Raw genomic sequence first — 288,358 nt, 5'->3', positions numbered from 1 at the left:
CCACTAGTCTGCCGTTTGTTAAAGGGAGTAAAATGTTCTAATCCTCCTACACCTAAATATAGTTCTTTATGGGATGTGAATACCGTTTTAAATCTTTTTATTTCTTGGCCTGATAATTCAATGCTTTCATTAAAACAATTGTCTGCCAAACTTACCATGCTACTATGCCTCGTTTCTTTCAAACGTTTATCCAATGTTAGAGCGTTAGATATTACAGCTCGTCAGTTTACCCCAACAGGTGTTCTTTTTAATGTTTATAGACATACCAAAACTAACCTTTTCTTCAGTTTTTTTACCCTTTTTTCCCTGATCACCCCAAGTTATGTGTGGGCTAGTGTTTGAAAGTCTATGAACACCAGACAGCCGATTTGAGGAACTCCTCTTCTTCCCAACTCCTTCTATCCTTTAGAAATACTTTCAATCCTGTTTTCTCTCCAACTTTGGCCCGCTGGGTCCGTTGGGTTATGTCCCTTGCTGGTATTGATACCTCCATTTTTGGTGCCCACTCAACCAGAGGAGCTATGGCTTCTAAAGCCTTTTGGGTTGGTTCTCGCATTGAGGACATTCTCAGATCGGCTGATTGGTCTAATGATACTGTTTTTTAAGTGTTTTATTGTAAACCAATTCACCATGCTTCATTAAATGTTGTCGATTCGCTTTAAAACAGCATAATAGGAGCCTATGGTCTTGTCATGAAATGTAGATTTTCCTAGTAAATTTATGAAGGAAAGTCTTAATTTTATCAAAGACACGGAGGCGAGTATTATCCCTCCTCTACAATTCTCACGATTTTGTTTATTCCCTCAGCTTCCTCAATGACTCAACAGCCTCCTGCCTAAGGATTGATTCTTTTCTCCACCGGCTGGGATTCAGTCCTGTCCTTCTTCCTGGAATTCCCAATTCTCACAACCACAGACTCTTACGGACTTTGTTGCTGGACCCTTGGGGATTCTTCGGGAAATGTTATGCGTTCTAATGGCTATATGTATTGTACCATTTTTCCTTTATTCGTTTCTTATTAAGCTCACGCAAGAAAAGAGGGTTGTTCTCAGTCAAGATATTATTGGGTCAGCTCGATGGCCATTGGTGTATTTCATGAACTACTAATCGTTTCCCATTGGCTACTGTCATTTGCCTTATGGGTTTTGTAGTTTGACTGCAGCTGCTGTTTAAAAATAAAGAAAAGAGAAAGCATAATACTCGCCTCCGTGTCTTTAATAAAATTAAGACTTTCCTTCATAAATTTACTAGGAAAATCTACATTTGGCTGGAAAAATGCCTAGTAATCAGAGAGACAGTGATGAAGTCCTTCTTTTATGTCCATGGGGATTTTTAGGTTACATGCCACAAATTCACAGTTGCTTTTCACACTTCAGCAACAAATAACCCTTACTTTCTTTCACCTTGGTACTGGGCCCATTCATTTATTTTTACTACACAAGCTCCCTCTATCTCTCTTTCCACAAATTAAAGAATTTCGAGCATATCGTAATGTTAAGGATGACTCACAGCAGTGTTATAGCTTATGGACACAGATTTGCTAATCATTCATATTCATGATCAATTGTGCGAATAACATACAATGTAGGAATTATTTCATATAGTGATATTTTGCCTGTAATTGCATTGGACTTCCTACTTTCTAGGCTGATTAATTCATTCCATGAGTTACTATTGTTGTCTTAAGATGTATGTGGGTGTTTACATCTTTACATGGTACATTCCTGTTGGAAGCTTGTAATACTAAAGCAGCTCATAAAGATTCATACAAATCCTGCCTTGTTTGGAAATACAATTTCTGAACATCAATTGTTTTGTATACTCATAAAACAAAAAATACTAGGTCTCACTACACACTCTACATTTGTGCAATACAAGGTACGATATCGGTCCTAGGAAAGGAATGTGCTATTACACATGGATTCAAGTATTGGAAATTGGGTTACCATTTGACCACAATGGAGCGGTGTCTGGTGACTGAGCCAAATACTTTAAGTTCTGGTGCACAGCCCTTGTGGCGTTGCTTTGTGGGGCTTCCCATTGTCTGGCGCCACTTTCAATGAAGCTGTGCAGTGATGGTTTTGTGGAGCTTTGAGTTGATTCCTATGAGGCTGACAGCTCCAGAGTGAGGCTTTGCAGTTCTCCGGGTCTCTTTACGCCAGTTATGTTAGTTACGTCAGGTACGATGGGGATCACAGCTGGGCTGGTAGAGAACCTTCAGGTCGGCTTCCAAATGTCCAGGACTAGGGTGGCTTCACTTGACGGGCAGGACTCACAGCAATCAGAGTTTAGGTGCATGGTTCAAGGTCATTCCTGTCTCTGAGGCTCTGATTAGAAGGTAAGCCAACTATCCCCTGGATTAACTCCAGTGGTCCTGGGTTCAAGATGCAGGTTCAGCACTTATCTCATATAGCAGTGCAGCGGGAAGTGCAGAGGTGCACTGAAAAGTGGTGGCTGAGGGTCCAATATTTATATTAGGTGCCCACTTTGAGGTAGGAGAAGGTTCTGGAGAAATCCCTTTGAAGTCCTTGAAGTTCCCTGCCTCCCCTGTGCTTGCCTCAAGCTGGCTTCATAACCAATGCAGCAGTGACACAACCTTTATGTAAAGGCAGGACTCAGTCCATTCATTTGCAAATGTGGCAGTGCTTAGGTTCATTCCCCCTTCCTTCCAGCTGATGGCCCATCCAAATTCACCTAATTTGTCTATTGTGTGTTTGTCCGGGAGGAATAAACAAAGTCCATCTGGCTACTACACCCAGTAATGTTACCCGCAGGCACCAAATAGTTATGGCAGTAACTAACTTTGTTTTATTAGAGAAATTAACTACTTCTTCATAAGTAGAGCCAGCTGAAGTAGTCTGAATGTTATTTGCTAATGGTAACTATTATCTCAATGTAGCCCCTATAAGTACTAAAAAAAAACAGCTCTATTAAATTTTAGTCCGTGATATTTCCTCAGTCTTCCTACTAATATAAGCATCCATGCTTCAAATATCAAGATGATTCAATTAGTAATATATCGTGATTTTTGTCCATGCTTATGTCTGTAAAAACAAAAGCATACTTAAGAAAAATAATTTGTGCAAAACAGCCACATCGAGATAGGCATTTGCAGAATCTGTTTAATATCAACCACCAGGATGGCAATCCTGAATCTTTTTTAATTGATTTCTGGCCACAATATCTTGGATGATGTTATCCATATGTAGTTTTTAATTAATATTTTTCATTTATTGTATTTATATTCCTGTCAATTGATATTTTGCTTTTCTCTACCTAAATCATTTTATTTTTAAAGCATGTTATGTGAAATAATTTTCATGTTAAAAGAAAACTATATTCCAGATTTTTTATTCACTAAATAATTAAGAAACATTTTTAAGTTTGAGATATTTTTTGAAGACTTAGGGGGTCATTCCGAGTCTGCGGGTCTTGAGACCGCCAGACTCGGGGTGGCCATTGGACCGCTGAGGTCAAACCGCCGACACCGCCAGGCTTCAGTTAGCCTCCAGCCAGGCGGTCCCTGCGGTTGTTAGCTGCCAGGGCAGCGACTTCCATTCTGCCAGCCTTTCCATGGCGGTTTACACTGCTATGGAAAAGCTGGTGGAATGGGGGTGCCTGGGGCCCCCTGGGGGCCCCTGAACTGCCCAATGCACTTGGCATGGGCAGTGCAGGGGTCTCCATGCACAGCCCCGTCGTGCATTTCACTGCCCGAATTACTGCTGCACCCGCTGCACTGCTACTTTGACGTCAATGTTAAGGTCCTCTTCACCGCCGGCCCTGCAGTGAACTTGGAATAGGGCCAGCGGTGTCCTGACGGCACTAGCAGTCAGGTGACGGGTTGAGTTTGGCAGGCGGCCTCCGCTGCATGCCAAACTCAGAATGGCCACCTTAGAATTGTAAGAAATATTTTTATTTGAGTTGTTTAAAAGTATATAAATTATTAGGTTGTCTATATATAATCAATCATTACAATAATTCACTCATAATATACTTTGCCTTTTCTTTAGATGTAAAGGTTTTTCATGTGTACATTTTCATCTATCTATATTTTTATGTTCAGTGTTGTGACATACAACCCTTTCTTCTAAGACACTAATAAACAACATCTCCAAGTAGGGTCCTATATTAGCCTCTCTTGTTTGTCCTTAATGGACCTTCGCTGTAGACTAATAACACAAACACCTCTCCAAAAATTAGATGTTCTTTATTTAAGTATGTCTTTATATGTTTATGTTTAGGCATTATTCCATCTCATACTATTTGAAATACAGAGCAATATCACATCTTCCAGTAATTTTTGTGTAGTTGAAAATCATATAACTAACATTGACAAAACAAAGGTGTTAGTATTTGGAGAAAAGTATTACACATTCTCTGTAGCTGTATGCAGACACAATGCAGATAGAGGACCATTTCCATTATTTCCAGTATTAATCATTTCTATAGGAATGCAATTTTTTGTCTATATGTGTCAACTGCAAATGAAAACAGTTTGTTCACTTACTAAATCAATGCTGTTTTCGTGTTATTTATTGTGCTGTCTCTCTTATCACATTACTATTATATGGCTATGAAGAACCAGTTCGTGCTATTGGGGCTTGGTAAGCTACACCAGAATTGAATACAACATTTTAAAACATTCCTTTAATGTTAAAAAATTGATGAAGCTACAGGCTTTAAGAGTTGAACTTTGAGATTGCAGTTCAGTTTTCGTGGGCCAGCTATAACTTTGTACTCTTTGAAATGGACTCAACAAATCAAATGTTGCTGGCCGCGTGTCTCAATCAAAGCTAATTCTGTGTAGCAAAAATTGATACCTGTCTTGGGTTTATTTGGTCTTTTTCCTTCAATTTCAGAATGAAGTGCCTTGTAAGAACATAGAAAACGAATTATATGTAGAGTGAAGCTATATAGTGATTATAATACTCATCATGTATATCTGGAGAACAAAAACACTATGAAAGAAATAGAAGGGTTATACGACAGAAGAGGGAGAGAATACAACTGTTGAAGACCCTAGTCTGTGGAACTTCAGCAGGTGAATGCTGCTGGAGAGATGGAATGTGCTTTCCAGCAGCAGGGTAAAATCTTTAAAGAACAGAGTATACATTTCTTTAGCGGTTTAATAGGAATGACAACCTTCATCTCTCATGACACAATAGATTTACCATAAGCTCTAAGTGGTGACTGTGAATACCACAGACCTTACCAAGACACTCTCTCCAAGTCAGCAAGTCAGAAGGACAGGAGACAGTAGGGTGACACTCTGCAGGTAAATGCCACATGGAACATCAGTGAGATGAAATGTCATATAAATTAATGTAATACGAATGGAGGAGCAAACAAGAGAACCAGGAACCTTACCTTAGGAACCATATTGCTTGCCACTAAGTTATTCCAGTTGCTTGTAGTTAGTGGTTCCCTGGAAGTGCCCATCCCATCCTGTAGCCTGGGAGGGGAACTCTGATTGGTCCTTATGCTCTGCCAGTATCTATTCCTCAGTCCCAGCACCATAGACCTATCCTCTACTTTCTTACACTGGCCCTGTTTTTGTCTCTTTATTTGTACTTTTCTCAATATAACTCCCAGATTCCTTGGGAAGTACAACTGCAAATCTGGAAGGCTCCTACCTCCCTAAAAGTGGAGGGTCCATTGGTGGCCCATCAACTAAGGAGCCAATAGGTTAGAGTAATGGTCATGCTGCAATATTTAATGCAGGGTGACTATCACTCATTTTCCATACCTCTGTCTGCTGTATAATGTACAGTGAGCATGCGTAAGGACGGGTAATAATGGTCTAGGTGGCCAGAGAGCAAATTCCCTGGTATTGTGGCCATGATTTTGTTATCATGGCAGTTTTGTTTCTTGAAAACAAAAAAACATTTGCAGAGTAGGTGCTTTAAACATTGCCCCCACTGTGAAAACCTCAGTGCTATGAATGGTATCATTACTGCGGTTGCTCCCTTCACAGTACAGATATCCCCTTCAAGCATATGTGGATCTCTCAGTATGGTTAATATGTCTTTAGCTATCTGACAAAACAATGAAAATTGCCACTGTCTAAATGATTTTATGAGGATTGATCAGGATGGTAAATTAAAGGTTTCATGGACTCTTTTAAAGTATCTCTTTTAAAGTATCTGAGGTTTTGTATGTTCGAGGATTGGTGTGTTTTTGTCTTATGGAATATTGTTTTGCTGCATGTTTGAAGCAGTTACTTGTGTATTGTCAATGGTGCCTTTCTCTAGCTGTAGTTAATAAGCAGGTAGTGGGTGTATGAGTACAGATGTATTATTTCATGATCTTCTAGCAGCATAGGAACAATTTAAATATCATTTGTTTTAATTTTGTATTGTGTTTTGTGCATTTAGTGTTCACCAGCACTATAACTTTCCAGTTCTGATATTTCATCATTATAGTTATTCTAATGTATACTTGCATAGATAACAATAATTGTGGTTTGAATAAAACATGTTTCTCAAGCTAAATCTTGTTAAATAAACATGTTATGTAAAAATGTATAAAGCATAAAGGGGGTCATTCTGACCTCGGCGGTAAAAGCCGCTTACTGCCGGTCAGAAGGCTGCCACAATACCGCCGCGGCCGCGGTCAGCCACCACGGACATTCTGACCCACAACTGCAAAACCTCCGAAAATCCGCCCTCCACTGCAGTCCGCCACATCAGCGGGCAGCGGTAAACTGGAGAAGACCAAACCTCCACCGCCACGCCAACAGAAATACGACCATCCCATTATGACCGGCAAATCGACGCGGCGGTCATTCAACCGCGGTATTGCATTGGCGGTAGACACCGCCGCTGTCAAAATACACACACCTTTACAAACCCCTAGCACATTGGACAATTTGAAAGGCACACACCTGAAACACATACACACACCACTCCCACACATCCAATACCATATAAAACACACACCCACATCACCCACAAACCCCTACCATCAAAAACCAGAGACGAAGGAGAGAGAGAGACACATCAGAGAATAGAGAGCCAGACACACAGAGGCACACCGCAACATCACACACACCACATAGAAGCACAAAGCACCACACACCAACACACCCATCATCACATACACCACCCCACACCTCATACACACCACCCCATGGCACCACAAAGGCACCCACGCTTTTCGGACCAAGAACTCCGGGTCATGGTGGAGGAGATCATAAGAGTGGAACCCCAGCTCTTCGGCTCACAGGTCCAGCACACCACCATAGCAAGGAAGGCGGAGCTCTGGCAGCGGATCGTGGACAGGGTCAACGCGGTGGGACAGCATCCCAGAAATAGAGAGGACATCCGCAAACGATGGAACGACCTACGGGGGAAGGTGCGCTCGATGGTCTCGCGACACAAAATCGCAGTGCAGAAGACTGGCGGGGGACCCCCACCCACTCCACCCGAATTCACAACATGGGAGCAAGAGGTACTCAACATCCTGCATCCTGATGGCCTCGCTGGAGTACACGGAGGAATGGACTCTGGTAAGTACAAGGCCAACCACTTCACCCCCCCCCCAGCATGCTAACCCCCACCCTCACCCCCAACCCCCCAGCACACATCCTCCCTGAGAATGTCTCCCCAGCACAACCCACCCAACACCAACCCCTGCATGCCACCCCCAAACTATGGACACCCATCACCTAAGCATGACCACTGCACATACCCATCACCCCCCCCCCACAAAACACCCTCACAACACCTCCCCCAAGGGAATGCCAGCACTGGGGACAAGGGCACCCATAAAACGCAAGCTAATGCACACACAGAAACAATAACCATACCCTCTTACCCCATGCAGGACCCGAACGACAACACACCGGTCAGGAGGGACCAGAAATGTCCATCCCACCCCCGGAACAGGCCACTAGTGATGACAGCAGCTCTGTCGACCTGGAACCTGACGACCAGCCCGGACCATCGGGGACCTCTGGGCAGTCGGTTCCCCTCACCCAGACACAGGCCACTGCAGACCCAACCCCCTCTGGGAACAACCGCACAGCTCCCACCCAGCGGGCCCATGCCTCTGTCTCTAGGACAGGTCAAGCAGCGGTGTGTCTACCACTACAGGGCCCCCAGGGTAACCCACCAACCCAACAACAACAGGGACCTGGGGGCAGTGGGAGTGGGCACACCGTCCAGGGGACAGAGGCCCAGGGAAACAGGGCAACTCGGAGGGCTGATGTGCGACAGGGGGGGGAGGAGAGGCCCAGGGAACCCACTTTCCAAGAGGCCCTCACCACCATCATGGCTGCCTACCACCACTCACAAGAGACGATGGCGACGGTACTGGCCAGGTTCCAGGAGATCCAGGCACAGCAGGAGCAACGCTACATGGGGTTCAGCGACCAACTCAGCAACATCTCTACCGCTATGGGGAGCATAGTCCAGGCCCTGAACCGCATAGAGGACATGTTTCGGGACCATGTGGCATCACACAGGGCCCCTGTCACTAGCCAGGAACAGGAACAGCCTACCACCTCCGCCGGCGCTAGTGGACAGGAGGCCCCACCACAACGACAGCCCACCAGAACCCCACCTCCTGCTGAACAACAACCGCCCCGCAAAAGGAGCCTGAGATAAAAAAAAACGACAGAGTAGGATGTCAAGTCCCCCGCCTGCATCACATACCCCCTGAAGTCCTCCCACTGTCCCACATTGCCACCCTGTCAAACCTTGAACTGCCCCTGCTCCATCCTGCCACAGGCATATGGACAATGCACCTGTGAGACTGTGAACTGGACTCCGCCATGGACATTACTCCACCCCCACCCATCACTGTTTCACTATCATGTACCAATATCTATGCACTAATAATAAATCACACATTGCACTGAAATCAATCCGGACTCAGCCTGTCTTATTTACAAATGTATGACACATTACATATCAATTACGTATTGTGAACATTGTGAATTACACATACCGAGGTAACTTAGCATTAGTCCATGGGCCAACCAAGCCGAGGTCACGCAGTGGCTCATACAGCACAGAAAAGGGAAGGGAAAATCAAACATCATGTTCATAGGTCTGGGGGGAAACCGACAAAGTTGAGATGCAGGAGGCTTTCAGGAAATGTAAAATGGCATGGGTGATTATTACCTGTGTGCTACTGGAAATACTGTGCTATTACTCTGTCCCTGTTGTCTGTGTCGTCCTCTGAGTCTTCCTCCTCTTCACTCTCCGCAGGCTCCACAGCTACTTCAACACCACCATCTGCACCATCCTCCTGCAGGAAAGGAACCTGACGTCGCAATGCCAGATTGTGAAGCATACAGCAGGCCACGATGATGTGGCACACCTTCTTTGGTGAGTACATCAGGGATCCCCCAGTCATATGCAGGCACCTAAACCTGGCCTTCAGGAGGCCAAAGGTCCTTTCGATGATCCTCCTAGTTCGCCCATGGGCCTCATTGTACCGTTCCTCTGCCCTGGTCCGGGGATTCCTTACTGGGGTCAGTAGCCAAGGCAGGTTGGGGTAACCAGAGTCACCTATTAGCCACACACGTTGTCTCTGTAGATGCTCCATCACATAGGGGATGCTTCTATTTCGCATCACATACGCGTCATGCACTGACCCTGGGAACTTGGCATTTACATGGGAGATGTACTGGTCAGCCAAACAGACCACCTGGACATTCATCGAATGATAACTTTTTCTGTTTCGGTACACCTGCTCATCGTCTTTTGGGGGTACCAAAGCCACATGGGTCCCATCAATGGCACCAATGATGTTGGGGATATGTCCAAGGGCATAGAAATCACCCTTCACTGTAGGCAAGTCACCCTCCTCTGGGAAAATGATGTAGCTCCGCATGAGTTTCATCAGGGCAGACAACACTCTACTCAAAATCTTTGAAAACATAGGCTGAGACATTCCAGATGACATGGCCACTGTGGTCTGGAATGACCCACTTGCCAAAAAATGGAGGACTGACAAAACCTGCACCAGAGGGGGAATCCCTGTGGGTTGGCGGATGGGGGACATCAGGGCTGGCTCCAGCTGGGCACACAGTTCATGGATAGTGGCACGGTCAAGTCTGTATCGAAGTATTATATGGCGTTCTTCCATTGTCGACAGGTCCACCAGCGGTCGGTACACGCGAGGATTCCTCCTTCTCATCCCAAGTCCCAGCGGACGGTGCCTAGGAAGGACAACATGGAGCACAGAGTCAGCCAAACCACAGGTACGTACAGACAGCTTGCACAGTTAAAGAATGGCAATGGGTTGAAAGGCGTGTATGTGTGGCAATGCAAGGCCTAGGCCTGTGTGTCGCAGTCAAAATTAACCCATGTAGGCCCTTGAAATGGCAGCTGCCTGACCTGTGAAGTGGGACAATGGGATGTGAGGTCAATGCGCTGGCGGGGCACACCGTGGCGGTAGGCGGTCGAAGACCGAGGCGCAAAGCCGCATTGGTTAACATTGAAGCCTATGGGTTTCAGGAGCCAATGACGAAGTGCGCCGGCGGTCGCGGTACGCACCGCCGCGGTACGCACCGCCGCGGGCGTGACCGCCATTTTCTATCTGATTAATCACTCGAGACCTGATCATCCACAGGAGAGGACCTATACTGCAAGTGCTGCTGTGACCTCGGTCTGGAAGATACAATGGCTGCTGCGACTGGGGAAAGGGCCCCTGCCTTCACGTCTGAAGAGTTGGAGAAGCTCGTGGATGGGGTCCTCCCCCAGTATGCGCTACTCTACGGTCCTCCAGACCAACAAGTGAGTACACCGGGTGCACATGGAATGGGCTATGCCTGTGTGGATTGGGGTGGATGTAAATTGGTGGGGTGGGGGGCGAATGAGGAGTGCAACGCCCGACAGATGAGAGCATGTGCCATATGGCAAAGTTGGTGGGGGGGGCCAATCACATCTAACATGCAGGTCATTGATGATTTCCTCCTTTCCACCCTGTACATGTCAAATAGGTCAGCGCCCATCAGAAGATCGAGATTTAGCGTGCCATCGCCAAGGAAGTCCGGAACTTGGGAGTCCACAACAGACGGGGCACCCACTGCCGCAAGAGGTGGGAGGACATCCGCCGCGGAACAAGGAAGACTGCAGAAACACTGCTGGGGATGGCCTCCCAACCTAGGAGGGGTGCCAGTCGCACCATGACCCCCCTGATGTCCCGGATCCTGGCGGTGGCCTACCCAGAATTGGATGGGCGCTTTAAGACATCACAGCAGACACAAGGGGGTGAGTATCAGCACTATCTCCTATCTTTCTGCGCAGTGGAGGCGTCTGGGTGGGGGAGGAGGGCTGTGGGTGACATTAGGCCAGGGCGCTTTCTGTAGTGTAGTCCTCTCCCTTAGGCATGGCCCTGTGCCCCCGGCCCCCACCTCGGTAGGGTGACAAGTACAGCCATTGAAGGTCCAGCATCTCCCATGTGCGCGTTTGACGTCTCTTGGCCTGTTGTCCTAGTCAGTAGTACTGAGTAGTGTACCCCGAATGCGCGGCTTAGTGCATTAGGCTCCTGTGTCTGTCCTCTCCGCCAACGGTGTTGACATTGCATGCACTCAACCTGGTCTTCTTTTTTCTCCCCCCACCCTTTCTCTTCATCTTCTTGTGCATGTGTGCATTAGCATCATCAGGCGGAGGAGATTTGGCATCGGAGCACGAGGGAGCTGCAGGACACAAGGCCCCGGTGGGCCCAGGAACAGACACCGAGGGCACCAGTGATCCGGAGGGCGAGGGGAGCACCACGACGGGGACCGCTGGTGAGAGCAGCGAAAGCGACACGTCCTCGGATGGGAGCTCCCTAGCGGTGGCGGCAACATCCGTGCCCCCCGCCTCTACAGGTACAGCCGCCACCCAGCGCACCAGCCCCGCCCTCCCAGCAGCCCCTCAGTCTTCGCTCCGTGCCGGTTCGCCCAGGAAGGCGCGCGTCTCCTTCGCCCCAGGCACCTCAGCCCCTGCCCCTGTTGCCCCTGCTGCCCTCAGTGCGGAGCTCATTGACCTGGTAAGGACGCTCATTGTTGGGCAGACGACCCTTTTGAATGCCATCCAGGGTGTGCAAAGGGAGGTGCAACAGAGCAATGCGTACCTGGAGGGCATTCATTCGGGTCAGGCTGCCCATCAACGAGCGTTCACTGCTCTGGCCTCAGCACTGACGGCAGCCATTGTCCCTGTTTCCAGCCTCCCTCTTCTTACTGCCTCCAGCCTTTCTCTGTCTCCTGTTCCTCAGCCTATCCCATCCACACCATCAGACCAGCCTGCACACACCTCAACACCCAAGAGCAGCTCATCCAAACACAAGCACCACAGATCCCACAAACACTCACCCAAGCAACACCCAGATGCAGACATGCCAACAGCCACTGCCACCCCTGTGTCCCCCTCCTCCTCGTCTCCCTCCTCCCTCCCTGTGACGTCTACACTCACACCTGCATGCACCCCAACATCAGCCAGTGCTTCCATCACCACCTCATCCTCCAGTACAGTCCACACTCGTGCAGTCACCACCCCCACTGCCATTTACACGTCCCCTGTGTCCACTCCCACTGTGTCTGTCACCCCCTCTTCCAAGACACACAAACGCAGGCAGCCACCCACCCAACAGCCATCCACCTCACGACAGCCTACAGCACCAGCACCTTCACCCAATGACAGCACACCTGACTCTCCTACAACCACCTCCTCTACCTCCACTTCCATCTCCACTTCTCCTACCCTTTACCTTGGCCCAAAAAAACTTTTCATGGCTAACCTTGACCTCTTTCCCCCCGATGAGCTCCCCCATCCATCTTCAAAGAGTCCCAAGAGCACCGCAGCCACCACCAGCCCAGCTTCGGGTGTCACTGTTGTGCATGGGTTCTGGGGCCCACCCTTTGCCAGCAGTGACACATCGATCAGCAGCAAGGACACGTCCAGCCCCCCCCCGGCAAGAGGACCCGCAAAAACAAGGGCCGCCGTGCGAGGACCGACAGGGCTGCCCCCAAGGAGCAATGTGCGGCCACTTCACCACCCACACCATCTAGGGGAGGCAAGGGCCCGAGAGCCCCATCAAAGGAGCGGAAGGGCAGCAGGAGCGCGGAGAAGGTGGACCCCACATGCCACATCCCAGCTGGGAAGGAGGACACTAAGGAGGCCAGGAGTCCGTCCCCGAAGGGTCCAGAAACGTCACGGTCCGAGGGCGACTGAGCAGGGAGTCCAGGCCAGGTCTGGCTCCCTTGACCTGCTGAATGAGCACCGCTGAACAGGGCCCGTGGGGCAGAAGAGCACCGCTGAACAGGGCCCGCCGTGGAGAAGAGCACCGCTGAACAGGGCCCGCCGTGGAGAAGAGCACCGCTGAACAGGGCCCGCCGTGGAGAAGAGCACCGCTGAACAGGGGCCGCCGTGGAGAAGAGCACCGCTGAACAGGGCCCGCCGTGGAGAAGAGCACCGCTGAACAGGGCCCGCCGTGGAGAAGAGCACCGCTGAACAGGGCCCGCCGTGAAGATAGGCACCGCTGAACAGGGCCCGCGGTGAAGAAGAGCACCGCTGAACAGGGCCCGCCGTGAAGAAAAGCACCGCTGAACAGGGTCCCGCCGTGGAGAAGAGCACCGCTGAACAGGGCCCGTCGTGGAGAAGAGCACCGCTGAACAGGGCCTGCCGTGGAGAAGAGCACCGCTGAACAGGGCCCGCTGTGAAGATAGGCACCGCTGAACAGGGCCCGCAGTGAAGAAGAGCACCGCTGAACAGGGCCCGCCGTGAAGATAGGCACCGCTGAACAGGGCCCGCGGTGAAGAAGAGCACCGCTGAACAGGCCCCGCCGTGAAGATAGGCACCGCTGAACAGGGCCCGCGGTGAAGAAGAGCACCGCTGAACAGGGCCCGCGGTTCAGAAGAGCACCGCTGAACAGGGCCCCGCCGTCTCAAGCACCGCTCCGCTGGGCACCGCTGTCTCTCCACCTCTCCGCTGGGCCCTCCCTGTCAAGCACCGCTCCGCTGGGCCCTTCCTGTCAAGCACCGCTCCGCTGGGCTTTTCCTGTCAAGCACCGCTCCGCTGGGCCCTTCATCTCAAGCACCGCTCCGCTGGGCACCGCCGTCTCAAACACCGCTCCGCTGGGCCCTTCATCTCAAGCACCGCTCCGCTGGGCCCTTCCTGTCAAGCACCGCTCCGCTGGGCCCTTCCTGTCAAGCACCGCTCCGCTGGGCCCTTCATCTCAAGCACCGCTCCTCTGGGCCCTTCCTGTCAAGCACCGCTCCGCTGGGCCCTTCTTCTCAAGCACCGCTCCGCTGGGCCCTTCTTCTCAAGCACCGCTCCGCTGGGCCCTTCATCTCAATCACCACTCCGCTGGGCACCGCCGTCTCAAGCACCGCTCCGCTGGGCACCGCCGTCTCAAACACCTCTCCGCTGGGCCCTTCATCTCAAGCACCGCTCCGCTGGGCCCTTCTTCTCAAGCACCGCTCCGCTGGGCCCTTCATCTCAAGCACCGCTCCGCTGGGCCCTTCATCTCAAGCACCGCTCCGCTGGGCACCGCCGTCTCAAAAAACCGCTCCGCTGGGCCCTTCATCTCAAGCACCGCTCCGCTGGGCACCGCTGTCTCTCCACCTCTCCGCTGGGCCCTTCCTGTCAAGCACCGCTCCGCTGGGCCCTTCCTGTCAAGCACCGCTCCGCTGGGCCCTTCTTCTCAAGCACCGCTCCGCTGGGCCCTTCATCTCCAGCACCGCTCCGCTGGGCCCTTCCTGTCAAGCACCGCTCCGCTGGGCCCTTCTTCTCAAGCACCGCTCCGCTAGGCCCTTCATCTCAAGCACCGCTCCGCTGGGCCCTTCATCTGAAGCACCGCTCCGCTGGGCACCGCCGTCTCAAGCACCGCTCCGCTGGGCACCGCCGTCTCAAACACCTCTCCGCTGGGCCCTTCATCTCAAGCACCGCTCCGCTGGGCCCTTCTTCTCAAGCACCGCTCCGCTGGGCCCTTCATCTCAAGCACCGCTCCGCTGGGCCCTTCATCTCAAGCACCGCTCCGCTGGGCACCGCCGTCTCAAACACCGCTCCGCTGGGCCCTTCATCTCAAGCACCGCTCCGCTGGGCACCGCTGTCTCTCCACCTCTCCGCTGGGCCCTTCCTGTCAAGCACCGCTCCACTGGGCCCTTCCTGTCAAGCACCGCTCCGCTGGGCCCTTCATCTCAAGCACCGCTCCGCTGGGCACCGCCGTCTCAAACACCGCTCCGCTGGGCCCTTCATCTCAAGCACCGCTCCGCTGGGCACCGCTGTCTCTCCACCTCTCCGCTGGGCCCTTCCTGTCAAGCACCGCTCCGCTGGGCCCTTCCTGTCAAGCACCGCTCCGCTGGGCCCTTCTTCTCAAGAACCGCTCCGCTGGGCCCTTCATCTCAAGCACCGCTCCGCTGGGCCCTTCCTGTCAAGCACCGCTCCGCTGGGCACCGCCGTCTCAATCACTGTTTATGGTTCACTCTGCCCACCATGCCTCCTCCTTGACCAGTGGAGACTGTCATCCACCTGATGGACTGTGGCTTTGCACTCCCCAGGATGGTACAGTGGGAAGCCCACCCACTGTAGAGACATTGAGAGACTGTGGCTTTGCACTCCCCAGGATGGTACAGTGGGCAGCCCACCCACTGTAGAGACATTGAGAGACTGTGGCTTTGCACTCCCCAGGATGGTACAGTGGGCATGGTGGCTCCTCGTGGATCTGGCGTCCTGGACTCATGTGGCTGTGGTGCCCCCCCCTTCCCTTCCCCCTGAGGTGCCTGTAGTTTTTACATCTGATGCCCCTGCAGTGTTCTCTCCAAAGGACTCAGGTCTCCTGTGTGGGCTTTGCCCTTGTTTCTCAAAACTTTGGCCCACGGACATGATGAATTTGTAGGATGTGCAGGACTTGTTACTTCAGTTATACACTGATGTGTATGTCATTAGTTTTGTTGTGAATATCTTTCATGGTTGTACGATAATTTTCAGGAGCTTTTTGGTACATAAATATTTATTCCAAATTTGATTATGTCCTAGCATTTTTCTGGGGTGTTTGGGTGGTGTCACTGTGACTTGTTGCTCTGCATTGGTGTGTACATAGTTGGGGTGGGGGGTCGCATATGTGTGTACCCGTAACCTTTCGTCCTCCCCCCTCCCGTGTGTCGTAGGTGCAGTACTCACCGTTGTCGTCTGCGCCGGACTTCGTACTCGTGGTAGATGAGAAGGTAGACGAGAGCAGGTAGGATGTTTAATTCGGGTTCCATGCTGTCCTCCTTCCTCCTGGAGTGCGTAGTGGTGAGCGTTTTCCCGTCCGTAGTCTGTTTCCGCCGTGTTTTTATCGGCGGTGCTCCCGCCCCGGAAAAGGTGGCGGATTGGTGAGTTGTGATAGTGTGGGCGGTACATTGTCTGCCGCCTGGCTGTTGGCGGTGACTGCCGCGCTGTTTGTACCGCCGTGGCGGTCGGAGTGTTAAAGTGGCTGTCTGTGTTGGCGGTTCCCGCCAGGGTCAGAATCCCATATTTTTTACCGCCAGCCTGTTGGCGGGTTGGCCGCCGCTTTAACACCGACCGCCAGGGTTAGAATCACCCCCAAAATGTTCAACAGGGTCTTAGATAGATATTTTGAAGTTCTGGTAATATTTAAGATACACTCAGTTATCTGCCCCGTGGCTTAAGATGTCAGCAGTACCCCTATTTGTATCATATGTAATATAAATTGCTAAATGTGGAAAGATGGCATGACCCATGACCGGTGAAACCAAATTTGTTTATTGACGTCCCTCACCACGCCACGTTATAAAATGGTAACAGATAGCATATAACAACTTTGTGCACCTGCATAAATAGTTCCTGCCAAGGAACTTTTTAAGTGCATATGTTTCACAAAAAGGTATTAAAGAACAGGATGCAAGTGTTATGTTTGTAGAGCCAGGTAAAATAAATTTGAGGAGGCCTCCTGCTTCTTAGGAGTTTTGTTTCCTACAGTAAAAATCGTGTGAATACAATCTGTGAGGCAGTAAATATTTTTCTCTTATATCTCTTTAACTTTGATATTGTAATAATATGGAACATGACATGTTTACTGCTGTAATAAACATGCAACTGTACACTTTTTGTACTCTTGCATTAAATAATGTGTTATTGAGGCTCATGTTGTTGAAGCCCCAGCCAACTCCCTCAAACATGACCCAGTTTACAATATTAGTGTAAGAGCCCAGTGCTGGCTTTAGGGTTGTGTGACTGGTGCCATCGTACCGGGAGCCAGGGTCAAGGAAGCGCCCACTCCATAACATGCTGAACTCAGATAAGAGCATCCTGGAGAGATGGTTTTGTTTATGTCATTTTTCAAGGAAGAATTATAAAGGCATGATAAGTCTGGTGGTTAATGCTCTTGATGGATAGATCTGGGATTGATCAAGGCACAGATGTGGCTTATGAAAGAGTGCAGAGATGAATTAGTGTTCCATCTTGAAAGCACAATGTGTGACATGCAGATCACACAGTTGTAGTTAGCTCAGAGGTTAATTAGGCTACACAAAGTAGCACTACGCACTACCTTATGTAAAGCAGCTATAGCATGCATTGTACATGGACGTTCCCATTCATTCAACAATGGACTTTGACACTAATCCTCATCTATTAACTTTGATAGAAAGGGATTTGAAACAAAAGATTACACCTCCTTGAGGCTTAAATTTGGATAAAAGGTTTATTTTCTCCAAACCTTTTCAACTTTGCATGTGTGCTGCACCGTAGAGAACACAGACAAAGTCATAGGATGTGAAACTCAGTTAAACCATAGAATTTTATGTTGGATGGATACCCTTCTATTTTAAAATCTATGCTTGACATCACACACACACACACCTTGCACTATAGTGCAAAAGTGTGTGCATTGGCGTGAGGCAGACAAATGTACGCCAGCACTACAGGGAAGGAAAGAAGAGCAACATTACCACAACTTAGGAGATATGGTGCTGTTGTGCTCTCTCCTTTTCAGGCGCCCGACCACAGCAACTTTGGTTAATATGTAGCTTAAAAATATAGTTAATCTTCCCCTTCATTTCATCGGACACAGCACCTTTTAGTTCCACTTGCTTAAGTAACATTTTGTATATATTGATTTATTTATATGTATCACTCATTGTATCTTCATGTTTGTGATGCAAAGCAGTTTGACTATCTAAGTTGGGATGAGTAGCGCTATAAAATAAATAAATGTGGGAAAGGGGAAAGGAGAAATGAGGGTCATCCATGGTGGGTGGTAGTGAGGGAATCTGTGCAGAAGGGGTCAATGGGGGAGCGCTAACATAGATTGCTGCACTGAGTGTCCCCAATGCTAAGACTGTCCCTGTGAGACCCAGCAGCTCTCTTCTCTCCCTACCATGGTTATTGTGGTTAGGAACTGGCTGCACCACCCCAACTGCTTCCCCCAAACAAAGGCACTGAGATACATTTTGATAGGCTGATATTTATTCACTATGGCATTTCTTTTTCCTCTTCTGATAAATATATGACTCCATGTCATTTTATGACAAGATCGGAGGCTCCTATTATGCGTTTCTTTTCTTACTTTATTCTATAGCAGCAGTCAAGAAAAAACTACAAATCCCTTGAGGTTAACACAAACAGCCAATGGGATTCAAAACGTAGTTCAAGACATATCCACCAATAGGGGTACACATATAGCATTATGATGTCACTTGACTGCAAGCAGCCCTCTTTTCTTGCTGCTGCAGTCAAGGTAAGTTCACTCTTCACGTTTCTCTTCATGTCGATTGTTAAACATTCTTGTTATATTTAGTCATTATAGTTTGACTGCGCTCTAAACCTAATTATCTCGCTTTGCTCGCTTTAATTGCTTGTTGTCGGCAAGTTGCCACATTCTTTAAATATCAGCGCTCCTTGTGCGTGCGTGTTAATAATCTTCTAACCTCAGGCAGCAACTGTCATTCGCGTTGCTCCTGGGCTGCATTCCTGGGATGCCTGTTATCACCGCACGCGCAGCGTGTCAACATTCTTTTCTCGCCTCAGGCAGCAACCGTCATTCGCGTTGCTCCTGAGGCGAGGGAAACCCCTAGGAAGCGCTCTCCGCATTCCTACTTTGTTTACCTGCTTTCCTCGTTGTCGCTCGACCGGCATTTATTTCATTGTGCCAGCGTGTCGTCTTGTTATAAAACTCCGCCCAGGGGAGGAATTTTGGCTTCCTGTTCTTTCCCCTCAGTTTTTTAACCAGTTGTTGCCTGTGTTCTGTCTAATAGAGCTTAGAGCTTTGGTTTTTCTGTACTTTTGGTATGGAAACAGACACTTCTGCAATGGAGCAGGGTGTTTCAAGTGATTTGGAAGATATTAGACATGAACTCTGCACATTCATTAGGAGTTCTGTACATCAGTCATCTTCCATTCAAAAATTATCAAAAAATTTAGAAACTTCCTTTTCAAATCTTTTGTCCAGATCTTCGGCCCAAACTGCGGGGGAATGCAGTCAGCGCCTATGAACCAAGGTAACTGTTTTGCCGCAAAAGGATAGTGAGCTTGTCTCACACATGACAGAGGACGCGGCTCCTCATAAGGCTCCTGCCAAAGAGTATAATAATATGGCTTCTTCCAAACCTCCTTTAAAACGTAAATTCAAGGCGCATAATATTACTTTACCTGTCGCTGTCTCTGCCATCCCTGATACGGATGATGACATGCCTGATGTGGACTCAGACTGTTATTTTTCTGACAAGGATGATAATGACTCATTATCTGTTCCTCCTTTAAAGAAACATAAGGTTTCCTCCGCTGTTTCTCCCCTTTTTAATGCAAAGGGTTTCCCCATGTTTGATCCAACACATATTCTTCATCCTAACTCAACGGAATGGTCCCCCGCAGACCATGTGGGTCGTTATGTGGCTGAAGAACTATATTCGCCTCTGGACAAACAAATAAGAGCCAAGTTAAAGTCAGAGTGCCCTCGGTCGGCTCTTCCTCACAAGGCTACCATCACTCCTGCTATTGATCAGCCTTTGTTGACCTTTTTCACCAACTTGGGCAAAGACCCTCGTAAAGGGGTTGACAAAGCGTGGTCGTCCTGTCAGGACAAACTCTTGGACGTCATTGGTCCGCTTACGCAGATGTTTGACCTGGTGGAATCGGCCAGGTTGGAAGGCACTTTTCTAGACCCAGAAGAATTGTCATTGTGGGTCCAACGCTGTTTTTGCCTCTTGGGGAACGCAAACTCGTCTCTCATCCATTAGCGAAGGAAAGGTCTCCTTCTCAAGCTCGACCCAAATTAATCAATTTGGCAACCGTTCACCCTCATTTAAAAACGGAAGGACAGCTTTTTGGGGAATTTTTTATTAATGACTTGAGTAAATACGTTGCAACATTCGCTTCCTTGGACAAGAATTCAGACCACAGTTTTACCCCCAATGGGGCAGAGGTACCCGTTCCAGGTCCTTCAGGGATTCAAGAACCTCCAATCCAACAGGTAAGCCCTCATGTCGGTTCCTTTCTGATAGGGGGTCGTATTTGCCATTTTCTTTCAAATTGGTTAGCAATTACCTCAGACTCGTGGGTTCTAGACACTGTTCAGGGTTACAAAATAGATCTTTATTCAACCCCTGTCCTTCCCCCCATTTTTCCTCAGAAATGGTCCACCTCATCTCTCTCGAAGTATACTCTCTGCTACAAAAACAGGCGATTTCAATCGCCCATCTTCTTCCGTTGGGTTTTACCTGCCCAATTTTCTTAGTTCAAAAGAAAAACAAAAAGATGCGACCAGTTATCAATCTCAAACATTTCAATCGGTTTGTGGTCCCGTTGTTGTCCCATCTCGACTGGAGGTATTTGGTCATCCGAGGAGTCCAAATTACACATCAATTGTTTAGAGATGCTTGCCGGCTCCTTTGCAATCAGACGTTTAGCAAAACACTAAGTTCACTGTGCAATCCTTCTTAGGATGGACAATATCTCAGCGGTCAGGTATATAAATCACCTCCGGGGCACAAAATCCAAACCCCTGGCGGATTTAGCCAAGAGCTTCTGGGAATTTTGCCTTTCAAACCATCTTTCGGTTCATGCAGAGTATCTGCCAGGTGCTCTCAATTCAGTAGCGGATTGGCATTCCCGGCATCTTCGAGAGGCCACCGATTGGAAACTCCATCCCTCGATTTTCCACAAAATTCAGTCGCTATGGGGTCCTCTGTCTATAGACCTGTTTGCATCCCATCTGAACACTCAGCTTCCTCAATTTTACAGCTGGCGCCCAGATCCCTTAGCCGTGGCATCAGATGCCTTTTTACAGGATTGGTCTCTTTCCCTCAATTACGCCTTTCATCATGATCAGCAGGGTTCTAGCACACCTCAGACGTCAGCACGCCACTTTAATTCTGATAACCCCGTTTTGGCAGTCCCAAGTCTGGTTCCCCACTCTCTTGGAACTTTCTGTGGACTTTCCCTTGATCCTTCCGTCCTTCCCAGACCTATTGTTGGACCCTCTTCATCGTCCCCATCCCCTTTTTGTGGACAACATCCTCACCCGATCCGCCTGGAAGATTTTGGGAACTCACAATCTACCCCTCTTATTTCATCAGAAGCTTCACAATACATCTCAAATTCCTGGGCCCCTGGCACCAATAAGGCCTACAAATGAGCCTGGTCTTTATGGCACAGCTGGTGTTTGGGAAAACAGATCGATTCCCTTTCAGCAGATGTAATATTTGTAGTCAATTTTCTGGCCGCAGAGGCCAGTAAAGGTAAAGCTTTCTGAACTATCAACCTTTACAGGTCAGCCATTTCTTCTAATCATATCCATGTCAACGGGAAACCAGTAGGCGAACATCCGTTTGTGTGCCGACTTTTGAAGGGAGTAAAATTTTCCAAACCTCCTTTACCTAAGTACAGTCAGTTGTGGGACGTTAATGTTGTTTTAAAATTCCTGATGTCTTTACCTGAGAATTCGGTTCTTTCCTTGAAATTGTTATCTGCTAAATTAACAATGTTATTATGTCTGGTTTCCATCAAACGTTTATCTTACGTTAAAGCTTTGGACATCTCCAATCGGCAATTCACTCCTTCTGGGGTGTTATTCTCGGTTGTACGACGAACTAAGACCAACTTATCATCAGTTTTCTATCCTTATTTTCCATAACATCCGAAATTATGTATGGGTCAATGTTTAAAAGTTTATGAACAAAGGACTGCAGATTTGAGAACATCCTCTGTTTCCCAACTCCTTATCTCCTTCAGGAAACCCTATAATCCTGTTTCTTCCGCTACGTTGGCCCGTTGTGTTAGGTGGACCATGTCTTTAGCGGGTATTGACACTTTCAGATTTAGAGCTCATTCTTCCAGAGGGGCTATGGCTTCCAAGGCTTTTTGGGCTGGTTCCCGCCTGGAGGATATTCTGAAATCTGCAGATTGGTCTAATGATAATATATTTAAAGTTTTTTATTGCAAACCTGTTGATAGTGTTTCAGTCAATGTAATTAATGTACTTTAAACTGCATAATAGGAGCCTCCGGTCTTGTCATAAAATGTAGATTTTCCTAGTCGATGACGGAAAGTCTTAATTTTATTAAAGACACAGAGGTGAGTATTACCCCACCTCTGATATACATTTTGTTTCTCCCTCCCTTTCTTCCAGTGCCAGTTTCCACCAATCAACCGGCGGCTTAGATGTCCATCCTGCTCCAACACTATCTTCCAGCTGAACTCTTCGATATCTTCAAGTTCTGGAACTTCCCCTTTTGGATTCTCAGAGCATATTTACCTTAATGGAATTTTGTACTTCTGTTCTGACATGTTCGCCTTTGTTATGGCTCTATTTATTCTTTGTTCCTTATTCCCTTTATTTATCTCTGATTGACTTCACTTGCAAGAAAAGAGGGCTGCTTGCAGTCAAGTGACATCATAATGCTATATGTGTACCCCTATTGGTGGATATGTCTTGAACTACGTTTTGAATCCCATTGGTTGTTTGTGTTAGCTTCATGGGATTTGTAGTTTTTTCTTGACCGCTGCTATTGAATAATGTAAGAAAAGAAACGCATAATACTCGCCTTCGTGTCTTTAATAAAATTAAGACTTTCCGTCATAGACTAGGAAAATCTACATTGTCTACAGTTACAATCCAGCTCATCTAGAAGCCATTGGCACTGTCCTCTCTGTCAGATACTTATAACCCGTTCGTTAAACTTCAAAGGTCATATGGATAAACAACTTGGTATGTTATTTGTTCTCTCATATCAATTTCAAAGGTATAAAGATAAAATAAATTAACTTCTTTTTTCAGAGTTTTGACATATCGAATGTATTGTAAATCTCATTGTTCTAAGATCATAGGGAGTGTATGGTTACAAAATATCTAGAGTTGATTAACAAAAGCAATGTACCAGTAATTCTTGGCATGTTTTAATAAAATCTCACTGCTGTGGTGACAATTTGACATTAAAATTAATAACAAAATGTTCATTCTGCACAATGTTACTCATTTTAAGTACTTCTTTCTTTTAGGCTACAAAGTGAAAGAAAATCAGACTAACGAAGGCAAGATTTATTTTCAATTACATTTTTCGTAATAGTAAAGAGAAATTATTAACTTCATTTAATTGTTTTCCAACAATGTTTTATTAATTTTCTAATATGGAAAGCCACTAAATGCATACATTTTACAAGTGCATACAGTAATAATGCATATGTTCAGATGCAAATTCATGTTTATGGCCATGTACATAAATGTTTAGCTTTCAAATAGCATTATTATTCTACTTATTTTAGTAAAGGATATAAAGAAATCAAATCAACTACTTCAATTAATACCAGCTTCCAATGAGAGAAATGATGGTATTTCAAAAACAATAAAGTGGAGTATTTGCAGTATAACGTTTGTAAGTCATTCAACACTCCGGCGTCATCAACAAACCATTCACAACATTTTTTCAATTCCAGTGTATTGTGTGGATTGCAAAAATGGAATATATTTCAATGCCCTGTTGAAAAGTGGACAAAGAGCACCAATTCATGTTAAAAAAACAATTACTAAACAACAATACAATTGGGAAATTGCTCGGTGTAGAGAATTTATAGCAATGGCTAGCCACAGTTGACATCCTGCACTTGAATGTAAACACCTTGAAATGGCCAAAAATGCAAAACCATTCCAATGTCCAAAAGAACTTCAAGAGTCACCACTAAGGCAAATGCTACAGAAAAATTTAATTTCTATAACACTAGAAAAAGAATACAAAGAAATAATAGCATCAGCTGCAGAAGCAGGTGTTTGTGCAGTATTTCCAGTATTTCTTTCTCAGCATGGTTTTTCTGGGAGATTTGTTTATTTTTCTGTATACACTGGCAAACAGGACTACTGGTGTCTTTTCCTAAGGACACGTGTTACTTTCGATACTAAGTCAGGACAATGGCAGTGCCAATGTAAGGGCACCCACAAAGCATCCATATGCACTCATAGATATCTTTCAAGGTGGTGGCTATTCCAAGAACGTCCCGAACTGTTAGGCAAGAAAGTTTTAGAACAGGAGGAAGAAAGTATATCAAATTATGACAGTTTTGAAAACTCAATGGACTCAGAGTTTGAAATGTCTCCTGCAGCACTCGTGGAAGTGAGGGAGTACCCTCAAAACAAAAAGCATATGAGGAAAATGGTGGAATACATGCACTCTCACAAGCGGATTCCAGAATATTTTCCTGAGACATTAACCATGGAAGACCCAAAAATTCCACCAAAATTCATTCCAATAGAAACGCATTGTCCTTACTGCCCTAGACCCACACCACCATCACTGCTTGAGCCTAAAATAATTACAAAAAAAGGAACAGTGTACGGCATGTACAGAATTCATAAAGGTGAGTTTATGTTAACTGTGTTGAATTATAGTCACCTTACCTAACGCATCATGCTGTTTCACTAATTCCAAATATGTCTTGCTTAAATAATAATTAGTAGATTAATTTTAGAAGTCTGTGAATTTTGCAGCTGTCATGAGTTTCTTAGCTGTGTAAGAATCGCATGTTTTAATGTGCATTGTGCAGTCATCAAACCTTAGAGGTGCCCCCTGAAACTCTAACAGCTCTGGCATGATTGCTGGCCGGTCTCTACCAGCCTGCCACCACCAGACAAGAGTCTAGGTTCCTGGGGTGAGAGCTCACAATCCCAGGGACCAAAATACAAAGCATTTCCTGGGTGGATGTGTCACACCTCCTCCCCCAGGAAGCACATTGCTTGGGCGGGAAGCTTTAAAGGCCTACCTGCCTTTGAAATCCTACCCCTGGTCTCTGCTGCTAGCAACAGATGGCCACCCCCTGGACCAGACCCCACTTTTGGCGTGCGGTCCGTCAGGAAAATTAACAAAGGACCCAAGGAGTGTCTATCCTCAGCCTGCACCAACCCTCAGGTGTGGCAGTTGAGGTCACCTTTCTATTCCATCTTCCTCCATCTTGGATGGAAGGAAAATATTCAATTAGGTTTAGGGTTTTGCACACTTCCCAAAGGAAGTGGGCACTTAGCGGGTGTAATCACCCTAAGGTAGGTAGCCCATTGGCTAATACCAGGTATTCCCTCAAACACCCTCTAAATTTAGTATTTAGAGGGCAGCCCTAGACCAAGAAACCAGATTGGATGGACACAAAAAGAAAAGGACTAAAGAAGGCATCTGCATGAGAACTGAAGCCTGCAGAAGAAAAAGGTGATAACCCAGCCAACTGTGACAAGGACTCAACAGTTGCTCCTGTGTCATCCTGAAAACACTGAAGGACTAACAGAAATCCCAGAGCACCTCCAGCCTTCTGCAAATTACCACAACCCTCCCTCTGAGTAAAAGCATCACTCCCTGCAACCTGGAGGTACCAAGACCCGTGAAGTCCGGTTCTGAGACCTGCTGCTGACTGACGATTGAGATGCAGTAGAGCAACCTAAGCCTGTGCAACCACCCTGGAGGACAAGACCTGCATCCACACCCAGTTTGAGGATTTACCTGGGCTGCACTGCACGAATACCTAGGGTACCGGACCCTCAGCTGAAAGAATAAAAACACTCATTATGAGTCTGACAGTCACTTGACCGCTAGGCTCACGGTGGCGGTCGGGCAGCCGCCAATGCAGTGGTCCGAGCACCACATTATAACCGCAGTGGTTGTGCTGCAGTCGGACCGCCAGTGCCGCCAGGTTCAGAGATCCTGGCAGTGTGGTGGTTGCGGCTGTCCTAATCCACCAGGACAGCGCAGCAAGCAGCACTGCTCTGGGCATTACGACCTCATTCTCTGCCAGCGATTTCATAGTGGTAGCACAGTCATGAAAAGGCTAGCAGAGAATGGGTGCAGGGGGCCCCAGGGTGGCCTCTGCACTGTCCAGCACAATCGCAATGTTCACTGGCTGCATTGCAGTCAGTGAACATTGCAATGGTGCTGGTGCACACTGCATCCTACAGCATTGCCGCTGGCTCCATTATGAACCGGAGACAATGCTTGTAGGGTGCATTCTGCTAGGCCAGTGGGCAGAAACTCAGGATTCTGTCCGCTAACCGAGCTGGAAAATCTGAATGGGCTCGGCGGGAAGGTAGCCACTATAGTGGCAACCTTCCTGTACGAAGTTCTGCTGACGGCCTAAACCATCTGCAAAACTCGTAATAAGGCCCAGAGTCCTCTGTGGACTCCAAAAGCACCAGGACTAAGCACCCGCTGAGAGATTTCAGGGCAACCAAGACCCACCTCTTGAGTGGCCCAGCTGCGCTGTGAGCACCCTTCAAAGCTGCCTGCTCCTAGCCCCAGGTCTCCAAGATGCTCAACTTCCAGCTGACCAGTCCACACTGCACACGGCCCCAGCATTCCCGGCACCGACAACCCAGCTGTGCTGCTGTGGTCCCAAGGCCTTTGCAACCTCCTTTCTCCAAGGAGACCCACTGGACTTACCTGTAAGTTCACCTGTGCAGTGTATTTCCAAGTGCATCCCATTTTATGGGTGAGCGCAAAGCGTTCCATCCATAAAGTAATCTCTCCTTGGACTTCAAACCACGTCCAGGTTACGTCAGTCTCTTTCATTGGTTCCTGGGCTTGCTCTTTAAAATCTGTTTGCTTTCATTTGTGAAAGGCATGCATACGTCATGACTTTTCCAGTGTTTAGCCCGCCTACACAGCACCGGTAAACTACAGTTTTGACCTTCAGGTAAACTTCACAAAATCATATGTCAGGTCCCTGATACACCAGTTCCAAAACGTTTAAGGTGGGCAATCACACATTGGCCAAAGTATTGGCTTTTTCATACCTAGGGTGCTATTTGATGTGAATAACAATTGGAAGCTCCAGATTGAGGAAAGGAGATACAAACTTGATAAGGCCACAGGGGCAGTAGCCAGTTTAACCTAGAGTTCAAGCTCTTGGTCTCCAAGCATTTTAGTTGAGCTATATCAGGCCAAGTCTATGTGGCTGTGATGTATGGGGATACATGAGGGTTGATAATATCCAGTGTGCTGAAAATATTTTTATAAGACGGATTCTGCAGGTACTGTAAAGCACCCTGGCCTTCTCCGTCCATGACAAGCTTGGGGAGAAATGCATGGTAAACATTGTTGCTCATATATATATATATATATATATATATACATATATATATATTTCAAAGAGAAATAACAGGTGCCTTTCTTGTAAGGCATGTCAAATAGTATTTTTACTTTCTATGTAACCTTTAATGCTAAAAGTAAAAATGTATGGAGATTTTTAATGTTTTTTTTGTTTTTCTATTGCAGATAACAATCAAACTTCTCCACAAAATAGAAGGCCTAAATAGATATGAAGCAGAACTAGTGCTAATGAGAGGATACCTCCTACCCTCTGATGAGGATGAACTTGATGAAGTTCAAACAATGAAAAAAGTCAAAAGAGATGCTCTAAAATAGGACTTCTGTTTTGCCTTGTTCAGTACATTGAACTATTATTTAGTATATTTATGTCAACTCTTGTATAATATTACACATGATTTAAGTAAAAAACTGTTAATAAGCTATTTTTGGCTAAAAGGAAATATGCATAAATGTTTTCGTGGTTTCTTTAATTATAAAACCAATCAAATGGTGGTATTTGTACTAGTAAATGGGATGAACATATCACAAACATGTTGTTTTTCATGCTTATATTGATTCTATTTCATATCTAATCTGTTCCAAACAAAGTAATATCCTGTCACATGCAATCACAATGATATTGTACATCACTTATTGGTTTGGGGAACTTAAGTATCAAAATGATTACCGTATAGTGCAATATTTAAGATGGGGTGCTACATCAACTAGGCTTTCATGTTAATACTAAGTGAAACTGTGTTAATATTGAAGGCACTTGTTGGAAATGGCCCTCTCTGCAGGATCATCCCTAAACTTTTTAAGTTCACTCCTACATTTTTGCTGAATATGTTTTTGTTGGCTTTAGGACTCTGTGCGCTTTACCACTGCTAACCAACACTAAAGTGCTTGTTCTTCCTGCTTAAAACAGGGTAATATTGGCTTAGCCACAGTTGGCATATTTAATGTACTTATAAGCCCCTAGCAAAGTGCACTACACGTGACTATGGCCTATTAATTGAATGGGACTAGTGGCTTGCAGCACTGATTGCACTGATTGTGCCACCCACTGAAGTAGCACTTTAAACATGCCTCATGACATGTTGAGATAACAAAGTAAAGCTTTTAACAGGCCAAAAGATGCACTGTATATAAAATGTTGGGCGTGTGCTTTTAAGTTTTACATGTACTGGTAGTGAAAATCTCCTATAGGTGTATTTACTAATGCAGGGCCTACCTCTCCCATAGGATACCATTGGAGTTGCTTCACTCAAATTAAAGTGTAATTTCCATTTAGGAGGAGATTATACCTTCACGTCTGGTGTCTCTGGAATCACAATTTAAAACCCAAATGTATGGTGAAGTTGGATGTTAAATTGCAATTCTGAAAATGCCACTTTTAGCAAGTTTGCATTTTTTGTGTTAGCAATTTGGTGCCTGCAGCTGTGTCTGATCATCTGATGATTGTAGCACAGGGCTTTGTGTATTCCTCCTGGACAGCAACACACAATGAGACCTTAGGTGTGTCAATGTGGGCCATCACTGGCAAGAGGAGGAGCTGGGCACAGTCTCACTTACACCAGAATAGGTGATGTCTTGTCTCTACGCAATGGGCTGCATACCCCCTGTATTTCATCTGGAGGCAGGAAAGGTAGGTCATCTATGCACTTTTAAGGCAGGTCTTCATAAGTCTCCCCCACTGCAAAGGCAGCACCTCAGACACCAATGCTTCAGTAAGCTTGTGGACCTGTGGATGCTCTGCCAGGAAGGATTGCTGTGCTGCTGAAAGGAATGCCATTTTGCCGCACTGCCACTAAGAAGGAGCTGCTACCTTGCTGGGAGGAGCCACCACTGGATAATGATGGCACCAAGAATGATGACAGGGCTAATTGTAATGTCAACAATGATACCTCTAATAATGGGCCTACAGAAAAAGGCACAACATTTCTCTTTCAGATTCAGTGTCCTATGAATTTTTAGATCATTTAGTAGAGCCCATATTTGACCCCACGTTAATCCATCATTCATATTCTTCCGAATGGCTCCCTTCTGATCATGTGTCAGATTATATTTCATTTTATTTAAGACACTCCTTAGTCCTCCAAAAATAAATTAAAATCAAAGTATCCTCGCCTGTCCCTTCATAATAAGGTGGCTGATACCCCCATGATTGATTCAAACATTAACTTGTATAAGACACAAAGAAAGGCACTGCTGCTACCATTGTTGAGATCCAGGGATTTGGTACAATGTCACCCAGCCTATGTGTTTTTACAATCTGTGCAAACTAGTTATATTTGTAATGTTATGTCTAAGTTTTTATGGGCTATTTTAAGGTGTAGAAAGATGATACGGGCCTGGTGAGAGTCTGGAGCGGCCTGGACACCAACGTGGCATGGAAGGTGGCCTGGGCCGGTAGTGCCCCCGACCGGGGGACCACAGAGAGATCGTGGCGATTGGAGAGGCTTCACCTTGGCTGCTGAGAGCAGAAAGGAGGAGGACTGGGTGAAGTCGACCGGAGAGGTCCATAAGTGAGCTGGCCCGGGAGGGAGCTTGATGGAGGCCTGCTCGGCCTGCGGAAGGGCCGCAGCTGAGCTGCGTATTGCACAGCACTGAGTGAGAACAAAATGGGTGCGCCACTGGTGCTCAGCGCTGTGGCCTGAAAAGGGCTGTGCAATGCCACAACTGGCGAGAGACATAGGCTGGGCCTGGAGGCTAGTGAGTTGGCCGGGCTGGTGACAGCGGGGTGCGGCCCACGCAGCCTCGGGTTGGTGGCGACACAAGGCGGCCCCTGGCTCTGCACGCTCCTCGCTAAGGTGAGGTGGGGGAGCCCTCGTGGTCCTGTGCTGGAACCTGGTCGAATTGTGGAGCGTCTTGGGGTGTCCCAGCAGGCATCAGTGGAGACAGTAGGAGAACTACAGACAGCGCCACAGGACAGTGAGCAGCGCGGAGTGGGGTCTATTCCGGGTGGTGAGCTGCAGCAGTGGCGGCTAAAAATACAGCTGTCTGGTGATGGCGGGAGCCCTGTCCCACGGTAGTGGTGCAGAGGCCTTGGCGTGCAACTCAGTATATATTGGAACGGAGGAGGCATCCTGAAGTAGTGCCTTTGGGAGATTATAACCTGTGCGCCAACTCAGGCTCGAAACATGGGCAAGACGGAAAAAAACCAAGCCATACTACAGTTTGACCAGCGTAAATCGCAGACCAATGCAGGGGACCGCCCGGTGGTGGGTGTGTCTGGAGGAGCTGATATGCCATCGGGGGAGGAACCGGAACTGAGACAAATATTAGCAGCAATGCAGCAAAGCCTGACCCACATAGACAGTAAAATAGACTCCCTCTTCTTCAGAATGGACAGAATGACTGAGCGGATGGATAGGCACGTGGAATGGCTAGACTAGTCGGAGAGGCGCATTTCAAAGGTGGAGGTCGGCCAGTCAACTAAGTCCTCTGGACAGGCTAAGATGGGCAAAGAGCTGGTGGCCCTGCAAACGGAAGAGGATGACTTGGAGGCCAGATCCCGCAGGAATAACCTACGTATAGTGGGTGTAGCTGAACCTACTGCTATAGATAATATGGAGGGTTACATAGAATGCCTGCTCATCCAGCTGCTGGAGCGTGACACGTTTTACAGTCTGTTTGCGATAGAAAGAGCACATCACTCGCTGGCAGGCCGGCCGCCCCCGGGTGCCCCGCCATGCCCCATTATAGCAAGATTACTAAATTACAGAGACCGTGATGCTGCCCTGCAACGAGCTAGAGAACTCAAAACGCTTCAGCATTTTTTTATTTATTTATCGCAGGGAAACGGCAGCTGCAGGATCTACGTTTGTAATACCACATGCTATACCCGGCCAGGTTGCGAGTGATGGTGGATGGCAATCCGCTCCTCATACAGACCATAAAAACCTTGCCCAATTCCTGAAGCGAAGGATGGCTGAGGGGAGAGGACGCAAAACGGTGGACACCCTCTCGCAAAATGGCTGTGACTAGAATTTGTGCAACCGCAGGTGCCAGTAGGAGAGATGTCCTGTGGACAAGGGTGATACAGGGCTGGAGACAAGACATCAGAGATGAATACCGGTTGGGAGTGGAATGTTTTTAGTGGGGCACTGGCTGTCAGCAGTGGCGCCGCATAGTATGCTACAAAACAGATGACCAGTTGTCTTCTGGTGTAAGATTCAAGTACTTAGCTAATTGACCACTACAACACAGTAGGTGGCCGGCACAAGAGGGACGATAAGCATAGCAGGGGAACATCCTCACGAGCCTGTGGAACACTTGTTGGCTTAAGAGAGGGTCACTTTGGTCCATGCATGGGTGGGGGATGGGATGTATATCTGCAGACAGGCGGGTTGGGGCAATTCCTGTTGTGGGTGGGGGGTAGATTCACAGGGAGTTATATGTTCCGATGTTTTTTTAGCAAAGCGATTGCAGACTCACATGCGCTGGTTGGCAGGCACAGGGTTCTAAGCATTTTGTAGCTAATGGCAAATAGCAATGCAGAATCAGATACCAATAAGGGTGGAATATGATACGCATGGTCACGTGGAATATGAGAGGTTTAAATGATGCCAGAAAGGCATGTAAGGTAGTGGCCTATTTACAGCCTCACAGAGTGGACCTAGGTCTTTTGCCAGAAACTCACCTGGTTTCGGGTAGCCCTATGCTTACCCCTAGGAGGATGCGGGGCAAATTTTGGCCACGGAGTTCACGTCCTATTCTCAGGGGGTGATGATTTGGGCATTGAGGACCTCCTGTTTCTGCCTTCAAGAGAACGAAACGGACCCTAATGGCAGGTTTATAGGGGCACGTTGCAGTAATGGGGCTGTCACGTTTCTCCTGATTGGGCTTTATGGGCCTAATTTTGATAACCCCCAATTTAATTACGACCTGGCAGACAGGACGGGCACCTGTGGGAAGCTCACGCAGATTTGGAGAGGGGACTTTAGTTGCACATTGGACCGTTCACTAGACAGGTCGGGGGCGCACATAGGAAACCAGCTTTGGCGGCCAGAGTGGTGACCGGGGTGGCGGGAGCACCTACGGACGTCTGACAGTCAGAACTTGGGTCGCATACGCACCAAATTGGTGGAATTTCAGGACACAGCACTCACTGAGGTACAACATATGGGGAAATACGCAACAGTCCGCATTTATGGGGAGGGTGAATGACCAGGGGCGGTGCTGGCTAACCTGGCGTGTCCCAATATTGAGAAAGACACTATTATGGTGGTGCAGGCCGAGGATGGCAGCGAGATCACAGATCCAGCGCACATAGCAAATAGGTTCTGCACGTATTATGAGGCACTCTACACCTCCAAGATTGCCCCGAATCAGGAGAAAGCGCTAGATTACCTGCTACATATAGAATTGCCATGGCTGACAGCAGCAGACAGAGAGTCCCTTATGGAGCCTCTGTCCCTCTACGCAGAGATGGCAGAGGCTGGTGTTATGCAGCCCTCGATGCTAGAGGTGATGTTGATTGCGCTTCTGAAGCCTGGCAAATTTCCAACACAGTGCTCGTCGTACAGCCCGTTATCATTAATAAATGGTGACACCAAAATCTATGCTAAGATCCTGGCAGACCGACTGGCCTTACTCTTACCGAAATTGATTAAGCCCGAGCAATCGGGGTTTATTCCAAGTCGTAGTCTTACTGCTAACCTCCGTACAGTCTTTGGGGCTATACAGAATGTGAATCCAGAGACAAAAGCTGTGGCTGTTTTCTTGGAGGTGAAGAAGGCCTTTGATTCAGTGGAGTGGCATTTTATGACAGCGGTTCTGCGGCGGTTGGGAGTGGGGACTGTCTTTTGGCCAGACTCGGAGTTAATGGCATGGTTTCAGACGCCTTTCATATTACTGGGGGTACTAGGCAGGGATGTCTGCTGTCGCCCCTGCTGCATGCGATTGTTGTGGAGCCACTGGCATGTGCGTCACGAGAATATCATAGTTATCGGGGTCTCCGTTTCCATAACTATAGTTTGGTGATCTCTGAATATGCGGATGACACCTTGCTATATATCCAAGACCCACACCGTAATGTATCACCGATATTTTTGTGACCTTGAGGGCTCTGCTTGTTAAGCTAGCCTGGGCAGGAAAGCAGCTGAGAGTCAAATGGCAGACCCTGACCCTACCGTATGAGATGGGTGGGCTTAACGTGCCTGATCTGGAGCTGTATTACAGAGTCGTCCATGCTATGTTTGCCCAAACCTGGATAGATGGCTTTCAAGACTTGCCATTTCTAAAAATAGAACGTGAGCTGGCAGCCCCAGATGTTTTGCAGAATAGGGCCTTCATTCCCCGTCTCGAAGATATGGGGAATTTGCTTCCTTGAACGCTACCACACAGGCCTGGCATAGCCTGATGGTCTGGCAGGGGCTCACCCTGCTATATTCTCCGCATGTGCCTCTGAAGTGGTGTGCGTCGTACGCGTTGTGGTGAGATAAAAGTGCGTTGGAGGCCATGCATAAGCTAAATATTATGCGACTCTGGATTTTTTCCAAGATGGTAGCATGTGTACATGCGACATGGCGATGGAGCGGGCGAGTGAGACGGCTACGCTTCTGCAATCTCAGTTTTATAGAGCCAGACATGCAATGGGTGCCCTTTTGGGTGAGGAGTTGCGTGAACCACTGGACATTCAGTCCCACTCTGTGATTATTACAGATGAGAAACCCTGGTGTTTGGTGTCTAAACTCTATGCGCAGGTACAGAAGGAGCGTGTACATGAGCTGATAAAGGCTAGAGTTGAATGGCAAAGAGATTAGGGGTTGCAGTTAACGGATGAACAGTGGCAATACTGCTGTTCGATAACCCACACAGTCTCTTTGAATGGCAGACACCGCTTGATACACTTTAAATACATGAATAGGGTATATTATACACCCCTCAAACTCTGTAGATATGGGTTGCATACGGAGGACACTTGTCCAAGATGTGGGGAAGACCAGGCAGGTTTTTTCCATATGTCATGGTCCTGTCCAGACATTCAGCCGTTCTGGAGACAAGTATTTGCAGAACTAGAAGGCATAGGAGGGCATCAGCTGGAACGCAAGCCACTCGTGGCGCTGCTAGGCTGGGACAGGGGAGTACAGAAGTCGGTTCGATGTTTGATAGCTATTGGGCTGCTGCTGACTAAGCGTTGCAAATCGGGGTCCGGTGCCAACAATAGAGGAGTGGCACAAGAATATGGTGTACCGCAACACGCAAACTGACACATATAAAGAATTATTTCCCCCAACCAACAGGCCTGCACAATATTGGGAAGTTTATCAAAAATACCTGATTGGCAAAGAAATGGGTGAGCTGCAGGGAGAAGGTCTTGAAGATGGGACGATCAATAACCCCTAAATACATGCTGTTACAGTTTTGTGGTTCCTTGTGGCCCGTAGGAAGCTGCAACATATTATTTTCCTCGGTGGGTAGGTGTGGGGAGAGACGGGAGAGGGTCCAAGTTGAATGGGACTGCCATTTGTTGTATTTATTGCCAAAATAAGTGAAGGCTATGGAAGACAATATTTGACTGCGTGGGCTATGTGGATATTATGTTGCACGATGGTGCAATCGCTTTCTGTATTAACTTGTGTTGTAAAGCATGAATAAAGAAATAAAAAAATAAAAAACTATTTATTATAGTTTTTTATCATGCACTTTTATGATTTTAACAAAAAAATGAATAAAGCTGATTTTGATTTGATTTGATTAGATCCAAACATGTAACTGTTTTTTTCAAAACGGGACCACAATAAAGGAGTAGATCGAGCCTGATCTAACTGCTGGGGTAGAATTTTGAACTTGGTGGGTCCATTGACCAAGATAATAGATCTGGCCTAGGAGGCAAAGATGGAAGTGGAACAAGTAGACCCTGAAACCCATTCTAATTGGGCACAACATGCAGTTTGTATGTTGGAGAATACAAATGCCTACATTTCTTGAGAAAGGCGGAAGAGCCTTTTATTAAAAATATATTTTTATATATTATTAAAAATAGACATGAAGCTCAATATAATGACAACTAAGGAGAAGGAACATCAGGCTAATGGGCTCCTGTTTGAAGATTCTTTTATAAAAGAAATGGACAAATATGTCCCAACATTTGCAACCATACACAAAGACCAGTTTTGCATGAAAAAGATTTTCTATTCTCAGATTTTTGGCAGGACTGGCAAAGGAAAGGGTCACTTTGCTGGCTGTTATTCCTCATGGGGTCATCCCCTTAGAGGCTTCTACAGTCAAGGCCACCAACTAGACTATTATCAAGAGTATAAACCCTGTGGATTCCAGAACAGGGGATACAGGGCCAAAGGCGACCAATCCTCAGGTAAGAACTTCCAATGTTGGCCTTCCTCCCGAAGGAGGCAGTTTGTTGTCTCTAATGTCAGATCCTTGGGTGATTCAACATATTCAGGGTTATTGCATAGAGCTATACCAGATTCCAGTACCAGAGTCGTCTACCCTAAACTCTACAGTTTTCACAGGAACAGTCCGGCCTTTTCCGAAAGGAAGAGCAATGCCTTCTTTCAAAACATGCTATAGAACAGACTCCTTTTGACCCATCTGGTTTTATCAGCACCATTTATCTAGTTCTCAAAAATAATAAGAAGCATTGTCCACTCAACAACCAAAAACTATTCCACAACTTTTTCAAGACGCTTACTTGACAGCTCCAGTTCATACTTCCTACAAGAAATGTCTTTAATTTCAGTGGGGTCAATCCTTTTTCAGTTTCAAAACTCTTCCTTTCCATCTCTCTTCTACCCCTTGGTGTTTCACCAAGATTCTGAAACTGGTGGTATCCTTCCTCAGAAGTCAAGGTGTAAGACTCATTGTCTACCTAGACGATTTCTTAAGCATGGCCCAGGACCAGCCTTGCCGTCTAGCCAATCTAAATCTATGTCAAGATCTTTCATTAAGGTTAGGATTCCTAATAAATGTTCAAAGGTCTTTTCTGATCCCATCCCAACATAAGGAATTTTTAGGTTTCATCATAGACACTTCCAGGTCAATGCTCCAGTTAAACAAAAAAAAAAGTGGATTTAATAAAGAAGGAGATTTGACATGCCCTTTCTTCTAACTGGCTTAATTTAAGCCATTTTTCCAAGCCCTCTCCATTACAGAGGCCTGTAAAGATTGAAGATTAGACATCTGGTCAAAGAGTTGGTATTTGGATCCAGTAAGTTTGGATTCAGAATCCAGGGGGTTGGTATTTGGATCCAGTAAGTTTGGATTCAGAATCCAGGGAAGAACTCCTCTGGTGGCTGAGTCATTTAGATGCTTGTAACGGGAAAACAATTTACTCTGCTGCACCAGATCTTGGGGGTGATTCAAACCCCGGCGGTCTTAGACCGCCGGGGCCAGGGTCGGCGGGAGCACCGCCGACAGACCGGCGGTGCCCCGCAGGGCATTCTGACGGCGGCGCTTTGGCCGCGGTCAGTGCAGGAAAACCGGCGGTCTCCCGCCGGTTTTCCGCTGCCCCTTGGAATCCTCCAAGGCGGCGCAGCTTGCTGCGCCGCCGAGGGGATTCCGACCCCCCTACCGCCATCCAGTTCCCGGCGGTCCGCCCGCCGGGAACCGGATGGCGGTAGGGGGGGTCGCGGGGCCCCTGGGGGCCCCTGCAGTGCCCATGCCACTGGCATGGGCACTGCAGGGGCCCCCGTAAGAGGGCCCCTAAATGTATTTCACTGTCTGCTGCACAGACAGTGAAATACGCGACGGGTGCAACTGCACCCGTCGCACAGCTTCCACTCCGCCGGCTCGATTCCGAGCCGGCTTCATCGTGGAAGCCTCTTTCCCGCTGGGCTGGCGGGCAGCCTGAAGGCAGCCGCCCGCCAGCCCAGCTGGAATGTCAGAATTACCGCCGCGGTCTTTCGACCGCGGAACGGTAACCTGACGGCGGGACTTTGGCAGGCGGCCTCCGCCGCCCGCCAAGGTCAGGATGAGGGCCCTTGTGTTAGAGTCAGATGCAAGTCGGACAGGTTGGGGCGCAAGATATAGGCCCTCATCCTGACCTTGGCGGGCGGCGGAGGCCGCCCGCCAAAGTCCCGCCGTCAGGTTACCGTTCCGCGGTCGAAAGACCGCGGCGGTAATTCTGACATTCCCGCTGGGCTGGCGGGCGGCCGCCTTCAGGCCGCCCGCCAGCCCAGCGGGAAAGAGGCTTCCACGATGAAGCCGGCTCGGAATCGAGCCGGCGGAGTGGAAGCTGTGCGACGGGTGCAGTTGCACCCGTCGCGTATTTCACTGTCTGCGCAGCAGACAGTGAAATACATTTAGGGGCCCTCTTACGGGGGCCCCTGCAGTGCCCATGCCAGTGGCATGGGCACTGCAGGGGCCCCCAGGGGCCCCGCGACCCCCCCTACCGCCATCCGGTTCCCGGCGGGCGGACCGCTGGGAACTGGATGGCGGTAGGGGGGGTCGGAATCCCCTCGGCGGCGCAGCAAGCTGCGCCGCCTTGGAGGATTCCAAGGGGCAGCGGAAAACCGGCGGGAGACCGCCGGTTTTCCTGCACTGACCGCGGCCAAAGCGCCGCGGTCAGAATGCCCTGTGGGGCACCGCCGGTCTGTCGGCGGTGCTCCCGCCGACCCTGGCCCCGGCGGTCTAAGACCGCCGGGGTTTGAATCACCCCCATTGTCAACTTTCAACTGGAGGTATGTGGTCTCTTCGTGAGTATTCACTGCACATCAATTGTTTAGAGATGCTTGCAGGTTACTTTACCATCCAGTCGTTTATAAAAGACATAGGGCCTGATTCTAACTTTGGAGGACGGTGTTAAACCGTCCCAAAAGTGGCGGATATACCACCTACCGTATTACGAGTCCATTATATCCTATGGAACTCGTAATACGGTAGGTGGTATATCCGCCACTTTTGGGACGGTTTAACACCGTCCTCCAAAGTTAGAATCAGGCCCATAGTAAAATGCACAGTCCTTTTACACGTGGACAATCTGTCGGCTGTCAGGTACATAAACAGTCTTGGAGGTACAAGGTCCAAACATTGGGCAATCGTTGGGAAGAGTCTTTGGGAATTTTCTCTTTAAGGGAGCATCTCCGTCAAAGAAGAGTATCTTCCAGGCAAATTGAACATGGTGGCCGACTGGTATTTCAGACATCTTTGCGATTTAAGCAACTGGAGGCTTCATCCTTCAGCATTCAATCATCGTTCTTCAATCTTTGGAGCCATGTCAATTGACCTCTGCTTCCCATACCAATTCTCAACTGCCTTCTGTTTTTCCATGTAAGACCAGATCCTCTAGCTTTTGGTACAGATGTGTCCCTTCAGTCTTGGCATCAGTCCATCCTTTATGCCTTCCCCTCTTCCTTTTCATTGCCTGAGTCCTTTCTCAAGCCTGCAGACAACAATCATCTCTTGTTCTAATAACCCCGTATTGGCAATTCCAACCATGGTACCCAACATTATTGGAACTGACTCCAGACCTTCCATTTCCCAATTTGATCCTCAATCCTTAGGGTCTTCATCCCAATCTCATTCTACAGGGCTCCTTTTACCTCATAGCATGGAGTATTTTGGGGCATCCTGGAGAACCAAAGGAAATTCAGAGGAGGCTGTCCAATTTAGCCAACAATCCTGGGCACCGGGCACAGCAAAAGTTACAGTTCAGCCTGATTGCTCTGATGTAGCTGGTGTTTGGACAGGGATTCCGATCTCATTTCAGTACATGTAACCCTGTTATTGAATTTTCTAGCTTCCCTTGCATTTCCAGGGAAATTTTATCAGACCATTAACATTTACAGATCAACAATATCTGCAGAATATATCAGAGTGGATGGAAAACCTATCTTTGAACACCCACTGGTTTGTCATATGTTAAAGGGAGTATGTTTTGCTAAACCTCCTGTTACCAAGTGTACTGCTATGTGGAATGTTAACTTGGTACTATGGCCCTCATTCTGACCTTGGCGGGCGGCGGAGGCCGCCCGCCAAAGTCCCGCCGTCAGGTTACCGTTCCGCGGTCGAAAGACCGTGGCGGTAATTCTGACTTTCCCGCTGGGCTGGCGGGCGGTCGCCTTCAGACCGCCAGCCAGCCCAGCGGGAAAGAGGCTTCCACGATGAAGCCGGCTCGGAATCGAGCCGGCGGAGTGGAAGCTGTGCGACGGGTGCAGTTGCACCCGTCGCGTATTTCACTGTCTGCGCAGCAGACAGTGAAATACATGTAGGGGCCCTCTTACGGGGGCCCCTGCAATGCCCATGCCAGTGGCATGGGCACTGCAGGGGCCCCCAGGGGCCCCGCGACCCCCCCTACCGCCATCCGGATCTCGGCGGTCCGACCGCCGGGATCTGGATGGCGGTAGGGGGGGTCGGAATCCCCGCGGCGGTGCAGCAAGCTGCGCCGCCGCGGAGGATTCAATGGGGCGGCGGTACACTGGCGGGACCCCGCCAGTGGTGCCGGTCCGACCGCGGCTTTACCGCCGCCGTCGGAATCCCCATTGGAGCACCGCCGGCCTGTCGGCGGTGCTCCCGCGGTCCTCCGCCCTGGCGGTCAAAGACCGCCAGGGTCAGAATGACCACCTATGTGTGTTTATTTCATGCCCAGGCAATGTTGCCTCATCTACCAAGCATTTATCAGCTAAATTCACTATTGTTAAAAATGGGGTCTCTTGGCAGAAGTATACACCCTTGTCCAAGTACGGACCACAATCCTAGTCAGGGTAAGTCACAACACAATTCAAATTATCCTGTGCCCAGCCTCTGGTAGCTTGGCACTGAGCACTCAGGTTTAACCTAGAAGGCAATGTGTAAAGTATTTGTGCAATAAATCATACAGTAACAAAGTGAAAACACCACAAAAATATACCACACATGTTTAGAAAGATAGATAATATTTATCTGAATAAAATAAGGTTAAAATGACAAAAATCCAACAAGCACAACTTTCAAAGGGTTTAAAAAAGTCTCAATCCTTAGAAATAAGCAGTTCTTTCATTGTTACACACAGTGCCTGGAATGCATGAAAAATAACAACACAGGGAGATTGCAGAGGAGGCGAAGCGTGAAAAAATACGGTGTTGCATTAGATTTTCCGATGTGGGGCAGACAATGCGTCATTACTTTCCATGTTACAAAGGGTTTGCATCGTTTTTTGGTGTGCAGTCTTGGTTCCTCACCGCAAAGCGGGAATATTTTGACACCCAGGGACGATGAGTTGAAAATCCTTGATGCACTGGAAGAATGAGCAGGCACTGCGTCAATCCAGTAGGTGATGTGTCAAATTTTCCATCGCAAAGCATGCGCTGCATCAAATTTCCAGTTGGGAAGTCGGTGCTGCATTGTTCTGGTCGGCTATATGGCCGATTTCTCAGCTGCAATGCAGGCATTGCATCAATTTTCGACGCACAAGGAGTTTCTTGAAGAGGTGAAGTCTTTGTTGGCCCTGAAACTTCAGAAACAGGAGGTAAGCTCGATCCAAGCCTTTGGAGAGCCCCGCAGGGGAAGGCAAAGTCCTTCCAGCAAAATCAGAGGCCTGCGGGGCAACAGGGCAGCAGTCCTTTGCAGCAAAGCAGGCCAGATGAGTCCTTTGAGCAGCCTACGTAGCTCCTCTGACAGGGTGCAGGTGTAGGTCCAGAAGTGTCTGAGTTGGTGGGGTCAGAGACCCAATTTATGTACCTAAAAATGCCTTTGAAGTGGGGGAGACTTCAAAGAGTGGTTTTGAAGTGCTTAAGTTCCCTTTCAGCCCAGTCCTGTGAGGGTTCCGTGGAGGTTTATCAGTCCTTTGTGTGAGGGCAGGCCACTGGCTTTTGAAATGTAAGTGTTGGGCCCTCCACCCTTCCAGCCCAGGAAGACCCACTCAGTATACAGATAAATGCAGATGTAACTGAGTGTCCTGTGTTTGTGATTGTCTGGGTGAAATGCCCAAGGGAGCTGTCAACCAGCACATACCAGATGTTGACTGGAGCACAGATGGTTTTAAGTGCAGAGAAATGCCCACTTTCTAAAAGTGGCATTTCTAAAATATTAATATAAAATCCAACCTCACCAGTAAGCAGGATTTTCTATTACCATTCTGGCCATATTAAATATGACACAGTTACCCCTTTCAGATCCGAATCTACCACTGAAAAAGTATATGAGGGCAGTCCTAATGCTAGTCTATGAAAAAAGCAGGCCTCACAGTGATGAAAAATGAGTTTAGGAGTTTTTCGCTGCCAGGACATATAAAACACATATGTACATCTCCTGCTTTTTACCTACATGGCACCCTGTCCTAGGGATTACCTAGGGGCTTCCTTAGGGGTGACTTATATGTAGAAAAAGGGGAGTTTAAGGCTTTGCAATCACCTTTAAATGCCAAGTCGAAGTGGCAGTGAACCTGCACACACAGGCCTTGCAATGGCAGGCCGGAGAATGGTTAAGGGGCTACGTATGTGGGTGGCACAATCAGTGATACAGGCCCTCTGGTAGCATTTCATTTACAGACCCTGAACACATGTAGTGCATTGTACTAGGGACTTATAAGTAAATCAAATATGACAATTGGGGATGAACTAATGTTACCATGTTTAAGGGAGAGAGCATATGCATTTTTTATCATTGGTTAGCAGTCGTAAACTGTGCGGAGTCCTAAAACCAGCAAAACCAGTGTAAGAAAAGTGGAGGGAGGGAGGCCAAAAATTGGGGGATAACCACCCTAAGGCTGTCAGGTCTAAGAGCTATGCTTTTGTGTTTGGTCTCTATCAAATGTGTCTCTGATGTTAAAGTATTAGGGCCATATTTACAAGAAAGTGGTGCATCAACTTTGGTGTGCCACTTTTCTTGTGATCCCTGTGCCCCCCTACTGACACAATGTTTGTGCCATATTGACAACACGGCGCACCATAGCGCATGTTAGGACAATAGCAGCCAAGATTTTGGATGCTATTGTGGTACTCTGCAGGATTAAATTGTGGAGCTAACCCTGTAAAGTAAAGGGGGGGCCATTGAAAGTAATGGGTGCGTCATTTTAAAGCCTTACCTAACGAGGCACTAAAAATGACGCTAAAAATGGCACAGTGAAATGACAAAGTCACTGCGCCATTTTAACATGCCTGCCTGCATGGGGACACCCCCCTTGCATATATTATACCTGGCACAGGCATAATGTGGCACAAGGGGTTACAAAGTGGTGCAATGCATGCATTGTGCCACTCTGTAAATATGGTGAAGGAGAATGGACTCCTTGACGTAACATTGGCATAAAGAAATTATGCAAGTTTGCCGCTAAGAGGCGCTAGGGCCTTGTAAATCTGGCCATAGATGTCTCCTCTTTCCATTATTCCTTCTTAGTGGTTTATTTTCAGGTAAATAGATATTCCAAAACTAAATTATCCTCAATCCATTACCATGTTTTTCACTCTCAACCTAAATTGTGTATTGACAATTGTTTGAAGACTTACGTTTCATAAACTGCAGATCTCAGAAGCTCCTCCACTTCCAACTCCTTATTTCCTTTGAAAAACCCCATAGGCGAGTGTTTGCTCCTACTTCAGCCCATTGAGTTAGGTGGTCATGTCTTTGGTTGGCATTTCTATCAATTCTTTTGGCACTCATTCAGTCAAAGGGGCTATGGCCTCTCATGCCTTCTGGGAAGGGGTACAAGTTTACATGATATTCTCAGATATGCAGATTGTTCAAACATTAATAGGTGTAGAACCTTTTGTTTTAAAAACATTGATCATCCGTCTGAATCTGTTATTTCAGTGCTTTGAACAGACATTGTATAAGCTTCTGGGTCTTATAATAAAATGTATTTTTCTATTGTGATGCAACTTAGTAGTTCTTTCCCAGGGTTTTCTGGGTAATCAAGTTTTTTCTTGACTCCCGTGTTTATTAAAGCAAGAAAAGAAAGCACAATAATCACCTCCGCGTCTTTAATAAAATTTAACCTTTCAGACACCATGGCTAGGAAAATCTCAATTTGTGGCATGTAACATAAAGCCATAATGTACATAAAATAAGGACCTCCATACCATTTCTATGATTGCAAGGGATTTCGCCACAACATATAATCAATGCTTTTGTTGGTATAGTGGTTAAGCATGTGGGTACATATCCCTTTTTACCAGGGTTCAAACACCACCTGGAGAAATTCATGTTTACGTTGTTTTAAAAAAAAAAATTATGTTGCCCAAATGAAAAAGTCCCACTGTAAATCTACCCCTAGCACTGTCTGAGAGATGTGTGGCCTATTTACTCATGGCAGTGCATGTCAAAAATTGGTGACATGCTGTGGCATGTGGAAGGTGGGCTAGTTTACTATGAAAGAAATCCCTTAGTTTGTGGAATGAGATAGAGCGGAGGCTTGTATAATAAAAATAAATGCATGGGGCCAGTGCCAGGGTGAAAGAGAGTAAGGGTTATTTGTTTCTGAAGTGTGAAAAGCAAATGTGAATTTTATGTCAAGACTGGAGGCTCCCATTATGCGTTTCTTTTCTTACTTTAATCAATAGCAGCAGTCAAGAACATACTACAAATCCCATGAGGCAAACAACAAAGAGCCAATTGGATTTAAAACGTAGTCCTAACACATGAACCAATAAGGATGAACCCATGGTATTATGACATCACTTGACTGCGAACAGCCCTCTTTTCTTGCTGCTTGAAGTCCAGTTAGGTACACTTTCACAGTTTTTCTCACATTTTATTATTTCCTTGTTAGGATACTGTGATATTATTATTGTTGTTATATATATTTAATTTGCCTAGTATTGCGCCGCTCTGTAGCGCGTTTTCCCTTCATTTCTAGTTGGCAAGTTGCCGAACCTCAGCTCAGAGAGCTCCTCCTCGCACTCCGAATTTCGACGTTCTCACTTGTTGCCTCAGATAGCGGTTTCCATTTTCACCGTGCCCAAGGCACCAAAGCTTCGGCAATCATCTTCTCTGCCCGCATTTTGCATTTTTTGTTTTAAAAACTTACAATTTTCCTGTTTTCTGCGACGCGACTGCTTTCCTCTGCCTTCTTCCGATCCAGGCAGCGTCCGCACGCCGCATAACCTGGTAACACCGCCCACAGGCGAAGTTTTGTTTTCTCAAGACCTCCCTCTCCCATTTAACCCTGTTTGTGCTGGTTTTTCTGAAACCTTTCACTCAGCTTCATTCCTTTTGTTTTCAAAATGCAAACAGATGATTCTCCTTTGGGACACGACGTCCCTCATGATCTGGATAAAATTAGACAGGAGCTTACCTCCTTTATTAAAAGTTCTGTGCAACAAGCTGCCGCTTTGGAAACTTCTTTTTCTAATTTAATTTCCAAATCTATTTCGGCCCAGACTGCTGGGGAATGCAGTCAGCCCCTCTCACCCACAAAATCTGTACATTTGGCGCAAAAGGACAGTGAGGTTTCCTCACACCTGGCAGAGGACGCGGTTCCTCATAAGGCTCCTTCCAAGGAGAATAAAAATATGGATTCTGTCAAAACATTTTTAAAAAAAAAATAAAAAAAAAATATATATTATTCCTCCTATCGTGATTTCTTCCTTCCCTGATACGGATGATGACATGCCTGAAATAGATTCAGATACCTATTTATCTGACAGGGATGACGATAGTTCACTCCCTTCCCCTCCTTCAAAGAAACCTAAGATTTCCTCTTTTAACTCTTCCAAACCCCTTTTTGATGCGGAAGGTTTACCCATGTTTGACCCTTGTCACATCCTTCATCCCAACTCTACCGAATGGACTCCTGCAGACCATGTGGGTGAATATGTTGCTGCCAAACTGTCTTCCCCTTTGGACAAGCAAACCAGGGCTAAGTTGAAATCCAAATGCCCTCGTCCTTCCCTTCCTCATAAATCCACTATTACGCCCTCCATCGATCAACCTTTACTCACCTTTTTCACAAAGCTTGGTAAAGATCCTCGGAAAGGGGTTGACAAGGCATGGTCTTCCTGCCAGGACAAACTTTTAGATGTAATCGGTCCCCTTATTCGGATTTTTGACTTAGCTGAGGCAGCCAGAATGGATGGCACATTTATCGACCCTGAGGAACTCTCTTTGTGGGTTCAACGCTCTTGCTACCTCCTTGGAAATGCCAATTCTGCCCTTATTCATGAGAGGAGGAAAGGCCTTCTTCTGAAGCTGGACCCGAAATTGGTTAATTTAGCAACTGTTCATCCTCACATCAAAACTGAGGGGTTACTTTTTGGGGATTCGTTCATTAAAGAACTGAGAAAAACGTGGTCACTTTCACCTCACTTGACAAGGCTCAGCAATCCCTCAAGAAAATGTTCACCCAACGTGTTTTTGCCAGGGCTGGCAGAGGTAGGAACCGCTTTACCAGCCGCGGATACTCTAACCAAGGTTCCCGTTGATTCTACAATGCGTCCCACCAGGAATATAGGCCATAATTTTATCCCCAGAGAGGCAGAGGCATCTGTTCCAGAGCCTACAGGAATTCAAGATCCTTTAACCAAGCAGGTAAGTCCACCTTTCGGATCCTTTCCGATAGGAGGTCGTCTTTGTTATTTTCTTCCAAAATAGTTGTCAATTACTTCAGATCCTTGGACTCTCAACACAGTTCAAGGTTACATGATAGACCTTTATTCAACTCCTATTTAAAAAAGAGTTACCTCCCTCTCCTCGTTTTTCCGCAGAAATGACCGATCTCTTATTCAAAAACAAGCCATCTCTCTTACCCATCCACATCCTTCAGGATTTACCAGCCCCATTTTCATAGTGCAAAAGAAAAACAAAAAGATGAGACCAGTAATCAATCTCAAACATTTCAATCGGTTTGTAGTCTATCGTCATTTCAAAATAGAGACCATCCTTCACCTCAGAGATACGTTACTTCGAAAAGATTGGATGGTACTTCTAGACCTCCAAGATGCATATCTCATGGTTCCAATTCATCCAGACTTCAGAAAATATCTCCAATTTCAGTGGCTAGATCAACTATTCCATTTTACCTCTCTACCCTTCGGTCTATCGTCAGCGCCTTTGTGCTTCACCAAGCTCATGAAACCGGCAGTAGCCTTTTTGAGGGCTCAGGGGGTAAGACTCATAATTTATCTAGACTACATTCTCATATTGAGCCAGTCTTCCCAGTCTCTTCTTGCGCACTTAGCTCTGACCTGTTCTCTTCTAGCCGACCTAGATTTTATCATCAACAAAGAAAAATCTATTCTCATTCTGACTAAACTCATCGAATTTTTAGGCTTCCAAATAAATTCTCTTCGGCCACCCTCCTTCTCCCGGCTTCAAAAATCAAATCCATAAAACCAGAAATCCTTCATATGTTACGCAGCTCACTCATCTCCCTCAAATCTCTGGTTCGAATAGTGGGCCTCCTTTCTTCCTCCATTCAGGCAATATTCCCAGGTCCCCTGAACTATCGTGCTCTTCAAAGACTGAAGATCCAACATTTGAGGAAAGGTCTGTCTTCAGATATTATCCCTCTAGATCTGGACTCACGTACAGAACTTCAATGGTGGATAGACCATTTAGACGCTTGGAACAGAAGAAGTATCTTTGCATCAGCCCCAGATCTTGTGTTAGAATCAGATGTAAGCCGCTTAGGCTGGGGGCCCGTTGTGGTCCAGTCTCGACTGGAGGTACTTGGTCTTCAGAGGAGTCCAAATTGCATATCAATTGTTTAGAGATGCTTGCTGGCTCCTTTGCAGTCAGAAGCCTAGCAAAGAACAAGGTCCATTGCGCTATCCTTCTCAGGATGGACAATATTTCAGCGGTCTGCTATATAAATCACCTCAGGGGCACAAAATCCAAACCCTTAGCAGAACTGGACAAAAGCTTCTGGGAATTTTGCCTTTCAAACCATCTTTCGGTTCATGCAGAGTATCTTCCAGGTTCTTTCAACTCAGTAGCAGATTGGCATTCCCGTCATCTTCAAGACTCCAGCGATTGGAAGCTTCATTCTTCAATTTATCAAAAAATGCAGAACAAATGGGGGCCTTTTATATTAGATCTGTTTGCATCCCGCCTAAACACTCAGCTTCCTGAATTTTACAGTTGGCCCCCAGATCCGTTAGCCTTGGCATCAGATGCCTTTGTACAAGATTGATCTCTCTCCCTCAATTACACTTTCCCTCCTTTTATCATGATCAGCAGGGTACTAGCACAGCTCAGTCGTCAACAAGCCACCTTGGTTCTTATAGCCCCCTGTTGGCAATCCCAAGTCTGGTTTCCTACCCTTTTGGAACTTTCTGTGGACTTCCCTTTTCTCTTTCCTTCTTTCCCAAATCTGTTGTTAGACCCTCTTCACCGTCCCCATTTTCTTATTTTGGACAATCTCCTGACCCTATCGGCATGGAAAATCTCAGGACTTCCCAGTCTCTCCCTATCATGTCGTCAGAAGCTTCACAATACATTTCACATTTCTGGGCCCCAGGCACCAAGAAGGCTTACAAATCAGCCTGGTCTTTATGGCACAGCTGGTGTTTGGGAAAACACATTGATTCCTTTTCAGCAGATGTGATCTTTATAGTCAATTTCCTTGCTGCAGAAGCCAGCAAAGGCAAAGCCTTTCACACCATTAACCTTTAAAGATCAGCTATATCCTTGAATCATGCCTACGTGAATGGAAAACCAGTGGGAGAACATCCTCTAGTCTGCCGACTTTTGAAGGGAGTAAAGTTTTCTAAGCCTCCTATACCCAAATATAGCCAATTTTGGGATGTCAATGTTGTTTTAAAATTACAATTGTCATTGCTTGATAATTACATTCAATGAGACCTTATCAACTGGTTTGCAATAAAATATTTTAAATACATTATTGTTAGACCAGTCTGCAGATATAAGAATATCCTCTAGACGGGAACCAGCCCAAAAAGCTTTGGAAGCCATAGTTCCTCTAGAAGAATGAGCCCCAAACATTGAAGTGTCAATACCCGCCAGGGACATAATCCATTTGACCCAACGAGCCAAAGTGACGGCAGAAAAAGGATTATAGGGTTTCCTGAAAGAAATAAGGAGTTGGGATACAGAGGGTGTTCTGAAATCTGCAGTCTTTTGTTCATATATTTTCAAACATTGTCCAACACATAACTACGGGTGCTGTGGAAAATAAGGATAGAAAACTGAAGTTAAATTAGTTTTGGTTCGACGTACTCCTGTAAATAACACTCCCAAATGGAGTGAATTGGCGGTTGGAAATGTCCAAAGCTTTGACATCAGACAGACGTTTGATAGAAATCAGACATAACAACATTGTTAGCTTAGCGGATAACATTTCCAAAGAAAGCATTAAATTAATATGCTTTAAACTCGCATAATAGGAGCCTCCGGTCTTGACATAAAATGTAGATTTTCCTAGTCTATGATGGAAAGTTTTAATTTTATTAAAGACACGGAGGCGAATATTATCCCACCTCTTGTTTAATATTTTCTCCCTCCCTTTTTCTGGCAACATCATCCGCCAACCAAACTTCCTCCTAATCCTTCATCCTTCGTCTCCAATGCCAGACTTCATTCTGCTTTGTCTACCTCTACAGTTTCATGGTCTATAGTTCCTGGATTTCCAGATCTTCCACATCTCAATGGATTTTTTGACTTTTGTTCTGACTTATTTGCTTTTATTTTGGCGATTTTTATTCTTTGTTCCATTTTTCCTCTATTTAATTCTGCTTGATTTGTGTCGCAAGAAAAGAGGGCTGTTCGCAGTCATGTGATGTCATAATGTAGATTTTCCTAATATATTATGACGGAAAGTCTTAATTTTATTAAAGACAGGGAGGTATTATGCTTCTCTAACTTGCATTAATCAGAATAGCAGCAGTCAAGAACTCCAACTCCCATCAGACCTAAAAGAAAAAAGGCCAATGGGAGCAAAACACGTAATCAACAACACAACAATCAAAATAGCAGGGAACATGTAATCACTAAGCTTGACTGCGACCAGCCCTCTTTCTTGATGCGAGAAGGCTATTGAGTACGAGAAAATAACGGCAAAATAGTTAAAATTATTGCAACTGCTAAAGTCAATGAACAAATGTCTTGAATCAGATCCAGGCAGAAACGTAGTGAAGGAGACATTCGACCGGAAGCAGTGAAGCTGTCGCAGGAGAAATTCGTTATTCCAGCGGAGATATAGGAATCCGACAGAACCATCCTTTGATTAGGTGGAGGACTGAGCTGGAGTAGAGGTTGCTGCAAGGGAGAGAAAACAAGTCAAAATCAGCAATATTACCTTGTTTAGGTGGAATAATACTCGCCTCCGTGTCTTTAATAAAATTAAGACTTTCCGTCATTACATACTAGGAAAATCTACATTTTATGTCAAGCACGGAGGCTCCTATTATGCTGTTTTAAAGCATATTAATCACCATTGACGTAGCAGAATGGACTGGCTTACAATTGAATATCCTAAAAACATTGTCATTGGACGAATCAGCCGATCTCAGAATGTCCTCTAACCTGGATCCAACCCAAAAGGCCTTGGAAGCCATGGCCCCCCTAGCTGAATGAGCTCCAAAAACAGAAGTGTCTATACCCGCTAAGGACATTACCCAACAAGCCCATCTAGCCAGAGTCGTTGAAGAGACCGGATTATGTGGTTTCTGGAAAGAAATGAGTAGTTGAGGGAACAAGGACGTTCTGAGATCAGCTGTATGTTCTTCATAACATTTGAGACATTGTCCCACACACAATTTGGGTTGGTCTGGGGAATACGGAGAGAAAACTGTACGTAAATTAGTCTTGGTACGTCTGGTAACAGAAAACAAAACCGCTGTGGGAGCAAACTGTCGAGAAGTAACATCCAGTGCTCTAATATCCGATAAACGCTTAATGGAAATTAAGCAAAGTAACATGGTAAGTTTAGCTGAAAGCATCTTTAACGACAGCAACTTTAAAGTCAGAATTATCCTGCCAGGACAGAAACAAATTCAAAACTACATTAACATCCCACAACTTTGAATATTTAGGCAAAGGAGGAATGGAAAATTTTACTCCCTTTAACAGACAGCAAATTAGAGGGTGTTCCCCCACAGGTTTTCCGTTGACATAAGCGTGGTGCATGGAAATAGCAGACCTATACAAATTAATCGTCCTAAAGGACTTACCTGCACTAGCTTGCGCTGCTAAAAAATTAACTACATAGTTTATATCTGCTGAAATTGGATCGAGGTCCCTTCCTAAACACCAGCTTGACTAAAGAGACCATGCAGAAGAATATGCTTTCCTGGTGCCGTGGGCCCAGGCCTTATTGATGAAGTCAACAACTTCCTCCGAAATTGGGATGCTAGATGAGGAAGTCCGGAAACCTTCCAGCCCGAGAGGGTAAGACTTTTGTTGAGTACTAAGGGATGAGGATTCCCTAAGGGATCCAGCAGAAGGGAAGGAAACAGAGGAAGAAGGATAGGATAGTCGATAGCCAATTCCAAAAGAGGGGGAAACCAGATCTGCGATTGCCAAAATGGCACCACTAGGACCCCTGTCGCCTTCTGCCGCCTGACTTGAGCCAGAACCCTGGTGATCATTATAAATGGAGGAAAAGCGTAATTGATCATCTGTGACCAATCCTGAAGAAAAGCATCGGAGGCTAAAGCCGAAGAATCCGGACGCCAAAAGAAAAAGAAAGGTAACTGGGCATTGAGGCGAGAGGCAAAGAGGTCTATACCGAAGGGGCCCCATTTGTGGAGGATGGTCTGAAAAACCGAGGGATGAAGCTTCCAGTCGCTGTAATCCCTGAGGTAACGAGAGTGCCAATCTGCCGTTTGATTGAGGAAACCCGGAAGATATTCCGCAGAGAGAGATATGTTGTTTTGCAGACAATATTCCCAGAGACTTTTTGCTAGGTCGGCTAATGGTTTTGATTTGGTTCCTCCCAGATGGTTTATGTAACGAACAGCCGAAACATTGTCCATCCGGAGGAGGATGGCACACCGCACCTTGTCTTTTGCCAGGCTCTTTATCGCAAAGGAGCCTGCAAGCATCTCTAAATAATTGATGTGCAATTTGGACTCCCTTAACGACCATGTACTGCCAGTCGAGACTGGACCACAACGGGCGCCCCAACCCATCAGACTTGCATCGGACTCTAATACAAGATCTGGGGCTGATGTAAAGATACCTCTGCCGTTCCAGGCATCTAAATGGTCTATTCACCACTGGAGTTCTAGGCAGGATTCTTGATCTAGGGAGATTAGCTCCAAATAGGCTAGCCCTCTCCTGAGATGGCGAATCTTCAGCCGTTGGAGCGCACAATAATGCAGAGGACCGGGGAAGATTGACACAATCCTGGCTAGAGATCTCAACGAAATTTCTGATTTGCGAAGAGTCCGCAAGATCTCCGATTTGATGGAATGTACTTTCTTTTGAGGAAGATGGAGAGTGGAAGAAGAAGAGTCTATTTCGAACCCTAGGAATTCTATCCTTTGAGAAGGAATAATGCTCGACTTTTCGTTGTTGACTAGAAAACACAACTGGGAAAGAAGGGCACAAGTTACTTGTAAATGGGATTGAAGAGTGACGCGGCTCTGATGTAAGATCAGAATATCGTCCAGATAAATCAAAAGTCTGATGCCTAAAGCCCTGAGATGCGCAATCACTGGTTTTAACAGCTTTGTGAAGCACCAAGGTGCTTACGATAGGCCGAATGGAAGGGAAGAAAACTGGTAAGTCTGACCAAGCCATTGAAACTGGAGGTATTTGCGATGGCTTGAATGAATGGGAACTGAAAGGCACGCATCTTGAAGATCCAGACGTACCATAAAATCTAAGGGAAGAAGAATGTCCCGTAAATGGAGAATCGTCTCCATTTTGAAATGCCAATACACGACGAATTGGTTGAAATTTTTTAGATTTATGACTGGTCTGAACTTTTTGTTCTTCTTTTGTACCAGAAAGAGCGAGCTGAGAAACCCAGAAGGATCCGGGGACGACAGCTGAATAGCTTGCTTCGAGAGGAGAGACTGGACCTTCTCTGACACAAGGAGAGACATCTCTGCTGAAAATTTTAGAGGTGGAGGAAGATAGTCCTGGTGAGGATCTGAATACAACTCTATTCAGTAACCTTGGACAGTACTTAGAATCCATGGATCAGAAGTCAAAGACTGCCATTTGTGAATGAAAAAACGAAGCCGACCCCCTATTGGAGGAGGGCCAGAGATAGGGCTTACCTTGGGTGTTATTGCCGGATCTGAAACCACGCTGTCCATGACCTCTGTACCCCCTGCTTCTTTGGGGGTAAAACTGGGGTTGGTAGGATTGGTATCCATAACTGGAATGAGCGGAGCCTTTGGATCCCTGAGGATGCCCGGACCGGCCGGTAAAGCAGCCCCTGCCTGTACCAGCCCTGGCGAAAACCCGCTGGTTAAACACTTTTTTGATGTTCTGTTGCGCTTTATCAATGGATGAAAAAGTCGATACGAACTTTCTCAAATCCTTAATAAATGAATCCCCAAAGAGACGGCTTTCCGCTTTTACCCCCGGATCCATGGAGGCTACGTTGGATAATTTTGGGTCCAGCTTAAGTAGTAACCCTTTCCTCCTTTCATGGGTAATGGCAGCGTTGGCATTACCCAACAGACAGAAAGCTCTTTGAGTCCACAGAGAAAGTTCGGAAGGGTCAATGTCGGCATTTTCCATTTTGGCTGACTCTGCCAGGTCTAGAATCCGAGCCAGAGGACCCACTAAATCCAGGAGTTTGTCTTGGCAATTTGACCAGGCTTTGTCCACCCCTTTGCGGGGATCCTTTCCAAATTTCGAGAAAAAAGTTAACAATGATTGGTCAATCACCGGGGTTGTAGTAATACTGGAAAAAAGGAAGGGTCTGGGACACTCCGATTTCAATTTGGCTCTCATTTGTTTGTCCAGGGGAAGCCTGAGCCTGGAAGCAATATACTGACCCACTTGTGCCGCAGGGGTCCATTCCGTAGAATTAGGGTGATAGAGGAAGGAATGGTCAAACATGGGGTTACCCTCTGAGTCCAAAACCACCTTTGCTGCAAAAGGATCAGTAACCTCCAACTTAGGCTTCTTTAGGTCGAAGCTTGAGACAGCGAACCCCAGACATCAGAATCATCATCACCATCATCAATGTCTCCGACATCATCATCAGTGTCTGATATGTGTGATATCACAATCTGTTTTGGCGCTGCAATATTTTTAGTCTTAGACTTACATTTCCCAAAATTGCTCTTAGAGCTCCCCTCCTGGGAAAGAGGCCTGGGAGGAATTTCATCCTTGGTCATGTGTGAAGAAACTTCACTAATCAGAAAAGCGCCATTTGATGGTTTCTCAATAGACAAATCCTTGTGTTTTCTTTTTCTGCAATCCCCTGCAGATTGGGCCATAAAGGATTTGTACACCATATTTTGTACAGAAGTTTCAATGTTTTTAGACATTTTGGGCCATATTTATACTTTTTGACGCAAAACTGCGCTAACGCAGTTTTGCGGCAAAAAAATTAGCGCCGGCTAACGCCATTCTGAAGAGCCATGCGGGCGCCGTATTTATTGAATGGCGTTAGCCGGCGTTAGCCGACCGGAGCTGCCTGGTGTGCGTGAAAAAAAAACACGTACACCAGGCAGCGCCGGCGTAGGGAAAAATGGCGTTTGGGCGTCCAAAAATGGGGCAAGTCAGGCTGAGGCAAAAAAATCGTCTTAACCCGAATTGCACCATTTTTTTTTGGCGCCCAGACGCCATTAACATGACTTCTGTCTTAGCAAAGACAGGAGTCATGCCCCAATGGCCATGCCCAGGGGACTTCTGTCCCCTGGGCATGGTCATTGGGCATAGTGGCATGTAGGGGGGCACAAATCAGGCCCCCCTATGCCACAAAAAAAATTTAACAAAAATACTTACCACAACTTACCTTTTCTTCCCTGGGATGGGTCCCTCCATCCTTGGGTGTCCTCCTGGGGTGAGCAAGGGTGGCAGGGGGTGTCCCTGGGGGCAGGGGAGGGCACCTCTGGGCTCATTCTGAGCCCACAGGTCCCTTAACGCCTGCCCTGACCCAGGCGTTAAAAAGAGGCGCAAATGCGGGGTTTTTTGCCCCGCCCAATCCCGGGCGTCATTTTTGCCCGGGAGTATAAATACCACGCACATGCCTGGGAGTCATTTTTTAAGACGGGAACGCCTACCTTGCATATCATTAACGCAAGGAAGGTGTTCACGCCAAAAAATGACGCTAACTCCATGAACTTTGGCGCTAGACGCGTCTAACGCCAAAGTATAAATATGGAGTTAGTTTTGCGTCGAATTTGCGTCGAAAAAAACGATGCAAATTCGGCGCAAACGGAGTATAAATATGCCCCTTTATTCATTGTGGCTGAAACAGCCTTTGTCACAGCCTCATTAATAAAGGCTCCAATTTCTTTATTTTCTGGAAAATTAGCAAAGGAATCTTGCCTCTCCATGTTAAATATGCTCAGAAAAATCAAGAACAAGTATGAAAAAAATGGGGAGAGCCGAAACCCCAGTTGAAAGGGTTAATTCCCAAAGGCAGAGATTGCCCAACCTCTAAACACGCCCCCAGAGGCGTGGTCGAATGTATTTGGAAAGAGAAATCCAGAGGAAAAGAAATGCCCATAACCTGAAGCCGTTTGAATTGCAGCGCGATGACAACAGAAGATAAGAAGGTGAGGAAAGCTTTGTTCAGCCGGTAGTGGAACTGTGAATGACAGCTGAGGGGAAACGGAAGCCGCTCGAGCCGAGCGCGACCGTTAGAACCCTTCTGAGGCAGCAAAAGCTGCCTCAGACGCGCGCGAGCACGTCGTTCGAATGGGCATGAAAAATAAAGTGAGAAATAAAGTCCCACGGAGCACTGGGTGTAAGGGAAACCACAATGAGAAAAACAAATAGCAAATTAAAACGAAGCGGCACACTAATTACAGCAAACAAATACACTATTCAATAGCATAACAAGGAGGAATGCAATAAAGACATTACTTATCTTGACTGCGAGCAGCAAGAAAGAGGGCTGGTCGCAGTCAAGCTTAGTGATTACATGTTCCCTGCTATTTTGATTGGTGTGTTGTTGATTACGTGTTTTGCTCCCATTGGTCTTTTTTCTTTTAGGCCTGAAGGGAGTTGTAGTTCCTGACTGCTGCTATTCTTATTAAAGCAAGTTAGAGAAGCATAATAGGAGCCTCCGTGCTTGACATAAAATACCATGTGTTCATCCTTATTGGTTCATGTCTTAGTACTACGTTTTCAATCCCATTGGCTCTTCATTATCTCATGGGATTTGTAGTACGTTCTTGACTGCTGCTATTGATTAAAGTAAGAAAAGAAACATATAATACACGCCTCCGTGTCCTTAATAAAATTAAGACTTTCCGTCATAGACTAGGAAAATCTACATTTATGGCATGTAAGCTAACAATCACCATAGAAATATAAGAAGGTCTTCATCACTGCCTCACTGATTACAAAATCTTTTGCCAGTATAAGTCACTTCTACAGTGCTTGGTTTAGTGATAAGCAGCTTTGATTAGCATTGCTTCTGGCCAGGGTTCAAACCTCACCTACAGTGAAGTTGTTTTTCATTTTTTTTTTTATGTTAGCCAAATGAAAGAGGTCCCATTGTAAATCTACCTCTGGCACTGTCTGTACGATTTGTGGCCTATTTAGTCATGGCAGTGCATGCTAGAAATTTGTGACATGCTGTGTCATGTAGAATGGGGAGCAAGGTTTCAAGTGAAAGAAATCCCTTTATCTGTGGATTGAGAGATAGAGGAAGCTTGTATAGTAAAAATAAATGCATGGGGCCAGTTTTAGGGTGAAAGAGAGTAAGGGTTATTTGTTTCTGAAGTGTGAAAAGCAACTGTGAATTTGTGGCATATAAGCTAAAAAATTGCCATGGACATAAAAGAAGGAAGTCCTCACTTTCTATCTGATTACAACACCTTTTGCCAGCTACAAGTATTGTGACACTGCTTAGTTTAGTGGATACCTGCATGGGTTATCATTCCTTTTTTACCAGGGTTCAAACCTCACCTGGAGAAAAATCTATTTTTTTTTAAATGTTAGTCAAATGAAAGAGGTCCCATTGTAAATCAACCCCTGGCACTGTCTGGACGATGTGTGGCCTTTTTAGTCATGGCAGTGCATGCTAGAAAAGTGTGACATGCTGTGGCATGTAGAAGGGGGAGCAAGGTTTGCAGTGAAAGAAATCCCTTAATCTGTGGAATGGGAGATAGAGGAAGCTTGTATAGTAAAGATAAATGCATGGGGCTAGTACCAGGGTGAAAGAGAGTAAGGGTTATTTGTTTCTGAAGTGTGAAAAGCAACTGTGAATTTGTGGCATGTAAGCTAAAAAGTCGCCATGGATATAAAAGGAGGACGCCCTCACTTTCTCTTTGATTACAAGGCCTTTTTCCAGCTACATTTATTGTGATAGTGTTTGGCTTAGTGGGTAGCAGTAGGGGTTGATGTTGTTTTTTGACCAGGGTTCAAACCTCACCAGGAGAAAAATCGTTTTTGAAGTTTTTTTTGTTTTTTATTTTTTTTATGTAAGCCAAATGAAAGAGGTCCCATTGTAAATCACCCCCTGGCACTGTCTGGACGATTTGTGGCCTATTTAGTCATGGCAGTACATGCTAGAAATTTGTGACATCCTGTGGCATGTGGAAGGGAAGCAGGGTTTGCATTGAAAGAAATCCCTTAATTTGTGGAATGAGAGAAAGAGGAAGCTTGTATAGTGAAAATAAATGCCTGGGGTCTGTGTCAGGGTGACATAGAGGAAGAGTTATTTGTTTATTAAGTGTGGAAAGCAGGTGTGAATTTGTGGCATGCAACAGATAAATGACAATAGAAATAGAAGAGGGACAGCCACAATACGTCCATGATAAAATGCCTTTTAGCAATCCAAGTGTTGGCTGTATGATGATTAGTCTGGTGGGTAAAGCCATTGAGTTTGTGTTTCCTTAAATCAAGAGTACAATTCCCCTTCTCAAGATTTTTTTACTTGCAATGTTTTTCTATGTTTATTTTTTTTATTTTATCCAAACGAAAGAGGATCATTTGGAAATCACTCCCAAGCAATATCTGCATCACCCACAAGCACGATTTGCAGTTAGGCATAAAGCAGCATGTCAGAAATCTGTGACACGTGTCAAATGAGTTGTGGCATATGCCACAAGCAAGCGTGACACTTGTCACATGCCATGAATGGGTTTCAACCCTTACTGGGGGCCAGGGCTTCAGATTATTTTATTCCCAAATTACAAACCAGAGAGTGTAAAAATGCAATGCAAGCTAAGTAGCTGATCAAAATGTTGGTTACCCACACACCATGTGCCATCGGTGATTATCCTCTTTGCTACAATATAGTGAGTAGAACTGGCCGAGGGGAGAGTGTATGAACAGCAGTTCACAAGTATACATGGCTGTTTAAAAATAATTGATACATTTGCCAGGGTGAACATGTCAAGAGAGACAGATTCGTTCTTACTTGGCCACCCATGAATTCCTTCAAATATTTCAAGAGTTCCCAATAGAGATGCCGATAAAATGATTGCTATGTTTTGCTTTCTAAGAAAAACTCTGTTGCAAATTGCCATCCTCCTTCCCTACTGGTGTTTCAGGAAGTCACTTTTCTAGGCACAATAGTCTGTCCAAATGTCTGAATCAGAAACAGTGACGTGGGAGGCGTGCACGCCTAAGCCAACAGAAGTGATCATATCATTGGACCTCTATCAATTTCTATAGGCCAGTCTTATAGAAAGCAGATCTGAAGACGTCTTCTACGTTCCTCTATAATTTCTATAAATCGTTCGCACACCCCCAGTTGTTGCCTATCTTCTGGGACCGGATATCAGAACGTCTGTTTGAGACTCACAGGCTCTAGTTTGTGTGGAACCATTTCCGGTATTTGCAGCATTTCCAAGGGACAGACGGACAATGTAAGTGACAGCAAAGGGCTGCTAACGGCTACACATTACTGGGGCATGTTTGTGAATGCTTCTGACCCTTTCAGCAAGTGAATCGCCCAGAGAAGTACTAAGGTCAGAGTGCACCGGTGTAATACATTTTGCAGTCTTGACTTTAAGGATAACATTAAGGCCATATTTATACTTTTTGACGCACAACTGCGCCAACACAGTTGTGCGTCAAAAAAGTTAACGCCAGCTAACGCAATTCCAAAGCGCCATGCGGGCGCCTTATTTATGGAATGACGTTAGCCGGCGTAGCTGACTGGTGTCCGTAAAAAAAAATGACCCACACTAGGCAGCGCTGGCGTAGGGGAAAATGGAGCTTGGGCGCCAAAAAATGGGGCAAATCAGGGCTGAGGCAAAATATTGGCCTCAACCCGATTTGCGCCATTTTTTTTTACTCCCAACCCCCATTGAAATGACTCCTGTCTTAGCACAGACAGGAGTCATGCCCCCTTGCCCAATGGCCATGCCCAGGGGACTTATGTCCCCTGGGCATGGTCATTGGGCATAGCGGCATGTAGGGGGGCACAAATCAGGCCCCCCTATGCCACTTAAAAAATAAAAATAAATAACTTACCTGAACTTACCTTAAGTTCCCTGGGATGGGTCCCTCCATCCTTGGGCGTCCTCCTGGGGTGGGCAAGGGTGGTAGGGGGTGTCCCTGGGGGCATGGGAGGGCAGCTCTGGGCTCCTTCCGAGCCCACAGGTCCCTTAACGCCTGCCCTGACCAGGCGTTAAAAAATGACGCTAAAGCGTCTGGACGTCATTTTTTTTGACCCGCCCACTCCCGTGCGCCATTTTTGCATGGGAGTTTAAATAAGGCGCACATGCCTTGGAGTCATTTTTTAGACGGGAACGCCTACCTTGCATATCATTAACGCAAGGTAGGTGTTTACGCTAAAAAATGACGCAACCTCCAAGATCTTTGGCGCTAGACGGGTCTAACACCAAAGTATAAATATGGAGTTAGCTTTGCGTCGAATTTGCGTAAAAAAAACAACGCAATTCCGGCGCAAACAGAGTATAAATATGCCCCTAAGACTGAAATCACCATCTGAAGTGCACGGGTCAGTGCCCATTGATGTTAGGGCGGGAAACGCAGCACCTTCAAACTGACATTCAGCGGGTCCTTCAATAACCATACTGCAGGTATATTATTTCAGATAAGCAAAAACAAACGTTAGTCCCCGATGGTAAATCGTAACTGGTCATATCAATACAGAGACGGGTGCTGAGCAGAAACTCAAATTCAATGTATTATTTGAATTTGAAGACATTTTATTGAATGTATTCTTCGGGATACACAGCCAGTGCATTCATTTACTGGATTATTTGACCTCCTAAGAAGTATAACTGAGGCTTTGTTATTGTATTTCCTGACCTTTGCGGGCTTGACATTTGCTATGTATAAAGTTCATGCGCTAACAGACGTGTCTTGTCGTATTATAGGTGTGTATGCACAGCCAGAGGCGAGAGAACAAAACATGCCACTCATTGCTTCAGCTAGAATGCTCTTTTGTCTTTGCTCAGGATCTTCCTTTGTTTGTGAAAGATTTGCCTTCAACAGGACCTTTTTATCTAAATGAATGATGTTAGACCCTTTTCCCGAGCCAAAAGAAGGTCTTGCAGTGCATTTGCCACTCAGTTGATAACAGCAATTTGAGGACAAAGGAAATCACTTTCAATGTGGACGGAACACAACAATCCTCCAGTATCGACATGGAACAAAACCCAAAAGTGTAACATCTTTAATGTGGTGAATGAATCATTTATGCCCACTACATTACCTCTGTAATGCAGTGAACATGAACATTTCATCCATCAAATAAAAAGAAAATCTTTCTGGTGCAAGCACCGGAAGGATTTTGTTTTAGAAAAAAAAACGTAGTAACATGGGTAAAGGCTTTCTTCAGGTAACAATTTGCTTTTCTTTGTTTGATTGTCAGATCACTACACAAACTTCTAGCAAATGGCACTGCTACGCACTGAGGGGCATATCTATACCCCATTTGCCCCGAATTAGTATCATTTTTTTAACGTAAATTTGGCGCAAAACTAACTCCATATTTATATTTTGACCTTAGACCCATCTAACATCCAAATATTGGAGTTTGCACCATTTTTTAGATGTGAGAATCTACCTTGCATCAATGAGATGTAAGGTAGGCATTCCCATCTAAAAAATTGTACTAACCCCATAGCTAATATTGCACACAAAGAGAGTTCTGGGAGTGTATCATTCCCATACAGTCTCCCTTACACAAGAAACAATACCACCATGTGTATGGGGAATACTATGAACAGGCTACTCTGGCCGGTTCCACTGGTAAACAGATCACCGACTTGGTGATCTAATTGTCGGCATGGGATGTGGTCGTGGCAGCTGGGTGTTCAAAGAAGGGTCGGGGTGTTCCCCTTACGGACTAGGTGATCTCACACACATTATAGTGTCATGCTTCATCATTTGACCAACTACCCCACCCAGGTAAGATGATACCACCCGGGCAGACCCAACCTTGTTGTTAAAAGAACTCTGAGGGAGTGCTGAAATAAATCTTTCTGGATAGAGTGGGGATCCAGTTGTAGGGGAATATATGCTAAAAGTACCTCACAAATCACCTGTATGATTTAATCCTTTAATAACGATGTTGGTTGGTAAGATTAAAAACAATTTGGGACAACCTTGAATGTAATGGTTCAAGGTGTTGTCCAAATTTATATGGCCAACATGTTTCTGTCCTCTCCAATTCCCCAAACTGGACTGGGGCATTCGTCAGGGCCTAGGATCCCTCATACAATGGGCCTACCTGTTCAAAATAACATTTAGAAAAGCTTAAAGGAAAGAAGATTAGTGGAATAAATTAAAATAAGAACACGCCGTGCACAAGGTACGTGTCAAAAAGCACTGCAAGTCAATACACAATAGTGTGAAAAACCATGCAACAAAAACAACCATGCAAGACTATATGAAAAGCTGTGCTCGGCTCATGGTAGGGCCATAAGTAATGCACACAGGGCAGGGTCTCTTACCCAATGATGAAAAGGTAATTCCTCAGGTCTGGAAAGTGGGGGGGGGTGGAGTTGCCCCTTGTAGTCACACTCTGGGAAGGAATGAAGGTACAAATCAGGAAGGAATGAAAGAAGGATTACATAGTTACTGTTAAATTATGTGATGGTACATCACTCAATTAAAAGCACAAAGCCTGTCGAGAGCCTAGATATGAGTAACAGATAATTCATGTAATTATCTACAGTGGTCAATATGGAAGAAAACAAGGAGTTGCCCAGGATTACCAACATGAATACAGGCACAGAAGTTACAACCCGTTAGGCTACAGAGTCATGTAACAAAACAACATATAAAACATGATAAACAACAGAAATCTTATCTTGTGAGGTCCCAAAGGGTATTCTTGATGTAGCTCCCAGGGGGTACATGAGGAGGTCCCAGAGCGTATCTTTGATGTGAGAAAGAGCAGCACGACTTATTCCTCCAAAGGCGGCATCTCATTCCACAACCTAGAGGATTCCCAGCCACTTGCTTGAGTGGGCCAGGACAAGGGAAGACTAGATAAAGCTCTTTGGCTCTGATGAACTCAGGACGCTAGGGCCTGTGTTGCTGGCAGTGCGTCTTGTGCATCAGCATGGCGGTTCCTATTTGCCTCACTGATGGTCCCGGGCTCATGGGAATGTGTAGTCCCGTAAGCCCGGGTGCCTCGTCTCTCACCTGAGACAAGCATTGCAGTTAAGACTAATGAGAAAGGTAAGCCCATGAGTCAACTGCTCGATGAAGGGAACAGAAGGATGAACAGTGGGTCAAGGGTGAGCATGAAAGGGGAAAGAGGGAAAAAAGGAGAATCAAGAGAGAGAAAGGGGAAGGGGGAAGAAGAAGGAAGGGAAAGGGAGGGGGAGGAAGGGGGAAAGGGGAAGGGGGAAGAAAGTGAAAAAGGAAAAAGGGGAAAAGGAGAGTGCACTGAGATACGGAGGAGGTGGTGGAGGCAAAAGGAAAGGGAGGAGAAGAGAGGGAAAAGGGGTTGAATGAGGGAAGGGGAACGAGAAACCGAGAGAACAATAGAAAAGAATGGGAAATAAGGAGAGAGAGAGTTTATAGGATCGAATGGGGAGAACGAGGGGGGGGGAGAGGGGAGGGAAACGGGAGGAGAGGAGGAAGGGTGAGAAGAGCAAAGGTGACCGAAGGTCAGTACCAGTAAGGATGAGGAGTTTCATGGTGTGGTCCTCTAGTCTGGTCTCTTTCAATTGTATAGTGTTGACCATTGAATTTCATCATTGAGTCCTGTAGTGTCTGTACGTAATCTCGAGACCCATCTCTTTTGTTTCATATTCATCATGCTTTCATTCAGTTTGTCTATGACATCCCATTCCATCCCATCAGGGGAATAGTTGATCTTGATATAATGGTCTGTGAGTTTGGTTGCATCACGCCGCCAATGGATTGTACTTCTGTGTTCACAGATGCGTGTACCAACTCTTCTTGTTGTCATGCCAATGTACTTATGCTGGCATGGGCGTTAGATCATATAAATAACATTCTTGCTGTTGCAATTTGAAAGTGATCTTAATTCCCAAGGGATTTGTAAACCTAAATCTAATTTAGTAGTTTTTTTCGTGAACTGACACACTCTGCATTTACCAAAAGGGTGATGCCCAACAGGTGTGAATATGCCACAGAGTCTTTTGTTTGTTTGTGGGTGTCCTGGTTCGGTGGCGTGTGCGGACGATCACATCGCGTATGCTCCAGGCTTTTTTGAATGCATTAAGTGGTGGGTCAAAGGGTAGTCTTCCTGAAGTCAGAATTTTCTAGTCCTCCCTTATTATTTTTTGCACCCTGTTGGACAGCGGGTTAAAAGTGGTCATGCAGATTAGTTTATCTTCATTCTTGGTACGTTGGGAAGATTAGTACGTTGGTCCCTATGACTGTGACATGCTCTTTTATCAGCTCTTCTGATGAGATAGGTAGGGTAATCTTTTGCAAGAAGTTTATTGGTAAGTCTCTTCGCATGTGTTGAAGCATCAGTAATATCAGAACAATTCTGTCGAAGTCAGAGGAATTGGCCTACTGGTAGGTTCTCTCTCAGAGAATGCGGGTGAAAGCTCTGGAGGAGATTGTTCTAATCTGTAGGTTTATAGTATACTTCTATAGTATACTTCAGTCGCCAGTAAAGAATTTTTCTCAAATATGAGTAGATCTAAATAGGTTAGTTCTGTGCCACCTATGGTTATGGTGAATCTGAGGTAGGGGTCCAGGACATTTAGCCATTCGGGAAATGATAAGACTTCTTTTCTTGTCCCTGTCCAGATCAGAATGCCATCATCAATATAGTACTTCCATAGTCTAGTGTGTTCTTGGAATGGGTTGTCTTCATGACAGACATATTGTCTTTCAAAAAATTCAACGTATAAACAAGCTAGGCTCAGGGCAAATGTACTGCCCATTGATGCCCCATGCACTTGTAAGTAATAGGTGTTATCAAATTTAAAGTAATTCGTAGTCAGTGCTAAGTGGGCTATGTCTAGAATGAACTCTGGAGGAGTTATTGATTTCCATGTAGTGCTGACAAGTAATTCACCCATAGCCCCATAACTCCATAGCCCCATATTTATCCCCTGTGCTAAAATGACACACAGGTGGGAGGAGGGGCTAAATAATGGTGCAGAGCTTGCTTTGCACCATTATTTAACACCTGGATCAGATCAGTTGTTAGGGGACCTGCGGACCCATTTCCATGGTTAAACACCATGGAATGGGTCCACAGGTGCCCTCCTCAAGCCCCAGGAACACACCCACCCACACCAGAGGAACACCGGAGGATGTGGGACCCCATCCCAGATAAATGGGGTAAGTATAGGTATGTATTTTATTTTATTAATTACAGTGCCATTGGGGGCCCAACTTGGGGCCCCCTGCATGGCCCAGGGTGCAATGGGCATGCTCAGGTGACACTGGTCCCCTGTGTTGGCCATTGTGGTGGAGGGCATGACTCCTGTCTTTTCTAAGCCAGGAGTCATGTGGTATGGATGGCTTTGCTTGAGAAAATAACACTAGGCTGGCTAGAGCCATCTTCTTTTACTCTAACCAGCCTAATGTCATTTTTTGGTGCAAAATCCCCTTCTCCCATACCGCCATCCCCACCCGGCTAACATCATTTTTTGTAATGCTAGCCCACCCTTTGCACTGGCTTGCGCCATTGCAGAAATATGGTGCCCAGCTGGAGCTCAGGAATGGCGCAAGCGGTGCAAAACTTTTTGGCGCAAAACTGCGTTAGTGCAGTTTTGCATCAAAAAGTATAAATATACCTCCCATTGTTTTCAGTCTGATTGTGGCTCGGGCATAAATCAGCCTCCTGAACGCTGATCAGTGGGGGAGAGGAACATTTAGAAAGGGGACCAGGATCTCTTTCCTCTGGTGCATCCTCTTAGTGGATTCCTACTTGTGAATTGTCACAGGAATGACATCCCCATTCAGGTATCGACACACTAGACATTAGGGATTTTGTTTTTGAGGAGAAGTGTCATTAGAGCAAGTGCTATCGCCTCCCCCCTGAGGTGGTGATTTGCAGCGCTACCCTAAATCGCCCCACCCAAAGGAACATAAAACCCAATATACATTAAGGATCGATTAAAACAAGAAGTTGGGTAGTCATTCCCCATCCTGGCATCCAGCCAGGAACCCTGAGGGCAAGAGTAGGTGGAAGAAAGCCATCTAGACACCAGGGATTTCTTTAAAAGAAAGAGATTTGGGCACTCCCTACTGGCATTGGTTTATGCCCACACACAAAAACTGTGTTTTCTTTCCCCCGCTAGGGATAGGTTTAGAGTTATCCCCAATCTGCACCCCTCTAAGGTGGGGAAGCTAGGCCATTAAACACCAGCTGAAAATTGAAGAAACAAAAGGAGTGGGGTGAGTCACTCTGTCATCCTGCAGTCCCCACGATTCAAAATGGTCCCTACAGTCAGAAAGCCCACTAAACACAAGGGATAACATAAGATATAAAAAAAGAAGGGTATAAGTTGCACTCCCTGATCCCAAGCCATATCTGCTGCCCCGTAGGAAGATTATGATAGTTTACTTCCTATCAGCCCCCATAGGGGCAGTAAACCTACTAGACACCAGTGAGTTTTCATAGTAAAAAAAACAGTGGGTGGGGACTGCCCAGGCATCAGGCCTTAACTCCATTTCCAAAGGACCCCACAGTCTTTCAGCACTCCAGGGCAGATTGGGGGGTTTATTTTACCCTCAATCTTCCCCCATGGGGCAACAAGCCCACTGGAACCCATGGATAATATCTGTCAGAAAGAAAATATGGCATCTGGACTTCCCACCCAGGCACCAGCCCTAACCTCCACTCCTATAGCTCCAAAAGTCTTCCTGGCTTTGGGAGGCAAATTTGTGGGATCATCCCCAATCTGCAACCTAGGTGTCAGAAAGCCCATTACAACAACAGTTATGTTTAAAAAAAATATATAACTTTGAATAGGGGGTGGCCTACATTGCTTGTATCCCCAAACTCATAAAACCACAACAGGCAAACCATGGACCATGGGAAGACCACACTGACTTCATATGGTCAAATTTGTCACCTGTTACTATTATCAGTGAAAAAATCAGTCACATAAGTGGGTACCTTTTTAATTAGGAGAAGTGTGCAAATGCTCAGTGGTAGGAATACCCCCATTGATTACAGAAATTTCCTTCTCAGAAATCAGAGGAAAAAGTGAGATTTATTCCAAAATGTGAGGTTTGCAGGGTACGTCTTGTGTGATCCATGCAATACACACCACCCTGGACTATCCTTGACATCAATGTTTCAGAAAAATCTAGGTTTGGATTTTCCTTGGGTTGTGGCCAGGCCTGCGTCTGTAGCTGCCCACATTAGAAAAATGGGTAAATGTTTAGGGAGAAAATGTGATGTCTCCAAGTTAAATTTTGGAGTCAGTTGTGTCATGGGTGATAGGCCCAGCTACCCATGTGGGGTAGTGTTTTTATTGGAAGAAGTATAGGAACACAGGGTAGTGGGAATTTTGTAGACTGCAGAATATCTGGCAACCCATCATCAAAAAAATGAAAAGGAAATGTGTGACTTCAATCAAATTGTAGGAGTTGCAGGGCTTTGAGGGTGAGAAAAATTCATGCGATCCATGGAAGTAACAAACTCTGAACTTTTTGATGGCAACTATTTGATGATACGTACATACCAAAGAGGGGAGAGAGGAAAAACATCCTTGTCCGTCCTTCCAAACAGTAAGACCTTGATTTAAGAAAATTGGCACTGCACCCAGTGCAACACCACTTTTCTTGCACCACTTAGCGCCCCCCTAAGGCCACCATGTGTGCGCCATATCTAAGATATGGCACACCATTGCGGTAGTTATGGAACTAGCATCAGAATTTTTGACGCTAGTTCTGAGCTTTGCAGGATTAGCATAAAAAATGTGGGCTCTAATCCTGCAAAGCTCATTGAGGCCCATTGTAAACAATAGTGTGCCTCTGTTTAACGCCTGCTTTGAGCAGGTGTTAAAAATGCAGAAAAAAATGACGTGAGGAAATCTCTGAAATTTCTTTGCACCATTTTTTTGGCCCTCCTAATGGGTGAACGCCCCCTTTGCATACATTATGTCTGGTGCAGGCATAATGTAGAGCAAAGGGTTACAAAGTGGTGCAATGCATGCATTGCGCCACTTTCTAAATTTAGTGTGACGATTTTGGCCTTCTTGGGCAACATTCACATCAAAAAATGACATTAATGTTGTGCAACGAGGTGCTAGGAGCTCTTAAATAAATCACCCCCTTACATTGTCAAGGGACCGGCGCCTCCTCCCTCAGCCACTCGCAGCTCTGTGTAGACACCGGAGTGCCACTGTAGTCCATCTTTAATCTCCATAACCCTGTTCCCACTGGACCGCCCTCTGAAGCAACATGCTCACTTGCGCACTCACAGTGAAAATCAGGTGACAGTCTCTACTACTGCGGCAGCCATCTTAAAGATCTGTGTTTTCTCTGTGAACAATATGCACTATTAAGTCACATCTTGCCAACACAGAACCGGAGAAAATAGCACACCTGATGAATATTCTGTAACACGACCGATCCCTGTCCCACCTAAATATGGAAATATAGTTGTCAATACTACCCTCATATCTAACATACCTGTGCTCTACAGTTACTAAGGCCCCAGCTGTAACTGAAACAGGTGGCCGCAAGACCATCTTGTGGATCTACAGAAAGGACACAGCCGATATTAGGTCTTACCCATGAGTTTGTAAGGCCCCAAATGGTTTTCTTGGTGTGACAGGGCCGAGCAAGAACTCAAACAAAGGATAGGGGATTTATCTGTTATGTAGTTACATGGGTGCACGGTTCCTGTGGAGCTCGGACCTATACAGAAGGAAACAAAATCCACAGTTCACACAGTAAAGTTGCCCATCCCACCCATGTAATGAATCAGAATTAGTTCTCATAATCTCTGTGTCAAGTGGGGCATACCCTACATGGAAGTGCTGAGATTAACATATCATGGCTCTTATTAGCAGATGGCATACATTACAAACAGTTAAATTGGTGCTGCGGGAAGGCTTCGTTTAATTCCCGTTCATGGCTATGGTTTCGATAAATCCACCTTTGTTCACGTTTGAAGAGCTACCCCTTAAAGTCCTTGATGTTGGACGGGATAGTAGGCTTATCCAGGACTGTCTAAGCAACATCCTCCACACAGATTCCCGTTTCAAGATAATGGTTTGTTTATTTGGTTGTTGGCTTCTGGCACCTGCTGTAACTCCTATCTTCCATGATCCTGGTTTTGACTTTTCGCGTGGTCATTCCAATGTATAGATGGTTGCACTGGCACAGGATCAGATAGATGACATTCTCTGAATTACAGTTGCTGTATTTCATGTGTACCCATGAAGACACCAGACTCATGTATACTGTCTTAGTGCAACCTGTAAGAGGACATACACTGCAAGAGCCGCAGGCTGTGTGGCCCCTTACTGGTGGTACGTTCCACATTCTTGGTTCTTCTGTAGATGCTCGCTCTTAAGTTTTGGTGTGGACAAATAAATTGCACAGGCTGGCGCTCTCCCTGGAGGAAAACATTGTTTTTTCCAGATTTAGACTGCTGTCATTTAGTATGCACCAGTTCTTTGTAATAATCTGTTTGACTAAGTTGGAGGCTGTGCTGAAAGTTGGCACACAGATAGGTCTGTCAACTTTAGATCTCGTCCTCTGTTCTAATAGAACACCCCAGTTGCAGTTCCTTGCTCTCTTATGTGCCTTGTGGATAATTCCAGGGGGATAGTCTTGGTTCATCAATTTATGTTTCAATATCAAGGATTATTGTTTTAGATCGCTCAGTTCAGAGCAATTCCACTGAAGTCGTAGGAACTGAGATTTTGGCATGTTTTCTCTTAATGACTTAGGATGAAAACTCTTAAATGAGACTATGCTGTTCCTATTCTTTGATTTATGTTACACTCTGGTGAATAGACCCCCCCATCATCAATATTATTTCTAGATCCAGAAATGGTAAGGAATCCCTTGTGATAGTAGATGTAAAATAAAAAGTGGATTCCTTCCATTCAGCCATTCCTTGAATCGGTCCAAGGACTCTCCATCCCCTCTTCAAGTGGGGAAAACATCACCTATAAAGCGGCACAATAGTCTGCTGTGATTACTCCAAGGTTATTCCTGTCCAAATATGAATTTTCTCTTGAATTCTGTCACATACAGACAGACCAGACTACGCACAATTGTGCTGCCCATTGATGTTCTGTGAGTCTGGAGGTACATTTTCTCTTTGAATTAAAAAAACCTCTTAGTCATGGCAATGTGTGCTAGGTCTAATTTAAATGACGTGGGTGTTCCAAAACTCCAATCCTGTTGATATAAGATGTCCTCAATCACTCTGATAGTTTCCTTTTGGGGAATATTAGTATAAAGGGACTCAGGGGGTCATTCTGACCCTGGCGGTCTTGGACCGCCAGGGCCAACGACCGCGGAAGCACCGCCAACAGGCTGGCGGTGCTTCCTGGGCCATTCTGACCGCGGCGGTAAAGCCGCGGTCAGAAAAGGGGAACCGGCGGTTTCCCGCCGGTTTACCCCTGGCCCAGGGAATCCTCCATGGTGGCGCTGCTTGCAGCGCCGCCATAGGGATTCCGACCCCCTTCCCGCCATCCCGTTCCTTGCGGTTTTTACCGCCAGGAACAGGATGGCGGGAACGGGTGTTATGGGGCCCCTGGGGGCCCCTGGACTGCCCATGCCACTGGCATGGGCAGTGCAGGGGCCCCCTAACAGGGCCCCATAATGATTTTCAGTGTCTGCAAAGCAGACACTGAAAATCGCGACGGGTGCCACTGCACCCGTCGCACCCCAGCAACTCCGCCGGCTCCATTCGGAGCCGGCTTCATCGTTGCTGGGTCTTTCCCGCTGGGCTGGCGGGCGGCCTTTTGGCGGTCGCCCGCCCGCCCAGCGGGAAAGTCAGAATGACCGCCGCGGTCATTTGACCGCGGTGCGGTCTTTTGTCGGTCTCCGCCCGGCGGGCGGCGCCCGCCGCCTGCCGCCCACCGGGGTCGGAATGACCCCCTCAATGTCTAGACCCATCAAAAAATCTAAATCAGGGTCAAACTCTTTCATGGCCAAAATGAGATGCTTCCATGTTATGATTAGGTCCTTTCCTTTCACATGACATAAGCCCAGCCACACAAGTGGGATACTGCTGTTTTCAGGAGAAATATTAGAACACAGAATAGCATTATCAATTGAAGTTTTTGTGATTTTGTTTCTTACGACTGGAAGCAAAAGTGCAAAAAAAAAACACATTTTGCAAAATGACCTCTGAATAACAGGATAGTATGAGTAACTCCAAGTTCTGAACCATAATAATAACTATTCCTAAAGTCAGTATCTTATACACAAGTAAAAAATGCATAGCTTTTCCTCACACCCATTTTTAATTTTAAGATTTTCCTATACGAATTGAAGAGTAGTCAATATACAATAAAAATCATCATAAGCTGCAATTCAATAACAGATTCTGAGTATTGCATGCTTTGGCCAACTAACAAACACTATGCATCCCTGTGACCAGAAGGGACTGGTGGACATCACAGTATATTGTTTTGCTTAATCAGCAATTGGGCCAAAACTTTAGTAATACAAATATTGTTATCAATTTCTATTTTTCAAACTTCTTTTATTCATTTGCTTATTTTGATGATTAATTTCTTTGGAAAAACCATGAATGAGTGATGTACAAAAATGACCTCTTGCTGAACTTAAAATATTTATCGAATTGTCAGAAATGTAAAACTTTCCTGGGTTTATAAATGGAATTTACACTATCAACCTGCTGATACGTACAAACAACACAAAATATGAAAAATCAACTACCAGTTACAAAAATACACTGTGGTGAAACAGAGATTTCTTTTTACAACTCTTGGTGTGCCTGAAAGCTGAGAAGGTAGTGATCTTACCACAGCAATTCTTTTTTTGATCCTGTCATTTTGCATACAAAATAAATATGCTTTCTTACATAACACTTTTTAAATTTTTCCAAAAATACCTAAATATTGGTTTATTTTGGCTATTTTCTTGTTTTGCTCCAGGGAAATTTAAAAATGCCGGGGTACCTTTAAAATTCAAACCAAGTTGGAAGAAAGGTCGCAAACTTGGCCTGGTTACCCATTGTGGAAAAAAAGTTATGAAGGCGTAATTGTGAGGTGCCCAAACATCTAAAGAAAGGACTGGGGTGGGTAACACCTCAACGGTTAAGGAATTTATTTCCTTCTCCTAATGGAGGGTATCAAGGATACAATGCAGCCAACATATTGTACTCTGTAAGTTTCTTTAAAAAATTGTAGGATTTTCATTTCCCTACAAGCTCTAAATCAGGCCTAAAGACATTGTACTGCCACTGGCGCATCAATCACCAAAGACAAATATTAATATTTGTAAGCATCCCAGCCCCCTCTCACAATCACTAGTCAGCTTGTTTTAGTGACTATTGGAATCATCCATATCAAGAGTTGATTTCTGTAAGTTAGATGGCATCAAGTGTCAGAGGATACAAACCTCTTATTGTCTGAAATTGTTCAATGTGGAATGTGTGTACTTAGATATGGTTATGAACACATAGATGCTTTGTCATGGTTTGCTGCATTGTCTTATGGAGGCCTGGGAGACCAAGGTTGGAAAAATCACTTTTATTGCTTTAGTTTTTTTGGGCACTGTATGTTAAACCTAGTTATACACTCTGATTTGGTCAGGATGAATCTAGTTTGGAACTAAGAGCGCACCAGGGCAGTAGTTAGGGAACTAGCATCAGAATTTGTGGCACTAGTTCGGTGCTTTGCAGGATTAGCATAAAAAACGTTGATGCTAAATCTGCAAAGCACCCAGAGGCCCATTAAAAACAATGGGAGCCTCCTTATCATGCCTGCTCTGAGCAGGTGCTAAAAATGCAAATAAATATGATGCAAAGAAATCTCGTAGATTTCTTTGCACCATTTCTTCGCCCCAAGTAATGGTGGTATAGCCTCCTTACATACATTGGGGGTTATTACAACTTTGGAGGAGGTGTTAATCTGTCCCAAAAGTGACGGTAAAGTGACGGATATACCACCAGCCGTATTACGAGTTCCATAGGATATAATGGACTCGTAATACGGCTGGTGGTATATCCGTCACTTTACCATCACTTTTGGGACGGATTAACACCTCCTCCAAAGTTGTAATAACCCCCATTATGCCTGGCGCAGGCATAATGTGGTGCAGGGGGTTACAAAGTGGTGCACTGCAAGCATTGTGCCACTTTGTAAATATGGTGCGGTGCTTTTGGCCATCTAACACTACATTTGCTTAAAACAAATTATGCTAATGTGTCATTAGAATGGTGCAACGCCCTCTTAAATCTGGGCCCACATTTTTTCTGTTCTTTTTCTCCTTCAGGCTTTGTTTGGATCCTATCTACCAATGTTTGGATCCTTCCTACCATTCATCAATTCATCCTTTGGATCCTGTTAGTCAATGCAATACTAGGTTTGGGCTTGGACATTTGCCCTTTCCTTTTTCTGGCCAAGGTCTACCAGGATACCACCCTGGGTATCTACAACCCTCTTGTGGACTGTGGTGGGTCCGGATCATATTGAGCTTGGGCCATGCTTTTTTCTTTGGCCCCATCTCCATCGTACGTAAAGGTATACAAGTGCTCCGTTCTCCTTTTGGCCTGTTTGTGGTATGGCATATAGGCCCTCATTCTAACTCTGGCGGGCGGCGGTTGCCGCCCGCCAGGCGGGAAGCGCCATTTGGCCATCACGCGGCCAAAATACCGCTTCCCGCATTCTACCATTCCCGCTGGGCCGGCGGGCGCTAAGCAAGTTAGCGCCCGCCGGCCCAGCTGGAATGAGGGCCGCAACACAGGAGCCGGCTCCGAATGGAGCCGGCGGTGTTGCGGCGGTGCGACGGGTGCAGTTACACCTGTCGCTAAGCAGACAGTGAAAAGCCGCCCTGGTCCCTGTTAGGGGACCCCTGCACTGCCCATGCCAGTGGCATGGGCAGTGCAGGGGCCCCCAGGGGCCCCAGGACACCCGTTCCCGCCAGCCTCTTCCTGGCGGCGAAAACCGCCAGAAACAGGCTGGCGGGAAGGGGGTCAGAATCCCCAAGGCAGCGCTGCCCTGGCAGATTCGCCCAGCCGGGGGTAAACCGGCGGGAAACCGCCGGCCCCGGTTTTCTGACCGCGGCTTTACCGCCGCGGTCAGAATGGGCTAGGAAGCACCGCCAGCCTGTTGGCGGTGCTTCCGTCATCCGCGGCCCTGGCGGTCTTTGACCGCCAGGGTCGGAATGACCCCCTTAGTGTTAGTTGGGGCAATCCTCAAGTAGGCAGCTCCCTAGGTTTTCTGTTGCTGTTTCTCCCTCTCCTTCCATCTAACAACCTGGTACCTGCAGAAGAATCATTGCAGTAGGGTTTTTATAGTCTGTTTCTCTTTTTCTGCTGTGAGTCTTTCTATCCTTTTCTTAAAACCTATTTTTTTTCCCTTCTATATTTCAACTTGTCCTTCTTTCTCTGCAGGTGCTGTCAAGGACGAGGAGTTGACATGGCATTGTGTGGCCTCAGTGATGGTAGCAGGTATGTTTTGATGACATACCTAATCACAAAGAAAAAGTGCATCATAAACATGTGTTTAGGGTGAAATGTACCTTTTGGGTCTGATAGGAATTCACATAGGGATTCCTAATAAGGGTAAATAGTTTAATGAGTGCAGATTTCTTTGCCACGAATGTGGGGAATACTTTGACGCACGGTGGTGCAAGCCACAAGTGTGAGTCATTTTTTTTACGCACACCGCAGCGTCAAGTCCTAAAGCAAAACTACGTTAATGCGGCAGAAATGACTGTGGGTCGATTTATGACCCGGCAAACCAGATATGCAGCGTTTTTTGACGCAACAGCGTCAAAATTCCCTGCGAACACAGCCATTTCAGCAGAGGAGAGCCAAAATGGATCCCGGATGCCTCTACAGACCCCAGGAAGATGACAACAGACCAGGAACCAGTCAGAAGGACCCACACAAGAACCAGGACACTTTTAAGAAGAAAAGAAAGTGTCGCTTTAGTGCAGAGGAACAGGAAATTCTGGTTAAAGAGGTGACGGAACACCAGCACCAATTGTTTGTCACCTCAAAATTGCCAATCAGTATGAGAGAGGCTATATGGCAACAAATTGTCGACAAGATCAACAGTGTGGCAGAAGTACGTAGAACTGTCATCGAGTGCAAGAAATGCTGGCATGACTGCAAGTGCAGGATCAAGGAAAAGATGGCCAGGAACAGGAAGGCAGCACTGCAGACTAGAGGTGGGAGTCCAGCACACCAGGAGGCACAGGACCACATGGAGGAGATGGTCGCAGCCGTCATCCCTGAGGAGAACGTCACAGGGATTCAAGGACAGGACAGCACAGATTACCAGGAGACAACACACATACAGGGTGAGTCACATGGGGAATTAAAATACACTAATGTCAACCGTAAGCAGGGGGGGATACTGACCACAATGCATGGAAGTCATCATATACATGGAGTGGCATAGGTAAAGGGGTATGGCATGGGGGCATGGCCTGCACAGACAGAAGCTGGGGCACACCATTACACTACACCAACAACAGTCCCATGGGGGCATGGTGCCATGCCAACGATGGAGCAAAGGTAAAGCCACGCCAGGAGGGAAGGGCACAATGTCAAACTGACATCCCGGCACATGTCAGCCACCATAACCCCTACATTAACTAGGGCCCTATTAACTACCTCTAGCCATACTGACAACTGGAATGTAACTGCAACAACAGTTGCCACTACCGCCTCCGCTCTGAGTGCAGCTCAAGTAGCCAATGGCAGTAACATCCCCATGGATCATACACACCTAAATTAGTGGGTTCAGGATGACAACTCCAGTAATCCCCTGAAACAAGACAAAGGCCCCAACCCTGTCAAATGTCAATGCCCATAGTTGTCTCAAACATCAGCCAATGTCATCAACAATAGGAGCTACACAGCACTAAGGACATACCCATGCTGCATATGTCAGGGTCCATCCTGTGCCTGGGTCAAAATGTAACATCCCAAATGGCATACTGCTCACACAACAGCATTGAGGGGGAGGACACATGTAACTGGTCACTGAAATACACCTGCACAGTCAGAGGAGGAAATAGGACACTGATACGATTATAAGGGCAATCCAATGTACCACACATTCCCAACATCAGCTGTACACATTACCAATGCCAACATCCATATCGTGCCATAACAATGCTATGCATAGGATACGCTACATGTCAACTACATTTAAGTGGATGTGAAAGATCAGAGACTGAGGCAGGTCCAGATTGTCAAGTGTGCTGCCAGTGCCATCAGAGCACCCACAGCCAGTGAAAGGCCTCACCATGAGAATGGATGTAGACGGAGGGTTGAGTAGGACAAGAAAGTGGGCAATTCACTATTTGGCAAGTACAAACACCTAGAGGAGATGATGCCGACAAGTCTAATAACTTACCACAATACATGTGACATGTAGGGGGGCCACAGGCCTGGGAGAGTGCCCCTCTGAAAGACTGGAGCAATGAACACGAAACAAGATCACAATGTGAATTCCGCACAAGGCACGCATGTCACATCACTAATGCCACAACACACACACACTAATTGTACCCCATTTCATTGCAGAGGAAGATGGATCTCCTGCGGATATGCCTGTCCCAGAATACCCTGATGACATAGATGACGAGCTGACAAACATTCCCCAGAAGACCATCCAAGAGGTCCTTGGAACCCTCCAGACCCCACCTTCAGTCACAAGGAGGAGCACAGAACAAGCAGCCATAACAGAGGACACACCCATCACCCCAATTGTAAGACCTTCCAGCTCCAATACAGCGGAGGACTCAGATGACACAGGCCCCAGCTTTGAGAGAACTGTAGTTGGGCTACAGTGGGAGCTGGCCAATGAGGTGCGGGTAGGGATGCAAACTATGGCAGCCAGCCTAGAGGGGGTGCGTTTGTGCATGATGTCATCTGCAGATCTGGCAGCAGCTATGCAAGGGCTAACATATATCTTGCAGGAACAGCAAAAAAGCCTGAAGGAAATCAGCACAGCTGTAATACAGTTGACCCAACACCTACAACAGCAATCCTAACAACACGTGCACAAATGCAACATTGAACCCCTCAGGGCAGACCTGGCTGCCTACCATCGTGATGTGGCTGCTATTCTTAAGAATCAGCAGATACTCCTTGCTGCAGTACTGCCCTTAACTCCCCCACAGGTAGCAGTGACCGGGATGTCTGACTCCACGTCTTCTAACACTGAAGTGTGTGTTGCCCCTTCACAACCACCACCACCAAGGACAGAGGAGGCAACACACACATCAGAAGAAGAAGCCATGGAGCAGATCACATTCACACAGAAAAGTACGCGGAAGCACTAGTCCCTGCCACATGGCCAACTATTACCAAGGTCCTGCATTTTGTAACAGCCCAGTCTTACAACAACTCTACTCAGTGACTGTTCTGCTAACCACTGTATATCTTGTCAGCCTGTCCAGTGATTGTCTCTCTCTTACTCATTGGAAAATCCTGTCCCTCTGCACTGTCTGAAACATCACCCCAACATGTCAAAAGCATTGTGTAGGATCACAATGTAAGATGTCACTATAATGTACTCACAATCATGGACAATGTACATATAGCACTACAGCACTTTTCAATAAATAGCACTTACACAACAAATCTGTCTCTGGGTAATGTGACACATCAACTGTGCAGTAGATAACTGAAATGTGCCTACTGTCAAATAACGTAGCTTGTCAATACAAATGTCCTGACATTGTGTAGTCAGATAAATCTGCGCAGTGGCCATGATTGGATCATACTGTGCCCTTCCTGAGGGTAATATCTGATGAAGTGAGAAACCATACACCATCATGCTGTGTTGGACAGAATAATACTTCCTCAAGGGATATCTAAGTCATAAAATAGTGGCAGCAAAATGTTGTCACCATGTAATACTAACACATATAACAGTGCACACAAATCTAAGCTAACACTACAAAAACTGCATGAATGAAGGTGTCTGAGTTTACATCCAAATAGGTAATCATGCTGAACAGTGTCACAAACGATCTATGTGAGTCATGAAGACAAGACTACAAGAGTGCTTACGACAACTCATCTTATAAGGGTGTCCTTGAACATCACACTGCAGTCAGACCTAAAACTATTCCCCCAATACCAAGTCTGGAAGCACCGTTTGTGACTTACAAAACATACTTACAGACAAAAAATGCATTGGGATCCATATTAGCTGTGATTGATGGTTGCAACAAATGGTGGAATCTTTGCAAGGTAGCTCTGGGGTAGCTGGCAATCTTACAGCTCAGTTGGGATTTGTCCGTAGCGTAGGACACAAATGTAATAGAACAAAATTCATGTACACTAATGCCAAGGCCATGATCAAGTAGCATTTAACACATACTGTAAAGGGTTAACCATATATTTATTAAATGGTAATCACAGAAGAGGAAACTAAGGGAAAAGTCTTACCTACCTTAATCTACCCTGACTACTCATTACCCACAACTGTCCCTAACTAACCTAACCTAAACTTACTTATCACATGTAACGAAACGTTAGAAACATCAACCCCGCACCCCCCCTTATGAGACAGGACACATGGAGGACAACACATACTAACCTAAACACATAGTATACTATCCTAAACAAATATATATTTGTTTGTTTTTTGCATTATTTTTTTTATTTTTATTTTTAATTAAACACACAAGAACCCCAACATAGCCCTACACCCACCCACCCACACACTTAATAAGTAAAAATATAAAGAATCAGGACCCCCCACCCACTAACATTAACTAAACTAACAGACTATACTAACTTAACACTAAGCCCCCTAAGCCCACTAAGTGTGAGAACAAGGAAAGAGGAGGGAGGGGAGGGAATCATGTCCATTGTCATCAAATCTAGAGGTTGGCCCTCCGGAGGGTCCGCTTTATGGACTTCACACGCCTGTTAATATGGCGAACATCCCGGCTCAGATTACTGATCTTCCTCAACACGCGGTCCATCTTACGTTCCATTTCATGGAATGCTGCAGGGTCAACTATTGGAGCTGGGGCATTCTGGGTACCGGCGGGGGAGGTTTGTGGGCGTGTAGAGCCAAGGCCAGTGGGCTGTCCTGAAGCTGTTGCAATGCTGGGGCCTGGAACTACAGCAGACGTTGGGATAACAGTCCCAGCTTTGTGTGGTGCCACCTGGGTAGAACTGGTGGTTCTGCTGGTGGTGGCTGTGATGGGCAAAGTAAGGCCATCCTGTGGGAAAGCCCTGCATGCCACGGAGGCCCATTCATGGCGGTATCGACGGGCCATCATCTTGAACCCCGACTCTACCAGCAGGATATGTTGATATCTCATGGCCCGCCGCTGGAACTCACAGACCTGGATGGGAGTCATGTTTGCAGCTGTGAAGACAAATGCAAATAATTTACATTAGGAACTGCATTGTTTGAAATGGCACAAGAAGTAAATCAGACAATACATCTACTGTACTTGTAACAGCTCATATCACCATACAGATCATTGAATGTCCCTAAGGAAGTACATGGCAGGCCAGCCTACAAAGGTCACATCACACATAGCACATCCAAAACCTACGAGATGGGTAACAACTGCCATTGACTTGCCATCTGAGTTCTGCCAGTTATCAGCTAACAATCATGCTGCATATCCTCTGCCAATACCTGGGCTACAAATGTCAGTCTACAGAATGCAAAACTAAAGCCACATGGTCTGCAAGTTGTAACTGGACTTGCCAGTATAGTACCCATGTGCCATACCTGAGAGTGTATACTAGGTTCCAACCAAACAGTCACTTATTCACATGTATGTGTAACATACTGGTAGCATCAGTCCTAGGTACCCTATTCACAAACCCATGTCTGTGTTTGAGGGGTGGTGGAGAAACAACTAACAATTCCAAACAACATGGACACCCAGGAGTGTATAGAAAACTCCACACGTGTTTGGCTCTACACACACACCACAGGTAAGGTCTATCAACAATTAGGAGTCTGCAAACCCTTGACCAATCATAGCGCCACACATGTCAGGAAATGCAGAGCTTGGTACACAACATATACTTCCAGTAAGGCATTACTTACACCAGACACAAAGTTGCAAGAACACCCATGATCATGATTAGCATGCACACCTAGCCCATTGCACTCAAGTTCCACATACCTGTAGCACTACATGTGGAAATACATGCTGATAGGAAGTACTCCCCAAAGTTTAATAAGTACTTTGGTGAATAGGGAAGCAGAAGTCTGTTGGAAAGCGATTTGCAGTACCAATCTGGGAGAATGTGGGTCTGACAGGTTGACTAAATCTGAGCTGAGTTCCAGTGCGACTCTTGTTGATAAAAGTGTTATCCACATGACTCACCCCAGTACTCATTGTGGGGCCTACAGGAATGACCTACAATCCCTAGATAATACAATTGGATAAGCATTGGCCAACTCAAAACATGACAAATGATTGGCCAGCGCATCACACCTTGCTATGTGTTCAACACACACAAGTCCATCACACATCACCAGCAAACACAACACATAACAGACATATCAACACATACTGGAGTGGTCGGGGTCCTCAAATGTAGCCACCTCTCCCACAGTGTAGGGTGCCGGTTCACCTGTAAGGCATGGAAGGAAGAAATGTGCTCAAAATCTGTGCACTGACCAACAATTTCAAATACATATACATTGTGTAAGCTGAATAAGGAAATGACAGCCATTCAGACATGATGATACTGCATCTGATATATCACGGCCAACATGTACATAGCATGGGTCTCCTGTGACAGTTACACACATATCTGCAGACATGCATTGGCCCTAACTATCATGTGGTGGCAAACATGCCCCGTCATTAGTGATCAGAAATAATAATGGAGTGTAATCGCCTCATCATGTGCATCCAAGAGAGACATCCAAAGCCTGATTACGTGAGGACTGCATTACCAGTCAAACAGCCCATGTGGCCATGACACATTTATTACACATAGGTACAATGTACAGAGGGGCAGGGACTTTTGTAAGCCCTCCTCTTGTTACAGTTTCTTCATTTGATGTGGGCCAGAAATGGTGATTTGCGCCAACCATGGAGATGTGAACCCATGTGCATACCTTTGGACTGCCATCCCTAATTGGAATATGGCACGACTAACTCCAAATACCAATCTAAGATGTTAGCTGAGGGCACCTTACACCTTTTCACGATGTTTTCAAATCCATATCTGACATGTATCCAAAAAGATGAAGGACCACAATAATCCCTAACATTCATAGAACTTCCTTGAACACTTTCCTTCCACACTCATCAGACTCACATGAGACATGTGTCTGGGCCACTTTGCTATCATCAATTGACGTTAAGCCAGCACTCATTTTCTGCATCATGTAGTGTTTCTAAAGTCAGTCTAGCTATTGAATCAACAAAGTTAGTCAATATTTGAGTACATCTTTACTTCTCTGGCAAATGTGACCTATATAGACTTCATTGGCTCCTATTTTGTTTGGTTGTCTGACACAAAGGCGGCACCAATATACTTAATGGAAAAGTATCCTGTAAGTTTGCAGAGCACGTGCTTCCTGACAGCTAGAAATTGTGATCCTTCACATAGTGCATCAATTACCCTGTATGTTTCTGCAGCATTACACACAGTCAGCAACTTAGCTGGCAGATATTGTACAAATCATCTGATGTCACTACATAGCATTTAATTGTGCACATTTACATGAATAGTACTCACCAACAGGGCCACCAATCACTATTCCCAGGTGGTTCAGCAGATCTTGCTCCCTGGTGATGAGGTTAGCCCACCGGTGCTTCAGCTGGTGGTCACTCCTCTGGCTGGCATACATGTGCTGCAGGTGATGCAGCACCTTTCCCCACCGGATTCTGCGCGCCTCAGTGTGATACCATGTATCACCCTGCCTCAATCATGAGTGGTAGGAAATGGCACAAAAGCCATATAAAGCCCCCCAACTCCTCCTCACCCATCCTGCCAAGACGTGGCCTACCAGACATCTCGGCAATGAAAAGGGGAATAGAAGATAAAGAAGTAGAAAGGGGAAAAGGGGGAAAGTAGAGGTCCAAAAAAAGAAGAAAAGTAAACTTAACCACTAAAAGAGCCCAACTATCCCCAAACTAGCACTACCCACAACAGACTCCCACAAACAACAAAAACACTAGAATACTGGACAAATGTAAACAAAACACACTAGGACACTATACAACAACAATATTTATTTCACAAAATGACAATTGAGATAGCACACAGGACACAAAAGCACAAAATCACTGGACACCACTCTGAAAACAGCCACACAGTCTAGAAGATCCACAGACTGCAAAGTGAAAGTACGCCCACTGTACATAATCTGTAAATAGAATATCCTATTACATCACTTCCTGCATGAAATGGCCGCAGTTTTCGCGTTCTGCGTCATATTTTTTCATGCATACAGTTTGAGCGTCATATTTTTCGACGCACAGGAGTTAAAATTAGGCTGCATCCAAATAATTGTAAATAGTCTGTGCAATTATTTGTATGCTGCCCAATTTTCACTCCTGTGCATCAAAAAATATGACGCACAATCTGTATTGGTGGGAAAAAATGACGCATAACGCTAGCAACGTCAAAATTTCAGTGCATGAACTGGTTTTGGGCATTTTTTCAGTTTTTATGTCATGTTACATTTGAAGCACATCAGAGATAGGCTGATTGCACCCACTAGGGTGATGATGGCGTATGTTCACATGTGAGACTTCATACTTCAGCGGACCATGACCCTCTACTTCCTTAACAGGATTTTGACGGTTGGCTGACGCACTAGATGGCCATATGTGTGGCCTACATATATGTATTGCACAATTTGGGCATGTTCGGCATCAGGAGAGGATACGAAGGTGACGCACATAAGTACAATTCCTCAATGCCTATGGCTCAATGTGTGTGCAGTGGCAACTAATGTAGTTGTTGACTGAGCCTGTGTGCATCACAAGATGCATTATTGAATATATGCTTGTATGAATGTAAAGTTATTGTGTCCATACCTTAGATCCAAGTCATTGTGGAAATGAGAGAGGACATGTGTTAGTCATACATGTAGCAACATCCGTTATGTGCACTTCCAAGATTTTGGGTAACGTAGACACCACAAATGACAAAGCATGCACCAGATAGATGGCAGATGCTTGTTCATGTCAATGGTCCACAATTTCACCATCCTATGTCCTAGATTTGTGGTAACAGCTTCCTAGGCACTTGTTGGTGAATCCCACAGTGAGTCAGACACATGTATTGAGCAAGTGGGTACCATGTAGTTGGCCCAGACAGCCAAAGGTGAACCACAAATGTATGATGACACCACAGTTGAGGTCATATAACTGAGCCACAACTCTCCAGTGGCTGTGGTGGACCAGCAGACGAGGCAGCACTAGTCCACATATTTCCAGTGATCAATTGCACAGAGGTGTCTTGTTCATGTGTGTGGCCCAATGTTGATCCTGTATATTTTAGGGGTGTACGTTGTCACAGTTAGGTCCAGGTCTCATCATGAGTCAGTGGCAGCTATTCCTGTATCCACTGAGTATCCTTTGTTGATCAATGTGAGTAATGTCAATGAGGACATGAGAACCTACATGGGGATGGTCCCACCCTGTCACTGAAGACGTGTAATGAGACTGTCAACAGGGCAACCTTGGTGTGCTGAGTGAAATAATGTCTCAGGTGTCATGTTCCGGCAGGTGTCATTACAACATTTGTACACAGGTTGGCCTCTGCAATTCCCACTGCATCTGAGAACATCATAGCCTCTGTGCTGATAATTCTTTCAGCTAATCACCACACACGGCCCATCAATATGTTGTGAGCAATGTCATTCTGTGTGTGAACTGTCAGGGTCCTGACATGTGTGGACTTTTCATGGACATTATCAGAGGTTGCTGGTTCTGCTGAAGGCCCCGTACCCAATCCCTGCATACGGCCCTGGGACACTGTCACACTTTGTCGTTCATGCATAAATGAGACCCAGACAAGGGATGGGCCATGAATGTTTGTATTCACAGAGGATTTAACTCATATGGTACAATTAAAAGGCAGATGATGCTATACAATGTATTTGGGTCTGCATTGATGAAGCACATGACCAAATACCCTCTGAGGAATGAGAGTTTTGGTAAAGCAAGTGTGATACATATGTAGCCGCAGGGAAACTTTAGGGTGGCGCACAGACAGATGCCAGTCAGGCTGACAGGATGCAGGGTGAATCAGGATCCAGCAGTTTCACAAGTTACATAATCAGTGGTCTGACTAAGACTGTTTGGAGGACGACCTAGACAGTTGACATGTAAAGCTGTGTATGTCCTGTGTTTTTGAAGGTGACACATGAACCCAAGGGCTGTGTTACATGGCTTAATTAGTAGCAATGCTTAACAGTGTATTTGACAAAATGGCAACTCCTATGCTGTTCCAGGCATCAGCAGGGGCAGTGCATGTTGAAATGGGTGGTGTGCATGGAGGTGATCACAGGTGTGGGCTGCATCAGTTTCTCACAAGTCCTGTAGGTGAGATTTGCATTCTAATGGCCAACAGACATTTTCACACAGGAAGCAATCTACAGGTGCTAAAAGGGCTTAGAAACTAGAAGCCAGTGTATTAATTGACCTGACGTCCATGCAGTCAGATGTTCTATGACAATGGTATACCATAGGAAAGAGTGTAGCACACTGGATTGCTATTGACAAGCTGTGTGTGTAGAGGAGGGAATATCGGGGTACACATCTTACCATTCCAGGGACATCTTCAGACAGATGGGTTGTGACCAGGTGCATGGGTGTGTCAGGAGTTAGGAAATGGGCTGACATGTACATGGAATGACATGTGTGCAATACTGCTCATATGTGTGGCACTTGTGCTGTCTATGTTCTGCTTATATGGAACTCTAGTCACAGATAGTCCTTGCAAAGATTGGATGTAGTTGGACTTACTGCTGTCAAGGGTCTGGTCATACATTCCTGTTACTGTGGCAAAAGCACACCAACTGCCTCATGAATGAGGCTTGTTTTCCCCTTATTGAGTGATGGTGTCTTAGTTGGGAGCCATATATGCTGCGATGAACCATGTTTCCAACATGTATGTGTGAAATAGGTGTGGTCCTCTGCTATTGTCCTTAAAATGTGAAATGTATAGGATGTATGTCATTTACAGTGTGTGTGTGTGTGACCGTTGTATCGTACGCATCAGATTTGCTCTGGGATTTTCAGTGTCTTAATCGGTATATCAGCAATGCTCCATGAGGCAACACTCTTATTCTGATAGTTAGAGATAAAGGTGTGCAAAAATGAATAGCCAAACCATGATATGGTGATTATTAAAGGTCTTTATGTAAATTAATTCATAAAGTGGTGATGGTGATTAAATTTAAAATAAATTGTTCACAATATGTTGCTGCCTACGCAAACCAGCAGCTGTGTTTTGTTGTTCCCCCTCATGTTGCAGGCCACCATCATCCTCTTCCTCCTCTTCAGGCATGTGTGGCTCTGGTTCCAGGAGGGGAATGTTCCTTTTTATGAAAATGTTGTGCAGAATGGCACATGTTAGAATGACCTTACATACCATTTCTGGGGAATATAGGAGGCTACCACCAGTGATGTCGAGGCACCGGAATCTCGACTTGAGGATGCCGAAGGTCCTCTCGACTATGGTGCATGTCCTCCTATGTGCGTCATTGTAGGCACGCTCTGCTGCAGTACTCGGGTTGCCAATAGGTGTCATTATCCATGGCTGGATGCCATACCCCTGATCAGCTGCAAGAGAAAATGAATGAGATCATGTTGATGTAGCTAGCCCCATTGAAATCACCTTGCATGGCAGTAGTTGTCTTGTGTTGTCTGTGACTCTTTTGTGTTATTATGTCGCATCCTAGGCTTGTAGGATGTACCATCTACATTGTGTTGTTTCCTTGGCTGGACAAGTGTTTGGCTGCTAACCAGTTGTTAGCAGTATGTTTTGAGATTTGCCGTACAGTGTACCCTCCCTAGCATTGTGACTTGTGATACAGGTGTCCCTGTGTCTTCACTGGGGGTGAGATGATATTTCCATACACAGGTTAAAATTGACAGTGTTGTTAACACGTTCATATCAATGTACCCTGGACATCCCATACCTTTAGACTTATGCAATGGATTAATGTAAACATAATTGAGACGCTTACAATTTGCAAGGTGACATTTAGGCAACACACTCCAAACATTGTGATCATTGACGTCTTAACATTAGGCTGTACACTAATTTCAGATGTGTGACAGGTTCAATGGTGACCTAAGAAACATGGCTAGCGATGTCACAACCTCAGTGTGTTCCTGTCGACATGTTGCTGTTGTGGTGTTTGTGTTGTGTGTCCTAGAGGGTTGCTGTACAGTGTGTATATAAGTAGGTTTTTGTACTTACCAACAAGTAGTCCATTGCCAAACCGTCCATCCTGGAAGTTTTGATTGATGGTGCTGTGACGGAAGATGAATGAGTCATGGACACTCCCAGGATATTTAGCCACAATGTTGGTGATCGACAATGGCCTGCACATAGATGGAATGTGTGTGCTTCCTGTTGCGGTAGAGGTGTTCAGTTGCAGCAGGTGGCACAAGGCGTACATGTGTGCAGTCGATTGCACCAAGGACATATGGGAAGCCACTAATGAGGTAGAACCCCTGTTTTGTTTCCTGCTGCTTCTGCAGTGTGTTAGGGAAGCAGATGTGGTGGGGTGTGAGTCCAATGATGGCATCCAGTACTGTGGGCAAAAAGGCAGAGAATGACGGCTGTGATATTCTGGCAACCAGGGCACCAGTTGTTTGAAAAAAGCCACTTGCCAGCATGTGAAGTACGGCAAGCAGCTTTGTTTCTGATGGGATGGTGCGGGGTGTCAGCAAGGTGGGTGCCAACTGTGGCTTTCTATTTCTCACCTGCTGAATGGCCTGCCAGTTCAACCTGTACCTCTGGATGATGTCATGTTCCCTGAGGCCATGAAGGGTTGTTCTGGGGCGGAATATCCTCTCCTGCCTTCTGCGCTGCCTTTGGGGTCCCTGCTGGTGTTGTGGTAGCTGCTGTTGTTGCTGCTGGGCTTTGCGTCTGCGTACATGCTGGATGAGAAGCACCTCCATGTCTCCCTATTGCTGCTCTGCTGCTCTGCTGTTGCTTCTGTGTGTTCTGATTAAATACAGGTGTGTTTGACCCATTTTAACGCCTCCCCTGACCCAGGCGTTAAATTTTGACGCAAATCGGGCTGTGTGTCATTTTCCGGCTCCGCCTCCCGGCCGTGCGTAATTTTTGCCCGAAAGCATAAATACGACGCACGGCTGTTTAAGTCAGTTTTTGGAAAGGAACGCCTACCTTGCATATGATTAACGCAAGGCGGGTTGCTGCATCCAAAAAATGACGCAAACGGCAGAATTTTGTCATCCGCGGGCTCGGGCGTCAAAGTTTAAATAGGGGGCAAGGTTTGCGCTGAATGTGCGTCATAAATTTTGACGCACATTCGGCACAGACGGAGTATAAATATGTCCCTATGTTTATGACTACTCTAAACTCCATCCCTTCCTCTTTCAGCCTTGGGAATGGTCAGAAATTTAACTTTCTTTACAGTCTGAGAATGGAAATAGATCACCCTCAAATCTGCGGGGGGTGTAGAGGAAAGGCTTTCTCTTTGGAAAAAATGTCTTCCCTGTAAACAAAAAAAGGAAAAAGTGTGGGCCATATTTATACTTTTTGACCCAAAACTGCACCTGCCCCATTTTGCGTCAAAAACAATACCGCCGGTTAACGCCATTTTGGTGTGCCGTGCCGGTGTCAATTGTATACTTTGACGCACGGTGGCGCACACCACAGGTGTGAGTCATTTTTTTTTTACGCACACCGCAGCATCAAGTCGTAAAGCAAAACGACATTAACGTGGCGGAAATGACTGTGGGTCGATTTACGACCCCGCAAACCGGATATGCAGTGTTTTTTGACGCAATAGCGTCAAAATTCCCCGCGAACAGAGCCATTTCAGCAGAGGTGAGCCAAAATGGATCCCAGATGCCTCTACAGACCCCAGGAAGATGACAACAGACCAGGAACCAGTCTGGAGGACCCACACAAGAACCAGGACACTTTTAAAGATGGAACAAAGGCAAAGCCACGCCAGGAGGGAAGGGCACAACGTCAAACTGACATCCCGGCACACGTCAGCCACCATACCCCCTACATTAACTAGGGTCCTATTAACAACCTCTAGCCATACCGACAACTGGAATGTAACTGCGACAACAGCTGCCACTACCACCTCCGCTCTGTGTGCAGCTCAAGTAGCCAATGGCAGTATTGTCCTCATGGATCATACACACCTAAATTAGTGGGTTCAGGATGACAACTCCAGTAATCCCCTGAAACAAGACAAATGCCCTAGTCCTGTCAAATGTCGATGCCCATAGTTGTCGCAAACATCAGCCAATGTCATCAACAATAGGAGTTAGAGAGCACTAAGGACATACCCATGCTGCATATGTCAGGGTCCATCCTGTGCCTGGGTCACAATGTAACATCCCAAATGTCATACTGCTCAGACAACAGCTTTGAGGGGGAGGACACATGTAACTGGTCACTGAAATACACCTGCACAGTCAGAGGAGAAAATAGGACACTGATAAGTTTATCAGGGCAATACAATGTACCACACATTCCCAACATCAGCTGTACACATTACCAATGCCAACATCCATATCGTGCCATAACAATGCTATGCATAGGATACGCTACATTTCAACTACATTTAAGTGGATGTGAAAGATCAGAGACTGGGGCAGGTCCAGATTGTCAAGTGTGCTGCCAGTGCCATCAGAGCATCCACAGCCAGTGAAAGGCCTCACCATGAGAATGGATGTAGACAGAGGGTTGAGTAGGACAAAAAGGTGGCAATTCACTATTTTGCCAGAACAAACACATAGAGGAGATGCTGCCAACAAGTCTAATAACTTATTACAATACATGTGACATGCAGGTGGGCAACAGGCCTGGGAGAATGCCCATCTGAAAGACTGGAGCAATGAACACGAAACAAGATCACAATGTGAATTCATCACAAGGCACGCATGTCACATCACTAATGCCGCAACACACACACACTAATTGTACCCCATTTCTTTGCAGAGGAAGATGGAACTCCTGCGGATATGCCTGTCCCAGAATACCCTGATGACATGGATGACGAGCTGACAAACACTCCCCAGCAGACCATCCAAGAGGTCCTTGGAACCCTCCAGACCCCACCTTCAGTCACAAGGAGGAGCACAGAACAAGCAGCCATCACAGAGGACCCACCCACCACCCCAATTGTAAGACCTGCCAGCCCAAATACAGCTGGGGACTCAGACGACACAGGCACCAGCTTTGAGAGAACTGTAGTTGGGGTACAGCGAGAGCTGGCCAATGAGGTGCGGGTAGGGATGCAAACTATGGGAGCCAGCCTAGAGGGGGTGCGTTTGTGCATGATGTCATCTGCAGATCAGGCAGCAGCTATGCAAGGGCTAACATATATCTTGCAGGAACAGCAAAAAAGCCTGAAGGAAATCAGCACAACTGTAATACAGTTGACCCAACACCTACAACAGCAATCCTGTCAACGCGTGCACGAATGCAATATTGAACCCCTCAGGGCCAACCTGGCTGCCTACCATCGTGATGTGGCTGCTATTCTTAAGAATCAGCAGATCCTCCTTTCTGCAGTACTGCCCTTAACACCACCACAGGTAGCAGTGACCGGGATTTCTGACTCCACGTCTTCTAATACTGGGGTGTGTGTTGCCTCTTCACAACCACCACCACCAAGGACAGAGGAGGCAACACACACATCAGAAGAAGAAGACATGGAACAGATCACATTCACAAGGAAAAGTACCCGGAAGCACTAGTCCCTGCCACATGGCCAACTATTACCAAGGTCCTGTGTTTTGTAACATGCCAGTCTTACAACATCTCTACTCAATGACTGTTCTGCTAACCACTGTATATTTTGTCAGCCTGCCTAGTGATCATCTCTCTCATAATCCTGTCCCTCTGCACTGTCTGAAACATCACCCCAGCATGTCAAAAGCATTTCCTTAACCACTTGTATAGGATCACAATGGAAGATGTCTCTATAATGGACTCACAATCATGGACAATGTACATATAGCACTACAGCACTTTTCAATAAATAGCACTTACACAACAAATCTGTCTCTGGGTATAGGACACATCAACTGTGCAGTAGATAACTGAAATGTGCCTACTGTCAAATAACGTAGCTTGTCAATACAACTGTCTTGATATTATGTAGTCAGATAAATCTGCACAGTGGCCAGGATTGCATCATACTGTGCCCTTCCTGAGGGTAATATCTGATGAAATGAGAAACCATATACCATCATGCTGTGCTGGACAGAATAATGCTTCCTCAAGGGATATCTAAGTCATAAAATAGTGGCAGCAAAATGTTGTCACCATGCAATACTTACACATGTAACAGTGCACACAAATCTAAGCTAACACTACAAAAACTGCATGAATGAAGGTGTCTGAGTTTACATCCAAATAGGTAATCATGCTGAACAGTGTCACAAATGATCTATGTGAGTCATGAAGACAAGACTACAAGAGTGCTTACGACAACTCATCTTATAAGGGTGTCCTTGAACATCACACTGCAGTCAGACCTAACACTGTTCCCCCATTACCAAGTCTGGAAGCACCGTTTGTGACTTACAAAACATACTTTACCGACAAAAACACATTGGTATCCATATTAACTGTGATTGGTGGTTGCAACGAATGGTGGAATCTTTGCAAGGTAGATCTGGGGCAGCTGCCAATCTTACAGCTCAGTTGGGATTTGTTCGTAGCATAGGACACAAATGTAATAGAACAAAATTCATGTACACTAATGCCAAGGCCATGATCAAGTAGCATTTAACACATACTGTAAAGGGTTAGCTATATATTTATTAAATGGTAATCACAGAAGAGGAAGCTGAGGCAAAAGTCTTACCTACCCTAATCTACCCTGACTACTCATTACCCACAACTGTCCCTAACTAACCTAACCTAAACTTACTTATCACATGTAACGAAACATTCTAAACATCAACCCCCCACCTCCCTTATGAGACGGGACACTTAGAGGACAACACATACTAACCTAAACACATACTATACTATCCTAAACAAATATATATATATTTTTTTGTTTGTTTTTTTTTTTTTTTTTTATTAAACACACAAGAGCCCCAACATAGCCCTGCACCCGCCCACCCACACACTTAATATACTTAATATATTAAGTAAAAATAGAAAGAATCAGGACCCCCCAACCCCCACCCACTAACACCAACTAAACTAACAGACTGCACTAACCTAACACTAAGCCACCTAAGCCCACTAAGTATGAGAACAAGTAAAGAGGAGGGAGGGGAGGGAATCATGTCCATTGTCATCAAAGTCTAGAGGTTGGCCCTCCGGAGGGTCCGCTTTCACACGCCTGTTAATATGGCGAACATCCCGGCTCAGATTACTGATCTTCCTCAACACACGGTCCATCTTACCTTCCATTTCGTGGAATGCTGCAGGGTCAACTGCTAGAGCTGGGGCAGTCTGGGTACCGGCGGAGGAGGTTTGTGGGTGTGTAGAGCCAAGGCCAGTGGGCTGTCCTGAAGCTGTTGCAATGCTGGGGCCTGGAACTACAGCAGACGTTGGGACAACAGTCCCAGCTGTGGGTGGTGCCACCTGGGTAGAACTGGTGGTTGTTCTGGTGGTTGCTGTGGTGGGCAAAGTAGGGCCACCACGTGGGAAAGCCCTCCATGCCCCAGAGGCCCGTTTATGGTGGTATCGATGGGCCATCCTCCTGAACCCCGATTCTACCAGCAGGATATGTTGATATCTCATGGCCCGCCGCTGGAACTCACGGACCTGGATGGTAGTCATGTTTGCAGCTGTGAAGACAAATGCAAATAATTTACATTAGGAACTGCATTGTGTGAAATGGCACAAGAAGTAAATCAGACAATATATCTACTGTACTTGTAACAGCTCATATCACCGTAGAGATCATTGAATGTCCCTGAGGAAGTAAATGGCAGGCCAGCCTACAAAGGTCACATCACACATAGCACATCCAAAACCTATGAGATGTGTAACAACTGGCATTGACTTGCCATCTGAGTTCTGCTAGTTATCAGCTAACAATCATGCTGCATATCCTCTGCCAATACCTGGTCTACAAATGTCAGTGTACGGAATGCAAAACTAAAGCCACAAGCAAATTGTGACTGGACTTGCCAGTATAGTACCCATGTGCCATACCTGAGTGTGTATATAGGTTCCGACCAAACAGTCACTTATTCACATGTATGTGTAACATACTGGTAGCATCAGTCCTAGGTACCCTATTCACAAACCCATGCATGGTTTTGAGGGGGGGTGGAGAAATAACTAACAATTCCAAACAACATGGACACCCAGGAGTGTATAGAAAACTCCACACGTGTTTGGCTCTACACACACAGCACAGGTAAGTTCTATCAACAATTAGGAGTCTGCAAACCCTTGACCAATCATAGTGCCACACATATCAGGAAATGCAGAGCTTGGTACACAACATATACTTCCAGTAAAGTATGACTTACCCCAGACACAGAGTTACAAGAACACCCATGATCATGATTAGCATGCACACCTAGGCCATTGCACTCAAGTTCCACATACCTGTAGCACTATATGTGGAGGTACATGCTGCTAGGAAGTTCTACCTACAGTTTAATATGTACTTTGGTGAATAGGGAAGCAGAAGTCTGTTGGAAAGCGATTTGCAGTACCAATCTGGGAGAATGTGGGTCTGACAGGCTGACTAAATATGAACTGAGTTCCAGTGCGACTCTTGTTGATACAAGTGTTATCCACATGACTCACCCCAGTACTCATTATGGGGCCAACCGGAATGACCTACAATCCCTTTATAATACAATCGGATAAGCAATGACCAACTCAAAACTTTAGAGAAACTGAAATCCCACTTATGGAACAAGACAAATGATTGGCCAGCGCATCACACCTTGCTATGTGTTCAACACACACGAGTCCATCACACATCACTAGCAAACACAACACACGCTCAGAATCTGTGCACTGACCAACAATTTCAAAGACATAAACAATGTGTAAGCTGAATAAGGAAATGATAGCCATTCAGACATGATGATAGTGCCTCTGATGTATCACGGCCAACATGTACATAGCATGGGTCTCCTGTGACAGTTACACACATATCTGCATATATGCATTGGCCCTAACTATCATGTGGTGGCAAACATGCCCCATCATTAGTGATCAGAAATAATAATGGAGTGTAATCGTCTCATCATGTGCATCCAAGAGAGACATCCAAAGCCTGGTTACGTGAGGACTGCATTACCAGTAAAACAGCCTATGTGGCCATGAAACATTTATTACACATAGGTACAATGTACAGAGGGGCAGGGACTTTTGTAAGCCCTCCTCTTGTTACAGTTTCTTCGTTTGATGTGGGCCAGAAATGGTGATTTGCACCAACCATGGAGATGTTAACCCATGTGCATACCTTTGGACTGCCATCCCTAATTGGAATGTGGCACAACTAACTCCAAATACCAGTCTAAGATGTTAGCTGAGGGCACCTTACACCTTTTCACAATGTTTTCAAATCCAGATCTGACATGTATCCAAAAAGATGAAGGACCACAATAATCCCTAACATTCATAGAACTTTCTTGAACACTTTCCTTCCACACTCACCAGCCTCACATGAGACATATGTCTGGGCCACTTTGCTATCATCAATTGACGTTAAGCCAGCACTCATTTTCTGCATCATGTAGTGTTTCTAACGTCAGTGTAGCTATTGCGTCAACAAAGTTAGCCAATATTTTAGTACATCTTTACTTCTCTGGCAAATGTGACCTATATAGACTTCATTGGCTCCTATTTTGTTTGGTTGTCTGACACAAAGGCGGCACCAATATACTTAATGGAAAAGTATCCTGTAAGTTTGCAGAGCACGTGCTTCCTGACAGCTAGAAATTGTGATCCTTCACATAGTGCATCAATTACCCTGTATGTTTCTGCAGCATTACACACAGTCAGCAACTTAGCTGGCAGATATTGTACAAATCATCTGATGTCACTACATAGCATTTAATTGTGCACATTTACATGAATAGTACTCACCAACAGGGCCACCAATCACTATTCCCAGGTGGTTCAGCAGATCTTGCTCCCTGGTGATGAGGTCAGCCCACCGGTGCTTCAGCTGGTGGTCACTCCTCTGGCTGGCATACATGCGCTGCAGGTGATGCAGCACCTTTCCCCACCGGATTCTGCGCACCTCAATGTGATGCCCCTGTATCACCTTGCCCCCTGCCTCGATCATGAGTGGTAGGAAATGGCACACAAGCCATATAAAGCCCCCAACTCCTCCTCACCCATCCTGCCAAGACGTGGCCTACCAGACATCTCGGCAATGACAAGGGGAATAGGGGATAAAGAAGTAGAAAGGGGAAAAGGGGGAAGTAGGGGTCCAAAAAAAGAAAAAAGTAAACTTAACTACTAAAAGTGTCCAACTATCCCCAAACTAGCACTACCCACAACAGACTCCCACAAACAACAAAAACACTAGAATACTGGACAAATGTAAACAAAACACACTAGGACACTATACAACAACAATATTTATTTCACAAAATGACAATTGAGATAGCACACAGGACACAAAAGCACAAAATCACTGGACACCACTCTGAAAACAGCCATACAGTCTAGAAGATTCACAGACTGCAAAGTGAAAGTGAAAGTACACCCACTGTACATAATCTGTAAACAGGATATTACATCACTTCCTGCATAAAATGGCCACTGTTTTTCGCGTTATGCGTCATATTTTTCCACGCATACAGTTTGTACGTCATAGATTTTCGCCTCACAGGAGTGAAAATTGGGCCGCATCCAAATAATACTAAATAGTCTGTAAAATTATTTGGATGCGGCCTAATTTTCACTCCTGTGCATCAAAAAATATCACACACAATCTGTATTGGTGGGAAAAAAATGACGCATAACACTAGCAACGTCAAAATTTCAGTGCATGAACTGGTTTTGGGCATTTTTTCAGTTTTTATGTTAAGTTACATTTGGGACACATCAGAGATAGGATGATTGCACCCACTATGGTGTTGATGGTGTAAGTTCACTTGTGAGACATCATACTGCAGCGGACCATGACCCGCTACTTCCTTAACAGGATTTTGATGGTTAGCTGACCCACTAGATGGCCATATGTGTGGCCTACATATATGTATTGCACAATTTGGGCATGTTTGGCATCAGGAGAGGATAGCAAGGTGACGCACATAAGTACAATTCCTCAATGCCTATGGCTCAATCTGTGTGCAGTGGCAAGTAATGTAGTTGATGACCGAGTGTGTGTGCATCACAAGATGCATTATTGAACATATGCTTGTATGAATGTAAAGTTATTGTGTCCATACCTTAGATGCAAGTCATTGTGGAAATGAGAGAGGACATATGTTAGTCATACATGTAGCAACATCCGTTATGTGCACTTCCAAGATTTTGGGTAACATAGACACCACAAATGACAAAGCATGCATCAGATAGATGGCAGGCACTTGTTCATGTCAATGGTCCACAATTTCACCATCCTATGTCCTAGATTTTTGGTAACAGCTTCCTAGGCACATGTTGGTGAATCCCACAGTGAGTCAGAGGAAGTGGGTACCATGTAGTTGGCCCAGACAGCCAAAGATGAACCACAAATGTATGATGACGCCACAGTTGAGGTCACATTACTGAGCCACAACTCTCCAGTGGCTGTGGTGGACCAGCAGACGATGCAGCACATGTCCACATATTTACGGTGATCAATTGCACAGAGGTGTCTTGTTCATGTGTGTGGCCCAATGTTTATCCTGTATATTTTAAGGGTGTATGTTGTCACAGTTAGGTCCAGGTCTCATCATGAGTCAGTGGCAGCTATTCCTGTATCTACTGAGTATCCTTTGTTGATCAATGTGAGTAAAGTCAATGAGGACATGAGAACCTACATGGGGATGGTCCCAACCTGTCACTGAAGACATGTAATGAGACTGTCAACAGGGCAACCTTGGTGTGCTGAGTGAGATAATGTCTCAGGTGTCATGTTCCGGCAGGTGTCATTACAACATTTGTACACAGGTTGGCCTCTGCAATTCCTACTGCATCTGGGAACATCATAGCCTCTGTGCTGATTATTCTCGCAGCTAATCACCACACACCACCCATCAATATGTTGTGAGCAATGTAATTCTGTGTGTGAACTGTCAGGGTCCTGACATGTGTGGACTTTTCATGGACATTATCAGAGGTTGCTGGTTCTGCTGAAGGCCCCGTACCCAATCCCTGCATACGGCCCTGGTACACTGTCACAATTTGTCGTTCATGCATAAATGAGACCCAGACAAGGGATGGGCCACAAATTTTGGAATTCACAGAGGATTTAACTCATATGGTACAATTAAAAGGCAGATGATGCTATATAATGTATTTGGGTATGCATTGATGAAGCACATGACCAAATACCCTCTGAGGAATGAGAGGAATGAGAGGTTTGGTAAAGCAAGTGTGGTACATATGTAGGCACAGAGAAACTTTAGGGTGATGCACAGACAGATGCCAGTCAGGCTGACAGGATGCGGGGTGAATCAGGATCCAGCAATTTCACAAGTTACATAATCAGTGGTCTGACTAAGACTGTATGGAGGACAAACTAGACAGTTGACATGTAAAACTGTGTATGTCCTGTGTTTTTGAAGGTGACACATGAACCCAAGGGCTGTGTTACACGGCTTAATTAGTAGCAATGCTTAACGGTGTATTTGGCAAAATGGCAACTCCTATGCTGTTCCAGGCATCAGCAGGGCCAGTGCATGTTAAAATGGGTGGTGTGCCTGGAGGTGATTACAGGTGTGGGCTGCATCAGTTTCTCACAAGTCCTGTAGGTGAGATTTGCATTCTAATGGCCAACAGACATTTCCACACAGGAAGCAATCTATAGGTGCTAACAGGGCTTAGAAACTAGAGGCCAGTGCATTAATTGACCTGACATCCATGCAGTCATATGTTCTATAATAATGGTATACCATAGGAAAGGGTGTAGCACACTGGATTGCTATTGACAAGCTGTGTGTGTAGAGGAAGGAATATCGGGGTACACATCTTACTATTCCAGGGACATCTTCTGACAGGTGGGTTGTGACCAGGTGCATGGGTGTGTCAGGAGCTAGGAAATGGGCTGACATGTACATGGAATGTCATGTGCGCAATGCTGCTCATATGTGTGGCACTTGTGCTGTGTATGTTCTGCTTATATGGAACTCTAGTCACAGATAGTCCTTGCAAAGATTGGATGCAATTGGACTTACTGCTGTCAAGGGTCTGGTCATACATTCCTGTTACTGATGCAAAAGCACATCAACTGCCTCATGTATGAGGCTTGTTTTCCCCTTATGAGTGATGGTGTCTTAGTTGTGAGCCATATGCTGCGATAAACCATGTTTCCAACATGTATGTGTGAAATAGGTGTGGTCCTCTGCTATTGTCCTTCAAAGGTGAAATGTACAGGGTGTCATTTACAGTGTGTGTATGTGTGACTGTTGTATCATACGCATCAGATTTGCTCTGGGATTTTCAGTGTCCTAATCACTATATCAGCAATGCTCCATGAGGCAACACTCTTATTCTGATAGTTAGAGATAAAGGTGTGCAAAAATAAATACTCAAACCATGATATGGTGATTATTATAGGTGTTTATTTAAATTAGTTCATAAAGTGGTTATGGTGATTATATTTAAAAGAAATTGTTCACAATATGTTGCCGCCTATGCAAACCAGCGGCCGTGTTTTGTTGTTCTCCCTCATGTTGCAGGCCACCATCATCCTCTTCCTCCTCTTCAGGCATGTGTGGCTCTGGTTCCAGGAGGGGAATGTTCCTTTTTATGCAAATGTTGTGCAGAATGGCACATGTTAGAATGATCTTACAGACCATTTCCGGGGAATATAGGAGCCTACCACCAGTGATGTCGAGGCACCGGAATCTCGACTTGAGGATGCCGAATGTCCTCTCAACTATGGTGTGGGGCCTCCTATGTGCGTCATTGTAGGCATGCTCTGCTGCAGTACTCGGGTTGCCCATAGGTGTCATTATCCATGGCTGGATGCCACACCCCTGATCAGCTGCAAGAGAAAATGAATGGGATCATGTTGATGTAGCTAGCCCCATTGAAATCACCTTGCATGGCAGTAGTTGTCTTGTGTTGTCTGTGACTCTTTTGTGTTATTATGTCGCATCCTAGGCTTTTAGGATGTACCATCTACATTGTGTTGTTTCCTTGGCTGGACAAGTGTTTGGCTGCTAACCAGTTGTCAGCAGTATGTTTTGGGATTTGCAGTACAGTGTGGCCTCCCTAGCATTGTGACTTGTGATACAGGTGTCCCTGTGTCTTCACTGGGGGTGAGATGATAGTTAAATACATAGGTTAAATTTGACAGTGTTGTTAACACGTTCATATCAATGTACCCTGGACATCCCATACCTTTAGACTTATGCAATGGATTAATGTAAACATAATTGAGACGCTTACAATTTGCAAGGTGACATTTAGGCAACACACTCCAAACGTTGTGATCAGTGACATCTTAACATTAGGCTGTACACTAATTTCAGATGTGTGACAGGTTCAATGGTGACCTAAGAAACATGGCTAGCAATGTCACAACCTCAGTGTGTTCCTGTCGACATGTTGCTGTTGTGGTGTTTGTGTTGTGTGTCCTAGAGGGTTGCTGTGCAGTGTGTATATAAGTAGGTTTTTGTACTTACCAACAAGTAGTCCATTGCCATACCGTCCTCCAGGAAGTGTTGATTGATGGTGCTGTGACGGAAGATGAATGAGTCATGGACACTCCCAGGATATTTAGTCACGATGTTGGTGATCATTCCTTGGTGATCGACAATGGCCTGCACATTGATGGAATGTGTGTGCTTCCTGTTGCGATAGAGGTGTTCAGTTGCAGCAGGTGGCACAAGGCGTACATGTGTGCAGTCGATGTCACCAAGAACGTATGGGAAGCCACTAATGAGGTAGAACCTCTGTTTTGTTTCCTGCTGCTTCTGCAATGTGTTAGGGAAGCAGATGTGGCGGGTGTGAGTCCAATGATGGCATCCAGTACTTTGGGCAAAAAGGCAGAGAATGACGACTGTGATATTCCGGCAACCAGGGCACAAGTTGTTTGAAAAGAGCCACTTGCCAGCATGTGAAGTACGGCAAGCAGCTTGGTTTCTGTTGGGATGGTGCGGGGTGTCAGCAAGGTGGGTGCTAACTGTGGCTCTATGTTTCGCAGCAGCTGCTGAATGGCCTGCCAGTTCAACCTGTACCTCTTGATGATGTCATGTTCCCTGAGGCCATGAAGGGTTGTTCTGGGGATGAATATCCTCTCCTGCCATCTGCGTTGCCTTTGGGGTCCCTGCTGGTGTTGTGGTAGCTGCTGTTGTTGCTGCTGGGCTCTGCGTCTGCATGCACGCTGGATGAGAAGCACCTACATGTCTCCCTTTTACTGCTCTGCTGCTCTGCTGTTGCTTCTGTGTGTTCTGATTAAAGAAAGGTGTGTTTGCCCCATTTTAACGCCTGCCCTGACCCAGGTGTTAAATTTTGACTCAAATCGGGCTGTGTGTCATTTTCTGGCTCCGCCTCCCGGCCGTGTGTCATTTTTGCCCGAAAGCATAAATACGACGCACGGCTGTTTAAGTAATTTTTGGGACGACAACGCCTACCTTGCATATGATTAACGCAAAGCGGGTTGCCGAATCCAAAAAAATGACGCACATCTCGGGCGTCAAAGTTTAAATACGGGGCAAGGTTTGCGCTGAATGTGCATCAAAAGTTTCGGCGCAGACGGAGTACAAATATGCCCCTGTGTGTTTTCACAGAAGGCTCTTTTCTACATCTGAAGACTTCCCTACTATGGAGAACTTGGCAGAGGAGAAATGTCACCTGATATCCCCAGTAGTACATCTGGAAACTTCCTCCTAGTGCACCTTTCAGTGTCCGCCCAGGGATCTTAGTGGAAAGCACATAAATGTAAAATATCTTAAAGCAAAGGCATATATATCTGCCCATACTTCTATTTTCATGAATTGTCCCTGAAGATTGGGAGTCTTAATAGGAATTATTAAGGTTACGGCACAACGAGCAAGTTTTCAAAAAGTCAATAGGCTTACCTTTTTTACATTCAATGTCAACATATGTTCAGAAAACCGTTCAATAAGGTGTTTCATATAGTGTGCACACACACGAAGAGGTACACTTCAGATCAGAGGGAATGTACACATTCAGTATACATAGAAATACATGGACCAGTTCAGACAACACCACAAAGTCCAACAGACATAAAGACACTCATTCAAACAGACCAGTGACATGAAATCCTAAAAGTACACTGACCAGTATATATCCACATGTACTGGGGACCCAGGGTGATATGCTGAACCAGAGAAAACATTGATATGCAGCTAAGGGTAAAATGTGATGCAAATCAAGGGTTAAGGTTGATGTACAACACAGGGCCATACTGGATGAGCACTAGTGATGTACAGAGGGGAAAGCGTGGGTGCTGCATTTCATGTGAGCACTGAGAGACATGCTTCAAGCAAGCACTGGGTAATATGTCTCACAGGTCCTCTCAATATTCTGCTTCTTTGGAGCAGTGTTTTCTTTTACCGCAAAGTGAACTGAATGTGTGCATGAGATGTGCTGACAGTGATTATTTTAATAAAGAATTTCAAAACATTCTAGGTATTCATCTTCTCCCAAGGTACACACTTTAAAGAAATCACAAAAGTTCTCTTGTAATAAATCTTTGCATTGCATGGAGTGGCTAAATGGTACGACACTTCTTTATCATTAATTATGCTACGTAAGTCTGGGCTAAGTTGATGAAAATAACCCTGAGCACGCTGATTCCCCCAAGTCAGCAACCCATCTGGCTAGCACTTTTTGTGCAATCTATGCTCAACTAAATCACAGTACATGCAGCTTGTTTCTTGTAAGCATTGATACCATGCAGCCCGTACACTCCGTCTGAAGCTAGGCATATAGAATGCGATGCACTCCTATTACAATTCTGCGATTGTGACAGCTCCTTGCTTGCAGAAGTATCATTGCATCAAGTCTGCACCTCTGAAACAGTGTTATATGAATAAGGTTTTTGTTATAAAAACTGCCTCTGTGCTACACTCAGCAGAGGAGCAGTTCTGCTGGAATTATCCTGGAACACAGTGCACTGTGACTGAAATGCAGCCCTGCTGACTTGGAGTTCCATCCTACGTCGGACTGACTTCCTGGTTTCCTGATATATCTTACCCAGATATGGGGGTTAGGCTATCCCAATTGATGTAGCAGAGGGTACTCCCACTATGCTCTCAATAGTGTCGGTAGTAACAGATAGGAGTGTACCAACACAATAACATAATTTTTGAGCTGTTTATCTTTTCCACCATTTTGATTATGTTGGTTACAATGCTTTGTTTCATTTGTGTAATAATCACAGCTCATGATTAATATACAAGAATAACAATGTTGCAATGATTGTTCGGATATACATTTTTGTATTTTTCTTGTGTCTGTTCCTGGGAAGGCAGAGTGGCAAAAAAAGGGTAGATCAGTTCCCACAATTTCCTTGGGAATCTAAGCAGTCATGTTTGAGTTTGCAAATACCATCTGGTACTCTGATAAGTTTAGGAGTACAGATGGGGCACTGTAAGCTAGCTAGGGATTGTGTCAACATTTCCTGATAGTAGGGCAGACTTTGGCAGTGGGATGGTCTGACCACCAAGATGGCAGTCTGCTGAAGGGTGCCAGGCTTATGGCCTCCTTACTGCCTCATTATGAGTTCCACACGGGGCTGGTGGTGCATCAGCAGGGTAGACACAGTGGCAGCATGCCTCAGCTATGGGAGCGAGGCAGTAGCTAATGTCAGTCACAGTGCCTTGCCCTCAGCATGTTGGGCACATTGTTCCCATGAGCTTCATTGTGCATGGCACACAGTGCACCCACAGATGTCATAGGCAAGGGGGGCCCACATGGGCCCCTGCCTCAACCTATATGGGCTGATTTCCCTGGGGCCCTGTATTGGGCCCCGTTACCTGCTTGTCCACCAACCTGTTAATGGTGGGGTCCCGGCCATGTAAAGCTCAGCTGTCAGGCAGGTCGTACTACCCACGGCGGTGACGCTGCCGGCACCACCAACATTGACCACTGCAGTCCCCACTAACACAGCCATGGCAGCTCAGATGCTGGCAGTGCTGATGGTCTTTTTGGCAGTCTGACTGCATCTAGTGATCGGACCACCAAAGCAGCGGCGGTTGGAACACCACCACCACCATGGCAGCCCACTGACCACCAAAGTCGTAATCAGGCTCTGCGTCACTTTATCCTGAGGTTTATGTTGACTAGATACACAGTACTACTTAATCCAGAGGAACCATATAACACAGTACAACAAATCTTGCATCTTATACATCTGATCAGTCTTGGAAAGTAACAATGTTTTGCCTTGTGTTGTTATTTCCTATACATTTAAAATTCATAATCAACCATCATTATCAATACAGCCACAGAATAGCTGTGGCTTTATAGATTTTTTTTAATATTTGTTTTGCGTGTAATACAGATCAAGACAAAATCAGAAACTCTGGGTGATAGTGGCAGCAGTATGTCATCAGTGTTTATCGGCACACCATGCAAAATAGTTCAACATAAGTAGAAACAGAAACTGTGAAGTCATCATAAGGCATAATGGAAGGTAGAGGCCAAGAGAGTGGTACAATTATGGCTAAGAGGCATCATAACATATATCACAGATACAAAAGCACAGTTGGTGGTGGTACCCACAGGTACCAATCCTGCAAGTATATGTCTAATGGAAATGCTGGAGACGCTGGCTCCTTAGCATGAACAGGCAACCCAGGTGTGCGTGAAAATCCTGTTTCTCCCCTAAAGTCTCCCACAGGGTCTTTCCTGCTAGATGCACGGGGAAGGCCTCTAGTCAAGGCCATGGCATTGAGGATGGGCCTTGACCCTCCCAGTGTGCACATAATTATAGGTCTGTTATGGCATGTTCAGCTGAAACCAGGATCTGATTTAGGGTGGGTGAGTGTCATTTTTCACCTCTATATTCTTGATGTAAGTCTCCCAGCAGCCTCCACCCACTACCTCTCCCCCTCCCCCTCTAGTGAATACCATTGTAAGGATGTCTGCCTCAGTGCGTGCCCTTTTCAGTAAAGTATAAAGCCAGCACTGAACATCAGGGGTTGTGGGTGTCTTCCCTGACATTGCAATTTGTCAGTTAAAGGGGCTAAATGCAAGATCAACAAATATGTGCAGGTGTTTATTTCCTTTAGCCTTGGGTCGGAGTCCAAGTACACATGACTCAGGTCAGGATGGAAACATATGTTCCACAACTGCTGCAATGATTACAGTGCCTCTGATTCACTCGGCATTCCCAACCCATATGATAAAATCCTACTTAGGGTATCTTGCATCCTGGGCATTCCGAGAATGCTGTGCGGAACATGCGCTTAATACATTGTAGTATGAGGTATGCCTGATGTAGGTAGTTGAACTGCATTAAAATTAATTTGTGGCTTACAGGATACCTCGTTAACTTGCTGGAGTACCTGGGACCAACGTTTGTCCATTAGCAGTTGTGGGAGGTCCTCTGTTCAACTGGTCCAGGCCATAGGAGACAATCCCTCCAGAACAGAGTTCAGTGCAGTGTAGTGAAGTGAGGTATAGCTCTGTTTGCCACTACAGGACAGAAGTTAAAACAATGTTGATGCAGGTACTATGAATTGCATGTTGTAGTACAAGATACATCAAAAACTGTCCTTCCATCAAGCCATAAGTGTCCAAGATGTCTTGGAAGGACCTGAGGGCTCCATATTGAAAGAAGTCCCCTGAGTGAGCAATTTCAGATTCCCTCCAAGGCCCCAAGTCAAATCTCCAAGCCACCTCTTGGACCTGAGAGCTGCCATATCAAGATGAGAAGGGAGTATGGTGCATAGGGCCCCTTGTCATGCACCCATCTCTGCATGAAGAGATGAGCCACCGCCATCTGATGTGTCTCCTCTTGTGGGTAGACTCTGGGGTCCAACAACCACATACATACCTGCATTCCCCTGAAGGATCCTGTGGCTCATCATCCTTTCAGGGCAAATGGCGTTGCCAAATCACTGCACCTGCCACTGTAGCTGCATTGCTGCATAGTACAATGTGGACCTTCAAGCAAAGGTCGCTGAAGTATGGAGAGTGCCTCCCATTGCCTCTCTGCTCCCCATACCAGTTCCTGCCAAATGCTGTATAACTCCTGGAAGAGTCGCTTGGGGAATGAGAGTGGCAGCACACCAAAGATGTATAGGAGAGGGGGTAATATGAGCATTTTAGATATTGCCACACGTCCCAATGAGGACAGCCGCAAAGGTAGCCAGAAAGGGTGGGATTTGCAGATCGAGCCTAGTGCCTTGTCTACACTGCCCTCCTTCAGGTCCCTATCTGCATAGTGTATCTAGACACCCAGGTACTTAAATGTAGCACCATTGGAGCCAAAATCCTGGCACTGTCGGGCTCTGGGACTCAGGACAGGGTGAATAAGCATGACTTGGTCCATTTCACTCTGAGACCCGACACAGTTACAAATTCTTCCAGTACTGCCATCAATTGTCGATAGTGAGGTGGCCGTGTCCACAAAAAACAAGGGCATCATCAGCGTAGAGTGAAACAATATCATGCTTACCATGCAATAATATTCCCCATTGCTGCGCATGCAAGCTCATGTAAGAAGCAAGGGGCTATTTGGCCACATCAAAGGTCAGTCGGGAAAAAGGACAGATGTGTCTCTTTGTCTTGTTGTGCCTCACTGTATGGGAAAACTGTCTGAGATCAGCTGACCCATACAGACCCATGCCACCAGGATCTTATACAAGGCGCACATCCAGTGGAAGTATCCCAATTTTGCTCTCCTAAGGTTGTCAATAGGTAGTGCCACCCCAGAGTATCAAACGCTTTCTCTATATTAAGCAATAATGTGACTTGTACTCAAGTCTCAGTAGATGTAGCTTTGATCAGGCACAGTAGCTGGTGAATATTTAGGAAGATGCTGTGTTATATAATACCTGGACCGGCCATCATTGACTAGTATGCCGACTACGGGGAGCAGCCTATTACCCAGCACATTCCCAAATGTGTTATAGTTTAAATTTAAGAGAGACAGCGGGCAGTAGGAATGAGCATCTAGAGGGGGCTGGGTTTAGGAAGGACTACAATAAGTGCTTCTGTGAGCTGGCCTAGCACCCTGGTTTTAGAAAATACCTATTAGAGTCTCTAGGAGAGGTGCACGCTAAATGGTGGTATAATATTCAATCAGCAGAACATATGTTACCCTTGTTTTATTCCAGACAATTTTAGCAATAGTTGCCCATATTTTTTCAATTTAGAGAGGCTCGTCTAGGTCACCTTGTTTGAATGGGGTCACTGTGGGGAGTTGTATTCACCCCAGGAATCCCAGTATCCTGTCAAGGGGTGGAGTACCTTCAGCAACACATAGGGTCCTATAATACTCTTGTAAGGCAGTGTTGATGGAAGCTTGTGTATTAACCATTGTACAATCTACTAATGGGATAGCTTCTAATGTTGGGCTCTGTTAGCCCCCCTTCACCAACCACACCAAATTTCTTCCAGGGCGGTCACCTTCTGCATGGAGGGGGATGAGGTCCCCAGTTGCATCTCTGACTTCCTATGCTCCTTTGCAGGTGCTGGAGCCATTCATTCTCCGAAGACTGTTTAGTCAGTTCGGTCTTGAAGATGTGCATCTCCAGTTCAAGGGTCAGCAATTTCTCATCATTACCCGGCAGTCTCCCCACATAGTTGCCATACAGTGACCCCACATGATCACTTTGTGAGCATCACACTCTAATGCTTTGGAGGGAGTAATGTCTTTGTTGAGGTTAATGTATTGACTGCTATGTGTTGCTGAGGCTTCCCTGAAGGGGAGCCTAAGAGTGTGTCAGTCTGAAGCTTCTAGGTTAGTATATTAGGACAGGGTTTTCCATAGCTTTGGGTCAGTAGCAGACGACAATGGTCAAATGGGGTACGCACCATAATATTCCTTTCTGACAAACTGCACCCTGTGGCTCTCTACACAGAAATAGGGCTAACTGGTATGTATGCCATGAACCAGGGATTAGAATGACATTTCACTGTCATTCGGGGTCCCCGGGTGCCACACAAGTTATCCAATCTCTGAAGTACTGTGATGCTCAAATGCATGGGACATTGTTGTAATGAGGGGACAGATTGGTCATGCTTCACATCTGGGACACAATTTTAGTCTTCACCCATCTGCCAGAAGTATTTGGATTGCAAAAAAGTGCAGGGGTAAGGATATCAAAGAAGGCCACCTGGTTAGTGTTGGGCACATAGATGCCCATCACTGTGAGCAGTGTCCCATCCAAATGACCTTATACAATTACATAGTAACCATCTTCATTGAATTTATGCATATGTACGTTATATTGGCTCCCCAGGGCAATCCAGATCAATACTCCTCGCGCACATGACGATGCTGAGGTGCCCTACACCTGTCCCCTTCTTTTCACATAAACTTTCTGCACCTCTGTTAAGTGTGTCTCTTGCAAAAGTGCAATATGTGTGTGGTGGCACATAAGGTAAAGTGGCGCAGCGTGGTGCTGTGCCAAAATTGGCAGTGCTGCATCACTTTAGAAATGCAGGGATGCACCGTATTTAAGGGAATACAGTGCACCCCTGTATTTCCCCCTGCGCTGGCGCTAAATTTAGCTACCAGTCCGAATGTAGGCATCCTTACACCATTGTGCAAGGATGTCTATGTTGAGGGATGTGATTGTTTATGTGAGGGAAGGTGTCCCTTCCTGCACATAAACCTTCACTAATAGTGCATTGGCACTTCTGGGTGTGCTGCACAATGCAGCACACACAGAAGTGCCAAAACATAATTTTTAAATAATTGTTTATGTGCAGGAAGGGACACCTTCCCGTAGATAAATGATCATTTCTGACATTTTGCTTTTTCTATGCGCGCAGCAGAATGCAGCAGAATCCAGAGGAGTCTGGCTCATTTCAGCATTCCTTGACCAACAAGCCATAGCAGTGATGATGCTCAACCCGTATTCTTCTCCTCTTCTTCTGACAAATCTTTTTAGGAATCTCGAGGGGTAAAGATTAGTTAAAATCACCACTTCAAATCAATTTACAATGTAACCTATCTGGTCACACATTGAAGTCTGGACACAGAAAGTAAAGTTCAAATGTGTATTATAAATTTAGGGCCAAGCTTATGGAAATGAATCTCAAAAACATGCCATCTAAGTACAGAATCACCAAAGGTGAAGTAAAGCATTGAGTGAAGTTAAATCGCATAAGCATAAACCACACACGGATTTCAGTTGCAGCAGTACAAAAGATGAGAACAAACATCTGGTGATCAGTATATTAATTGTAGTCCTCTTGATTAATCATTGATGAAACTAAATGAATCTAAGTAGTCTAAATTAAGCTTAAGGAAATCCTAATTATCTCTCAGAAAACACAAGATATAATGGAAATATAGGAAAGTGTCAGCATACCAGAAACCTCAGTAAAAGATACCGAGATGTTGGGAAGCATAAAGCTACACAGAGGGATAAAGAGTAGAGAGGTCAATACCCCTCCAAGTCTTGAGGGGAATCTGCTCTCATCAGAGGCTAAAGAGAATCTGCTTTCATCTACCTACGTGAATAGTAATTAAACTTACAAAACCTCTGAGAAACCACGTCATCAACACCAGTAATTTCCTATCTTCCTTGCACAGTTCAAATTAGCAATTCCCCTCAAGTTCTCATAGCACAAATCGAACATCAGTACAACTTTGAGGTTCTCTTGAAGCCTGGTACCCAAAAAGGAGTCTTTTCTTCTCAGTTTGTTAGTGCTCCTTGCCAAAGATTCCTCCCATACCCCACTATCCTAGATATCCAAAATGCTTTCTATTAACTGTAGTCTCAGTCAGATGCACTTGCAACTAAGGAATACTGCAACGCGAGCAGAACTCCACGTTGAACACATGAAATCAACATTTCAAACCTTTAGTTATGCTAACATAATATGCAATTCAATGCACATTCGAAATACATGATTATACGTACATCTTCAATTATAATTGCTACATGATTATAAACGAAATGCAATCACATGCAAAGTTCACCATAATACCACAGTCAGAGTACATGAATATAAAAGTATGGAAGTACAGCCTGTTAAAATCACCATCAAAACACATATATATGAATTACTAATCTTCTACTGTGAATGAACCTTCAATAATATCATTTAGATGCTTCACTTTACAATAGAAACTTTAAGGCACATGATATATGTATTGCTGATTACATCATTATGTAACTCCTTTGACACATAATGGTACAGCCAAAATTGTGCATTGCCAACAGCAGGAACTCAGCAATGTCTGGGCTAGTGTCTGACGTATGGTCTGGCTGCAGTGCTTTAAAAGGGTTCTTGCCAGGGTACAATGCCTCCACCACTGCTTGTACATGTTCCATGGCCACCTCATCTTGGGTGGGGCAATTTTTGATACCCTTTTTTCTACTGCAATGGGGTGTCAGCCACTCATCGGTTATCTAGTCATCAACAGGGTTGATGGCCAATCCTTTAGCATGGAGCCAATCCACACATCTTCGTGGGACAAGAAAAAGTGGTAAGTTTTGCCATAAGTTACTTTAAGCTTTACAGGCTAGAGTAGAGTGTACTTAATTTGTAGCTCCCAGAGGCATTGTTTGACTACAGTATAGGAATTACAAACATATTGCACTTCGTGGTGGTCCAGGTAGGCAGTGATAATACCTCCTTCAAACCGCCACAGATCCTTCATCCTGAAAATCTGGAGTATTAAGTCCCCGTCCCAATAGTTCTGAAAGCAAGCAATTATATATAGGTCATGGGGTGGCCCCTGGAGGAGGTGGTCTGCTTAATCCACTGGAAAGAATTTGGGAACTCTGCACTCCAGCATCATAGACATCAGCCAGTTTTAAAGAAAGAGTAACATGCTTGGGCCCTCGGACTGGTTTGGGAACCCCCGAGTGACCCTCTATGTTTTCCTCCATATAATGGAATGAAGCTTCCTCTTCTTTTATTTGAGTTGGAAGATCTTCTATCGTGGGCCGCTTGGGGGTCAGAAAGGACTCAATATTGTCTACCCGCTTTGTGAGTTTTCAATTTTCCTTCTGAAGTAGGTTCACATCCAGGAAAATAGATTCAATTATGGATTCCAATGGGGTTTTAGTGTCAAGGATGGTATGTAGCACTTTTACAAATTGGGCAGAGTGACTATGTAGGGAGGCTTCCAGATGGCTCAGAACACGTGGGTTGTGGTCAGACGGAATCGGCAGACCCAGAGTATCAATGGTGATAGAGGCCAGGTTCTTGGTAGGCCTGGGCTTCACCATCATGTCTCTATAAATGTATGGCTCCGGGAGTTACTCCGAGGCATCTTTTCAGTGCACTTGGTTCCTTCAGCTGTTCCAAGCCCAAACACACACTGTTGTGTCTTGGCGCTATAAAGGGCAGTCCCCCACTTCTCCTGTGTAGCTTTGGGCCAATGCTGATAGGTCCGCTGGCAGAGTACTGGGCACAGGGTATGGCAACAGCAATGAGAGGGGGGGAGATTCAATGTCAAATTGTGCTGTTGGGTACTAGTAAAGAGTGCTCCAAACAGACCCTCACCTTCCCTAGAGTTGTACCCTTTACAGCTTTGGGTATCAAATATAAGCCAGTGAAGGACTTTTCAGTCTGATTCACCTGCCAGTGCTCTCTATGGGACAAGGACCAAGAGGTTAATTGATGATGCAGCGGAGGATGGGCTGCATCATCAATGAAGTGGAGTCACTGAGTCCTCACTTCATTTAAAGATCATCATAGAGAACATGAAGAACTCACATGCCCATCCACATTCCATCAGGCTTTGGCATCAGTCTCTAGTAAAGCAATTAGGTATCTCAGTTCGACACTCCAATCTTGTGGTCTACTGTGGGATCTTTTGCAGCACCAGGCCCCAGGCCATCTGGAGCCATGAGTGGGTCCCTCTCACGGCTGTTGACCCACAAGACAAAGGACCTCATTACGAGTTTGGCAGTCAGACTTCCAGGCCGCCATGTTGGCAGTCCTAAAAAGACCACCATGTTGGTGGTCTTACAGACTGCCCTATTACAAGTCACACAGACAGGACCGCCGACTGACATCCGAAAAAGGCAGACCACCAGTAGCGCAGCAGCCTGGAAATAGGTGATCTGACCTCCAGTGCCGACTACACATCGACCAAAGACTGACCACATTACAGGCACAAAGTCGCTGTGGCGGACACAAATGGTAGTCAGGCAATGGTAGTCTGAAGCATGGTGATCAACGGTCACTAAAGTAATACACAACTGCACATTGGATAGATTTGAAAACAACACAGCTGACACACACTTCCTCACTGGACACACCTACAAAGGACACTATAAAACACAACCTTTCACACACCACACTGCTTTTCTTTTTCACAGTAAGACCCAGCAAGACAGAGAGAATTTTCTAATTCACACAATATAAATTAGGCACCCTTTTTTCAATTACCCATACAACACCCTGCACACACTTCACTCCATTCACATCTTATTGTACTACCCCTATTTAAGTAAATCACTTTCACCTGTTTTTATTATTCTTTTTTGTCTTTTCATCATGTCATGTTAAAAAAATCACTGTTATCAGAAGATAAGTTGAACGTCCTGCACTCCAGGAATCGAAGTGCACCTGCAGAAGACTGGAGAAAGAATGGAAGAACAGCAAACCCTTGGAGGACCCTGCAGCCTTCAAATCTGCCACAAGATTCCACCATGGCCTCATCAGAGCCACCAGAAACAATACCCTGCAGGACCGTATCAACGTCACCACTCACAACATAAAATAACTTTTCACCATCATTAAGGAATTTGACCAACCCTCAAGCTGAAGCCACTAACATCCCTTCATCCCAGGACCTCTGCGATAAACTAGCCACCTTCTTCCATCAGAAAACCAGAGATATCTATGACAGCTTCGGAACTGAGACTCTCCGAACTCACCAACAATTCTGCAAATTGGATCCACTAAACCCCACAGTTCCTGCACACCTAGACCACCCTCATGATGGACAAGACTCAATCCATCATGAGCAGCATCTACTCTGGAGCCCCCACCAATTGTTGCCCGCACTACATCTTCAACAAAGCCAGTACCTCGATCACACCTGAGCTCTGCAAGACCATCAACTACTCCCTACAGTCAGCCACTTTCCCCAAGGACTAGAAACATGCAGAGATCCACCTGCTCTTGAAAAATTCCACTGCCGACCCCACGGAGCTCAAGAATTATCAACCCATCTCGCTGCTGCCTTTCCCTGCCAAGGTCACCAAAAAAGCAATCAACAGTCAGCTCCACCAACACAGTGAGGACAACAACATCCTAGACATCTCCCAATCTGGATTCAGAACTAACCACAGCACCGAGACCGCCCTGCTCACCACCACAGGTGACATCTGCTCTCTCCTCGACCACAGCCATACAGTAGCCCTCATCCTAATGGACCTATCGGCCGCCTTCGACAGAGTGTCCCACCGCACCCCATCTTCCAGACTTCATGCAGCAGGCATATACGGCAAGGCCTTTAGGTGGACACACTCCTTCCTGACAGGCAGAATGAAGAGAGTCAGGCTCCTGCCATACCTGTCAGAACCTACAGAGATCAGCTGTGGAGTACCCCAAGGATCCTTGTTCAGTTCCACACTGGTCAACATCTACATGACCCTGCTCACCCCAATCATCAGAATCTACAGATTGAACATTGTCTCCTATGCTGACGACACCCAGCTGATCATCTCCCCTACCGAAAACCCCACAACGGCCAAGAAGAATTTCCAAGATGGAATGGAAGCAGTTGCGACCTGGATGAAAGGGATCTGCCTTAAGCTAAGCTCTGACAAGACCGAGATCCTCATCATGGGACCTTCCTCCTCAGCTTGGGACGACTCATGGTGGCCCTCCACACTTGGCAGCCTCGCCACCTCTACAAACCACGTACGTAACCTCTGGGATGTCATTGGTCAAGTGTGTGAAGTAGATAGAATAACCTCACTGCAACTCACAGGAGGCTCTGTTTCAGCAAGTCAAAACACCAGAACAGTGTACATTCAATCAAAGAGCCCAGTTTGGCAAATCACAATGTAAGTTTACTCAGATGTAAGGATAACATTTGTATAGTGTGTGTAGTGGAGGAAGTGACCTGACTGCTAAGGCCAGGATGCTCTGTATCTCACACTCCAAGCACAAGCCAGGGTTTATACACCCAAATAGCCATGTCTGTGAAATCCCCATTGAAGTTCACTCATCTGGGAGAATACCATATGGAAAATGGTGGGAAGTAGTGGGAGTGACCAGAATGCAAATCCCAATTGGCCCTGGTTCCCTAACTCCAATAAACAAACAGTTTCACTTGCCCAGATCCATCTAGTAGAGAACTCCCAAATGAACTCTACGCACATGGGAGGATGAAAATTGTCAAGTGTGTGCATTAGAGTCAGTGAAATGAATGTAATTCCTAGGAGGCACTGTTTCCCCAACTCAGGAAACCACACCAGTGGTCACTTCATCATATTTCCTTGCCTGCTAAGTCCGATTTGATGTTTACTCATGTGAGAGTGACCAGGATATAGATCATGGCCAACTCTGAGATGTGTTTGGCTACCAACCTCCCTCTTGACCTTCATCATGTTTGACTAGGCCTCACAATGGACAAAAACCTAGCTTACCTAGCAACTGTTTAGCCTGCACTGGTGGCAAGATGACATTTTTTTCGGAAAATGCCTGAACCATGGTAGGCTCACAATACCAACATGGCCTCCCTAGCTGGGGTCCAGAGGGAATTAATGCCACCCTGAACAGGGATACACAACAACACTCTACCCCTTCCTTTGCTGCATCTACACTAGGCCCTTCATTGGTGCCAGCCATTGAAAAGGAGGCCAGGTCAGGAGCAGATCCCGCCCCCGGGGACCCCTGTCTCTGTAGCACCAGTCCCCCCACACAAGTAGGGACATCCAGATAAGAGTCCAGGAGGTGCGGATGGAAAGTCACCAACCACTGCCAGCAAGTGATCTCTTCTAAAATTACTTCCTTTGTGTGCCACATATTCACTCAGTTGACTGTTCTTCAACCACCTTCCAATTCCAATGGGAGGAGTACACTGGACTCTGGGCTTCCAATGTTGTGGCATCTGCTCCAGTGATTTCATCCACCATGACTCACCCCTTCACATTTCTATTCCATCATGCCCAAATTTTATTTTCTGCTCAAATTTCAATAAATCCACCTATCAGAAAGCCATTGTCTGCTTGTTCATGTTCCACATTTTGCTATGTAGAGATATAAGACCATGCAAGGCAAATGAGGAGGACACATAATACTAATGCAAGGAGGGATATGTTACAGGTACAGTGTCCTGCTAAGGATTTATTTTAACACACACAAACACATTGCTACAAGTTGTCTGGTCACACCAAACATTTTATTGCACTGTACAGCACATAGGCTGTTGAAATATCTGGACTGTCATAGCCAAGAATGGCTGCCTCATATTGACTCAAGGCTCACATGCCAAGGTACAGCCCCCATACCACAGAAGAAAGGGCCTTGTCAGACATTGTCCTGTAAAATAGACAAGCAGAAAACTGGATGGATTCACCAGATTGAGCCATATCACATACCGTACCAGAGTAATCCACCATCACAAAACTTGAGGTACAGGCAAGGGCAATACAACAGTCCCTGATTACAGGCCCATCACTATGCAATGACCATGAATCTGGTGGTATGACACAAACATATGTCAGTGGTGTGGCACAGCCACTGTGACCTGCAATGATGTGACACACTTACAGCTACATACAGGCCATACAAGAAGAGTGTATAGCCAATGTGAAGGGTGACTGCCCTGCTTGCAATTGCTGACTACATATTTCATCAGCCCAACACAGAACACACAACAGGTCCAATGGGCACTTCTGACCATCCGCCCCAATGCTGTGCAAGCTGCCTTGTCACAGGTCTCATACACCCCAAATCTGTGACCTACATTGCCTAGAAAAATCCATGTCCACTCTCTATGTCAGAACAGCATCAGATACGTGCCAATGTCACGGCTCTGAAATGCCCACACAGTGATTTCATGGTGAAGGTGCCTGTACAAAGACAAAATAAGGAGTATAGGCTTGGAAACATACATATTACACACATCACATAACAAGCACCTTGAAAGGAAATTACATTGCAATGAGACTGACACAAAACAAAGCTGCATTATCAAGGAAGAATGTGGCAAAGGCTAACTCTTCAAAAACCCTTTGGCTGAATATTGCAGAGTATCAGCTCCCTAGCTGTTACCAAAACACTCGACTCCACACATTCTGAAACCTACAGTGCATTGTACAGTCACAGTCATTACATCACATGACATACTTAGACTCATGAAAAGTAGCTGTTAATGAGGCCTTCTGGCAAGTCAACTCCTTCCTTTTTACAACTGTCATCATCATTTGGCATTTCAGGAGCATCACCCAGTGGCACTTCATCCTCCCCCTCCTCTGGGATTTAGGGTGATGTTGTGGAGCATACAGCATGCAAAAGTGATCTGACACACTTTTCCGGGTGAGTAAAGGAGGGCTTTACCAGTCTGCTCCAGACACCTACATCTGGCCTTCCGGAGCCCAAAAGCCAGCTCTGCTACCTGCCCAGTTCTTCCATAGGCATCATTGAAGCAGACTTGCCCTGTTGTAGTTGGATTCCTTATTGCGTCAACAACAAAGGACAGGTGGGATATGTGGAATCTCCTGTTAACTAATGGGACATATGTGCAACGAGTCACTCACTTCATGATTGCAGCACCAGACATTGAACACATACAAATAGGACAGATGTGACATACCAACCAGCCAGGCCTTCTCTGGGTACATCTGCTAGGGTATCATGCTGTTCTGCATTATAAAAAAATCTTGGGCTAAATCCTGATAACGGGCACAGACCTGTGAATGCAGAGATCCGCCAAACAGACAATTTGCATGTTGATGGAATGAAAGTTCTTTCTGTTGTGGTATATTTGTTCATTGGCCTGTGGTGGGACCAAGCCTACATGTGTGCCATCAATGGCCCCCACCACATGTGAGATGTGTGCAAAACCATAAAAGTCAGTCTTCACATGGGCTAAGTCCTTATGTCGAGGAAACTGGATATAGTTGTCCAGGTCTTTCAACATTGCTGAAAGGACATCCTTCACCACTAGACTGAACATAGGTTGGGATATGCCAGCTGATAGAGCCACTGTAGAAGGACCCTGTGGCTAAGACGCGCAACACTGACATGACTTGTACAATGGGTGGTATGCTCGTTGGATAAGTAAAAGCTGGCATCAGATCTGGCTCCAACTGACAACATAAGCCCACCATTGTTTGCTTATTCAGACAATAGAGCAGGATTAAGTGGTGTTCTTCCATGGTCTGAAGGTATGGCAGTGCATGGTAGACAGGAGGTTGTCACATCTTCCCTCTTCTTGGGTACCCATGCATGACAAAACATGATTCCTAACATTAGTGATTGTATCCACAGCAACATACATGATGCATGTTAATGATATCATGTGAAAAGGCATTTCTGAATGGATAGACATGGCAACCAGCACACATCGCAGCTGCAAATAACACAGCGGTCACATGTGGCCAGCATAGTTCTCCACACATGCGGTCACAACATGCAGATTGACCAAACTCAAAGATATGCAACACAATTGCCCCTCAAAATGTGACTGGGTATTCCTACTGCTGAAATGACCGTTGGTGGTGGTGGACTGTGCCCCACAGTAAAACTCCATCTGTGCCCTACAATATACTACAATGGTTTTTGAGTAGTAGGGCCTACATGACAAGACAGGATAAGCGTATTTGAGATATCAAAAAAACATTTTTGCAGGAGTAACACAGTTAATATATCCCAATACAGCATTTCAAGCCACAAAAATTGCAGCTGCCTGACCTACTCCACTGGACATTATTAACCGCCTTCAACCGCCGGCGGAAATCACCATGGCGATAGGTGGTTGCAACCACAGCAGAAACGTTGTTGCCTGTGACAGTCATATGCCAATGGCTGTGTCTGCTGGCGGTGACAACCGCATACATGGTGGATGTGACTGCAATGTTCAGCAGATTCACTCACTTGACTCCTGACACGGCTGCCAGCAGAACCTCCATGTCCTGCTGTGTGCCTCTTCTGGGAGCATTCATGCCACGTCTAGCAGGTTATGAAGCCCCTGTTTTCTCTCCAGAAGAGCTAGAGAGGCTAGTGACTGAGGTCCTACCCCTGTAAGGACAGCTCTTTGGCTAGCCAGAGGAGCAGGTAAGTCCCTCAAGTGCTCAATTTTCTCTGTACTTCTCCATTATTTCCCTCCTTACAGGCCAGATTGTGCTCATGTGTGTCAGTGTGACTACTCATGTGCCTGTTGTTTCAGTCTGTGTGGCATCAGTAGGAGGGGCAATGTGCAGGTATTGGTGGCCAGTGCTGTGTGTGAAGTTCAGTCACATTGTGTGGCGTGAGGTTTTTGAGGTCCTAGATCCTCCTAGTTTTGGATGCACATAACTAGGTGAAGTGACATTACTGCCATCCACTGCTATCTCTCTCCTCATGATTGTTCTAAATGTCAGACAACAAGTATGTGCATGGTAGCATGAGCAGTGCATGCATATTGTATGAGTCAGTTGAGAATCATGGGAGCAATGTGTATAGTGACACAGATATTGCAAACCATACCTGGCCTTACTGAACTGTCGTTTGGTAAGCATATAATGACTTACTGTGTCATTCAGGTTTCAACACAAACCACAGGAGAAATTGTTATTGGCTACATAATGCACTGTCATGCATGGAAATGATGGGAATGGAGCTTCATGGAGGTTCTGTCAGCTCAGCCTGAAGAGTCCATGGCCTGTCACTTGTACCTCCCAGTATGGGACCTAGTCCAGGATGTGGGAGAGTCACTGTGGCTATGCAACTGTGGCACTTTGCCCACACCCTGTACTCCAGAACATCCTGTCATGTGGACAATATGAGGCTCTGATGCAAAACCCTCCCTAAATGTCTAATTCTTTAGACTAGATTAAGAATGTTTACAGAGGTAAATCATTAACCTAGTGCATATGTGCACTTAGCATCTTTGTCAGTATGGGGGTCATTCTGATTTTGGCGGGCGGCGGAGGCCGCCCGCCAAAGTCCCGCCGGCAGAATACCGCTGCGCGGTCAAAAGACCGCTGCGGTAATTCTGAGTTTCCCGCTGGGCTGGCGGGCGACCGCCAGAAGGCCGCCCGCCAGCCCAGCGGGAAACCCCCTTCCATGAGGATGCCGGCTCCGAATGGAGCCGGCGGAGTGGAAGGGGTGCGACGGGTGCAGTTGCACCCATCGCGTTTTTCAGTGTCTGCGTGGCAAACACTGAAAATCTTGGTGGGGCCCTGTTAGGGGGCCCCTGCAGTGCCCATGCCATTGGCATGGGCACTGCAGGGGCCCCCAGGGGCCCCACGACACCCGTTACCGCCAGCCAGGTTCTGGCAGTCAAAACCACCAGAACAAGGCTGGCGGTAAGGGGGTCGGAATCCCCATGGCGGCGCTGCTTGCAGCGCCGCCATGGAGGATTCCCTTGGGCAGTGGGAAACTGGCGGTACACCGCCGGTTTCCCGTATCTGACCGCGGCTGTACCGCCGCGGTCAGAATGCCATGGGAGCACCGCCAGCCTGTTGACGGTGCTCCCGCGGTCGTTGGCCCTGGCGGTCCATGACCGCCAGGGTCAGAATGACCCCATATGTGTCTTACACTTATGACAGGTCCCTTGCTCCCACAGCTCTGTGGTCACCTTCCCACAGGTGATATTTGTCCTGTATGGTTTACTGCATACCTGACAGTCCCATAGTGTAGACAGTGTGTCAATTCCTTGGAGGCCATGATATGTGATTAAGTAGCTTGGTCACATAACAGAAACTGTACAATGCATGCCTTTATTTGTTGGATGCCATCTCTGTAGGATGGACACGTATGTCCAAAGGATTGTTCTGTGTTACAGGTACATAGCACAGAACCCCACCCACTATGAGTCAGCATTTGTTATTCCACATGTCCACACATGGACAGGGAATAACTTTCTGTTCCCATCATGCTAGCCCCTTCATTGTTACTGATGTGTAATGTCTGAGTTTGTACTCCAACAGTTGTCTGTAGGGACTGCATGCAGTAAATCATTCTGACAGAGTGTAAATGTGTTGGACCACTCATGCCAAAGGAGTTTACCCTTCAGAAGCCACATAGGTATGTAGTGTTTTATAGTGGCTCAAGTCACAATACAGGTTACTCAAGCATGGGCTACCTGATGTCAGTAAGCTAGCTAAGTCATTGTAGATCATGAACAGGATAGTGGGTTAGTCTGCAGATGGAAATGTATATGTGTTTAGTTCTATCCATGTACTATTCACCTGTGTGTGTGTGTCACACTTGGGGAGTACTGATAAATAGAAAAGTCCTAGTTTGATGTTACTGACATGTATGTGCCTCAACTATATCTGATGAAACTTGTGATCAGGATCTCTTGATTTGTCTTGTGCATCGATGCTGGTCAGCACCCATCAAAAGAAGGCACTATGGAGAGTCATCACCCAGAAGGTGTGAACTCTGTGGCTCCACAGCCAGCAGAGTGCTCACTGCAGAAAAAGATGGGAGGACCTGAGACACTGGGTCATAAAAATTGCTGATATCCAGCTGGGATGCCTCCCAATATGGGAGGGGTGCCCTGTCGGAATATTATCCCCCAATGGCCCACATTCTGGGGGTGGCCTATCCAGAGCTTGATGGGCGTTTGAGGGCAGCACAGCAGCCATAAGGAGGTAAGTATAGGGCATATACCTGCCTGTCACATTGCCAAGTGAATGTGTTAAGTTCTGTCAACTCCCTCTGACAATTAGGGACAGGCCATGTGTAACACAGTAGATGAGTGATTGCTTGTTTAGACATGCCATGTGTTGTATACTGATGTGCCTTTCCTTATGTCCCAGGGACCTTGCACACAACTGTGTACAATCGAGAAAGCACTTGCTCTCCAGGGCCAAATCTATGGCAATGACAATAATCAATCAAGTATTGTTTGTTGTTGTAGTGTGTGTAAATTCCATGCAACAGACCACTACTCCTCAATGTTACAGGCCAAAGGTAAGTAAGTGATAGATCACTGTCCTCATCCATGTGTCTGGATAAATGAGCATGTTGGCATCTCCTGTTGTCTAGCTATTTTAGCTATAGCTCCATGCATGTTATTTTGACACACTAGGCCAAGCTGTAGTGCACTCTAACTTAGATATATATTATTCAGATTTATTTTATTATTGTTACAATAGCCACTTTTACGGTCTTGTTTTATTTTCTGTTTATCTAACTGTTTTTGCCAAGGCCAGCACTCTGTTCTCAAACAAGACATTCTTGCTCACTCTTCTTCCAAGGCTACAGCACGGTACATTGCTGGTAAAAGTGGTATAAGTTTAGTCTCTGACATTCGTAGAAAACACACATCCTTAGGTAGGGCTATTTTCTCAGACCATCAGCTATATTGTTATAAAAACACTTCCCTGTCCCTTACACGTTAGAGGAGATTCCAGCAGGAGAACCACGACTGTATGCTGATTGCTGGTTGCTTCTCTACATAGGCTAACGCAGACTACAGGCCTTTGCTCAGGTATGGGGGAAGATGTCTTCCCAGGGGAACCTGAAGGGCAGAATTAGAGCTTAACACGCTGAGCTCTATCATAGCCTAGGTAGGAGTTAGTCTATTGACCGTAGTAACAATATGATAGCGTTATTTTTATGCTTCACTCTCCTTGTCACAATTTTAATACTGTCATGCTGTGTTGTCCTGGTCATTGCAGCTCATGCTTTGCTATCTAAGATGCAGTTGTTTTATTAAAATTGTTATTGAAACATATACTGCCTCTGTTTGTCATTTTATATATGAGACTAAGGTAACTGAGAGAAACGGATGAGACCTGAGTGACCACGGCTTCCCTGAAAAACCAATTATATCATGCCCTCGGCTGCCGAGTCATCCCTGCCCTCGGGTAGGGATGAGGCACTGCTAGTTGGCTGGAGCAAAACCCGGATTGGAGCGACAGGTGTCACCTGCAGTGGGTTAGACTCAGTCTCCCACGCCGCGGGCAATTCTTCAGCTCAAAATCCAGTAGTCTCATTAGAATAATGAGAGCCTATGCGACACTGCTACACCAAGGCTACTTGTCTTCAGCATACGATGGACTCCTACACCTCACTGCAGTCTCTAATGTAAAGATGGCCATCACACATGTGACAGAGCATGCATTGTACTTTGGATGGAGCTATAGATCAGTACCTTCCCTCAGTAAGTGGGGAATGTCTATTGACATGTTTTATGTGCCAGCACTGTCCCTTTCTCTTTTGGAAAAGATTGGCAAGCTGCTGTTTCATGCATGTTCCACCTGTGTTGATGGGAGAATATCTGCATTCCCTCAAATATATGTGCATGGAAAACTGTGTGCGGACCAAGCCATCTACAGCATTGGTACTTTTCATGTTGTTCCACATAAAGGTGTGTTTCACCATTATTTATTGGCTGCCACATTCCCTCATGTGTCATACCTTGTCATTTGGCATTCTATAACTGCAGTAGCAATGAGGGACATGACAGGTAGGCCTAGAGTTTTGAGTCATAGTGTGCACTGTTATGCCTTTGAAGTGGCAGCATGTAGCAAAGTGCACTGCACATGTGTGATGCGTAAGGTTTGTGACCTGACTGTTGGCATGCATCATGGAGTGACTTGGAGTAATGTTGAAATCACATGTATTTGGGTACAAGCATTCATCCACAGAAAGACATCTGGGTCTGCATGAGCATAAAGGAGACAATGATGTAGCTTCCTATTTTGCAACACGTTGCTGGCATTCAACATGTACTTGCAAATCTCTGGGCCTCTCCAACACCCAAGGGTTTAATGGCATTTACGGATGCACCCAGAGTATGTTATTGTAAGGGGTGTCAGACATTAGTGGTGATTAACCTGATACTTACTGATACATTGTGTTGTGGATTTTGGGGACATCCCTCTCTGAAATATTACACATGATGTCTACAGTGTCTATTTCCATGGCATATATGTGGCCTGCGTGAGCAACATTAGTACTGCCTCCTTGACTCTAATGGGACAAATATCACTTGGTGAAGTGTACGTGGTTAATATATTTCCAGTGTGACATGAGTATTCCCTTGTAACCTTCTACAGGCTATTTTTCATTTGTCAGCAACATGGCACAATTTCCAGGTGTTGAGTCATTATGTATGTGGCAAATAGTTGTGTGCATGACCTTGTGTGGGATCTGTGCGAATGCATTTAGCATTGGCCTACTATTGTATGATAACAGGTAACTGAGGTCTGCTCCATGGGGCAAAGCTTTCAGAGTGATGAGGTCTCCTACTTGTTGAATGGTTACTGAGATTGCACAACTTCAGCTGTGCAATTGTAGTTGTTTGGGATCCTGACTGTCTTGTGGGTACTGTTGATAGCTTAGATGGCACACATGCATATGGTATGGAACATATATGGGCCACTTAGTAGGAGTTTGTTGCTGGGGCCTACTTGACATCATGGTAATGTTTGCTAATCACAGCAGTTGTTTGTGTGATCAAGGATATGTGATGAGCCTATTTCTCTTTGTGTTTGCAGCATCAGCACCAGCAAGCGAAGGAGACGGGCCACAGCAGAGTAGGGAAGCATCTGACCGCAGGAACTTGGGTCAAGATACCACAGGCACAAAGGGAACCAGTGGCCTGGAGGCTGAGGGGAGTGCCATGGCGGAGCACGGAACATCCTCTTCAGTGTTGGATTCTTCCTTAAGCGGACACTCCCATTGGTGGCACATGCATTGGGGCATACCCCTGTACCATCTTTGTCCACCCCCGTTCTATCACCACCCTCCCTGTTGCTTCCCACCCAGTTGACTGTGCCCGTTCACCCAAGAGGGTGGACATTTCCTTTGCCGCAGTCACCTCCGCTCTAGCCTCTGTTACCCTTGCTTCCCTCAGTGAAGAGGCTATTGACCTCCTGAAGAGTATCTCTGTGGGTCAGAAAGCCATTGTGAATGCCATTCAGGGACTAGCAACCCATCTACAGCAACAAAATGCATTTCTGGGCGGCATTCATGGGACAATGTCTGGCCTACAGAGATCTTTTTAGGGTCTGGCCTCCACACTTATGGCAGCCAGTCAACCCCCCCACCTTATATCCCCCTCCCTCTCCACTGCCCTTTTGCTTATCCAACTCCCCCTTCCCCTACCTGCGTAAAGCACACAGACCGATCGACACAGATCCACCTCGACACACAAGAGCAGCACACACAGACACAAGCACACAAAACACACTGGCACGCAAGCAAAAAACAGTTATCACTTCCCCAGGGACCCCCACCACAATCAGTGTAGCACATTCAATATCCAGCATAGCCACAAGCACCACAACAACAGTCAGTGACACATCCACCACACCCAGCATACCCTCAGACACCACCCCAACAGACACCCAGACATCCACCACAACAACCCCAACAGACACCCAGACATCCACCACAACCACCATACTTGTAGACACCACACAAAGAGACACACACACATACTAAACTACCACCATACATGCAGACACTACCCCAAAAGACAGACACACATCCACCACTTCACCTCAGCACCTCAACTTTCCAGATCCCTAAGACAAACAACCTCACTCACTCACCCACGCAACAGAAACCACCCAAACATGAGCATACTTCTCAGAAGCATGCACCCACAACATGCAGACAGACACAACAGACAAACACTCCCTCAAACTCCAAATCCCCACTCCCTTCTGCTGACTATTCCTGTGTTCCTAAGAAGGTTTATTTGTTTGATCTTGACCATTCCCCTGTTCCCTCTACCTCATCTCAAGCCCAAGAGGCCGCCACCAACCTCTCAAATCCTTCCTTCCACCTCTGAGGCCTCCCCTGCCCACCTTTTAGCATCCACACTGTAAGGAAATGCCACCTTGGCATGGTTACCCCTTAACTTTTTGCCTTTGCTGATGCAAAGTTACTATTTGAAAGTGTGCTGGGACCCGGCTAACCAGGCCCCAGCACCAGTGTTCTTTCCCTAAACGTTACCTTTGTCTCCACAATTGGCACAACCCTGGCACTCAGGTAAGTCCCTTGTAACTGGTACCCCTGGTACCGAGGGCCCTGATGCCAGGGAAGGTCTCTAAGGGCTGCAGCATGTCTTATGCCACCCTGGGGACCCCTCACTCAGCACATGCACACTGCCTCACAGCTTGTGTGTGCTGAAGGGGAGAAAATGACTAAGTCAGCATGGCACTTCCCTCAGAGTGCCATGCGAACCTCAAACTGCCTGTGGCATCGATAAGTCACCCCTCTAGCAGGCAGGTGCACTATACCACAGGTGAGGGCATATGTGCTTGAGCACTAAGCCCCTACAGTGTCTAAGAAAAACCTTAGACATTGTAAGTGCAGAGTAGCCATAAGAGTATATGGTCTGGGAGTTTGTCAAACACGAACTCCACAGTTCCATAATGGCTACACTGAAAACTGAGAAGTTTGGTATGAAACTTCTCAGCATAATAAATGCACACTGATGCCAGTGTGCAATTTATTGTAACATACACCCAGAGGGCATCTTAGAGATGCCACCTGAATACCTACCTGACTTCTAGTGTAGGGTGACCAGTTCCTGCCAGCCTGCCACACACCAGACATGGTGCTGGCCACATAGGGAGAGTGCCCTTGTCACTCTGTGGCCAGGAACAAATCCTGTACTGGGTGGAGATGCTTCTCACCTCCCCCTGCAGGAACTGTAACACCTGGCGGTGAGCCTCAAAGGCTCACCCCTTTTGCTACAGCACCCCAGGGCATCCCAGCTAGTGGAGATGCCCGCCCCTCCGGTCACTGCCCCCTCTTTTGGCAGCAAGGCTGGAGGAGATTATGAGAAAAACAAGGAGGAGTCACCCACCAGTCAGGATAGCCCCTACGTTGTCCTGAGGTGAGGTGACCCCTACCTTGAGAAATCCTCCATCTTGAGTTTGGAGGATTGCCTCAATAGGATTAGGGATGTGCCCCCCTCCCCATAGGGAGGAGGCACAAAGAGGGTGTAGCCACCCTCATGGACAGTAGCCATTGGCTACTGCCCTCCCAGACCTAAACACACCGCAAAATTCAGTATTTAGGGGCTCCCCAGATCCTAGGAAATCAGATTCCTGAAACCTGAAGAAACAAGAAGGACTGCTGACCTACAAGCCAGCAGAGAAGGAGGACGACGACAACTGCTTTGGCCCCAGCCCTACCGGCCTGTCTCCAACTTCGAAAACCTGATCCAGTGACGTATCCGACAGGGACCAGCAACCTCTGAAGCCTCAGAGGACTGCCCTGGACTAAAGGACCAAGAAACTCCAGTGAACAGCCGCCCTGTTCAAAACCAGCTACTTCTTTGCAACAAAGAAGCAACTTCCAAAGACTGCATGTTTCCCGCCGGAAGCGTGAGACTTCTCCCTCTGCACCCAACGCCCCCAGCTCGAGATTCAGAGAACCAACACCTCAGGGAGGACTCCCCGGCAACTGTGAGACCATGAGTAACCAGAGACGACCCCTCTGAGCCACCACATCAACGCCTGTGGAGAGAATCCAGCGCCTTCCCCTGACCACGGCTGCCTGTAACAAGGGACCTGATGCCTGGAACCAACACTGCACCCGTAGCCCCCAGGACCTGAAGGAACCGAACTTCAATGCAGGAGTGACCCCCAGGCGATCCTCTGCCTAGCCCAGGTGGTGGCTGTCCAGAGAAGCCCACACTGTGCCTGCCTGCACCGCTACAGTGACCCCCGGGTCCCTCCATTGTTTCCTACCTGAAACCGGACGCCTGCTTTGCACACTGCACCTGGCTGTCCCTGTGCCGCTGAGGGTGTGTTTTGTGTGCCTACCTGTTCCCACCCCCCCGGTGCTCTGGAAGCATTGAGGGCAGCCTCAATGAAGATGACCTCCTGTTAGCCAGGATGGCCAAAAGATTGGCTTTGGAGAGACAGATCCTAGCCATAGAGAGGGAAAGACAAGAGATGGGTCGCGTGGGCTCTCATTATTCTAAATGAGACTACTGGATTTCTAGGCAGCAGGATCGATAACGGTGTGGGGGACTGAGTCTGACCCACGTGTAAAGAACTCTGCCACCCTAAATCCGTTTTTTGCTCCGGCTAACTAGCAGTGCCTCATTTTTCCCATGAGGAAGGAATGATTTGGCAGCCGAGCGCATGACATCTTTGGAACTTCTCAGGGAAGTCGTGGTAACTCAGATCCAAACTAACTCTCTTATTTCCAATATGATCTCATATACAAATGACAAAGACAGTATAAGTTTTATATAATATTTTAATAAAACAACTGTATTTTAGATATTAAGGCGTGAGCCGCAATAACCAGAACGATACAACACAGTAGGATTGAAATAGTCACCAGGAGAGTAAAACATAAGAACAAAGCTATCATATTGTCTAACAGTTTCTACTCTCCCTCTGCTTGTTCTATTTAGAGCACAGCATGTTAAGCTTCTAGCTTGCCTGTCAGAATCACTGTGGAGACATCAGCCCTCATACCTGAGCAAAGACCTGTGATCTTGGTTCAGCATCTGCAACGAGGCAGTCAGCGTCTAGTTGTGGTTCCCTGGTCGGAATCTCCCTCTTGCGTGTATTGGGACAAGGAAGTGATTTTATAACTAACATGTCATCGTGATCACAAAATGTCCCTACGCAGGAATGCCAAGTCTAAACTCCTACCACGTCTATCGGCAATGTACCAGACTGTATCCTTGACTGAAGCACAGAGTAAATATGTTATGGAGATTTCCAGTGCTGAAGTAGGCAAAACAGTGTGATATGAATAAAAAAAACAACACTGTAGAACTGGCTATTTGAAAAATAACAGTACGAAGCCTAATAAAAAGCATGTAGAGCAAAGTGCACGGAGGCTCTAAGATGTCAGCAAATGAATAAAATATATTCAGGGCAAAGTGCACAAAGGCTTAAAGCCTGAAGCTAAAGCGCAATGAATACGTAAAAACTGACCACACTACACCCTCCCCTTGTCAGTAACAAGTGGTTCCAATAATATAAAAGGATGCCCCAAATATAAAATCAATTATTTCGACAAGGTGAGAAGACAACAAAGTCATAAATTTAGGAAACATGTGACCATAAAGCCAAATTCAATATAGTGTCAATTGCGTAGGAGAAAAAAAAATCCAATCGTCAGACAGAAGCAACAGAACGCAGGAGTTCCTCCACTTCGATATATGTCAATATCGGAAGATCCACGCCACAAAGTACCATGGAGCAGGTGTGATCCAAAGCCCCAAAACCATGCAGGGCGGCACCCCGTGCAGGGCCTATGAAAGAGACAATACCATCTTCCTCCAGGAAGGGAATCTCATAAACCGCCTCACGAAGCAAGCGCATCCGTAGTGCACAAGTCAGGGAATGAGCCCTAATCGGGAACATCAACAGATCAGCATCGACCATTGGAGGGCGCTGCAGTGAGAGACAGAGAGCCACTGCATGTTCAAACGAGCACCAAAGGCATCGAAACACGGGTTGCACACAATCCAAAACCGGTCTGAATGACAGAGACCAGTCACACTCCAAATGTCCCAGGAGTGTTGCTCCAAAATGCTGCATCATGCGTTCACGACACAGCTGCGCTGACGGGAGCAGCAATACAGGATCTCGTCGTGACGGGACAGCCATTGCGAAAAAATAGCAACAACAGCAAGACTCCAGCCAATAAAGCCAAAGTAATTGGGAAACCCCCAAAAATGCTTCCGAAAATAGAATGTATAGCCGAAGGTATCAAACCAAATATGGAAGAGAAGGTGTGAGTAAAACCAACACCAACGGCTTTGAAAAAATGTGCAATACCAGCAGTGCTGGATGCATTAAATATACGTCCCACAAGTTCACCGAAGTGACTAGGAAAGTTAGTATTCAAAAGGGACTGTATCTCCGCCGATGACCTTGTCACCTGAAGTGCGTAGGTCTCGCTAGCAGATGTAAGGGCCACATGCTTTTGAAACAATAAAGCTTTTAGCCGACTCAACTTGTCGAAATCAACCTTGGAAGTAGCAATATGAGGCCAGATGTCCGCTACCTCCCTAATTTGAGTGGGGGGAAACAACACATTCCCGCAGCACGTAACGGCCTTGTTGACAACGACGATGTAAACTATTCCGGCATGCATGCCACAGCAGCGTTCGCTGTTAAGAACAATGTAACTGCTGTTAGAAAGCACCTGGAAAGTGTTTTTAATAACCGGGACTGGAACTCCCTTCAGATAACAAGCTAAGTTAGCAATCGAAGCGTTACACGCCCCGTGCAAGGACAGCTGTTTACAAACCATTGAATGGCTGACAGAAGCTTCGCATTCGCTGCCGCTAAGAAAAACCTCCCTCAAACCATTAACACATCTGACTGAAAGGGAAGCTCCCACACCTCGTGTATGTAACTGTCTCCCAATAGTTCATATCTACCCACCGGAATGTGCTTCAAACAAGAAGTAAATTGCAAAGGGGAGATAGGCAAATTAATAACCCCATGAATCAACCACTCAGCTGACGGAATCTCAGCTACCGTGAAAGGCAGTTTCTCGAATTTCTCAATATTCAACATAACATATGTCGCTTCCTTTTTAGCCATCAGTTGTTGCTGACGAGTCAAATTAAAAGAGATAAAGATCTCTCTGGCACGAACGTGCTGCCATGGAACGCGACCCGCCTTCAAGGTCTGAAGAGTCCAACCCAGCTGCATGATGGACCGCGTCTGACTCTGCCCATGATATAAAGAAGACATGTCCGATTTAATAATGTCAATGGCAGAGGAAACAATGCTGTCAATCGTGTAAAGACGGTCAGAAAGGGTATGCATGCCATTATCAACAACAGACAAAGGGGGTCATTCTGACCCTGGCGGTCATAGACCGCCAGGGCCGGGGACCGCGGATGCACCGCCAACAGGCTGGCGGTGCATCCAGGCCAATTCTGGCCGCGGCGGTAAAGCCGCGGTCAGAAAAGGGAACCCGGCGGTGTCCCGGCGGATTTCCCCTGGCCTGAGGAATCCTCCATGGCGGCGCTGCAGGCAGCGCCGCCATGGGGATTCCGACCCCCTTCCCACCAGCCTGGTTCTGGTGGGTTTGACCGCCAGAACCTTGCTGGCGGGAACGGGTGTCGTGGGGCCCCTGGGGGCCCCTGCAGTGCCCATGCCAATGGCATGGGCACTGCAGGGGCCCCCTAACAAGGCCCCACAAAGATTTTCAGTGTCTGCATAGCAGACACTGAAAATCGCGACGGGTGCAACTGCACCCGTCGCACCCTTTCCACTCCGCCGGCTCCATTCGGAGCAGGCATCCTCGTGGAAGGGGGTTTCCTGCTGGGCGGGCGGGCGGCCTTCTGGCGGTCACCCGCCGGCCCAGCGGGAAACTCAGAATTACTGCGGCGGTCTTTTGACTGCGCTGCGGTATTCTGTCGGGGGAACTTCGGCGGGCGGCCTCCGCCGCCCGCCGAAGTCAGAATGACCCCCAAAGTCTGCATCAGGTTTTCCTGATCAATCTGCCTCAACCGGGCTGCAGCCTCTTGTTGTGAAAGCTTCCAAATCTCATTATAAACTTCGTATAAGAACCTTTTCTTCCGTGGTACTTTGGGACCTGACAAAAAATCTTGTAAATCAGTATCATTAGACAGTAACGTGAGATGTGACTTAACTGCATCCAGTGTGGATGACTTCTACCATTGCTGACAAAGCTTCCCCACACTGTATGTAGTTATAATATCAGCATGTTCTGGTGAAACGTAACGAGGGTCTGCCCTACTAGTCCTGAACCCCCCTGAAGAGGTGACAAAACGTTGATGACACACATTAGTGTCTACAGGCCATAATAACCAGCCGCCTGGATGTAACGATGAAATGTTAAGCGTACCATTCTGGACCCAATGTGTAAATTCACTAAAAGTAGCATTCACATAATGCTGCCAATTTTTTAATTTAGAAGGGACAGGTATACTAGGCAAAGTCAACTCCCTAATTGTCGCTAAGCCCAAACAGCTAGTCTGTTGTACTGTGTCATTGAGGAAAATCATCTGCACAGGGATAATACATGCTCTAAATAACGTGTCCCTGCCTTGCATTTGCCAATTTTTCGAACCCCAAACACTTTTCAAGTCAACAGTTTTAAACCAGTATTCATACCCCTCGACCGAAAGTTTAGATACAAACAAATTTGAATACAGTAATTTAGTATCGGTCAACAACATTTGCTTATTAGAATACGGGGCAACTTTAAAATAGTAAGAATTAGCATTTCGTTGATCATGCCCAGAAAAATATGCAAATTTATCATAATACGTTTTCGAACTCCCTTGTGGAGGAGTCGAGCAATGTTCCCATTGCACATAATAAAACATGGACTTAGGGCTACTAGCTTTATGAATAAAGTGGTGTCCATAATAGTTGTAGCAAAACATGTCACCATGATTATCTCTAAATTGGTAAGCATCTTCATCGTCATAGACAGTATAATATTGCAAATCTGTTAGCATAGAATCTACTGTCTTCACATCCCAATCATCAGAAACAATGCCAGGTATAACAATATCATTCATTGATAATTTGAGGACATACGGTATTTGAATCAATTCAGTGGGACCATATATATCAAACATTACTTTATCCAACACAATCCCATCCGGAATTGGTATTGCAGAAATGTTTACAGTGGACAAGTCTCTTCGAACCATATGAGACGAAAAATGCGGTTTTAACACAGTCTCCACATGCTCAATGTCAGATCGATCAGGAAGAAAATGACCATGTATTATCAGAAAAAAAGTAACCACAAATCCCAACCATAATAAAAGAGTAATCACGGCCAAAAACAGCCACAAATAGTTCCAAGGAAAAACAAAATATGTGCGTTTAAGCCAACCCAGCAGCCGTCGTGGACCGTGGACAGAAGACATCGAGGACGAGGAGCCGGACACATCATTATCAGCGTCGTTGAAGCAGCCAGAGGCAGTTCTAGCAAAAGGTGCAACCGTGAACAAAGAAGCAGATGGAGGCTCTCTCCTTGGCACGCTATAAACCACATGTTCAGAAACATCAGTAGAACGTACAGCAAGTTGATCAAAAGATTCCATATTAATTGTCGTCGGTGGAACAATCGCAAGATCATCATCCACCCTCCCCAAGCTCGGAGAGGAAACAGTGTCGGTGAAAATCACCAGCAGCGGGACTTCTTCCCCAGTAGTGAGAGGGATTCTGGAACTACTGGGTGTCCCTCTTGGTCTGCTGTGCAGAATCGGCCACATGTTGTAACTTGACATTATCAATGGAAAAAAAGCGATTTCCTTTGGCCCCTCGCAGCGGCGGTAAAATCACAGTTCTCGTGCCGCTTACCCCCAACACAGGGACAGGTGCTCGATAAGAAGGACCAAATTCTTTTTTAACTGTGACCTTTGCACGCACTAGATCCCCAATCCTGGGTATCCAACCAGTAGGTGTTACTGGCTCATCCTTAATTCCTGAGGAGGCAGCACTGGCAGAAGAGTTATCTTCACGGAATTGTTGTAAATCCTGCAAAACAGTGACACGTTCATTTATGTCAAAGGGCGTATCTGCCACCTCCACACCAGGACCATCTAGATCAGGAACATACATTCGTGTTCCAAACAGGCACTCATATGAAGTACGACCCCCCAGTGACCTTCTAGGCAAGTTATTAAGTGCTCTCTGTACTCCATATAGGTGGGCTAGCCAACCACGACCCGTACCTATAACCCTGGCCGTTAAGGACTGCTTTAAATCACGATTTAAACGCTCCACAACAGATTTTCCCTCGGGATGAAATGGAGACGAGAATTGGAGTTGGACCCCCAACGAAGCCATGGTGTCCCTGAATGCCTTAGAGGCAAAAGCAGGGCCCTGGTCCGAATGAAAAGCCGCAACTGCAAATGTATCGACAAAGATGCGCAAATCTTTAATAACAGTTCGAGCGTCAGCCGAGCATTGTGGCCATACCCACACAAAACTGGAGCACGAATCTACAGCAACCAATATATATTTGTATGCACTATCTGGTGTCAGCGGACCACAATGATCCAAGTACACACACTGTAAAGGTTTATTTGAAATCAGAAGGGGCGTCTGCTGCGGGCGTCTAGTCGACGACACTTTAATTTGTTGACAAACGTCACAACAAAGGAAATATTGCTTCGTCTCGTTATAGAGACCAGGCCACCAGTAACGAGCCTGTAAAAGCAAAATCGTGGCAGCCACCCCAGCATGTGCAGAAGCCACCCCCTCATGTGCTGCAGAAATTAATCGAGGTCTCTCAATTTTATTGGGAATTTCCCGTACACCAATGCCTGGAATTGTAACCGTAGCATTCAGCGCACCATTCAAGCAGTAACTATATTTAGAAGGAAATCCTTTAGGAAAGGGCGTGCCATCAGCCGTAGCCTTTATGGCAGCCGAAATTTCTGTGTCTGGTTTGGAACTCGAACGAGTCACTGCGGCCACTGCCGATTTCGCGGCTTCATCAGCCAAAGTATTTCCAGCAACGTGTATTCCAACGCGCTGGTGTCCAAGTGTATGCACAACATGGACGTTAGGAAGTGTTTCCTTCAGATCCGCAACCTTACCCCACAACATTTTATGTTTAATGGTGTTGCCTTTAGAATCTCTGAACCCATTCATCTTCCAATAGTGTAGATATTCGTTGAAAGACTGTACACAGTAGTAGGAGTCACAGACCAGCAAGGTTAAAATCGCCGGATCCGCGTGCTCCAACGCTAACAATAGAGCTTTGAGCTCAGCCAGCTGTGCCGTGCAATCTCCCAAGTTTTTAGTATAAGTATGTCGGGGGCAGAACACTTCCCCCTCCATAGTGCCGCTCACCACCGCACATGCAGCAGAATACTGTTGTTTAGTCCCAACTGCTGGTTGCGCAGAGCCATCGGTATACATGACTACTTGATATTGGTCAATAGGCAACGTACCAGCAGGAACAGGGTATTCCATCTGATATTGAATAAATTATTGAGTCTGTAGTTTAGGGTCAAATACGTAATCTACATCAGTGGCTGTCAAAGACGTAGCCCATTGTATCCATCGCAGGTGCAAAGCTTTCGAATTTGGAACACTCGCTTTTGTAACTGCCTCTAAGGCTGGAATTGGGGAAACGACAATGATGCGTTGGCCCTGGGCAAGCGGTCTTTCTTTAATAACAGCCATCTGTACTGCAGTGAGTATTTTCTCAGCCTGTGCAAATCGTTGTTCTGCAGCAGAATACAAGTGAGACTTGTATGCAATCGGGACTGTCTCCCCCTCATTAAAGGTGACATACGTAAACCCAACAGCCCTAGGTATCACCCTGATGACTAAGGGGGTTATTCTAACTTTGGAGGAGTGTTAATCCGTCCCAAAAGTGACGGTAAAGTGACGGATATACCACCAGCCGTATTACGAGTTCCATAGGATATAATGGACTCGTAATACTGCTGGTGGTAAATCCGTCACTTTTCCGTCACTTTTGGGACGGATTAACACCTCCTCCAAAGTTAGAATAACCCCCTAAATGTGTCTTATTGTCCCGTGTGTGTAAGTGTTTAACTGCTAATAGATCATTCTGTAACTCTCGCAGTATGTGTGTATGTTCAATCGTCCAAAATCTACTCGAAAAATTTGGCCGAATCAACTCGTATAAGGGTTTTATACGCGTCGCATAATCAGTAATGTAAGTTCTGTCAAAATTCAGAAACCCCAACAATGACTGGAGCTCCCGAATCGTATTAGGAGGCTGCAATAAAGCACATTTCTCCAAAAAATGTGGCGCTAAGCTCTTGCCCTCACTCGACAACTCATATCCCAGGAAAATGACGCTGAGGAAGGCAATCTTTGATTTCTTAAAATTAAACTTATAGCCAATATCAGCAAACCCCACAACAATGCGCGATACACGCTTTAGATGTTGCAGAATCTCATCGTCTGTCAGATATATGTCATCCACATATGATAACGCTTCAGGGTCGAACTCATGCAGCATTTCAGTTACACGAGCCGAAAACAGTCCTGGGCTATTCTTATACCCCTGAGGCAAACGACAAAAAAATTTCTGAGAGCCAAACGCACTGAAACTGGTATAGTCCCGACTTTCGGGCACTATATTCTGGCAGAAAAATCCATTCGAGATATCTAATGTTGTCTTGTACTTCTTACATACGATATTATTCATAAGCGCTGCCCTATGTGAATTCTGTATTGCATATGTGCGTGTATGACTATTCAAATGTCGGTAATCCACCACTATCCTATATGAATGGTCCGGTTTAGCAACCGGAAATAAGGGATTATTCATCGGCGAGACACAGGGCTCAATTACACCCTGGTACTCCAATTGTGTAAGAATTTTCCTAACCGATGCCCTTGCTTCAAATTTGATAGGATATTGCGGTTGTGGCTGAGGTTCGCCCTTTATCGGAATTACATGATAAGGTGATTGTCTATCCCACCCCACGTTATTTCTATACAGGGCGGGAGCCTGTGCTAGATCCCATGATTTACTATAGGACTCCGCTAGTTCTCTCGGAACAAGTGGTGAGAAGGAAGGTGTAATAACCTCCTCCCCAACCGGACAGTCGCGAACAAAGTCTGATGGCCAATCCTGTTCGGCTTGCAGAACATCATATGATTTTACCACATGGTCCCAAAAAATGGCGTTTATAATACGGTCAATGTCCCCTTCCAATCGCAGAGTCACTTCATATACTCTATCAGGATCAGAGACTCGCATATCCGCCGTCTCGACTTGTATGAAGTCATCAGTTGCTTTCACCTCCAGATGCTCTAGAAGACTCAGGCGAACTATTGTGACCTCTGCCACGCTGTCTAACAGTGCTAACGCCCATGTCTTGTTCGTCAAGAGAACTCTCTTCTTGAGCGGCATGTCTAACTGAGACTGCTGCCACTTTCTTCTTTTTAAATTGCTGTTTTTGTTGCAGCGGTTTCTCTTCTTGTTTAATAGAAACCTCCGCCGAGCGTTGTGAATCCTGTCTCGGTTTCACGTACTCCGTCCTCCGCTCTTACCGCCTACCTCTCTCACATCTCTTTTCCGAGGAGTCCTGAAAGGAACGAGATTGGCGTGTATCAGTATATTGACATCTATCAGGCGTCTTCAAAGTATCCCTATTCCTGAGATTATACTTATTCTGCGGGGTCTCCGGTTGCGGAGACTGCCCACCATCTTTTTTAGGTGTTTGCTGTTTCTTTTCCCAGCGCTTTTTCGAACCCTCAGGTTGTTGCTGTTTAGCATTATCTTTATTATTCTTACCCTGTAACTGGGGTTTCTGTGGTCTAGCACCTAGGCTATCTCGACCAATACTAGAATATGTTTCCGCTATTATTCTCAGAAGTTCCCGCTCCTGATTAAGCATCGGAACATTCCGAAGACGCATTCGCACTGCTAGTGCTACTGCCTCTCCCTTGAGATTACTCAAAATAATAGAAGAAACTGTGGCAAAATTGCCCAGCAACTGCATGCCCAAATCTAAGGCAGGGGCAGCCCCATATTCATCTTGAATTTGTTTAAGCACGTCCGGTAAATTAGCTAATGTCGGTGTACTGTGTGCCGTAGTGTAGAGCGCGGCAAACACCGTGCCCCAAGTATTACAAAGGTCCACCGGAGGAACCATCCCATACGGCAAACACATCGTCAAAATTCTATGTTTATCCTGAGGTCCCGTATGGGGAAATACTGCTTCCAGCGTATTAATTTTTTGCGCCAGCCAAAATGGAGTCTCCTCTCGTTTAGCCGGTACTTTACCCATAACTGAGTGTACAGTGGCCGGATTAATACCCGGAACCACTGCCTGGGGGTGCGCTGGAGCAGCACGCGCTGCATTCGTATTTAGTATCTGCATGACAAACTGAACTAATCGTCTATATGTAGCTGTTAATTCTGTATATAAACAACGAACTTCAACCACTGCCAATTGAGCAACCGCAGGATGAGGTGTATATGTAGCCAATAAAGGCCAGGTAGGACCATCATTACTCAGCGGACCTAACCTAACTTGTGCTACTGTGTGTGGGAGGGAGCCATCAAGCCAATTATGGTGTTCTTGATAAGATAGAGGTATTTGTAAATAAGCGTAAGCCCTGTATTGTCCAGGGACATTCGCAACAGTGTATTCGTGAAAAGTATTTGTACCCCCATCCACTGCTGGAAATCCGACCCAAGAATAAAAAAGTTCCATTCTATAGGTTGCATGGGCGTCCACTACAAAAGTGACTGGACCCCCCTGGACCGTCAGTCCATGTGCCAACAGATGTCCTGTGAGCGGGTGACGCATATTGATTGCAATATTCACTACATTGGGATTCGCCATTTATAAAAAATAGCTCCAGGTCAGAGTAGGCACACCAATATCGGGGTTTTCCTTTCAAAGTTCAAGCTTGAACAACCAACCACTAAGCAATAGGAAGCACCTATCCCGTGGCGGCGGAAAGACTCAGCCCCACGGACGTCTCCGTATACGGAACCGAGGAGTCAAAATATATATGAGACCAAGAGAGTCAGTCGGACCCAAACATTAGAGCCAGACCAAACGTTGGCGGCGCCATGTCGCGTGGGCTCTCATTATTCTAAATGAGACTACTGGATTTCTAGGCAGCAGGATCGATAACGGTGTGGGGGACTGAGTCTGACCCACGTGTAAAGAACTCTGTCACCCTAAATCCGTTTTTTGCTCTGGCTAACTAGCAGTGCCTCATTTTTCCCATGAGGAAGAAATGATTTGGCAGCCGAGCACATGACATCTTTGGAACTTCTCAGGGAAGTCGTGGTCACTCAGATCCAAACCAACTCTCTTATTTCCAATATGATCTCATATACAAATGACAAAGACAGTATAAGTTTTATATAATATTTTAATAAAACAACTGTATTTTAGATATTAAGGCGTGAGCCGCAATAACCAGAACGATACAACACAGTAGGATTGAAATAGTCACCAGGAGAGTAAAACAGAAGAACAAAGCTATCATATTGTCTAACAGTTTATACTCTCCCTCTGCTTGTTCTATTTAGAGCACAGCATGTTAAGCTTCTAGCTTGCCTGTCAGAATCACTGTGGAGACATCAGCCCTCATACCTGAGCAAAGACCTGTGATCTTGGTTCAGCATCTGCAACGAGGCAGTCAGCGTCTAGTTGTGGTTCCCTGGTCGGAATCTCCCTCTTGCGTGTATTGGGACAAAGAAGTGATTTTATAACTAACATGTCATCGTGATCACAAAATGTCCCTACGCAGGAATGCCAAGTCTAAACTCCTACCACGTCTATCGGCAATGTACCAGACTGTATCCTTGACTGAAGCACAGAGTAAATATGTTATGGAGAACTCCAGTGCTGAAGTAGGCAAAACAGTGTGATATGAATAAAAAAACAACACCGTAGAACTGGCTATTTGAAAAATAACAGTACGAAGCCTAATAAAAAGCATGTAGAGCAAAGTGCACAGAGGCTCTAAGCTGTCAGCAAATGAATAAAATATATTCAGGGCAAAGTGCACAAAGGCCTAAAGCCTGAAGGTAAAGCGCAATGAATACGTAAAAACTGACCACACTACACCATCAATGGTGGCAGCAACTTAGAGTCAGAGAGAATACTGACATGCTAAAAATCCCCAAAGGGATTGTAACAAAATATGAAGATGGTGATGACATCACCAAATGGTTCACAGCTTTTGAGAGGGCTTGTACAACCAGAAAAGTAAACCGATCTCACTGAGGTGCTCTTCATTGGGAAATGTTCACTGGAAAGTGTAGGGATAGACTCCTCACACTCTCTGGTAAAGATGCAGAATCCTATGACCTCATGAAAGCTACCCTGATTGAGGGCTTTGGATTCTCAACTCAGGAGTACAGGATCAGGTTCAGGGGGGCTCACAAATCATCGAGCCAGACCTGGGTTGATTTTGTTGACTTCCCAGTCAAAACACTAGACGGTTGGATTAATGGCAGTGGTGTAAATGATTATGAAGGGCTATATAACTTGTTTATGAAGGAATACCTTTTAAGAAATTGTTTCAATGATAAACTGCATCAGCATCTGGTAGACTTAGTGTAGGAGGCTGGCCTGGCTTGTAGTGGGTACCAAGGGGTACTTACACTCTGTACCAGGTCCAGTTATCCCTTATTAGTGTAGAAGAGGTGTTTCTAGCAGCTTAGGCTGGTAGAAGGTAGCTATAGTTGAGCAGCTTAGGCTGAACTAGGAGACATGCAAAGCTCCTACTATACCACTGGTGTCACATGCACAATATCATAAGAAAACACAATACACAGATATACTAAAAATAAAGGTACTTTATTTTTATGACAATATGCCAAAAGTATCTCAGTGAGTACCCTCAGTATGAGGATGCCAAATATACACAAGATATATGTACACAATACCAAAAATATGCAGTAATAGCAAAAGGAAGTAATGCAAGCAATGTATAGTCACAATAGATTGCAATAGGAGCACATAGGTATAGGGGCAACACAAACCATATACTCCAAAAGTGGAATGCGAACCACGAATGGACCCCAAACCTATGTGAGCTTGTAGAGGGTCGCTGGGACTGTAAGAAAACGGTGAGGGTTAGAAAAATAGCCCACCCCAAGACCCTGAAAAGTAGGTATAAAGTGCACCTATATTCCCCAGAGAGCACAGAAGTCGTAATAGGGAAATTCTGCAAGGAAGACCAACACCAGCAATGCAACCAAAGTGGATTTCCGGACGAGAGTACCTGTGGAAAAAGGGGACCAAGTCCAAGAGTCGCGACAAAGTCGGGATTGGGCAGATGCCCAGGAAATGCCAGCTAAGGGTGCAAAGAAGCTGCCACCGGATGGTAGAAGCTGTGGATTCTGTAAGAACGAAGAGGGCTAGAAACTTCCCCTTTGGAGGATGGATGTCCCACATCGTGAAGAAGCTTGCAGAGGTGTTCCCACGCAGAAAGACCGCAAACAAGCCTTGCTAGCTGCAAGGGTCGCGGTTAGGGTTTTTGGATGCTGCTGTGGCCCAGGAGGGACCAGGATGTCGACAATTGCGTGAGGAGACAGAGGGGGCACCCAGCAAGATAGGGAGCCCTCACAAAAGCAGGCAGCACCAGCAGAATTGCCAGAAAAGGCACTATGAAGAGGAGTGAACTGGAGCTCACCCGAAGTCACAAAAGGAGATCTCACGACACCGGAGGACAACTCAGGAGGTTTTGCAATACAGGTTAGAGTGTCGGGGACCCAGGCTTGGCTGTGCACAAAGGAAATCCTGGAAGAGTGTACAGGAGCCGGCACAGCTGCAAATCACACGTTACCCAGCAATGCAGTCTAGCGTGGGGAGGCAAGGACTGACCTCCACCAAACTTGGACTGAAGAGTCACTGGACTGTGGGAGTCACTTGGACAGAGTTGCTGAGTTCCAGGGACCACGCTTGTCGTGCTGAGAGGGGACCCAGAGGACCGGTGATGCAGTTCTTTTGGTGCCTGCGGTTGCAGGGGGAGGATTCCGTCGTCCCACAGGAGATTTCTTCAGAGCTTCTAGTGCAGAGAGGAGGCAGACTTCCCCCACAGCATGCACCACCAGGAAAACAGTTGAGAAGGCCGCAGGATCAGCGATACAAGGGTGCAGTAGTCGTCTTTGCTACTTTGTTGCGGTTTTGCAGGCATCCTGAGCAGTCAGCGGTCGATTCCTTGGCAGAAGGTGAAGAGAGAGATGCAGAGGAACTCTGATGAGCTCTTGCATTCGTCATCTAAAGAATTCCCCAAAGCAGAGACCCTAAAAAGCCAGAAAAGGAGGTTTGGCTACCTAGGAAGGAGGATAGGCAAGCAACACAGGTAAGAGCCTATCAGGAGGAGTCTCTGACATCACCTTCTGGCACTGGCGACTCCGAGCAGTCCAGTGTGCCAGCAGCACCTCTGTTTCCAAGATGGCAGAGGTCTGGAGCACACTGGAGGAGCTCTGGGCACCTCCCCTGGGAGGTGCAGGTCAGGGGAGTGGTCACTCCCCTTTCCTTTGTCCAGTTTCGCGCCAGAGCAGGGCTGGGGGATCCCTGAACCGGTGTAGACTGGCTTATGCAGGGATGGGCACCATCTGTGCCCATCAAAGCATTTCCAGAGGCTGGGGGAGGCTACTCCTCCCCAGCCCTGACACCTTTTTCCAAAGGGAGAGGGTGTAGCACCCTCTCTCTGAGGAAGTCCTTTGTTCTGCCTTCCTGGGCCAAGCCTGGCTGGACCCCAGGAGGGCTGAAACCTGTCTGAGGGGTTGGCAGCAGCAGCAGCTGCAGTGAAACCCCGGGAAAGGTAGTTTGGCAGTACCCAGGTCTGTGCTAGAGACCCGGGGGATCATGGAATTTGGGATGACAATTCCATGATCTTAGACATGTTACATGGCCATGTTCGGAGTTACCATTGTGACGCTATACATAGGTAGTGACCTATGTATAGTGCACGCGTGAAATGGTGTCCCCGCACTCACAAAGTCCGGGGAATTTGCCCTGAACGATGTGGGGGCACCTTGGCTAGTGCCAGGGTGCCCACACACTAAGTAACTTAGCACCCAACCTTTACCAGGTAAAGGTTAGACATATAGGTGACTTATAAGTTACTTAAGTGCAGTGGTTAAATGGCTGTGAAATAACGTGGACGTTATTTCACTCAGGCTGCAGTGGCAGGCCTGTGTAAAAATTGTCAGAGCTCCCTATGGGTGGCAAAAGAAATGCTGCAGCCCATAGGGATCTCCTGGAACCCCAATACCCTGGGTACCTCAGTACCATATACTAGGGAATTATAAGGGTGTTCCAGTATGCCAATGTGAATTGGTGAAATTGGTCACTAGCCTGTTAGTGACAATTTGGAAAGTAAAGAGAGAGCATAACCAATGAGGTTCTGGTTAGCAGAGCCTCAGTGAGACAGTTAGTCATCACACAGGGAACACATACAGGGCACACTTATGAGCACTGGGGCCCTGGCTGGCAGGGTCCCCGTGACACATACACTAAAACAACATATATACAGTGAAATATGGGGGTAACATGCCAGGCAAGATGGTACTTTCCTACACAACCCCCCCCCAAACGAAGGACAATAAGACTAGCCATGACCTGATGAGTCTTCATTGTCTAAGTGGAAATATCTGGAGAGTCCATCTGCATTGGAGTGGGTACTCCCAGGTCTATGTTCCACTGTATAGTCCATTCCCTGTAGAGATATGGACCACCTCAACAATTTAGGGATTTCACCTTTCATTTGTTTTAGCCAAAGTAGAGGTTTGTGGTCTGTCTGAACAATGAAGTGAGTGCCAAACAGGTATGGCCTTATCTTCTTCAGTGCCCAGACCACAGCAAAGGCCTCCCTCTCTATGGCAGACCAACGCTTTTCTCTAGGGGTCAACCTCCTGCTGATAAAAGCAACAGGTTGATCCTGGCCCTCAGAATTGAGTTGTGATAAGACTGCCCCTACCCCTAATTCAGATGCATCAGTTTGAACAATGAATTTCTTGGAGTGACATGGGCTTTTTAGGACAGGTGCAATGCACATGGCCTGTTTCAGCTCCTCAAAAGCTTTCTGACAGCTAGCTGTCCACAATACCTTTTTAGACATTTTCTTAGATGTGAGGTAATTAAGAGGGGCTGCAATGGAGCCATAGGTCTTTATGAACCTCCTGTAATACCCAGTGAGGCCTAAGAAGGCTCTCACCTGGGTCTGAGTTGTAGGGGGCACCCAATCTATGACAGTTTGGATTTTCCCCTGAAGTGGTGCAATCTGTTCTCCACCTACAAGGTGTCCCAGATAAACCACTTTCCCCTGCCCTATCTGGCACTTTGAATCCTTGATAGTGAGGCCTGCCTTTTGCAGGGCCTCCAAAACTTTCCACAGGTGGACCAGGTGATCATCCCAGGTGGAGCTAAAGACAGCTATATCATCTAGATATGCTGCACTAAAAGCTTCCAACCCTTGCAGGACTGTATTCACCAACCTCTGAAAAGTGGCAGGTGCATTTTTCAAACCAAAGGGCTTTACTGTGAATTGGTAGTGCCCTCCAATAGTCGAAAATGCAGTTTTTGCTTTAGCATCCTCTGATAACTTGATCTGCCAATACCCTGCAGTCAAAGGTGCTTAGATACTTGGCAGATGCCAGTGTATCTATTAGCTCATCTGCCCTGGGTATAGGGTGAACATCAGTTTTAGTTACCTGGTTGAGACCTCTGTAATCCACACAAAATCTCATTTCCCTTTTCCCATCTTTGGAATGAGGCTTTGGTACAAGTCCCACAGGAGAGGCCCATGGACTTTCAGAGTACTCAACCACTCCCAGTTCAAGCATTTTCTGAACCTCTTGTTTTATGCAGTCTCTGACATGGTCAGGCTGCCTATAGATCTTACTTTTGACAGGCATGCTGTCTCCAGTATCTATAGTGTGCTCACACCAAGAAGTGGTGCCTGGCACAGTAGAAAAGAGTTCAGAAAACTGACCCAGGAGATTTATGCAGTGGTCTTTCTGCTCAGCAGTAAGACAATCTGCTAAAACTACACCTTCCACTAGAGCATCTTGTTCTGTGGAAGAGAAGATATCAGGGAGAGGGTCACTCTCTTCTTCCTGTCCTTCATCTGTTGCCATGAGCAGGGTGAGATCAGCCCTGTCATAGTAGGGTTTTAGGCGATTGACATGGAGCACCCTAAGGGGACTCCTGGCAGTGCCCAAGCCAACCAAGTAGGTGACTTATCCCTTCTTTTCAACAATAATGTGGGGTCCACTCTATTTGTCTTGGAGTGCTCTTGGGCCCACAGGCTCCAAGACCCACACCTTCTGTCCTGGTTGGTACTGAATCAGAACAGCCTTCTGGTCATGCCATTGCTTTTGGAGCTCTTGGCTGGCCTGAAGGTTTTTACTGGCCTTTTTCATATACTCAGCCATTCTGGATCTTAGGCCAAGTACATAGTCCACTATGGGGGTCATTCTGACCCTGGCGGTCATGGACCGCCATGACCAACGACCGCGGGAGCACCGCCAACAGGCTGGCGGTGCTCCCATGGCATTCTGACCGCGGCGTTACAGCCGCGGTCAGATACGGGAAACCGCCCGCTGCCCAAGGGAATCCTCCAGGGCGGCGCTGCAAGCAGCGCCGCCATGGGGATTCCGACCCCCTTACCGCCAGCCTTGTTCTGGCGGTTTTGACCGCCAGAACCTGGCTGGCGGTAACGGGTGTTGTGGGGCCCCTGGGGGCCCCTGCAGTGCCCATGCCAATGGCATGGGCACTGCAGGGGCCCCCTAACAGGGCCCCACCAAGATTTTCAGTGTCTGCCACGCAGACACTAAAAATCGCGACGGGTGCAACTGCACACGTCGCACCCCTTCCACTCCGCCGGCTCCATTCGGAGCCGGCATCCTCATGGAAGGGGGTTTCCCGCTTGGCTGGCGGGCAGCCTTCTGGTGGTCGCCCGCCAGCCCAGCGGGAAACTCAGAATTACCGCGGCAGTCTTTTGACCGCACAGCGGTATTCTGCCGGCGGGACTTTGGCGGGCGGCCTCCGCCGCCCGCCAAAGTCAGAATGACCCCCTATGTCTTGCTTAGGAGCTTTTAAAGGTTGTTCCCAAACCTCCTTTACAAGTGTTAGAGGACCTCTTACAGGGTGTCCAAATAGGAGTTCAAAGGGGCTGAAGCCCACTCCTTTCTGGGGTACCTCCCTGTAAGCAAAAAGAAGGCAAGGTAACAGGACATCCCATCTCCTCCTGAGTTTTTCAGGGAGTCCCATTATCATTCCTTTGAGAGTTTTGTTAAACCTCTCAACCAGTGTATGTTACACCACATTCCTTCCACATGGCTTTCAAGTATGCTGACATAAAGTTGCTCCCCTGTCTGATACCACCTCTTTTGGGAAACCCACCCTGGAAAAGATTCCCAGGAGGGCTGTTGCCCTTGCAGGAGCTGTAGTAGTCCTTAGAGGAATTGCTTCAGGATATCTGGTGGCATGGTCCACTTCCACCAAGATAAACCTATTGCCTGAAGCAGTAGGAGGGTCAAGGGGGCCAACTATGTCAACCCCTACCCTTTCAAAGGGAACCCCAACCACAGGCAGTGGAATAAGGGGAGCCTTTGGGGTGCCACCTGTCTTGCCACTTGCTTGACAGGTGACACAGGACTTACAAAAATCTTTTGTGTCCTCTGACATTTTAGGCCAAAACAGGGGGACAAGCCTTTCACATGTTTTAATTTGCCCTAGATGTCCAGCCAAGGGAATGTCGTGGGCTAGAGTCAGTAGGAACTCTCTGTATTGCAGGGGAATGACCAATCTCCTGGCTGCTCCAGGTTTTGGGTCCCTTGCCTGGGTATACAAGAGGTTGTCCTCCCAGTAAACTCTGTGAGAGTCACTGACATCCCCATTTTGCAGCTTACATGTGGGACAGGTCTGCTGTGCCACACTCAGTTCCTCCCTGGCAGGCCCCCCTCCACCCAAAAGCTCAGCAGTGTCTGCTTCCAGCTCCTCTGCTGAAGGTTCTGCACAGGGGGGAAATTCTTCTTCCTCAGAAGTAGAATCATCTGTAGAGGGAGGGGTAGTAGGTAGGGATTTACCTTTACTAACCCTAACTTTAGGGAGCACTTGGTCCATTGTTCCAGGATCCAAGTCACCCTGTCCTTTTTTATTTTTGGCCTGAGCCCTGGTTAAAGCAAAAATATGCCCAGGAATGCCCAGCATTGCTGCATGATCCTCCAACTCCACTTCTGCCCAAGCTGATGTCTCTAAATCGTTCCCTAGTAGACAGTCTACAGGTAAATCTGAGACAACCACAACTTTCTTTGAACCAGTAACCCCCCCCAGTTGAGATTTACAACAGCCATGGGGTGGCTAAGAGTGTTGTTATGAGCATCAGTCACTTGGTATTGGTGACCAAGTAGGTGTTGTTCAGGGTGTTCCAGTTTCTCTATTCCCATGGTAACACTGGCACCTGTGTCCCTGTAGGCCTGAACCTCAACACCATTTATTAGGGGAAGTTGCTTGTACTTATCCATATTAAGGGGACAAGCAACCAAGGTGGCCAAGTCAATGGCACCTTCAGAGACTAACACAGCCTCTGTGGTCTCCCTAACAAGACCAACCCCAACTAAATTACCAAAAGTGAGCCCAGCTACTCCCTTGATTTGGCTATTAGTAGGTTTGGTCCCACCACCACTGCTATTACTAGGGGCACTAGGTGTAGCAGTAGGGGTTGTGGTAGTGGGAGGCTTGGTGCTTTTCTTTGGACAACTGGCATCAGTTGTCCAATGGCCTTTTACTTTGCATAAATAGCACCATGGTTTCTTTACTTGATTATAAGAGGATTTGGACCCACCACCCACACCAGAGTGTTTTTGTGGGCCTGATGAAGACTCATTTTTAGATTTGTCCCCACCCTTGTCTGAAGACTTACCATCCTTCTTCTTGCCATCCTTGTCACCCCGTATGAACTTTTCTGTTCACTCTTGTTCTGACCCATTTGTCTGCCTTCTTTCCCAATTCTTGGGGAGAGGTCAGATCTGAGTCCACTAGATATTGGTGTAACAAATCAGACACACAGTTATTCAGAATATGCTCTCTCAGGATCAGATTGTACAGGCTTTCATAGTCAGAAACTTTACTGCCATGTAACCACCCCTCCAAGGACTTCACTGAATAGTCAACAAAGTCTACCCAGTCTTGTGAGGACTCTTTTCTGGTTTCTCTGAACTTAATCCTGTATTGTTCAGTCTTTAAGCCAAATCCATCCAAGTGTGCATTCTTCAAAACTGTAAAATTATTGGCATCACTTTCCTTAACAGTAAGGAGCCTATCCCTACCCTTTCCACTGAAAGATAGCCATAGGATAGCAGCCCACTGCCTTTGAGGGACCCCCTGTACAACACAGGCCCTCTCAAGTGCAGCAAACCACTTGTTAATGTCATCCCCCTACTTGTAAGGGGGAACTATCTTATGCAGATTCCTAGAATCATGATCTTTCACAGGATTACTATCTGTAATACTGCTGCTGCCACCATGGGTTCCTAACCCCAACCTCTGTCTTTCTTTTTCTAAGTCTAAAGATTCCCTGTCTAGAGCCAGCTGTTGCTGTTTAAGCTTCAGCCTGGACTCTTCCACTCTTAATCTATTGAGCTCCCTTTCTAACATTCTGTCATCAGGGTGGGTGGGTTGGGCATGCTTTGACACAGAAGAATGGTGTGAATGAACAGAGGGGGAATTGTCCCTAACAGTTGGCACTCTAACAACCTGGCCTGCAGGAATGACATCCCTACTGTGATGAGAGCTCACATTAGTACCAGTTATGCTAGGTGGTCTGCTAAGGGTCAAGTTGGGAAGGATACCATCTAACATTCTTTCTGAGGGTGCCCCAGAATCAGAGTGTAAACCATCTGCTAACTTCTCAACTGATGTGCCAGCTAAGGCCTTATCATTTTCAATCAGCATGTTAATCAACAATTCTCTAGAGGGATTCTTCCCTACCCCTAAACCTCTATCAATGCAGAGACTCCTTACACCTTTCCAGCTAAGGTTATCATAAGCAGTGCTGGCCAGACCAAGAGTAGGACCTGTACCAGACATGATAGAAAAAGGTTTAGGGACAGATAAAAGAAAGAAAAAGTTTCAGGATTTTTTAAGGAAATAGAAAAAAAACTTTTTCAACTTTTTAGAACTTTTTGAAAGTTTTAGAGGTATTTTTCAGCACTTAGAAATAGAGTAAGAGAAGAAAAGCATAACTTTTTGATTAGGTGTACATACACTGAACTTGTTTTGTATATTTTTCTCTTATGAAAAGTACAAAATGACAAAGTGGTAAGTAGTTACAAGTACTTATCCCACCGCTGCACAAACAATGTAGGAGGCTGGCCTGGTTTGTAGTGGGTACCAAGGGGTACTTACACTCTGTACCAGGTCCAGTTATCCCTTATTAGTGTAGAAGAGGTGTTTCTAGCAGCTTAGGCTGGTAGAAGGTAGCTATAGCTGAGTAGCTTAGGCTGAACTAGGAGACATGCAAAGCTCCTACTATACCACTGGTGTCATATGCACAATATCATAAGAAAACACAATACACAGATATACTAAAAATAAAGGTACTTTATTTTTATGATAATATGCCAAAAGTATCTCAGTGAGTACCCTCAGTATGAGGATGCCAAATATACACAAGATATATGTACACAATACCAAAAATATGCAGTAATAGCAAAAGGAAGTAATGCGAGCAATTTATAGTCACAATAGATTGCAATAGGAGCACATAGGTATAGGGGCAACACAAACCATATACTCCAAAAGTGGAATGCGAACCACGAATGGACTCCAAACCTATGTGAGCTTGTAGAGGGTCGCTGGGACTGTAAGAAAACAGTGAGGGTTAGAAAAATAGCCCACCCCAAGACCCTGAAAAGTAGGTGTAAAGTGCACCTATATTCCCCAGAGAGCACAGAAGTCGTGATAGGGGAATTCTGCAAGGAAGACCAACACCAGCAATGCAACCAAAGTGGATTTCTGGATGAGAGTACCTGTGGAACAAGGGGACCAAGTCCAAGAGTCGCGATAAAGTCGGAATTGGGCAGATGCCCAGGAAATGCCAGCTGAGTGTGCAAAGAAGCTGCCACTGGATGGTAGAAGCTGTGGATTCTGCAAGAACGAAGAGGGCTAGAAACTTCCCCTTTGGAGGATGGATGTCCCACGTCGTGAAGAAGCTTGCAGAGGTCTTCCCATGCAGAAAGACCTCAAACAAGCCTTGCTAGCTGCAAGAGTCGTGGTTAGGGTTTTTGGATGCTGCTATGGCCCAGGAGGGACCAGGATGTCACCAATTGCGTGAGGAGACAGAGGGAGTCCCCAGCAAGATAGGGAGCCCTCACAGAAGCAGGTAGCACCCGCAGAATTGCCGGAATAGGCACTACAAGGAGGAGTGAAGTGGAGCTCACCCAAAGTCACAAAAGGAGATCCCACGACGCCGGAGGACAACTCAGGAGGTTGTGCACTGCAGGTTAGAGTGTCGGGGACCCAGACTTGGCTGTGCACAAAGGAAATCCTGGAAGAGTGCACAGGAGCCAGAGCAGCTGCAAATCACGTGGTACCCCGCAATGCAGTCTAGCGTGGGGAGGCAAGGACTTACCTCCACCAAACTTGGACTGAAGAGTCACTGGACTGTGGGAGTCACTTGGACAGAGTTGCTGAGTTTCAGGGACCACGCTCGTCGTGCTGAGAGGGGACCCAGAGGACCTGTGATGCAGTTCTTTTGGTGCCTGCGGTTGCAGGAGGAGGATTCCATCGTCCCAAGGGAGATTTCTTCGGAGCTTCTAGTGCAGAGAGGAGGCAGACTATCCCCACAGCATGCACCACCAGGAAAACAGTCGAGAAGGCGGCAGGATCAGCGATACAAGGTTGCAGTAGTCGTCTTTGCTACTTTGTTGCGGTTTTGCAAGCGTCCTGAGCAGTCAGCGGTCGATTCCTTGGCAGAAGGTGAAGAGAGAGATACAGAGGAACTCTGATGAGTTCTTGCATTCGTCATCTAAAGAATTCCCCAAAGCAGAGACCCAATTTAGCCTTAAAAGGAGGTTTGGCTACCTAGGAAGGAGGATAGGATAGCAACACAGGTAAGAGCCTATCAGGAGGAGTCTCTGACGTCACCTTCTGGCACTGGCCACTCAGAGCAGTCCAGTGTGCCAGCAGCACCTCTGTTTCCAAGATGGCAGAGGTCTGGAGCACACTGGAGGAGCTCTGGGCACCTCCCCTGGGAGGTGCAGGTCAGGGGAGTGGTCACTCCCCTTTCCTTTGTCCAGTTTTGCGCCAGAGCAGGGCTGGGGGATCCCTGAACCGGTGTAGACTGGCTTATGCAGAGATGGGCACCATCTGTGCCCATCAAAGCATTTCCAGAGGCTGGGGGAGGCTACTCCTCCCCTGCCCTGACACCTTTTTCCAAAGGGAGAGGGTGTAACACCCTCTCTCTGAGGAAGTCCTTTGTTCTGCCTTCCTGGGCCAAGCCTGGCTGGATCCCAGGAGGGCAGAAACCTGTCTGAGGGGTTGGCAGCAGCTGCAGTGAAACCCCGGGAAAAGTAGTTTGGCAGTATCCGGGTCTGTGCTAGAGACTCGGGGGATCATGGAATTGTCTCCCCAATGCCAGAATGGCATTGGGGTGACAACTCCATGATCTTAGACATGTTACATGGCCATGTTCGGAGTTACCATTGTGACGCTATACATAGGTAGTGACCTATGTATAGTGCACGCGTGAAATGGTGTCCCCGCACTCACAAAGTCCGGGGAATTTGCCCTGAACGATGTGGGGGCACATTGGCTAGTGCCAGGGTGCCCACACACTAAGTAACTTAGCACCCAACCTTTACCAGGTAAAGGTTAGACATATAGGTGACTTATAAGTTACTTAAGTGCAGTGGTAAATGGCTGTGAAATAATGTGGACGTTATTTCACTCAGGCTGCAGTAGCAGGCCTGTGTAAGAATTGTCAGAGCTCCCTATGGGTGGCAAAAGAAATGCTGCAGCCCATAGGAATCTCCTGGAACCCCAATACCCTGGGTACCTCAGTACCATATACTAGGGAATTATAAGGGTGTTCCAATATGCCAATGTGAATTGGTGAAATTGGTCAATAGCCTGTTAGTGACAATTTGGAAAGTAAAGAGAGAACATAACCACTGAGGTTCTGGTTAGCAGAGCCTCAGTGAGACAGTTAGTCATCACACAGGGAACACATACAGAGCACACTTATGAGCACTGGGGCCCTGGCTGGCAGGGTCCCAGTGACACATACACTAAAACAACATATATACAGTGAAATATGGGGTAACATGCCAGGAAAGATGGTACTTTCCTACACTTAGGTCCAATTTCTTCCCAAGAATTGGGAAAGAAGGCAGACCACTGGGTCAAGACAAGGGTGACCAAGACTTCCACAGGGGGTGACCAAAAGAACGGAGTCACAAAGAGTTCCCAGGGGAAGAGTGTTGAGACATCCAAGAGAAAAAGTAAAGAGGCTTCCACAGGGCCCCAAAAACCTGCACAGGATGGTGGGTCTAAAGCCTCTTCACAATCCTTATTTGGGTACAAGGGTAAGAATTTTGATCCCAAAAAGGCCTGGTGTCGCAGCTGTAGTCAGCATGGGCACCAAACAGGAGACAAGGCCTGGCCCAAGAAAGGTTCCACTTTAACTACTACTCCAGTTAACACTGGAATAGCCAGTCTCCAGGTCGGATCAACTGTGTGCCCAGAGCAAATCAGGGTCCACACTGAAGCTACATTAGTCTCTGAGGGTGGGTTGGACTTAGCCACACTAGCTGCCTGGCCGCCTAACATGCAAAAATACAGGCAGCAGCTCTTTATTAATGGGACTAGAGTAGAGGCCCTGAGGGATACAGGTGCCAGTGTCACTATGCTGAAAGACAAACTGGTTTCCCCAGGACAATACCTGACTGGACAAACTTATCCAGTCACCAATGCTGACAATCAGACTAAAGTACATCCCGTGGCTATGGTAACTTTAGAATAGGAGGGGTCACTGGCCTGAAACAGGTGGTAGTCGCTTCTGATATACCAGTAGAATATCTGCTTGGAAATGATCTGGAGTCCTCAGCATGGGCTGAGGTAGAATTCAAAACCCATGCAGCTCTGCTGGGTATCCCTGAACTGGTGTGTGTCAAGACTGGGCACAGTGCAAAGCTCAGGGTGAAAAAGAGGTGTTGGAGTCTTGAGTAATGGCCCAACCCTCCAAGAGAAAAGGAAAGAATACTGGGGAACCAGCTTCAGCACAGAAAAAGAAACATAACCTCTTTTCTCAGGAAGAAGTTCTATCCCCTGGGGGAACTGAGCTTATGGAGTTAGAACCTTATCAGGTTGAGCTCTTGGGCCCAGGGGGACCCTCAAGGGAACAACTGTGCAAGGGGCAAGAAACATGTCCCTCTCTTGAAGGCCTAAGGCAGCAAGCTGCTGAACAAGAAAAGGGAATTGTCAGTGGAACACACAGGGTCTATTGGGAAGATGAACTCCTTTACACTGAGGCAAGAGATCCCAAACCTGGTGCCACTAGGAGAGTGGTAGTGCCTGAGGAGTTTAGGGAGTTCATTCTGGCCTTAGCCCATGACATTCCCCTTGCTGGGCATTTGGGACAAACCAAGACATGGGAGAGGTTAGTCAACCATTTCTATTGGCCCAACATGTAATAGAAGGTAAAGGAGTTTTGTGCCTCCTGTGCCACCTGTCAAGCCAGTGGTAAGACAGGTGGCCATCCAAAGGCCCCCCTCATTACACTTCCAGTGGTGGGGGTCCCCTTTGGAAGAGTGGGGGTGGATATAGTGGGTCCACTTGAATCCCCCACAGCATCAGGGAATCAGTATATCCTAGTAGTAGTGGATCATGCTACTAGGTACCCTGAAGCAATTCCCCTTAGGTCCACTACTGACCCTGCAGTAGCCAAAGCACTCATTGGTATTTTTACCAGAGTGGGATTTCCTAAGGAGGTGGTTTCTGACAGGAGGTACCAACTTCATGTCAGTTTACCTGAAACATATGTAGAATGAGTGTGGGGGGACTTATAAATTCACCACACCATACCATCCACAAACCAATGGTTTTGTTGAGAGATTTAACAAGAAATTGAAGGGCATGATCATGGGGCTCCCTGAAAAACTCAAAAGGAGATGGGATGTCCTCTTGCCATGCCTGCTTTTCGCCTACGTAGAGGTGCCTCAGAGGGGAGTAGGGTTTTCCCCCTTTGAACTTCTGTTTGGCCATCCTGTTAGGGGACCACTAGCTCTTGTGAAAGAGGGCTGGGAGAGACCTCTCCATGAGCCTAAGCAAGATATAGTGGACTATGTACTAGGCCTATGTTCAAGGATGGCAGGGTACATGGAAAAGGCAAGTAAAAACCTTGAGGCCAGCCAACAACTCCAGAAGATGTGGTATGACCAAAAGGCTGCTATGGTTGAGTTTCAGCCAGGGCAGAAAGTCTGGGTTCTGGAGCCTGTGGCTGCCAGGGCACTTCAGGACAAATGGAGTGGCCCTTACCCAGTGCTAGAGAAAAAGAGTCAGGTCACCTACCTGGTAGACCTAGGCACTAGCAGGACCCCCAAGAGGGTGATCCATGTTAACCGCCTAAAACTCTTCCATGACAGGGCAGTTGTAAACATGTTCATGGTTACAGATGAGGACCAGGAAGCAGAGAGTGATCCTCTCCCTGATCTCCTCTCCACTGACCCTAAAGATGGCACAGTAGATGGAGTGATCTACTCAGACACCTTCTCTGGCCAACAGCAAGCTGACTGACGGCAAGTCCTCCAGCAGTTTGCTGAGTTCTTTTCCCTAACCCCTGGTCAGACACACCTGTGTACCCATGATGTGGACACAGGAGGCAGCATGCCTGTGAAAAACAAAATCTTCAGACAGTCTGACCAAGTTAAGGAAACCATCAAAGTGGAAGTTCACAAGATGCTGGAGTTGGGAGTGATTGAGCAATCTGACAGTCCCTGGGCTAGCCCAGTGGTCTTGGTCCCCAAACCTCACTCCAAAGACGGCAAGAAAGAGCCGAGGTTCTGTGTGGACTACAGAGGGCTTAATTCTGTCACCAAGACAGATGCTCACCCCATTCCAAGGGCAGAGGAGCTAATTGACAAATTGGGTGCTGCCAAATACCTGAGTACCTTTGACTTGACAGCAGGGTACTGGCAAATAAGAATGGCACCAGGAGCAAAAGAGAAAACAGCATTCTGTACACCTGATGGGCACTACCAGTTTACTGTGATGCCCTTTGGCTTAAAGAATGCCCCTGCCACCTTCCAAAGGTTGGTGAATCAAGTCCTTGCTGGCTTGGAGTCCTTTAGGGCAACTTATCTTGATGATATTGCTGTCTTTAGCTCCAGTTGGCAGGATCACCTGGTCCACCTGAAGAGGGTTTTGCAGGCCCTGCAAGCAGACGGCCTCTCTATCAAGGCATCTAAATGTCAGATAGGGCGGGGTACTGTGGTTTACTTGGGACACCTTGTAGGTGGAGGCCAAGTTCAACCACTCCAATCCAAGATCCAGACTATTCTGGTCTGGGTAGCTCCAAAAACCCAGACTCAAGTCAGAGCATTCCTTGGCTTGACTGGTTACTATAGGAGGTTTGTGAAGGATTATGGATCAATAGTGACCCCCCTCACAGAACTTACCTCCAAGAAAATGCCCAAGAAAGTTAACTGGACCTTGGGCTGTCAAAAGGCCTTTGACACCTTGAAGCACGCAATGTGCACAGCACCTGTTTTGAAAGCTCTGAGTTACTCTAAGTTCATTGTGCAGACAGATGCCTCTGAACATGGGATAGGATCAGTCCTGTCCCAAACAAATGATGATGGCCTAGACCAGCCTGTTGCTTTCATTAGCAGGAGGTTACTCCCCAGGGAGCAGCGTTGGATTGCCATTGAGAGGGAGGCCTTTGCTGTGGTCTGGTCCCTGAAGAAGTTGAAACCATACCTTTTTAATACTCACTCATAGTTCCAACTGACCAAAGACCTCTCAGATGGCTAATGCAAATGAAAGGAGAGAACCCTAAACTGTTGAGATGGTCCATATCCCACAGGAAATGGACGTTATAGTGGAACACAGACCTGGGACTGCCCATGCCAATGCAGATGGCCTTTCCAGGTTCTTCCACTTAGAAAATGAAGACTCTCTTGGGAAAGGTTAGTCTCATCCTCTTTTGTTTGGGGGGGTTGTGTAAGGAAATGCCTCCTTTGCATGGTTACCCCCTTAACCTTTTGCCTTTGCTGATGCTAAGTTATGATTTGAAATTTTTCTGGGACCCTGCTAACCAGGCCCCATCACCAGTTTTCTTTCCCTAAACTGTACCTTTGTCTCCACAAATGGCACAACCCTGGCACTCAGGTAAGTCCCTTGTAACTGGTACCCCTAGTACCAAGGGCCCTGATGCCAGGGAAGGTCTCTAAAGGCTGCAGCATGTCTTATGCCACCCTGGGGACCCCTCACTCAGCACATGCACACTGCCTCACAGCTTGTGTGTGCTGGTGGGGAGAAAATGACTAAGTCGACATGGCACTCCCCTCAGAGTGCCATGCCAACCTCACACTGCCTGTGGCATCGATAAGTCACCCCTCTAGCAGGCTTTACAGCCTTAAGGCAGGGTGCACTATACCACACACCAGGTGAGGGCATATGTGCATCAGTACTATGCCCCTACAGTGTCTAAGCAAAACCTCAGACATTGTAAATGCAGGGTAGCCATAAGAGTATATGGTCTGGGAGTTTGTCAAACATGAACTCCACAGTTCCATAATGGCTACACTGAAAACTGGGAAGAGTGGTATCAAACTTCTCAGCACAATAAATGCACACTGATGCCATCTTAGAGATGCCCCCTGAATACCTACCCAGTAGGCTGACCAGTTCCTGCCAGGCTGCCACACACCAGACATGGTGATGGCCACATGGGGAGAGTGCCCATGTCACTCTGTAGCCAGGAACAAAGCCTGTACTGGGTGGAGGTGCTTCTCACCTCCCCGTACAGGAACTGTAACACCTGGCGGTGAGCCTCATGGCTCACCCCTTTTGTTACAGTGCCTCAGGGAGTCCCAGCTAGTGGAGTTGCCCACACCTCCGGCCACTGCCCCCACTTTTGGCAGCAAGGCTGGAGGAGATAATGAGAAAAACAAGGTGGAGTCACCCACCAGTCAGGACAGCCCCTAAGGTGTCCTTGCTGAGGTGACCTCTACCTTGAGAAATCCTCCATCTTGAGTTTGGAGGAATCCCCCAATAGGATTAGGGATGTGCCCCCCCCCCCCCACTGGGAGGAGGCACAAAGAAGGTGTAGCCCTAAGCACACCCCAAAATTCAGTATTTAGGGGCTTCCCAGATCCCAGGAAATCAGATTCCTGCAACTTGAAGAAACAAGAAGGACTGCTGACCTACAAGCCTGCAGAGAAGGAGGAAGACGACAACTGCTTTGGCCCCAGCCCTACCGGCCTGTCTCCAACTTTGAAAACCTGCTCCAGCGACGCATCCGACAGGGACCAGCGACCTCTGATGCCTCAGAGGACTGCCCTGGACTAAAGGACCAAGAAACTCCTGTGAACAGCGGCCCTGTTCAAAACCAGCCCACTTCTTTGCAACAAAGAAGCAACTTCCAAAGACTGCACGTTTCCTGCCGGAAGTGTGAGACTTCTCCCTCTGCACCTGACGCCCCCGGCTCGAGATTTCAGAGAACCAACACATCAGGGAGGACTCCCTGGCGACTGCGAGCCTGTGAGTAACCATAGACAACCCCCTGAGCCCCACAGAGATGCCTGCAGAGAGAATCCAGAGGCTCCCCCTGACCGCGACTGCCTGTAACAAGGGGCCCGACGCTTGGAACCAACACTGCACCCGCAGCCCCCAGGACCTGAAGGAACCAAACTTCAATGCAGGAGTGACCCCCAGGTGACCCTCTGCCTAGCCCAGGTGGTGGCTGTCTTGAGAAGCCCCTGCTGTGCCTGCCTGCACCGCTAGAGTGACTCCCAGGTCCCTCCATTGTTTCCTACCTGAAACCTGATGCCTGCTTTGCACACTGCACCCGGCCGTCCCTTTGCCGCTGAGGGTGTGTTTAATGTGCCTTCCTGTGCCCCCCCCAGTGCTCTACAAAACACCCCTGGTCTGCCCCCTGAGGACGCAGGTACTAACCTGCTGGCACACTGGAACCGGAGCACCCCCTGTTTTCCATAGGTGCCTATGTGTTTTGGACACCTCTTTGACCTCTGCACCTGACCTGAGCTGCTGGTGTGGTAACTTTGGGGTTGCCTTGAACCCCCAACGGTGGGCTGTCTATGCTCCAGAACTGAGACTTGTAAGGGTTTTACTTACCTCCTAATCCAACCTTTACTTACCTCCCCCAGGAACTGTTGATTTTTGCACTGTGTCCACTTTGAAAATGGCTTATTGCCATTTTTACAAAGACTGTACATGATATTGTTTTCGTTCAAAGTTCCTAAAGTATCTAAGTGAAGTACATTACATTTAAAGTGTTTGATGTAAATCTTGAACCTGTGGTTCTTAAAACAAACTAAGAAAATATATTTTTCAATATAAAAATCTATTTGCCTGGAGTAAGTCTTTGAGTGCGTGTTCCCCATTTATTGCCTGTGTGTGTACAACAAATGCTTAACACTACCCTCTGATTAGCCTACTGCTCGACCACACTACCACAAAATAGAGCATTAGAATTATCTACTTTTGCCACTATCTTACCTCTAGGGGGAACCCTTGGACTCTGTGCACACCATTTCTTACTTTGAAATAGTATATACAGAGCCAACTTCCTACACGTACCCCTACCCCTCAAGAAGAATTTCACCCTTCCCAAAGAGCAGTCCACTTCTCCCAAACCTAAGACCAAAAAAACACCTCCAAACTCCAACCCACCACCTCCACCTCCCCCAAAGATGATCCTTGATGTGCCTGCCTGCCCTCTTGATACCCCTTCCTGCGGAGGTTCCCTGGCAGTTAGGAGTCAATTGACAGTACCATGATGTGTCAGTGCCATGCATATGGACTGGCCAATGGCGCTGGACTATTGAAAGTTGGTTTAACTAAACCCAAACTGTTGTATGTATGGGTATACATGTGTCCTGCAATTCCTTTTCTACCTATATGTTGCTTCGGTGTGACTTGTGTTATCTATCTACAGTTGTGTGTGTTTCACCCTTCTTGCTGATCTTTGTGTGCAGTGCTGGAGTCCCCCCGCTAACGGTATATTTAGGCTGCATAGATATGTGGGTGTAAATGCAATGGTGGTGTCATAGCATTGCATATTGTTTGTTATAGAAAGTATTTCATCTTGTGTTGTCCAATGTGAGCATGTATGGTGTTTGACGTGTCTTCCTGATATGGATTATGGATTCATCTAATGCGTGGGACCTTGAGTTTTGTTTGTGCAGACATGGAGTGTGTTAAATTGTGCTAGGTTTGTTTGCATTTGCCTGCGCATGTGTCCACTTAGCTGTGTGTACCTTGCAGCTAGTCCATGTAGAGGTATGTCCCATGCAGTTGGAGTTGTATGTGCTTTGTTGACTTGCACTTCCACATTGTTGAGATAGGAATGCCATTTGGGTTTAGTATTGTTTGTCCCAGATATGCCTGAAGGGCCAGTTCCTCTGCAAATGTTGTTTTAGGGGCATGTGCAAAATGATATGTGCCCCAGTGCGGCCTCCTTCTCTGGGTATTTCTGCTTGCCTCATCACTACTATGCAGGTATTGTTTGCATAGTGAGCTTTGGATATGTGTCTTTCTAACTATTGTGCATCCCATTGTCCTTCCATTGTGTTGCAATGTGTGTGATGTGTGTGTCCCTTGCAGGGCTGTTTACTCATAGTGGTATTTGTGTTCCATGCCACTTCCATCCATATGTGTGTTGAATGTGATGACAGTCCATGACATGTGTGCAATGTGATTGTGTGAGGTGTATTTGTAGATGTGACGTTGGTGTGTTGTTGCTATTGTGTGAGACAATGTTGTGTAAACTTCACTGTCCCTGTGCCTAAGTTGAGCAAATGTGTGTTTTTGTGTAGTGTTGCGGTGCAGCGAATGAGCTGCCCAAAGGGGGCTTATTGTGACTGTGTATGTGTCCTTCTTTGTATCTGATTCCAACATAGGACACAATGACAAATGTACTTGGTGCCCATAGCGTGACTCCCACATGATGTGGCTGACGGCACAATGATCTGTTGTTACGGTTAACACAGGTAGGTGTGTGCACCCACGGCGGCTTGGATTTTGTGCACCTTCAATGATCATCAGCAGTGGCAGGACATGCAACATGAGCTTCATGGCGGCAACATGTGAGACTGCCTGCAGGTGAGTGTCTCCCTTTATAGTCTCCATTTCCACCTGCTGAGATTTGGTGGTTGGACCGCCACAGTCACATTGGAGGTGTGCAACCTTATAATATGTCCGCCGGAAACACTGTTTGTTCTGCCTCATGACCGTGACAGTCTGTGCTGCCTGTTGGTGCCAGCAGTACCCCAGCGGTCTTTGCTCAATAGGCTCCAATGACTGGTAATGAGGCCAACCCACTGACGGTCAGACTACCAATGCTGTTGTGCCAGTCCACGGACTGCCAAACTCATAATGAGGCCCAAAGTTGTGTAGGCCCTCTGTAGCCAGAGGTCCTGTGATGGCCAGGCCATAGAATGAATGAATGAATGATGAATGAATGATCAGGTGTTTATATTGTGCACAGCTACTCATAGAATATTCTGGTTCCTTGACCTGTAATATTGGACCAGCAGCAAAGCTTAAGCCAGTATTCCCAACACCCTTGGCTCACGAAAAAGTACATTTTAAGGCTTTTTTACAATCATCTTTCCTCTGTCATTCGTCTCAGTTGTCTCAGAAGATGGTTCCACAAACCCGCCGTCAGGACTGTGAAGGAGTAACCCCCTCTACATTGCTTCTTAAAATGAGGGACTCTAAGCAGCCCAGACTGACTGGGCTGTAGCACTCTCCCCAGCCCATAGGCCCTGATCCTTTCCTTCAGATAAAATGGGCCCCTATCATGATGGGTTTGATGTGCCATAGTTAGAGCTTTAAACATTATTCGTTTGCACACTGGTAACCAATGCAGCCTTTTACATAAGAGTGACACAGATGAATGTTTTGGGAGCTTAAACAGTAAGTGGACTGCCATGTTTTGTACTACCTGTAAGCACTGTGTGAGGTATTCTGGAATGCCCAAAAAGAGAACATTATCATAATCCAGCCATGATATATCAAAGCCCGTACCATAGTGGGCTGTGTCTCTGCTGGAAGAAAATGTAAAAATGTCTAGAGTGGCGAAGAACATAAACGCAGGTTTTCACCACCGATGATACCTGTGCCTTGAAGGAAAATTCTGCGTCACACATTATTCCCAAGTTCCTTGCCACCTTCGTGAGTGGAGGGGGGGGACATCGTTAGACCAAGCCCCTATCCAACCCAATGATGACTGTGGTTTAAACAGAAGAACCTTCTTCTTATCTGGATTACACTGGAGCTTGTTCTTTCTGAGACAGTAAAGAAGTGCTTTTAAACAGAAAGCAAACGTTTCTTTGGTGGTGGCTGAAATCCCTCCATAAGTTAATAAGAGCTGAACAACATCCGCATACAACACATTCCAATACTGAACAAATACACCAAATACACCATAGGAGCCATGTAAATAATAAAAAGGGTAGGTCTCAGAGCAGAACCCTGAGGCACCCCCCCATCTCAGTTGTATGAATTCAGAAGAATATGGTTTCATCCAAACTGCCTTCTCTCGGTCCTTCAGACAAAAATTCAACAATCTAAGGGCCACGTCTTCTATACCCAGGTGTTCAAAAATTTTTGCCGAGATACTGTGCTCCACAGTATCAAATGCTGCTCATAAATCCAACAGCACCAAGGCTACATTAAGACCAGCGTCTAGACTCAGCTTAATCACGTTCGAAATTATAACCAATGCTGTCTCTGTGCTGTGATGAGCACAAAAGCTATACTGGGAAGAATGTAGTAGAGTACAGTTAACGAGAAAGGTATTAAGCTAGTTGTTTGCACACTTTTTCAACATTTTAGCAGTCGCAGGCAGTAATGAGACTGGGCAGAAACTGGATCAAAATTCTGGGTCTGCATTAGCCTTTTTCAGGATGGGGACAACATTTGCTTTTTTCCAGGCCTTCGGGATGATTCCCAATTGAAATGATATAGAAAACAATTCCTTATATATTGTGGCAATATTATCTGAAACAGCTGCCAAAATATGTGGGGGAAGTGGTTCCTCTGGTGATCCCGATTTGTACCCAACCAACTGCATCTTTACCTCCTCTACTTTGGGAGGAACAAATTGGTTCAATTTCCTATCAACTGATGGCCCAACAAAGTCCTTAGACCTTATGCTAGAATCTGCCACATAATGATTCTCCATATTGGCCTGGATTGTAATAATCTTGTACTCAAAACATTCACTTAGGGCCAGATGTAGAAATAATTTTACCAGTTGCGAACCATCCATCAGGCATTTTGCGACTGGTAAAAATGCCTTTTGGCATGTACCATCCCCATTTGTCTGAAGGCTGACCGGAATCAGTCTTTGGGCATCTCTACTTGGTGGTAGCACCGTAGTGTTGTGTAGCCATTTTAGCTCCATACACGTTATTTTAACACACTAGGCCAAGCCGCTGTGCACTCTAACCTAGATATATTTTATTCGGCTTTATTTTATCATTGTTACAATAGCCACTTTTACGGTCTTGTTTTCTTTTCTGTTTATTTATCTGTATTTACGTGGGCCAGCACTCTGTTCTCAAACAAGACACTCTTGCTCACTCTGTGCTTCTTCCAAGGCTACAGCAAAGTACATTGTCGATGAACGTGGCATAAGTTTAGTCTCCTACATTCGTAGAAAAGACACATCCTTTTCTCAGAACATCAGCTGTTTTATTATAAAAGCACTTCCCTGTCCCTTACACATTAGAGGGAGATTCCAGCCAGAGAACCATGACTGTACGCTGATTGCTGAATGCTTTGCTACAGCTGTTTTGCAGACTTCAGGCCTTTACTCAGGTATGGGGGATGATGTCTTCCCAGGGGAGCCTGAAGGGCAGAATTAGAGCTTAACACGCTGTGCTCTATCATGGCCTAGGCGGGAATTAGTCTATTGATTGTAGTGACAATATGGTAGCGTTATTCTTATGCTTCACTCTCCTTGTCACGATTTTGATTTTGTCATGCTGTGTCATCCTGGTTATTGCAGCTCACACTTTGCTATCTAAGATGCAGTCGCTTCATTAAAATCATTATTGAAACATATACTGCCTCTGTTTGTCATTGTATATATGAGACTAATGTAACTGAGAGAAACGTATGAGACCTGAGTGACCACAGCTTCCCTGAGAAACCAATTATGTCATGCGCTCGGCTGCCCAGTCATCCCTGCCCTCGGGTACAGATGAGGCACTGCTAGTTAGCTGGAGAAAAACCCGGATTTGGTTAAACTTAGTCTCCCACACCGCAGGCGATTCTGGCACTCAAAATCCAGTAGTCTCATTAGAATAATGAGAGTCTATGTGACATCACACCGCCAACGTTTGGTCAGGCTCTAATTTTTGGGTCCTCCTGAGTATCTCTGTCTCACTATATACAATGATACCTCAGTACTATATACGGAGACGTCCATGGTATGAAGGACTTCCTCCTCAGCTACATAGGAAATCATATCAGTTGCTAAGAGGTTGTTCAAGCGTGAACTCTAAAAGGAAAAACCCTATTTGGTGTGCCTTCTCTGAACGAATTTACTTTCTAAAATGACGAATCCGCAACAGGTAGCAATAGCAGTCAATATGAGACAACCTCTGACTACACATTTATTAGCAAATGGCCTAACAGCCCAGGGGGGTCCAGTCATGCCCATGCAGCTTGTAGAATAGAACTTTTCTATTCTTGGGTCACATTTCCAGCAGTTGATGGAACACAAACACATTTCATCACTATACACTTGCAAACGTACCTGGACAATACAGGGCATATGCATATTTAGAAATACCTTTATCTTATCAAGAACATAATAATTGGCTTGATGGTGCCCTACCCCACACAATTTTACCAATAAGGTTAGGTCCTCTAAGTAACGATGGTCGTACCTTGCCTTTATTGGCCACCTATACATCTCACCCTGCAGTAGCGACTTTAGCAGTAGCTGAGGTTCGTCGCTTGTATCCTGAATTAACAGCGACATATAGACAACTAGTACAGTTTGTGATGCAAACATTAAATACAAACCCAGCACGTGCTGCTCCAGTACAAGCACATGCAGTGACGCCAGTTATAAACCCAGCAACTGCACATTCGATAATGGGTAAAGTACCCGCCAAACGAGAGGAAACTCCGTTTTGGTTAGCACAACAATATATGCACTAGAAGCAGTATTTCCCCATATGGGACGTCAGGATAAACATAGAATTTTAACGATGTGCTTGCCATTTGGGATGGTCCCCACAGTAGATAACTGTAATACCTGGGGCACAGTATTTGCCGCGCTCTATACAACGGCACACAGTACAAGGACACTTGCCAATTTACCGGAAGTGTTGAAGCAAATTCAAGATGAATACGGGGCTGCCCTGGACTTGGGGATGCAATTAATGGGCAATTTTGCCACTGCGTCCTCAGTTATTTCAAGTAATCTTAAAGGGGAAGCAGTCGCACTAGCAGTGAGCATGCAGCTTTGTGATGTTCCTCAAAAAGATCAGGAACAGGAGCTGCCCAAGATTATCCCAGAGACCTATTTTAGCATTGGTCGAGATAGTCTAGGGGCCAGACCAACTAAACCACAATTTCAGGGCAAATCTAATAAAGATTTTTCCAAGCAAGCACCTGAGGGTAACAAGAAACACTGGGATAAAAAACAAAAAAAACACCTGAAAAAGAAAGGGGAGAATCTCCTCGTACGGAGACCTCACTGAATAGATATGATCTCAGAAATAGAGATAATATAAAAACACCTGATAGATATCAATATACTGATGCACGCCGATCTCGTTCCTTTCAGGACTCATCGGAAAAACACTGTGAGAGAGTTGGGTGATCAGAGCGAAGAACAGAATACGTGAAACCGAGACAGGGATCACAACCCTCATCAGATGTTTCAATTAAAAACAAAGAGAAACCTCCCCAACAGAAACTCCAATCTAAAAAGCAAAAGGTGGCAGCAGTCGCAGTATGACATGCCACTCAAGAAGAGGGTTCTCTTGAATAACAGGAAGTGGGCACTAACACTGCTAGACAGCGCGGCAGAGGTCACAATAGTTTGCCGGATTCTTCTAGAGCATCTGAAGGTGAAAGCAACCAATGACTTTTTACAAGTGAAAACTGCGGACATGCATGTCTCCACGCCTGATAGGGTATATAAAGTAACGCTACAGTTAGAAGGAGACATTGAACGCATAATAGATGCAATCTTTTGGGATCACGTAGTAAATATATATGATGTTTTGTTGGCCCAACAAGATTGGCCACCTGAATTTGTCCGTACCTGCCTATATGTAGAAGATGTTATTAAACATTCTTTCTCGGCCCTTGTTCCAAAGGAACTCACTGAATCCTATGCCATTAACACATGCACCCGTGTTATATTGCAATCATGTAAGATGGGATAAAGAATCACCCTATCATGTAATTCCCATTAAAAATGAACCTAAACCCCAACCTCAGTACCCAATAAAACGTGAAGCAAAAGCACCTGTGAGAGAAATACTCACACAACTAGAGTACCAGGGCGTAACTGAACCCTGTGTCTCCCCAATGAATCATCCTTTATTTCCAGTAGCCAAACTGAACCATTCATACAGAATAGTCTCAGACAACAGACACTTAAACAGTCATACACGCACATATGCTATACATAATTCACATAGTACAGCACTGATTAACAATATAGTGAGTAAAAAATACAAAACAACACTGGATATTTCCAATGGTTTTTTCTGCCAGAATATAGCACCTGAGAGTAGAGACTTAACAAATTTCAGTGCACTAGGCTCCCAGAAAATTCTGTCGTTTCCCTCAAGGGTACAAGAACAGCCCAGGAGTGTTTGCAGCTCGTGTGACTGCAATTTTGCACGACATTGACCCTGAAGCGTTGCCCTATGTAGATGATATCTGTATTACGGATGATGAATTGCTACAACATTTAAGATGGGTAGCCCACATTGTTGTAGGATTTGCTGAATTTGGCTACAACTTCAACTTCAAAAAATCAAAAATAGCCTTCCTTAGCGTCCTGTTTCTCGGATATGAGCTATCAAGTGAAGGAAAGAGTCAAGCGTTACAATTCATAGAAAAATGCGCACAACTACAACCTCCAAACACGTTAAAAAAATTCCAAACTCTATTGGCTTTTCTAAATTTTGGCAGAACTTACATTCCAGATTATGCTACATGCATTAAGGCCCTCATTACAACCCTGGCGGTCGGTGGAGAAGTTGTGGTAATACTGCAAACAGGCCGGCGGTAATAAAAAAAAAGAAATAACAAGCATGCGGTTACCGCCATGCCAAACAGCCACTTCTCCACTCCGACCGCCAAGGTGGTAACGACCACTGGGCTGGAGACTTCGGTCTCCAACCTGGCGGCCGTCACTAGAGCGCCGGCGCTATCATGATCCTGCATACCGCCATGGATTTCGTGGGGTTCTGTACCGCCAAGAAATCCATGGCGGTAGGCACTGATAGGGGTCTCCACTACCTCCCTCCCCCTCCCCAGAGTCCTCCCCCCAAAACCACGATCCCCCTACCACCCCCAAAGGTGGCAGGACCCCCATCCCCACACCCCACAAAACATTTACACACACACCCCACCGCTACATGCAAACTCACACACCTACTACACATACACACACACATACACGCACATATGCACACAGACATAAATGCACACATTTCCCATACACACAACACCCCCGCATGCACACACGCACTCACACACCACCTCTACACACTCACACGCACACCCCCATGCACGTACACAACACACAACACCCCCCACCTCCCTCCCCTAACGGACGATCACCTTACTTGGTCCGGTGATCCTCCGGGAGGGAACGGGATCCATGGGGGCTGCTCCGCCACCATATCCCCGTCACCAGAACACCACCACACCTAATCATGGGACGTGATTCAGTGGGCGGTGTTCTGATGACGTGGCGGTGGAGGTGGAGCAACCTCCACTTCACCGCCGACTGCCAGTATGGCTGCTGGCGGCTCTCCATCCGAAAAAGGGCAGAGGGCTGCCAGCAGTCATTATACACTGTGCAGAAAACCGCCTGCACTGGCGGTCTTCAGCACGACGGTACCTTGGGGGTCTTTGTAAAAGACCGCTGAGGTCCAAATGAGGCCCCAAATCTTTATATGACTTAATATGTCCTGACTTTTCAAGTAAATTTTGGACATTCGTACACACAGGAATACTTAGGGAACTGCAGACAGACATGCTTGCAGCACAACACCTACACACGAGGGACAACAAAACACACTTGGGGGGTCATTTCAACATTGGCGGTAAAAGCCGCTTACCGCCGTGCAGAAGACCACCAACACACCGCCGCGGAATTCCGCCACAGCTATTATGACCCACATCTCGAAATCCGACAAAATTCAGACACCCACACAAGTCCGCAACACCAAAGGTCAGTGATAAACTGGTGAAAACAAAACCTCCACTGTCAGGCCAACAGAAATACGCCCACACTATCACGAAACACGAATCCACGCGGCGGTCTTTCAACTGCGGTATTCCATTGGCGGTACACACCGCCGCGCTCAAAATACACACACTTCTACAAAACACCGCCACATTGGAGAATTCGAAATACACACACCTGATACACATACACACACCACTATTTCACACCCAATACAATATAAAACACACACCCACATCACCCACAAACCCCTATTACCAAAAATTCCGAAAGAAGGCCAGAGAGAGACACCAGCATCCTCAAACTACCATCCACAGGCACTCAACACCATCACCCACACAACTTCCACGCACAAAACACCACACACCACTACATATCACCATACATATCACCACACACACCACCCCACACATCACCCACACCACCCCATGGCACGGCAAAGACACCCCAAGTTCTCGGAGGAGGAGCTCAGGGTCATGGTGGAGGAAATCGTCTGGATAGAGCCACAGCTATTCGGATCACAGGTGCAGCACAGCTCAATTGCAAGGAAGATAGAGCTATGGCGAAGAATAGTCGACAGGGTCAACGCTGTGAGACAGCACCAAAGAAATCGGGACGACATCAGGAAGAGGTGGAACGACCTACGGGGGAAGGTGCGTTCCGTGGTCTCCAGACACCACCTGGCGGTACAGCGGACTGGCTGCGGACCCCCACCTCCTCCCCCACAACTAACAACATGGTAGGAGCAGGTCTTGGCGATTCTGCATCCTGAGGGCCTCGCAAGAGTCAGTGGAGGAATGGACTCTGGTAAGTCAAAGCTTTAACTACCATATCCCCCACCCTACCTGCATGCTATCACCGACCCCCACCCTCACCCCCTCCCCTATCACTCCAACTCCTCACAAATGTACCAATAACACAAACCACACATCCAAACACCAAGCCCTGCATGACACAACAAAGCATGGACACCCATCACTAAAGCATGCCCACTGCACATACCCATAACACCCCCCTCAACCATCATCACACAAGCCTGCACACAGGAATGCTAGCACTGGGGTACACGGTCACCCACAGATACAATAATCATGTTTTTCCACCCCTGCAGGACCCCTACCCAACGTCACCAGAAAGGAGGGTCCAGACATCTCCACCCCACCCACAGAAGAGGCCCACAGTGATGACAGCAGCTCTGTCCTACTGGATCCAGATGACCAGCCCGGACTATCGTGAGCCTCGAACAGTCGGTTCCCCTCACACAGGCACAGCGCACCACAGACCTTCCACCCTCTGGTAACACCAGCACAGCACCCACCCAGCGGGCCCATACCTCCGTCCCCAGGACACGTCAATCAGCTGTGTGTCCACCATTACAGGGAACCCAGGATAACCCACCACCCCAACAACAACAGGGACCTGGGGGCAGTGGGCACACAGTCCAGGGGACGGAGGCCCAGGAACACAGGGGAACTGGGAGGACTGCCGTGTGACAGGGGGCGGACAGGCCAAGGGAACCCACTCTCCACGAGGCCCTCTCCTCCATCATGGGAGCATACCACCACTCCCAGGAGACGATGGCAACGGTCCTGGCCAAGTTCCAGGAGACCCAGCGCATGCAGGAGGAACAGTATTTGGGCCTCAGGGAGAAACTCAGAAACATCAGCTCCGCCCTGGGCACCATCGTAGGGGTGCTGAAGGAAATACTTAACACCAGGAGGGACACTGTGGCACTCCAAGGGGCACCTGACACTAGCATGGACAATGAACTGCCCACCATCTCCGCCGGCGCTAGTGGACAGGAGGCACCGCCACAGGACCACCACACCAGCACCCCACCCCCTGCAGACGGAGAACCATCCCGCAAGCGGTCCCTGAGATCCAGGAACAGGACAGAGCACGATGCCAAGACCCCCGCCAAGAAATGAGACCACCCTGATTGTCATCCTACTGTCCCACTTTGTAACCCTGTCTATATTGGAACTGCCCCAGCTCCACTTCCTATGCCCATATGGGCAATGCACCTGTGAGACTAATAGACTGGACTCTGCCATGGACATTCCTCCACCATCCCCCCTCACCATTTTACAACCCCCTCCAATATTGAGCACTTCAATAAACACCCTTGAAGCACAAAACAATCTGGAGTCAGTCTGTGATTTCGAAATTGTGTATTAGCAATTACAGTGACTAAATGCTTTTTCAAATGTCATGTCAACATACCTATGTCACACAGCTCAAGTCCATGAGGAATCTAAGCAGATGAAACACGTTGGAAATCACACCTGTGAAACCATAAGGGAAAATGACAACTCAGTGACTATACACTGGGTGAAATCAACAGACAGGATAGAGGTAGAAGTGTTAAAGTACTTGTAGTAGGCAGGAATGTTTTCTCACCTGTGTGTCACTGGAAATATTGCTGGATGACTGAGTCCCTGTTGTCAATGTCTTCTTCCTCTGCTTCCTCCTCATCACTGTCCATAGGCTCCACAGCTGCCACAACACCGCCATCTGGACCATCCTCCTGCAGAAAAGGCACCTGTCGTCGCAAAGCCAAGTTGTGAAGCATACAGCAGGCCACCATTATCTGGCGCACCTTCTTTGTTGAGTAGAATAGGGATCCACCTGTCATATGGAGGCACCGGAACCTGACCTTCAGGAGGCCGAAGGTCCGCTTCATCACCCTCCTAGTTCGCCCATGGGCCTCATTGTAGCGTTCCTCTGCCCTTGTCCTGGGATTCCTCACTGGGGTCAGTAGCCATGACAGGTTGGGGTAACCAGAGTCACCTGCAAATGGTGAGGGACACGCATTAACCTGGAGGGATATCCCCAGGCCCAGACAACCATTCCCTCTGACTTGCCTCCAGGTGCTCACCTAATAGCCACACATGGTGCCTCTGGAGTTGACCCATCACATAAGGGATGCTGCTATTCCGCAGGATGAAGGCGTCATGCACTGAGCCAAGGAACTTGGCATTCACATGGGAGATGTACTGGTCTGCCAAAAATACCATCTGTACATTCACAGAATGATGACTCTTCTGGTTTCTGTACACCTGTTCACTCCTGTGTGGGGGGACCAAAGCCACATGGGTCCAATCAATGGCACCTATGATGTTGGGGATATGTCCCAGGGCATAGAAATCCCCTTTCACTATAGGCAAATCCTCCACCTGAGGGAAAACGATGTAGCTCCGCATGTGTTTTAGAAGGGAAGACAACACTCTGGACAATACGTTGGAAAACATAGGCTGGGACATCCCTGATGCTATGGCCACTGTTGTTTTAAAAGACCCACTTGCAAGGAAATGGAGCACTGACAGCACCTGCACTTGAGGGGGATTCCTGTGGGATGGCAGATTGCTGACATCAGTTCTGGCTCCAACTGGATACACAGTTCCTGGATTGTGGCACGGTCAAGCCTGTATGTGATAATCACATGACGCTCCTCCATTGTCGACAGGTCCACCAACGGTCGGTACACCGGATGATGCCGCCATCTCCTCACATGTCCCAGCGGATGGTGCCTATGAAGGACAACAGCGAGCACAGAGTGAAACAACTCAGAGGTACGTACCCACAGTTTACCAAGAACACCAATCATACACAAAAGGTGGCCTGTGTGTGTGTTGAGTCTAGGCCTAGTTATGTTGGACGCAGTTGGAAATGAAGCCATGTGGGCCCCTGAAATGGCGGCTGCCTGACCTTTAAAGTAGGACAATGGGATGTGGGGTAACTGCGCTGGTGTTGTACACCATCGCAGTAGGCGTTCGAAGACCGCGGCGCAATGCTGCATTGGTTAACATTGGACCCTATGGGTCCCAGGAGCCAAAGACGATGTACGCCGGCGGTGACGGTACGCACCGCTGTGGACGTGACCGCCATTTTACATCTGTTCAATCACTCGATACCTGATCTTCGACAGGAGAGGACCTACACTGCAAGTGCTGCTGTGACCTCGGTCTGGAAGAGACAATGGCTCGAGTGTCTGGGGAAAGGGCCCCTGCCTTCACATCGGAGGAGTTGGAGAAGCTTGTGGATGGGGTCCTCCCCCAGTACACGCTACTCTTTGGTCCTCCAGACAAACAGGTAAGTACACAGGGAGCATGTTGTAGGAGGCCGAAGGTGAGTTCGATCACCCTCCTAGTCCGCCCATGGGGCTCATTGTAGCGTTCCTCTGCCCTGGTCCTGGGTTTCCTCACTGGGGTCAGTAGCCATGACAGGTTGGGGTAACCAGAGTCACCTAATAGCCACACCCGGTGCCTCCAGAGTTGACCCATCACATAAGGGATGCTGCTATTCCGCAGGATGTAGGCGTCATGCACAGAGCGAGGGAACATAGCATTTACCTGGGAGATGTACTGGTCTGCCAAACATACCATCTGTACATTCATGGAATGATAACTCTTCCTGTTCCTGTACACCTGTTCACTCCTGTGGGGGGGGACCAAAGCTACATGGGTCCCATCAATGGCACCTATGATGTTGGGGATATGTCCCATGACATAGAAGTCACCTTTCACTGTAGGCAAGTCCTCCACCTGAGGGAAAACGATATAGCTCCGCATGTGTTTCAGCAGGGCAGACAACACTCTGGACAACACGTTGGAAAACATAGGCTGGGACATCCCTGATGCCATGGCCACTGTTGTTTGAAATGACCCACTTGCAAGGAAATGGAGTACTGACAGCACCTGCACTTGAGGGGGATTCCTGTGGGATGGCAGATTGCTGACATCAGGTCTGGCTCCAACTGGGTACACAGTTCCTGGATTGTGGCACGGTCAAACCTGTAGGTGATGATCAAACTTCTTTCCTCCATTGTCGACAGGTCCACCAGCGGTCGGTACACCGGAGGATGCTGCCATCTCCTCACATGTCCCAGCGGACGGTGCCTATGAAGGACAACAGCGACCACAGAGTCAAACAACTCAGAGGTATGTACCCACAGTCTACACAGAACACCCTTCATACACAAAATGAGGCCTGTATTTGTGTTGTTAGACAAGGCCTAGGTATGTGTGACGCAGTTGGTAATTAGGCCATGTGGTCCCCTGAAATGGCGGCTGCCTGACCTCTAAACTGGGACAGTGGGATGTGAGGTAACTGCGCTGGCGTTGTACACCGTTGCGGTAGGCGGTCGAAGACCGCTGCGCAATGCTGCATTGGTTAACATTGGACTCTATGGGTCCCAGGAGCCAATGACGATCTACGCCAGCGGTGATGGTACGCACCCCAGCGAACGTGACCGCCATTTTCTATCTGTTCAATCACTCGATACCTGATCTTCGACAGGAGAGGACCTACACTGCAAGTGCTGCTGTGACCTCGGTCTGGAAGAGACAATGGCTCGTGCGTCTGGGGAAAGGGCCCCTGCCTTCACATCGGAGGAGTTGGAGAAGCTCGTCGACGGGGTCCTCCCCCAGTACACGCTACTCTACAGTCCTTCAGACAAACAGGTAAGTACACAGGGAGCATGTTGTGTGGGCTATGCCTGTGTGGAGAGGGCTGGTTGTAAGAAGGAAGGGGGCAGAGTTCTGCGTGCATGAAGGACTGTGAATGCATGTGCCACATGGCAAGGGAAGGGATGTGGGCCACTCACTTTGACGGTGCAGTTGGTAATGACTTCTCTTCTTCCCCTGTACATGTCATGTAGGTTAGCGCCCACCAGAGGAAGGATATTTGGCGTGCCATCGCCAAGAACGTCCGGACCCTGGGGGTCCACCACAGACAGGGCACCCACTGCCGTAAAAGATGGGAGGACATTCGCCGCTGGAGCAAGAAGACGGCGGAGGCTCAGCTGGGATGGCCTCCCAACGTGGGAGGGGTGCCCGTCGAACTATGACCCCCCTGATGTTCAGGATCCTGGCGGTGGCCTACCCTGAGTTGGATGGGCGCTTGAGGGCATCACAGCAGACACAAGGGGGTAAGTACACTCTCACTCATTGGACTTTGCACGCAGTGATTGTGTCTGGGTGGGGGAGGAGGGCTGCAGGTTTCCCTAGGCCAGGGCGAGTTCCGTAGGCAAGGCCCCTCTGTAAGGCAGGCCATGTGGCACCCCACCTCTGTAGAGTGCCAAGTACAGGTATTCATGCCCCTGTGTCATCTATGTGTGCAGATGTCGTCCATAGCCTTGTAGGCCATTTCCCAGGAATTGCATCTGTAGAGCCCAACAGCGCGACGTAGTGCAGGGGGCTGCTGTGTCTGTATTGTCCGCCAACGGTAGCGGTAAGCCATGCACTCAACATGTCTTTCTTCTGTCGTCCCCCCCCTTTTTGTGGTCTCCCTGTTCTTGTGTGCATTAGCATCATCAGGCTGAGGTACAGTGGCACCGGAGCACGAGGGAGCTGCATCCCACATGGCCATGGAGGGCCACACTACGGACTCAGAATACACCAGTGGGACACCAGTGGGACGGAGGGCGAGGGGAGCACCACGGCAGTCACAGGATCTGCAACCAGCGACAGGGAATCATCCTCCGATGGGAGCTCCCTTGTGGTGGCGGCAACATCTGTGCCCCCCACTTCAACAGGTACAGCCGCCACCTGCCCTACCAGCACCGCCCTCCCAGCAGCCCCTCAGCCTTCGCCCCGTGCCCGCTCACCCAGGAGGGTGGGCATCACCTTCACCCAGGCACCTCAGCCCCTGCCCCAGTCACCTCTGCTGCCCTCAGTGAGGAGGCCATTGACCTCCTCAGGTCCCTCACTGTTGGGCAGTCTACCATTCTACCATTTTGAATGCCATCCAGGGTGTAGAAAGGGAGTTGCAACACACAAATGCATTCCTGGAGGGCATTCATTCTGGTCAGGCTGCCCTTCATCAAACCCTTCAGACTCTGGCCTCAGCACTGATGGCAGGCATTGTCCCTGTGTCTAGCCTCCCCCCTCCAAGTTTCTCCACCCAGACCCAATCCCCTGTACCTCTTCCTATCCCAAGCACACCATCAGACCAGCCTGCACACACCTCAACACACAAGGGAAGCTCAGGCAAACATAAGCACCACACATCCCACAGGCACTCACGCAAGCATCACACACATACACTGCCTCCACTGTGTCCCCCTCCTCCTCCTCTCCCTCCTCCCTCCATGTCTCGTCTACACTCACACCTGCATGCACTACCACTACAGCCACTACGTCCCGCACCAGCACACCCACCACCACACCCCGCTCACGTGCACTCACCACCCCACTACCATTTACACGTCCCCTGTGTCCTCTCCCAGTGTCTGTGACGCCCACTCCGAAGATACACAAACGCAGGCACACACCCACCCAACAGCCATCCACCTCACGACAGCCTCCAGCGCATGCACCTTCACCCAAAGTCACCAAACGTACACCTCCTACAACCACCACCTCTTCCTCCACTCCCAAACCCCCTCCAGCTACCTGTCCCAGTGTCTCCCAAAAACTTTTCCTGTCCACCCTTAACCTATTTCCCACCACCACCCCCCCATCCAACTCATAGGTCCCGTACTAGCGCCTCAGCCAAAAAATCTCCGGGACCAGTGGTGCCTGTTGTTACAGGTATGTGGAGTGCACCGGCCACCAGTCAAGCCAGTGTGGCACGGAGCCACAGCACAGCCAGTCCCCCCCCTGTAAAGCACCAGAAGTTGGACAGTGCCCCCCGGGAGAGGGGGAAGACTCCAGCCAGCCAAGCCACTCACTGGGGTCCCGGGGGGAGTGTCGACTCAGCTGTGACTCCTCCCAAGGTGGGGAAGGGGCAGAAGAAATCTCCAAAGTCTGGGAGGAGCAGCACGGTGGAGAAGACCGCCATCATCCACGCTGCCCAGGAGGCCACCGCCAGCCCCATTGTCACTGCCCAGGAGGCCACCGCCAGCTCCATCCTCACTGCCCAGGAGGACACCGCCAGCCCCATCCTCGCTGCCCAGGAGGACACCGCCAGCCCCATCGTCACTGCCCAGGAGGACACCGCCAGCCCCATCGTCACTGCCCAGGATGCCACAGCCAGAGTCACTGCCCAGGAGGCCACCGCCAGAGTCACTGCCCAGGAGCCCACCGCCAGCCACAGCCCAGCTGGCCAGGAGGGCCCGCAAGCCACAGCCCAGCTGACCCATGAAGGACCGCCAGCCACAGCCCTGCTGGGCAATGAAGGACCGCCTTGGCAAGGACCGCTGAACAGGTCAGACACTGGCAACTCAAGCACCGCTGAACAGGCCAAGGACCGCTGAACAGGGCAAAGACCGCCATGGCAAGGACCGCTGAACATGGCAAAGACCGCCATGGAAAGCACTGCTGAACAGGTCAGACACTGGCAACTCAAGCACCGCTGAACAGGCCAAGGACCGCTGAACAGGGCAAAGACCACCATGGAAAGCACTGCTGAACAGGCCAAGGACCGCTGAACAGGCAAAGACCGCCATGAAGCAACCGCTGAACAGGGCAAAGACCGCCAAGGAAAGCACCGCTGAACAGGTCAGACACTGGCAACTCAAGCACCGCGGAACAGGCCAAGGACCGCTGAACAGGGCAAAGACCGCCATGGAAGCAACCGCTGAACAGGTCAGACACTGGCAACTCAAGCACCGCTGAACAGGCCAAGGACCGCTGAACAGGGCAAAGACCGCCATGGAAAGCACCGCTGAACAGGTCAGAAACTGGCAAATCAAGCACCGCTGAACAGGCCAAGGACCACTGAACAGGGCAAAGACCGCCATGGAAAAGACCGCTAGCCCATTTGCGGCAGGGGCAGTGACGCAACTGGGACCGTCACGGGGTGAGTGCTGCACTCTGGGCACCAGTCCCCCTCCAGAACCAGTGGAGACCTGCATCCACTCCGTCTGTCATTGGCAGGATGAAGCACTCTGGGCACCAGTCCCCCTCCAGAACCAGCGGAGACCTGCATCCACTCCGTCTGTCCTTGGCAGGATGAAGCACTCTGGGCACCAGTCCCCCTCCAGAACCAGTGGAGACCTGCATCCACTTGAGAGACTGTGGCTTTGCACTCCCCAGGATGGAACAGTGGGCAAACCACCCACTGGAGAGACTTGAGAGACTGTGGCTTTGCACTCCCCAGGATGGTACAGTGGGCAAACCACCCACTGGAGAGACTTGAGAGACTGTGGCTTTGCACTCCCCAGGATGGAACAGTGGGCAAACCACCCACTGGAGAGACTTGAGAGACTGTGGCGTTGCACTCCCCAGGTTGGAACAGTGGGCAAACCACCCACTGGAGAGACTTGAGAGACTGTGGCTTTGCACTCCCCAGGATGGTACAGTGGGCAAACCACCCACTGTAGAGTCTTGAGAGACTGTGGCTTTGCACTCCCCAGGATGGTACAGTGGGCAAAGCACCCACTGGAGAGACTTGAGAGACTGTGGCTTTGCACTCCCCAGGAGACATCAATGGGCATGGAGCCCCCTCGTGGATTTGGCGTGGTGCACTCATCCAGCTGAGGTGCCCCCCCTTCCCTGCCTGTTGTATTTCTATCTGATGCCCCTGCAGTCTTCTCTCCGTTTGGATCGGGTATCTTGTGTGGGCCTCGCCCATGCATTTTGGGCCCAGTGGTCCACGGACTATGAATGGTGCAATACCTGCACTACTAATAGTGGAGTATATTTTGTTTATTTTGTATATATATATGTATATATTTGCTTACTGTATTTTGATATATTACAATGGTTCCACTGATTTCCTTTTGTCTTTGCATTCTTCCGGGGGGTTTGGGGGGTGTTACTGTAAGGTAAAGATAAGCACTGGTGTGTGTGTTGTAGTGGGTGAGGGTCGGGTGTGGGTTGGGGTGTTGAGTGCGTGTGTCCCTGTGTTTTAGGCTTCCGCCCTCCCCTATGTCGTAGGTGCAGTACTCACCGTGGTCTTCGCCGCCGGCGTTGATGCTCCTCGTAGAAGAGCAGGAAGACTAGCGCTGGAAGAATATGAAGTTCCGGCTCCATGGTGCCCTCCTTCCTGTGTAGAGGTGAGCGTTTTCCCTTTGAAAAGGCTGTTTCTGCCGTGTTTTTATCCGCGGTGAATCCGCCCCGGAAAAAGTGGCGGAATGGTAGGTTGTGATACTGTGGGCGGTACATTGTCTTTGTTGGCGGATCCCGCCACGGTCATAATTGCACATTTTTGACCGCCGGCCTGTTGGCGGTCTTACCGCTGCTTTAACACCGTCCACCAGGTTTGTAAGACCACCTTGGTCATCAAAGTAATGGCTGGGGCCATTGGTTTCACTTATGTAACCTTTAATGAGGGTGAGACCGTCCCAATAGCTTACAAATCATATTTGTACTCAGTAGCAGAACAATCCTTTGCTCCAACTGAGAAAATTCTCACTGCTGCTCTGATGGCTGTCATTAAAGAAAGACCTCTAACCCAGGGAAAATGCATTATTGTTGTTTCTCCAATTCCAGCCCTAGAGGCTGCCACAAAAGCAAGCGTCCCAAATGCTAAAGCATTATATCTACGTTGGATACAATGGGCCACGTCTTTGACCCAAAGTTACAAACTCAAGAATTTTTGCAATACGAGCTGGAGTACCCAATTCCAGCAAACACATTGCCTATCGAACAATATCACAGAGTCATGTACACCGATGGCTCAGCATAACCTACAATAGGCACAAAGCATCAATACGCTGCTGCTTGCGCAGTCGTAAGTGGCTATATGGAGGACAATCAGTTCTGTCCACTCCATAAATTTACGCAAGCCCTAGGGCATTGCACAGCACAAATATCGGAGCCCAAAGGTCTGGTGATGGCACTGGAACATACTGATCCTGCACAGTATACACTGATTGTTTGTGATTCATACTATTGTATTCAGTTCTTCAATGAATACCTGCATTACTTGCGCCAGAATAGGTTTAGAGACTCTAAAGCCAACACCATTAAACACAGACTCCTATGGGGGAAAGTAGCAGATCTGAAAGAAATGCTACCAAATGTTCATGTTGTACACACACTTGGACACCAGCGCATTGGGATACACGTTGCTGGGAGTACATTGGCTGATGAAGCCGCAAAGCCAGCAGTAGCTGTGTCTGCTGTTGCTGTAGTAACTCGTTTAAGTATCAAAGCGGATTCAGACATATGGGCTGCTGTGAAAGCTACGGCTGATGGTACGTCCTATCCAAAAGCATTTCCTGACAAATATTCAGATCGAATAGGAGGTTGCCTGAACGCTGAAGTTAAGATACCAGGCTTAGGGCTGTGAGATATTCCCAACAAAGATATAAGACCACAATTGATTAAAGCAGCGCACAAAGGGGTAGCATCTGCCCATGCTTGTGTGGCAGCTACAATATCAATCTTACAAGCCCGATACTGCTTGGTCTCCTATAAGGAGACCAAGCAGAATGTCCTTTGTTGTAACATCTGCCAACAAATTAAAGTTTCCACTGCCAAACGCCCGCTGCAGACACCCCTCTTGATTTCAAATAAACCCTTAAAATGTGTGTACTTGGACCATTGCGGTCGGACTGTTATTAAAGATTTGTGAGTCTTTATCGGTACATATGCAGATGCAGCTTCCAATCAGACCAGGGCCCTGCTTTCGCCTCAAGGGCATTTAGGGACGCCATGGCTTCAGTGGGGGTCCAACTCCAGTTCTTGTCTCCATTTCATCCCAAGGGAAATAGTGTTGTGGCACGATTAAACCGTGATTTAAAGCAATCCTTAACAGCCAGAGTCTTAGGTACGGGTTGTAGTTGGCTTAATTGCCTGTATGGAGTTCAGAGAGCACTTAACAATCTGCCTAGAAGGTCCCTGGGGGGGTCATACTTCATATGAGGGCCTTTTTGGAACTTGAATGTATGTTCCAGATGTTGATGGCCCTGGCGTGGAGGCGGCGGAAACACCCTTTGACATAAATGAATGTGTCACTTTCTTACAGGATTTACAACAGTTCAGTGACAACAATTTTTCTATCGGTGCTTCCTCCACAGGAATCAAGGATGTACCTCTAATGCCTAAGGGCTGGATTCCTAGAGTCGGGGATCTAGACATGAAAAGATTGCTGTGAAAAAGGAATTTGGACCTTCTTATCGAACACCGGTCCCAGTCTTGGGAATACACGGTACCAGAACTTTAATTCTACCACCATTGGCAGGTGCCAAAGAAAATAGTTTTGTCTCCATCGACAATGTCAAACTACACCATGTGGCCGATCCTGCACAGCAGACCAAGAGGCACAACCAGTAGTTCCCGGATCCCTCTCACTACTGGTCAGGACATTCTTCTACAAGTTGTGAATAGCAACACCGGCACCTCTCCAAGCTTGGGGAAGGTGGAAAATGATCTTGCATTGGTTCCAGTAACATCAAATAATACAGAAATAATTGATCGATTAGATACAGCTTCAACAGAAACGGCTGGTGCTATTTATTCTGTGCCACAGCAAGAAACACCAACTCCACCAACTAACACAGCTCTAGTTTTTTCACAAACTGCTTCTGGATATTTTGCTGACATCAATGATGACGTCTCAGACTCATTCGCCTCTTCATCACCTGAACTGTCAAGAACTCGTAAGCTAAAGAACTGGCTTAAAATAACATACTTTATTTTTCCATGGAACTATCTGTGGCTATCCTTGACTGTACTAGCTTTCCTACTTTGTATTGGTTTTGTCATCACATTCTTTTTCTTAACCCCTTCTGTGCCGCGGACGTAGTGGTTACGTCCCGCGGCACAGTGCTGCTGTGCCGAGGACGTAACCACTACGTCCTCGGCACACAGCCCAGAGGGAGCGCTCTCGCTCCCTCTGTGTGCTTCCCCCCACCCCCCCAAAGTCAGGGATGGAAGGGGAAGCCCTTCCCCTTCCACCCCCGACCCCCCCACCCCCCCATAATGACGTCAGCGCGCGATCGCGCGTTGACTTCATTATGGGGATTTCGCCGCACAGGAAGCCATTTGCTTCCTGTGCGGCGACGAGGAAAGAGGTGAGTTCCTCTTCCCGGTGGGTGGGGGGTTTGGGCTAAAGAGGCACCGGGGGAAAGGAAAGGCTTTTCCTTTCCCCCGGTGTCTCTTTGAGCATTCCTGCTGCCCGATCGCATTGCGATCGGGCAGCAGGAATGCCCACTAGACACCAGGGATTTGTTTTTTTTGTTGTTTGCTCGTGTTTCTTGCTGGCGGGGAGCGGCCCCTTGGGCAAGGGTCGCTCCCCTTGTGGGGGCAATTAGTTACGGCCATTTCTGCCCCCCTTGGGGGCAGATTGGCCTACTTTTTAGGCGGATCTGCCCCCAAGGGGGGCAGAAACCACTGGATCACCAGGGAATTATATTTTCTGTGCAGGTATGTTGGGAGGGGGTGCCCCCTTGGGCAAGGGGCGCCCCCCCCAAGGGGGCAGAGAACTGTTGGCCATTTCTGCCCCCCTTGGGGGCAGATCGGCCTATTTTTTTTAGGTCCATCTGCCCCCAAGGGGGGCAGAAGCCACTTAGGCACCAGGGATTGTGTGTGTAGTGGATGGGGGGGCGCCCCCTTGGGCAAGGGTCGCTCCCCTTTGGGGGGCATGTCTTTTAGGGCCATTTCTTCCCCCCTTGAGGGCAGATCAGCCTATTATTTTTAGGTTGATCTGCCCCAAGGGGGGCAGAAACCACTAGAACGCCAGGGATGTTTTTTTATGAGTTTATTTTTGTGGGGGGGCGTCCCCTTGGGCACGGGGCTCCCCCCCAAGGGGGGCATTGACCTGTTGGCCATTTCTGCCCCCCCTGGGGGCAGATGGGCCTATTTTTCTAGACCCACCTGCCCCCAAGGGGGGCAGAAGCCACGTAGACACCAGGGATAGTGTGTGTGTGTGTGTGTGTTAGTGGATGGGGGGGGGCTTGGGCAAGGGTCGCCCCCCACTTTGGGGGCACATGTACCCAGGCCATTTCTGCACCCCTTGGAGACAGATCAGCCTATTATTTTTAGGCTGATCTGCCCCCAAGGGGGGCAGAAACCACTAGAACGCCAGGGATTTTTTTTTATGTGTTTATTTTTGTGGGGGGTGTCCCCTTGGGCACGGGGCGCCCCCCCAAGGGTGGCATTGACCTGTTGGCCATTTCTGCCCCCCCTGGGGGCAGATGGGCCTATTTTTCTAGACCCACCTGCCCCCAAGGGGGGCAGAAGCCACGTAGACACCAGGGATAGTGTGTGTGTGTGTTAGTGGATGGGGGGGGGGCTTGGGCAAGGGTCGCCCCCCACTTTGGGGGCACATGTACCCAGGCCATTTCTGCACCCCTTGGAGACAGATCAGCCTATTATTTTTAGGCTGATCTGCCCCCAAGGGGGGCAGAAACCACTAGAACGCCAGGGTTTTTTTTTTATGTGTTTATTTTTGTGGGGGGGCGTCCCCTTGGGCACGGGGCACCCCCCCAAGGGGGGCATTGACCTGTTGGCCATTTCTGCCCCCCCTGGGGGCAGATGGGCCTATTTTTCTAGACCCACCTGCCCCCAAGGGGGGCAGAAGCCACGTAGACACCAGGGATAGTGTGTGTGTGTGTGTGTGTGTGTGGATGGGGGGGGGCTTGGGCAAGGGTCGCCCCCCACTTTGGGGGCACATGTACCCAGGCCATTTCTGCACCCCTTGGAGACAGATCAGCCTATTATTTTTAGGCTGATCTGCCCCCAAGGGGGGCAGAAACCACTAGAACGCCAGGGATTTTTTTTTATGTGTTTATTTTTGTGGGGGGGCGTCCCCTCGGGCACGGGGCGCCCCCCCAAGGGGGGCATTGACCTGTTGGCCATTTCTGCCCCCCCTGGGGGCAGATGGGCCTATTTTTCTAGACCCACCTGCCCCCAAGGGGGGCAGAAGCCACGTAGACACCAGGGAAAGTGTGTGTGTGTGTGTGTGTTAGTGGATGGGGGGGGGCTTGGGCAAGGGTCGCCCCCCACTTTGGGGGCACATGTACCCAGGCCATTTCTGCACCCCTTGGAGACAGATCAGCCTATTATTTTTAGGCTGATCTGCCCCCAAGGGGGGCAGAAACCACTAGAACGCCAGGGATTTTTTTTAATGTGTTTATTTTTGTGGGGGGGCGTCCCCTCGGGCACGGGGCACCCCCCCAAGGGGGGCATTGACCTGTTGGCCATTTCTGCCCCCCCTGGGGGCAGATGGGCCTATTTTTCTAGACCCACCTGCCCCCAAGGGGGGCAGAAGCCACGTAGACACCAGGGATAGTGTGTGTGTGTGTGTGTGTTAGTGGATGGGGGGGGGCTTGGGCAAGGGTCGCCCCCCACTTTGGGGGCACATGTACCCAGGCCATTTCTGCACCCCTTGGAGACAGATCAGCCTATTATTTTTAGGCTGATCTGCCCCCAAGGGGGGCAGAAACCACTAGAACGCCAGGGATTTTTTTTAATGTGTTTATTTTTGTGGGGGGGTGTCCCCTTGGGCACGGGGCGCCCCCCCAAGGGGGGCATTGACCTGTTGGCCATTTCTGCCCCCCCTGGGGGCAGATGGGCCTATTTTTCTAGACCCACCTGCCCCCAAGGGGGGCAGAAGCCACGTAGACACCAAGGATAGTGTGTGTGTGTGTGTGTGTGTGTTAGTGGATGGGGGGGGGCTTGGGCAATGGTCGCCCCCCACTTTGGGGGCACATGTACCCAGGCCATTTCTGCACCCCTTGGAGACAGATCAGCCTATTATTTTTAGGCTGATCTGCCCCCAAGGGGGGCAGAAACCACTAGAACGCCAGGGATTTTTTTTTATTTGTTTATTTTTGTGGGGGGGCGTCCCCTTGGTCACGGGGCGCCCCCCCAAGGGGGGCATTGACCTGTTGGCCATTTCTACACCCCCTGGGGGCAGATGGGCCTATTTTCTTAGGCCCACCTGCCCCCAAGGGGGCAGAAGCCACTTAGGCACCAGGGAAAGTGTTGTGTGTGTTTTTTTTGTTTTTTTTTGTTTGAGGGCTGTCCCCTTTGGCAAGGGTCGCTCTCCATGGGGACACAGTACTAAAGGTATTTTCTGGCTTCCTTGGGGCAGACAGGCCTATTTTTTTAGTAGGCCCATCTGCCCCTATGACAGAATCCACTTAGGCACCAATTTCTAAAATGTTTGATGGTGGGGTGTTTGTCAACTGAAGAAGTCTTTGCATTTGTGATAAAAAAAAATTTCCTCCTTTTTGTTCTAGTTCAAAGCTTTTGCTTTATTTGCTGTGGCTCCTTGCGGTTTTGGCGGTGGTTGACCTGCAGTTTGCACAGTTGCATGTTTTAGGTAAGTAAAAACAATTTACTCCAAAGGAGTATTGTTGCCATGCATGAATGACATGTTTGTAGGGGGTGTACTAAATGCAGGATTGTGTGTGAAATTGTCCTTAGGTTTGTGCACAATGATATTTGTTGTGTCTTATTTCTAATTTGCCTTTCTTTCTTTCTTTTTAGTGGGATATCATTGGTGATTGCTGTGTAGTTGCTGGTGAATCAAGCTTTTTCAGGCAAGTGAGCGGTATAGTTTTTGAGTTTGTAACTCTTACTAACAAAGCTACACTTTGTTACTTGTCTTACACAGTGCTGGTTGTTGGTGGTGAATTTGTCCAGTTAATTTTAGCAGGAGAGATCATGGCTAGCCGCAGGATGACCGCTCAGCAGGTGGTTGGTATGCTTTTTGAGTCACAGTCTGATCATGACTATGAGACGGACTCTGCATCTGAGGCAGAGGAGGAAGTCAGAGATTCTGGCAGTGATGTTTCTGTTGGAGGGGAATCTTCTGATGATGAAGCCACACTCAGTGCAGATGAAGGTTCTGTTTTAGAGGAGGACATTGATGTGCCAATAGTGCAGCAACATGGGGCTGAAAGGTTTCCCGTTAGAAGACCTGATGTCTGGGTTGCCCCAAACATGGAGCAGCCAGAGTTGCCTGCCTTTACTGGTCTCCCGGGGTGTAACGCCAATACAGAGAACTTTATGCCTATCAATTTCTTTGAGTTATTCATGGATGATGTGTTTTTGGAAGAGATTGTTGAGCAGACTAATTTGTATGCGGAGCAGCATTTGAGGGACAACGCTGCTAGACTTAGGCCACACTCTAGAGCTGCCCAGTGGATTCCCACAAATTTGGAGGAGCTAAAAAAGTTTTTGGGTTTGACTTTTTTGATGGGGTTGATAAGGAAGCCGTCACTGGCTTCTTATTGGTCTACTAGTCCCTTGATGGCAACAGCTATATTTCCAGCTACCATGAGTCGTAATCGGTATTTGCTTCTTCTTAGGATGCTGCATTTTGTTGACAATGCATTAGCCTTGCCACGAGATCACCCAGATTCTGACCGTCTTTTTAAGATTAGGCCTGTCCTTGATCATTTTGTAGATCGGTTTTCGGAGGTCTATGTTCCAGGCAAAGAGATAAGTGTGGACGAGTCTTTGGTCCTCTTCAAGGGTCGTTTGGTTTTTAGGCAGTACATTCCTAGCAAAAGGGCACGATATGGAATTAAATTGTATATGCTGTCTGAAAGTAGGACAGGATATGTGTATAGTTTCCGTGTGTACACTGGTAGGGATTCCAATATTGACCCCCCTGGTTGTCCTCCCACTTTTGGAGTTACTGAGAAAATAGTGTGGGATCTTGGTAGACGACTGTTCAACAAAGGTCACCATTTGTATGTAGATAACTTCTACACTGGTGTGCAGTTGTTCAAGGAATTGTTTAGAGTGGACACAGTTGCTTGTGGCACAATCCGTTCTAACCGGAAAGGCTATCCAAGGGAGCTTGTCTGTAAAAAACTTGAGAGGGGACAGTGCTGTGCCTTGCGGAACGAGGAGCTGCTAGCTTTGAAATTTTCAGACAAGAGGGATGTCTACATGCTAAGTACCATCCATGATGAGAGTACTTCCCCTGTGACTGTTTGGGGCCAGGTTGCTGAAGTGCGCAAACCTGTGTGCATTTTAGATTATAATAAGCACATGGGAGGTGTAGATAGAGTTGACCAGAGGTTGGAACCTTATACTGCTATTCGTAAGTCTTATGTTTGGTATAAGAAGTTAGCACTTCACCTCTTCCACTTAGCAACCTTCAATGCTTTTATTGTGTTTAGGGATAGGTCTCCAGACTCAAAGATGACATTTGTGAAATTTCAGGAGTCAGTGATAGAGAGCCTTATTGTGGTGGAACAGACCAGAGTTCCTAGAGAAGCAGTTGTGGAGGATGTGGCTAGATTGAAAGATCGCCACTTTGCTGAGCACATTCCTCCCACACCCAAAAAAGACTTTCCAGCTAAGAAATGTAGAGTGTGTTTTCGAAGAGGTATCCGGAGGGAGACTCGAATGTACTGCCCAGATTGTCCTTCAAAGCCTGGGCTGTGTGTCGGTGCTTGTTTTAAGAATTACCACACCCAGAAGAATTTCTGGGAACAACCATGAGTGTAAACTCATGTCTGTTTTGTATTTTCATGTGTTTAGTTTCATGGTTAGCATTTCTGTCATGTTGTTAGTTAGAGCTTTTGTGTTTGTTGTTTTGTAATTCTTTCTACTTAGTTAGGGGTTACTCTGTTAAAAAAAAAAAAAATATGATGCCATTGTGTGTGGAGTGGGGCTTGGCTGAGACTGTACATATTGACTTGATGTTGGCTACTGCAACACACTGCAAGCCAAACACCAGTCCACACACTCCCATCAGCTGGTGTGATTGTTGTATCAGGCATGTGGGCGTATGTAAGTGATGGGCCCTTGAGTGGCGCTGTCTGTCGATGTGAGTGTTGTAATGTGCTGGGCCCGTGGCTGGCGGTGTGAATGGCCTTGTGTGTGTCATGTATGAAAGTTGTGTGAATGGACTGTAAAGCGGTTGGTGCCTTGTCGCGGCTTTACAGCTCACGAGCTGTGAGTCATTGGTTCAGTTTTTTGCCTTTCAGTTACTAACAGTGCTTTTCATTTTTGTGAAAGCTCTTGTTAGTAAAATTTGATCCACTGAACCATCACTCACCCTCGTGCCAAATCCAACCAGTATGTGTATTAAAAATTACCAAACCTGCTCCGCTGTAATCAGGCGTCGCAGCACACCTATGACACGCTAGGTGCCTCAGGTGGGACCCCGATGATGAAGCATGCCACCAACTTGGTTGGTGGGTGAGGGGTCTTTTTCACATAACCTAAGTGTGTTTCTTTTCAAAATTTTAGTGTTTGGCACATCACGGACGTATGTGGGCACATCAAAACGATATATTACAAAACTACCTGTGTTTGGGGGGGGAGAGGGCACCTATGTTTTTGGTCCTGTGTGCGGCCTTCATCTAGGGAAACCTACCAAACCCAGACATTTTTTAAAACTAGACACCCCAAGGAGTCTAGGGAGGAGTGGCTTGCGTGGATCCCCCAACATTTTCTTACCCAGACTCCTCTGTAAACCTCAAAATGTGCTTAAAAAAAGCATATTTTCCTGACTTTTCTTCGTACGATCACCACTCCAGCACAAAATTCCTACTCCCCAGTGTTCCCCTCAGTCTCCCAAATAAAATGACACCTCACGTATGTGGGTCCCCAAAGCAGAGTCAGTCTAAAGATGTATAAAAGAATATGTCCTTATAAACTCGCAGTACTATCCCCTGTATCTCTACAAGTTTTGGGCCTTATTCTGTTGGAGGCACCTGGCCCACCCACACAACTGAGGTATCATTTTTATCGGGAGACTTGGGGGAACGCTGGGTGGAAGGAAATTTGTGGCTCCACTCAGATTCCAGAACTTTCTGTCACCGAAATGTGTGAAAAATGAATTTTTTTAGACAATATTTGAGGTTTGGAAAGGATTCTGGGTAACAGAACCTGGTCAGAGCCCCTCAAGTCACCCCATCTTGGATTCCCCTAGGTCTCTAGTTTTCATAAATGCACAGGTTTGGTAGGTTTCCCTAGGTGCTGGCTGAGCTACAGGCCAAAAACTACAGGTAGGCACTGTTTTCAATGAAAAAATGTGATGTGTCCACGCTGCGCTTTGGGGCGTTTCCTGTCGCGGGCGCTAGGCCTACCCACACAAGTGAGGTATCATTTTTATCGGGAGACGTGGGGGAACGCTGGGTGGAAGGAAATTTGTGGCCCCTCTCAGATTCCAGAACTTTCTGCCACAGAAATGTGAGGAACATGTGTTTTTTTAGCCAAATTTTGAGCTTTGCAAAGGATTCTGGGTAACAGAACCTGGTCCGAGCCCCGCCAGTCACCCCTCCTTGGATTCCCCTAGGTCTCTAGTTTTCAGAAATGCACAGGTTTGGTAGGTTTCCCTAGGTGGCGGCTGAGCTACAGGCCAAAATCTACAGGTAGGCACTTTGCTAAAAACAGGTCTGTTTTCTGTGATGTGTCCACGTTGCGCTTTGGGGCGTTTCCTGTCGCGGGCGCTAGGCCTACCCACACAAGTGAGGTATCATTTTTATCGGGAGACGTGGGGGAACGCTGGGTGGAAGGAAATTTGTGGCTCCTCTCAGATTCCAGAACTTTCTGCCACAGAAATGTGAGGAACATGTGTTTTTTTAGCCAATTTTTGAGCTTTGCAAAGGATTCTGGGTAACAGAACCTGGTCCGAGCCCCGCCAGTCACCCCTCCTTGGATTCCCCTAGGTCTCTAGTTTTCAGAAATGTACAGGTTTGGTAGGTTTCCCTAGGTGCCGGCTGAGCTAGAGGCCAAAATCTACAGGTAGTCACTTCGCAAAAAACACCTCTGTTTTCTTCCAAAATTTTGGTGGTGTCCACGTTGCGCTTTGGGGCGTTTCCTGTCGCGGGCGCTAGGCCTACCCACGCAAGTGAGGTATCATTTTTATCGCGAGACTTGGGGGAACGCTGGGTGGAAGGAAATTTGTGGCTCCTCCCAGATTCCAGAACTTTCTGCCACAGAAATGTGAGGAACATGTGTTTTTTTAGCCAATTTTTGAGCTTTGCAAAGGATTCTGGGTAACAGAACCTGGTCCGAGCCCCGCCAGTCACCCCTCCTTGGATTCCCCTAGGTCTCTAGTTTTCAGAAATGCACAGGTTTGGTAGGTTTCCCTAGGTGGCGGCTGAGCTACAGGCCAAAATCTACAGGTAGGCACTTTGCTAAAAACAGGTCTGTTTTCTGTGATGTGTCCACGTTGCGCTTTGGGGCGTTTCCTGTCGCGGGCGCTAGGCCTACCCACACAAGTGAGGTATCATTTTTATCGGGAGACGTGGGGGAACGCTGGGTGGAAGGAAATTTGTGGCTCCTCTCAGATTCCAGAACTTTCTGCCACAGAAATGTGAGGAACATGTGTTTTTTTAGCCAATTTTTGAGCTTTGCAAAGGATTCTGGGTAACAGAACCTGGTCCGAGCCCCGCCAGTCACCCCTCCTTGGATTCCCCTAGGTCTCTAGTTTTCAGAAATGCACAGGTTTGGTAGGTTTCCCTAGGTGGCGGCTGAGCTACAGGCCAAAATCTACAGGTAGGCACTTCGCTAAAAACAGGTCTGTTTTCTTCCCAAATTTTGGTGGTGTCCACGTTGCGCTTTGGGGCGTTTCCTGTCGCGGGCGCTAGGCCTACCCACGCAAGTGAGGTATCATTTTTATCGGGAGACTTGGGGGAACGCTGGGTGGAAGGAAATTTGTGGCTCCTCCCAGATTCCAGAACTTTCTGCCACAGAAATGTGAGGAACATGTGTTTTTTAGCCAATTTTTGAGCTTTGCAAAGGATTCTGGGTAACAGAACCTGGTCCGAGCCCCGCCAGTCACCCCTCCTTGGATTCCCCTAGGTCTCTAGTTTTCAGAAATGCACAGGTTTGGTAGGTTTCCCTAGGTGGCGGCTGAGCTACAGGCCAAAATCTACAGGTAGGCACTTTGCTAAAAACAGGTCTGTTTTCTGTGATGTGTCCACGTTGCGCTTTGGGGCGTTTCCTGTCGCGGGCGCTAGGCCTACCCACACAAGTGAGGTATCATTTTTATCGGGAGACGTGGGGGAACGCTGGGTGGAAGGAAATTTGTGGCTCCTCTCAGATTCCAGAACTTTCTGCCACAGAAATGTGAGGAACATGTGTTTTTTTAGCCAATATTTGAGCTTTGCAAAGGATTCTGGGTAACAGAACCTGGTCCGAGCCCCGCCAGTCACCCCTCCTTGGATTCCCCTAGGTCTCTAGTTTTCAGAAATGCACAGGTTTGGTAGGTTTCCCTAGGTGGCGGCTGAGCTACAGGCCAAAATCTACAGGTAGGCACTTCGCTAAAAACAGGTCTGTTTTCTTCCAAAATTTTGGTGGTGTCCACGTTGCGCTTTGGGGCGTTTCCTGTCGCGGGCGCTAGGTCTACCCACGCAAGTGAGGTATCATTTTTATCGGGAGACTTGGGGGAACGCTGGGTGGAAGGAAATTTGTGGCTCCTCCCAGATTCCAGAACTTTCTGCCACAGAAATGTGAGGAACATGTGTTTTTTTAGCCAATTTTTGAGCTTTGCAAAGGATTCTGGGTAACAGAACCTGGTCCGAGCCCCGCCAGTCACCCCTCCTTGGATTCCCCTAGGTCTCTAGTTTTCAGAAATGCACAGGTTTGGTAGGTTTCCCTAGGTGGCGGCTGAGCTACAGGCCAAAATCTACAGGTAGGCACTTTGCTAAAAACAGGTCTGTTTTCTGTGATGTGTCCACGTTGCGCTTTGGGGCGTTTCCTGTCGCGGGCGCTAGGCCTACCCACACAAGTGAGGTATCATTTTTATAGGGAGACGTGGGGGAACGCTGGGTGGAAGGAAATTTGTGGCTCCTCTCAGATTCCAGAACTTTCTGCCACAGAAATGTGAGGAACATGTGTTTTTTTAGCCAATTTTTGAGCTTTGCAAAGGATTCTGGGTAACAGAACCTGGTCCGAGCCCCGCCAGTCACCCCTCCTTGGATTCCCCTAGGTCTCTAGTTTTCAGAAATGCACAGGTTTGGTAGGTTTCCCTAGGTGGCGGCTGAGCTACAGGCCAAAATCTACAGGTAGGCACTTCGCTAAAAACAGGTCTGTTTTCTTCCAAAATTTTGGTGGTGTCCACGTTGCGCTTTGGGGCGTTTCCTGTCGCGGGCGCTAGGCCTACCCACGCAAGTGAGGTATCATTTTTATCAGGAGACTTGGGGGAACGCTGGGTGGAAGGAAATTTGTGGCTCCTCCCAGATTCCAGAACTTTCTGCCACAGAAATGTGAGGAACATGTGTTTTTTTAGCCAATTTTTGAGCTTTGCAAAGGATTCTGGGTAACAGAACCTGGTCCGAGCCCCGCCAGTCACCCCTCCTTGGATTCCCCTAGGTCTCTAGTTTTCAGAAATGCACAGGTTTGGTAGGTTTCCCTAGGTGGCGGCTGAGCTAGAGGCCAAAATCTACAGGTAGGCACTTTGCTAAAAACAGGTCTGTTTTCTGTGATGTGTCCACGTTGCGCTTTGGGGCGTTTCCTGTCGCGGGCGCTAGGCCTACCCACACAAGTGAGGTATCATTTTTATCGGGAGACGTGGGGGAACGCTGGGTGGAAGGAAATTTGTGGCTCCTCTCAGATTCCAGAACTTTCTGCCACAGAAATGTGAGGAACATGTGTTTTTTTAGCCAATTTTTGAGCTTTGCTAAGGATACTGGGTAACAGAACCTGGTCCGAGCCCCACCAGTCACCCCTCCTTGGATTCCCCTAGGTCTCTAGTTTTCAGAAATGTACAGGTTTGGTAGGTTTCCCTAGGTGCCGGCTGAGCTAGAGGCCAAAATCTACAGGTAGTCACTTCGCAAAAAACACCTCTGTTTTCTTCCAAAATTTTGGTGGTGTCCACGTTGCGCTTTGGGGCGTTTCCTGTCGCGGGCGCTAGGCCTACCCACGCAAGTGAGGTATCATTTTTATCGGGAGACTTGGGGGAACGCTGGGTGGAAGGAAATTTGTGGCTCCTCTCAGATTCCAGAACTTTCTGTCACTCAAATGTGAGGAAAATGCGTTTTTTAAGCCAAAATATGAGGTTTGCAAAGGATTCTGGGTAACAGAACCTGGTCCGAGCCCCGCCAGTCACCCCTCCTTGGATTCCCCTAGGTCTCTAGTTTTCAGAAATGCACAGGTTTGGTAGGTTTCCCTAGGTGGCGGCTGAGCTAGAGGCCAAAATCTACAGGTAGGCACTTTGCTAAAAACAGGTCTGTTTTCTGTGATGTGTCCACGTTGCGCTTTGGGGCGTTTCCTGTCGCGGGCGCTAGGCCTACCCACACAAGTGAGGTATCATTTTTATCGGGAGACGTGGGGGAACGCTGGGTGGAAGGAAATTTGTGGCTCCTCTCAGATTCCAGAACTTTCTGCCACAGAAATGTGAGGAACATGTGTTTTTTCAGCCAATTTTTGAGCTTTGCAAAGGATTCTGGGTAACAGAACCTGGTCCGAGCCACACAAATCACCCCATCTTGGATTCCCCTAGGTCTCTAGTTTTCAGAAATGCACAGGTTTGGTAGGTTTCCCTAGGTGGCGGCTGAGCTAGAGGCCAAAATCTACAGGTAGGCACTTTGCTAAAAACAGGTCTGTTTTCTGTGATGTGTCCACGTTGCGCTTTGGGGCGTTTCCTGTCGCGGGCGCTAGGCCTACCCACACAAGTGAGGTATCATTTTTATCGGGAGACGTGGGGGAACGCTGGGTGGAAGGACATTTGTGGTTCCTCTCAGATTCCAGCACTTTCTGCCACAGAAATGTGAGGAACATGTGTTTTTTTAGCCAATTTTTGAGCTTTGCAAAGGATTCTGGGTAACAGAACCTGGTCCGAGCCACACAAATCACCCCATCTTGGATTCCCCTAGGTCTCTAGTTTTCAGAAATGCACAGGTTTGGTAGGTTTCCCTAGGTGGCGGCTGAGCTAGAGGCCAAAATCTACAGGTAGGCACTTTGCTAAAAACAGGTCTGTTTTCTGTGATGTGTCCACATTGCGCTTTGGGGTGTTTCCTGTCGCGGGCGCTAGGCCTACCCACACAAGTGAGGTATCATTTTTATCGGGAGACGTGGGGGAACGCTGGGTGGAAGGAAATTTGTGGCTCCTCTCAGATTCCAGAACTTTCTGCCACAGAAATGTGAGGAACATGTGTTTTTTTAGCCAAATTTTGAGGTTTGCAAAGGATTCTGGGTAACAGAACCTGGTCCGAGCCACACAAATCACCCCATCTTGGATTCCCCTAGGTCTATAGTTTTCAGAAATGCACAGGTTTGGTAGGTTTCCCTAGGTGGCGGCTGAGCTAGAGGCCAAAATCTACAGGTAGGCACTTTGCTAAAAACAGGTCTGTTTTCTGTGATGTGTCCACGTTGCGCTTTGGTGCGTTTCCTGTCGCGGGCGCTAGGCCTACCCACACAAGTGAGGTATCATTTTTATCGGGAGACTTGGGGGAACATAGAATAGCAAAACAAGTGTTATTGCCCCTTGTCTTTCTCTACATTTTTCCCTTCCAAATGTAAGACAGTGTGTAAAAAAGACGTCTATTTGAGAAATGCCCTGTAATTCACATGCTAGTATGGGCAGCCCGGAATTCAGAGATGTGCAAATAACCACTGCTTCTCAACACCTTATCTTGTGCCCATTTTGGAAATACAAAGGTTTTCTTGATAGCTATTTTTTACTCTTTATATTTCAGCAAATGAATTGCTGTATACCCGGCATAGAATGAAAACCCACTGCAGGGTGCAGGTCATTTATTGGCTCTGGGTACCTAGAGTTCTTGATGAACCTACAAGCCCTCTATATCCCCGCAACCAGAAGAGTCCAGCAGACGTAACGGTATATTGCTTTCGAAAATCTGACATTGCAGGAAAAAGTTACAGAGTAAAACTTAGAGAAAAATTGATGTTTTTTTCACCTCAATTTCAATATTTTTCTTTTTCAGTTGCTATTTTCTGTAGGAAACCCTTGTAGGATCTACACAAATTACCCCTTGCTGAATTCAGAATTTTGTCTACTTTTCAGAAATGTTGCGGTTTATGGGATCCAGCGTTGGTTTCATGCCCATTTCTGTCACTGACTGGAAGGAGGCTGAAAGCACAAAAAATCGTAAAAATGGGGTATGTCCCAGTAAAATGCCAAAATTGGGTTGAAAAATTGGGTTTTCTGATTCAAGTCTGCCTGTTCCTGAAAGCTGGGAAGCTGGTGATTTTATCACCGCAAACCCTTTGTTGATGCCCTTTTCAGGGAAAAAACCACAAGCCTTCTTCTGCAGCCCATTTTTCCAATTTTTTTTAAAAAAATGAAATTTTCACTGTTTTTTGGCTAATTTCTTGGCCTCCTTCTGGGGAACCCACAAAGTCTGGGTACCTCTAGAATCCCTAGGATGTTGGAAAAAAAGGACGCAAATTTGGCATGGGTAGCTTATGTGAACAAAAAGTTATGAGGGCCTAAGCGCGAACCGCTCCAAATAGCCAAAAAAAGGCTCGGCACAGGAGGGGGAAAAGGCCTGGCAGCGAAGGGGTTAATACATGTCATTTTCTTCCTGAAAAATCAACAGTTGAACATGAGGTCCTTAAGCCACATTTTTCATCACACAAATTCCGAAGAGACCTGTCTTTTGTGAACATTTCTGCAATACCAATTCCTGATGAGATTGTTTGGGATAAAGTAACTTTTGATATATACAGCCCTACAGAGGTCATTCAAACACCATATGTGTTCAAACTCTACATGAATTAAATAATAATACCAGGCATTGTTTCTGATGAAAAATCAACAGTTGAACTGGTGGATGAGGTCCTTAAGCCACATTTTTCATCACACAAATTCCGAAGAGACCTGTCTTTTGTGAACATTTCTGCAATACCAATTCCTGATGAGATTGTTTGGGATAAAGTAACTTTTGATATATACAGCCCTACAGAGGTCATTCAAACACCATATGTGTTCAAACTCTCCATGAATTAAATAATAATACCAGGCATTGTTTCTGATGATTGGGATGTGAAAACAGTTGATTCTATGATGACTGAATTGCAGTATTATACAGTATTTGAATACGAAGATGTTTATCAATCTAAAGAAAATTATGGTGATGTGTTTTGCTATAATTATTATGGGCACCATTTCATACACAGAGCAAGCAGCCCCAAAACTGTTTTTAATTATACACAATGGGAACATTGTCTGACTCCACAAGGGGGTTCCAAAACGTATTCTAAACAATTTAGATATTTTTCTGGGCATGATGTTAAAAATGCTGAGTCGTATTATTTTTAATTGCCACCTACTGAAAACACACACATATTATTGCCAAATAAGAAATTTATATATTCAGATTCCTTTGTTTCCCAGTTGACTACAGAAGGCTATGAATATTGACTGAAGTCGATTGACTTAAAAAGTGTGTTGGGAACTAGACATTGGCAAATGAGGGGGGAGGAAGCTTTATTCAGATCATGCCTGACACCTGTACAAATGTTATTCTTAAGTGAAACAGTACAAGAAACAAGTTGTCTAGGCTTAGCAAAGATCAAAGAATTAAACATGTCCAGTATACCTGCCCTGCAAGATTTTATAAATGGCAAAAATATACAAATGCAACTGAAGATCAGCTCGACAAATCAGTCCAGAATGGTACACTTGATGTTTCACTTACACATCCTGACGGGTGGTTATTGTGGCCAGTAGATACCAATGGGTGTCACCAATATTTTATAACTCCTCGGGGGGTTTTAGAACTAATGGGCCGGACCCTCGCTATATATCATCCAAACATGGGGGTATGGTTCCAATATACAGTCTAGGGAAACTATGCCAGCAATGGTTAAAAACTTCCTCACTAGATGCGGTTAGAGAACATCTAAGTCCTATGTCCAATAATACCGATTTACAAGACTTCCTGTTAGGCCCTAGAAAACACAGCAGAAAGCGTTTCTTATATGAAGTATATAATGAAATTTGGAAGCTTTCCCAACAAGAAGCAACTGTCCGGTTAAGGCAAATAGACCAGGAAAATCTAAAAAAGGCTTTAGCTGTTGTGGAAAATGGGATTAATACCCCGTCCGACTAGATACACACCTTAAATAACATCGTCTTTTCTGCTATACACATTATACAAACAGATATGTCTTCCTTACACCACGGACAGAGTCAGCTAAGGTCCATTATGCAGTTGGGTTGGACACTTCAAACACTGAAGGTAGGTCGCGTTCCATGGCAACATGTCAGTGCGAGGGAAATATTTTCTTCCTTTAATTTAACGCGACAACAACAACTAATGGCTAAGAAAGAAGCAACTTATGTCATGCTAAACATCGAGAAATTAGAAAAGTTGTCTTTTACTATGGCTGAAATACCATCTGCTGAGTAACTAATACATGGGGTCATTAATCTGCCTATTTCTACACTTCAATTCACCTCCTGTTTAAAGCACATTCCGGTAGGCAGATATGAAAGGGTGGGAGATAGTTATATCCATGAGGTGTGGGGGCTACCCTTCTCATAATAATGTCTCAGTGGCATGAAAGAAGTCTTTCTTAGCAGTAGTGAATGCGTGATTTCAGTCAGCCATTCAATGGTTTGTAAACAGTTGTCCTTGCATGGGGCGTGTAACATGTCTGCAGCAAATTTAGCTTGTTATCTGAAGGGAGTTCCTGTCCCCTTGATTAGACCTACGTTCCAGGAGCTTTCAAGTGGAAGCTATGCTCTTCTCAATGGTGAATACTGGTGTGGGATGCGAGCCGGAATAGTTTATGTTGTTTCGGTCTCTAAGATTGTCACATGCTGCTGGAACGTACTGTTTCCTCCTACTAAAATAAAATAGGTGGCAGACATTTGGCCTCACATTGCTACTTCTAATGTGAATTTTGACAAGTTGAACAGACTCAAGGCTTTATTGTTTCAGAAGCATGTGGCCATTACATATGCACGCGAGACCAATGCAGTTCAGCTGGCAAGGTTGTCAGCAGAGACACAGTCCCTTTTAAGTACAAACTTTCTGAGACCCTTTGGTGAACTCGTGGGACGGATATTTAATGCATCCAGTACAACTGGAATCGCAAACCTTTTTAAGGCTGTTGGTTCTGGTTTTGTTCACACCTTCTCCTCCATATTCGGTTTGATACCATCAGCCGTTCATTCAATTTTCTTCAGTATTTTGGGGGGATTTCCAATAAGTTTGGCTATAATTGTTGGCATTTTGCTATTGCTATTTTTTATGCGTAATGGCTGTCCCGCCACAACAAGGAGAAATGAAAGGTCTCCTATCAGCGCAGCTGTGTCGTGAACGCATAATGCAGTATTTTGGAGCAACACTCCAAGAACAATTGGGGTGTGACTGGTCTCTATCATTCAGACCGGTTTTGCATTGTGTGCAGCCCGTGTTTCTGGTGCTCTTTCAAATATGCACTGGAAGTCTGTCTTTCTATGCAGCACTTGCTTTCATTGGACGCTGATCTGTTGATGTTCTCACTGAGGGCTCATTACGAGACATGCACGCTGAGGTTGCGTTTGCTATGGGAAGCTACTTTTGAGTTGCCCTTTCTGGAGGATGTGGCTCTTAACTCATCTTTGGGTACACCATGGAATGTCGCCTTGGCTGAGGCTATGGAACACAACTGCTCCTTGGTCCTTCTTGGCGATGCCTTTCCAAATTTAACATCTGCTGAAGTGGAAGGTTTCCTGTCCTCTATGGTCCTGGAATCGATTGGATGTTTTATAACATAACCTTGCGTTTTTTAAATTCGGTCTTTTTATGCCACATGTTCACTTTTTAAATTGTCCTTTTATATGCTCACGTGTCCCTTCGACTTGTCATAATTGACATTAATTTTTACATATATATCTTAGGTTGAGCTTTTTTAGTAGCAATTTTATATGAAACTAGGCTTCGAACCACCTTAAACCGACAAGGGGAGGGTGTTGTGTAGCCATTTTAGCTATCGCTCCATGCACGTTATTTCAACACACCGCTGTGCACTCTAACATAGATATATTTTATTCTGCTTTCTTTTATTATTGTTACAATAGCAACTTTTACGGTCTTGCTTTCTTTTCTGTTTATCTAACTGTTTTTGCATAGGCCAGCACTTTGTTCTCAAACAAGACATTCTTGCTCACTCTGTGCTTCTTCCAAGGCTTCAGCAAAGTACATTTCAGGTGAACGTGGAATAAGTTTAGTCTCCGACATTCATAGAAAACACACATCCTTACGTAGGGACATTTTCTCAGAACATCAGCTGTTTTATTATAAAAACTCTTCCCCGTCCCTTACACGTTACAGGGAGATTCCAGCCAGAGAACCACAACTGTATGCTGATTGCCGAATACTTCGCTACAGCTGTTTTGAAGACTTCAGGCCTTTGCTCAGGTATGGGGGATGATGTCTTCCCAGGGGAACCTGAAGGGCAGAATTAGAGCTTAACATGCGGTGCTCTATCATAGCCTAGGTAGGAATTAGTCTATTGACTGTGTGACAATATGGTAGCGTTATTCTTATGCTTCACTCTCCTTGTCACAATTTTAATATTGTCATGCTGTGTCATCCTGGTTTTTGCCGCTCATGCTTTGCTATCTAAGATGCAGTCACTTCATTAAAATCATTATTGAAACATATACTGCCTATGGTTTGTCATTGTATACATGAGACTAATGTAACTCAGAGAAACGGATGAGACCTGAGTGACCACAGCTTCCCTGAGAAACCCATTATTTCATGTGGTTGGCTGCCCAGTCATCCTTGCCCTCGGGTAAAGATGAGGCACTGCTAGTTAGCCGGAGCAAAACCCAGACTGGAGCAACAGGTGTCACCGGCAGTGGGTTAGACTTAGTCTCCCACACCGCAGGCGATTCTGCTGCTCAAAAGCAAGTAGTCTCATTAGAATAATGAGAGCCTATGTGACAGTAGAAGGGATCACTCGTATAGCCTTGAGTGTCCCCGGGCCAGTGCACTGAGAATGGAACAGGATAGTGTGCAGGCTCAGATCGGAGCTCATGGTGTGGTTTCCTTAAACGTTTGGCTTCTGACCTCCTGTTTTCACTGACTTTGTTTTTGTTGGACTTAGAAATCTGCTCATTTCACCTTAGCTAACTGATGCTATATTGCTTGTGCTCTTTCCCTAAAACATGGTATCACTGGGACATACCCAATTGACATATTTAATTTACTTATAAGTCCCTAGTGCCCAGGACCAGCAAATTAAATGCTGCCAGTGATCCTGCTGCACTGATCGTGCCACCCACTTAAGAAGCCCTTAAATCATGTCTCAGGCCTGCCTCTACAGAGCCTGTGGGTGCAGTTTTAAACTGCCATGTCGACCTGGCAAAGTAAACCTTTTGCCAGGTCCAACCCTTTCTTTTTAATACATATGTCAGCCCTAAGTTGGACTCTAGACAGCCCCCATGGCAAGTTGCAGGGCAGTTTTAAGTTCCACATGCCGTAGTAGTAAACAACTATTACATTTGTTTCCTCTACTGCAAGGCCTACTCCCCATAAGATAACATTGGAGTTACCTTATTACATCTTTTAAGCGTAGTATAGAAATGAGAAGAGATAACTCCCTACCAGTTTGGTGTCTCTAAAATCAAAATTTGAGATCCTAACTAATGGTGAAGTCGGATTTTACATTACAATTCAGAAAATGCCACTTTTAGGAAGTTGGCATTTTCTTACTTAATGTTTGCTGCCTGTCTATGCTCACATGTCTAGGGTGTGGTGACAGCTGGCTTTGTGTATTCCACTTAGACAGTCAAACATAATATGAGCCTAGGTATGACATGATGGGCCTTGATGGACCATCTTGGGCACGTTCGGAGGTAGGAGATAGGCACAGCCTCACTTAAACCTGAATAGTCTGTGTCCTGTTCACATACAAAATGCTGCATTGCCCCCTGTAGTGAGTCCGGAGCCAGGACAGGAAGGGCAGGGTCTCTGCACTTCAACAGCATGTCTTTGAAGTCTCCCCTACTTCAAAGGCCCAACTGGGTATAAGTACTGGATCTCTTACACCACCACTATTTGGCTGGCCTCCTCTCCTGAAGTCTCAGGGCCTACAAGACTTTCAACCACCCTCCTTCTGCATCTGGACTGTGCCATCTGTGAGTTGCCCTGCCAAGTAGTGCCACTTCTGTCCTGGACCCTTGGAAGTGGGCCTAATGTTTTGCTCCAGTAGAACCGACCATCCTCTGCTGTAGGAGAAGAACCAACACATTGCGGCTGTTGTGTGAATCAGAAATGGCGCATCCTCTACTGCGTGGGTCAGAAGCATTGCAACAGACTCATATGGCCTTCAGAACTGCCACTGCGTGATCCTTCTCCGAGTGCAAGGTACTCTTATCCCCGTCAACGGCAGCCTCAATGACAAAGTCAAACTTCCTCTTCTCCCTACTTCATAGGGTAAACATCCTTTATGCCGAATTTTTTATAACGAAGTCCTGGTTAACGAAAGCGGAACAACGCTTTCTTTAACCACGACTTCGTTATTTTGTGCCTTAACCACGCATGTCCTGAACAACGAACATGCATGGTTAAGGTACAAACAAGGGAGTCGGCTGAGGAGGACGACGCAGATGACAAGGTGACGACTCAGGTAAGTGGGGGGTTTTAGGTTTTGGGGAGGGGGTGGGGGGTCAGGGGGTTTTAGGTTTGGGGTGGGGTTGGGGGGTGGGGTGTTTTGGGTTTTGGGGAGGGGGTGGGGGGTTGGGGGTTTTAGGTTTTGGGGTGGGGTTGGGGGGGTGGGGCGTTTTTGGTTTTGGGGAGGGGGTGGGGGGTCGGCTGTTTTAGGTTTTAGGGTGGCGTTGGGGGGGTGGGGTGTTTTTGGTTTTGGGGAGTGGGTGGGGGGTCAGGGGGTTTTAGGTTTTAGGGTGGGGTTGGGGGGGTGGGGTATTTTTGGTTTTGGGGAGTGGGTGGGGGGGTCAGGGGGTTTTAGGTTTTGGGGTGGGGTTGGGGGGGTGGGGCGTTTTTGGTTTTGGGGAGTGGGTGGGGGGTCAGGGGGTTTTAGGTTTTAGGGTGGGGTTGGGGGGGTGGGGCGTTTTTGGTTTTGGGGAGTGGGTGGGGGGTCAGGGGGTTTTAGGTTTTGGGGTGGGGTTGGGAGGGTGGGGTGAGGGAAGTAGGGTGAATGGTGCCTATTGCTAATGATTTTATCAGGAATGCCTTTACAACGAAATATCATTGTTAAGGAATTCGTGGTAAAATCATTAGTAGTAAAGACGAGGTCGGTGTTCCAACCTCGTTGTTAAGGTTAGTAGTAGTTTAAGATTCGGTGTTCCGTCATATAACCCTTCATAGTTTGGAATCGAAACATCACCTCAACACCACATCCTCAACACCGGTCTTCACATCGCAAGCCCCATCGACAGGATCCTTGACCTCAATGCTTCAGAGCCTTACATCGCAGCTTTGCTGTGTCTTGGAATTGATGCATCTCCTCAGCTGTGTGACTCTTTTGGCTTTTAAGCACTATTTTACAGCTTATTCTTTAAAAATTAATAACTCAAGTTCTACTTTTTGGATTTTTATTGTTTTGGTATGGTTGTATTTATTATATTAAGTTTTATTCTTCTTACCTGATGTGGGATTCTTTTTGTATGGTACATTTACTGTCTTATTGTGTGAAGTGTTGCACAAATACTTTACACATGCCTTCAAGTTAAGCCTGACTGCTCTGTGCCAATCTGCCAGAGGGTGAGCATAGGTTGATTTGGGGCTTGCTCATGCCTTAGCCTGACAAGGATTTCGGTGCCTGCATTACTTGGGCTCACACCCCAGTCAACCAACAACCAAATTTCTAAAATACTCCGATCATGAACATGATGCCTACTTACCACCATTGTTCTGGCAGTTGCAGGAACAGAAATTCTACGTAGCATAAAAAAATCCCTTATTGTTCTTATATCCCCCAGATGATTTGGCAATACCGCAAGTAACATTCAGGAGGTCAGATATAACTACAATCTCAGGGGGGTATAATGCAGTCAGATGTTCAGGAAATGAAAAATGAACGTCTGTGACAAACATTTGCTTATAATGTATTTTAGTACAGATTAGTTGCAAACCTATTGACTATTCTGAAAAAACACCTGTATTTTACCATTAGAAGTGTGGACAACTCTAGGCTAACAGATAATGCAGATCTTTCTGACCAATGTGTTTAGTTAAATGTTTGAGAAACGCTGCAGAATGAATATTACTTAATACTGCACCAGTAGTGTGAGTTGAATGACATAAGCAGAACACTCTATTACAATTCACAATATCATCATTCACAATATTGTGCCTCATGTAGAAACCAAACATTAGACTATAGTGATCAGCACATTTTTCTTGGCCTCTTCTTTGTTGCATCAGTTTTTCTCGCAACGCAAATTGATGAGCTTGAAAACCTTCCTCTGCTCTCATGAGAAAAAAAAAACTTGATAATTTCTGAATACAACCCTACCACTTCCATTTATGTATTCATTGTCTCTTGGTAATGTCTTATTACTTACTAGTAGTCTTCATTACTCCTAGTCCTGATGTCCTTGCCCTATTTATCGCTAGTGAGGTATATCCTATCTTACATACAGAAAGAAAGAACAAAGGACTGCTAGTGCTTGTGCGTTTCCCTCTCCTGCTGAAGGCTACATTGGCAGAACTTACCCAGCATTTCGCCAGAACTACCAAGCCCCCAAACATATGATGGCCAGCAGTCCAGGAGGAATGGAGGGGCATGATGAATAGGACAAGAACATCAGGATCTGGAGTAATAAAGATCACTGATAAGTAATAAGTCATTACACTCAGGTCCCCTTGTCCTCATCCCCTTCATTCCCAGTGAGAATACTAAAGCCATCCAACCAGCATTCATATGAAACAGAATAAAACACTGGATACCATCTGAATAATGCAGCACCTTAAGTGATTTATTCAAGAAATGACAACAGAAAAGAAGGGAAATCATGATACAACACCCCTAATCAAAAGTTGGCATCATCACATAGCACATTCTGTAACCTGTAATTCATCACAAAAGTATTAGGGGAGGCCCAAGTAGCCACCCTACAGATCGTTGAAATGGACATCTCTTTCAACTTTATCCAGGAAGCTGCAACACCCTGGGAGACCATGCCCCAGCCAGATGACGCACTCCTGGCACAGAGTAAGCCAGAGAAATCAACTGTTTGATCTAGTGACTAATAGACAAGGAAGAAGCTTTGCTTCCCCTGGAAGAGGAAACAAATAAAACATGCAATAAGTCTGTCTTTTGAAAAGACTTCTCCCTGTCCAAGTAAACCAACAAGGCCCAATGAACATCCAACAGGGACCATGAAGTCTCAAAAATAGACTCAGATTCATCCCCATAACAAAAATAATTACTTCCTGGGACCTATGAAATTGTGTGGTCACCATAGGAACAAAAGAGGAACCGAACCAGAGAACCATTCCATCCTCAGATGAAGACAAATTGGGCTCCGATGTCGTCAAAGCCCTCATCTCTCCAAATCTCCCGACAGAGTATATGTCAAACAAAAACACAACCTTGAGTGTGAGAAACTTAAGGCCTGGTTACGAGTGTGGTGGTCCATCGACCAATGTACCAGGGGTGGCAGCCGGACCGTCGCAACCTTGGTGGTCAGACCTCCACGTTACAATACTGGCGTTTGGACGACTAGCACACCGTGGCCACCTCAAGGATCAGAGATCACAATAGGTTGGCAGCAGTGAAAGTCATGGTACGTACCACCATGCTGATCATGACTTTCGTTTCTGCCAGCCTTTCCATGCCGGTGTCACTACCATGAAAATGCTGGTGGAAAGGCAGAGTTGAGGGCTACAGGGTGGCCCCTGCACTGCCCATGACCATGTCATAGGCAGTGTAAGGGTCCCCCTGTCAGCACACTCAGAATGCTCACTGTCTGCCATGGCAGATAGTGTGCACTGTAATTGTGCTGTGTGCAGCAGCATTGGCGTCTGCTCTCTGTGAGAGCTGAAGCCAATGCTGTCACACTGCTTCCACCATCCAACCCAGCAGAAACATCTTAATATGGCAGTGGGGAGGCCACCCGCTTGGCTATCTTCTCCCCACTGTCATGCTGGCGGATCGGTGGATGGACAGCCAACTTCATAATGAGGAACCTAATGTCCACCAATTCCAGTGATTCACAAGAAGAAGACAACAGTGCTTTCAACAACAAGAGCAAGTCTGAGAGAGGAAACAAGAGCTTTACCAAAGGCTTTGCCTGGGAGAACATCCCTCCAAGTCTTCAGCATCCACCAAAGTCCTCCAAGGAGGCTGAAATGACAAGATAGCTGCCCTTTGGGCCCCCAATTTGACTGCTAGACATTTTTTTAATCCTTCATACAAAAACTGCAAAACATCACTCAGCTAACCAGAGTCCAGGGGTGGCAGCTGGAGAGGTGTACACCAGCACTGATAACTACCTCAATGCTGCTGATAATAATGCAAAGTGCAAGCCTTGCAGAAATTTGGGATGGCCACCACTAAGTGCTGGGGCAACCCCTTACCCTGCAAACCCCACCTCTCAAACTTCCAGACCAAAAGACAGAGCCATTGCAAAGGATGGAAGGGGGACATGGAAAAGGAAGGGGTGCATGCAATAATCTAAGGACCCTGGATTGGCAACAGCTTCAGCCATGGAAACCATGACTGCCGGGGAAAAAAAAAGAAGTACCACTAACATCACCCTGGCCTCCCCTGACAATCTGGTCAACGCAGGAGAGATCAAAGGTACCGGAAGAAAGGTATACAGTGGATGATCTGGCCATGGGAGAGTCAACGCATCCAGCCCATAAGCCGCATCTTGAGGAACCCAAGAACAAAATGTGGGAAACTGTGCATTAATCCATGAAGCAAAGGGGTCTGCAAGAAGCACACCAAAGCTCCTGCAGAACTGAAGAAACCTCTCCATAGTAAACAACAGTTCCAGAAAAGGTGAAAACAATCTGCTGAGGGAGTTCACCACCCTATTGTCCACCCTCTACCAAAGACCAGCATTAGCAACTGCAGGAATTGTTCTACCCACTGAAAAATCTGGGAAGCTACTGCATTGAGGGACTGAATACCTCCCTGGTCGTTCAGGTAGTCCACCATATCATGATTGTCTGATCTGACCACTTGACGGCAACCCACCACGGAAGACCTGAAACTCATCATAGCACTGTACACAGCCATTAACTCTCTCCAGTTGGAATAGTGTCTACTTCCCTATTTCGTCCACCTCACCTGAAGAAACCTGTCCCCCAGAGTACCCCCCTTACCTGAGATGAGGGAGCTGGCATCTGTTGTAAGTACCAAAGGAGAATTTCACTGAAAAACCATCTATTTGGGACAGAGTGGCAGGCTGAGTCCATCACTGCAGTACCTCCACCACCCCCACCGTCACAGGAACCACACAATTGAAATCCCCAGACAAAAAATCCAAGAAAGTATGAAGTTAAGACCACAAAGGGATGAAGATGAAAGTGATCCCAAGGCACTGTGAAAAATGCTGCTGCCATGTGGCCCAACAGCCTCAATCACTCCCTCATTGGTAAGGATGGACAATACATGGAATGCAAGGCCAAGAACATTAGGACTGCTGCCCTCAGTTCTGGAAGGAAAACCTGGTTGAGGACCGCCCAAAAACAGACCCTGATGAATGTCAGATCCTTGTAAGGGGTCACCTGGTACTCAGCCTGATTGTCTAGAACCTATGACCCTGAACCTGGGAGCAGACCAAGGCCAGATCCTGAAGCAGCTAAAACCTCATAGGAGCATGCAGCAGCAACAGATACAGATACAGGTGGACCCCTGCAGATGAAGAAACACCACCAAAGATGCCACTACTTTCGTGAATACCCAGGACTTTAGCCTGAAAGGAAATACTCAGGACTGAACATGTCAATCCCTGATGCAAAACCTCAAATAATGATGGTGCAGGGAATAAATGTGAACATGATAATTCGCATCCTGCAGATCCAGCACACACCCATTCAGTGATTCCTGAACACAAGAGGAATAACCCTCTGAAGATTCCCCACCTGGAAGGGAAATGTCATCACAAACTTGTTCAGGGCTTTTAGGTCCAACATTGGATGAAAACTCCAAGTTGACTTCAGCACCAGAAAAAATATGGAATAAAATCCCCTTCCCTGTTCTGCTCCAGGCACCTCCATTATAACAGCTTTCATGAGAAGATAGTCTATCCCTTGATAAAAGCTCAGTCATTTATCATTGGTCTGGCCTTATACCAGAGATATGTGGCAGAGCTGAGATCATGATCCAGTATCCTTGCTGTAGGATGTCCAACACCCAGGTGTCTGAAGTAGATGCCTACCACACAGAAAGGCACTGCTGAAGGCATCCCCTTACAGCCCTCTCCTGAGATGCCAACATATAGTCAGGAGCAAGGCTGTGAAGGAGACTTGGTTTTTTTCTCTCTACCCCTGCAAGCTTGAAACCTCAGCTGCAGAGGCAATCTCCTGGAGGGCTAATGAAAGGGTAATTTGTGCTTAACAAACAGTTTATCAGAGGTCGACTGTTTTAAGAAGGAGGAATGCTTCTTCTCTTTTAATAACCCAGGCACTTGTTCCTCCAGTTCAGGCCTCAACAACTGAGTCCCCTGAAAAGGAAGCTAAAGAGCTGAAGCCTTTTAAGCAGAATCACTGCACCAGTCCTTCAACAGCCAATTCTGACATGCTGAAATACAAGCACGTTCAGACAGGGCCACAGCCTGGACCATATCAAAGAAGAAGTCAAACAAATATTTAACCGGACACCAGATGAGCTCCGGCAACACATCACAAACAGTGCCAGCCACCATGGACCTGTAGATGACCTTGAAGTAAGGCAGTGGTCCCATTAAAGTCCAGCTCGCAAAGCCAAATGCGCCCCAGAATAAACCTTCCTCAGGGCTGCATCCACTTTGTTTTCAATAGAGTCTTTTGTGGCAGCATCCTTCGCTAGGGATGTACACCCTACCAAACTGCCACAAAAAACTCAAAAGGGATAGAATCCGAAAGATCTCTCTGCATATTCTGCAATGGATAAAATGTTGCCATGAAGCGAGGCAAAATCATTTTAACGAGGTCCTTCCACTTCCGTTTGAGGACCTCTGAACTATAAGGATAAACAAGGACATCCTGCGGTGCAAAACTCTGGAGTTGACGGCAAAACTACCCTGCAGACATACCAGCAACCTCCTCCTCAGTGAAGCCCGCGTTCCCCTTAATATGCACCAGGAGATCAGGCAATATGCTTCCCCTTCTGTTCTTCCATCCCAGGGACCTCCTCCTCTGAACCTGAGTACCTAGAAGAGAGCAGGGTAACTCCTCCTTGCCCTGAATGGGGTCAGGATACATCTCTCTCAAGGTCTCCTTAATCAGTCTCCTCAACCTATCATCAAAACACTCCGCTTGGTGCTTAGGGTTGATGGGAGAAGAGGAGGAATCCAAAGTTGAAGAAGACATAGGCTCTACATGCCTTCTCTTTGTCAAAGGCTTTCCAATGCTCTGACTGAACAGAATAAAGAAAAAAGGAACACCACAAAAGACTCAATTAGCAAGCAGAGACAGGGACCCAGAACCCGCACTGTATAAAACCGCTATGCAGTACTTACTCACATCTGTTTTTTGAAGGATCTCCTCTCGCATCACATAGAAAATCACAATTGACCTTCCCAGTGTGCATTTCTGGTCCAGAACAATCAGGAAGCCAAGCGCTGAGGCCAATGGCTGGACAATACCCAACAACACAAGAAAATCCAGGTCAATATGTGTCTCCTAGCAAGCTCTGCAGCCCTGGAGACATGCCTCTTTCCCCTGGCTGGTATGTCTGCCCAGCTGACATGCTGGCTGGGCCCAAAAAACATTGACAGAGTTGCTCAACAACCACTCCTCGTCCTTTTCATCTGACGCGATGACAGAAAAAAGAACAGGCGGAATGCTGGAAAAATACTGCCTTTGTAGGTTCCAATAGAAGGGAGAAGGGGGAGGGGCACTAACAATAGCATTCCTCTGTCCTTTCTTTCTGTATGTGACATGGAATCTATCTCACTAGTTGTGAGTGGGACGAGGACAGGGGGACCTGAGGGTAATATTACTTTATCTTAAAATATGTAGATATTGTGAAGTTTAACCACATGAATAAGGAAGCAGGAACATGTCTGCTAGTACTTTAGAAGAAACATTAAACTCTATCTTTGAACGACTATGATTGAGTAAAAAACGAGTTTAGATTATGGTACCATGTCCAAATCCGATGTCCTATTATCACGTTCCTCTCAATCCACAAACGTGGTAGAAATTTGTATTAACCTGTTTACAACACTTTTATTTCATCATGACATTAATGGGCCTATAAGTGCAATACACAAAACAGTAATTTGTGGTTTATATAGTCCAAAAACTTAAAAATCCGAGGGTCAGGAGGAAATTGGAAAAGCGAGTAATGGTCATATAAAACTGTTACTTTATTGAATTTGTATGTCATAGGGTCAATAATAGTTTCTTAAATCCATCACTGCTAATTTATATCACCTGCTTTTAATGTCTTACTCATTATAAAAGAAAAAAAGTTAAGCAAAAGTAGCTCATCTTAAATAGGTCTCAAGAACAAGGCACATCTATAATGCTGCCTAGTGATGAAGAGATGAACCAGTGTTAATACTGGAAAAGTTGATGTTGATGTGCACCATGATACGTTCACATATTAAAACTAACTTGCATCACTGTTAAAGAATTCGCCCGCCATGGTGTCTCCATCCACCCCAACCTGGTCAGACCTACTCTGAGATCTAGGCCTGAGGTTACTGATTGACAGGTCACAGTTGGGGCAGGAGGTAGCCAGCAGACAAATGTGTGAACAGGAAATTCAGATCAATCCCACAGATAGGTGCAGTGACCCCACAAAGGTCCCAGGAGATTGGCCCCAATAAAGTACATATGGCCAAGCACCCTAACGTCAGATGCCACATGAAGTTACCAACACTCAACCAATTTCCTAGTACAAACATGCCTCCTTAACTCCAAAATGAGCAGTGGAATGCATTTTGCTTTAAGAAATGGTGCTAAATGCAACGGACCATGAATAGGTGAGTATGAGAAGCCACTACTGGGGGTAGTATTTTCCTCCACCTTCATCCATGCATTTAGTGCTATTTTCTAAATGTGCTCTCACTGTAGGATTTTCCACCAACCCATTCACAGCATTTGGTGCTATTTACTTATCACAAAATTCAACAGTGTGTCCAAATTAGATGCGAGAATGTGTTTTGCACTAGGAAATAGTGCTAAATGTAGTAGAACATCAGTAGCTAGCAGGAGTTGGTGTTCACACTGGCCAAATGTGCTCTTGCTGTATAATTTTCCCCCTACATTACTCATAGTTAAGCTAACAGGTATAATCTCACAATTATCAGTAATTCCACATCAAAGAGTAAAGCAGAATGATTGAAATTACTTTAATTAGTCCTGCATAATTGAAACGTTGCCCAAGCCTAGTTGGTGTTTGCGAGAACAAGCTCTAAACTGTAAATATTGGAAAAATATGTGCTCACAATTTTTAAGAAGCATTCAAGTATTCCATCTTTATAAAGTTTGCATAGGATTTATAAATCTGATTTAGCTTAACAGGGGTTCATTGAGGCTCTAGAAGCACCTTTAACTTGTGAGGCTATTTCAAAAGTGTTCATAGCCACGTACTGTTGGAGTTTGACAACGTTTACTGATCTGCTGCAATGAGTTTATGTCTGACTGAACAACTATACATTTTACATGTTTGTAATCCTGATGTGGATTAGTTAATCAAAAATAGGCAGCAAGGAGGAGAGGTGGAAAAATAGACATGGACATGTGAGAATGTGCCAGAAAAGTCTTGCATTATTTTGACTATGTTCTTGGAAAATGAAACCTAATAAATGAAGAGAAGGTTTGTGAATGCCCACTCCATCTCGTCAATAACAGTTAAAGGAAACAATAGGGTGTTCTGGGCCTCCCATTTTCCCACATAAAGGCAGATAATATTGCCTCAAATAGAGAAAAACATGTTTTAGTTAGGAATATCAGAAACATACAGATTAAATAAAGACACTTAAGTAGTTACATCACTTTGATGAGATTACTGTGTCCTGTCATAGTGAGGGAAAGATGTTTCTATATATTTCACAGTCATATTGTTTCTTTAAATAAAGGAGTATGATTTGTAGATTTAGGCCCATATTTATACTTTTTGACGCACAACTGCGCCAACGCAGTTGTGCGTAAAAATTTTTACAGCCGGGTAACGCCATTCCAACGCGCCATGCGGGTGCCTTATTTATGGAATGACGTTAGCCGGCGCAGCGGACTGGTGTGCGGAAAAAAAAATGACTCACACCAGGCAGCGCCGGCGTATGGGAAAATAGGGGTTGTGTGTCAAAAAATGGGGCAAGTCAGGTCTGAGGCAAAATTCAGGCCTCAAACCGGATTTGCGCCATTGTTTTTGACGCCCAACCTCCATAGACATGACTCCTGTCTTAGCAAAGACAGGAGTCATGCCCCCTTGCCCAATGGCCATGCCCAGGGGACTTATGTCCCCTGGGCATGGTCATTGGGCATAGTGGCATGTAGAGGGGCCCAAATCAGGCCACAAAACACAAAACATGCCACAAAACAAATCGGAAAAAAATACTTACCCGAACTTACCTTTACTTCCCTGGGATGGGTCCCTCCATCCTTGGGTGTCCTCCTGGGGTGGGCAAGGGTAGCAGGGGGTGTCCCTGGGGGGAGGGGAGGGCACCTCTGGGCTCCTTCCGAGCCCACAGGTCCCTTAACGCCTGCCCTGACCCAGGCGTTAAAAAACGGCGCCCATCAGGCTGTGCGCCGTTTTTTAAGGCCCACCCCCTCCTGTGCGTCAAAATGACATCAGAGTATAAATATGGGGCACAGGCCTTAAAGTTATTTTTTGGAAGGGAACGCCTACCTTGCATATAATTAACGCAAGGCTGGTTCCCCCTTCCAAAAATGACGCACATGGTGGAATTTTGACGCCCGCTGGGTTGGACGTCAAAGTATCAATATGGGGCAGGGCTTGCGCTGATTGTGCGTCAAAATTTTTGACGCACATTCGGCGCAAACAGAGTATAAATATGCCCCTTGATCTCTTTAAATGCAGATGTACTTTTTCAGTTTATATAGCCATACTTTACTGATTTGTATTGCTATGACTTCATTTTCGAGAGAGCCAATTCAGGTTTAATAATTAAAACCTCAAGACCTTGACATTGCAAACACTTAGGCAACACGATTGAGCAATTGTGAATTTATCAATTATTGTAGAAATTATGTAAGAAGTGTTTATTTAGAGATACAAAGTCCAAGACGGGTCCAATTTGAACTGGTCAGCTGGGCAGATTTAGAAATTGTTTTGAGGAGGGTAATCTGGTTGTCAAATTTATGTCTGGCACCAGCCTGTGGGTGTGGGTTACTCCTGTCCCCTCTATAACCAATAAGGTAAGAGTTCCCAGGGGCAACAGTACCAACTTTGCAGCACTTCTTAAGTGACATCGAGAACACAAAACCACAGGGCCCCTCTCTGCTAAATCCAAGGTAGTGAAACCCTTTTCTCCTTATACAGAGCATGTGGGCCCATCCCAGAGGAGTGGCATGGAAAGTTGTCAGCTCCTTCTCTGTTGTCTCTTCAAACCAGTTCTTGAGGCACTTCCTCTCTCACTAGGATTGGTGGGTGCCTGAATGGAGAACAAAGAATGTCCCTTCCCAGGTGTCAGATAACATTTGTCTGTAACACAGTAGGTCTCTTTGAAGTTAATCACGTTAATAGGCACAGCTCAGATGCTCATCCAGCCAGAGGAGCAGAAAAAATATCTCCTTCACTTTGGGATCAAGATAGCTTATCATCAAGGTGACTATTAAGCTGCTGGGTGACAGTTGAAGCTCATGCAAATAGGCAGGGAAAAGGTAACATTTACAAAATATTTATTAAGTATCCAACATTACCAGTGAATTGGGCTTTTGAAAAAGCCAAAGAATGAAATGTGTGCATTTTCCTAGCCAGAAATAACATTATTACATTTGATAATGTGTCCCAATGATTTTCTTTGGACAGCCAACCCTGCTGCAGTGAAAATAACTTTTGAATCTTTTCACTGTAAGGACAAGTTTAACATTACATTTTTACATGTCCTACTTTTGAATACCATGCAACCTGTCTTATGGGCAGTAAGGCCTACATAGGAGAGGTGTATCAATATTTAAAAGGAATGATTAGGCCTGTCAAATTTGTAGTTAAAAATACTGTACAGCCAGGCTACATATGATAGGCCTGCAGCCGTACTTATAGTGGCACTGTAGTTTATGGCACAATAGGTGCTGCTGTGCATGTCTGACATTTAACTTACAAGTCATGGGTGTGCTTTTGTACCATATACTAGGGACTTATAGCTATGTTAAACATGCCAGTCAGGGGTATGATAAATATAATAATGTTCACAGGGGGAGCATAGACACTTTGGCCCTCATTACAACCCTGGCATAAATCCCGCTTACCGCTGTGCTGACAGCCGTCAAGACACCGAGGCTGCAGCGGAAATCCACTATAGGTATTACGACCCACAGCTCGTAATCTGCCACAATACAGACACCCACACAAGTCTGCCACACCAAAGGTCAGTGATAAACTGGCGATAGCAAAACCTACACCGTCACGTCAACAAGAATACGCCCACACTATCACGACCCATGAATAAATGCAGCAGTCATTCACCCGCGGTAATCCATTAGCGGTACACACCGCCACGCTCAAAATACACACACATTTACAAAACACAACCACATTGGACTATTCAAAATACACACACCTGATACACATACACACACCACACACTCACACCACTATAAAATACACACCCACATTACCCACAACCCCTTACAACTACTTTTTTGAAAGAAGCAGAGAAAGAATAGCAAACACAACACCAGCATCCAGAGGCACACAACACCATCACTCATACAACATCCTCACACCTCAATCAATACACACCAACACAACACATCACACAGCACTGTCGCATAGGCTCTCATTATCTTAATGAGACTACTGGAGTTTTGGGCGGCAAGATCGTTCGCAGTGTGGGGGACTAAGTCTGACCCACGGTGAAGGACCCTTGTCACCCCAAATCCGGGTTATGCTCCGGCTAACTAGCAGTGCCTTATCTCTCCCGAAGAGAAGAGACAATTGGGAAGCCGAGCGCATGACATCTTAGTACTTCCAAGGGAAGTCGTGGTCACTCAGGTCACAACCGGTGCTCTCATACACAGTACGGTCTCATATAAAAATGACAAAGGCAGTTTAAGTTTTAAAGATTGGTTTAATAAAACGACTGCATTTTATATAGTAAGGCGGGAGCTGCAATAACCAGAATGAAACAACACAGTAGGATTAAAATAGTAATGATGAGAGTGAAGCACAAGAATAAGGCTATCATAGTGCAACTATATTAAGTTATATTATGAGCACAGCATGGGAAGCTCTAAGCCTGCCTTTCAGGTTCCCCCGGGAGGACATCAACCATCATACCTGAGCAAAGGCCTGTAAGCTGCATCAGCATCAGCAACAGGGCAGTCAGCATCTAGTTGTAGGTTCCTGGTCGGAATCTCCCTCTGACCTATACTAGGACTAGAAAGTGATTTTATAACTAACACGCAGATGTTCTAAGAAAATGTCCCTACGTAAGGATGTGTATCGTCTACGAACACTAGAGACTAAACTTCTACCATGTGTACCGGCAATGTGCCAGACTGTAGTCTTGACTGAAGCACAGGGTGAGCAAGAATGCAGTGTTTGCGAACACAGTGCTGAACTAAGCTAAACAGTGTGATAGAAAGAATAATAAAAGACCTAAAAATGGTTATTGTAAAATAACAGTGCAAGGCTGAATAAAACGTGTCTAGGGCAAAGTGCACAGAGGCCTAATATGTTAACCTAACGTGCATAAAGCTGTACTAAAAAATGGGTACACCACACCACAACGAACTTCACCTCACACATCACCCACACCACATTATGGCATCTCAAAAACACCCCAGGTTTTCTGAGGAGGAGCTCAGGGTCATGGTGGAGGAAATCCTCTAAGTAGAGCCACAGCTATTCGGGTCACAGGTGCAGCAGACCTCCATTGCTAGGAAGATGGAGCTATGGCGGAGAATTGTCGACAGGGTCAACGCAGTGGGAAAGCATCCAAGAACACGGGATGACATCAGGAAGAGGTGGAATGACCTACGGGGGGAGGTACGTTCCGTGGTATCTAGACACCAGGTATCCGTACAGAGGACTGGCGGTGGACCCCCACCTCCTCCCCCACAACTAACAACATAGGAGGAGCAAGTTTTGGCGATAATGCATCCTGAGGGCCTCGCAGGAGTAGCAGGAGGACTGGACTCTGGAAAGTCACATCTTTACTACTATATCCCCACACCCTACCTGCATGCCATCACAAACTCCTACCCCTACCCTCACACCCATCACCCCAACACCGCACAGATACCCCTCTATCACAACCCACACATCCCAAAACCAAGCCCTGCATGTAACACCAAAGCATGGACACCCATCACCAAAGCATGTCCAGTAGAGAGACTCACCCAGGCCTCAAAATCACCAATCACACAAGGGTCAAGCCAATAATGCAAGCGCAGGAGTAGAGGGTAACTCACCCATTGCAAAAAATGGCACACACAGATACAATAACTATGTATTTACACCCCAACAGGACCCCTACCTAACATCACCAGACAGGAGGTGCCAGCCATATCTAGTCCCCCACAGAAGAGGCCCACAGTGACGACAGCAGCTCCGCACGCCTGGATCAAGATGACCAGCCCGGCCCATCAGGGACCTGTGGACAGTCGGTTCCCCTGCCACAGTCACAAACCACCACTGAACCTCCCCCCTCAGGAAACAACATCACAGCACCCACCCAGCGGGACCATCCCTCTGTCCCCAGGACACGTCAATCAGCAGTGTGTCCACCACTACAGGGACCCCAGGCAACCCTACTAACCCAAAACAATCAGGGACCTGGGATCCGTGGCAGTGGGCACACGGTTCAGGGGACAGAGGCACAGGATAACAGGGAAGCTGGGAGGACTGCTGTGCGACAGGGGGAGGACAGGCCCAGGGAACCCACTCTCCACAGGACACTCTCCAACATCATGGGAGCATACCACCATTCCCAGGAGACCTTGGGCAATGTTCTGGCCAAGTTTCAGGAGACCCAGAGGCTGCAGGAGGAACAGTACCTGGGGATCAGGGAGGACTTGAAGTCCATCAACACCAGGGGTGCTGGCAGACATGGCCAACACCATGAGGGACACAGTGGCACACCAACGTGCCCCTGACAATAGCCTGAACAATGAACAGCCCTCCACATCTGCCGGCGCTAGTGGACAGGAGGTCCCGCCACAGGAACAACAGGCCACCAGCACCCCAGCACCTGCAGAAGGAGAACCACCCACAAACGGTCCCTGAGATCCAGACACAAGACAGAGAACATTGCCAAGACCCCCGCCAGGAAATAAGACTCTCCTAATTGTCACCCTTCTGTCCCACTTTGTCCCCCTGACAACCTTGAATTGCCATTACTCCATCTCCTCTGCCCCCTTGGACAATGCACCTGTGATACCAACGGACTGGACTCCACATGGACATTCCTCCACCATCACCCCAGCCCATTGCGCATACCCCTCCACTGAATAGCACTTAAATAAACACCCTTGAATCACAAAACCATCTGGAGTCAGTCTGTACTTTCACAAGTGTGTTATTACAACCTCTCTGACAAATAGCAATGTCAATGTTTATTTTCATATACCAATGTTCGACAGTTGTTGCGCACCAGTAAACTTAGCAAAATGCTGAAAGTGGTACCCAGATCTGTGAAATGGAAAGCCAAAGTGAACTGTCATGGTCCATACACAGAGGTAAAAAGGCAGAATCATGCAATGTCCTACAGTGGTATGATATGAGAGGAGCAGTGCCAGTCTCTTACCTGTGTCTCACTGGAAGTATTGCATGATGATGTTGTTTCGGTTGTCTATATCTTCTTCTTCTGCCTCCTCTTCCTCACTGCCCACAGGCTCCACAGCTGCCACAAGACCAACATCAGGCCCATCCTCCTGCAGAAAAGGCACCTGGCGTTGCAAAGCCAGGTTGTGCAATATACAGCATGCCACGATTATCTGGCACACCTTCTTCGGTGAGTAGTATAGGGAGCCACCTGTAAGATGGAGGCACCGGAATCTGGCCTTCAGGAGACTGAAAGTCCGCTCTATTATCCTCCTAGTTTGCCCATGTGCCTCATTGTAGCATTCCTCTGCCCTTGTCCTGGGATTCCTCACTGGGGTCAGTAGCCATGGCAGGTTGGGGTAACCAGAGTCACCTGCAAATATTGAGGGGCAACTGTTAGACACACACCAACCCTTAGGGACTCTCCCATACCCAGACACCTATTCAAACTATGTTGGGACCTTGGGCTCACCTATTAACCACACACGGTGCCTCTGGAGTTGCCCCATCACATAAGGGATGCTGCTATTCGTCAGAATGTAAGCATCATGCACTGAGCCAGGATACTTGGCATTCACATGGGAGATGTACTAGTATGCCAAACACACCATCTGCACATTCATGGAATTATAGGTTTTACGGTTTTGTACACCTGTTCATTCCTGCGGGGTGGGACAAATGCCACATGTGTATCATCAATGGCACCAATGATGTTGGGGATATGTCCCAGGGCATAGAAGTCACCTTTCGCTGTGGGTAAATCCTCCATCCGGGGGAAAACGATGTAGTTGCACATGTGTTTCAGCAGGGCAGACAACACTCTGGACAACACGTTAGAGAACATTGGCTGTGACATCCCTGATGCCATGGCCACCGTTATTTGAAAGGACCCACTGGCCAGGAAATGGAGCACTGACAGGACCTGCACTAGAGGGGGGATTCCTGTGGGATGGCAGATAGCTGACATCAGGTCTGGCTCCAACTGGGCACACAGTTCATGGATTGTGGCACGATCAAGTCTGTAGGTGATAATGATGTGTCTGTCTTCCATTGTCGACAGGTCCACCAGGGGTCTGTATACCAGAGGATGACGGCATCTCATCAGCTGTCATAGTGGACGTGCCCTATGGAGGTGAAGGGTGAGTTAAGGGTCACACACCACATAGCTTGCAAAAGGGTGTTTTGAACAATTGTGATGTAATCGGTGTGTGGTGCTGTCTGTCTGTATTCCTGCCCAAAAGTGCATTGACGCAGTCAGTTGCCCTGCCATGTGGCCCCCTGAAATGGCGGCTGCCTGACCTGTAAGGAGGGACAAGGGTAAATGAGGTAACTGCGCTGGTGTTGGGCAGCGTCGCGGTAGGCGGACGAAGACCGTGGCGCAATTCAGCATTGGTCATCATTGGGCCCTATGGGTTCCAGGAGCTAATGATGATGTACGCCAGCGGTGACGGTACGCACCGCCATGGATGTAACCGCCATTTTCTATCTGTTCACTCACTTGATACCTGACCTTCAACAGGAGAGGACCTACACTGCAAGTGCTGCTGTGTCGTGAGTCTGGAAGCAACAATGGCTACAGTGTCTGGGGAAAGGGCCCCTGCCTTCAGAGGAGTTGGACAACCTTGTGGCTAGGGTCCTCCCCCAGTACACGCTACTCTACGGTCCTCCAGACAAACAGGTGAGTACACTGTGAGCATGATGGATGGGACACAAATGTATGGATTGGGGTGGATGGAAGATACGGGGGTGGGCTGAGGCCAGCATGTGAGGATAGTCAGTGTATGTTTTTCTGAGCCAGGGTGGGAAATTGTTGCCAATGAGTAAGAAGTACCAGACGGGTGATTCTTACTTCACTTTTCCTCTAGGTCAGCACCCACCAGAAGAAGGGTATTTGGCGTCCAATCGCCAAGGAAGTGCGAACCCTGGGGGTCTACCATAGACAGAGCACGCACCCACTGCCGCAAAAGATGGGAGGACCTGCACCGCTGTACCAAGAAGATGGCGGAAGCCCAGCTGGGGCTGGCCTCCCAGCGTGGAAGGGGTGCCCGTTGCACCATGACCCCCCCTGATGTACAGGATCCTGGCGGTGGCATATCCTGAGTTGGATGGGCACTTGAGGGCATCACAGCAGCCACAACGGGGTGAGTACAGTCTCATTCAGCTGACTCTGTGTGCTATATGAGGTGTCTGGGTGGGGGAAGTGGGCTGTGGGTTCCCCTAGGTCAGGACAAACTTGCTAGGGTAGGTCCATTGTTAGGCAGACTATGTGGCACTCCAACCCCAAAAGTGGTAGTGGCCATCTGTTATGCCATTAATTGTGTTTGACGACTGACTTTGTGTTTCACCACTGAGCACATTAGTTGTTCAATGTTCAACAGTAGCACATTACATGTTGTATTCAGTTTAGCTGCCTATTGGCTTTAATGTGGCATTTGACATTACATTTGTGTAGCCGGCAGACGGATGTTCCGGCTACTGGCTACTGGAAGTACAGAATCGGGAACGGAGTCCTTCCATGACGACGCCCTGACCGGGCGTCCTAACAACGTAAGCACTGCCAGCCTCGCAGGGAACCCGGATATCCGGGTTCCCGAAACGATAAAAATAGAAGACGGACTACGCGCGGCGCGCGTAGGGAAGGAGAAAAACGTCGACAGAGCTGGGAGAATGCCGAGAGGAGAGTCGGAAGAGACGGAAAGAACACCGAGGACAAGAGAAGCCCTGAAAACCAACACCCAAGACCGCATTGCGACCAAGGAGGAAACAGAAGAGCGAGAACCCTGCCACGTCCCAGGAGGAAGTGGCTCAACCAGGTACGGTCCTACATAAAGGACAGCTTCTGGTTAAAAGGGAGAGGGACACCAAGAGAGGAGAGGGGGGGAGACTACAGGGAGGGGAGAGGGGGTTTAGGTGGAGAGGGGAGGAGGAGAGGAACGCTAGAAAGGAGGAAGAAGGGCATTAAGGAACAGGAGCCCTATAGAGGGGAGGGATTTAAAGACTAGAAACTAAAGCACTTGGAAGAAGGAACAAAGAGCCCTAAAATTAAGAGCACCCCTGAAATAAAATCCTGTCACTCCAAAGACACTCAGAGGTGACTACTCCTTTACATTCTAACTTCCGATTCGTCACACTCTCCTAGGGGACGGTTTCTCTCTCTCGCTCTCTCTCTCTCTCTCTCTTTTTTATTCTTTTTATTGTGTTAACACAAACGTACATCCACAAAACCCCAGACTCACCCATATCTCCATTCCTTCTTTTTTCCGGTAAATGTGAGTCCCAAGAAGAGCATCTTCGCCGGTCAAGAGGAAAACCTGGAAACAAGAGAAGAGACAACTTAGCACAAAGAACCCTCAAATTATATAACTCTGAAGACTGTCTCGTACCTTTAAGATTTAATAAAGTCATCATTCACAACCCACCCAAGCATCATAGTCCTTACTATCGCCACACCCACTGCCTCAATTTGGTATTTAGGTTTGCTGCCCATTGGCTTTAACGTGGCATTAGACATTACATTTGGTATTTAGGTTAGCTGCCTATTGGCTTTAACGTGGCATTAGACATTACATTTTGCATTTAGGTTGGCTGCGTATTGGCTTTATTGTGGAGTTAGACATTGCAGTTGAGACATTGCAGATGAGCTGTGTTTTTCCACATGGTAGACCAAGCTGTGTTTTTCATATTGTGTTCACACCAAACCCTAGCGTGATAAGAGAGCGTATATTTTGTGTTTTCCTCTCTACTCAGCCCTGGGAACAAGCAAGGTTTGTAGACTTGGCCACTCTCCAAATCTTGTTCTGTTCCCACTTCAGCATGTTTTGACTAAGGGGCCTGTTAGCAGGCTTTTTACTGTGTCCCTGGGCAGCAGCAAGGGGGGAATTTTCCAGGACTTCAATCAGGAGCGGACGTCCGCTGCCTGACCTCCCGTTTGGGTGGAAAATCTTTTTATCGCAGTTGAACAGGAGTCATCAACTTGCAGGCATGAGAACGATGACGAGCAGTGATAGGCCCTACGGTGATGAATTTTGACTTTTATTCTTTGCTTTGAAGTTATGCTATAATATAATCACATGTATTTGCTGTGTACATTGCAATTGAGAACTACTTTGATATATTTTGCTTTCATTGCTATGACTACTTTTAAAAGTGTGCTTCCAACCTACTAATCTCGTCTCTAAGGAACCTCGTGGTGAAGTAATAATGATAAATGTCTACTTTAAACTAAGAAGTGCATCCCAGAGAAGTTTTGTCAGCTCGGTCATAAGATAAGGAAAGCAAAACACCAACTACACCTAGTCAGGCTCCTGTGGGTTCCAGGTGTGCATCAAATGGACTTAGGCACAGTCCCCCATGAGCAGGTGATTTTCCCAAGAACAGTCAGTGCATGACCTAGTGCATAGGGCTGCTCCCTGTGTGTTGTGCCCGCCAATGGTGGTGTTGTTGCTGGCACTGACCATGTGTCTCCTCTGTCTTCCCCCCCCTTTTTGTTTTGTCACCCTGTCCTTGTGTGCATTAGCATCATCTGGCGGAGGAGCACTGGCACCGGAACAGGAGAGAGCTGCAAACCACATGGCCCAGGAGGGTGAATGTACGGAGTCTGAAGGCACCAGTGGGACGGACGGCGAGGGGAGCTCCACGTCGGGGACAGGAGGAGACACCAGCAACAACCACTCATCCTCTGATGGGAGCGCCCTTGCGGTGGCGGGCACCTCTGTGCCCACTGCAACAGGTACAGCCGCCACCCCACCCTACCAGCACTGCCCTCCCAGAAGCCCCTCAGCGTGTTTCCCGTGCCTGCTCACCCAGGAGAGTGGGCATCTCCTTCGCCCCAGGCAGCTCAGGCCCTGCCCCAGTTAGCCCTTCTGCCCTTAGTGAGGAGGCTATTGACGTCCTGAGATCCCTTACTGTTGGGCAGTCAACCATTTTGAATGCCATCCAGGGTGTCGAGAGGCATTTGCAACAAACAAATGCATACCTGGAGGGCATTCATCCTGGCGTGGCAGCCCAACAGACAGCATTTCAGGCTGTGGCCTCAGTACTGATGGTAGCCATTGTCCCTGTGTCCAGTCTCCCCCTCCAACTTCCTCTACCCAGACTCAATCCCCTCTACCTCAGCCTATCCCAAGGACACCATCAGGCCAGCATGAACACTCATCAACACACAAAAGTAGCTCAGTAAAAACATAAGCACCACTCATCCCACAAGCACTCACACAAGCACCATACCCATGCACACACACCAACATCCACTTCCTCCACTGTGTCCCCCTCCTCCAAGTCCTCCACCTCCCTCCCAGTCTCGTCGCCACTCATACCTACATGCACTACATCCTCAGCCACCACCTCCATCACCAGCACGCCCATCACCACACACCGCTCACGTGCAATCACCACCCCCACTACCATTCACACATCCCGTGTGTCCTCTCCCCGTGTGTCTCTAAGCCCTCCTACCAAAGTACACAAACACAGGCACACACCCACTCAACAACCATCCACCTCTCAACAGCCTCCAGCCCATACACCTTCACCCAAACTCAGCAGACGTACACCTCCTACAACCACTACCTCCTCCTCCACTCCCAAACTTCCTGTCCCAGTGTGTCCAAAAACTTTTCCTAGATTCCTTTCACCTCTTCCCTACACCTCCCCCCCGTCCTTCCCCTAGGGCCAGGATTTCCAGATCCCAGCCTAGCACCTCAGCCACCGAATCCTCGAGCACTGTGGTCCCAGCAAGTCCAGTAACATTGCAGGTGGCACCCATCAGGGCTGCCAGTGTGCCACCTAGTGAGGCCAAGGATCACCCTATTCCGCCACCAGCCAAGGTGAAGAAGGGGCGCACATGCCGTAGGGAAAAGCCACACCAACCACCCAGCAAGGCCACCTCCAAGACAAAAGAGGACAGTGGCAAGTTTCGAGCAGTGACTTCCAAGGTGGGGAAGGGACACAAGGCCAAAGGGAAGTCTGCTCAGGGCATGGAGCCTCTGGGTGAGGGATTGGTGCCACCCCTTCTGCAAGACAGAAGAGTAACCTGTATGGCGGTGGCCACCGCCGCAAACCACCACCACCTGCACCGCCACCTGCACGTCTGCTGTCTCTGCTACAGTCCCCAGCATCATCCCCAGTGGGCAGCCGTCCGAGGCTGCAGGAGACTTCCTGCTGTCTCCCTCCACAGGTGCTGGCACCTACACCACCAGCAGCATCTCCGCCGCAGCCACCGCTGCAGCCACCACCACCTGCCCCGCGAAGTGCCCAGCCAGTGCCACCACAGCCGACATCAGCATCATCCCCAGTGGGCAGTCGTCTGAGGCTGCAGGAGATGTCCCGGACCCTGCACACACTACATGAGGCACCACAACCAGCACTGGCAGTACCAGCAGTTGGCAGGCTAAGTCGCAGCAGGGTGGAGTGTGTCTCTGCCTCCATAGAGTATCATGCTGCCTGTTCCCAGAAAATCTTGTGGTTCAGACACCCAGGTGAGGGAAAGGGAATGGGAGCTGCCACACCCCAGGTGCGGCACTCTGGGCACCAAGCCCCCTCCAGAACCAGTGGAGAACTGCATCCACTACCCCAGTCCTTGGCAGGATGAAGCACTCTGGGCACCAAGCCCCCTTCAGAATCAGTGGAGAACTGCATCCACTACCCCAGTCCTTGGCAGGAGGAAGCACTCTGGGCACCAAGCCCCCTCCAGAACCAGTGGAGAACACATCCACTAGAGAGACTGTGACCTTGCACTCCCCAGGACCAATGTGTGGGCAAACCACCCACTTGAGAGACTTGAGAGACTGTGGCTTTGCACCCTCCAGGACCAAGCAATGGGCATGGAGCCCCGTCGTGGAGCAGTGGCATCGTCCAATCATCTGCTGAGGTTTTTTTCGACCTGATGCCCCAGCAGTGTTCTCTCCGTTTTGAGGCAGATGTCATGTGTGGGCTTCGCCCATGCTTTTTGAGACGACTGGTCCACGGACATGTAATGGAACAGTGTCCGGACTTGTGTACTTGCTGTAAATATTTGTAAATACTAATCTTTTAGAGTTATGTTGGCCTACCTGGATTTTCAATGATTACACTTGTTACAATCATTTTATTTGGTCTTTGCGTTCTTCCAGGGGGTTACGGGGAGTAAAAGTAATGTTGCTGCATGTGTTTATGTGTGTGTTGTTGGGGGTTGGGGTGGGGGTGTTGCGTGTGTGTGTGTCACTCTCTTTTTCCTCCCCCACTCCCCTGTGTGCTAGGTGCAGTACTCACCGTGGTCGTCGCCACCGTCTTTGATGTTCCTGGTAGAAGAAGAGGTAAACCAACATTGATACCACCTGTAACTTGGGCTCCATGGCGTCCTGTTTCCTCGTTGGGTGTCGAGAGCTGAGTGGTTTCCGTTCCAAGTACTGCTTCCGCTGTGCTTTTGATGGCGTTGGTACCACCCCCTAAATGCTGGAGGATTGATGTGTCATAATAGAGTGGGCGGTGCATTGTCTTCCGCCTGTCTGTTGGCGGTGACCACCGCTGTGTTTGTTGCTACCGCCGTGGCGATCGGAAAGTTAAAGTGGCTGTCTGTGTTGGCGGTTTCCGCCATGGTCGTGATTCCAGTTTTTTTACCGCCGGACTGTTGGCGGTATTATCGCCGCTTTTACACCGACCGCCAGGGTTGTAATGAGGGCCTTTATCTCTGATTAGCAGGGGTAAAGTGCACAGAGTTTTAAAGCCAGCAAAAAGAGTCAAGGCAAAAATCTGGGGATCCACCACTGTTAGAAATTGAGTCTATATTTGTCAGAGGTATGCACCCTGACCAAGTAGGGACCACTATCCTAGTCAGGGTAAGTGACAACACAACCTAAATTATCCTGTGCTCACCCTCTCATAGCTTGGCACAGAGCAGGTAGGCTTAATGTAGTAGGCAATGTGTAAAGTATCTGTGCAACAACTCATAAAGTAACACTGTGAAAACACCACATAGAATATTATTTTTTAAATAAAACAAAACAAACCAAAATGACAAAAATCCAATACATTGCTCCTGAAATATGCAGTTTTAAAGATGTCGGTGAAAATATAATTGCAAAGTGCCAACTGTGGGTATCTGGTCGCCCTGGAGGGACAAAGTCACAAGCTCAGGCCGACCATGATAGAGCATGGGCTGGCTACAGGGACCCACTTGGGCCCACTGTACACAGTACCTTAAATCCTGGTGCGTGGTCTATGCAGTGTTGCTTTGCGAGGCTTCACGTCGTCCAGCGTCAGTTCCTAGAAACTGTTTTGCTAGGCTTTGCTGGGTTTGGCTTTGCTTTGAGGAGATCCCAGGGAGCTGTGAGGTGAGGCTTTGTTGGGTTTTGCATCACTTTGCATCAATCTTGGGGAGCTGTGTGTGAGATTTTGCAGGGCTTGATGTTGCTGTGCTTTGGTTCTGATGGGCTGGCTGCTGTGCGACAAGGCTTAGCGGGGCTTTGCTCCTCCAGACCTTGAGTCTGGTGAAGCTGGCAGCTGCATTGTGAGGCTTTACGGGGCTTTGCATTGCTTTGTGGCAGTTACGGTGAACACCAGAGAAGGTACAGACCTTAGGCCAACTTCCAATGCAGGGCAGACTCACAGTTTGTAAGGCCTAGGTGCAGATGGTTTAAGTCTTTGATGTCTCTGAGACTTGGGAACGGGACGCAAGCTGACAAGCCCTTGGATATCACTTGTGGTGGGAAGGCGGAGCCCTTCCAGTAGAGTGAGGGAGCAGCAGTCAGCAGGCCAATAAGCAGAAAAGCAGCCCTTCCAGAAACACAGTCCAGTAGAGTCCTTTGAGCAGCAATATAGTCCTTCTGACAGAATCCAGTTCCAGGTTCAGAGGTGTCTGATTTTAGGGGGGCAGAGACACAGTACTTATACCCAAAAGTGCCTTTGAAGTAGGGGAGACTTCAAAGAGTGGTTCTGAAGTGCACCAGTTCCCTTTCAGCCCAGCCCTGTCTGCCAGGCTATCTATGGGGGTTATCAGTCCTTTGTGTGGGATCAGACCACTACCCTTTTAAGAGTAAGTGTGAATCCCTCCAGCCTTCCAGCCGGGGAATACCCTCCAGAAAGCAGATGAATGCAGATGCAGCTGAGTGTCCTGTGTTTAAGGCTCTCTGGATGGAATGTCACCCAGGGCAGACCAGACGTGGATTGGAGACAGGCTGTAAGGCATATCGAGCAGTAAGAACAGAGAAATGCCCACTTTCTAAAATAGTAATTTTAGAAAGTTTTCTCCCTTCTGTTCCAAAACATGAACATGCTGATGCTACTCTTTTCAGATCAGATATTACCACTTAAAAGTATACAAGTGAATTCTCAATACTAAGCTTTGAGAGGAGCAGCCCAGACAGTAGTGGAATGACTACTAGGACATGCAAAACATACAAGTAATTATCCTACCTTTTACTTACACAGCACCCTACCCATAGGGCTCTCTTGGGCCTACCATAGAAGTGACAGGTTTAATAAAAAGGGAGTTTAGACATTGAAATGGCAAGTTAGGGCGGCAGTAAACTGAGCATGGAGGCACTGCATTGGCATTGGCAGGCCTGAGACAGGCTTGAAAGGCTATGGCTATGTTTGTGTGTTGTGCAATCAGTGCTGCAGGCCCACTAGTAGCATTTAGTAGCATTTAATTTACAGGCCTTTGGTATAGGGTATACTACTTCACAAGTGACTTACAGGTAAATCAAATATGCTAAAGAAGTTTAAGCCAATCACATCATGTTTTAGGGGTGAGAGCACATGCACTTTGGCACTGATTAGCAGTTGTAAAGAGCCCAGAGTCCTTAAGCCAACAAAAAGAAGGTCAATAAAATAGGAATAGGAAGGCAAGAAGTCTGGGTTAAACCTGCAGAAAGGGCAAGGTCCAACAGCCCCCCAAAATGTAGGCATTTCTAACACTGTTTGTGACAGGGGTGCAACATATATTTACTGCACTAGGTAAATTTCACTGTTTTTCATTTTTCAAACATTATTAGTTCTTTTGTTATTTCAGCACCCAACCACAACATCACTTTAACATGTTTTTCAGTGAATATGTGTGTGTGCGCACGGGTAGGTGTGTGTTTGAGTGTGTGTGTGATATAATTAATGATGCCACTTTTAATGCCTTCAATGAGGCCATGTGTGACAGAACAAGAGGGTGGTCTACGTTATGGTTTGCTCCACAAACAATAACTAGAGAATTTCTCTGATTTAACATGTTTAAAAGAGACGATAACTCAGTTTCTGACTGTTTTTAGTGAACGTCATGTATTTTTAATCCCACGTGTAATTTTCAAATGCCCGAGGAACGGTGCGCACGTCGTTCATGTGCAGTGAGGGTTTGGCTAAAGGACCTAGCCTCTAGACAGGCCCTGAGCCCATCCTGCATCAGCAGTCCACCAATGCTCTGCAGGATCTTCGGCCCTGGTCACTATTTTACGAGTTGAGGATCTGTGGTTCCAAACAATGTACTGCTAGCCCCGCAAATTTTTTCAATTTCTGCAGAGTCCCCTTATTTTTGACTGGGGGTCATGGTGTGCTCACCCTTTCACCTTAGGTAATCTTTCTGTTTTTTTGTGTGATGCAACTTTGTCCCGCATTATGATTATGAAATGGTTCTGTAACAGAGCCAGAAGGTGCTACTAGAGCTGCAGTAACAAATCAGGAATCTCAGTCTTGAAAAGGGTCACGGTTTGAAAGTGACCTTCGTGCAATCGGACTGCTTTATGTTTTTTTGAATTTGTAGACTTGTGAATGATCGGGAATCCCAAATGGCACAGATACCCAAAAGTGTTCTGCAACTTATTTTAAACATTACTACATAGCGGTGACCCACTCAAGTAATGATTATGTCCCTCATCTCTCTCCCCTTCCTCAATAATGAATAATTGTGTAAAACAGCATTCTCCACTGGAAATCTGCATGCATGGTTTATACTACCGTGTTTTTTTATCAACAGGAACTGAGCACCTGGGCCCATATTTAAACTTTTTGACGCAAATCAGCAGCAGGGCAGATTTGTGTCAAGACGTTTACCACCGGCTAACACCATTGAAAACGCCAGACGGGCGCCTTATTTATGTATTGACGTTAGCCAGCACTGCTGCCTGGTTAGTGTCAAAATAAATTACTCTAACTGGGCAGCGGAGGTAAAGGTAAAACTTGGGGTTGTGCGCCAAAGAATGGTGCAAGTCAGGTTAGAGTCAAAAATATTGGCTCTAACCTGACTTGAGCCATTTTTTTATGCACACGCCTCATGGAAATGACTCCTGTCTTAGCAAAGACAGGAGTCATGCCCCCTGCCCAATGGCTGTGAGCAGGGGACTTCTGTCCCCTGGGCATGGCCATTGGGCACTGTGGCATGTAGGGGGGCCCAAGTTAGTCCCCCCATGTCACTTTTAAAAAACCAAAAAATTATACTTACCTGCACTCACCACGGATGGGTCCCCTCTTCCATGGGTGTCCTCCAGGGGTAGGCTAGGGTGGCAGGGGGGGTCCCTGGGTTCAGGCAGGGCACCTGTGGATTGCTTCCATGGTCTCCAACCATGGAAATCAGCCCACCGATCCCTTAACGCCTGCCCTGACCCAGGCGTTAAAAGATGGCACAAATCCGGCTGGGCGCTATGTTTTAAGGCCCGCCTCCTCCTGTGTGTCATTTTGACGCCGGAGGATAAATAAGGCACACATGCCTTAGAGTCATTTTATGCACAGGAACTCCTACCTTGAATGTCATTAACGCAAGGTAGGTTTTCACATTCCAAAAATGACTCAAACTCCATAACTTTGGTGCTGGACGCGTCTAGCGCCAAAGTATAAATATGGAGTTAAGTTTGCACCGAATTTGCGTTTAAAAAAAAGCGCAAATCTTGCACAAACAGAGTACAAATATGGGCCCTGGTATCCTAATAGCTGCTAGCTGGTGACACAATTGTTATTTGAGAAAATCTATCTATTCAAACATGTTGTGGCCATATTGTTACAGATGACCTCAGTAACAGAACAAATGTTGTGCTGGGCTTATATTGAAGTCTTCATAAGTTCCCAGGTTAGCAGGATGGACATAGACTCCTCAAAGCTCATCAACATTTAAAGTACCAAGATTGCATGTGAAGAAAGGGTCAAACTAGTTGTTTAATATCAAAGAGAAACCCAACACACTAACCATTTGCCACAGCCGAGTCCAGTTTACAAATTGCTGAAACAACTGTGATATCAGAAAAAAGCCAGGATAGGTGTTAGCATGCAAAACTATAACGCATGTGCTTTCTTTTTCTCAAAACTTTTCAAACTTAGCTTGTGTGCTTTTATAAAATGGGAAAAGTATTAAACTATATCAAAGCATAGTTTATTTCTTGTAGGGTATCCTTGCAGTACAAATCCTTGGTTCAACATAATGTTTGGTGCAAAGGCATGTGTGTTAGTGCTAGGCACCCAAAATTAACCCACAGCTCGGGGAGAGAAAAACAGCTTGATATCCTACTAGATGTGGCGTAATTTTCCCTCTCCCTTTCGTGCAACGCATCTCAGAAACATTGGCGGCTGCGTTACACTAAACATTATTACATTTCTATCTAATCATGTACCTATGTTTGTAAATTTACCAAATATCTCAGGCTGCCAATACAGATTTTAGATGAGAGTTTGGTTTGAGCGTCCTGGAACGAAATGCAATGAGGAAAGGTGTCAGGTGCAATCATGCGAAATTACCTAAACAATCTGTGAGATTTCGTAGAATTATGCAAAACGACTAATTTTGCATCTAGCTCTAGTTTCTTAGTCCAAACATGTCTCCATGCACCTCAAATTGAGGTGAAGATGCATTTTGCTCTAAGAAAATGGAGCCAAATGCAAAATTAAAACAGCAGCCTGATCACACCTCGCTATTTTTTCTTATTTCTGTGCTAAATCCTTCCCCCAATTACTCTTAATTACACAAGCGGGAGTAATCCATTAATTATCGGTAATTCTGCATCAAAGACTAATGCCGAATTACCGTAATTAAAAATTAAAATTACTCGCAGGACTAAAAATCATGGTGCAACTCTACCAGTGTCTGCAGGCTGTTTACCATGGCTACCATAAGCTAAATGTGTTAAATTAAACATATTTACAATTGAAACATGAGGAATGTTTTCTTTTGTCCTCAAATCGGTATTCTCTGCCAAAATAGAAATATAATCTAAACTTTCTCCGTTATTATCCAGAAAGACATGTTGCCATACAGATGATATCTTTAGAGTTAACTGGAATGAATAGGTCGTAAAATGGTCGTAAAACATTATTAAATTAATGTGCTCAAACAATTAACAATGATGCGAGATGTATAAAAGTTCCCTATGCATCTTTATTTTTTGGGCAGAACATGTTTTGGGCAAGATAATTCTCAATTACAAAGAAACTTTGAAATGCCTGTCAGACTCAAACCTGGAGTCTCACTTTAAACTCAGGTGTCATTATTGAAACGTCTTTAGAATACTAAGGGGCATATTTACAAGAAAGTGGCACATCAGCTCTGACGCACCACTTCTTGCGTCGACCTGCCCCCCCCCCCCCCCCCAGCCACCATGGTAGCGCTGTATATTTACTATGCAGTGCACCATGGCGCACGTTAGCACAAAAGCATCATAATTTATGACGCTATTGTGGCGATTTGCTGGAATAGTGCCATAAATGATGGTGCTAGTCCAGCAAAGCACAGGGAGGCCTATATGTTATTATCGGAGAATCACTTTAATGCCTACCCTGAGCAGGATTTAAAATGACTGAAAAAATGGCGGAGTGAAATCCCATGCATACATGATACCTGCCGTAGGTATAAAGTGGTGCAAGATGTTATAAAGTGGCGCAATGCATGCATTGTGCCACTTTGTGAATATGACACACAATGGAGGCCACCTTAGCAAAACAAATTACACTAGGGCAGCACAAGAAGGCTCAAGGGGCTTTTAAATATGTCCCTAAGTGCCCTGTACATACAGTAAACACCGCCAACATGCAAGAGGCGGCTATACGGAAGTCTGAAAATAACTTTCATGAAATAAAGCACTTTGGTCTGATGTATGAAAGGGCTTTACCCATTTTGTGTCCATATGAAAATGCATTGATACATAAGGGCTTAATTTACTTTTCAAGTTTATTATATATTAAAAAACAAGAACATTATGGCCCTCATTACAACATTGGTGGCAAAAGCCGCTTACTGCTGTGCAGAACACTGGCAACACACTGCAGCGGCAGCGGAATTCCACCACGGTCATTATGACCCACTGCTCGGAATCTGCCAAAATTGAGACACCCACACAAGTCCGCCACACCAAAGGTCAGTGATAAACTGGCGAAAACAAAACCTCCACCGTCACGCCAACAGAAATGCGCCCACACTATCACGCCCCACGAATCCATGCAGCAGTCTTTCAACCGCGGTATTCCATTGGCGGTACACACCACCGCGCTCAAAATACGCACACTCTTACAAAACACAGCCACATTGGACAAATTGAAATACACACACCTGATACACATACACACACCACTCCCACACTCCCAATACAATATAAAACACACACCCACATCACCCACAAACCCCTACAACAACAATTGTGTCAGAAGGCCAGAAAGAGACACTGCAAACTACTACCAAGCATCCACAGGCACACAATACCATCACCCACATAACTTCCACGCACCTCACACTACACACCACTAAATATCACCCCACACATCATAACACACACCAACCCACATATCACCCACACCACCCCATGGCACGGCAAAGACACCCCAGGTTCTCTGAGGAGGAGCTCAGGGTCATGGTGGAGGAAAACGTCCGGGTAGAGCCACAGCTATTCGGATCACAGGTGCAGCACATCTCCATAGCTAGGAAGATGGAGCTATGGCGAAGAAAAGTGGACAGGATCAACGCAGTGTGACAGCACCCAAGAAATAGGGATGACATCAGGAAGAGGTGGAACGACCTACGGGGGAAGGTGTGTTCTGTGGTATCAAGACACCTCCTTGCGGTTCAGCGGACTGGCGATGGACGCCCCACCCCCTCCCCCACAACTAACAACATGGGAGGAGCAAGTCTTGGCGATTCTGCATCCTGAGGGCCTCGCAGAAGTAGATGGAGGAATGGACTCTGGTAAGTCAAACCTTAACTATTACATCCCCCACCCTACCTGCATGCTATCACATACCCCCACCCTCACCCTCACCCCCATCACTCCAACTCCTCAGAAATGTCCCAATATCACAAACCACACATCCCAACACCAAACCCTGCATGCAACAACAAAGCATGGACACCCATCACCAAAGCATGGCCACTGCACATACCCATACACCCCCCTAAAACACCATCACACAAGGTCCCACACAGGAATGCAAGCACTGGAGTACACAGTCATCCACCCATTGCACACCATGGCAAACACAGATACAATAAACATCCTTTTATACCCCTGCAAGACCCCTACCCAATGTCACCGGACAGGAGGGTCAACACATGTCCACACCACCAACAGAAGAGGCCCACAGTGATGACAGCAGCTCTGTCCAACTGGATCTAGATGGCCAGCCCGGCCCATCTGGGACCTCGGGACAGTCGGTTCCCCTCACACTGGCACAGGCCACCACAGAGCTTCCCCCCTCTGGAAACACCAGCACAGCACCCACCCAGCAGGCCCATACCTCTGTCCCCAGGAAACGTCATCAGCAGTGTGTCCACCACTACAGGGAACCCAGGCTAACCCACCACCCCAACAACAACAGGGACCTGGGGGCAGTGGGCACATGGTCCAGGGGACAGAGGCCCAGCAACACAGGGGAACTGGGAGGGCTGCTGTGTGACAGGGGGAGGACAGGCCCAGGGAACCCACTCTCCATGAGGCCCTCTCCAACATCATGGGAGCCTACCACCAGTCCCAGGAGATGATGGCAACGGTACGGGCCAAGTTTCAGGAGACCCAGCGGCTGCAGGAGGAACAGTATTTGGACTTCAGGGAGAAATTCAGATCCATCAGTTCCACCCTGGGCACCTTCGTAGGGGTGCTGAAGGAAGTCCTCAACACCAGGTGGGACACTGTGGCACACCAAGGGGCCCCTGACACTAGCCTGGACGATGAACTGCCCACCACCTCCGCTGGCGCTAGTGGACAGGAGGCACCACCACAGGACCACCACACCAGCACCCCACTCCCTGCAGAGGGAGAACCACCCCGCAAACGGTCCATGAGATCCAGGACAAAGACAGAGAACGATTCCAAGACCCCCGCCAAGAAATGAGACCCCCCTGAATGTCTTCCTTCTGTCCCACTTTGTCACCCTGTCCATCCTCAAACTGCCCCAGCTCCACTTCCTATGCCCCTTTGGGTATTGCAACTGTGAGACTAACAGACTGGACTCTGCCTCCACCATCACCCCTCCCCATTTTACAGCACCCTCCAATATTGAGCACTTAAATAAACAACCTTAAAGCACAAAACAATCTGAAGTCTGTCTGTGATTTCGAAATAGTGTATTAGCAATTACAGTGACAAAATGCTCTTTCGATTGTAATGTCAACATACCTATGTCACACAGCTCTAGTCCATGAGGAAACAAAGCAGATGTCACACAGTGGGACCCACATCTGTGAAATCGTAAGGGAAAGTGACAACTCAGTGACCATACACTGGGTGAAAATGACAGACAGTAGAGAGGTAGTAGTGTTAAAGTACATGTAGTAGGCAGGTTTGCATTCTTACCTGTGTCTCACTGGAAGTATTGTAGGATCACCGAGTTCCTGTTGTCAATGTCCTCTTCTTCTGCTTCCTCGTCTTCACTGTCCACAGGCTCCACAGCTGCCACAACACCTCCATCTGGACCATCCTCCTGCAGAAAAGGCACCTGTCGTCGCAAAGCCAAGTTGTGAAGCATACAGCAGGCCATGATGGTCTGGCACACCTTCTTTGGTGAGTAGAATAGGGAACCACCTGTCATATGAAGGCACCTGAACCTGGCCTTCAGGAGGCCGAAGGTCCGCTCTATAATCCTCCTAGTTCACCCATGGGCCTCATTGTAGCGTTCCTCTGCCCTTGTCCTGGGATTTCTCACTGGGTTCAGTAGCCATGACAGGTTGGGGTAACCAGAGGCACCTGCAAATGGCGAGGGACAACTGTTAGACACACACTAACCTGTAGGGATATCCCCAGACCCAGACAACCATTCCCACTGACTTGCTTCCAGGTGCTCACCTAATAGCCACACACGGTGCCTCTGGAGTTGACCCATCACATAAGGGATGCTGCTATTCTGCAGAATGTAAGCGTCATGCACTGAGCCAGGGAATTTGGCATTCACATGGGAGATGTACTGGTCTGCCAAACACATCATCTGCACATTCATCGAATGATAACTCTTCAGGTTTCTGTACACCTGTTCACTCCTGTGGGGGGGACCAAAGCCACATGTGTCCCATCAATGGCACCTATGATGTTGGGGAGATGTCCCAGGGCACCTTTCAATGTAGGCAAATCCTCCACCTGAGGGAAAACGATGTAGCTCCGCATGTGTTTCAGCAGGGCAGACAACGCTCTGGACAACACATTGGAAAACTTAGGCTGGGACATCCCTGATGCTATGGCCGCTGTTGTTTGAAATGACCCACTTGCAAGGAAATGGAGTACTGACAGCACCTGCACTAGAGGGGGGATTCCTGTGGGATGGCGGATAGCTGACATCAGGTCTGGCTCCAACTGGGCGCACAGTTCCAGGATTGTGGCACGATCAAGCCTGTAGGTGATGATCACATGTCTTTCCTCCATTGTCGACAGGTCCACCAGCAGTCTGTACACCGGAGGATGCCGCCATCTCCTCACATGTCCCAGCGGAAGGTGCCTATGAAGGACAACAGCGAACACAGAGTCAACCAACTCAGAGGTACGTACAAACAGCTTACACAGAACACGATTCATAATCCGAAATGTGCATGTATGAGTGTTTAGGCAAGGCCTAGGTATATGTGACGCAGTTAAAAATTAAGCCATGTGGGCCCCTGAAATGGCAGCTGCCTGACCTGTAAAGTGGGACAATGGGATGTGAGGTAACTGCGCTGGCGTTGTACACCGTCGCGGTGGGCGGTCGAAGACCGCAGCGCAATTCTGCCATGGTTAACATTGGACCCTATGGGTCCCAGGAGCCAATGACGATGTACGCCGGCGGTGACGGTATGCACCGCCGCGGACGTGACCGCCATTTTCTATCTGTTCAATCACTTGATACCTGATCTTCGACAGGAGAGGACCTACACTGCAAGTGCTGCTGTGACCTCAGTCTGGAAGAGACAATGACTCGTGCATCTGGGGAAAGGGCCCCTGCCTTCACCACGGAGGAGTTGGAGAAACTCGTGGATGGGGTCCTCCCCCAGTACACGCTACTCTACAGTCCTCCAGACAAACAGGTAAGTACACTGGGAGCATGCTGTATGGGCTATGCCTGTGTGGAGTGGGGTGGATGAAAGATGGGGGAGGGAGAATGAGGCGTGCATGAAACAACGTGAGTGCATGTGCCACATGGCAAGGGTAATGATGGGTGCCAATGACTGTGACCGTGCAGTTTGAGATAACTTCTTTTTTTCCCCCTGTACAATTCATGTAGGTCAGCGCCCACCAGAAGAAGGACATCTGGCATGCCATCGCCAAGGACATCCGGACCCTGGGGGTCTATCACAGACGGAGCACCCACTGCCGTAAGAGATGGGAGGACATTCGCCGCTGGAGCAAGAAGACGGCGGAGGCCCAGCTGGGGATGGCCTCCCAACGTGAGAGGGGTGCCCATAGCACCATGACCCTCCTGATGTTCAGGATCCTGGCGGTGGCATACCCAGAGTTGGATGGGCGCTTGAGGGCATCACAGTAGCCACAAGGGGGTGAGTACACTCTCATTCAGCTGATTCAGCGCGCAGTGGAGGTGTCTGGGTGGCGGAGGTAGGCTGTGGGTTTCCCTAGCCCAGGGCGAGTGTGCTAGTTAGGTGACCTTCTTCTGGCAGACCCTGTGGCATCCCACCCCACCTGTGTACAGTGCCAATTACACCTAGTCAGGCTCCTGTGACATCCATGTGTGCAGATGTCGGCCATAGCCTTGTAGGCCATGTCCCAGGGTTTGAATATTGGACCCCAAGTGTGCGGCGTAGTGCAGGGGGCTTCTGTGTCTGTCGTGTCCGCCAACTGTAGCGGGAATGCATGCACTCAACATGTCTTTCTTCTGTCTCCCCCCCCCCTTTTTGTGGTCTCCCTGTTCTTGTGTGCATTAGCATCATCAGGCGGAGGAGCAGTGGCACCAGAGCATGAGGGAGCAGCATCCCACATGGCCCTGGAGGGCGACACTACGGAGTCTGAAATCACCAGTGGGATGGAGGGCGAGGGGAGCTCCACGGCAGGGACTGGAGCTGACACCAGTGATACGGACTCGTCCTCTGATGGGAGCTCCCTTGTGGTGGCAGCCACATCTGTGCCCCCGCATCTACAGGTACAGCCACCACCTGACCTACCAGCACCGCCCTCCCAGCACCCCCTCAGCCTTTGCCCCGTGCCAGCTCACGCAGGATGGTGGGCATCACCTTCGCCCCAGGCACCTCAGGCCCTGCCTCAGTCACCCCTGCTGCCCTCAGTGAGGAGGCCATTGACCTCCTCAGGTCCCTCACTGTTGGGCAATCTACCATTTTGAATGCCATTCAGGTTGTAGAGAGGCAGTTACAACAAAATACTGCATTCCTGGAGTGCATTCATTCTGGTCAGGCAGCCCTTCATCAAGCATTTCAGACTCTGGCCCCAGCACTGATGGCAGCCATTGTCCCTGTCTCTAGCCTCCCCACTCCAACTTCCTTCACCCAGTCCCAATCCCCTGTACCTCAGCCTATCCCAAGCACACCATCAGACCAGCATGCACACACCTCAACACACAAGGGAAGCTCAGGCAAACATAAGCACCACACATCCCACAGGCACTCACCCAAGCATCACACACATGCAGACACACCAATATCCACTGCCTCCACTGTGTCCCCCTCCTCCTCGTCTCCCTCCTCCCGCCCAGTCTCGTCTCCACTCACACCTGCATGCACTACATCTACAGCCACTACTTCCATCACCAGCACACCCACCACCACACCCTGCTCACGCACCAGCCCAGCTGGCCAGAAAAGACCGCCAGCCCCGCTGGGCCAGAAAGGACCGTCAGCACCAGCCCCGCTGGGCCAGAAAGGACCCCCAGCACCAGCCCTGCTGGGACAAACAGGACCGCCAGCCCCGCTGGGCCAGAAAAGACCACCAGCACCAGCCCCGCTGGGCCAGAAAGGACCGCCAGCACCAGACCCTCTGGGCCAGAAAGGACCGCCAGCAGCTGAGTCACTGCCAAGGACCCCGCCGCGACAAGCACCGCTGAACACGACACCGCCGCCACAAGCACCGCTGAACAGGACACCTCCGCCACAAGCACTGTTGAACAGGACACCTCCGCCACAAGCACATCTGAACAGGACACCGCCGCCACAGGCACCGCTGCAAAGGACATCGCCTCCACAAGCACCGCTGAACAGGACACCTCCGCCACAAGCACTGCTGAACAGGACCCCGCCGCCACAAGCAACGCTGAACAGGACACCGCCACCACAAGCACCGCTGGCCCATGAGCGCCAAGGGCACTGACGCTACTGAGTCCGCCACGAGCAGGATGAAGCACTCTGGGCACAAAGCCCCCTCCAGAACCAGTGGAGATTTACATCCACTACCTCTGTTTTTGGCAGGATGAAGCACTCTGGGCACAAAACCCCCTCCAGAACCAGTGGAGACTGTTATCCACTTGAGAGACTGTGGCTTTGCACTCCCCAGGATTGCACAGTGGGCAAACCACCCACTGTAGAGACTTGAGAGACTGTGGCTTTGCACTCCCCAGGATTGAACAGTGGGCAAAGCACCCACTATAGAGACTTGAGAGACTGTGGCTTTGCACTCCCCAGGATTGAACAGTGGGCAAACCACCCACTGTAGAGACTTGAGAGACTGTGGCTTTGCACTCCCCAGGATTGAACAGTGGGCATGGGGCCCCCTCGTGGATTAGGTGTTGTTCACTCAACCGGCTGAGGTGCCCCCCCTTTCCCTTCCCCCTGAGGTGCCTGTTTTATTTCTATCTGATGCCCCTGCAGTGTTCTCTCCGTCATGTTTGGGTATGTAGTGTAGGCCTCGCCCATGCAGTGTGGGCCCAGTGTTCCACGGACTTCAATGGAGCAATATCTGGACTACTATTCTTGGTGTATATATATTTGTTTATAGTGTACAGTATATATATATATTTTTGCGTACTGGATTTTAATAGATTACAATGGTTACACTCATTTCCTTTTGTCTTTACATTCTTCGGGGGGGTTTGGGTGGTGTAACTGTAATGTATCATGCTGTATTAATGTGTGTGTTGTCGTGGGTGAGGGTGGGGGTGTTGCGTGTGTGCGTGTCCCTGTTTGTTCCCTCCCCCCTCCTCTGTGTCGTAGGTGCAGTACTCACTGTGGTCTTCGCCGCCAGCGTTCGTGCTCCTGGTAGAGGAGCAAGAAGATAAGGGCAGGGAAAATGTGAAGCTCTGGTTCCATGGCGTCCTAGTTCCTCGTGGGGTGTGTAGAGGTGAGCGTTTTACCTTCGAAGTCCTGTTTCCGCCGTGTTTTTGTTCCCCGGAAAAGCTGGCGGATTGGTAGGTTGTGATACTGTGGGCGGTACATTGTCTCCCGCCTGTCTGTTGGCGGTGACCGCCGCGCTGTTTGTTTGTTCCGCCGTGGCGGTCGGAGTGTTAAAGTGGTTGTCTTTGTTGGCGGTTTCTGCCACGGTCGTGATTCCATTTTTTTTTTCGCCGCCTCTTTAACACCGACCGCCAGGGTTGGAATGACCACCTAAATGTCTTCATTTGTAAAGCTTTTGACCTTTGAATGTAGCTTTTTTATGGTGTGACAATACTTGTGCTTAGTCTCTTTCTCCTTTCTTTCTATTCTTCTTGATATGTAGTTAGCAAAAAGCATCCTCAAAGGGTCTAGAATATTAGGGAGGAATGGATGGATAGGTGAATGGATAGATGGTTGCTTTACTTAGAATGTCAGAAAAGGTGGTGTCTTAGTTGTGTAGTGCCCTAAGTGTGTAAGATAGGAGTTCCAATTGAGCGGGTTTGTGTATTGGTAGCCAGCGTACTTCCCTGAGGTGTGGTATGATATGAGTTCAGTGTGAGAGGTCGAGGATTAGCCTGGCTGCTGACTTCAGGATGGTTTATGGTCACTTTTGGCAAAAGGACACTCTTCTCCTGAAATGCTTTTCCAGTGGCGGCAGGGGCTTCTGATTGTGGTAGGTCTCTGATGGTGCAGGATCGGTATGTTTGAAACTTATGAGGAAATGGTCTGTACAGGTCATAGTTTCTGGCTTATCAACTATGATGTTTCTGACTGATGGGCAAATTGCATTCAATAGGTGTCTGGTGGTGTGTGTGGATTCAGTAACTTGCTGAGTGAGGCCAAGGTTTAAAGAAAGACCATAGTGTTCAGGACAGAGCGGTCTTCTAAGTGAAAGTTATCATTAATTATTAATTAAATGTCATTTCATTGTTTCATTAAATTATAATTTCAGAAAAGGATTTTAAAAAAATGTGAGTAAAATATTTTATTTACAAAATACATTTTAACACTAAATTTTATTTATTTATATTTTAATTATTTTAACTTATTTAACTTAATTTAACATTATTTTCTATGAATTATTTTTTTTAAGGCCCAACCTACATTATTTTCCATTATTTTCTTTGGGAAGGTGTTGCAAGTTTAGTCACTAGCCATGTATGGTACTAGTCTTACACTCGTAAATTTGGCTCCCTACTATTTTTCAATGGATTGGAGATGCGTAAATCAACTCTTTCAAGCAATTTTGCTCTCAGATGTTGTACATAGACAAAAGTAGTAAAGTAGTAAAGATTCACAAAAGTATAAGAGCAAATGGCACATGTAATTACTCACAAGTGTTAGTAACCTTAGTGAATAGTCCCATGTGTGTCTATGCACCGTTGTCTCACAAATAATTTAATTGCAAATGTTACAGGGATATTATCAATGATGTCATGGAAGATGTCATGGATGATGTGCTATGCAGGGTAAATGGCAGTTTGTGTCCTTTTAGGTCTAGAAAATTACCTGTTACTTCATTATTTGGACCCAATACAACATTGTTCCAGTTATCTCAACCCAATCTTCTATTAGCTTGCAATAGATAGGCAGGGATGGTTATTTGCTAAAGCTTATTCCCAAGAGACCCACAGTGTCAACAGGGTGAAAAGCATTAGAAAAGTCCACTATAGTGGCATATAATTTCTCATACATTCTTATTACATGTTTTTAACGAGACTACTTCAGACAAATGAAATTGTCGCCATCTATTAAGAAGGACCATCCCTACCTGGTCCATTAGTAGCAAAATATTGTTATGTATTCAAGTTTCCAGATATTGCAACATTGAGCATATTTCTTCTTTTGAGTCCAAGAATGCAGTGGGACAATAGTTTGATGGACAAAGCCTGTCTCCCTTTTTTAATAAAACAATATGACACCAAAGTCCTGTATTAGAGATTTGACCATTCATTACAATATTAATTAAAACAACCATGAAAAATTGTGGCCTAAGAAATTGGATTTACTTCCTAAATTATCGGGACCACGTGAGGAACTGAAGCCCTCAATACATTCAATGAGTTGAAAAATGTAACTATCTGTGCAACTGTAATTGGCTCTATAGTATGGGGTAAAATTTCCTCAAGGTGTTCTCCATTTGTTTTTATTTGCTATTGTATTTCACCATTCTTTATTGCAAACTTTTGTTTTCCATACAGCCAAGTTAAATATGAGCACCAGGTTGAGTCATCAACAGGGGCTGGTTTCTTATACATGTTCTCTCATGTTAACTTCGCTACAGTGTCCAAAAAATCCCTTACATTATTGTTCTTGAAAGATTGCTGAAGCGAGAACCATCTTCTTGCCTCTACATGATTGTTACACCTCTTTAAGGCTGCTTAGAAATATAGGCCTGTACTTACTTAACTCTTCCCCAATCCATGTGCAATACTTATAGATGGGGATGTCTTTGTCAACAAACCATCAACAACCTCCCTTATTAACTCATTATAGCAGCACAAATCAAACAGGGGTGTTACCACTAGATTTTCTAACCTAAAAAGTATCGCTAAAACTCATCACTCGTTTCAACTTTCAAACATTGCGCAAGTAAATATCCCACATATGAAGCATAATCTAAGGGAGAAGAAGCTAATCTTTCCCCCAGATGGGCTTCTCAGGAATATCACTTTCGAAACAAACAGTTATCAAGACCAGACTCATTTTTAGAGTGAAGACCATTAACTTACTTCCTCGCTTATCTTTCTTTTCAATTGAAAAGAACCAGGAACTTCCAATTTTCTAACATGAGTCCAAATCAGTAATCCCGATCCTCACACTTAAATAGGAAAATAGTATGTTTAAAAATAATAAACAAATCTTAATGCTCATCTTGAAGGGCATGCATAACAGTAGGTAAGATGAACTAGCAGAAATACAGTCATTAAACCTAATACTTGTAGATGAAAGATACTTGCCCTTATTTCTATTTCTAGAAAATGCAGATGTTCCACTGAAATATTAGGACAGTTTGAATGTAAGCTCCTAGCTGACCAATTCTTGTCAGATCTTAAACATTATTTAAAGTCTTCTTTTGCACGTCCCTGGAAACCCCAACCGTTCTCCTGAAGAACACCAAGAAACTATCAAAGTCAAAGTTATACGTTAACCCAGTTTTCTGTTCAAAAAAGAAATCACAGTTATTGAATACTTCAAACCTCACAATCCAAAAAGAATTTCAGACCATGGGTTTTCCCAAAAGAGTGCTTTTTAAGATCCAAGAGAGTGGAGAACCCAGGGACGTTTCTCCGTTCTCCCAGTTTTACTTTATCCATTGCATTAAACTTTCATTAGGCCACCAGCTCTATAAACTAATCGTTGACCATGTAATGGGTATATTACAGTGTGTCTCACTATGGACCAGTGACAAATCTATAGGCTGCCACAGCTGTAAGATTTTATAACGGAACGTTCCACAAATTGTGGCAATGCCTAATTTATTATTTTGTTTCTCACTGTCTTTCCATTATTAAGTTCCATTTAACTAGTTTATAATACATGAAATCCTATAATCCTGGTATGTTTGCCTGTCTCTAATTTCTTTATAATCTGCAACAGATGACCCACCCAGTTGCCAATTATAAATAAAAGATGTCAGAACTCGATTATTGTAAGTTATAATAATGCTTGCTGCCCTAACCATCAGCTGAAGTGAAGAGCAGGTCAAGTCACAGAGCATAATTGGAGCAACTTTTGAAAGCAACAGTGCATCTCTTTCTTCTGCTTTATTTCTTTATCTTACAATGACAAGTAGAGTGAATGTGAAAAGCTAAAATCGTTTTACATGTGTCTACACATTTCTGGCTACTGCAGCTTATTGATCAATTTCTGATATCTGTTTTCAGCAAATACCTAACAGGTTTTTGATGTATTTGATTTTCCTCTGGAGGTTTTATTTTTATTCTTCATGTTTGCAAACACGCTTACTCTTTCATATGAAAGAGCTTCAGGCAAGGTTTTAAGTGGTTTGAGGGAAAGGTGATATTCACTCTAGAGGTTTTATTTTTATTCTTCATGTTTGCAAACATGCTTACTCTTTCACATGAAAGAGCTTCGCACAAACATTTTAAGTGGTTTGAGGGGAAGGTGATGTTGTAACCATGTATTATGTGGGATCAAGCAGAGTAAAAAATTGGGTTATTGATTGACTAAAGTGTGAGCTCTGGTCAAGCAACCGCCACAATCCTTCGCAGGGTGAACCGCAAAAAGTCACTGTACCTAAACCTGGGCAGCTTGGCAGGACAAGCAATCAGGAATAACTTTGAGGCAATGTGTAAAGTATTTATGCAGCACAGAAATAGCAATAAAGTGAAACACAAGAAAAATCCCACACCCACTTAGGAAAATAGAGTACATTTGAATGAATTATGGGACAGCAAAACAACAAAAGTCCAGTATGTCATGAATTATTGAAGTTTTCAGAAAAAAATAGTGGTTAAAAGTTCATCGTGCAAAACGCAGACATCTAGTCACACGAGGCAAAGTTGAAAAATATGGCCGACAACCAAGGAGTGTGGTTGGGACACAAGAAGTGAGTTGGACCCGGTCAGCTCTTACTTCCAGACTCAGAACATTTTCTGAGAAAAATTTTCTGAGAAAGTAAAGTTCAGTGGGGCAAAGCTACCAGGCTGTTTAGTTTTTTAAACAGCTGTTTCAGTTATGCTCCGTGACCTGTCCTGCCTTTCACCGCATCTGCTGACTCTGGCAACAGGGATTGTGATGTCATATCTCAACTATAATTACTTATAATTGTATAGTTCTGATGTCTTTTCTTCATAATTGGCAACTGGGTCACCGATTATAAATAAATTAGAGACTGGTCTTTATACAGGGATTACAAGTATTATAAGTACATATTATTGTATGTTCCTTTTCTAGATGTGTGTGTGTGACTGTTAGAATCATTTTAACATTAAATGTTCAATTTAAATGTTTATTGAAGATTTATGAGGCATGTTTTCTTTCTATAGGCAGTAAATAGTCAATATAGATTTTATCTTGTTGATTGAATTAAGAGGTTCCATGTTCATTTTGAGGAGAATAGGCATAGTTTTTAAAGCAGAGAGTTGCTTTAGATTGGTTACCTGGTAGTAAGCAAGCATCATAAGGAGCGAGTTTGTTGTTGAAACAAAAAGTGTTCCCAGTTCATGACTTACTCGAGTCCACTTTGAATATACTGACACAGGGTGGCATGGTAGATGAGCACGAGCTGTGAAAGGGTAATTACAGATACCAAAAGGATGTTGGCAGCATATACTTTAACTGGTGAATGAGGTCCTGCTCCACCTGTTGATTTTGGTTGGAAAAGCTCTGAGCAGGAGAAGATTACATTTCTCAGTCGCCAAAGCCTCACATTGAGGAATACTTTAGCCACTTCCCCTAGTCAACATTTCTATCTCCTCTACTTTGTCTTTTTTATTTAGTTCAAAGGTCTTCCACAGTGGAAGCCTGAAGCTTTATCTGATGAAGCCCTTGTGAAATCAGACACCTTTGCCCCAAGGTCCTAGAGAGATCTTGAAAGTTCAAAAGTTTTTGAAGTCCCAAATTCTGAGATTTTCTGGAGCAGCTTCTCATGGTCATGTCTAAGGCCCAAAGGACCTCAGGGACAACCCTTAGGGGCTATGACTCAATATTCCAGCAGAGACCACCTAAATGCTCTAATTAAGTACTAGTTACTAATGGTAAGCTGACTTTAGGAGAAATCAGTCTACTGACCCTTGGAATCCACATTTTAGTCATGTGTAAAAGTAGGAACAGGCGAGCACTTCACGTCGCCACACAGGTCTAAAACAAAAGGCCCAGTCCTCTTCTGTTCTTTCTCAGGTAAGAAAGTGATCTGATGAGCTGTGGTTGAGGTGCCACTTTAGAAGAATTCACTAGCTTGTGTCTGAAGGCACCACCTGGATACTTCCAAAACAATGAGGAAAAAGTTCCTGTAGGAAAACCTTTCCATTAGCAGCATATCCTGTTTGCCTTTCTGAAAATGAGCTACAGTGCACTATTCTGGGGCAGCTCCAAATAGGCAGAATCTTTCTGCCCCTGAGAGAAGTATGTGTGCCATCCAGGGGTGCATTTAGGGAAATGAGCAGTCCCTTCTTCCTCAGCTACGTAAACCTCACTACAGAAGGCTATCATAGTTAAAGGCTCCTATTCCCGGATCGCCCTTTACATGTAACTATGAAGGGACAGGCCTCGCTCTGCTCCTTTTCAAGTTAATGAAGTTCCTAGATCCTCTCCAGCTGCCTTTCCTGACTGATATCCATCACAGATCTCACAGACACATTTTCCTATGGAAAGGCCTAAACCATTGTTTCTGCTCTGAGACCAGTTTTCACTCCTCATTAAGGGGAAGCACTGGCAGGGCCATCTGACTGTGGGTTAGTGTGAATTACTACTGGAAGCTCAGGCAGATAACCTTCTTAAAGCCACTTTTCATAAATATTTAATAAACATCTGACTTTATCAATAAATTGCATTTTAATAAATGTTCAAAATAGTGGTTCAATTGCCTCGGTAGCTTCTCACAAACTAAAGTTACCAGACTTACAATTTTATTCTGAATGTTAGCTTTTCTCATAAAACAGCTACAGCCCTTTACAGTAAAAACAGCTTCTAAGGGCTAGTAAATATAGGTACATGCCAGTATTAAATTGTCCACTTTTAAATACTAGGCATCATACTTTTTGGGCTGTAAGGCCCAGTTAGAGATGACATACATTTAAAAGGAAGGTACTCTTCTTTCAAAAATAGTTATTTTGACAGGTTTTCTTGTATGTTTAAACACTGCATGAGTCAATCTACATAGGTAGCCCTAAAGCCATGTTATCTTTGCCACTCTAGAGGATTGCACAATAAAAGCTGCCATCCACAGTAGTCATTTAACTTGCAATGCCATTGGTGCATATTCCTATGCCATGTACTATTGTCTAAATGTAAAGTTAAATATATTAAATCGGGATTAGTAATTTTAACAATAGTTTAGGGATCAGAGCTCTCCATGGGGACCTACTCAGTAGCGTCCCAGTTTGCAGAGTTCGTAAGCTTTTCTAAGAAGTTATCAAAAAGACAAAGGCCCTTCTGGGTAACACCTTCACAAACACAAAAACCAACAAAGAAATCTTTTATTGTTTGGGTGTGTCACTACAGTTTGCACCATCTCCATTTTAAGAATGCCAGTTATCATTAGTGAAGTTGGATAACATTGATTCCATCTACTTTCTGAAGGTATTTTTTTTACAAACCCATGAACACATATACCTCACAACACAGGTAGTTCAGGAAAGAACCCCCTAAAAATATTTTTGATGATTACATTTACCAGCAAAGTGTTGTGGTTGGGAAGGTCACCTGCAAAAACATTTGCAAAATGTTTTTGCAAGAAAATTTATTTTCCCTTGATGTTGATCTAAATTCACTGATTTTGCAATTTTACAATGTTGTAAACCCGTGTTCTATTTGCAGCTTCAATAAACTTAATTTGACATAGCCTGAATTATTGCCTCGATGACACTGAAATGACTGATACTCCATCTGACAAAAATCATACGCAGCTTCTTGCAAAGGTAGAAAGATACATAAGACTAAATTGGGAAGGGTCTGAGAAATAATTTGAGAAGAGTATTGGTTGCTTATAAAAATACTCATGTGATCTGGATAACGGTCTGGCTGAACTACTATACCATCTCCTGACTAAATTGGAGAGCACCCATCCCACAAGTCTTTCAGGACTATCAGGCATCATTGCTGAGGAACATCCTGCGCCCATTAGGTCCAGAGATCAATGGACCCTGTTTGGGGATACCTCTACCATTTATGGTGAGTCACTGCTAAAGAAGACAAAGTGATGTTCAAAATTGGGTTTCTGGTTGACGGAGGTGTGCACCCTGTCCATGCAGGAACCACAGTTCTAGTCAGGGTCAGTCAGAGGCACACCCTAAATTAACATGTGCTCACACTCTGGTAGCTTAACACAGAGCAGTCAGGCTCAACTCAAGAGGCAATGTGTAAAGTATTTGTGTAACATTTCAAACAATAAAACAGTGAAAACGCCACACATAAAGATACCACACCTGGTTAGGAAACAAAGGCATAATTTAATAAATAAAACAAGACCAAAACGACAAAAGTCCAAAAAAAGAAGTTGTAATATGAATGTTTTGAAGAATAAACAGTGAAATTGCGATCAGAAAATGAATTGCCAATCAGGGAGATCCGGTCACGCCAGACTGGGACAAGGACAACATTTCAGGCCCACTTCGATGGAGCATAATCCAGATACAGGGACTCCAGATACAGATACAGGGACTGCTGAACAAAAGTACCTTAATCCTAGTCACATCGAGGTTGACAATATGGGGAGCAGGCTGAAGCGTTGTGTCAGTGTGATCCCCGCTGTGAAGCTGATGTGCCGATCCTTCCCACGCAGTAATAAAGATGCATCTATTTTCTCCCTGTTTTAGAAATGGGGTCTTTGGTTGGTAGTCAGGTAACCCCTTGCCCAAGCAAGGACACTCACTCTAGTCAAGGTAGGTCACACACAATCCAAGTTATCCTATGCCCACCCTCTGGTAGCTTGGCGCTGAGCAGTCAGGCTTAACTTAGAAGGCAATGTGTAAAGTATTTGTGCAATAAATCATGCAATACCACAGTAGAACACCACAAAATACACCACACAGTATTTAGAGAAATAAATTATATTTATCTGGTAAGATGCAGGTCAAAACAATCAAGATTCAATAAGTATACATTGAAATATCACTGTAAAAAAATGATATAAAGTGTCTTTAGTCTTTAAAAAGCAACAAGTGTCTCTTGCAAGCACAAAGTGCCTGGTTTGCATTCAAAATTCAAATTCTCCCTAAGGGACCACAGAGGAGGAGTTGTGTGGAAAATGGGGAGGTGTGCGTTGATTTTTCCGGAGCACACAGACAATGCATCGTTGAGTTTTCACCCAGGGCAGGCTTTGCGTCAATTTCCAGCGCATAGACTGGGATCCTCTCCAGGTTGAAGGGTTTTCGGACACCCCAGGGAAGATGCATTAAATTCCTGGGCATGCAGGACAAAGTCACAGGGGCTGCGTAGATCCAGTGAGTGTTGTGTGGAAATTTCTGCTGCACGGCAGGCGCTGAGTTGATTCCTCTCAAGAAGTCGGGCTGCATCGTTCCGGCTCGGCTTTGCATCGATCCAGTGGGCCATGTGTCAAATTTCCGGTCGCAATGCTGGTGCTGCATCATTATCCTCTTTAAGAAGTCAGGCTGCGTCGAACCGGTTCGGCTTGCGGTGATTTTCTCACTGCAATGCAGGCTGTGCATCGTTCCTTGCAGGCTGTGCATCGATTTTCGCCGCACAAGGAGTTCTTTTGCAGGAATGAAGTCTTTTTGGTCCTGAGACTTCAGGTAACAGGAGGCAAGCTCTATCCAAGCCCTTGGAGAGTACTTCTCAGCAGAGCAAGAGGACACCAAGGCAGCAGGGAAACAGCAGGGCAGCAGTCCTTTGCAGAAGAGCAGTCAGGTGAGTCCTTTGGGCAGCCAGGCAGTTCCTCTTGTCAGGTTGCAGGTGCTGGTTCAGGGTATCCTCTCCAGTGGTATCTTGTCCAGAAGTGTCTAACTTCAGAAGTGTCTTGTGAAGTAGAAGTGTCTGAGTTGGCAGGTTCAGAGGCCCTGCTTAAATACCCAAATGTGCCTTTGAAGTAGGGGAGACTTCAAAGAGTGGCTTAGAAGTGCACAAGGTCCCCTTTCAGTTCCATCCTGTCTGCCGGGGTCCTAGTATGGGGTGTGACAGTCCTTTGTGTGAGGGCAGGCTACTGTCCTTTGACATTTAAGTGCCGAGCCCTCCACCCTCCAGCCTAGGAAGACCCATTCAATATGCAGATGTATGTAAGTGTGACTGAGCAACTTGTGTTTGGTGTTGTCTGAGTGAATGCACAAGGGAGCTGTCAACTAAACCTAGCCAGACGTGGATTGTAAGGCACAGAAGGATTTGAGTGTTGAGAAATGCTCACTTTCTAAAAGTAGCATTTCTAAAATAGTAACATGAAACCCAATTTCACCATTAAGCAGGATTTTGTATCACCATTCTGGTCATACTAAATATGACCTGGCTTCTCCTTTCAGATCAGATCTACTACTCAAACAGAATATGAGGGTAGACCTAATAATAGCCTAAGAAAGGAGCAGGCCTCACAGCAGTGTAAAATGAATTTAGGAGGCTTCCACTACCATGACATATAGAACACACATGTTCATTTCCTGCCTTTTATCTACATATGGGTTACCTAGGGCCTACCTTAGGGGTGACATATATAGAAAAAGGGGAGTTTAAAGCTTGGCAGTTACTTTTAAATGCCAAGACGAAGTGGCAGTGAAACTGCTCACATAGGCCGTACAGTGGCAGGCCTGAGACATGGTTAGGGAGCTACTTATGTGGGTGACGCAACCGGTGCTGCAACCCACTAGTAGCATTTAATTTATGGCCCTGAGAACATGTAGTGCACTTGACTAGGGACTTACAACTAAATTAAATGAGCCAATTGGGTAAGAGCCTATGTCACCATATTTTAAGGAGAGGGCATATGCACTTCAGCACTGCTTAGCAGTGGTAAAGTACACAGAGTCCTAAATCCAGCAAAAATGAGGTGAGAAAAAGAGGAGGAGGAAGGCAAAAAGTTTATGTGTTACCCTGCAGAAAGGCCATTTCCAACACCATGCAACAGTAGGAATGCAGCAAGTCCAGTATGCGGCGGTTCTGAAGGCAATGTGCTAAGGTCAATCCACGCTTGGAGGCAATGCGTCAACTTCAATCCGCTGAATTGGGCCAATGAGCAGGTTCCAATCCAAGCAATAGGTGATGTGCAAGTTCTGATCTGTGCAGCGGCATTTCTGGCATTTTGCTCTTCCTGTGTGTTATTAAGAATGCAGCACTCATAGAAAAAGCTAAAAACAAGGAGGAATAAAAGCATTCCTCCTTGTAGCACCTTGCTAAAGCCACCCCTGGTGGCGTTAGATTTTGGTGCTGCCTCAAGTTCACGAAATCTCGTAAATCTGAGGCAGCATCAAAGTGCAATGAGTGTTACAATGGAACGCCCACAGCACCACCCGTTGAACGCCCCTCTGATGCAGAAAACTGCATCGGAGGGGCCCATATTTACAAGGAGGCATAACACCACAAAAAGTGGCGTTACACCTCCTACTAAATATGGTGCAGAGGTTAGCGCCACAGGAGCGTCACTCAAAGTGACACTCCAGTGGTGCTGGGGGCTCTAAAATATGCCCCCAAATTAATACCCTTGGTGATTAAATATTATCTAGAACCCAATTCCACTAATTATCATTTGTGAGCCATATAGTTCTATCAGTAAATCCTTATCTTTGTGCAAATTTAGTGGTCATTTTAAAGGAAAAATGTGCTGTCTGTAAATTACAGTGTGCTTTCACACTATGATTTAGTAATATATTTGCAATAGTGTGCCCTTAATTGCACCACAAATACATTCTACACCCTCACAATGCACTGTTGAATGGGCGTAGCTCATTTGTGACCCTCCTTCTTTGTTCCATTCTTGGATGTTTTAGAATACCTATGAGTTCAGTGATGTAACATTATTGGCATCACCCTCACTCTGAAAATAGTCCTTGCACCACTGGCTCGCACAAGTGTTTCTTCTCCGAAGGGACAGGCTTCTGATTGAACAGCTCTCTGCAGTTTTGTAAAGATGTTAACAAAAAGTGTGCTGACATGTTCTGAAGCAGCAGAACAGTTCATAGCCTGATATCCGACCTCTGTCAATTGAAACGAAGCAAATGTGACAAAATAAATTCAATATTTAAAGGCATTTTTAATGGCCATTCACTTCCTGCGCTCAGCATGTTTATTATGAGGGTGATGCATCACCTCCCTCCATCCTCCACCCTACCCCCAGTGCCTCTGCAATGCACTCTCATATGCTAAGTACTTCATTAACAAATATGAGTATCTTGAATTATGTGAGCCCAGGATGTGCGCTGTTCAAAAAAAGTTTCCTTTTCTTACAGCACCCATACAGAGCTTATGTATTTCAAGGCACTCTCATATGTGCTAATGACTTAATTAGTACATATAATAGTGCTTTGAAGTACGAGAGCTGAGGATGTGCTGAATAAAATCTATTGCCTTCCGTCTGTTTACTTTCAGCCCCAAGATGATGGAATCCAGCCTTGAGGCTGAAAGAAAACACAAAACGCAAACAGGTTGGCAGGCAGGAGGAGAGCACCAGTGCCCAGCGGTTGGAAAGTGGATTATTGATAAGGGCAGGTAAGTACCTAAACTCCTACAATGCGAATAGACCTCAAACCTCCAGTAGGACCAGTCAGGACTCAATAAATTAATCCCAGCTCAACCCTTGCTAGTTTGGCAATGAGCAATTAGGCTTAATTTAGGAGACAGGTGTGTAAAGCATTTAAAAGTCACAAAACAGTATGACAGTATAAAAGCCCAACACCAATTTATAAAAATAGATGATATTTGTATCTATAAAATGACAAAAATCCAAAAAAGGGAACAGGAGACATGAATTGTTAAAGAATAAATGTTTTTTAGAGCAAAGAAGTTAAAAGTGGCAATCTGGACATCTGGTACCGGGCAGAAGTTACAATTTGAATTCCGAACACGCTGGAAGCCTCTTTGGATACATGTCGCAGGAGACCTTGGTCAAGGATTTTACAGTCAGACTTAGAATGTTTTGTAATGGAAATCTTCATCCGGGACCAACTTGAAATTGAAGCCGTCCTCCCTGGAGTCCTCATTCGAACCACTGTCCAGCAAGTCTCAGTCAACTTTTTACATTCGGACATGGCAACCTTTTTAGAGCTTTTTCTCTCTGACATCGTGCAACCCTCCACCTCAAACTGATTTCGCATCCATGTGGTGGGATTACCTGTTCAACAAGCCCCCAGTGAAATCCTAGATTTCTGGGGGCTCAAGGGCTTTTCAGCGAGACACACCTGCAAGTCAGGCTGGGTCACGGTCAACGTAAGTCGGCTTGATTCACGACGTCGGGTAGGTCCACTTATGGAGCTTTTTTCCAAAGTTGCTCCAAACTTCTGGATCTTCTTCCAGAAGGTCTTTGCAGGTCCTTCAAAAGTCTACAACTCACCCCTAAGTTCCAGAATCTCTGAGCTGTTCCTTGAGGGGTAGGTCTCCAACTCCCAGAATGCACCTGGCTCAAATCCAAAAATGTCCACTGGTCAACTAGTTAGTTTCTTTAAGGCTTGATGCAGGGGACCCTGGTCAGCTAATTCCCTTCTTGAAGCAGTAGAAGACAGTCAAAGTCCTTTAGGTGGTGAACCTCAAGTGTGCAGCTCAGTCATAGGTGGTCATTACAACCTCGGCAGTCTTTTAAGAAGACCGCCGAGGGACCGCCGTGTGGAAGACCGCAGTAGTGGCGGTTTGCCGCTCGGCGTATTATGACCGTTGGCTGCCCTCCGTCGTTATTCCGATGAAGAGCCGCCAACAGCCATACTTGCGGGCGCAGAACACTGCCGAGCTAATCATGTCCTGTGATTCTGAGCGGCGGTGTTCTGTTGGCGGTGTGGTGTTGGCGGAGCTGCCCCCATGGCTCCCGTCCCCTCCCGGAGGATCGACGGAACAGGTAAGTCGATCGTCCGTTAGGGGAGGGGTGTGGGGGGGCGTTGTGTGTTGTGTGGGTGCATGGGGGTGTGCGTCTGTGTATGTAGGGGGGCTGAGTGCATGTATGCTTGTGGGGGTGTTGCATGTTTCGGAAATGTGTGCATGTCTGCCTGTATGTATGTCTGTTTGGATGTGTGCGTGAATGTGTGAATGTGGGTTCACGTGTCTGAGTGTGTGTGTGGATGTTGGCATGTATGTCGGTGTGTGTGCGTGTATGTGTGTTGGTGGTGCCTGCGTGGGTGTCGGGTATGTATGTGTCAGGTAATGTCGGGGGTCGTGGTGGGGAGGGGGGCCCTGCCACCTTTGGGGGGTGGCAGGGGTGGTGGGGGGTATAGGGGAGGGAGTCGGGGTGGGGGTGGGGGGTGGGGGAGACCCCTATCGGTGCCAGGGAAGGAATTCCCTGGCACTGATAGTGCTTACCGCCATGAATTTCATGGCGGTTCCTACCGCTGGAAATCCACGGCGGTAAGCCGGGTCACAATACCGGTGGCGGTATTGTCACGGCCGCCGGGCTGGAGACCCAGGTCTCCAGCCCACTGGTCGTCTCCACCCTGGCGGGCAGAATGAGGAAGTGGCGGATGACCATGGCGGTAACCGCCATGGTCATAATACTAAAAAAAAGACCGCCAGCTTGTTGGCGGTCTTACCGCCGCTTTAACACCGTCCGCCAGGGTTGTAATGACCCCCATAATACACCGAGCGGCAAACCGCCACTATTGGCGGTCTTCCACACGGCGGTCCTTCGGCGGTCTTCTTAAAAGACCGCCGAGGTTGTAATGACCACCTTAATGTTTATAGTATTGGGCTCTCAGTAAAGAAATTAAAGTAGTCTGGTTGATGAAGGCTTGCTTTATTCCATTTGAAAAAATTTCAATTTATATCAATAAAGGGTGGATTATGCAGTGTTCGGCATATGTGTAAGTTGACGAAGACTGAAGTGGCTTTCAATTTTTAGGTGATATTTCCAAAAAGGACATGCGCTGGATGGGCATAGAGGCTAACATATTCAATTACCTGGTAGAATTATTTGTCCTAAGGGATTCCATTCACTTTCTCAATTTCATTTTGTTTCATAATCAGTTAATGATTAAGTGGCTATGAAGCTTAATTCTGAATATGGTCAATATTGGATCAATCTATCAGTTGAAGTCCATCCATTCATCAATCTAGCTTTTTTCCCCAGGGTACTTTCTGTGTGAATATTTCTGTGTCTATCTATAGTGTTGTATGTCACTCTATGTGTATTGTCTATGTGTGCATTATATGCCAGTTTTCAAATGATCTACATTATAGTATTCCTAAATTTCAAACGATTTTCACACATGTGTTTCTTCGTGACTGACTTGCTCTGTCTCTCTTTTGCTTTGGTGCATATATGTCTGTACGTTGCTCTGCATGCATGTATTTCTATAGGTGTGTTGGTGTGTTTTGAAACCTGTAGCTATGTTATTCTCCATCAATCCCTGTCTGTAGCTCTCTATGTCTGTTAATCTGACATGGCCTTCATTTTGGCAGGTCTGTCTATTTGTGTAATCATGCCTATAAGCCCACATTATAGCTTTGCAGAGAGGGTACTGTGTCACAAATATGACAGAGTACCCTGTCCACCAAACCCTTGATTTGCACACTCTATTTAGAGTCAGTTAGACTATCATATTTATGAAGGCAGTGCCCACTCTAGCTCTGATCCCTGAAAGTTTGCTCCTATGAGCTGACAGTGTAACTCCTGTCTGTGTAAGGGCATTGGACCGCTCTCCCTATTTAAAGCAGTTGGTCTGATGTTTTTAGTCTGTCACTAGCAGGAAAAACCTGGTGGTACCAGGCAGGAAAACAGAGAAAATTAACCCAAGGCCCAGGGATAAAACACCCAGGCTGTGGTGGTCATTCTTTTTTGCTTTTCACACTTTGGGAGTTTGTATTTAAAAAACAAAACATATTTGGTGCACACAACCTAAAAGATGGTGTCCAGACACCAAGGTTGCAGTGCTTTCAGAGAAACTGCCATGAAAGTGGACCCTCTGAAGTCACAGAACTCACCATAGGGCTGAGGTGATCTATAAATATGGAAGACAAGAGATCATCAGTGTAGCAGACATTATGGCCCTCACTTTGAGTCTGGCGGTCTTAAGACTGCCAGACTCACTGTGGCATTCAGACTGCCATAGTCCGACTGCTGACACAGCCACGTTGCCACCAGTCGACAGCCTGGTGGTCTTAGCAGTTGTAATCTACCAGGGTGGCGCTGCATGCAGTGCCTTCCTGCGGATTACGACTCCCCAATCTGCCAGCCTTTTCATGGGGTTTGGACCGCCATGGAAAGGCTGGCGGAATAGGGGTGCTGGGGGCTCCATGGGGTCCCCTGCACTGCCCATGCACATGTAGGGATCTCCATGGACAGTCCCATCGCGTTTTTCTACTGCCTGAATTACGGGCAGTGGAAATCGCTATGGGTGCTGTTGCATCCGCCGCACCATACATTGCCGCCGGCTCAATTACGAACCGGCGTAAATGTTAAGGCCCTGTTCACCCCAGGGCTGTTGGGTGGCAGCACTGTTTCCACCTGCCGGCCCTGCAGTGTACTCGTAATAGGACAGGAGGTGGTGGTATGAGTTAGGCGGGTGGCCTCTGCTGCCTGCCAAACTCGTAATGATGGCCTATGTCTTCTTCCACCCTAACGGACAGTGGGACACCTGCTAAACTTTAAGCCAGGTCCTATGTTTGCTCTCTGAGTATACTTGTGCATTCATGTTTATTGTCACCATGCCATGATGGATATCTGGTGGGCTCTGTTCACTGGGCCTGTACATCAGTTTATCTGAGTTATGTAATTCAAATTTGTTTGTCTATGTGCATAAATGTTTATGTCTTTGTAATTGCTGTGCAATATTTGTAATTTCTGGTCGCGGGTGTCCAAATGTCCACTGTCCTGTGGTATGGATACTACCAAAATTTTGATTTGTGTGAACATATGCGTTTGTGTACGGTGGCAGTCAGTAGAAGAGATTTCTCAAAAAGAGAAAATCCAGAGATTCATTGAGATGAAATGGTCCACTTTGATTTTTACAACTAATGTAGGGTGCATTGCAAAAGGGAATTAATTTGGCCTAGCATTTGGCAGGGGAGCACTTTACACACAAAAATAGTTAGTGGCTGCTAAACAGATATTAGTGTGTCACATCTCATAAGACGAACATTAAAGAGACAATTAGTGAAAGCTTAATGTTTTATTATTAGTCTGTGAAATATAGTTTGAAAAGGTGTGTTTTTGCTGTTTAATAAATGCCAGAAGCTCTTGTTTAAATCTGATGTTTTTTAGGAATGGCGTTCTGCAGTCTTGTGGCATGGGTTGAGAAGTCTTTTTTTCGAAGTTTTTCTTTACCTAGTTATAGGAATTTAAATAATCTGTCTTTCCCTGTCCCTTGTTTAGCATTTTCCACTGATGAGCTGCACTTTTTCCTTCAAGCAGGAGGGGAAATCAAAGTGTGTAGATTTGTTGGCTTTACATGTGACCTTCGGCGAGAGCCACTGTAGTTTTTTCAGGTTGTGAATTATAGGTTCTGATTTCTTCGCACTTATAAAAAGTTGGGCTACCAGTGTATGAGTTGGGTAAGCTGGGACTTTTTTTTTGTCCATTTAAGCAGTTGAAAATTAATGACTGAGACAAATTTCTAAAGTCGAAGTGAGGAATTGAAGACTTTAGTTTTCTTAGTAGATGTAGTTGATAGGAGACCGAGCTGGTTAGTTTATCACTTTTTTTTGCAAGTTCACATTTTTTAGGTAATGAAGCCAAGAGACTTGTAAACGAGGGCATAACTCACTGAGTTACTGGTTTAGTGCATGCACTGTAGATAAGGAAATTTATTTTAACAAATGGGGCACAGTGCTCCCTTCAATGTCTGTACACTTGTGCACATGGGGGACACGAACAGGGGTGGTTCCTCCATTAGGTCGGAGGAGCATCTCCCTCACCCCCCTAAAGCAAGCACAGAAAACATGAAAAATAAAATAATAAAATGGCTTTATTACCATTTTGTTTTTCAGTGTGTTCAGCCGTACCATGTGTGAGAACGGGGTGGGCTATTTCTGATGATTGGCAGCAGCAGCAAGGAGTGTTGGATACTCCAAGTGCACATGTCAGTTTGGCCAGCTGTCTTGTGATGGCCGGGCTGAAATTTGCACTTTAATCCTCTTCACCCTGAGCTGTGTTAAACAGCTGGGTAGAGAGCAGGCACAGGCCCACAGTGTCAGGAGGAGTGCAGAGCCAGCCCTCTACATTCAGTTCTGGCGCTTCTCTCATGCTAGTCAATAGTATCATCAGCAGGAGAGCAGAGTCTGGATTATTTAGAGGAATTGAATATGGAACCCTATGGGTTGAGCCACAAACTGCAACAGTTTTTTGGAGGACTCCTAGCCAGTAGCTAAGAAAATGATTTCTTTTTAATAAAAAATGCTTTTGACTGACTTAAATGCAGTGTGAGAAATTCACATTGCCTTAAGCCTCAACCCCAGAGCTCCCAAACGTGGCCCATTATAAACACTGTTCATAACAGACCTTAATTGATAGATCTAGGGGGTCATTCTGACCCTGGCGGTAAAAGGCTCTTACCGCTGGTCAGAAGACTGCCATCATACTGCCGCGGCCGCGGTAAACCGCCACGGTCATTCTGACCCACAACTGCCAAACCTCCAAAAACCCGACATCCACTGAAGCCCGCCTCATCAGCGGTCAGCGATAAACTGGAGATGACCAAACCTCCACCGTCACGCCAACACAAACACGCCCATGCCATTACGACCCACCAATCCACGCGGCGGTCTTTCAACCGCGGTATTCCATTGGCGGTACACACCGCCGCGCTCAAAATACACACACCTTTACAAAACACAGCCACATTGGACAATTCGAAATACACACACCTGATACACATACACACACCACACCCACACACCCATCACCATATAAAACACACACCCACATCACCCACAAACCCCCACAAATCGAAATTCAGAGACAAGGCGCAATACACAGAGAGAGAGCACAGGGAACGCAAAGCACAACACACACAGGAACCCAACATCATCACCCACACCACATCTACGCACAAAACACCACACACCACCACACTCATCACCACAAACACCACCCCACACCTCATCCACACCACCCCATGGCACCCCAAAGACACCCCAGGTTCTCGGACCAAGAACTCAGGGTCATGGTGGAGGAAATAATCAGGGTAGAGCCCCAGCTCTTCGGCACACAGGTGCAGCACACCACAATAGCCAGGAAGGCGGAGCTATGGCAAAGGATCGTCGACAGGGTCAACGCTGTGGGACAGCATCCCAGAAATCGGGAAGACATCCGAAAGCGCTGGAATGACCTACGGGGGAAGGTGCGGTCGATGGTGTCAAGATACAACATCGCTGTGCAGAAGACTGGCTGCGGACCCCCACCCACTCCACCCAAATTCACAGCATGGGAGCAAGAGGTCTTGAACATCCTGTATCCTGAGGGCCTCGCTGGAGTAGGCGGAGGAATGGACTCTGGTAAGTCTAATCTCAACTACTTCACCCCCCCCCAACAACCAGCATGCCAACCCACACCCCCACCCTCACCCCTAACCCCCCAGCACACATACTCCCTGTTAATGTCTCACCAGCACAAACCACCCAACCCAACCCAACCCAATCCCAACCCCTGAATGCCAACACAAACCATGGACACCCATCACCTAAGCATGACCACTGCACATACCCATCCCCCCCCCACAAACCACCCTCACAACTCCTCCCTCATGGGACTGCCAGCACTGGGGGACAAGGACACCCACAAATCGCATGCCATGGCACACACAAAATCAATAACCATACTCTTTTACCCCTGCAGGGCCCGAACGCCAACACACCGGCCAGGAGGGTCCAGATTTGTCCATCCCACCCCAGAACAGGCCCCCAGTGATGACAGCAGCTCTATTGACCTAGAACCTGATGACCAGCCCGGACCATCAGGGACCTCTGGACAGTCGGTTACCCTCAGTCAGCCCCAGGCCACAGCAGACCTACCCCCCTCAGGAAACACCAGCACAGCACCCACCCAGCGGGCCCATGCTTCTGTCTCCAGAACAGGTCAAGCAGCGGTGTGTCTACCAGTACAGGGCACCCAGGGTAACCCACAACCCCAACAACAACAGGGACCTGGGGGCACTGGTAGTGGGCACACCGTCCAGGGGACAGAGGCCCAGGAACAAAGAGGAACTGGGAGGGCTGCTGTGCGACAGAGGGAGGACAGGCCTAGGGAACCCACTGTCCAAGAGGCCCTCACCACCATCATGGGAGCGTACCACCACTCCCAAGAGACGATGGCGACGGTCCTGGCCAGGTTCCAGGAGATCCAGGCCATGCAGGAGGGCCAGTACATGGGGTTCCGGGAAGAACTGCGCAGCATCTGTTCCGCAATGGGTACAATCGTGGTGGCACTCAACCAGATTGTCACCACATTGCGGGACCATGTGGCCCCCCAAAGGGCCCCTGCCACTAGCATGGAGGAAGAACAGCCCACCACCTCCGCCGGCGCTAGTGGTCAGGAGGCCCGACACAACAGCAACGGCCCTCCCGGACCCCACCCCGTGCAGAACAAGAACCACCCCGCAAGAAAGGCCTGAGATCGAGGAAGAAGACAGAGTAGGATGTCAAGACCCCCGCCATGCACGGAAACCCCCGGATGTCATCCCACTGTCCCACTTGTTCACCCTGTCCAACCTTGAACTGCCTCTGCTCCACCTTCCACAGGCATATGGACAATGGACCTGTAGGAACAACAGTCTGGACACTGCCATGGACATGCCTCCACCATCACCCATCACCCTTTTTGAACTATACACCTATTTTAAAACTTCAATAAACACAATTATTGCACATTAACCAACTGGATTCTGCTATCTATTTATTTAAACCAAATGTATTCGATATAACCAACAAAACATTTCTAGTTACATTGTGATGACAACATACCAGTGTCACACAGCGGTAGTCCATGGGGAAAAAAAACAGAGGGCACTCCGTGGGGATCAGATCACTGAAATAGGAAGTGATATACACAACTAAGTTACCATACATTGGGGTGAAAGGTCAGACAGTAGAGAGCCACTACAGTTACAGATATAATACAATGCAGGAGTAGATTATTACCTGTGTGTCACTGGAAATACTGCAGTATCACTCTGTCCCTGTTGTCTGTGTCGTCCTCTTCGTCTTCCTCCTCTTCACTCTCCGCAGGCTCCACAGCGGCCACAACACCACCATCTGGACCATCCTCCTGCAGGAAAGGCACCTGGCGTCGCAAAGCCAGGTTGTGAAGCATGCAGCAGGCCACGATGATATGACACACCTTCCTTGGTGAGTACATTAGGGATCCACCAGTCATATGCAGGCACCTAAACCTGGCCTTCAGGAGGCCGAAGGTCCGCTCAATCCCCCTCCTGGTACGCCCATGGGCCTCATTGTACCGTTCCTCTGCCCTGGTCCTGGGATTCCTCACTGGGGTCAATAGCCAAGGCAGGTTTGGGTAACCAGAGTCACCAATTAGCCACACACGGTGTCTCTGTAGCAGTTCCATCACATAAGGGATGCTGCTATTTCGCATGATGTACGCGTCATGCACTGACCCTGGGAACTTGGCATTTAAATGGGAGATGTACTGGTCAGCCAAACAGACCACCTGGACATTCATTGAATGATAATTTTTTCGGTTCCTGTACACCTGCTCATCGTCTTTTGGGGGAACCAAAGCCACATGGGTACCATCAATGGCACCAATGATATTGGGAATGTGTCCAAGGGCATAGAAATCACCCTTCACTGTAGGCAAGTCACCCACCTCAGGGAAAATGATGTAGCTCCGCATGTATTTCATCAGGGCAGACAACACTCTGGACAACACCTTTGAAAACATAGGCTGAGACATCCCAGATGAAATGGCCACGGTAGTTTGAAATGATCCACTGGCAAAAAAATGCAGTACTGACAGCACCTGCACTAGAGGCGGAATCCCTGTGGGTTGGCGGATGGGTGACATCAGGTCTGGCTCCAGCTGGGCACACAGTTCCTGTATAGTGGCACGGTTGAGTCTGTAGGTGAGTATGACGTGTCTTTCTTCCATTGTCGACAGGTCCACCAGCGGTCTGTACACGGGAAGATTCCTCCGTCTCCTCGCAAGTCCCAGCGGACGATGCCTAGGAAGAACAACATGGAGCACAGAGTCAAGCAACCCACAGGTAAGTGCCCACAGCATGCCCAGTACACGAATCTCTCGGGATTGAATGGCTAGTATGATTGTCGGTGCAAGGCCTAGCCATGTGTGACGCAGTAGGAATGAAGCCATGTGGGCCCTTGAAATGGCGGCTGCCTGACCTGTGAAGTGTGACAATGTGAAGTGAGGTCATTGCGCAAGCGTGGCACACCGTGGCGGTAGGCGGTCGCAGTCCGCGGCGCAAAGCCGCATTGGACAACATTGAACCCTATGGGTTTCAGGAGCCAATGGCGGTGAGCGCCAGCGGTCGCGGTACGCACTGCCGCGGCACGCACCGCTGCGGCCGTAACCGCCATTTTCTCTCTGCTTGATCACACGAGACCTGAGCATCCACAGGAGAGGACCTATACTGCAAGTGCTGCTGTGACCTCGGTCTGGAAGTGACAATGGCTGCTGCGACTGGGGAAAGGGCCCCCCCCTTCAGTTCCTAGGAATTGGAGAAGCTCGTGGACGGGGTCCTCCCCCAGTATGCGCTACTCTACGGGCCTCCAGACCAACAGGTGAGTACACGGGGGGCAATGCATAGTGCCCAATGCCTGGGCTGAGTGGGGAGGATGTACGATGGAGGGGAGGGCAGCGAATGACGAATGCATGGCACGACAGATGAGAGCATGTGCCACATGGCAAGGTTGGGGAGGGGGGGCCACTCACATCGAGCATGCAGAAAAGTGATGATGATGATGATGTTTCTCTACCCCCCCTGTACATGTCACATAGGTCAGCGCCCATCAGAAGATTGACATTTGGCGTGCCAATGCCAAGGACGTCCGGGCCCTGGGGGTCCACACCAGAAGGGGCACCCACTGCCGCAAGAGGTGGGAGGACATCCGCCGCGGGAGCAGGAAGACCGCGGAGGCTCTGCTGGGGATGGCCTCCCAACCTAGGAGGGGTGCCAGTCGTACCTTGACCCCCCTGATGTCCCGGATCCTGGCGGTGGCCTACCCCGATTTAGATGGGCGCTTGAGGACATCACAGCAGACACAAGGGGGTGAGTACCAGCACATTCAGCTATTTTGCGCGTAGTGGAGGTGCCTGGGTGGGGGAGGAGGGCTGTGGGTATCCCTAGGCCAAGGCGATTTCTGTAGGATAGGCCCGTCCTGAGGTATGGTCCTGTGCCCCCACCCCCCACCTCTGTAGGGTGCCTAGTAACGCGATTCATGGACCAGTGTATACTGTGTGGGCAGTTGTCGCCCATAGGCTTGTAGGGTATGTCCCAGTGAATGAGTAGTGTACCTCAAGTGCGCAGCGTAGTGCAGGGGGCTTCTGTGTCTGTCCTCTCCGCCAACGCACTCAACTTGTCTTTATGTTTTCCACCCCCCCCCATTTTCTTTGTTTTCCTGTGAATGTGTGCATTAGCATCATCAGGTGGAGGAGAAGTGGCATCGGCGCAAGAGGGAGCTGCATCTCACATGGCCCCGGAGGGCCATGCAACGGACTCTGACATGACCAGTGAGACGGAGGGCGAGGGGGGCTCCACCACGGGGACCCGTGGAGACGTCAGCGACACCGACACGTCCTCGGAAGGGAGCTCCCTTGCGGTGGCGGCAACATCCGTGCCCACCGATCCTACAGGTACAGCCGCCACCCAGCGCACCAACTCCGCCTTCCCAGCAGCCCCTCGGCCTTCGGCCTGTGCCCGCAAGGCCAGGAAGCCGGCCATCTCCCCAGGCACCTCAGGCCCTGCCCCAGTCACCCCTGCTGCCCTCAGTGAGGAGGTCATTGACCTCCTGAGGACCATCATTGTTGGGCAGTCTACCCTTTTGAATGCCATCCAGGGTGTGGAGAGGGAGGTGCATCAAAGCAATGCATACCTGGAGGGCCTTCATTCGGGTCAGGCTGCCTATCAACGATTGTTCAACGCTCTGGCCTCAGCACTGACGGCAGTGATTGTCCCTGTCTCCAGCCTCCCTCTTCTGACTCCCTCCACCCAGTCCCACTCCCCTGTTCCTCTGCCTATCCCATCCACACCTACAGACCAGCCTGTACACACCTCAACACCCAAGGGCAGCTCATCCAGACATAAGCACCACAGGACACACAAGCATTCACCCAAGCAACATCCAGATGCAGACATGCCAACAGTCACTACCTCCTCTGTGTCCCCCACCTCCTCGTCTCCCTCCTCCCTCCCTGTGATGTCTCCACACACATCTGCAAGCACACCACCATCAGCCATTGCACCCATCACCAGCACACCCTCCAGACCAGTCCGCACACGTGCAGTCACCACCCCCACTGCCATGTACACGTCCCCTGTGTCCTCTCCCAGTATGTCTGTCACCCCCGCTTCCCAACCACACAAACGCAGGCAGGCACCCAAACAACAGCCATCCACCTCACGTCAGCCTCCTGCCCAAGCACCTGCACCCAAAGACAGCACACTTGACTCTCCTACAACCACATCCTCTTCCTCCACTCCCATACCCACTCCAGCCACCCTTCCCATGGCTCCAAAGAAAATTTTCCTCTCTAAAGTGGACCTCTTTTCCTCACCTGACCCACCCCCTCCATCCCGTAAGAGTTCCACAAACACCTCAGCCACCACCAGCCCAGCAACTCCCAAGAACGTCGTGCCTGGTTTTTGGAGTCCGCCCTTTCCTTGGGCTGGGACATCGTCCAGCAGCAAAGGCACAGCCAGCCCCCCCCCCCCGGGAAGAGGACCAAAAAACTGAAGGGCAGGCGCGACAGGCCTGATACGCCTGCCCCCAAGGAGGGTAGCCTTGCACCGTCACCTGCCACATCGGGTAAGGGAGCCAAGGGCCACGGACAGTCTGCCAAGGAGGGCAAGGGCAGCAAGGAGCAAAAGGCAGGGAGCAGCCGACCTGGCCATGAGGGCCCCACCAGCCCCATTCCGGGGGTATCGAAGGAGAGCCAGGGCCCCAGGACTCCATCACAGGAGGGCCCCGCAACGGAAAGGTCCGATGCAGACTGAGCAGCAAGTATTGGCCAGGTGTGGTTCACTGGAAACACAAGACAGGCACCGCTGAACAGGGCCCCGCCGTAAGGAGCACCGCTGAACAGGGACCCGCCGTGAGAAGCACCGCTGAACAGGGCCCCGCCGTGACCAGAACCGCTGAACAGGGCCCCGCCGTGAGAAGCACCGCTGAACAGGGCCCCGCCGTGAGGAGCACCGCTGAACAGGGCCCCGCCATGAGAAGCACCGCTGAACAGGGCCCCGCCGGGACCAGAACCGCTGAACAGGGCCCCGCCGTGAGAAGCACCGCTGAACAGGGCCCCGCCGTGAGGAGCACCGCTGAACAGGGCCCCGCCGTGACCAGAACCGCTGACCAGAACCGCTGAACAGGGCCCCGCCGTGAGAAGCACCGCTGAACAGGGCCCCGCCGTGAGGAGCACCGCTGAACAGGGCCCCGCCGTGAGAAGCACCGCTGAACAGGGCCCGCCGTGACCAGAACCGCTGAACAGGGCCCCGCCGTGAGAAGCACCGCTGAACATGGCCCCGCCGTGAGGAGCACCGCGGAACAGGGCCCCGCCGTGAGAAGCACCGCTGAACAGGGCCCCGCCGTGAGAAGCACCGCTAAACAGGGCCCCGCCGTGACCAGAACCGCTGAACAGGACCCCGCCGTGAGAAGCACCGCTGAACAGGGCCCCGCCGTGAGGAGCACCGCTGAACAGGGCCCCGCCGTGAGAAGCACCGCTGAACAGGGCCCCGCAGTGAGAAGCACGGCTGAACAGGGCCCTTCCAGTCAAGCACGGCTCCGCTGGGCCCTTCCTGTCAAGCACCGCTCCGCTGGGCCCTTCCTGTCAAGCACCGCTCCGCTGGGCCCTTCATCTCAAGCACCGCTCCGCTGGGCCCTTCCTGTCAAGCACCGCTCCGCTGGGCCCTTCATCTCAAGCACCGCTCCGCTGGGCCCTTCATCTCAAGCACCGCTCCGCTGGGCCCTTCCTGTCAAGCACCGCTCCGCTGGGCCCTTCATCTCAAGCACCGCTCCGCTGGGCACCGCCGTCTCAAGCACCGCTCCGCTGGGCCCTTCCTGTCAAGCACCGCTCCGCTGGGCCCTTCATCTCAAGCACCGCTCTGCTGGGCACCGCCGTCTCAAGCACCGCTCCGCTGGGCCCTTCCTGTCAAGCACCGCTCCGCTGGGCCCTTCCTGTCAAGCACCGCTCCACTGGGCCCTTCCTGTCAAGCACCGCTCTGCTGGGCCCTTCCTGTCAAGCACCGCTCCGCTGGGCCCTTCCTGTCAAGCACCGCTCCGCTGGGCCCTTCCTGTCAAGCGCTCCACTGGGCCCTTCATCTCAAGCACCGCTCCGCTGGGCACCGCCGTCTCAAGCACCGCTCCGCTGGGCCCTTCATCTCAAGCACCGCTCGGCTGGGCCCTTCCTGTCAAGCACCGCTCCGCTGGGCCCTTCCTGTCAAGCACCGCTGGCCCATTGGCAGTCCCGGTTCTGTGTCGGGCAGGCCTTCACGACGCACTCTGCCCACCATGCCTCCTCCATGACCAGTGGTCTCTGTAATCCACCTGATGGACTGTGGCTTTGCACTCCCCAGGATGTAACAGTGGGCAATCCACCCACTGTAGAGACTTGTGAGACTGTGGCTTTGCACTCCCCAGGATGGCACAGTGGGCAATCCACCCACTGTAGAGACTTGTGAGACTGTGGCTTTGCACTCCCCAGGATGGCACAGTGGGCAATCCACCCACTGTAGAGATTTGTGAGACTGTGGCTTTGCACTCCCCAGGATGGCACAGTGGGCAATCCACCCACTGTCTGGACTTGTGAGACTGTGGCTTTGCACTCCCCAGGATGGCACAGTGGGCAATCCACCCACTGTAGAGACTTGTGAGACTGTGGCTTTGCACTCCCCAAGATGGCACAGTGGGCATGGAGGCCCTTCGTGGATCTGGCGTCGTGGACTCATGTGGCTGAGGTGCCCCCCCTTCCCTTCCCCCTGAGGTGCCTGTCTTTTTATTTTAGTGATGCCCCAGCAGTGTTCTCTCCAATGGACTCGATCTCATGTGTGGGCTTTGCCCATGTGTTGCTGCACATTGGCCCACGGACATTTGGACTTTGAATGACTGGGCCGGACTTTTGCTACTTGTATGGATATAGTTCTAGATGTGTATTCATTCTTCATATATTGCTAAGGTCGCTATACTTTATTGTTGCAATAATATGGTTCTACTTTTACATTCATTGCCTTTTGTCTTTGTTTTTTTTTGGGGGGGTTGGGGGTGTCACTCTGACTTTTTTATCTGCATAGGTGTGTAGGAATTTCGGTGGGGGTGAGGGTGGGGGTGGGTGTGTGGCGTATGTGTGTGCCCGTAACCTTTCCTCCTCCCCCTCCCCTGTGTCGTAGGTGCAGTACTCACTGTTGTCGTCTGCGGCGAGGTTCGTGATCCTGGAAGAAGAGCAGGAAGGCAATGGCTGGGAGGATGTGGAGTTCGGGTTCCATGCTGTTCCGATTCCGCGTGGAGTGTGTCGAGGTAAGCGTTTTTCATTGGAAATGTCTGTTTCTGCCGTGTTTTTATTGGCGAAGCTCCCGCCCCGGAAAAGGTGGCGGATTGGTGAGTCGTGATAGGGTGGGCGGTACATTGTCTGCCGCCTGCCTGTTGGCGGTGACCGCCGCGCTGTTTGTTTGTACCGCCGTGGCGGTCGGAGTGTTAATGCGGCGGCCTGTGTTGACGGTTCCCGCCAGGGTCAGAATTCATATTTTTAGGCCGCCAGCCTGTTGGCGGGTTGGCCGCCGCTTTAACACTGACAGCCAGGGTCAGAATGACCCCCTTAGTGTTGAATCTAAGAGCATTGCTGGTTTGTCACTGTGCCTGTAAGGGAGTCAAAATATTTGCCCCCCATTTTCACATGTAGACAGCAAACGCTGGTCACGAACAGAGCCGGAAATGCTGGAATCATTCAACTTGACAGGAGGTAATTAGGGCAAATCTCATGCATGTGCCCAATCATTTATAAAAATAAAATAATAATCTTCCAAACTATGGTAACAAATGAATGATTCAACTTTCTTTTGCTTTATTGACCATGAAAACGGGTTATGAGAAAATGCAATGTTCACCTTTTGTAAATATTTCAGATGGCTTCTAACAAACAAGTAATCCTCATGCATAATTCCAAAATAAGTTGTTGTCTGTGAAATAGAAAGCTCTCTGTTTCTCTGACTTCAAAGGCATGTTTCTACTTGTAAAACAAAGGGTTGTAAATAATTGAAACAATAAAACAGAAAAAGTATGATTGAAAGGATTGTTAAAATATTCTTTTAAATTAGTACATGTTCTGTGTACCAAAATATGTTTCTTTTGAACAATCATCATCAACCAAGTCCGCAAGGGAAAACAACTTCATAGGGAAGAATGCTTCAGTACAAAAGTAACAAGACAACAAGAAACAGTAGAACACACTGAATCCAATAAGAAATTTTATTGTGATGCAAGGAAAATTATTCTGCTGAATACAGTGGAAGTATGTACTTGATAAATTGTTCATAAGTATTAATATGAATCACATTAATTTGAATCTTAGCCTTTATAATTCCTGTCACTTTTTCAAAACATAACTTGAATAAATACTTATTCAAACTAGTAGAGTTTTTAACCATCCCATTCTCCTCTCGCTACCTTTTTTATTGCACCTCCACGATCCTTCCACAAGATTTTGTCTAATGCTGTACTGAAGTCATAATCCATTTCACCCCTCATTTTACTGTATCATGCAGCCATTCAACACTACAATGTAACTGGATGGCACAGTGCTTCTGTTGTCTATTCAATCCGTTTTAGTCCCTTTCAAAATTTCGTAATTCTACTCAAGTTCATAGTTGCAGACTCTCTGCATGGGTCCCTTTTACCCATGCAGCTGCCACATAATATACATAAGCATCAAATGGCAACAGACACATATGATAGCTTGTAGTTGGCCATTTCACCACAGCCCTTTTCAGGAAAGGCCTCTCATACGTAGCATGACCATGGATGATAATTTATGAAAGGTGTGAGAAAATGAAGCTTTTGCAGTGTCCCTCCTCCGTTTGGCCCCATTTTTGAGTGATACTGGTCATTTCTAACTCTGATTGTGCCCTGGGCTCTGCTAACCAGGTTCAGGGCCAGTGCTTTCTTTAAAAGGTATATCGTAATTAGGTGTCATTATAACTGGTACTGACAACCTACCTGTAACTCCCTAGTAAATGGAAGGGCATGTATTTTTAGATCCTGGTAGATTTAATACATGTACGTGTGCACTGCTGTGTTACCTGCTGCCATTTTTAAATTTTTAAAGCGAGTCCAATCTTGCAGGCTGCTTGTAAAAGAAAACTGTGTCCAAATTTGACTTTAGAATTAAAAGTACTTTCAAAGTCTTGAATTTCCTTATTTTTATATTTAGGTCTTAATACCAAATCCGAGCCTTAAAGCGGTCGTTTAGGCCAAGATATTACAGAAGGAAACCGCCCAAAGACCGCACCGCAGTCAAATGACCGCAGGGGTCATTTTGACTTTCCCGCTGGGCTGGCGGGCGATCTTCAGAAGATCGCCCTCCGGCCCAGCGGGAAAGCCCCAGCAACGAGGAAGCCGGCTCCGAATGGAGCCGCGGAGTTGCAGGGGTGCGACGGGTGCAGTAGCACCCTTCGCGATTTTCACTGTCTGCATCATGGTGGGGCCAGTGGCATGGGCAGTGCAGGGGCCCCCAGGGGCCCCACGACACCCGTTCCCGCCATCCTGTTCCTGGCGGGTTTTACCACCAGGAACAGGCTGGCGGGACGGGGGTCGGAATCCCCATGGCGGCGCTGGAGGATTCCCTGGGCCAGGGGAAAACCGGCGGGAAACCGCTGGTTCCCCTTTTCTGACCGCGGCGGGTCAGAATAGCCCAGGAAGCACCGCCAGCCTGTTGGCGGTGCTTCCGTTGCCTCCACCCTGGCGGTTTCAAACCGCCAGGGTCGGAATGAGGGCCTTAATATCTGCCATTCCGCCCTATTCAGAAAATTCCATTTAGAAATATCTATGCCCTCCATAGCACACAAGAGAGTGGCCGGGATCTTTATTTGATAGGCCGTTAATAAACGGTGGAAGTGACGCTGGCCAACTGTTGTAAAAAATGCAACTAAACCTTGTGCTTGAGATAGAGCCTTTGAGGCATTATTGCACATGTGATCTTTGTCACATGGGGACAGATGTATCAAACGTTTTTGCATTCACAAACGTTGCAAATCACAAAATTTGGCCGTTTGCGAATGCAAAAACGTGGTCTGCATTGCCTGAAAGGCATTTGCAGACCAAAAATAAGAAATCGCAAAAATTGCGATTTTTTGCTTTGCGAAATGGTTTTGCGAGTCGCATTTTGCGTCTCGCAATTTGCGACATGAAATACCGAATCGCAATTAGCGATTCAGTATTTCAAGTAGGAAATTGCGAGACGCAAAATGCGACTCGCAAAACCAAGTCACAATTCGATGCACCAAAAAATCACAAATTGCGATTTTTCGCAGAATGGCATTTTGCACATGCAAAATACCACTAAGTGAAACCAGGTAGTAACCAGGTGCAACCTATATAAAGAGGCCCAGAATGCCTCAGACTCTTTTCCACAATGGCTGCACTCTACGTCATGGCGAGGACAATGAGGATCTTGGCAGGTTTGAGTAGAGGGAGGAGGAGACAGGAATGCATTTTCAGAGTGCGCATTACACTTTTTGACCAGACTGAGGAGGAAATATTTGAGAAGTACAGTTTGAGCTCAGCCTTGATACTTGACCTGATAGCTGAGCTACAACCCATATTGCAGCGCACAACACATTGGACTCATAGCATCCCCACCCATATGCAGGTATTATGCTCCTTCCACCTACTCGCCTCAGGGAGATATCGAGGGGTCATAGCAGCAGCTGGAGGGGTCTCACAGAGTACCCTCTCTAGATTTTTCAATGCATTTATCAACCCCATGCTGAGCAGAATACACCAGTACATCAGATTCCCACACAGCCCACAAGAAATACAGCAGACAAAAATAGATTTCTACCAGATAGCACAGTTCCCCCTTGTCCTAGGTGCCATAGATGGGACACATGTACCAATCTGTCCACCATCAGCCACAGAGTATGTGTACCGCAACCGTAAATACCAACATTCCATGAATATCCAGGTGATATGCAATGCCTCCTATATCATAACTGATCTCTTGGCCAGGTACCCAGGGAGCACACATGATTCATACATCTTTCGCCACAGCGGCATTCACACAAGACTGCTAGCTGGGGAGTTTGGTGAAGGATATCTACTAGGTATTGTCCCACTGTACACTGGTGCATTGATGGCGTGCTGAGGTCAGATGGCTCAGTTACTCATTATACCCTCTGTTCCTTCCAGGAGACAGTGCCAACTCAGTGTGCACCAATATGATGACGCCCTACCTAAATCCTACAACACCTGCTGAACGGAGATACAATGCAGCACACAGGGCAACCAGCAATGTGGTGGAGCGCACCTTTGGGCTGCTGAAGAGTCGCTTCCGGTGCCTCCACAAAAGTGGAGGGGCACTACAGTACAGCCTAGAGACAACATGTAGAATAGTGGCTACTTGTGCAATCTTGAACAATATAGCTACCACCAGGGGCATACCTGTGGAAATATGAGATTCTGAATCTGATGAGGATGATGATCCCATACCACCCCTACAGCCAGCAGACCGGACCAGTGCAGCAGAGGGCAGGCAAAAGCGTGCTGACATCATGCACAACCATTTCAAATTTAAGTATGAACAACACAAATCCACTGACAATTGTACTTGTAGTAAGTACATTTATTACCTTAATGTCAGGTAATGTCAGTTCCACTAGTAGCAACAAAAGTAATTGAAACAATAAACAAAAGTAGTTAACAGATATTCACTATTCCTTCATAGTTTCCTTATGGCACAAAAATGTACAGTCCGCTGTGGCCAATACACTCATTTCCTCTGGCCACGCAAGCCACTCAAGTGCACAGTTGCCTCACTGGCACCTCTATTTTCTGCCTCAGTGACAGTGCTGTGCCTGGCACTGCGACGTCTGGCATCCGTTGTGGGCACAGCTAAGCTGCTGAGGCTCGATGTGTCCTCTGTGTCCCCCAGTCCCAGTTCACTTGGTGTGGCTACCGGTTACCCATAATATTGTCTATCACATTCGCGATCTGCACCAGTCCTTGTGCCACATCCCTACTGCTGTGCGCTGCCTCTACCTGTGCGGCCACAGCACGCCGAGATATGAGGGCTGTTGAATTTGCCAGCCTATTGACAGAGCGACAAAAACCACCAAACATACCCAGGAAACGTCTCTCCTGCCTGTGGTGGCTTACTCTGTTGTGGCACAGCTCCTGACACAGTTCCCTCACTGCACTAGTCAGCTCCTTCGTATCCTCCGATGCTGGGATCTGTCCCTCATGCAGCTGTTTGATGTTCACATTGAGACACTCCAGCTGGCGATGCAGCCCCCCCCATGTTTGTATTGTGTGCCTGCATCTGCCTTTGTAACAAAGAGATTTTTTTGTTTTGCAGGCGCTGCTGTTTTAACATAGCCGATTCCAGTCCACCGAACATTGATGGTCCCTCACTTGCCTCAAAAGCATCTGCACCTGCATAAGTAGGCAACCTGCGGGGTGTTTTGCTATGCTGTGGACGGGGCTCCTGCATCCAAATGCATCTGCCACTTGGGGAAGGTGTGTGTGAGTCATCCTGCTGCTCATCAGAGTCCTGGCTCAGTTCTGGTAGTGGCAGTGCCCTAGGCCTGCGTCGGATGGGCGCTATGTTCTGTGACTCGCTGGTATTAGAGTCAGAAGCAGGTTGGGTGTCTGTTTCCCCTGCAATGGCACATGCTGTAGCTGCTGGGCCTGGGCCACCTGCAACGAAAATATGCATCATGTCAGTTATGTATGTATCAATAAAGGTCACACAATGGTAATAAACGTACAGTTACTTCTCATCCCAATGTTGTGGGTGTTGTGGTCTTCTGTGTGTCGCTCTGCCTATTACATTGTATGTGCTACTTTCAGCTCTGGGTTGTGGACTACCACTCCCATAAGGCATTGTTGTGCTGCTTCTAAGATGTGGAATGGACTACTTCTCACAATGCTTTGCCCTACTTGCTAATTCCTAAGGGGCTATTGTGCATACACATATGGGGTTACATTTCAATATTGCATTTACCTTTACTTGTACTTGGTGTGCCGGATGTGTCAATGTCAGTGACCCCACTGACTGCTTCTGGGAGGAGTGTGGACTCCACTAGGTCTTCCATCGGGGTGGAGGGTGTCCCTGTGGGTGGTCTGCCTCTTGTGCTCCTAGCCTCCTGCAGTCGTCTTGCCACCCTCTCCTTGGCACGGGACCGCGGGTCTTACCACCTCTTCTTTACAGTATATCCTCCACAGAGCGCTGCGCTACTCCAACAGCGCAGATTTTGGTCTGGATATCTGCCCAGAGTCTGACCGTCATGGCTCCTGACCACCTCCTCTATGAGCACCTCCAGCTCTAGCTCACTAAACTTTAGTTTGCGCTTCCTTTCTCCCTTCTCCTTTCCCTGTGCAGAGGTTTCCATGGTGGTTCTGCAGTGCTGCCTTCTTCAGAGACTTGCTCACTGTGGCTGGGCTGACTCTCTCTGAGTGCTAGTTTGGGTGTGGCACCTGCAAACTGCCTGGGATGACTCACTTTCTGCTTGTGATGTCATCAGGCTCCTCGAGGTGTGCGTTCTCGCAATTTGCGATTTTCAATTACCGAATCGCAATTTGCGAGAACGCAAATTGCGATTCGGTATTTGGGCCTCTCAAACCACAAATAGCTAATTTTAAGAAATCGCTAATTCCGATTCGCAATGGTGATACATGGCCTATTGCGACTCGGAAATATCGATTTCTTAAAAATCGCTATTTGCGATTCGCAAGGCCATTTCATGATACATCTGGCCCTAAGTGAAGAAGAAAACATTTCCCCCAAGAAGCAATAGGATTTTACCTGTTTTAGCTTGTGTTGGCCCAAGAGCCAGGAGAAATTAGTTTTCTTGCCCAGTATTTTTCCCAAGGAAACATATTACTTGAGATTTAGATTGATTAATCTGCAGATTATGCTGTGTGGAATATAGATGTAATGCCGCCAATCGCTGATTTAAGCCTTTTGGAGTAAGGTCAATCACAACTATATCATCTGTATATAGAAGACAAGACAGTGGATATCCTCCAATTTTAGGTGAAAAACCATCCGTATTTTGCAAAAAACTGGGCAGATCATAGATTTATAAGGAAATGACAATGGTGCCAACAAACAGCCATGTTTTGTAGGAAATATATCTGACAAGCCCTGTTCTCCTCCTAGCAAACTTTTACACCAGGTAGAGGAGTGCAAAGCTATAATCAAGCGTAGCAGGTTTGGGGGAACACCTAGCTCATATAACTTTTTCCACAGTATTTTCCTATCAACTGTATCAAAGGCCATAGAAAAATCCTTAAACGCTGCATATACTGTTCCCCCTTTAGTGAACATATTTTTAATTTATAGTATGCAACATTAAAATATTATCCAGTGTATTGTGTTCAGAACTGTTATTTTTACTCCAATCCATTTCCCATGACTCTCTCACCTCATTTTCTGTGTAACGAGCCAATATGTAATTCTTCCAATCAACCTCAGCTATTGGGGGGGTGCTGGACGATTTACACCTTTAAAAATAATATCCCAAAATTCACAGGAATTGTGTGTTGCTGCTGTTTCTCTCACTGCTATCCACATCTGCTCCTTCTTTTCCCTCCCTATACTCAACTTCACTCGTGCTCTTCTTCTTTTTAACAAAGATATTTGTGAGAAAACAGGGCTGATTGCAGAGCCCCCTAACTTTTTACCCCCATTTTCAAATTTTTGCTGGTGTTTTCCTGACTCTGATGGTGCCCTGGGTACTGCTAACCAGTCCCAGGGCCTGTGCTCTGTGTAAAATGGATATGCAAATTAGGCTAATTATAATTGGCTAAGTTAACCTATCTATAAGTCCCTAGTATATGGTAGGGCATGTAGGTTTAGGGACCACAGCATAGGTGGTGCACCCATAGGGGCACTGCTGAGGTGCCCAGTGTCATTTTAAAGGCAGGCCTGCCTTGCTGGCTGCTTTTAAATGCAAATTCGACTTTGGAATTAAAAGTAGTTCCAAAGTCTTAAACTACCTTATTTTTACATATAAGTCACCCCTAAGGTGTGCCCTATGTGCCCCTAGGGCTGGGTGCCATGTAACTATAAGCAGGGACTTTATAAAAATAGTTTTATAAGCCCTGGTGAGGTAAAAACAGCCAAATTCGTTTTTCCCTCATGGTAGTAAATGGCCTTCATAGGCTAGAATTGGGTGACTTTATTTTAATTTTTAAAGTCTCCTTAAATGATGCATACCAAGAGTTTGGCATCAAATTAATTGTTGTAATAAATCCCACAACTTCCAGTTGTTGGATTTAATATAACTTGTTCAGGTAAAGAGTTCTAAACTTTACCTAAAAAGTTGCCAATTTCAGCCCTGCATTGTTTTTGCTGCTGTGCTCTGATTGGTCAGCCTTTAGCAGCTTGGCCAAGCTGCCTTGATGGGGTGTGAAGTGGCCTGGCTTCACACAAAGGAATGTGCCTGTGGGAAGGAATCTCCCCTTAGCAGATGGTGAGGCAGGAAGAGGGAGGGGTGCCAAACTGGTCTTCAAAGGCAGAGAAGGACATTTGGAGCAACCTGCAACCCCAGACAACTAGGTGCCCCCTTGATTAGATTAGGAGAGGGCAGGAGAGGGGTGTGTTTATGATTGTTAGCCACACCAGTGGGTGGGCTCAGCCAGATGTAACCTCCAAAAATCAGATTCAGCCATGATGGATTTTTAGAGAATGTTGCCTCCTGGGATTGATTTTTGCCACACTTCCCAGGAAGTGGTCATCACAGGGGGAAGGCCCCTGCACCTGATTGGAGAACCAGGACCCCCCTGCTTTTCACCCAGGAGCAAGGATAAAACTGGCAGACCTGCACCCACACCTCAGATCCCCATCAGATTCCAACAAGGAAGAACCAAAGGAGAAGAAGGACTGCCCTGCTGGACCCCTGGACTGAACCTGGAACCTGCACTCAGAAGGACTGCACCAGCTGCACACTTGGGCTTCACCACAAGAAGGACTTTGCCTGGCTTCAACTGGTTCAAGGAGGGACTCCCTGTTTGCTACTAGTGAAAAATTGTTATCCAGAGTCCCCTGCACCAACTCCTGAAGAAAGCGACCAGCTGACCACTGTCCAGTGGCCAAAAAGGAGTTTGCGCCTGGTGCATTCTGGGAACTGTAGTCCGCACCCCCCAAGGACCATCTCAGAACTTCTGGACCCTTGGGGTGAGCTGTGGACCCCAAAAGAACCTTAAAAGGACATCTGGGAGAAGCCCCAGAAGTTTGGAGAAGTTTGGGCAACTTTTGTAAAAAAAGCTCCATAGAGGGACCGACCCACCGCAGCAACTCTAGCCGGCTTGCCTCAACCGTGACCCGGCCTGATTTGCTGGTTCGTCCCGGTAAAGAAAATCTCCGAAAAAGAGACTAAGGGGGTCATTCTAACTCTGGCGGGCGGCGGAGGCCGCCCGCCAGAGTTCCCCCCTCCGAAATACCGCACCGCGGTCAGAAGACCGCGGAGGGTATTCTAAGTTTTTCCCTGGGCTGGCGGGCGGTCGCCAAAAGACCGGCCGCCAGCCCAGGGAAAAACTCCCTTCCCACGAGGATGCCGGCTCGTAATCGAGCCGGCGGAGTGGGAAGGTGCAACGGGTGCTGTTGCACCCGTCGCGTATTTCACTGTCGGCCAAGCAGACAGTGAAATACTTGTAGGGGCCCTCTTACGGGGGCCCCTGCAGTGCCCATGCCAGTGGCAAGGGCACTGCAGGGGCCCCCAGGGGCCCCGCGACCCCCCCTACCGCCATCCGGTTCCCGGCGGGCGGACCGCCGGGAACTGGATGGCGGTAGGGGGGGTCGGAATCCCCTCGGCGGCGCAGCTAGCTGCGCTGCCTTGGAGGATTCCAAAGGGCGGCGGTACACTGGCGGGAGACCGCCAGTGTTGCCGGTCCGACCGCGGCTTTACCGCCGCGGTCAGAATGCCCTGCGGGGCACCGCCGGCCTGTCGGCGGTGCTCCCGCCGACCCTGGCACCCGGCGGTCAGAATGACCCCCTAAGTCCGAAGGTCAAAAGTTGACCGGGACCTTCCAGCCAGCGTATCCGAGGAGGGCTCCATGGACGTCGGATCAAGATCCAGGTTTACCCCGGTTGAAGGATTTTCACCTCGAAAAAACGACTAAGTCTGAAGGTAAAAATCTCCACCGAGGATTCCAGCATCGCGTATCCGGAGAAGGGCTCCAGGAGGTCGTATTGGACTGGCAGGTTCGTCCCGCTGAAGAAAATCTTCGAAAAAAAGACTAAGGCCCTCATTCCGACAGAAGCACCGCCAACAGGCTGGCGGTGCTTCCATGGCTATTCTGACCGCGGCGGTAAAGCCCCGGTCAGAAAAGGGGAACCGGCGGTTTCCCGCCGGTTTTCCCCTGGCCCAGGGAATCCTCCATGGCGGCGCTGCTTGCAGCACCGCCATGGGGATTCCGACCCCCTTCTCGCCAGCCTGTTCCTGGCGGTAAATCCCGCCAGGAACAGGATGGCGGGAACGGGTGTCGTGGGCCACGGGCATGGGCCGTGGAGGGGCATGGGCATGGGCAGTGCAGGGGCCCCCTAACAGGGCCCCACTATGATTTTCACTGTCTGCTATGCAGACAGTGAAAATCGCGACGGGTGCTACTGCACCTGTCGCACCCCTGCAACTCCGCCGGCTCCATTCGGAGCCGGCTTCCTCTTTGCAGGGGCTTTCCAGCTGGGCCGGTGGGCGATCTTCTGGAGATCGCCCGCCGGCCCAGCGGGAAAGTCAAAATTACCCCCGCGGTCATTTGACCGCGGTGCGGTCTTTGGGCGGTTTCCGCACGGCGGGCGGTGCCCGCCACCTGCCGGACTCGGAATGAGCCCCTAAGTGTGAAGGTAAACTTTTAACCTAGGCCTCCCGCGTTTCCTGTGTTTTATTTAAATACTGTTTTGTGATATTTGAATGCTTTACACTCTGTCTCCTAAGTTAAGCCTTGACGCTCGTTGCCAAGCTACCAAGTGTTGAGCTGAGGTTAATTTACTGATACCTAACTGGACTTTAGTGGAGGTTAGTGGCCTATTGCTAAGTGTAGGTACCTACCTGCCCTTACCAATAACCCATTTTCCAACAATATTCTCTTACACCTATCCTCGGACTCCCATTCATGCTGTCTCCTTACCAATTTATTAATTTCTCTATTTAGTAATAAAATGGATTGCCTTACTTTCTTTTGTGTGGCGGCTCAGGACAATGAAACGTGACACTTTGAGTTATATACTCAATAAGTTTAGGTAACTAATTTAGTGGATCCACATTCCATTCATTTCCATCCATCACTAAGAATTCAAGAGCTTTGTTTACAGAGGACATTTTAGGGGGGGATCAAACAATTCTACCCAAATGATTCCAAGAATCTATGGGGGAGAACTACATTTATAACAAAGAATTAGAATTTTATGATTGCTAAAAGATGCATTCATAACGCTCATATCCTCCACTGATTGAGCAATATTGTAAGAGGCTAACATGTAATCGATTATTGAGCTACTCTGTGGGAATTCATGTGTATAAGCTGCTGGATGGTCAGAACGAAAATGCCCATTTAGGATAATGCAACATAAGTCTCTCATGCCTTTTAATAGTGTGTATCCCCTTTCATAAATTCTGTTTCTAGGTGGAAATAGAATCAGCTGAATATTTAAAGCGGTTTCCCTCTCTTGGTCCCCAAAGATGGAAAGGGATGAATTGGAAATTTTACAATTTAAATCTCCCAGTTATTAATAACTCATCTACACTTTCATGTGGATTAGAGCAGATTACTGATATTTGATTAAACAAGAACAATAGATCTCTATCAAATTCCTTATCTGGAGGAATATAAGTGTTGACTATTAACAGGATGGTTTTTCTGCCATTCCCTTAAGTCGGATATACTCTCACAATCTGAAAGAAATTTGAAGAGATGGGCAGACTAACATATTACCATTTAAATGTATTGCTTAGTAGCATAGCATTACCTCCTTTTGCATGCGCTTTCTTTGAGGGCTGTGTCTTTGTGCTTAGGACCAAATACCCAGGACTGGGGAAATCTGCTATGCTCCAGATCTCCTGAATGCAGATTATGTCCAAATGTAGAGAACAAATAAGACCTAATTTCTCAGAAAGGTTACCCAAACCTGCCTCATTCCAGGTGACCATGGAGAAACTCTGGTTAATAACAGGGCTGGGAGGATATACCCTTTACCCGGGAGCAGTTTAGAGTGCTATTTAAAGCTCCCGACAACCAACTCCAATTTTTCTTTTTGGGACCTGTAAATTGTGATGGGACATCCTCCATAATCTTTACCACTCTTTCCCCATGGGCAACAGAAATTATTACCTTTTCCGGGGGAAGTAATATAGACGGGGCTTTGATGCATGTTGGTGCCATTCGCGCATAAGGCAAAGTGGGGCTGTATCCGATTAAGGAGAGCTTCCTTACCTCATATTGGAACCACATCTATACCTCTACACTGTAACTGCTCACAATTAACTAAAATCAAATTCAAGACAGTTTTACAAAACAACCAGAATTTTATCTTAATCGCTCCTATACTATGCTCAAGGTAAAAGTGAGAAATATCACAACTGTCAATAAACTTTAGCTCAGCAATATCTGTGAGGCAAGAAATTAAAATAGTGCGATTTAGGATTAAATTTGAGTCAAATAAAGCAGAAAACTCTAGACATTCAGGAGTCTCTATAGTGCCTTGAGATACTTCCTCCATGTTATATTCATCCCCTCCTTCATATGGAACTGAAATACTGTTTACTGCCGCTGTATTTGCATTTACATTGTAGATGGAAATATCTTCTGATTTTAAGACAGGTAACGGACTCCTAGAATCAGATGAGGGAGACTGTTGTACCTCCGATGGTGTCGTAGAGTCTTGTTCACCCCTTAAAATTTGGGGGGGGCAGCCGATTTCCTCACCTTGGGACTCTCCATCCTTGAAAGCAATTCATGTTCTTCTTGCTGGGGGGAGGACCCATTTTGGCCCTTGATCTTGAACTTAACTCTTCTTGGGTTATTTCTCTCAGTTTTTCCCCTTTATTGTTTTTTTGTTTTTCCCTTTCTTTCCTAAAATCATCTTTTTTGGAGATTTTACAACCAGGACCCCCTCATGCTCCACTGACAATGAATCAGGGTATGTTTTAGGCAAAGAAAATAGGCTAAGGGGCCTCTGGAAGATTAGCCTAATTTTTGGTGTGGGAGGTTCAAGGTTAATAAGGGCCGTATCACTCACATGAAAGGGACTAGTAAAGAGATTTTCCAGAGAATAAACAATACTCTCTTGAATGGAAGGATCCTGGGTGTTTGAAGAATCCTAATTAACTTGCAGCGTTCCTACCTGATCAGAAAAGGAAAGCCGAAAAGGTGGAATCATGGGCACGCAGGGGGCTGACGAGCACAAAAGCGGTTGTGAATCTTGGCACCCCGCTGTTTGGGAAGCAGTCTTAATAGCCCTACCGGATTTTCCATCATATCCTAGTTTTAGGTTCTTTTGATCTAACAAGGTTTTCAATATTGATGGTAATAAGTCTTGTGTATGATCAGAATTTGTAATTGATTTTCCGAAAAGAACCAAGATCGAGGACAAAATTCTTTTGAGACATTTGAAAAACTCAGAGAATATTAAGTTTTGCTCTGGGGGGGCGCTGGTTAAATTCAAAGATCACATAAGATCTGGCGCCCTGTAGGATATTTGAGCGGAAAGAGAATGGTCCGTTGGCATACTACTAAACAGCCTTAGACCTGGTGTAATGGGTCCGAGGTTACTGTCCAGATGAAACTTTCGATGACTATCGGGAGGGTTTCTTATTCCATGTGCGTAATTCAAGTCAATATAAGGAAGAGTAAAATCCTCTGTTCCCACTCTGATTCCCACTTCACCCACCACATTCACTGTTGAAAGCATTTGATTTTCCTGGGGGAAGCATTTGGATCTCTGAACCACCCTCATAGCGGATGAGACTACCTCCTTCTCCTTATCAATAGCACAGCGAACTGTTGAATCAATGCAATAGTTAGGAGCTGCTTCTTCAAGTGGCTCCTTTTGAACATAAGACAGAATGGAATTTACACTTTTTATGTTCAGGTGAGGAATGCTCGTACTCCTTAAAGGGTTTGACTTAGTCTTTTTACATATGCTACTAAGAAAGGTCCTGTTCCTTCTAAAGTGTTTAGCTGCATTCTTTATCCTGGACTGCGGCACTTGTCTACGACCTGAGCTTACCTCTAAACACCTGACAAGTACAGAGTTTTCCACCTCTTACTGCTGCTTTTACAGAACTACTAAATGCTGCTGCTTTACCACTTATAGGGACAGGTACAGGTCCAGAGACGATCGCAGGGTCACAGGATCCAGGACTGGGGACTAAGAGCAGAGGGTGGGAATTAAAACCAAGGCTACGCAGGTTCGGACAGTGGCAAACAGCAGGCAACAGGGTCACTTTTCCACACCCTTCTCTGCCTCCTCTTCCCTTCTCCTCCTACTCCATCCCTCGTCTTCCTTCTTCCTCTTCCTTCCTACCTCCTTCCTAAGGCACAAGCAATGTCACTGCAAAGTCCTTGCCCAAGAGGCACTAGAGGGCACTGCAGGGATTTTATCTTTCCTCTTTTTTTCAAGCACCAGACAGTTTTTCCTCTCCAGCCCTCAAGCTTTTTCTGTCCCACTCTTCGGAAGGTGTCAGTGGAAGTGCAAGTACAAGTGCCAGGCTGCTGGGTTGGGGTGTAGTCAGACTACTTGGCAATTCTGGTGGAAGTCCAGTGTCAATAAAAGACAATAAAAGTGCCAGTGGAAGTGCCGCAGGAGGGAGGTCAAGGCAAGCGCAAGGCTGCTAAGCTGGGGCGGGATCAAACTACTAGGCCGTTCTGTCAAATCCCTTTCAGGGTTAGAGTAATGCATACATTTTGCAAAAAAGAATAGAGGACTCTGGGTAGTTCCCAAGTTTAGGTGGAGAGTAGCTCTAGTAAGGAGCACTCTGCAACACCAGCGACACTCTAGATTTGCTCACCTCAAGGCCCAAATTTAGCGCCGTCTAACGCCATTCTGAAGCGCCATGCGGGGGCCGTATTTATGGAATGGCGTTAGCCGGCGCAAGCAGACCGGCGCTGCCTGGTGTGCGTGGAAAAAAACCACGTAGACCAGGCAGCGCCGGCGTAGGGGGAAAATGGCGTTAGGGCGTCTTAAAATGGGGCAAGTCAGGTTGAGGCAAAAAAATCGTCTCAACCCGATTTGCGCCATTATTTTCGACGCCCAGACGCCATTTAAATGACTCCTGTCTTAGTAAAGAGAGGAGTCATGCCCCCTTGCCCAATGGCCATGCCCAGGGGACTTATGTCCCCTGGGCATGGTCATTGGGCATAGTGGCATGTAGGGGGGCACAAATAAGGCCCCCCTATGCCACACAAAAAAATTAAAAAAATATAAAAAATTATACTTACCTGAACTTACCTGAATGTCCCTGGGGTGGGTCCCTCCATCCTTGGGTGTCCTCCTGGGGTGGGCAGGGGTGGCAGGGGAGGGCACCTGTGGGCTCATTTTGAGCCCACAGGCCCCTTAACGCCTACCCTGACCCAGGCGTTAAATAGTGGCGCAAATGCGGAGTTTTTTGACCCGCCACCTCCCGGGCGTGATTTTTGCCCGGGAGTATAAATACCGCCGTAATTTTTTTAGACGGGAACGCCTTCCTTGCATCTCATTAACGCAAGGAAGGCGTTCACGCAAAAAAATGACGCTCTTTACTAATACTTTGGCGCTAGACGCGTCTAACGCCAAAGTATAAATATGCGTTAGTTTTGCGCCGAATTTGCGTCGAAAAAAACGACGCTAATTCGGCGCAAACGGAGTATAAATACGGGCCCAAATGTCTGTCTATCTAGCAAAGTTTTTAAGCATTGGATCAGCACAGTGCTATCCACGCCGAGCTAGATAGTGACAAAGGGGGTCATTCTGACCCTGGCGGCCGGTGACCGCCAGGGTCACCGACCACGGGAGCACCGCCAACAGGCTGGCGGTGCTCCCAAGGGCATTCTGACCGCGGCGGTTCAGCCGCGGCCAGAAAGGGTAAACCGGCGGTCTCCCGCCGGTTTACCACTGCCCCACAGAATCCTCCATGGCGGCGGAGCGCGCTCCGCCGCCATGGGGATTCTGACACCCCTACCGCCATCCTGTTCCTGGCGGGTCTCCCGCCAGGAACAGGATGGCGGTAGGGGGTGCCGCGGGGCCTCTGGGGGCGGGGCCCGTAAGAGGGCCCCACAAAGTATTTCAGTGTCTGCAATGCAGACACTGAAATACGCTACGGGTGCCACTGCACCCGTCGCACCCCTGCAACTCCGCCGGCTCCATTCGGAGCCGGCATCCTCGTTGCAGGGGCATTTCCGCTGGATCGGCGGGCGCTCTTTTGGAGAGCGCCCGCCGGCCCAGCGGAAATGTAAGAATGGCCGCCGCGGTCTTTTGACCGCGGTGCGGTCATTTGTCGGCGGGACTTTGGCGGGTGGCCTCCGCCGCCCGCCAAAGTCGGAATCAGGCCCAAAGTCTTTTGCCATTTGTACAGCAAAGTCTTTAAGCATAGGTTTGACACAGTGTCAGCCTTGCCGAGCTGCAAAATGACAAACGCTCTAAAGACTTTGCTATACAAGGTACAAGATGCAAGACACAAGATAGCAACTGCCATGCTACATGACATTCCTGTTGCAAGCACTAACAAAATACTCACTCCTATTATCTTTTGCAGCAGATCAGGGTTACAGGATCCAGCCATGGATCATGACCCTATTCCCCAACCCAAGCACAGCGGCAGAGTGTGCCTATAATGAGGCACATCGGAGGACACGCACCAATGTGGATAGGACCTGAAGTTCAGATTTAGGTTCCTGGACATCACAGGAAGCAGCCTCCTATATGTCCCACACATTGTGTGTAAAACTATACTGACCTGTGCTGTGCTGCACAACATTTGTGTGAGGATGAACATCCCCTTTATATGAGCCAGACCAAGAACTGCCTGAGGAGGAGGAGGAGAATGGTTGCAGGGAAAATGAGGGGGAACAGCATAACACAGCTGCTGGAATGCGCTGCAGACAGCAAATTGCACAAAACCTTTTCTCTTAAGAGTCACTCTACACACCTTGTTAAGATATGTGAATAAACACCTTACTTGATCACACAATCCTGCTCTGGTTTCTTCATTCTCCATCACATGTTCCTTAGGAATGGGAGTATTATCTCAGGGAGCATGTTGCAAAGACAATTCTGACTACCTCTGATGCAACATCACATGTGATGCACATGATTGTACAGCAAATATCACACACATATAAAAAATACTAATCTCTTGAATTTCTTATATGAAGTACACAGTCAATGGACCACAGCATATGACTCACATCCACGTTGCGAACATGGTCTACTGTAGCACATGACACACAACTATGACATCTCCAATCATAAGGTAAATAAGTGACCCATACATGAGGCAGTGGATATGAAATATCAGTGGAAACAGGAATGTATGAACAGACCCCTGGCATTAGTAAGTGTGACACTTGCAATTTCTGCAAGGAGCTTGTGTGACAAAGGGGGCATCATTTGTGAAAATGGATAGCATGAGTGTCCCAGGTATGAAAAGCAATGTTCAAAACACATGCCCTGCACAGTCTATTCCTGCCACTGCTATGTGTTATGTCTCTGCTCTCCCATCTCTAGGAGACACTGTAAACAGACTATCTGTACCTTGGGAAAAATCATTAATACTCACCCAGAGTCCATTTCTGACTCCTGTTTGCTTCACTTTTCCATATGTTATGCTATAGAAGAACAACATTAGCATCCATGGACTTCAGGTCCCAAAATGCACTGCCTGGTAGTCGGTAAGACCTGTAATCTTCTGTCTATTGCTTCCTATGGCAAAAGTCCAGTTGTCCCTTTATACTGGATTCTGTCCTTCAGGAACTTGTGAGAGACTGAAGCTGCACACACCTATGACCTCTCATGTGCAGCCCAGGCATGTGACTCTGCCCTGGCCTTGCTGCTGCCTATAACTGCTTACAAGCTGTCATTCCCTGAAGCTCCTCGTCATGCATTGGAGTACGATTCCTTTGTGTTCCAGACCCCCTGTTGGATTCTGTTACAGTCCTGATTCAGCCTGAACCTGCTCTCTGTTTTCCCAGTCCTGTTCCTACTTGTACCAGTCAGAGTCTGTTCCCTGTTTCCCAGCCCTGTTCCTGTTTATTTCGGCCAGAGCCTGCCTTCCGTTTCCCAGACCTGTTCCTGCCTTTGCATCAGCCTGAGCCTGTTCCCTGTTCCTGGCTTTGCCTCCTAGTTTGTTCCTTCTGTTTCAGTTTCCTCTTGGGTTACTGTGTCTGGTAAGTGTACTATTAGTCCTCACCTGTTTAGAAGTGTTTTCCTTTGTATTTGGGTTGGAACCTGGGTTCCAGAAGGCTAATCCAGCCCCCATCCTTTGTCTAGTGTTGCATGTAGTCTTGAGTGCCTAACAGTGACAGCGTGCTATGGCTGTTTTCCTGGAATTGCCACTGTGTTTCCAGCTGAACCCAGAAGGGCTAGTCTTGTGTATGTAAGTACAATCCTTGTTTGTGCACCAAGGGTCCAGACAGAGAATCACTTCTGATGCCTTGTATGGTGACTATCTGTAAGAGTATTCTGCATAGAGGCATTGACGTTCCCTGTTGCTGTGGGAAGTTCGGACCCCTACCCTGTGTACAACCTTAGTGATAAACCCAGCGTGTTTGTCCATTTCTGACCCGTTTCATATTTGTTCACACTAAGGTTGGTCTGCCTTCACTTTTCTGTTTTCTCTGCCTTAACATAGCTGGCCTTTCCCCCGTATGCCTTTAGCCACTTCTCTGCTTCTGTACACTACCTCTTTGTGAGATACTCTGTGAACCCAAGGGGTGCCCCTAATAGAGTCCTGACTAGACCCGCCCAAAACTGTGACACCATGAAGCCCAATCCTGCCAAAGGGTACACATGCCCACACATTTGAACTGGACACTTCTGTGGAATGCACATCTGAAAATATGTGAACACATGCAGCCAGGGCAGCAGGTCCACCACAACAACACAAGTGGCAGAGTTGACCACCATTTTATGGGTGGAATTAAAGCACAGTGTCTCAAACACAGTACGTACCAAACATGGACACATGTCAGACGTTTGTGTAGTCCACACACAAGTCACCATGAAGTCGTAACCAACAAATAATAACATATGAGGGGTAACATATCCTACATAGCACTCATCAGCCATCCTCAATGATACCAGAGTTTTGTTTGTCATGAGAAATGTAATGTCCCCTAAGTCAAACAACTACACATATCACATGAGTCAACACATGTTACAAACACATACCATGACTGCTGTAGATCACTGATTGCCATCATATGTAGATACACATTTGGAACACATTCATACATTTGCATGAGGTCCAAAGTATTACATGCAGTTTCTTCAGAAACACACACATTGTTGTTACAGATCATTCACACCCAAAACACAAAGTTGCATGCTCTACCCCATGTGGACAAACACTATGGGGGTCATTCTAACCCTGGCGGTCGGCGACCACCTGGGCTAAAATGACGGAAGCACCGCCAACAGGCTGGCGGTGCTTCCTTGCCCATTCTGACCGCGGCGGTAAAGCCGCGGTCAGAAAAGGGCAACCGGCGTTTCCCGCCGGTTTACCCCTGGCCCAGGGAATCCTCCATGGCGGCGCTGCTTGCAGCGCTGCCATGGGGATTCCGACCCCCTTACCGCCATCCTGTTCCTGGCGGTTTTCACCGCTAGGAACAGGATGGCGGTAACAGGTGTCGTGGGGCCCCTGGGGGCCCCTGCAGTGCCCATGCCACTGGCATGGGCACTGCAGGGGCCCCCTAACAGGGCCCCACTAAGATTTTCAGTGTCTGCAAAGCAGACATTGAAAATCGTGACGGGTGCCACTGCACCCGTCGCACCCCTTCGACTCCGCCGGCTCCATTCGGAGCCGGCATCCTCGTAGAAGGGGGTTTCTCGCTGGGCCGGCGGGCGTCCTTCTGGCGGTCGCCCGCCGGCCCAGCGGGAAAGCCAGAATGGCCGCGCGGTCTTTTGACCGCCGCCCGCCAATGTAGGAATGACCCCCTATATCACACACTGCAGGCCATACGATCCTATGTTCACGTTGATACAGGGTGCGTGCATGTTAAATATTAGAAAATCACGCAATTACAGATACAGCCAAAAATGTTGACGCAAATGTGTCGCAATCTCCTGCAAACCAAAACTAACCATACATGGGCCCTTAGCGTGAATTCTGCCTGCGCACCACATGCATGCGGATACCCATTGAAATTAAACTGTACAGGTAATGCGTGGTATTTTGCCGTACGTGTTGGTTATGCATCGAAAATATTCATGTAAACATCGTATGCGTCAAAACAATACATGCATGATGGAAAACAGGCCACAAAGGGGACAGGAAGTGATGTAATGGGAAATCCTGGTCTACAGACATGGTACAGTGGGTGTACTTTCACTTTACAGTCTGTGCAATTTCTTGACTATGTGGCTGTGTCTCGGTGTTGCTGGTGTCTCTATTGCGTGTAGTGTATATTTTGGTGTCTCTCTTGTGTCTTTTGTGAAATTTGTTTGCTTCTTGTGCCAGTGTATGTGATTTTGTGTAGTTTATTGTCTCTATATTGTACTGTTGGGTGTCTGTCTGGGGTTAGATTAATTGGGTTATTTGGGAGTCTTAGGTTTGGGCTGTAAGTTTCCTTTATTTTCATTTATTTTCCTCTTATTTTATACATTATCTGTTCAGATTTGTTTTTCAGGGACATGTCGGGACGGGCGAGGCTGAAACGTATGGGGGAGAAGGAGCTTGGGGGCTTTGTGTGGCTGGTGTGCCGCTTTCTATCCTTGATGCTGGAGATGGGTGGGCGGGTAACACAGGGTATCACACAGATGCGAGGCGGCTGCAGTGGGGCATAGTGCTCTACCACCTCAAGAGGGTCTACCATACAAGCAGAAATGAGCACCAGCTAAAGCATCGCTGGGCTGACCTACTGGCCGGAGAGCACGATCTGCTGGACCATCTGGGTGTGGTGATCGGTAGCCCTGTTGGTGAGTATCACATTGACAAATGTGTACAGTAGAATGCTCCTGAGTGACATTAGCAGATTTGTTGGCGTGCTGCATGCAATGTTTGTGGGCAGGTTGAATGCAAGCAGAACAAAGTGTTAATGTCCCAGTACTGAAATGGAGTCCACATGTCTATACATGTTAACAATGCAGGCCTGAGGTTTGTTGAGTCATGTACGACTATCACTTAGGGCCACATTTACAAAGCTATTTTTTATTTTCACAAATGGCCTACTTTTCTGAATTTGTGTGTTTATGTCAAGAAGAAATGTTTATTCCAATGCACATACCCAGTTTTGCCATTCTGCAATCACATTGCCGAATTACAAAACAGAGTTTACTAGTGGCATTTAGGGAGGGGTGTTCCCTTCCTATTTGTGAGTCGCAGTCCGCTCCTTGATTGTTTGTTGACCGCGAATGACGTAACAAAACAATTGCAGTTACCACCAGTTTTAAGTTGGTGCTATCCCATTCGCAAAAGGGAATGGGTCCTCATGGGACCCCTTCCCCTTTATGAATGCAAGCAAAAACATTGTTTCAGTGCAGGCAGTGGACCCACGGACCACTGTCTGCTTTAAAAAAAAAAGTTAAAGTTACAATATTTGTTTTTGACATGCTTTCTGTCTACCCTTAATAAAATAAGGCTGCATTTAAAAAAAGAAAATACAGCTTTATTTGAAAGCAGTCAGAGACATAATGGTCTGCTGAGCCCAGCAAGCCAGAATCCTTGTGAGTGCCTCCATTCTCAAGGGGTTTGCAAAATAAGACCTACCTCATGAATATTCACGAGGTAGGTCATTTGCTACCCCATTTGTGAATTGCAAACAGTGTCATTGACAGTGTTGTGCATCAGATTATCCTACTTGCATATTGCAAGTTGCTAAGTCTTGCAATGCGTGACTCACAAAACCGGAACTTCATACATGTGGGCCTTAGTCACCCATTTCAGGTGCTATGGCAACACCTGTGCCCATGCATTCTGTCTTTGATGATTAGGTAAGACACTGTGAGTATACCACATTTCATTGTATCAGGACAGCACAGTGGGCAATCCATGTTTAGCGCTACATTCTCATCATTACACACACATGATAATTGCATTATGTTGGCAAAGGGGGCATACACGGCTTAGGGAAAACTGCCATGGGGCATTTGTTGCCTACATACAACTGTTCCACATCTGTCATGGGCCACTGAATGCATGACGATTGTAGACTGAAAATTGATCCACATGTCCATCAGACAGTAACTCAGTGTCCCTTAATGCACAAGCCACAATACCTGAGTCACTTGTATTGCAGTGCACCAGGGAAGTGCCATTGAAATATGTCACCAAAATGCAAATCATGCCATGGAGTACCATCTGAAATGGATTAGCCATATATAGCTGTAGTAGGGTTTAGCACCACATGATTGTTAGTGCATGTGTGCAGATGTGTGGCTATCACTCACTGGAGTGTCAGTGTCAATGTGAGTTTGCAGTGGTATGTCTGTTGTACTGTCTACATGCAGGATCACCAGCTCACTCATGTAAAATGTTACACACTGTGATATATTGTCCACACGTATGTACAGTGATCTGACATTGAGCATATATTTTCTTTCCGTGTCTTATAGGTGGACCTGCCCCCTATACTGTCAAGGAAGTGGCTAGATTTCAGGACCCAGACGAATCCGGTAAGTGTGATAATGTCTGTCCCATGTAGTGATTGGGGCTGTTGTGTGAGTGACTCTTGTGTGTTGCACTCATTGCAAGATATGATGAGCTTGCACATGATCTGATATCTTACTAGTCTGGATGTTGACATAGTATTCTGTGCAAGGGTTACACATTTAGAAGCAGAGAATGATACCTTGGGAGTCTTGTGCTGTGCAATAGGCAGAAGCTTGTGAACAAGGTGATTAGTAGCCACATGTAGGCCCATGTAGGCACATGTGACTTGGAGTGCACCAGTGTCAGTATATTGGCACAGGGTCATACCCTCATTCTCACAACACACTGATGCATTAGTTTTCCACAAAATTTTTTGCATCCCTGTATTGTAATGTACATGCAGGACTTTATGGGTAACTGTCCCCCAGCATCTAGACCCAATAGTTGTACTCCATTTACGTGACACTTATGTGGTATGTAAAAGGCGCGCATTTAGGTCAAGGCCAGACGTGTGCCGGCATGAATGTGGGTGTTTTGGTAATTGTGTTGGCAGATCAGGTTTTGATGGTTGTCCACAACTGGACACATGAATGTAGAAGTGAATGACCTATGGATGCCTTACTCCTAGGTGGCAGCCCTCCTCACATGTGTTCCATGTATAAGTGGTCATGCCTTTGTAGTTGTCCTTGACAGTTGTGATGATGTATTGAGTGCCCATCACCCCTGAGGCACAGGGTTAGAGGAACAACATATTTGTATGTAGATGTGATGGTCACAGTATAGATGACAGTCATATTATTCAAGCATGCATGTGTCCCAAACAACACTGACCCCTTATGATTTGCAACTGCATACCATCCAGGCCAATAACATCTACAAGTCACTGGCCTTGTGTGCTTTGAAGTTGACTCAGATGATAAAGATTAGTCGGCCTGGCCCATGTGAAGTAATTGCTGCCTTTGCATTGTGACACATTGCACTACATCAATGCACAGATCACTTTCTTTGGTCTAACTCTTGTTGTGCTTTGATGTGGTGTAAATGGCATGATGGGTAGGCAAGGACATTGTATTATTTAGACAATGATTCATACTGCATGTGCAAATCGAGGCAGTGTTAGATTATCATCTGTACATGCATCACACAATGATGACACTGATAATTGCCTGTCTCATTTTTACAGCTCCCAACATGGATGTTGCAGAAATCAGTGCTTTCCAAATTCAGGCAGTGCGATATTGCCACATCTTGGATGTTGAGTCTGGGTACCTCAAGATGGCACAAAGCTATCAAAGAGAGCGAGCCACAGGGGAATGGTGGGCTTTCAGCCAAGGGGGACCATCATTGGCCACAAAGGTTGTAGCCACCACCACACCTGTAGTGTGGTTGGTTTTACGTATCCTTTGCGCGTTAGCTTCAGGCTTTAGGCCTTTGTGCACTTTGCCCTGGATGTATTTTATTAATTTGCTGGCAGCTTAGAGCCTCTGTGCACTTTGCCCTAAATGCTTTTTATTCAGCTTCGTACTGTTATTTTTCAGATAGCCAGTTCTACGGTTTTGTTTTTAATTCATATCACACTGTTTTGCCTACTTCAGCACTGGAGTTCTCCATAACACATTCACTCTGTGCTTCAGTCAAGGATACAGTCTGGTACATTGCCGATAGACATGGTAGGAGTTTAGACTTGGCATTCCTGCGTAGGGACATTTTGTGATCACACTGACATGTTAGTTATAAAATCACTTCCTTGTCCCAATACACGCAAAAGGGAGATTCCGACCAGGGAACCACAACTAGACACTGACTGCCTCGTTGCAGATGCTGAACCAAGATCACAGGCCTTTGCTCAGGCATGAGGGCTGATGTCTCCCCAGTGATACAGACAGGCAAGCTAGAAGCTTAACATGCTGTGTTCGAAATAGAACATGCCTTATTATCTAAAATACAGTTGTTTTATTAAATCATTATATAAAACTTATACTGTCTTTGTCATTTGTATATGAGATCATATTGTAAGTGAGAGAGTTGGTTTGGATCTGAGTGACCACGACTTCCCTGAGAAGTTCCAAAGATGTCATGCGCTCGGCTGCCCAATCATCTCTTCCCCGTGGGAGAAATGAGGCACTGCTAGTTAGCCGGAGCAAAAAACGGATTTAGGGTGACAGAGTTCCTTACAAGTGGGTCAGACTCAGTCCCCCACACCGTTATCGATCCTGCTGCCTAGAAATCCAGTAGTCTCATTTAGGATAGTGAGAGCCCACGCGACATGGCGCCCAACGATTGGTCTGGCTCTAATATTTAGGTCCGACTGACTCTCTAGGTCTCATATATATTTTGACTCCTCGGTTCAATAAGCGGAGACGTCCGTGGGGCTGAGGGTTTCCGCCACCACGGGATAGGTACATCCTATTACTTAGTGGTTGGTTGTTCAAGCTTGAACTTTGAAAGGAAAAACCCCGATATTGGTGTGCCTTCTCTGACCTAGAGCTATTTTTTACAAATGGCGAATCCTAATGTAGTGAATATAGCAATCAATAGGCGTCACCCGCTCACAGGACATCTGATAGCACATGGACTGACGGTCCAGGGGGGTCCGGGCACTTTTGTGGTGGACGCCCATGCAGCCTATAGAACAGAACTTTTTTATTCTTGGGTCGTATTTCCAGCAGTTGATGGGGGTACAAACACTTTTCACGAATACACTGTTGCGAATGTCCCTGGACAATACAGGGCTTACGCATACTTAGAGATACCTTTATCTTATCAAGAACACCATAATTGGCTTGATGGCGCCCTCCCACACACAGTAGCACAAGTTAGGTTAGGTCCACTGAGAAATGATGGTCCTACCTGGCCTTTATTGGCTACATATACACCTCATCCTGCGGCTGCTCAATTGACAGTGGTTGAAGTTTGTCGTTTATATACAGACTTAACAGCTACATATAGACGATTAGTTCAGTTTGTAATGCAGACACTGAATACAAACGCAGCACGTGCTGCTCCGGCACACCCACAGGCGGTGGTTCCGGGTATCAATCCGGCCACTGTACACTCAGTTATGGGTAAGGTACCGGCTAAACATGAGGAAACTCCATTTTGGCTGGCGCAAAAAATTAATACGCTGGAAGCAGTGTTTCCCCATACGGGACCTCAGGATAAAAATATAATATTGACAATGTGTTTGCCGTATGGCATGGTTCCTCCGGTGGACCTTTGTAATACCTGGGGCACGGTGTTTGCCGCGCTCTATACTACGGCACACGGTACACCGACATTAGCTAATTTACCGGAAGTGCTTAAACAAATTCAAGATGAATATGGGGCTGCCCCTGCCTTAGATTTGGGCATGCAGTTAATGGGCAATTTTGCCGCAGTTTCTTCTATTATTTTGAGTAATCTCAAGGGAGAGGCAGTAGCACTAGCAGTGCGAATGCGTCTTCGGGATGTTCCGCAGATTAATCAGGAGCGGGAACTTCCGAGAATAATAGCAGAGACATATTCCAGTATTGGTCGCGATAGCCTAGGTGCTAGACCGCAAAAACCCCAGTTACAGGGTAAAAATAATAAAGACAATGCTAAACAACAGAAAACTGAGGGTACTAAAAAGCGCTGGGAAAAGAAACAGCAAACACCTAAAAAAGATGGGGGACAGTCTCCGCAACCGGAGACCCCGCAGAATAGGTATAATCTCAGGAATAGGGATAATTTGAAAACGCCTGATAGATATCAATATACTGATACACGCCAATCTCGTTCCTTTCAGGACTCCTCAGAGAAGAGAAGTGAGAGAGGTGGGCGGTCAGAGCGGAGAACGGAGTACGTGAAACCAAGACAGGATTCACAACGCTCAACGGAGGTTTCTATTAAACAAGAAGAGAAACCGCTGCAACAAAAACAGCAATTTAAAAAGAAGAAAGTGGCAGCAGTCTCAGTTAGACATGCCGCTCAAGAAGAGAGTTCTCTTGACGAACAAGACATGGGCGTTGGCACTGTTGGACAGCGCGGCAGAGGTCACAATAGTTCGCCGGAGTCTTCTAGAGCATCTGGAGGTGAAAGCAACTGATGACTTCATACAAGTAGAAACAGCGGATATGCGAGTCTCTGATCCTGATAGAGTATATCAAGTGACTCTGCGATTAGAAGGGGACATTGACCGCATTGTACACGCCATCTTTTGGGACCATGTGGTAAAATCATATGATGTTCTGCTGGCCGAACAGGATTGGCCACCTGACTTTGTTCGCGACTGTCCGGTTGGGGAGGAGGTTATTACACCTTCCTTCTCACCACTTGTTCCGAGAGAACTAGCGGAGTCCTATAGTAAAACATGGGCTCTAGCACAGGCTCCCGCCCTATATAGAAATAACGTGGGGGGGGACAGACAATCACCTTATCATGTAATTCCAATAAAGGGCGAACCTCAGCCACGGTCGCAGTATCCTATCAAATTTGAGGCAAGGGCATCGGTTAGGAAAATTCTTACACAATTGGAGTACCATGGTTTAATTGAGCCCTGTGTCTCGAAGATGAATAATCCCTTATTTCCGGTTGCTAAACCGGACCATTCATATAGGATAGTGGTGGATTACAGACATTTGAATAGTCATACACGCACATATGCAATACAGAATTCACATAGCGCAGCGCTTATGAATAATATAGTACGTAAGAAATACAAAACAACGTTAGATATCTCAAATGGATTTTTCTGCCAAAATATAGCGCCCGAAAGTCGTGACTATACCAGTTTCAGTGTGTTTGGCTCTCAGAAAAAAGTTTTGTCGTTTGCCTCAGGGGTATAAGAATAGCCCAGGACTGTTTTCGGCTCGTGTGACTGAAATGCTGCACGAGTTGGACCCTGAAGCGTTATCATATGTTGATGACATATATCTGACAGACGATGAGATTCTGCAACATCTAAGGCGTGTATCGCGCATTGTTGTGGGGTTTGCTGATATTGGCTATAAGTTTAATTTTAAGAAATCGAAAATTGCCTTCCTCAGCGTCATTTTCCTGGGATATGAGTTGTCGAGTGAGGGCATGAGCTTAGCGCCACATTTTTTGGAGAAATGTGCTTTGTTGCAGCCTCCTAATACGGTTCGGAAGCTCCAGTCATTGTTGGGGTTTCTGAATTTTGGCAGAACATACATTCCTGGTTATGCTACACTTATAAAACCCTTATACGAGTTGATTTGTCCGAATTTTTCGAGTAGATTTTGGACGATTGAGCATACACATATCCTACGAGATTTACAGACTGATCTCTTAGCAGTTAAACACTTACACACACGGGACAATAAGACACATTTAGTCATCA

The sequence above is a fragment of the Pleurodeles waltl genome, chromosome 6 (genome assembly GCF_031143425.1).
Source record: "Pleurodeles waltl isolate 20211129_DDA chromosome 6, aPleWal1.hap1.20221129, whole genome shotgun sequence".
In the NCBI taxonomy this organism is placed as follows: Eukaryota; Metazoa; Chordata; class Amphibia; order Caudata; family Salamandridae; genus Pleurodeles; species Pleurodeles waltl.
This window is presented reverse-complemented; position numbering follows the sequence as displayed.